General features: G+C 48.2%; 8 long non-coding RNA genes across 10 annotated transcripts; 7 read left to right on the forward strand and 1 right to left on the reverse strand.

The window, feature by feature from the left end:
- Positions 1 to 36287: 36287 nt before the first annotated feature.
- Positions 36288 to 46124, forward strand: LOC102149900 (uncharacterized). 2 transcript variants are annotated; one of them, XR_288351.4, is made up of 5 exons: positions 36288 to 36954; positions 37360 to 39452; positions 41766 to 41826; positions 42668 to 42765; positions 45658 to 46124. It is a non-coding gene; the product is annotated as an uncharacterized lncRNA (long non-coding RNA). The 2 variants fall into 2 exon arrangements; XR_011425258.1 differs by having other exon boundaries at positions 36545 to 36943.
- A 35210-nt stretch (positions 46125 to 81334) lies between these two features.
- Positions 81335 to 87156, forward strand: LOC106781668 (uncharacterized). Of its 2 annotated transcripts, none has more exons than XR_011425259.1 (3): positions 81335 to 81465; positions 85317 to 85483; positions 85990 to 87156. It is a non-coding gene; the product is annotated as an uncharacterized lncRNA (long non-coding RNA). The 2 variants fall into 2 exon arrangements; XR_001378368.3 differs by lacking the exon at positions 81335 to 81465 and adding an exon at positions 81961 to 82354.
- Positions 87157 to 88236: 1080 nt separating this feature from the next.
- LOC138917379 (uncharacterized) lies at positions 88237 to 90906 on the forward strand. Its single transcript, XR_011425261.1, has 2 exons — positions 88237 to 88439; positions 89187 to 90906. It is a non-coding gene; the product is annotated as an uncharacterized lncRNA (long non-coding RNA).
- A 1274-nt stretch (positions 90907 to 92180) lies between these two features.
- Positions 92181 to 94445, forward strand: LOC138917380 (uncharacterized). The gene is made up of 3 exons (XR_011425262.1): positions 92181 to 92298; positions 93695 to 93809; positions 94318 to 94445. It is a non-coding gene; the product is annotated as an uncharacterized lncRNA (long non-coding RNA).
- A 396-nt stretch (positions 94446 to 94841) lies between these two features.
- LOC138917378 (uncharacterized) lies at positions 94842 to 100645 on the forward strand. Its single transcript, XR_011425260.1, has 2 exons — positions 94842 to 95468; positions 100017 to 100645. It is a non-coding gene; the product is annotated as an uncharacterized lncRNA (long non-coding RNA).
- Positions 100646 to 116218: 15573 nt separating this feature from the next.
- On the forward strand, positions 116219 to 133468 carry LOC138917381 (uncharacterized). The gene is made up of 2 exons (XR_011425263.1): positions 116219 to 116357; positions 133237 to 133468. It is a non-coding gene; the product is annotated as an uncharacterized lncRNA (long non-coding RNA).
- A 21980-nt stretch (positions 133469 to 155448) lies between these two features.
- LOC138917382 (uncharacterized) lies at positions 155449 to 204825 on the reverse strand. Its single transcript, XR_011425264.1, has 3 exons — positions 204589 to 204825; positions 166688 to 166903; positions 155449 to 161272 (listed from the first exon to the last, which is right to left on the reverse strand). It is a non-coding gene; the product is annotated as an uncharacterized lncRNA (long non-coding RNA).
- On the forward strand, positions 180843 to 181891 carry LOC138917383 (uncharacterized). The gene is made up of 2 exons (XR_011425265.1): positions 180843 to 181005; positions 181627 to 181891. It is a non-coding gene; the product is annotated as an uncharacterized lncRNA (long non-coding RNA).
- Positions 204826 to 221336: the final 16511 nt, after the last annotated feature.

Below are 221336 nucleotides of genomic sequence, written 5' to 3' on the forward strand. Positions count from 1 at the left end.
TGCTGACCCCTTTCTGAGGGGGTTTTATCTGCCTCTGCCTGCGTTTTTATCTTGTTTTATTTGGCTTCTGATAAAACTTCCCCTGACCCCACCCTTCCCCAGCTCTAGCTCCACGTTGGGAGGGAGGTTGGATGACTTTTTTCACATCTCTTTCAAACAGGCTGACAACGGATCACGGAGAAGTTCTGTAGAGCAAACAGCGGATAAGTTGCAAACAGCATCTCTTTCATCCCGGGTGGAAAACAGCGTCTTTGGCAGGGAGCAACGACCCCCTGCAGCTCAGAGCTTACAGCGGCTCTGGTTCATTGGTTCCTGGACTCAGCAGCTGAAACGGCCACACGCAGTGGCTTAACCTCTCTGTGGCTTAATTGTTTTATCGCTAAAATGGGGGGATAACAGTACTAATTTCAAATGAGTATTGAACGAAATTATGAAACAACTGAAGTGCACAGGGTCAGGCACAGAGCAGACGTTCAGTAAACGTGGGCTGCAGCTCCAGGGGATCCCAGAGCATCTCTCTTACCAGCTCAGCGCCCCCCACCCCCAGTGGCAGAGGGACGTTTTTCTCAACCTCATTTTTCACTGAAATGGATGCAGCACTGAATGTGACTAATTCCCCACTGGGCCCTGGTGATGGGGTCAGCGTGGAAGGGCGAGTGTGGCTTTAGGGTTCCCCTGGGACCCAGCCCATACTTGGAAGTTCTTTCTAGATTGTGATCCCAGGCAGCTGCAGAAAGAGAAAGCAGAGCTCGCGTCTCCAGGCTTCTGTGCTGGTCGCAGTGGGTAGAGCCCGACCTATCCGGGAAATTTGAAGCCACCTTAGATGCTGTCAGGTGCTGTATCTGGGTCTTCCCTTAAGCCCGGCACTTGCCGTCATGGCCAGTTTTCTCCTTGAAATAACCCCGACTTCTCTGTGCTCCATTTCTCCGCATCCCTGCTTTGACCTTCATCGTTGCTTGTTGTTACTTTCTTGGCATCTGCTGGGTGGTACAGAAATTCCGTCCAACGCATTTGCTATTTTTCAGGGGCAGTTTGCAACCTTAAGAAAAGCAAAAAGTATCTTTTGCCTCTAGGGTTTATTTGTGCTCTAAATAGAACCCGATTTTTAGAAAATGTCTTCTGATTGAGCCTATTTATCCTGTCTGTCTAAAATAACCGTTCCTATTGTTATTTTTTTTCCTCCTGAAAACAATACAAAAAGCTGTTTAAGGGCCCGTCTGCCCTGTGAGTGTAGAAGCTTCGGGAGCCGGGGCGATCGATATCTGGCTGATTCAGTTTGTGTCCTTGGTTCTTGTCTACAGTCTGGCCCGGAGGATGCTCTCAATAACTGTTTGTTGAAAGAATGTGTGCAATTTTAAAGACTGATCCTCTATTAAAAAAAAAACACCCCTATACTTGAACATTTTGCATTATTTAGCCTTCTGGCAACTATGTGAAGTAAGAGTTGACAGGAAGCTTTTTTAGATGCAGTGGCTGTCCCAAGGTCCAGGGGCCGCCAGAGGTGGTCAGTGCTTCTGCCAGGGGCTTCAGGCTTGTTCACTTTGTTGAATTCCAGATGCTTATTCACTGGGGAAGTTATTCAGTGCAGGAATGTTAGAAGCTATAAATACATATAAACAAATATAAATATAAAATAATCAAGTCCAGAGGAATTAAAAACCTAACACCGAGTAAGTAAAGCCCCCACTGGAAAGTCGATAGGTTTATTAGGAGTAATTTATAAGATGTAGGAAAAGATGGTTAGATCTGAGATAACACGTTCGACATTTTGACAGAAACAGTCTGTGCACGTGGCAAAGGAGTGCACTGGCTGTATTAAACTCATTATTCAGGGTGTTGAGTTTATAAAAATCTAGAAAGTTGATAAGAGTAATTAAGCAGAGAAACTCGACAAACCGGGGCATTTGGTGAGCTGTGAGGACTTGAGCCAGCTGCTTTCAACCACCCAGCAGAGATGTTTGTCAGCAGTGGGAAGGAAGGAGGGAAGGAGGCGGGGAAGAGGGGGGGAAGGAAGGAGGGAGGAAGGGAGAGAGAGAGGAAGAAAGAAAGGACTGAAGGAAAGAGGGAGGGGGAAGGAAGGAAAGAAGGAAGGAGAGAAGGAAGGAGGGAGGAAGAACGAAGGGGCAGCCTCTGCTGTCCTGGGCTCCACAGGCGGAGACCTGACGGCCAGCGGTCCTCTTGACGACCCGAGTCCTGGATTTCATGTTCTTAGCAGCAGTGGTGAGAGGTGCAGCCAGCATGGCTGAAACACTTGGCATTGAAGACAGTGTGACATGTGGGCGAGGGGACGGGGTGGGGGGGGCTCTTAGAGATGGAAACAGGGCATGTGAGAAGCTCTGGACTCTTCCATCATCTTCCTGTGACAACTTTCCAGATAACGGCTGAGCATCCTTCCTTGAATATGAAGATTTTCACTCAGAGGGAGCCAGTGTCACTCTCAGTTTTATTTTACTCCCCGGTTAGAGTTACGCTTATGAGGAAACTGAAAAGACAGTTGCGTTCCCAGTGCTAGACTAGGTTCCCAGAGCTAGGGAGGAATATGGTCTTGATGGACCGGAGGTGAAAGTTAAGAAACAGTTGGTTGGTTCAAAGGAATACTTCTTTACATGGAAAAAAATGTATGCTCTAAAATGGCACTAATTCACCTGATGCTTCTAGTAAAATAGAAAATCATCACCTTCAGAGAGAACCAGTTTGAACATTTTTGGTACGTATCCTCCCTAACTTGTGAGTGTGTGCATGTGTGTCAGTATGTGTTAGAGTGTTTTGCAGATGTTCGTTATTCTATTTTTGAATAGAATTTTCCATTAAGAATGGAAATAAGAATTTTCCGTTTTGAAAATGCAATCATGTTTATTTATATGCTATTTTTTAATACCCAGAGTGGATATAGATTTTGTGGATCTGAAGCTTATAAAATTTGGAGGTCTTCTTTAAGACAGTGTTTCCAAATGATGAATAAGCGTCCGTCCAGGGCCTTGGGAGGGGCCGTTATCATCGTCAGCCTCCTCCCCATCTCAGTGATTCGCCCCCTCACACTGGCTTTGTTTCTTTGTTTCCCCACTTGACGATACATGGAAAACATCCACAGACTTGCGTATTCTCTCCTGTCCATGGCGAGCCGCTAAGAATAGCTCAGCTCAGTAAGCACACATTGAGTACCTGCTGTGTGCCTGGCTCCGGGACCACAGTGCGAGGAAGTGGGCTGTCTGGCTTCGATCTTTGCAGAAGGGGACGTGGCAGATGGCAACGTGCTCTCTTGGCTGGAGTCTCCGAATGGCCTGGGCACAATCCTGGGCTCCTCAGAGCGAGTCCTGGGAGGGACGTCACTCACCGAGTTCTCACTTAGAACCCAACCCAACCCTTCATCCTGGTGGTGGATTCCCGGAAGACAACTTGTCCCGCCTGCTGCCTCTTCCTGCAGCCACGGTTTCTCTCTCCCCACAGCAAGTGTTCCAAGAGCCTTCGTCTCACAGGAGGGCTGATGGAGCACAGTCCTGAGATCTATCAAAAATAGATGCTATTGTGTCCATGACACAATGTAGCTCCAAAAGTGGGGAAAATGGATTTGAAGGCTATAATTAAATATAGTTCAAATATTGTTTAAAGTTAATCACTTATAGCTTCAGTTTGAACCTTTAAAGCTCAAAATTAGAAGGCAATTAATCTTTTTCTGCTGCATTTGAAATGCACACCATAAGGCAGAGGGAGTGTTACCCAGTTAAGTGCACAGGCAGAGCCGAGCAGATGTCAAACGTGTCTTCTATTTTAATACATTAACATTAGCACCGTAAAAGCAAATGTGAGGATCACCCTGATTTAAGCACACATGGGTATAGATCTAACTTATTTCAAGTACTATTTATTCATGTTTGGCATTCATTTCTTAAGATGCTGTAAAAGTGGGTGAATCCTTCTTAGCAACCACCCAGTGCCTTATGGGCTGGTGTGGAAGATTCTGGAGTCCAGGTTCTTAGCAATCCTCAGCTGACATTATTTAAAAGGAACTCTCAGGGGACCTGTCTCATCACTATTATTCAAACTACCATATGATGAGAACTTATCTCATTTTTTTTTTTTTAAAGATTTTATTTTTTCCTTTTTCTCCCCAAAGCCCCCCGGTACATAGTTGTATATTCTTCGATGTGGGTCCTTCTAGTTGTGGCATGTGGGACGCTGCCTCAGCGTGGTTTGATGAGCAGTGTCATGTCCGCGCCCAGGATTCGAACCAACGAAACACTGGGCCGCCTGCAGCGGAGCGCGTGAACTTAACCGCTCGGCCACGGGGCCAGCCCCAGAACTTATCTCATTTTTAAATACCACTGAGTAAACAGATTCTCAGCTGCTCTCAGCGACTGGTCCAGATTTCAGTAGTCAAACCATAGGAAATTATTAGCCAACATTAGGGGACACTATAAAAAAAGTAATAGTGTGTTCATTTGGTGGAATACTATGTGGTCACGAAAAGGGAAGACTCTATGTATTGATGTCAAAAGATCTCTAAAATAGATCATAAAATGAGAAAAAACAGGGTGCTGAATATAATAAGTTATTATTAGTAGGGAAAAGTGGGAATAGATTTGTTTTTGTTTGTGTATGCATATAATACCTCTGGAAGGATACGCACAAGAGAGGAGAAAACTTAGTGGCTACAGCAAGGGGAGGGTGGAGACTTCCCTGTACACGTTTTTGAATTTTGACCCGTGTGACTGTGCTCATGCACCACATAAGAATGCTTCTGTCGGTGACAGACCACACAGATGATGGCGGTCCCAAAATATTAGTGCCATACAGCCTAGGTGTGTAGGAGGCTATACCATCTGGGTTTGTGTAAATACACTCTGTGATGTTCGCACAATGACGAAGTCACTGAGTGATGCATTTCTCAGAACATACCGCCATCGCTAACAGATGCATGACTGTATTACCTATTCAAAAGCCAAATTAAAAATAAAAGTATCATTAATCATCATCTACAGAAAATCTACATTTCTTATGCTATAACTCAAATCTGCTTTCTGAGCTTAAAAGTCCAGGCTCCCACAAGCTCTCTGTGCCCTCCCTCAGAAAAACAGATCATGGGGCAGCCTTCCACGCTGAGTTCCCCTCACAAACACGGTCTTTGAGAAGTTTCCCTCTGGTAGCAAAATTAATGGAAGGAAAATTAGGGCACACAGTGTCTTGATCCCTGAAAAGGGGACTTTGTTTTCCAGATCATTCGTGCAGTTTTCCCGGGAGAGCGGAGGATGGGGACGGTAGGCTTCTCAGGAAGCTGCCAGAAGGTACCGGCAAGAGAAGTCCAGCCCGATCCCAAAGCATCTTTCCGAACTGATGCACGGATGGGCAGCCCCACGGCCCCGGGGATGGCAGGGTGGTGCTCAGGAAGCTGCTCTGTGACTGGGGCTGAGGAGCCACTGGGCCTGGACCTGTGCAGGCGGCCGGTCAGCTCTGCTGGGTGGGAATCCGTGTCCTCTGGAGGAGACAGGACAGGGGACACACGATTGTGGCTCACGGAGCCCTGATGCTGAGCAAAATGGTCCCCAAACGTAAATCTCCACACAGCACATGCACACGACAGACTCTTCTGTTTTTAATCTGAGATCTTTGATATTGAAAAGTCCCACCAAAAAAGATCAAAACAGCACTGCAGCCATCTTCATTAGCTGCGAGAAGGGTCTCCTGGAGGAGAGGTCAAACAGCCTCAGCCTTGCTCCTATTCTGTTTGGTAGACGTGGCCCTGAAGGTTTGTTCTCAGGACGTTCCTTCTACCTAAGATAAATAGCAAAAGACGACAGCATCAATGGAAAATAAACGACATTTCAGTTCATGGATAACTGGACAGTGATAAAAATAGGCACTTAGAAGCCACAGCTACAACGTGCCCTCAAGGTTCTATGTTTGTGGGAGGAAATGGATTCTCCGGCTGTCGTCTGAACCCTCCGGAGAGGCCGCTGTTCTCTGAGGAGCTGCCTACCTCAGCCTCTCCTTCCCCTCCCTCACGTCAGCGCCTCTCAGCGTTGTGCAGGAGCGCCAGCGTGATGCCTTGGTTGGGCGATACACAAAATCCCCAGCTCCCCCTTCCCCACCCCCAGCCTCAGCGACTGACTAAGATGTCAGACCCCCAGATGTTACACAGACCCAGAAACTGAAGTTCACGGCGATTAGCTGCTTGTCATTTTTTTCAGCGAGAATTTAATCTCTGAGAATTTAAAAAGTTGAAGCTGAGAGGGCTGAAGATCAAGGCAAGATCTTCCCCAAGGAAGATCAAGGCCTAAGGGGAGAAAAAGGACGTTGAAGAAGAAAGGAAAGCTCCGATATTCTGCCTCACAGGAGCATCAAGCTCCCATTTGTATCCCAGATGCGTCTTGAGCGGATCATTCCACTTCTATGCCTCGTGCTCCTTCTTCAGACAAGGGCATCCCCAGTCCACTTCCCAGGGCAGCTGGGAGGGTCCACTGAGATGACCAGTGCCTGCAAAGCACATAGACATTGCGTGTGTGGCACGGAGAAAATGCTCGAAAACCGGGAGCTGTTGTTAATCTGTGGATGCTGGGAAGGAAGCCAGTGTGAGGTTTCTGGTGGCCTCGCTTGGGGAGAAGCCCAGGTCCCATCAGCCATGGGGGTCACATTTTGTTTTTCCAAGTGCAGGCCTGGAACCAAATGCAGGAGTCAGCAAGAGGACGGTTGTGGTTGTGCTGCTCTCCCCGGATCCCGCTGGTGCTCCGGAAACCTGTCCTTATCACGCGGCCAAAACCTCTGGGCCAGCCCCTCTGCAGCTGATAACGGGAGCCCTCCTTGTCGATCTGCTCCCGGCCGCGCTGTCACCCAGGTTATTCCAGAGCTGATCTGTAGCCAAAGCGGCCGTAATCGACGCAGTCATCACGCCATAAAACCCAGGGTCACACAAAGGTGAAGAAGGCTGCAGAATCTGTTATGTTCAATGAGAAAAATACGAATAAATCATCTGGAGAAAAAAAACGGTTATAGGAAAACCCATAAATGGAAACAAACTTCCGCTTTTTACGGGATCTAATGACTTGCTTCTCTTCCGTGAGGCGCACTGGCCTTCGCTGGTCTGAGGCAGGACCCTCTTGCTGTCTTCTGCGACAGCGGTGGAGAGAGCTGTTCCTAGAAAATACTTAGGGGCCCACATAATACAGGTAATCAGAACACGGTGGGTTTCAGTCAAATAATTTCTTAAAAGGCACTTGGAGGGAGGAGTCCTCTGTCATCAGTCCTGTGGCCGCCAAGTTCTTCCCCTGAGAAGAGTTGAGGACTGAACACAACGCGGTGCGGGGGGTGGGGGTGGGTTCCTGGTCCCTGCCTGTGAGCAAACTGGCGCCGGACAGGAAGGGGGAAGTTTCCGCCTGGACTTTCTAAAGGCTCCCAAGACAAGGTGGCGTCATTCTAAGATCTCCAGCTCTGCCACCCTGCTTTGCGTTGCGGGCACTCCAGCTCTCCTGCGCTGACCTGGCGGAGGTCCTGCAGACAGCACCAAGCCCGGGGCCACAGAGCCCGGAAACAGGGTGTCGGGGTACATCCTCAGGGCTCTGGGTCACCTGGACTGTGAAGAAGGCAAATCAGTTGCAACAGGTTAACTCGCCTGAGCTGCAAGATTGTCCGAGTTATCTAGCACAGTCCAGATCAGGTGGGCGCCACCCCGGGGGAGCTCTGTCTGCCTCTCTGTGGGGTAGGACTGGTCTAGCTGTTCCAGAACCCTTCCTACCCCAACCTCTCTAACAAGGTTGAATCTGACGACCTCTTGTACGTAACAGTCCCTTTCATTTGTAAATAGCGATATAGAGAATAATATCTTACTGTTATAAGACATGATATACATTATACGTATCTATAGATATATCGTATACATGATATCATAGATATAATACACGATATAGCATAAATATATGAGACATATTATATAATTATATCTTGTGTCTTATTGTTAGTCTTTCCTATTGTTAGCTGGGGATCCATCAGTATTTGTTGCTGTGTTCCAGAGCCCAGAGATGCCTTTGGTGACAGGCACTTACAATTCCCCTTTCCCTGTTGGGAATGTAGGTGAGAAAAACGGCCCAAGGGGTGGCTTCAGCTGCGCAGCGAGCCATCTGACGAAATGCTTCTTTGTGCATCAGCATACATGCAGGGATTCTCTTGAAAATGTAATGTCCTTTACAGGAGACAGAATCCATGGTCTACAATGTAGCTGTTATTTTTGCATGAACGTCCTCAGCCAAATTTGGTGATCTATCTCTAATTTTGAGGAGAGGTATTCCTGGAAACATTCGAGCAAGAAAAAAATGTATCAATTCCTTCCTCCACTTTACTGAGCATGTCTCCTTGGTTTTTTTCACGGCTCTTAAAGGGCCACAGAGGATTTTAAGCTCGAGCAGAGAATCACACCGACTGGAAGGAAGGTGGCATCTGTGGCATAGACTTCACCTCTGCTCACCACACGGAAGGGCCCTCCCGAGTCGAGAGGTGGCAGCCATACCAGGAAGGCATTTGATGTGTTATTAATTACAGTAGTGCTGTGCCTTCATTTAAGAAAAAGATGACCAAGAAAACAGAACAAAAACAAAAACGGTGTTGCAAAACATGTAAGCAAATGTTACATTACCACTGTATTTTTCATTTTACAAAAGACTTTGGCAACTGAGTATCTTAAAGTATGTTTCCTTAGCACATTGAGAACTGCATTTAGTTTTTAAAAGATGTTTCACACACACTATGATGGGAAGATATATTTTCAATATATGTGTTATCTGTATGTTTTATGTATATATTGATATGTAGGTGGCATTTTTATCATTTATGCAAACATTATACAAAGCATTATTCCAAATGTTTAACCTTCTCTAGGATTGTATTGAGTGAGCAAGACAGGAAAATGTCCCATGTTCCAGTAGGATGGACCTCCTGACGTTAGACAGGGTCTACTTAACTCCACATCACGGCTGCCCCACCGGATGCATCCGCGATGGGCGTCAGTGCCCTGCTAATGAGGTCCTCATGTGCACAGTATTGATCTGCTTGGTTCCAGCTCACTAACTCCAGCTGCTCCCAGGATCAGGAGGAAGATGCTGAATAAGCAGAGGAAAGAAGGGATAGGCCAAAGGGACCAGGCTTTCCTGCTCACTGGGGACGGCTTTCGTGATCCTCAGCAATAGCAACAACAGAAATCGCACTTCGAGCCTGCCTATGGGAGGGTATTGGAAAATGAATGCTGGATACGGCGTTGGGGTCCCACTGGGGTCCCTCAGTGTCAGAACCTGGCCCAGGTTCTGCATTTATCTCTGGCCCCTCCTCTTGCCTTGGAATCCCAGGGGACCTTCTCTTGCTTTGTTTCTCTCCCAGCCAGAAACGGATGAAATGTGGGCCCTGGAGACCTCAGTGTGGTGCAGCCCTGCAGGCTCGCTCCTGGCGTCTCAGAGTCCTCATCTGTAAAATGGACAGTACCTACCCCACTGAGTTGTTGTGATTAAATGAGATGATGCCTGGCACAGGGTTAACATTCATAAGGCGTTCACTGCTGCTGCTATTATCGTTGGTCTCTGAGCTGGTGATGCAAGGCTGCATCCAAGGCCGCTGGGGCCTCAAAGAATGGAGGATAAATAAGAGCTTCTCAGACCCCCTTGTGGATTTGCCTCAGTTTCTCACAAAAGGGTGGAAGAATGTGGGGGCTCCCTTCCAATGAGACTGGAAGCCTCCCAGGGCTGGAGCTTCTGGTGGTCCTTCAAGGCCCTGCCTCTGCCATCTGCCATATGAAGCTGTAATGTTTTACGTCTCACAAATTAAAAAAAAGAGAAAAATGTTTCGAGCTGAGTATTTGTCTTTGAGCAGTTTTGTGTAGGGCAGCATTAAGGGAAAAAAGTGCATACATACGTATTCCCGAGCAATTAAGTTGCTTGTGAAAATGTATATGAGCAAACCCAGAAATGCAATGCGTTTTACCACTTAAAGTAAAAAACTGATTTCTTGATTTAACGTTGCAAACACTGCACTGTTGTCCAGTTATCCAGAAGCCTACAAACAAGCATCTAAAAATAGAACCAGTTTTTATTGGCTGGTTGCTATTTATATCCCATGTAAATATGAAAATGTCCTTTCCCACCGAGTAGTTGAATATGGAGAGATGCTGAGATAGAGTCACTTCATGTCTTATTGATGTGACAGGCTCTATCTCAAGAGGTGTCTAATGCTGTGATAGATTAAGAACACATTTCTTTAAAAGTTCACAGCAGATATAACAACTGGCTTTCTTCCTCCTCCTTAAAAAATGCATGCAGTCCACAGCTGAAGTGCTGAAGGCCGAAGGACTGACATGAGCCCTGTGTCATAACCAGTGGTCTCCCCATGAGGTCCCTGCCTCTGCTCCATGTAGCGGACCCTCGACTCTCTCCATCAGAGGTCTTGGGGGATGTCCCTCCTCTACCAGCTGTGCCTGTTGGTTTCCAGCCTCTTCCTGCATTTCTCTCTTCCTTAGAACCCCTCCAGCCTGCTCACTCTCTGTGGCCCAGACACAGTCATTTTGAGGCCACAGTTCAACTTCCCTGCAGCAGGAGAGGGGAGGGTCAGAGCCTCCCAATGCTCCTTGAGTTGGGCATCGGATCCAGTGCTTTTCAAACAAGGATGTGTACTGAGCCTTCTAGACTCTTTCTAAGTCACTCTTCTTTCCATCACAGGCCTCTCTTCCCCTTATCTAAGACTGACCTCTAAGGTCACTGGCTCCTCTTTTTAGAAGATCCCTCCCCACCCCGTTTCCACCAGAGGCCTGGGTGAGCTCCCCGCCTGCAAGTGTTAACTCGGTGTGTAACTCCAGCATCCACTCAAGGTGAGATCCAACTATAACTCCTGACCTCTTGCTGACGACTCTCATCGTCTGTGGGCACAGAGGGAAGCAGGACTGAGGATGAGCGTCTGACTCTAAGAGTTGAGCCCCCAAGTGCCTCTTGCTGGTGCTGTTCCCTCCAACCCCTGACCTCTGACCTCTGGCCCAACCCCACTGCCTGCCCAGCTGCTTGCTTCTCCTGACTTAGCTGATGGTTTTGTCTGCTCAGACCTTAGCGGGAGTCTCAGTTCGGGCCTCTTGTCCCCAGTCCTGTTGGTGTGGCGCCCCTCTTCTCTCCCAGTGGAGACTTCTTCTGCCTGGAGATCCAAATCCACTGTTCTGGGGTTTGGGTGAGAAACGCTCCTCCCATGTGGTTCTGTCCAAGTGGCAGGACTACAGATGACTTTTCATTTCTCCTAGTTTCATGATTCTAATTTTATTTTTTTAATGATGGACATGCGTGGTCTTATACTCTCTACCTTTTGTCGTTTATTACCTTTAATTACAGAAGGAATATATGAACACATTTTTGTTATTAAAAAATATCTAACAACACAGACGTATTTAGAGTAAGAGGCAATCACTCCACTTCTGCCAACCCCATTCAATTGATCATCTCCACAATTTGTTATCTGTTTGGTGTGTACCATTCCAGAACTTTCTATGCATTTACCTATAAATGTAAGAATGCATCAGCTCGGGCCGGCCCATGGCTGAGTGGTTCAGTTCATGTGCTCCGCTTCGGAAGCCCAGGGTTTCGCTGGTTTGGATTCTGGGCGTGGACATGGCACTGCTCATCAGGCCATTCTGAGGCGTCGTCCCACATAGCACAACCAGAGGCACTCACAACTAGAACATACAACTATGTCCTAAGGGGCTTTGGGGAGAAGAAGAAGGGAAAAAAAAAGAAGGAAGATTGGCAACATATGTTAGCTCAGGTGCCAATCTTTCAAAAAAAAAAAAAAAAAGAGCTCAGTAAGTATTCGTTAAAAAAAACAAAAAGAATGCATCAGCTCTAAACTCGTAAAAAAAAAAAAAAAAGAAGGTTAACAAATGCTTATTTCTTGGCAGCCGTGTGGTCCACCATCTTGGTTGATCTCTGTCATAGTCTGTCTGTCCTGAGCCTCCTCTCTCCGTTCAAGTTCCCCCTCCGCCTTCCTGGGGCTTGATTGCCCATCTCTGGATCCGGTCTCCCGGCATCCCTCCGCCCTTCTTCAAAGCCGCTTCTTCTTTCTAACGTATTCTTAGCTTTTCACAGCCTCGCTCCTCTGTTGTCTCAGCACGTTTGATCGATCTTTCCCTGTTCATGTCACTGCCAGACCCTTCCTAAGGGGGTTCAGGAGTCGGATATTCAAGGATTAGACAGTAGCACAGAGGTCGGTGGCCACCATCTTCCTTGGGGCGTCTCAGAATTAGACCTTTTCACAGACTTAAAACAATTTGCAATGCATCATGGACTCTTTGTGGGGTGATGCCTCCATCTTAAACAGTTTTAGGGGAGATGAAAGACCTTTTCCCACAACCTGTTATCATTGTTGTTAGTGCTGTAAAGTGGATTCCAACTCCTAGTGCCCCTGTGCACAGCAGAGTGGAACCCTGTCCCGTCTTTCTGCGCCGTCCTCTCCCTTTCCCGTCCTCTATCAGATGCTCTGCTGCTATCCATAGGGTTTTCATGGCCAATTTTCCCAGAAGTGGGTGGCCAGGTCCTTCTTCCTGGTCTGTCTTAGTCTGGAAGCTCTGCTGAAGCCTGCCCACCATGGGTGACCCTGCTGGTATGTGAGGTCCTGCTGGCACAGCTGTCAGCATCACAGCAACTGCCACAGTATGAGAACTGCCACGAGCCTCGGCTGCGGTGGCAAGAGCACCAGACCTTAACCATTAGACCACCAGGGCTGGCCTATTGACAGTTTACAAGTAATAAAACTTTATGGTCAGTTTTCAGCCCCAAGGCAGATGTTGTCCCCTTAGACACCTAGCTGAACATCTGATACGTGGAAAAATCCAACTGAGAAGCAACAGCTAAAAATAGACTTCAGAGAAGCAGTGAGTCATGGCCTAAATGATCAAATACATTAAGCGATATATTAAACAGAACAGACTGGCCCAAGGAACATAGAGGCGGGCTGATGCCAATCTCCCCGTCTCCCATGGAGATGTCAGAGGGGCTGGAGGTGCTGGGGACTTCTTTCGTGACCTTATTGTTTGCTTGGGATTTTTTCTCTTAAAGATGTGATCTGTCGCCCCCCCCACCCCCAACACCACACCTATTTTAGTTCCAAAATAAAGATTAGTGGAGACTGATATTTTTCTCCCTTAAATGGCTGTAAACCTATCTCAGAAGTAGATAAACAACCTGGCTCTGCAGGCTTAGCAGGACGCAGACATCCTTGCTAATCCCTGCTCAGCCAGGTGCTTGCCCCCTGGGTGACCCTGAGGTGGGGCCAGGCTGTTGGCTCCTCCCAGTCTGTCTCCAGTCACTTCCTGAGACAGTCACAGCAGCCTTCGAGGTAGGCTAGCAAATGAAAACATGGGAAGGCTGTTTGCAAGAAGGAAGGCCTTGGTGACACAGGCATGATTGAAAGAGACAGGTCAGTTCAGACAGAAGGTCTAAATCCTGACTCTGGCTGCATCCCCAGTGACAGAACCCGGTCCCCCCAAGCTGGGTGTCAGGCTCCAGGCTCGCAGTTGGGGGAAAACGAAGATGAAGCAGTCAGTCTAGCTGGGCAGATCTGACTGAACCAGGCAGTGGCACTAGGGAAGAACTAGTGTCACCACCAAGCGTCACAGGATGTGGTTTAAAATATCTCTGCGAGATTTCCCACCTCCCCTGGCTGGGCACCTTCTCAGGACCACACTCCTGTCTCCCAAGGTGGCATTTGATTCTCGCTGCTTGTTGTTGCTTATGGTTTCACACCGGCTGTCTTCCCAACTGCTTCCTTGCCTCCTTGTGGGAGAGTCGCATCCTCTCTTCATACCTAACAATTCCTGGGCAGGTAATGATCTCTCTCTTTGTTTCTAACAGTTTTGAAAAGTAAAGCTTATGCCGTGCAATTCACCCATTTAAAGTATATAACTCAACGTTTTTTAGCATATTCACAGACTTGTGAAACCATCACCATCATCAATTTTAGAACATTTTCATCACCCCCAGAAAGAACACTGTACCTTTGAGCTTTTAACCCCCAATGCTCCCAGCCCCTGGAACCACTAACCTGCTTTCTGTCTCTACGGATTTGCCTGTTCTGAATATTTTGCATAATTAGAACCATACAATACATGGTCCTTTGTGTCTGGCTTCTCTCACTTAGCAAAATGATTTCAAGGTTCATCTGTCTTGTCATGTGTGTCAGTACTTCATTCTTTTTTATGGCTGAATAATATTCTGTTGCATGGATATACCACATTTTATTGATTTATTCATCAGGTGATGGACATTTGGATTATTTTCACTCTTTGGCTAGTAAAGATAATGTTGCTATGAACATTTGCATGCAGGTCTCTGTGTAGATACATATTTTCATTTCTCTTAGATATTTTGTTAGGAGTAGAATTGCCGGTCAAATGGTACCTCCATGTTTAAGATTTTGAGGAGCAGTCAGATTATTTCTCAAAGTGGCTGTGCCATTTTACACTCCCACCGGCTGTGTATGAGTGTTCTGATTTCTCCACATCCTCACCAACACTTGTTATTGTCTGTCTTTTTGATTCTGGCCATCCTAGTGAGAGTTAGGTGGTATTTCATTGTAGTTTTGATTTGCGTTTCCCTGATGGCTAATGATGTTGATCATCTTTTCATGCGCTTGATGGCCATTTGTATATCTTCTTTGGAGAAATGTCTGTTCAAATCCTTTGCCCATTTTTTAATTGGGTTATTTATCTTTTTATTATTGAGTTGTAAGTGTTCTTTATAAATCCTATATATTATCAGATATATGATTTTCAAATATTTTCTCCCACTCTGTGCGTTGTCTACCCACTTTCTTGATAGGGTCCTTTGAAGTCCAGAAGTTTTTAATTTTTTTTTTTTTTAAGATTTTATTTTTCCTTTTTCTCCCCAAAGCCCCCCAGTACATAGTTGTATATTCTTCGTTGTGGGTCCTAGTTGTGGCATGTGGGACGCTGCCTCAGCGTGGTTTGATGAGCAGTGCCATGTCCGCGCCCAGGATTCGAACCAACGAAACACTGGGCCGCCTGCAGCGGAGCGTGCGAACTTAACCACTCGGCCACGGGGCCAGCCCCCAGAAGTTTTTAATTTTGATGACATCCAATTTATCTAGTTTTTCTTTTGCTGCAGGTGCTTTGATGTCCTGTTGAAGGACTCCATGGCGAGACTCAGGGTTCTGAAGATTTACTCTTGTGTTTTCTCCTAAGAATTCTATAGTTTTAGCTCTTACATTTAGGTCTTTGATCCATCTTGAGTTAACTTTTATATACGGTTATAATGGTCTCTTAACACATGACTATTAATTGTCCATTTATTACATAGTTGAAGGAAAGTTCCAGCTGAGTTTTATCATTTATTAATCATTCAGTAGGTGTTTATTAAGGGCCTACTATGCACTATGTACTTGGGACACAAGAGCGGGCCAAACAGTTGAACCCTGCCCTTCCTCAGCCCTCAGTGTGGGAGAGACGGATGGTGGCGTTACCTCACAAGGAGTGTAAGTACTACAAAGAGAAAATACCAGGAGTTTCAAGAGTTGAGCCTGGGGAACGGCTCCAGTCTGGAAGGCCAGGGAAAGGGTGATCTGAGGCGAGAAGTGAGGGAGATAGGCAAGTGTGGGGTGGAAAGAATGTTCTTATCAGAAGAAACAGTGCTGAGAGGGAGAGAGGGGGATGGGCAGAGACGAAACTAGAGAGGGAGGCAGGGACGGAACAAGCCAGACCCCACATTCCACACTTCCTATATGCCAGTGTGGGAGCTGTTTTATGTGCTTCATTCTTTCCAAGAGTCTTCATTTCCCTCCTGGGAGATGGGGTCGTTATGCATTTCTTGAATGAGGAAACCATAGTTCAGAGAAGTCAGGTGACTGGTAGGCCCACCCAGGTAGCAGGTGGCAGAGTCGGGACACAAACCTATGGCTGTGTAAGTCCATACCCTGCTCTTGGTGTGTGGACTTCCCTCTGCCCAGGACTGGAGCCATCTTGCCAGGGGATCTCTGAGCTTTAGGTCCGGGAAACCGTGGCCTTCACTGAGACAGCTTAGCGAGTCATCCTGGAAGACCTAGTCTGGGAGAAAGAGACTAGAGTGCACATAGACAGGGCCGAGTCTCCTGGCCTGTGGCAGTGTGGACACGACAGATACTCCATGGTCACTAGGGAAAAACATGGTCACCTTCCTTGTCAGGAACCCAAGCTTTGCTGTCACTCTTTTGCGCAGAAGGCATATTCTAAGCAAAGCCCTCTGGAGTCTCCTGGCTTCAGCTCGGAGGTCAAATGCTCCTCTGGAGGTGTTTGATGTGAGGTCATTCTCTACTTACTCCAAGGGCTTCAGAATCTGGACCACAACATTGAACCACCTCATGACAGTTCTTGCCTTGACCAGAGTGGCTGATTCTTCTGATTAAAGAAAGCCAACAAATTGATCGTATTCTCTCCAAACGGCTCCTCAGTCTTTTAAAGGGCAGGATGTGGGTGTGGATCTGTGAGTCTGAACTCAGCAGGAGCCTGGAGAAGACAGGTACAGAGGAAACTCTAGACTCAGATGAAATCTCCCACCTGGTTTACCCGGAAGCAAGTGGGCTGGTGTGGCCCTGCAGCCACAGTGGCAGCCAAGCACCCTCCTTCTCTGCGAGTCACAGGCTCTCAGCTTTTGGATCCTGTCCAGCTGGAAGCTCAGGCAGGGATGATAAAGCAGAGCTACGCCAAAGCTTTATGAAAAGCAATCTGTTAAAAGCAGAGCAAGAAAGTTGCTTGTCTCAGACGACAATGCTTCTTGAGGTTTCTGTGCATCTCTCCCCACCATGAGCCAGCTTTTCTCTGCTGATCTGTGAGCCTGAAAATGAGACGAGGGATAAACTGGCCTCAGCCCTGAGCTTCTGCTCTGCGTGTGTGAATGCTCACTGCTCGTTGACTGGGCCTCCTCCCTTATCCTTTTATTCTGGTTCTTATGGTTGTTTTACATTTTATTCTATTTTGCATTACAGGAGAGTCAGTGTCACAATCTCAAAATGCCAACAAGGGTCAGGCAAGTCCCATGAATGGTTGAAATGGGCTAGGAGTTAGGCAAGAGGGAGCAGTGTCAACCGAAAAAAATCTCCAGGGAAACCAGAGATTCCCCTCTAGAAGGAGCTACAGCTACTCAGCCCCAATTCATTGTTGCCGTGCAAAAAGTGGGCCAGCGTCGGCAGATCTTATCACTTCTTCAAGACAATCAGAAATCCTGAATTTTGTTGGATTTTGTTGGACTCTGTATTCTAAGGCAACACGGGGAGCAGGCCCTTTGAAGGGGAGATCCAGCTTCATAGACGAGTGGCTTGCAACCCTGCAAAATTGCCTGGGCCTTGAGGCACAGGCTCAGGATCCAGTGAACTAAATTTGCATTCTGTGCTAACTGCACACCTTTAGTAAATTCCCTCATCTTTTATCATCATCGTCAATTAAAACTCACCCATTGAAAGGTTTGGAGAACTTAAATGTGCTGAGCATAATGCCTAACCTACGGCAAACAGTTGATGGAGACTATTTCTACTCTCCTTTGATTGCTTTTGAAAAGACAGTCCTCCATCTTTGAAGAGCAGGCTTGCAAAGACTCCTTGTGCTGAAAACTGCCCAGCAACGGCCCTGCTGGGAGTGCTGGAGCTGCAGCTAAGTGGAGCAGCCCTTGCTCTCCCGCAGCTCGCCCGAGGCCAGAAACCCGGCCCCTGCCCCGCCAGGCAGGCCCGGAAACTATAGATCCTGCCTTCATTACCAGCAATTAAGCCGGCTTCAGCCTGCAATACAGGATCAGGCCCGCACCCGCGGCCTCCTGAGGCCCTCCACCCCCAACCTTTTATTTAGTCCCTGCCCAGCCCACCTCCCCTGTGCACACCTCCTGCTGTCAGGAACACCCTGAGCCAGGGACTCCCGAGGGCCTGAGCAGGCGTCCTCCCCTGGCTGCCTTCTGCCTGCACATCCAGGCAAGCGTTCTCAACGGCAAGCAGAGCCCGCACGATCCTCTTTGGATTTCATAATGAAAGATGGAGGCTCTGGCCCTGGCCAGTACCTTTTCTTCATTAGCTAAAATACATTTGTAAGAAGGAATTTTCTTACAACCAGGAAGGAACTACTGATATATTCACTCAAGTGGAAAAGAAAATTGACAAAAGAAAAATGAAAGGTCTCGTATGGGAAAAAGACAGAGTAGCGATGGCACGCATCTTTCCTTAGAGGAAGACCCTCTCCATGGAAGTTGAGTGAGTCAGTTTTTGGGGTGGGGGATGTAGGGAAGGGGAGCTGTCCAGACACGCCCTCCTGGTCTCAGCTGACACCGGTGCAGACGTTCAACAGCTTGTTGGTGAGAACCTGGGGAGGCGGGCTTGGAGGCAGAGACTCTGGCAGAAGCGCCTTCTCAATTTGAAGTGCTCTGGGACACAGGCAGGTGCCGGTTTTCCCCTCCCTTTGGAGCCCTGCCTTTCTGACTCAGGCTGAAACAGCCAGCAAAGTCCTCTTTCCCAGCTTTTGTTTGCAGCCTGGGTCTCAAGGCCGCTCTCCCTCGCCCCTGGGGAGATGAGGCATGTGGCCCACACCTGCTCTCCACTCTGGGGCGCTGAGGCCAGATGAAGTTGGTGCTCAGGGCAGCTGAGCCACCTCCCGCTGTGACCCCAGGTTACAATGAGCCTCTGGGAGGGCGAAGCAGGAACTTCCATGCTCTCCACTGCACAGATGGCTTTGCTCTATTTACAGATCAGGAGTCAATGGCATTTTGCAACTCACTGGTTTAGTAGTTATTAATGTCTGTCAGCCTAGATAAAAAACACACACTTGGGGCCAACCCAGTGGCATAGCAGTTAAGTTTGCGCACTCCACTTTGGTGGCCTGGGGTTCTCCAGTTCGGATCCTGGGCACAGACCTACGCACTGCTTGTCAAGCCATGCTGTGGCAGGTGTCCCACATATAAAAGAGAGGAAAATGGGCACAGATGTTAGCTCAGGGCCAATCTTCCTCAAAAACAAAAACATAAACACACAATTAGAATTTAACAAAGTCTTAAAATGAAGATTTGGTGTAGCCTCCTCACATATATAAATCCTATCCCTTAGACATGTCTGTGTTTACCTGGACAGGTCAGGCAGGAAAACTCCCGCCAGCTCTGTCAGTGTGACGACCCATCTCAGTAGACTCTGGTCCTTTCTTTCCTTTTGTAAAAATCAGCCAGATTCTGGCACGAGCTCTTACTTCACTGAGTGTCTGCAGGACTGGTCACCGGCCACTTTGCCCCTCTCTTCTTTCCCCCATCCTGAAACCTTATTAATTGTATTCTACCAAATGGCAAGTCTGCAGCCTCACTGAGCATGAAGTCAGCCACACAAGGGCACAAATAACATATAAATGCATACCAAGCCCTTTCACATCCTAATCTTTCAGAAATCATGACAATTAGAAGCTTGGTAAAATTAATAAAAAGTAGTAGTCATTTGCAGAGACCTAAGAAGTTGGGGTGACACCTACCAGCAGCTCCATTACACTTCCAGGTATAAAGTCCAGACTGGAGGTGCCAGGTGTAAACTCTTTGAACAGGAAAATTCATACACAAGCCAAAGCGTGTTTCTGAGAACGTTTTTTCACTGAGATGGTGAATGGGGTCACTTGACAAGAGAGAATTCAACTAGTAGAAAGCTCTGTCAGAAATGTTAAGAACAATCCCACAGGACTAGCCTTCTGTCGTTTTATTTTTTAGTGAAGAAGATTGGCCCTGAGATAACATCTGTGCCAATCTTCCTCGATTTTATATGTGGGATACCACCACAGCATGGCTTGATGGGCTGTGTGGAGGTCTACACGCCCAGGATATGAACCCATGAACCCTGAGCTGCTGAAGCGGAGCTCATGAACTTAACCACCAGGCTGACCCTAGTCCTCACTCATTTTATCCCATTCCAGATTCCAGTGAGTCCTGGATCTCTCCTACTTAGGACAAATGGGCTTGCTCTCTATCTCTGTTTCCTCAGTTGCAAAATTAAGTGGTTGAGCTAGATACTCCCTGAAATCCTTTCCCGCTGTAATGTCCTGAGTTCTAAGACATCCATTCTCTATTTGTTCTCTAACCTCCCCAAACCACTCCATCTCTACCTCATGGGGTTGCGCAAGTCCCTTAGCCTCACCTCCATGGAGGATGTCACCAGTGGAGGGAACATTCTCCCTTAACCGGCGGTGTTTCAGCACCACGGAGAGCGACACAGGCGCTAAACTGCCCCCACCCCACTTGACCTTCAAACTCTTTGAGGGATATGCCTATGTCAGAGCACATTCATATAGATATATATACACACACACAATTATATGTTATATTATTAACTATATATTATTACTATTATAGATTAAGTATATCATACTATATATAATATGCACTGTATAATATTATATTGAATATAATATATATTATTTATAATATATAAATATTTATAATTGGATATAATATATATCCAAGAAAATCCATTAACAGAAATGAAGCAATTTTAATAGACACATCCAACTGTATTTGCTCCCTTAGTCTTTTTTTTTTTTTTTTTTTTTAAGATTGGCACCTGAGCTAACAACTGTTGCCAATCTTTTTTTTTCTTTTTTTTTTTCTGTTTTATCTTCCCAAACCCCCAGTACATAGTTGTATATCTTAGTTGCAGGTCCTTCTAGTTTTGGGATGTGGGACACCACCTCAACATGGCCTGACGAGTGGTGCCATGTCCGCGCCCAGGATCCGAACCCTGGGCCGCCACAGTGGAACGTGCGAACTTAACCACTTGGCCACGGAGCCAGCCCCAATCCCTTAGTCTTAAGCCAGTTATCACATTATAACAGAAGCATTTTCTTGTGGAGCCAAGCCCAGATGCCATGTAAAATACTAGAAGACAGTGGGTGCAAGCTCCTCCCAACATAGGAAACTCTTTCATAGTATCTCTGATGGATGCCTGTCAGGCTTCCTCCTGGTTATTTCCAGGCATGGAAAACCTGGTACTTCACTGGGGATTATGAAAACTCTATTCAGAAGGTCTTTATTGAGCTGAAGGCTGCTTGCTGAGAACAATGGTCCTGCATTCATGTCCAGACATGACCACCTCTTACCTCTCCACCAGCAGCCCTCTGCCCCAGTCACCTCGTGTGTCGTCTGGACTGTTGCAGTAGCTTGTCAGATAGTCTTCTACAGCTGCCTTTGCCCTTGCAGTCTATTCTTTACAAAGCTTCCCCATTAAAAGGACTAACTCTTGAAAAACCTGAGTCATTCCCGTGCCACCTACTGCCTTACACCCACCAATGCTCACCATTGTTCTCAAAGTAAAAGTCAGATTCCTTATAATTGTCTGAAAGATCTGTCATGATGTGCCTCTCCCCCACCATCCGTATCTGACCTACTCCCCTACCCTTCCCTCCTTCACTCACTCTGCTCTGGCCATGCTAGCCTTTTTTGCTGTCCCCTGACCACCATACACATTCCTGCCTCAGGTGCTTTGTATTTGCTGTTCCCTGTGATGAAAATGCTCTTCCCTCAGATCTGCATGGTTCGTTTTCTCATCTCTTTCTCATCTTTGCCCAATGCCACCTTAACATTGAGGTCTTCCCTGACCATCCTATTTAAGGTCCCACATACTCCCTGCCCCTATTTCACTGTTAGGCGGTAATTGGTAAACGCTGGTAAATGTTTAACAACCCATATGATTTGTGGCATTTGCTGATTTCTCTGACGTAAGTAATCCCACCAGGGCCAACTTCAAGCTACCAATGTAAAGTTACTGAAGGCAAAGTTGGGAAAAGCTAACAATCGACTCTCATCATCTGGCATAAGCCAGCTCAGCACTCTCCTGAGGTGAAGGAGGAAGAAGGTTCAGCCTACTGCTGGGGCTGGGGGCGAGGTGGCCATGGGGATGATTTAGGGGAACCCCAAAGGAAGGACAGACTCATGGGAGCAACTCATGTTGCTACAGTAACAAAGCATTCAGCTTTACTTCTTCTGTCTTTCCAGCTACTTTTGGAACACCTAAATCTGGATGTTCTGTCCAGTCCTTGAACACCCTGTGTTAAAAGCCAATCCCTTGACTACCCTCCCAAAGCAACACGTGCTGATCTTTCTGCTTCTGTCCAGGGCACCACGATTCTCCCCATCTTTGACCCCTTGTTCTTTGCCTTCTACATGTACTCACAGTAGTGCTGACCTGCCAGGATGGTGGGACCATCGTGTCCTGGGATAATTTATCTCCGTAGATTCCTCTAGGTTAAGAGTCCTGGACCAGATCATCTCTAATGTCTTCTACCAGTTCTAACAAAGTGTGTTTACTTTAATTCTTTTATGCTCCCCCAAGCTTAGTCAGAGAATTAAATTCTTTCTTAATTGGTCCTCTACAGACAAATAATGGCTCGTAATTACCAAATTAATAAACCATCTTTATGTTATTCATAATGTGCTCATAAACAGATGGATATGATTTTGTACATTGTGTTTCACTGAAGGGTATAACTAATAAGTTAATACACAAAAGCTGAAAATGAGTTATAATATTATTGCAACTTTTCTTCTGTCTTAGGAATGTTTGCTTGCAATAATCTAAATCAAATAAAAAACAGCCCGAAATAGAATGCTCAGTTTCTCCTTTAAAAAGAGAACTGAGCTGTTGCAGTTGTTTTCAAGCACTGGTTTTGCATTTACTTTTCATGTTGTGGTCTTTATGATGTAAGTATATTACAAAATTCAGCAATTTTGTTGAGATTATTTTACTTATCTTGACTAGCTCCTTCACACTATAACATTCATGTAGAGACTTCAATATTATCCTCTGCTACTCAAAGACAATTCAGGATTTATTTTTTAAAAAAGAACAACCATATAAATAGTCACAGAGAGACCTAATGACAAGTAGCTACTGGTCATTTACTTCTCGGTTACAGGGAACTACGAGGTAAAAATACCTGATGCCCTCTGCTCCCTCCCCTCACCCACCCAACCTCTGAGGCAAGCAGAGAACATTGCCTAGGACAAAAGAAGGGCTCCTGGTACACATAGCTTGTTTATTTGGCTGATATTTATGGCGCATGCCTAGTGTGTCCCAAGTGCTTGAAAAGCAATTGGGGTGTGGAAGGAACAAAGAGATGCAAACACAGGCCCTGATCTTGTGGAGTTCACATCTGACAGGTGATTAAGTGAGAAACCTGGGAGGCTAGCAAAGTGTCCTCCTTTACCCCTCCCTGTGGACAGCTCCCAGCCCCTCTGCACCTGCGCCATCTTGGACAGTTGAGACAACCTGCTGCATTCCAGGGGAGGGAGGTTCCAGCATCAGCAGTCATGATGGCCTTTTTCTCTTCCTCTTTCAACATCCCAAATGGTTCACAAGTGTGTCAACTTCTAGTATACTATTATGTCCTTATCTTACAAATAAGTTACGGGAGACACAAGTATCCTGCGATTGGCCAATGAGAAAAAAAAGCAGCTCCCACTCCTGGCTTGTGCAGGGAGTCAGAAACATATTTGGTCTTGCTTCTCACTCTGATCAAGACAGCCAGTCTCGATGTAGGATCTGTTTTGTTTTTGGAGCAGTAACAACGCTCAGTGGGTTGGGCAAAGAAATGCTACGTACACTAGTTTGGGTCTGCCAAGGAGCAGATGCCAAGATGGGAATAGATGTGCAAGAGATTTCTTGGAGGAGAGGACAGGAAAGGCACGGATCGCTGTTAGCCCACAACAGAGGTCTGATGCCTGTAGAAGCAGAGGGAACAAAGGAAGATTGGGTAAGAAGTCTTAGACTACAGTGAAGTTTCAAGAAAGACTCAAGCCTATGGGGAGTCCTTGAGACAAATCTATCCTTGGAGGTTTCCTGCATTTCACGGAGTGAGCCTGCCTTCGTACCCTTGCCATGGTGGCTGGGAGCAGCTGGGGTAAGCATGGCCTTGGCATGAGTACAGTGGGGGGGTCCAGAGGGGCAGCAGCTGGGGACACCAGTCTCCCATAGCAGGAGATCTGAGTTGTGTATTTTCGTGGCCACCATAATACGTCTCTCTGTTGACCTTGAGGCAGTTTTGTGCCTGCTGCAAGCTTCCATTTCGACACTGCCAGCTCTGTCCTGGGCTGTTAGTCATTTCAGAGAAGCAGTCTCCACTGGACATCTCAGCGCCAGAACCGGGTCACATCTTATCCCTCACAGAAACACAGATTCCCCTCTCTGCTCCATACTCAGGTTAGCCATCCAGAATATTTTTATTCTTCATTTCTGAGCACATTTCCTGATAGTCTGAGCGGGATGGAAATATCAACTGCAATGAATGGCTACCCTCGTCTTTTCCAGTCGTTAATTTAAAGGCAGTTCTGTGACCAAGTCCTTTGAGTGGAGAGGATGTCTGGATGATTGCATAAGCTAAAGAACAACATTCAGTCGAGGGGCATTGCTTCCCAGAACTACCCTCCCTTTGCCTCATGCTTGGCAAAGAATTTGTTTTAAAAACACTTTCCCCAGAGGAACGAACACGGCTCTTGTTTGATACAACCTCAACCACAACAGAGATCCTGGAACCTGGAATTAGAAAAGCTAAAACAACCCGCTACTCTTAGATGAGCTTGCACAGATGGAGTGCGCAGCCCCAGTTCGTTCCAGGTGACTTTATTTGCATCTGGTTTTAGCTGTGCTTAGACTGCCTGACAGGAGGAATGCCGTCCCGCATTCGCCCCCGTTGTGGTCAGGTAGGTTACGGATGTCTGGAGCTTCCTCAAAGCGTGATGATAGCAAGAAGAATCAGGCCGGAGAAGGCAGAGATGGGCTCCACGCGGTGGTGGTGACTTTCACATTGATTGCGGGCACTTTTCTAGAAAATAGTTATTAAAGGACAGGCATGAGAACATAGAGAAAAAACAGCTGGTCATCACTCAGAGTCAGATGGGTTCAGTTTATCAGTCTGTCTGCAAGTTATTCGAAAATTATTTATTTTGTCTTTAGTATTGTGACCAAATAAACATGGTTTCTATCTTGTTGGCTCTTACTGTCTAACAGGGGAGAGAGACAGTCGCCTAAATAAACGTTTCAAGCTAACCTCAGTGCCTTTGCCAGACCGCTCGTCTAGGCAGACATGCTGTGCGTGGACTTAAACGACGTGTCTGATGAAGTATCTCATGATATCCTTGAAGGCGAAGCGGAATAGTGTGGACCGGATAATAGGATAGTCCCATTTTAGACTTGGGGCCAAAAGATGAACTTTTCAAGAACCTGTGGGCCAAGAGGAGATTTCTTAGAAGAAACTTGGAGAGTCCGGGGAAGAAAAGCCAGCACGACTCAGCCCTTCTTCATACCGCCCCAAAGCTGCCGCGTGGGAGCCTACGGTGCGGGCTCAGAGGGTTAATGACGCCCGGAGGCGCTGCAGCCAGGGGTGTTGTGGTCCAGGGGCATCGGCCAGGCCACCCAGGAGATCCCAGCGACTCCGTTACGTGTGGCCTGATCTCCGGCCATGGGCTTTTTAGGTCACAGTCTAATTAGAGGGCTGTTATCAGAACGGGCGACTGAATATTTTTAAAATTGTGCTTTCTTGGCAGAACACCAGCAGGGAGAGGTCACAAAACATAATGCATGCTTGAATTAAAGTAAACAACAGCAAACAAGATTTCACAAATAAATTGTTATAAGTAGCAATCAAAATTAGGTCCAAATGCTTTTATTTTATTCAGAACAAAAACAAGGAAAATACTGAGCTCCACAAATTGAGGGCTTACCCTGTGCCTGGAAATACGTTAAGTGCTTCCTATGTGCTGGCTCCTTTAACACACTCTGTGGGCCACGAGGTCAGGGTTGTTATCACCCCACTTTGCAGGGACACACGGCCCATGGACCAAGGCTGACAAGAGCCACGTTAGAACAGGAGCCCAGGTCCCCCCAGCTCTGGAACTCATGCCCAGTGTCACTCAACAATACTGTCCCTGGCAAGTACAATTGTGCTTGTAAATAATGACGTGAACGACATCAACTTTTTAAAAGTCAGCAGTGCTTTAATCAAATATTTGTAGAGTATAGGAACCATTGTTATGTATGCCCATCAAGTGAAGCGTCGAGTCCATCCTTTTTGTTCGTTTTTAGCATAATCGGAGAAATTCTGTTTTCAGAGACATTGCAGAAAAGTAACAACAAGCAGCGCCTCCATGGTTAGTGATTGTCTCATACTCTTCACAGTTTTCTCTAAAAACCATTAATTGCCTTATTTGTATCCTTCAGTCTCATTTTTTTTTAGAAGCCTAAATCCACAGTTATTTATTTTTCCTTTGTCAAAGTCTGGTTTTGTGTTGATTTGCTTCAGAGAGAGTTGAAGAGTAGACCTGGCTTTTCATTTAAGACTTTCTCTTCTCAGAATCCAGCCCACAGGACGCGGGTCTGTGCGGCGTGTGCTCAGTGGACAAGGTTGTTGTGCTCCCTCTGTGCTGCTCACCCTGTGGTCTCCGCTCCCACACCCTCTGCCTGCGGGAGACAACATGCCCTCTCCTCTCCATGGGCCTCGAGTTCCTTAAACCAGTTGTAATGATCTTCCTTTCGCCAGGTAGCCGCTTGCCCGCTCCCTTGCAGCCTGCCGTGGCCATGGGATCCAATGTTCACAATGAGATATGTGGGTAAAGTCTGCAAGGGGGGTTTTACGAAAGATTTTGTTTTCAGATAAAAGGACAGACACAAGAGGAAGTGCTTTCTGGAGCCACACCCTCTCTCCCTTCTGCTTGCTTCTTGTGTGAACGTGTTGCCTGGAAGGGCAGCCCGCATCTTGTGGATCCTGAGACAACATGCTGAAGGTGCCTGAGCAGAGAACGGGGAAGACATGGATCCTGGGTCCGGTCACAGGCAGCTGAGCTGGCCTGCTGCTGCCTGCCTGCCGACCACTCGCCAGGTCGGAAAACCAAAATGTTAATTGTGTAAGCCAGTGTTCACCAAGTTTTCTATTTCCTGGTGTTAAAAGCCCTCCTAACTATCACACATCACAGATGTGTGTTACATTTGTGAGACAAGGTACCCCAAAGACACATGTCCATGCAATGTTTGCTTGGTCAGTGCTGCTGAGCTTAAAAGGCACATGCTCCTGCAGTGGTGATTTATCACAGTCTTGGGTGTGAAGAAAGCCTGGTTCTCACATTACAGTAGGAACAACGGTGCAAACGCACTTAGTGTCTTTCTCACGTACTCATACGACACACGTGTGAGAAGCACACCCACGGCTGACGTTGAGTCTTCCTCCAAGGACCCCCTGTGAACCTCTGAAGGCTCCTGAGTGGGAAAGGCTGACCCAGTGGGCTCCTCGCCGCCCGCTGCAAGCTGTGCCCGTGGCTGCAGAGCCCGGGGGATCCGCGGATCCCAGAGTGCAGCTGTGCAGGGTGCTCGTTAGAGGAACCCAGACGTGCTCAGCAAGGCCGCTCCTGAAGGTCGCGCATAAGCAAGCTTGAAGCAACGGCAGACAATGCTCATGAGTCCTCAACGGTCCTCTAAAGAAAGCCGTCAGGACACCTCAGAGGTGCTCCAGACCTGGACCGCGTGGCCCAGCAGGGAATGGGGGCGTGATGCAGACCTAGGATGATGCAAGGACCAGGACACAGGCTGCTGCCTCCTCGCCCCTGGGGAAGGCTCTCGGTGGCTCCTCAGTGAAGGAGGGTTAGAAGGCAGCATCAGAGCCGATTGCTTGTTAGTTGCTGTTAGACTTACTCCAGCTTGGTCAACTCTCAGGCAAAACCCCCTTCACCTCCTTTTGCAGAAACTGGGGTTAGGCCCTTACAATTAATCATCTTTTGCTCCTTTCTAAGCTTTCAAAGGAAAGAGCCTCTTCAGGGTGATATCTGGAATGGGCGGACCCTAGAGTGAGCCCGAAGAGTGAGCAGAAACGCCCCTCGTCCATCCTGCTCTGCGGGCTGCTGTTTCGAGAGCACCTGCCAGAGTCCGCACAGGCAACGCCACAGATGACAGCTTTCTCTCCTGCCAGACAGAAGTCTTTCTCTGCACTGCTTATATTTCCCACGAGTAACTGTCATTGTCGTTAATGAGGAGGGTGATGGTCACGTCATGTTCATCTCTAGTTAGATCAGACCTTAACACGGGAGCACACCGTAGGAGAGAGAATAACAAAATTCTTCCAGGGAGACTGAAAATTCTCGTCTTCCGAGGTGTATCAGGCACACCAGGGATATTTAGCCTAGACTAAAGGAGTCTCAGAAGAAATGTGTCTGATAGACGTCTTCAACTCTCTGGGGGCTGGCACGTTGAAGAGGGCTTTGACCTGTTCTGTCCGGGCCCCAGAGGATGGAAATAGGATTGATGAGTAAAAAGCACCACAGAATTTATTTTTTATGTCTGCCTGCTCTATGGTGTGGTTCTCAGGAGCCCTGGGCTGCTGTGGTGGACTGCTGACATGGTGGGTTTGGAAATTCAGGAGACGTGGAAACCAGGCAGCCCCTTGTCCTAGCCCAAGTCAGACCACGAAGATTTCACCAAGATTTTATAAGCTACAGCCTTGAACCCTGCTCCCGGTCTAGCCCCCTTCCTCACTGTGACCTGTGACAGAAGGGACGGGAGAGGTCCCTAAGCCCAGCTTGTCTGGGACCCTGTCTCCTCCTCGATGGCCAAAGATTTGAAACACTAGCACGAGGCTCAGGGTTATGCTTTGAAGAAGCAAAAAACCCAAATATTACACATGCTTAGACCGGATCCTAAGGAGAGGGGTTTGCTGGAAATAACAATGTTATTCTGAAGCTATTTGCTAAGGGTAATAGGAAAAAAGCCTAGGAAAGCCATCATGTAAATATGAGGCTACTCGTAGCAATTCAGAACCTCCTGCCTTGAAGAGATGACGTCAGCGGAACGGATGTGAACCTTCTCCTCCAGTCTGAGTCATTAGCCTTCCTTGTCCTAGACATCAGGGTTGTGGATGGGTGAGGTTACGCCCCACACTCCTGCACCCTTTGCCTCCACCAGAAGTCTCTCCTTGCTCTGTTTCACCGCGAGATGTGCTTCATCCTCGAGGTCCAGAGATCCCCCACAGCCACCATCCCACCGGCTCTGGGCTTAGAGGAGCAGCAGTGGGCTCACAGCGAGAGAACAGGTAACGCTCTTATGAGGATGGGGTGCTGAGGAGGGAGGCGATCCCAGCGTCCTGAGATCCCCAGGGGCCCAGCTGCTCTGCCCTGGGAGCAACATCTGAGCACGGCTCTGGCACCAAAGAAGAAAAACAAGCTGAAACCTGTCGCCCAAGGGAAGCCCAGGAATTTGTTTAAAGTCGTAATAAACACTACCTGGTACACAGAGTCCTAGAACGCTATAATAATAACAATGACAATAAAGACGACTACAATCAGAGGGTAGCTTTTTTATTAACAGCTCTGTTGAAGTAAATTTCACGCTATAAATTCACTCATTTATCTAGAATTCAATAATTTTCAGTAAGGTTACAGTTATGCAACCATAACCACAATCTGATTTTATATCATTTCCATCACCCCCGAAAGAAATCTCACGTCCGTTTACCATCACGCCCCATTCCCGCCCTCAGCTCCAGGCAACCTCTCATCCACTTCCTGTCTCCATGGGTTTGCCTGTTCTGGACAGTTTAGAAAAATGGAATCGTATGCTATCTGTAAGACTTCTTTCACTGAGCATAAAATTGTTGAGGTTCGTCCATGCCATGCCACGTATCCGCACTTCATTCCTTTATATTGCCAAGTGCTGTTCCATTGAATGGCTAGCCCACATTTTGTCCATCCCTTCACTGGTCATTGGACATCTGGGCTGTTTCCACTTTTGCCTGTTGTGAATAATGCTGCTATGAACATTCTTGTACAACAGTTTTGAATTTTAAGGGTTTATCTAAAAGCTCATCCTATCTTTCTCCCTATGGACTAAAAAATGGTTAGAAAGATCCAGATTCTTCCATGTGAGGCCACTACTTGGACCTGTTTCCTTCTCCATATCTTCCTCCACACCTGCCCTTGCCCACTCTTTTGCAGCATCATCCAGTACCAAACTGCACGCCTATTTAAAATATCTTATTTCAGGCTGCATTCCAACTATCAGAATGTTCTAATCCACTTCCTTTCATCCTGTCCTAAGATCTCCAGCCAACCCCCTCTGCCCAGGTCTTGTGAGGCAGAGGATAAAGATCTGTTTCCAGGACATGGAGAACAAAATAAGGGCCTGGTTCTTAGCAATTTTTAGGGTGCAAAAATCACATTCCAAATGGGCACAGCCGTTAGTCGGAACCAGACACAGCTTCTCTGAGACTCTGCTCTTTTGCTTGCTAAGGTAGCTTGGATTATCCCAGCCCTCGTGGTTGGGAGTACCAGATTCAATTCTACTTTAGGAGAAATAATCACTAATTTAAACTTGAAATAAGTTTAAAACAGCATGGGGGCCGGCCTGGTGGTGTGGTGGTAAAGTTCGTGTGCTCTGCTTCAGCAGCCCGGGGTTTGAGGGTTCAGATCCCAGGCGTGGACCTACACACTGCTCATCAAGCCAGGCTGTGGTGGCGTCCCACATAAAATAGGGGAAGATGGGCACAGATGTTAGCTCAGTGACAATCGTCCTCAAGAAAAAGAGGGACATAGGCGACAGATGTTAGCTCAGGGCCAATCTTCCTCACCAAACCAAACAAAACAAACAAACTGCGCAACGCTTCTATAAAAAGGGCGCAAAAAATTTTCCTCTTTCATTCACGTCTCAAAATATAGTACACATTCATGCCTTGTATTTCCTACAAATAAAGGCAAGATTTCCACTTATTCTAATGAAGACCTAATTCATAATATCCAAGTGGTAAACTTCACAACCTTGACATATTAGGAAATTGGACTCCAATAGCTAAAGGGAAGACTGACTTTTTATTTCATGTCTTGGTATATACACGTATGCATAAACAAAAAGTATTAAAATTCCTCAAAATGAGCATAATTACTGACCTTTTTTTCTTAAGGAAGGATTTCTACAGGTCCTCTAACCCAAACAACCTCTCCAGCCTACAGCCTCAAGGATGACCTTCAGGGTTCTCCACCTCCCCATAGGAGGAAGAGGTTGGACACATTTATGGACAGAGCTCAAAAGCTGAGGAAAAGCCTGTGCACAGGCCCTGTGATCCGATCCCAGGACATTTCCCCTGGGTCACCTTTATCCCCTTTGTGTTCCCATTTCCAGGAGTCAGCGAGTGTGTCCCAGAAGGTGAGTTTCCCAGCAACTCCCCAGAGCTCAGTCCTTCCCATCAAAAACGGAGTGCTGCCCCCACAGCCCCTATTCTCTAATTAGCTCACTCAAGGGAGGATGCTGGTTACTACGGACAGTCAGTTTCTCCTTCCCAGTATTTCTGGGGGTGGAGACTTTTGTGAGCGCTGCCAAAGGAGGGAACAGAGTCTAATTTTCCGATCAAATCCTGCCCCACCGCCTTTGCAGCAAGAGAGGGTCACCCTTCTGCCCATAATCAAGGTAGATTACTACAGGGATCTAACCTTCCTCTACGACAGCCTGGAGGATGGTCCTGAAGGGGACCAGGAGATGCCACCCGAAAACACGCCGCTCTGGCATAAGGATTGTGCCGAGCTAAAAGCAATTAAGAATCAACAGGTGCAGGAAGAATTCTCTGCCTTCCTCTTCTGCCTAAAAGCAGGGCATAAATTTCCCTGATGGAGGGGTCTCCTCCCTCTCTGCCCCTGTATCAGGAGTTGGAGAGAGAGCATTTTAATCACTGGAGACAGTAGACACCAAAAGAAGCAGGCATAAACAGACCTACCTAAAATAACCCTTATCTTCTATTAATTCCCCCAAATATTTCCTAGTCACAGCCCCACAATCTATTGTCCATTGAAGCCCAAATCCCCTTTCTTTTGTTATAATGGTATATAAGCTCCAAAGTCTAGCCACTTCTTGGAGTTTCACTTTTCTGTGAATTTCCATGCACATAAAATATTAATAAAAGCTGTGTGCATTTTCTCTTGTTAACCTTTCATTGCTTTAATTCACAGGCCTCCAATTACTGAACCTAAGAGGGTAGAGGAAAAGTTTTTCTTCCTGGACAGTCTCCAGTCTGGATTCTGAGCATCTGTTACTCAGGCCAGTGTAGCACCTTCTAAAAATACACATAAATTGTTAAATTATAATATTTCCCCAAATCTTTCATAGTTTTCCTTCATCCCATTGCTGTGTAGAATAACAGTGTTGTTCTACAGCAATTAGTCTAAACAATAGAAAGACAACAAACAAAAAGAAAAAGGATGCCATTACACAGGTGTGGGGCCAACTGTCATTGTGCAACACCCTCAACAGTCTGGGTCCAGAAAAGTGTGAACCGTATGCCAGTCAGAGGGACCCTTTCAGCAAGTTGGGTCTTGGGAGCTCGTGACTTTCCATCAGTGGTGTGTCGTCATCGAGGGAATGAGAGAAGCTCCAGCTGCCTGCACATGAGGTGGTGGTGGAGGAGGTCAGTCTCCGTGGGCAGCCAGGGAGCTACGGGGCTGGCTGATGTCTGGGAGTTTCTGAAACGCCAGGCGTCCCGAGCCCTCGTCAGCCTCAGGTAGTGAAAGGAAGACAGACGGGAACAGTCGACGCGTCGATTCCACTTGCCGTTCACTCTCCAAGTTCTCCAGGGAATTCAACGTGTTTCTCCTCAGTTTCATCGCTTGTGCAATTCTGGCTCCTTTAGGAAGTCTTACAATTAATCAAAGCCCCTTGGTATTTTCTTATAAATAAACTGCAATCCCAACAAAAAATATTGATGGAACAATTTCTCTCCCAACCCTCTGATCAGGCACAGATAGAAACTCCGTGTTTTATTCCAGCCTGCCTTTTATGAGGATTTGCTTTGGGAAGACACAGACTGGTATGCTTTGACTTGATTTCGAGAATTCCAGGTGGTTTCGTTTCTGACCCAGGAGTTTGACTGTTCTCTGATGTAATCACGCTTCGGAAAAGGAGCTCTGTGAACTTCCTTTGCAAGGCATTCCTAAAGATTTCAGGCTATAGTGAATGAATAGCTAAAACTCAGAATATTGCAAACATCTTTTATCTCATTCCTTTGACCAAAGGCCTGTGTGAAGATTACTATCTGATTGACTGAGATAAAAACACATTAATTGCCCCAAACTAAGATTGTGGAGCTGGCAGCCCTTCTGAGAAGAATGTGAAGAACCAGCCCTGCTCTGGGCCTTTCTCAGCCGTCACCTGCCACATTTCTAGGCAAAGGAGAAGCGTTGCCCGGACGACGTGGTTCTTTCCTCCCCGGGGGCCTCCCTTCTCTGTCAGCTCTTGCTCCCCTGGGGCTCATGGACGCATCCCTGGGGGGGCTCTGGCCCAGGCTGCAGCCTCCAGAGCAAAGGCGTTTCAGGGAATGCTGGCTTGGATAATAGGCCAAAGGGGCTGTTTATTTTGCCTAAAGGAACTCGGGGGCGGGAATAGGGGCACCTAAATCTGCTTTTTGAGATGAGCACTCGGTTTTTTGTTTTCCCCGGATATCTGACTAGAGAGGGCTGGTTAACCCTAAAACAGGAGCCATTTAGATGAAAGGTTAGGAAGAACTTCCGGATGGAGATATTGACCTGCATGCCTCACGAAGACCAGTCAGGCCAGTGCTGTCTGGAGCTGGGGAGATTGACGGTATCACCATCCAAGTTTGCTTGTGGCTGGAGAGCTCTGTGATTCCTTTCTGGATATAGTTTCTGTTTTTGGAGCAGCAGAAAGATTTGATTTCAAAGACAGACAGGAAAACTGCGCGTGGGTGAAGCTCCAGGGCGGGGACTCCGCACGTGAGGGCCCTGGCCTCTGCTGACGGGCATCTGAGGCCTACGCTCTCCCTGAAATGGGTTGTGAAATTGCATCTCCATGGATGTTTGGGGAGAACATTCATTGCAAGGGTGTCCGTGATTAAAAAACAAAACCAAAAAGGAAACCCGTCAAGAATCATTGCTCCAAGAGCAGACTTTGTTCGATGAGATGATTAACTAACGCTGATCCGGCTGTTCCTTTGGAACACTTGCGATGCGGTGGGAAGACGAGGAAGACGGCTGGGAGGGAGGGACTGGGCCCTCTTCACTGATGGAGGGCTGAGGCACAGCTGCCTCCACCTTCCTTCACTCACTCATTCGTTCAACAGACCTTTGCTGAGCGCCTGCTCTGTGCCAGGCCCTGTTCCAGGCATTGCAGATAGAGCAATGAGCAAACAGATAGAGATTCCTGCCTTCATGAAATATGCATCTGGGGAAGAGGAAGATGCTAAACAACAAACACAGGTGAGTATATCACATCGTGGAGCCGGGCGGGGGGACTCCCCGTGTGGAGGGGAGGAGCAGCATGGTGGAAGGCAGGCAATTTGCATGATAACATAGGGCAAATCTCAGACGAAGATGTCATTCAGTCAAAAACTTGGAGGCGAAGGAGGTAGGCTTGAAGACGTCTTGTATCTGAGGGAAGAACATTCCAGGAGAAGGAACAGGCAGTATGTTCCAAAGATGGAAGGGTAAGGGAGTGTTTGAAGAAAAGCAAAGAGCCCAGGGGGCTGGAGCAGAGAGAGAAGGGAAGAGAGTAGAAGAAGAGGTAACTAGGGGAGGGGAGGAGGCAGAACACGCAGGGCCTGGTGGTCCATTAGAAAAACTGTGACTTTGACCCTGAGTGAGAAGGACATTCTCTGAAGGGCTTTGAGGAGAGGAAGCACGCGATCTGACGTACACTTTGCAGGATCAGTCTGGCTGCTGTGTTAGCACAGACTAGAGGGAGCAAGGCAGAGACAAGGGAGGCCAGTGGGAAGCCATCTGGATGAGCAGTGGTGACCTGGACCAGGGTGGCAGCGTGGTAGTGGCGACAAGCGGTGGGATTCGGAATATATTTTGAAGGGAGAACCAATAGCTTTTCTTCATGGATGGGGGGCGGGGATGGGTCAACCCCCTCAGCTTCTCTTTGTGCCTCCTCACTGCGTGCCCAGTAGACACCACGTCAGCCCTCTCCCCGTCCCAGGTTGGCCCATGGTCGACATACGCTGTCCACGCAGTAGCCACCAGCCACACATGGCTATCGAGCGCTTAAACATAGCTAGTCGCAATTAAGATGTGATTTAAGTGTGAAATACACACTAGATTTTGAAGATTTATCACAAAAAGTAAAGTATTTCATTGGTAATTTAAAAAATATTGATTACATGTTGAAACGATGATATTTTGGATATGTTGGGTTAAATAGTATATATTATTAAAATCCGTTTCATATCTCTCTTTTTACTTTCTTAGTACAGCAAATAGAGATTTAAAATTACAAATGTAGCTCACATTATATTCTACATTTCAGTTGGACAGCACTGGTCTAGAAGACATTTGAGAGACCGATGATTACATTTGAATCACGAGTCCCTCTGGGTTCATTCTTTCCAGAATGGAGGAGCTGACCTGAAACTCCTGCCTAAGACTGATAACGGGCCGTCAGTTTCCAAACGATGTGTCTGTAGAGCCTCACATGCTGCTTTCTTTGAAAGAAGTGAGCTATGTGGTCTTGTGTAGAAACCCCTAGGCTGGCCCCTCCAAACCTCAACAGCCAGTGACTGGAGCTGGCTGTAGGCGCCCTGGAGCAGTTGCTGCTCCAGACTGAGGCCCCGCGTCATCCGTCATCCGCAGCAACGCACCGTTAACCCTGCGGTGGAGAGTCCTGAGATCCAACACCACGAGCTCCGACTGCAGACATCACTTCGTACCACCTGACGGCTTCCTGTGAAATCTGGGCCCCGATGGCTGGAAGGCACCTGAGCGTCTCTGCTGGGCATGGGTGCAGGCTGGAGCTGCGTGTCTCTGAGTCCATTTCCCCCTTAGCTTGTTGCTTAGCAAGACCTGCGTGTACAGACTTCTCTGTTTTGTAGAGAGGGTACTGCTGAATACTGTGATCAGTAAAAATGCTTCTAGACCCATTGAGCCAGAATCTCGGAGGACGGGGACTGGGGATTCACGGTTTACCAAGCTTCTCAGGCGGCATTTATGCTCCTGAAGTTGGAGAGCTGCTATAGAGAAAAGGGGCAGTTCCCGTCTGTCAATCAAGGGGCTTACGCCTGGCAGCTTCATTTCTTTCAGGCTTAGTCTAACATGCCCTAAGTTATTATACACATATGTGTATATGCACGTGTGTGTGTGTGCGTGTGCGTGTGTGTATTACAAGAGGGAGAAGAGACAGATCTAGCAATAGAAGGTCAATATGAGTGACCACAACAAAAACCTCGCCCTATTTTTGTTTCCTGGGAGGAAAATTCCAGCCTGAGTCACAGGCAGGCGGCTCTGGCAGCCCCCACCTTGCCAGCAGAGATTCTCCTCCTCCTCCTGCCTGAGGGGCCCAAGGGTGCAGGGGGAGGACCCATTCTGCTGCTCGCTTAGAGGATCCCTTTTAAATCTCTTGTCTGCTTCTCTCTCCCCCAAGGACCCCGCCTGCCCCACCAAGTCCTGCCAATTTCTTTCCAATTCTTTGTGTCTGTAGCCCAAAACCTCTCTAGGGGATAGCGGACTGTCCCCTCTCGGAGTGTGGGGACAGAATCCAATCCCCACCCGCTGTCCTCCTGCGGGGCGGGCCGGGGACCGCAGCCAACACAGCACCGCCAGACATTAGGCGTGTGCTTCCCGCGGCCCTGAGCAGACCCTGCCCTGCGCCTCCTCCCTCTGCCTGCTCATCTCCTTCAGATCCAGAGTCTTCGGGGGACACAGGACTTGGCCGGTCTGTGGTAAAATCGACCCATGGAGCTACCTTCCCAAAATTGGTTTGTTTACCCAGGTTGCATTTTAGGAGAAATAAAGTAATTGGCAGGGGCCCTGAGGGCCTCCGTAACTCACATGGGCCTGACCTGGAGGACTGTGCTGACCGCCCTGCCTCGGGTCTGTCTGCTGAAAATCATGCTTGGGTGCAGCCTGAGTGTGATGAGAACAGGAGCACATCTCCCTGAGCCTTCAAGAGGAAGGACGTCCCCACTGCTTGGAGGTGGGGGGCTGAGGTCAGGAGAAGGTGAGAAGGGGTGGCCGGGTCCCTCAGGCTCAGCGGGGAGGGGAGCCGTGAAAAGTGCTCCCAAGCTCCAGCAACCCCCTTGTTCTCTGCCCTGCAGCAGCGGGGTTCACCGCCTGGAGGCATTTTCAAGGGAGACCATAGGCAGAGGGAGGGCTTTCTCTGGGGTCCTGAAGCCATTCATTCAGAAGGTGGGGGTCCGTAGATGGAACATGGCCCACGTTTCCTTTCTTTCCATTGCAGCCTTCCCCATCAACTAGCTCAAGCCCAGTACATGAAACATTTCACAGTTTGTGAGGTTGTCCTGCTTCTTAACATTCCTGACGGGTCTCCTGCGAGTCCTTCTGGAGTGGCAATCTGTCCCTGTCTTCTGTTATGCAAATGTGCTCACCCTGTTTTCGTTGTCAGGGAGAGGATCCGAGATGAGAGATGTCCCTCCTAACCAGGCTCTTCTGCCACTGGTGTTTTGAAAATACCATGAAGCACCCAAGGCGGAGACAGGCTGCCGAGCTCGCTGCTGGCTGCAAGCCGCCGTTTCTCCCCCCTGCTTCCTGTCTGCCCACTGTTGCTCTGCTTCCCTTCAGAGCCCCTCTTGCCTCTGTCGCTGTGGCTCAGGCAGTGCTCCTTGTGTTTCTGAGCTCTCTGACTTTTAATATTTGACCTTCGCCGAGACAGAAACCTGGCCAGTCGGAGGGGAGGATGGACGATGCGGGCTGGCGTCAGGACAGCGGTTTCTTACCCACAGCATCTGCATCCGGTTATCTTTTAGAGACGATACCAAATTTAAACTGCATAAGACTAGGGTATTTCTCAGAGCCAAACCATGTGTTTTGTTTTGATTTTTTTGCCTTTAAAGGCTAAAGCTGGATTTTTAAGACTTCTAGAAGAGCAAGAAGGTTGGAAGGAGAGACAGATGTGCTGGCGGATCACCAGAGCGTGGAGTTAATTATTGTCGCTTGTACAAACCTGTCAATATTTTTCTTCTCACATTAAAACTGCACTCTCTCCCCTTGGCTGTGTCAACGATATTAACCCATTGTGACCCTTGAGAGAAGGAGGCAGGGCTTTATTCGGGGAGAGAAATACAAATGCAAAATAAACAGGGCTACAATGACAGACTGGATCTCACACACAATCATTCTGAAAATTTGGGCTGGATGGGAGGTTGGTGAGAAGGCAAGAAACCCCTGACTCATCACTGTTTTCTGGCGAGGAGCCCTGTGCTTCACTCTGTTTACGGAATCTCAGGGCTGAAGGGGAACCTTAAGGACTCCCTCTGCCCCCCATCTTTCCTGCCCCTCACACCCTCAGCAAGGATCTTTCTCAGGCCTGCTCGGCCACCCCCGGGTCAGGGACACTCTGTGCTGCTGGAGCCGGCCTTCGTTTGAGAGAAGGTCTGTCTTTCTGGAGCTTCCACACTTTGGGACTGGCCTCTCAGAGCTCTGAGGAAATGGGGATTACTCATCTCTGGCAGCCTGTGATGACCAAGCCTCAAGTCAGGCCAGAACAGATGGCCTTTTAACCTACCTGGCTCCCAGGAGCACAGGCCATTCCTTGACCCTAAGCCCCCAACACAGGGGTGTCCACAATGGGAGGGCTGACCCACAGCCAACATTAGCATCCTCCACGCCCCTGCCCTTCTGAGTGTGGACCACGCACCAGCAGCCTCAGTATCCCCTGGAGCTCATTGGAGATGAAGAATCTGGAGTCCCACCGTGGACCTGCTGAATCAGACGCTGCATTTGAACAAGATCCATTGAGCAAAAGCGTTGTCTGCACATTCATCTGCACGTTCTCCCTTGCCCATGAGGCTTGCGAAGGACACTGGCTGACCTTGACCCATGTGCCTGATTTGGGGCCCCAGAATGTTGGTGCAGAGCACTGCTGGGAACCAGTGACCTCGTCCAGGAAAACTGGACTTCCACAGTGGACATAGTGCTTTCAAGGAGGAAACCTCGAAGGATGACAAAGACATCAGGTGAATGCTTTGAGGACGTCCCCTTGAGGAGGTGACCTTGGGGACGAGCCCTTAAATCTGCCCCCAAGGCTGGGAGACACAAGCTCAGGAAGGCTGCCGCCCTTCCCCCGTGCAGGCCCTCAGGCCTAGCTGCTGGGAAGAGGTCCAGCGATGACTAAGAGGACTGTGAGATTCTGGAGCCTTTGTAAATTTCCCAAGCTCGTTGTTATTGCTCTTAGCCTCTATTTACTCCTGTAATTTGTTTCAAAAAAGATTAATAGTAGTGCAACCACTTTTCGGGGCTGGCTTCCCAAAGACTGAGGAGGGTGGGGGCAGACAGCAGAGAAGTGGGGAGTCATATCTCTCACAGCCCAGCCTGCGACCTGGAACAGAAGAGCTGGCACCAGTGCAGAGAAGAGGAGAAGGGGTCAGGAGGCGAAGGAAGGGACTCTCGCAGGCCTGGACCGTGCCTCAGGGTTTCGGAGGCAGAAGGACCATGCGGTTGACTTCTCAGCTCCCGTCCTGGGAGACTAATGAGTCATGGGTAAGCACATTCCATGAGGGACTGGAAGGTGTGCAGTATAGTTGTGGAGGGCGTGGCACTTGGTAAAATCTTAATCTCTGGTTGTTTCCTTTTCTCGTCTGTGAAATGTAGATCGTGATAGCACTGGCCTCATGGGGGCGTAGTGAGGATGGATGAGAAAGTATGGTAGGCATGGTGGCATCTTCCCAGCATCCATTCCACCCCAGCTGCTGGAGGCTCTAAACAGTTTACAGAACCCCGTCCCCTCCACAGAGACTTGTCAGGAATGGACAGGCCTGAGCCGATGGCCGTGGGCGCACACATGGGAGCATGCAGCCCCAACTCTATGGCATTCTTCTAACGGCACCTTCAAACAGAAGGGCAGAAATATGGATGGACCCCTGGGCCTCGGCTGATATTGTTGAGCCTCTGCTTGAATTAGTCCTAAGAGCTGTCCGTCTCTGGCCTCCAAGTTACGTGACCCAACATATTCCTTTATTGTTTAACTCCACTGGAATAGAGTTTTATGATACCCACAGCTGGAAGTATCCACACTGATGCAAAGCCGTATGTAAAGTGCTCAGCATGAGGTCTGGTACATAGTAAGACCTTGAAAATTGTTAGGTGTTCTTCTTATTATTATCATTACAGACAGTGTAAAGACACGTATAGACCTTTGCTGGAAACAGCATCAGTCCAAAAGGGGTAACAAAGGATAAGAATCTCCTTCTCTGAGGTTGAGCACCAACGTGTAGTCTTTCCCCAGAGCCAGCCAACGGGAAAGGGTTTGTCTCTTTCTCCTGGCCCCGCCCCCACTGCCTCCCTTTTCACTTAGAGGAAAATCTAGGAAACTAGCTGATCAAAAGGATTTAGTGAACTTTCGTCAGCATCGATTCCCAAGCCATGCCCCAGTCTCAGGACGGCTTCAGGCCCTCCCTCCTGGGTCTTTATATTCATACAACGGGGAGAGCCGCAGCATGCCAGCCATGGGACAGGGGCTAGAGCAAATGGTATCTTTCTGTCTGTTTCTCTTCATTTTGAGAAGCTTAAAAAATATGGGAAAAGACGGGGCTGGCCCCATGGCCGAGTGGTTAAGTTCGCGTGCTCTGCTGCAGGCGGCCCAGTGTTTCGTTGGTTCGAATCCTGGGCGCGGACATGGCACTGCTCAACAAACCATGCTGAGGCAGCGTCCCACATGCCACAGCTAGAAGGACCCACAACGAAGAATGTACAACTATTTACCGGGGGGCTTTGGAGAGAAAAAGGAAAAATAAAACCTTTAAAAAAAAAATATGGGAAAAGACGAAGAGCAATATAACAAACACCATGTTGTTGTGTTTACATCATTTAATAAAATAAAAACTACAGAAAATAGTTTGAAGACTCTGACAAATCCCTTCTGTCATCTGATGAGTATGAACAGGAGTGGGTTTGATTCATATTTTTACAGCCTATTTTTATTCATGAATCCAGAGACAGACTATTTTATCTGTGTTTTAAAAATTTACATACCCGGCAGGTTATAACATAGTTGTAAAGCTTGTTCTTCTTGAGCAGTGTGTTTTTGGACTTATCCGTGTTGATACACCCAGATCTAGTTCATTACTTGCATTCAGAGTGGGCATTCAACATACACATACAAGAGACTTTATTTATCCATTACGTTGTTTATGGACACTTGGTTGCTTTCAATTTTCTGCCATCATAAGTATGGCAGCAATGAATATCCTCGTATGTGGCCCGTGTCTTTAGATCTCTTTCACACTGAGCTCTATAACTAGAAGCCTAATGCACAAAACATTGAACTCTTCAACACATATCAATTAAGCCTAGCTGCTACTAGACTAAAACATCGGACCAGAGAATCTTAATTAATAGTCCAAGACTTGCGCAGAGACATGGTCTATGGCTAAGAAGCTGTCAGTGCAGTCAGGAAGACAGAGCTACCAAGGCAAGGCAGGAGATGCCAGCATCGAATTCAAAGTGATCAGTGCTGTTAGAATTCAGAAGATGAGTTTGAGGTAGAGTGTTACTCTGGATCTTGAAGGATGAGTAGAATTTCAGCAGGAAAAGTGGGGAGGTTGTTCAAGGCAGGTCACTGATGTGAGCAAAGGTGACGAGGTGGGAGCACCATGAGGTTTAGGCTCCAGAGGAGCAGAGACACTGGGACTCCAGCTCCCTCTCTTCACCCCAGGTGGAGTTACAAATCCGATTGGTCAGATTCAGGACAATGCTAGGCCGTGCTTTGGTGGTGGGCGACAGCACTGCATTTTAAAAGGTTGATGCACCTGCGTGTGGTTCTCTCTTCTGTCTTTTCTGTCCATGTGGCTGCAGGGGAAGCCCAGGGATTGCTGCGTGGGAGGAGCCATCTTGCTCGCTTCATTTCTCTTTGGCTGTGAGTATTTGGGGTCTCTGCCTCATTCAAACTGGGTTAGTGGCTGGTGCTAAGCTTTAACTTTGGACTTAGAGAAGGAAGAGGCCCCTTATAGGCCTTGGACCTTAGCCCGAGTCCCAGCCCAGTTTACCAGTCAGTGCTGCAGATCCGTTAGACTAGTTGACAGAGAGGTTTTGTGTAGAAGATAAAAGAAATTGATTTGAAAGGATAGGTTTTGATCAGATTGTGATGGACATTGAATGCCAGACTGTTGAGTTTTGGCTGATTCCCAAGGACAGTTGGGTGCCCCTTGAAGATTTTTGAGCAAGAGAACATGGGATCAAGGGATGTTTTAGGAAGACCAGTCTGATTTAGAGGGGAGTGAGTTAAGAGGCTAATGGAAGAAATTCAAATGAGTGATGACCTGAAGTTCCATTTCTGGAAGTGGCAGTGGAACTACAAGAAAAAAAAAAAGGAATGGCTGTGAGAATTTTCAAGACTTGTTGAATAACTGGAAATGGAAGAGGATGGAAAGAAATATGATTGAGATATTTTTAGTCTAGATAACAGATAATTGGGCAAAGGAAAAAAAAGGAAAGGAGAAGGGAATCTGGGATTGATTGTTGTGAATTTGGGCCACTCACATTTCAATCAGGTGAGAGCATCCGTTAGGATGTTAGAAATGTAAGTCTGGGCTCAGAAGAGAGATGAGTAGGTGTGGGTGGCAACAAATGTCTGCCATGTTGCCTAGTCTTTCTACATATTCCACCTAAGAATGGCTGCATGTACTGATTGCTGACTGTGTGTCTGTCAGCCACAGTTCTAAGCCCCTTACATATACGGGTTCATTTAATCTCTACAGCAACCCTTGGAGGAAGTTACTACTGTCATTCCAATCTTGCAAATGAAGAAACTGAGGCTCGGAGAGGGTCGGACTTGGCCAAGGTTCCAAAGTGGTAGGTAAGTGGTCGATCAGGGATGCAGACTCAGGTAGTCTGACCTAAGGATCTGCTCAGAGCTGCTCGCCACTTCCTCCGTCCTCAGACAGCTTTGCAAATGACACGTGGCGCTGTTACGAGCATGGACAGTTTACTGCTGCTGAATATCACTATCTTTCCTGGTGGTATTAAAAAGTAGGAAAGCAAGAAAACTCAATTATTTTAAAGCTTGCTGAAAGAAAATGAGCCCTCCTTAGGATCGGTGCAGGTCATAGGGTGTTGAAAGAGGTTAAAAGAAGTTATTTTCCGTCTATTATTCCTCCTTCTTGAAATAGCCATGAGAAGCCCTCCATCTGCCTGCAGACCTGGGCGGGTGAGAAGGTGTCTCAGAGTGTCTCCCAGACGCCTGCACTTTCCTCGCAAGGTCTGTTTATGCACTGATCAGTTCATGAGGACCTGCAGCGCTGGGTACTTCCTGGCACCTTTCTAGGAGCTTAATATAATGTTTTATTGAATAAAGGAACAGATAAATAACACAGCGCTTACACATATGCTATGGCATATCCCAAACCTTGGACATGTGTCAGGGAAAGCTTCCTATAGTTGATGGTATCCAAGCTGAGTCTTGAAGGCTGAGTTGGGTCTCACTGGGACTACCCGGGGGAAAGGGCTTCTGGGCAGAGGTACCAGCTTATACCAGAGAGAACAGGCATGTTCAGGGAGCTGTCAGCTGTCATCACGGCTGGAGGGGAGTGAAGGAGGGAGGTGGGATGGGAAAAGGAGGACGCACACAGGAGCCACACTGCAAAGGCTTCATGTACCATGAGAAGAGTTTGGACTTTATCCTGAGGACAATGAGAGCTGTCAGACTTTTTTTTTTTTTTTTTTTTGGCGTATTGATTTTTCTTTCTTTTCCAGATTTATAAAAATTGAGGAATGGCATACATATGGTAAAGTGCAAAAATCTAAAGTTAGGGGGACCAACCATCCTGGTTTCCCCAGGACAGGACTTTTAGTTTAAAATCAGGACAGTTCCAGGTAATCTGGGACGAGTCATCCCGTCTAAAGTGAACTGCTCAATTTTACAGACGTAGCACCTCGGACCCACCTCCCAGATCAGCCCCGGAAAGCCTCCACATGCCTCTTATCAGTCAATACTGCTGTCCTGAAGTAACCACCATCCCAGATCTCTCACCATACATTAGTTTTGCCTTGTTTGGAACTTTATATAAACGGAATGATTCAGTGTTCAGTTCTCTTTCGAGTCTAGCTTTTTTCATTCAACTTCATGTCTGTGAGACTCACCCTTGTCATCGCTCTCCTCCGTTCCCTTTCGTTGCTGTGCAACATTCCTTTGTAAGAACACAGTGCAATCCGTTTATCCCCTCACGTGTTAGTAGGTGTTCGGGTCAAGTCCGGATCTCGGCAATTGTGAGCGTTCTCTGGTGGGCGCGGTACTCACGGCTGCCGGGTGAACACCCGGAGTGGATTGTAGGGTTAGGGGGACATAGAAGGTTGACTTTAGTAGCAACCTCGAAACTTTTTCCTAAAGTAGTTGTACCCTTTTCCACTTCCAGCAACAATCCTGAGAGGTTTTGTTTCTCTGCACTGTCATCAACACCTGGTATTGTCTGTCTTTTTAACTTTTGCCCTTGTAGTGGGTGTGAAGTCATAGCTCTTGGGCTTTTTTTTTTTCATGGTTTTAATTTACATTTCCCTAATGACTAACGCTGTTGAGAATGTTTTTATTGGCCATTCATAATAAGTCTTTTGCTAAATGTCTGTTCAAGTCTCTTGCTCATTTGAAAAACTGTATCGTTTGCTTCGTATTGTTATTAAGGAGTTATTTATATATTCTGGACACAAGTCCTTGGTGAGATATATGCATTGCAAATATTTTCTCCTGGTCTGTGACTACTTTTTCACTTTTTTAGTAGAGTCTTTCGAAGAGCAAAAGGCAGAGTTTTAATTTTGAGATATGATTTATCCATTTTTTTTCCTGTGCTGAGCGTTTTTTGTGACTTGTTTAAGAAATGATTGCTTAACTCATGAATGTGAAGATAGTCATTTTCCTCCAGAAGGTTTACGTTTTCTCTTTTGCATTTAGATCTATGAGTTGTCTCAAACAAGTTTTTGTTACCGTTGCAATAGAGAGTGAGATTCACTTTCTCCCCCCTATTTATAGCATGTCATTTCCACGTAATTGTTGAAATTCTCCATTGAATTATCTTGGAGCTTTCGTCCAAGATCAATTGAACGAATATGTGTGGGTCTGTGTTTGTTCCATTGATCTATTTGTCTGGCCTTCTGCCAATACCACACTGAATTGATTGTTATAATTTTATAGTAAGTAAGTCCCCAAATCAGGTAATACAAGTCTTCCAGATTTGTTCCCTCTGTTTTCAAAATTGTTTTGAGTATTCTATATTCTGCTCCTGTCTATGTAAATTTTAGAATTTTGACAATTTCTATTTTTTTTAAAAAAGCCTGCTGGGGTTTTCATTGGGATTGCTTTTCATCTGTAGATCAATTTGGGGAAAATTGACAACAATATTGAGTTTTCCAACTCATGACCTTGGTATCCATCCATTTATTGAGGCCTTTAAACATATCTCTCAGTGGTGTTTTGTGGATTTTGGTATAGAGGTATTGTGCCTCTTAGGTTAGGTTTATTGCTAGACATTTCATTTTTTTATGCTACTGTAAAATGTTATTTAAAATTCTTTTTTAAATTTCTAATTGCTTGTTGTTAAGATATACAAGTGATTTCTATATACTGACCTTGTGCAGAGTGATATTGTTAAATTATTTATTAATTTTAATAGTTTTAGATTGATTCTCTTGAATTATTCATATAAATTATCATCTCGTCTGTAAATAATGCCAGTTTTACTTCTCCCTTTCCCATCCTTAGCCCTCCCTCTTGCTGAGTGTACGTCCTGGCTTGGACCTCCAGTGCGATGGTGAACAGTGGGGGATGTGCACGACTGCGGGGGAAGCGTGTGCTGTTCTGCCGTCAAGCATAATGCGGGCTGTAGAACCTTCCTTTATTCCCAGTTTGCTGAGAATTGTCATTTTTACCAGGAATGGATACTGAATTTTGCCAAATGTCTTTTCCAACTTCTATTGAGATGATTATATGATTTTTCTTCTCTGTTCTGTTAATATAGTGGATTACATTGAATGTGAATGTTAAATCAATCTTACGTTTATGACGAGGTTACAACCTTACATACATAAGGCATATGGCAATCATGGGTTGTCTTTTTTATGTATTGATGGATTTAATTTACTAAAGTTTTGTTTAAGATTTTTGCATCTATGCTCATGAGTAAGATTGGTCTGTAAATTGCTTTTACAAAATGAATTGCGAATTATTTATTTATTTGTTTATTTATTTTTCTGGAGGAGTTTGTACAAGGTTAGTATTATTTCTTCCATAAATATTTAGAAGAATTTACTAGTGAAGCCATTTGAGCCTGAAGTTATCTATGTAGGAATGTTTTATATTAGAAATCCAGGGCTGGCCCCATGGCTGAGTGGTTAAGTTCACGTGCTCCGCTTTGGCAGCCCAGAGTTTCACCAGGTCAGATCCTGGGTGCAGACATAGCACCACTCATCAAGCCATGCTGAGGCGGCTTCCCACATTGCACAACCAGAGGGACCTACAATTAGAATATGCAACTCTGTACTGCGGGACTCTGGGGAGAAGAACTGAAAAAAAGATGGGCAACAGATGTTAGCTCAGGTGCCAATCTTTAAAAAACAAAAAAGAAATCCAAATTATTTAATAGATATGGAAAGATTCTACTCATCTTTCTGTTAATTTTAGGCAATTTTACTTTTTAAGAATTTGTTCATTTCTTCTAAACTGTTAGATTTATTGGCATAGAGATGTACACTTAAAACCAAATATATGAATACTTAAACAGTAATTGTAAGCAGAACAAACGCTGAATTAAAGACAAAGATTTTCAATATTTATTAAAAAATTAAAAACCAACTAAATGATGTTTCTAAAAGACAAACTTTATGTATAAGGATCGAAAGGGGAAAAAAATCTTTATTTTCTCTACACATTGAACACTTCTGGCCACCTAACGTGTGGGTTCTTCAGCGCCAGCTGGGTGTCCTATAATTCAATTCAATTCTGACCCTCTCTGCTTGGAGACAGCCTCAGATGCCACAAGTTAAGGTCTCAGTCCCACGAGGCTGCCCCACTTCAGATGCCAGATATTAATAAAATTAATAACTCTAGCTAGACTAACACAGTAAAAAAAAAGAGAGGAAACACAGATTTTCATTATGACAAAAAGGTTAATTCAAAAGGAAGATTCTAAATTGCATAAAGTGAATAACAGCTTCAAAATATGTAAAGCAAAAGTTGACAGACTAAAAGGAGCCATAGACAAATACACGATTGTAACTGAAGGTTTTAGTATAACTCTCTCAGCAACTGATAGAACAAGTGGACAAAATAGTCATTAAGGAAATAGAAGCTTGAACAATATCATTTAACAACTTGACCTGGTGGAATGCTGTAACCAACAACTTCAGAGCATATTCGACTACACAGGGAACACTCACTAAATACCGCATGTTGGGCCATAAAATAAAGAGACATCGTTCTAGATCCCACAGACATTCAAAGAAAATAAGAGTATATTATGAACAATTTTGTGCCAAGAAATTTGACAATTTCGAAGACTTATTTTTAAATATGGAGCGACATGGTCAGACTTTCATTTCATAGAGATTACTCTGGCTGTAGTGCAGAGAACGGATTAGATAAGGGCAAGAGCAGAGACAGCGAAGATGTCAGGAGCCTATTGCAACAAGCTAGGTGAAGATAACGATGACCCAGCTAAGGAAGTGGTGGTAGGGAGATTGAAGAAGGGATCAGATGAAAGAGCAGGTGAGAAAGGGAGGTTGAGAGCCCGTGACAATGTGACAGTGCCAAGCCGGGCCCTCCCCTCTGTTATATAACTTGCTCTGTCGGTTGCATGTGATAACAACATAACTATCCTCGTATCTGCCTTTTTGAGCCACCACAATGCCCAGACTCTTCCAGGCGGCACTCATCGATTTAAAATTTTATAAGATTAAGCTGAACACTCACACATTTCCCTGGGTTGGCTCAAAGCTACATACACTAGGAGATGGCTAGTCCAAAAATCAAGATGCTTTCCTCTTAAGTGGAGCTAGTTTCCGTGTCACAGTGGCCCTGGCCATCCGCTGGCGTTAGCACCTTCTCCCTGGGACAGGGCAGGCCCAGGTTTGGTGAAAAGAGCTTCCTTAGGGCACTTCAATCACCTTTGTCCAAAGTAAAGGGTATGGGAAGCCTGGAGCCCTGGATTTATCTGGTTTGCTTTTAGTTTCTTCTCTGGATTATGAGAATGTAGAATGCTGGAACTGGAAGGAATTACAGAAACCATTTACCCTAATCCACAGATTTTGGAGGGGAAGAATCAAGGCTCAGAGGAGTAGAGTGACTTGCAGAGTCACCAGTCACTTTTCAATCGACCCAGGACTAAACTCCGGGTCTTCCCATGCCCTTTCCCCTCCACCAGCACCCCCGCCAGCACCCCTGCACCGGAGCTGGAGAGACAGCGGTCGATCCTTGCTGCTTTATATTTTGGAAAAGCAAAACTAGAAATGGCCATTTCTAGGTCAAATCCCCTTCTCTATTCACATCCTGCACTGGCTTTCTATCGCTGTCTCGGCTGAAGGGAGGCCAGAACCCGAGCTGTGCAGAGCAGAGGCGCAGGTGACGTTTGGAGGGATTTCGACTACCCGGGGCAGGGCCTTCCTCTTCCCACCTGCTTTTAGGTGCCTAAAGTTTCTAAAAGACAAAGCTTTTCATTATACAAGGAGGGTTAAAGCCCCTGGTGCAAATGCCCCTGGGAAGGAAAACGTGATGGCTTCAGTGGACACTGAAGAGCAAATCATTGACGTTGGAGCCCTTTCTGGAAGCACTTTTTGATAGTCAGGGGGGAAGATAGTGCCAAAGGGCACTAGGAGCCTTAGGAAGGATAGATGGGAGCTCCCTGCACTAGAAGAAAGGAAGAGAGGGTGTACGTGCACACGCGCGCACACACACACACAGATACACTGCTTCTATCCCCTGGGTCAGCCCTTGCAATGGCCCTGGCAGGGTGGGCCCTAGGCCGTGTTTGAGGTTTTGGCTGCCCAGGTTCTTTGCTCTCCCCTCTGGGAGAGTCTCCTGCAGAAGCAGGGAGCCAGGCCAAGGACAGGCTGCACAGCTTGCCCAGGGTCTTTTCCGGGAATCTGTAGCTTGGCAGCTGGATGTTGAAAGGGATCTAATTACGTGGAAAAAAAGCTGCATCCAAAGTTGGGGACAGGGTTTGCTGGTACCTAAAAATGAGATGAGCAATTCCCTGGTAAGGAAGGACTTCCCTGCCAGGAGCTGTCTCGGCCCCTCCTACTGCTGCACCTGCTCCGCACTGGGCGGCAGCTGGTGCCCGGGCCCTTGGCGGTACAGCCGTGAACACCAGATGACTCAGCTCAGGAGGGGCCCAGGGTTCTGTCTGGTCATTCTCTTCTCCAGTCTGTTCTGCATCATGGGAAAGAGAGGGCCTGTGGCAAGAAGTCCGGGACATGAAAATTCATTCAGGTGTGCGTGTTGTGTGCATGTTATGAGTGTGTGTGTGCACCTGGGGGAGAGGAGAATGCTCGTAACATTGGCAGATTTTGTTTCAGGAGATGGACTGCAGCAAACACGTTCTGTTTGCTCCCTTCCTTTCCGTGCCCTGGTACATCCACATATGCTCGCTCGCACATACTTTCCCTGCAAGGAAACTGCTCTCCTCTCTGCTGAGTATCAATCCAAGGGGCCTTCCAGTGCCTCTGGTTCAATATCTTATTTTCCTTGAGATCCAAGAGGAAAGGCTCAGATCTATCCTTGGAGCAGGAGAGGATACTGAGGAGCTGGCGCAGCTTCCTCTCCTCCCCTCTTTGCTCCCTCAGTGGCCTCCGAGGAACCATCAAAGAAAAGAGGACAGTCTGGGGAGCTGAGGGCTGGATGTTGAGTGCATCCGGGGGTCAGGCCAGGCCAGCTAAGTGGCTGAAGCTCTGCCTGGAAGGAGAGGCTGAGTCAACAGCCTGGGGCCAAGGTGAAAGGCTCAAGGTGAGAGGGTGGCTGGGAGAGGCCAGTTGTGGCTAGTTTACCTCCCAGGAGAAAGTCCTGCAGGCAGGCCAAAGTGGTGGTGTCTTTGGAAATGGTCTGTGTCACCACTGTCCACTCTTGGCCTCTCTACAGGGCATTCTGAATCCTCTTCCCCTCTGCCAGAATCCAGCAAAACGGCTGTAAGGAAATCAATTATTCCCAACCTAGAACAAATTTAAGCCAATGTATTCTCTCTCCCAATGTCATTTGCATTGAACCTTAGCCCCATTGCAAAATAAGAGCCATTTCACCACACACAGGACTAACACACATGAGCCCACAATGGGAGAGAAATTTCATGGGCAGGAGTGTCTTCTAGACTTTGGAACTCCAGTTTCCTTCCAACTCCAGCATTGCTCAGGGAAAGAGCAGGAAACTGCTTCCGAGGCTTGATCGCTCCAGTTGGAAACTCTCCTCCGCTCACCTTCAGCAGTGCCTGACGTTTTCACTGTCCGTCTCTTAAGGTTAAAGCATTTCCCTGCAAAGCCACTGTTTCCTGAACTGTTGCCTAGGACGGGGCAATACAGTGCCCGGACAAGAGGCGTCATGTTCATTTTCACATCACGGTTACGTTTCAGACCTGGACAGGACACAAAACAAGGTTGTTTCGATGCGCAGAAGACGAAAGAAGCACAACGAGGTAAAAAGAGGCTTAAATCTCAAGGTAGGAGACCTGAGTCCATTGATAGCTATCTGGTCTTGAATAAATAGCTTATCTTTTAAATTCTCATCTGTAAAATGAAATGCCAGCTGTTTTTCACAGGATGGTTGTGAGACTCAAAAGAGACAGTGCCTGTGAAAGAACTGGTCAAGGTCTAAGTCCTATAAAAGTGGAAGTTATTGTAATATTTGAATTTTTGCGACGTAATGCCTTCCTTTTGCTGGTTGGTCCCTCCGAGGCACTAGTCCCCTCCACTAGAGAAATATGATGTCTACTAGCCTGCAGTACTGAGTACTGTAGCTTCCTGAGGCACCGCGAGCTGTTGGCTAGCATCGCAGCAGCACCTAGAGGTTCCCGTGCATGCTGGGGCTCCAGCTTTGGACTACAGCCCCCTCAAGATAAACGTGAACTGTGTTTGCTCTACATCAGGACCTGGAACTAAGTCTGTACTTCTTTTCAGAGCCTTCCAGTCGCTGAAAGTGATAAAGGAGCTGAAGAGTAAATGTTTTAAATAAATCAAGTCATGGACTCCGCCTGATGTCATTTTGATACAGTGAGTTTCCTGACAGCCTGAAAATGAGGCTGCCGGTCCCCTCTTGCCCTTGGTCTCACAAAGCCAGACTTTTCCATCTTAGGTGAGCATGCAATATGCCGGATCGCCTCTAAGCTTTATCCAGGGCATCCCAATGGTCCAGCCGCAGTGCTCAGTCTCACTCTGCAGCATCCCTGGTCACCTCATCCTCCGTCTACTTGGCAACCTTTGCGTCTCATTTTAGAAGGAACCCTGTTCACGTGGTCAGGCAGGAAGCCCTGAAACTCATCCCTGAGGGAGTTTGGCTTTCACGGCAGAAAATGAAGAACAGCTTTCAAGCCAGTTGACTAGAAGCAGGACTCAGAAGACATGAGAGTGGCCAGATTCCCATGGTCAGATCTCAGGCGGAGATGTGTGCAGGAGACGTTCCAGCTTCTCCTTTCTCTGACCTTGGCACCAGCGATGGTGCTAAGACAAGTCAGTGATCCTTTGCTCCCTCCTCCATTTCCTTCTTTCCTTCTTCTCTATGCTCCACTGTCTTCAGGGAGATGGGGATGGGTACCAGTTCTCCTGTAGTCTCATTCCTGCCTGAGGCTGGAGACTGGAGCAGTGGGCTCCTGCAGCCTGAGCAAAGACTTGACTCATGTTAGAATGGCAACCAGGTCTTAATCTTCTGAAAGATGCCCCATGGGCCATGAGCTAAGCGGATCTGTGGGGCTGAGCTCCCCAAGCAAGGAATGCTCTCTGCCTATGCTCACAGATTTCTGACGCATGTCTGGAGCGCAGAGATGGAGATCCTTTTTCAGAGAATAAAACTGAGCAGTGCTTTGCCCCCAGTTCCTTTTGGGACAGAGAAGACCCCAGACCTGTCTGTGTTTGGCCCCAGGCTGTGTGTTGTTCCTAATGGAACTCCTCAATCCTCTCTCTGACTTCCTGGGGGTCTTCCTTCGAGAATCAGATGCAGAGAGGAGAGAGGGGTCAAGGAAAGCAAACTCTTCCAGTAGAGCAGCCGCAAAACAAAGCCCGGCTGCTCCAGGGTCTGCCTTTCTGCACTGTGAACCAGCACCAATAACACACGGTGAAAAAGGATACCGAGGCCCATCATCCATTTGTGCCTTAATGAAGTCCTGGAACTGAGATGCTGAAAATGGTGCCATGCTGTCCTAGAGGACAAGAGACGATGGAACAGAGGTAGAGATGCAAGAGCTTTCCGAGGTGGAGGGGACAGAAGCAGCAGGAATCTACCTATCTATTTATTTATTTATGCATATATACATGCGTATGTATAAACTGCTCCAAATTGAATTGATTCACTTATTCATTCAAATATTTATCGAGTACCTGCTGTGTTCCAGACGCAAACACTGCCCTGGTGGAGCTCACAGTCTGCTGGGGGAACCGAACATTAGCCCAAATCACACAGGTACCCCAGTGACGATAGACTGTGGGAAGCGGGGTGCAGGGAGTGAAGAGACCCCGGGGGAGGGGTGTGCGGGCAATGTGCGCACCGGCCACAAGAGCCGACTGTTACATTTCCAGGAATGCTTAAACCGGTTGTTAAATGAGCCACTAGTAAAAATTAAATTATATAAACTTAGAATTAAGTGACATTAAAAACAAGATAATAAATGTTTAAAGCTCATCAGCTGCTAATTCTTCTACCTTTCACTATTCTCTATTCTTGTGAGGCTATTTACATCTCTATATGCTATAGAATGATGTCTTGCTGTGTGTCTGTTCCCAACTCCGTGTTCAGTGCCATCATGTTGGTGGCTTGAACTTAGCCATGATGGGGGTGTTTATATCACAGAAATTGGCAAATGCTACAAATTGGGGCCCTTTTTGTCCCAGAGAGCTGGTGGTTAGGCGTCTCCCAGCACCTCACCTCATGAGGCCATGCAGCAGAGAGCAGGCATCTGCTCTGGAAGTGGGAGGTGCACAGAGACCACCAGGGAAGGCGGAGCAGATATTAACAGCTCTTTGTCCACACTTATTCTTAGCTTTGCCCTTAAAACACAGCCATCATTTTGTTCACGGTGACAATTTGCTCAGCTAAAACCCCACATGTCCAGCCTTCCTTGGGAGTGGAGCCACATGACCCAGTGCTGGCCGATGAGACAGAACTAGGAATCTGCTGCAGATTTCTGGGGAAAGTCTTGCTTGTTGCTATGAGCACTGCCCTGTCCTCTTTATTTCTTGCTTCTTCTCCTTCCTGTCTGGAATGATGGCCGGAGGTAGAACAGCCAATTATCCCAGGCAGGGACCCTGAGGATGAAACATTCTGAGAATGGCCAGGAGGAGCGTCAGAGGGAGCTAGGACATGGGTGAGACTCAAGCTGGCAGCCCCTGGGACCCCCTGCTTCTAAACATCTTCTTAGGTGAAAAAGGACCCCTATTTGGTTAAACTCCTCAGTTGGGTCTCTTTCCATGCAGGCAAAGGCAATCTCTTACTAAGACAGAAACAGAGGCTTTCCTTCAGAAGTGATGTTTGCACTGATTTGACAGGAAGAGGCAGGAACTCAACTTCAGCTGAATGGAGTGTTTACTTTGTGCCAAGGAAGCAGGTCCTCTGAGCCGCACAGCTCTCAGATTGGCTCCCCTGAGCTCTTGACCTCTCCCTGCTAACGATGCCTGGAATTTTCCAGTTGGAAGGAAAACCCTGAGGAGGTGGCTACGGCAATGGCAGTTTTGTTTGGTCCCAAGGGTCTCACTTCATGGATTGCTTGGTAGCTGTGGTGGCGCCCACACGGAGGCTGGAAGATGAATTCAGGCTGTAACCAGCCAGCCTGACACGCTGGCCTCTCCCTCGCTTCCTCTGTCTCCCTGCCCCAGTCAGCTTAGAACCTTATTTCCAAATCCTCAGCCCCCAGGCGAACCAGCCTGCCTTGAAGCGGCTTTCCCAGGGAGGGGCCTTTTGAATTCAAGGACAGAAAACCCTCACTTAAAAAAAAAGACTTCAACCATTTGCTAGGGTTTTGTGTGTCCTGCTGATAGGCTTTCCTAGGAAAGAATCGTCTCTATAGAAACTGCCACGTCACAGGGCTCTGCACAGACAGGCTGCCTCCTCCAGAACAGGCTCCCTCAGAGCTGAAGTGTGCGCCTGGGGACTGGCGGGGAGAGGGCTGGGGTCACGGGGGGCTTTAAGTCATTCTCGTTCCTTTCTCCTCTGTCAGTACTGCAAACAGATGGAGGAGGCAATCCCAGTAACAGAGAGCATTTCTCTCTGTATTTCCACTGTTCTTCTTACCCACAGAAAGATTAGGTTCCTACCACACACTCGCACATGCGCAGATACACACACACATATCTCACACACACACACACACACACACACCGTTCCAGTGAGATAAGTGGCAGCTTAGACAGAGCACACTTGAGAGAACACTCAGGGATCCATCTTGTTTATGAGGACTTGAGCATAACTCAGACGGATGTCCCAAAAGGCCCTTGAGTCAACCCAAGGCAGGTTCACACTGAGTGAGTTTGCGGTGTGGGAACTTCTTCCTTATCCTAGAGAAGGATGCAAGGTCATCTGGGCAAAACTATTATTCTCCCGCACTGAAATATAAGAGGCCCTTGCCTTATAAATAGGCGACCGTATGGCTTATCACCGGATCAGGACATCTATGAGAGGAGCTCTCAGGAGTCACGCCGGGACAGTAGCCATATACCAGGACGGTCTGGGCAAACCAAGACTTTCACCAACCACTTACAACCTGGGAACACGCACTTTACAAACAACACACACAGGAAAATCGCTTCCCCTGAAGGCCCTGCCGCTCCTGACAGTTGAGGAATTCGGAAAACTCGAAGCTTCTGAAAGATGTGTGGGTTCAGAAGTGAAGAAAGGAATAATGTTGAAGGACTGGAGAGGAAGGAAGACCCTTGTGTAGACACACGTGCGTCTGAGGATGACGCCCACCAGCAAGACGTGAGAGCGCCTGTGTCCACACCCTCACCAACACGCGTCTTCTTCAGTCCGTTAAGCCGTCGACTCCCTTAGTTCTTTGGAGCTAAGTCAGTTTTCTCAGGTCCGGCCTTCCTGTTTGGTTCACAGCCAGTCTTCTGTCTCCTCACACATTCGGCGCTGACCTGACGGAGACGAACACCGATGCGCTGGACCACTCGGAGGGTGTGCAGGAGGGAGGGAGCTGGCTGCTCCCTGACAGGCTGTGCGATCCCCATCGTAAGGCAGCCCCCTCTTCCCGCTCTCCTTTGTCAGAAACGCTGGCCTATTCCAAGCAACTTCAGCAGCAGCTAGTCTCTTCCAAGGTTTTTTTTCCTGAAGTGTTGTTTTGAGGTATTAACAAAAAGTTTAACTTAGGGGGGCTGGCCCCGTGGCCGAGTGGTTGGGTTCGCGCGCTCCGCTGCAGGCGGCCCAGTGTTTCGTTGGTTCGAATCCTGGGCGCGGACATGGCACTGCTCGTCAGACCACGCTGAGGCAGCGTCCCACATGCCACAACTAGAAGAACCCACAACGAAGAATACACAACTATGTACCCGGGGGCTTTGGGGAGAAAAAGGAAAAAATAAAATCTTAAAAAAAAAAAAAAAAAAAAAAAAGTTTAACTTAGGGGGAAATGACATCTTTGTATTGTTCAATCTTCCTGTTTTCTCACTTAAGAAATTGGTCTACCTTTCCATTTCGTTTGTCTTCTTTTCTGTTAGGGTATTTTTTTAAATACAAATTCTTGGACCACAACTCTGGACCGTCTGATTCAGTGCACTTGGAGCTGGGCCAGTGAAGAGAACACGGGGCCACAGGCAAAGAGCCCAGGAGCTCAGGAGACAAGCTCAGCACAGTTTCTTCCACATCGTGAGATTACAGCTCACCTCACATCCCAGAGTCTGCCTCAACTCCTGAAATGGGGAGGCAAACATTTTCCCTAAATTGCAGTATTAATAAATTATTAATAATCGTGGGTACAAAGGCTTTTTGTATGTTGAACCAGGAAGCTGGCCAAGAGTGCTGACGTGGAAGGAGACCGGGCCGAGGGGCTGAGGACGCGGCTTAGGGAGCTGGCTGTGCGGCTCACTATCTCTGTGAACTCGAAAACCTTGACTTGGTTTCTGTCTCTCTTCTCCCTCCATCTGTAATATGGATTAATAATACTTCTTACCTAAAATCGTTGGGGATCTAGCAAAATCACATATCCATTCCTGTTTGGACGACGGTGCAATATCAACAAGCTGTCAAACATGATACGAAAGTGAAATGTCAGTATCACAATTTTTTTCTAATGGGAAATTATATTTTAAGTTACAAACATCTGACCTGCAGCTTTTGAAATCCCGCATGCCCTGGAGTTTGGGATTCTCACAGGCTGCAGGAATTCATGCCTACGTCCTCGCACGCTGGAAGAAAGAAAAGCGACCATGGCAAGGTATCTTTAAGGGTCAGCAAATGAAGAGGATTTCATGGGTGCACAGTTGACTGTGTAGTTTGACACGTGCTGGGAATCCCAGAGCAAGAGACCCTCAGCCCAATATTATCAACAGCAACGCCTATGTGACGTGCTTTGTTGTTTAAATGAAATTCATTCGTGGCAAACTGAAGCTCAGACTCTTCCAAAAACGACATCTTCACCATTCCCCATTTATTGAATGGCTCCATAAATGAACCCCAGCGCTCGGTAATCCAGTGTTCTACGTTCTGCCAATTGCTGGGCACGTGAGCCTCGTTTCACACTCTTCTGAAGGGAAAAGGATCCCCCTAGCTCACCAAGGACACATCCACATGACTCAAAATAAATGGGAAGTGTGTGATGACTGAGTACCAAAAAGTACTGGGAGTGATACTCCGTGGCCAAGAGGCTAAGTGATGGAGTGATTCCACTGGGTGCTGGGAAGTTAAAGGGAGAGGCAGCGGGCTCTGTTACAGACCAGCCTCCAACGTGAGCAGTCTCTGTCTCTGTGCCCCTTCTGGCTTCGCCTTCTGCGTCCCAGAACAACTTACATCCTGTTTGTAAAGCATCCTTAAACCTATTCTTCACCCCTTCTTTCTCTTTAAAAACCTCTCCTATCCTGCCTCTCTCTTCTGGAAAATATAAAAATCTACTTTATTTTCCCCTAAAAAGAATCACCTTCACAACTATAAATTTATTCACAATTTTTGGAAGTCCTAACAGTGTTGTATGACATAAACCACAAAAGTGTTCATATTCTTTGATCTAGTCATCCTACCCTTGGGAAATGGTCCCAAGATAACAACTTAAAAGAAGAAAAAGAAAGGAAAAAACTACATGTATAAGGATAATTATTGGAAAATGTCCAATGATAGGGTCGAGTAAACTTGTGCTGAATTTGTAAGATAAAATATCACACAACTTCAAGAAGAAAAGGAGAGACTTTGTAGAAACATTTTTGAATTGCTTGTGATCAGTGAAAAATGGAGACTATAAAACTGTACATATTACGGGGCTGGCCCCGTGGCCGAGTGGTTAAGTTCGCGCGCTCCGCTGCAGGCGGCCCAGTGTTTCGTTGGTTCGAATCCTGGGCGCAGACATGGCACTACTCATCAGACCATGCTGAGGCGGCATCCCACATGCCACAACTAGAAGGACCCACAACGAAGAATATACAACTATGTACCAGGGGGCTTTGGGGAGAAAAAAAGGAAAAAAATAAAATCTTTAAAAAAAAAAAAAAAACTGTACATATTACGATTGTGATTATATGACAACGGTGTTCATAAATGGGGATGACCAGGAGAGAACAGAGAGAGGACAAGGGCACAACTCCCACGGAGCTGCTCTCATAACAGGCACGAAAAAGAGATGCTTTCACGGGTGCCTTCCTACCCTTCCAGGCTATTCCAGAATAGTATCAGAAAAAAGGAAGATTTTGCATCAAATAACATTACCATTTTTATTTGCTGAAGACTAAACATGAGTTTTTGACAGCTTCCCAATTGCCACTTGGTCCAACCATCCCAGCTGCCACTAGAATGGGATTGTGCCCCGGCTTCCTAAAAACACTTCACAGGTGGTATCAAGTAAAGGTTTTTAAATAATTTTTAAAGGAGCAGGACCCTCCTGAGGGTTGGGGGTGGAGGGAGGGCTGTAGCACAGCCCTTGTTTATATATTCAAAACTTTTAACTAAAATGTTCTTTTACTAAATTGTCATTAGCACTGTTCCCAAATTTTGACAAACCAGGGACTGGAACCACACCGTGAGTCGAAAGCATGGACGGGCTGCACCAGGGAAGGGTTCCAGGACAGGAAGGTGGCACTGCTACAGGGAACACTCCAGGTGACGAGCCAGAAGAAGCAGGGCCTGGCCCACCCAGCAGGACCCCTGCGCCTATCATATTTTCTTGATAGACATATGCATTTGTAGTAAAGGATACAGACATGCCTGGGGACACCAAACACAATAAACCCTGAATTTTGGATACAGATTAGTCCTGGAAAGTAAGGAGGGAAATTATTTCTGCAATGTCTTTTTCTTGAACTGGGGGTATACATGTGAAGGTTTATACATTATCCTCTGTACTTTTTTGTAAGCAAAAACTATTTCATAATTTTGTAAGTGGAAAAGAGAGGGAAAAATACACCAAAATATTTACAGCAGTCGATTCTGAGGGATAGGGTAGTAGGCGAAATTCCTTTTCCTTTAAAAATGTCCCCCAATTTGTCTATTATGACATTTATTTTATGACAGAAAAAGGACACTGATATATAAGAAGGAAGTCTAAACATTTCTCTAATCAGACATGAAAACTTTTTTCCCATAGTGAGGAACTAAGCTTAGTTTATATATAAGTTTACGAATACCATATATATGGGTATATATACTATACGTGGAGTAGATACTATATATCATATATACACATACACACAATACATAGTAATATACATGAGGAGACGAACTTGGCTAACCGAAGGTGTAGATGCTTGCTACCTGGCTCAGGAAGAGCTGCAGGTAGGGAAGGGAAGAATGGGATCAAGAGAACGCCGAGTGCTTGGGAAGATTACGAGCACGTTTTTGGGGGGTGGGTGGGGAGGAGGAGTTGAAGTGAAAGGAATATCAGACAACTATCACATTTAGGAGGAAACCGGAGGCCCCAGGACAGAGTGTTCGCTGCTACACGTCATAGACAAGCCCAGGGGCTCCCCTCCGCCCAGGGCCCCGAGCTCTGAGCATCCTCGGAGAGCACCTGCCGTCCCGCAGTCAGGAGCCAGAGGAGGCCCGCGCTTGCTGGATGCTGCCCCTGACCCCCAGGACAAGGACAGGCTGGTTTGGGCCTGACTTCTTGCCGCCCTGCCTGCCTGCCTGCCTGCCAAGGCCCACGGCATCTCACCGGGGCCTGCTTCTCTGGAATTCTGTGGCTTAAGCGTCTGTTCTACTCTGATCTCTGTAAACAGAAGCCCTTGATTTTGAATTATCAGAAGCAGATGCATGTCTTTAATACACACGGAGGTAAAGATTGGTTTATGCCTTTTGCACACACACAGGGACAGCCTAATTTAACGGAGCTGAAGGAGGAGGGGAGAGGGGCTTTGCAAGACCCATCTGGCCTGGCTCCTCTTGAGCGCGGAGCACTTCCCACTCACATGGAGATGTTCACTGTGAGCGCTACTTCCCAACACCGTGGGATGTGTTGCGAGGACGCTCTTCGTAAAAGAATCCCAAGCAGGCTGTGTTGTGAATTTGATGAAACATAATGAGAAAGCTGTGTGGCAGACAACAACGTTCTCCTTTCAATTAATGGGGTACTTGCTCAGAGTCATCCCCCAAACCATTAGGCACTGATTAGAGAGATGGATGGGTTCTGAAAGGAACAAACACACACTTTTCAACTAGAAAGTGCAATAAAGCTATCTCCTTTGAGGACATCTGGGAGGATAGTTATCTAAATGCAATGTGAGAAGATGGGAGGATTTTCTAGAACATTTTCCATCCAGATCTGAAAGTCAAATTGCCCAAATGCAAACCAATTAGGCCATTTTATGGGGAGTTTCATTCTTTCCTTTTCTTCTTTAGGCATTCATTCCTAAAATGATCCCACAGGCGTTTATGGAACAGCATCAGGAGTGAGGTGCAGGGCTTGGCTGTGTTCTTGATGAACCAGGAGAGGAAGGTTCCCAAGAGAGGATTCTGCACGTTTGAAAGATAACAGTTGTGAGGTTAGAGATCCTGAATTCAAGTTCAAGCTTTCCCTGTTGCTAGGCATGTGACTTTGGACAAATCACTTAACCTCTCTGAACCTCAGAGTCCTCAGAAGAGGATAAAAATGCCTGCCTGTCAAACCTCACAGAATTGATCGAGTAAAATGACACACATAAATCTGATCATCAAGTGCTTCATAAATGCAAGAGGCTATTGATGTTAACATACCTGCTGTCCAGGAGGGGAGGGTCCAGGCACAGACAACCACCTGTCGTCCACGGCAAAAAGCCAACGCTGTTTCGATAGAGGCATGGATTTATTTATTGGTTCAAAACATCTACCGAGTCCTAAAATGGTCCCAACTGGGTGCTCAAATGAAGCGCAAAGGAGTTCAGAAGAGGAAGAATTATCTGCGTGTTCTTTAAATGCCCCCCACCCCGAGACCACCCCCAATCTTACTGTCTCCCTGTGGTTACCAGCGTGGCTCTCACTCTTCCCAACCACCGCCAAACTCATTGTGCACAGTTGGATTTCATGACAGGACCTGCCATTGCTCTGAAAACACTCTCACCCCACCTCTCCCTGCCGCTCTGCCCTGTTTCTCTCACCTGAAGATGAGCAGGTGAGAGGATGGACTAGCTTTGCAGACACACAGTCCTGCCTGGACTCTGCCTTGTCCAAGCTGTGTGACCCCAGAAAGTTACCTGACTTCTCTGTGTCTCTGTGATCTCCTGCGTACAGTGGGGGAAACTACACTGACCTTGTAGTGTCCTTGTTGGGTGAGAGCAGCTTATGGAAAGCTTCTGGCATATTGAGCATACTCAGCAATTGCAGCCATTATTATTGTAACCAAGGCCATTTTAATCCATTCTCTTCGTTTCGTCCATTCATGGAATGACTCAGGTTTTCATAGAGGATTTGATTCAACCGAGTCATAGATATTTTCTTTCTTCATTTATTGATCTGGGAGAAGAAAAATGAGCGTGGTTAAAATTTTTTCCGTAGCCTTCAGGCAGTTGTTCCAAAGATGCTGACACAGGAAGACGGCCTGTTGCAGGCAGAGAACTTGCTGCTTCTCCAGCTGCAGAACTAAAGTTCTCTTCTCTCTGACCTATTCTTAGCCTCAGTTTTTCTCAAATGGCCTTGCCCATATGGCCTTGTTTATATCTCTTCCACCAAACGGAGGGATGTCACTTTTTTGGTGCGGCTTCTCTAGTTTCAATAATTCAGTTTAGGGGCTGGCCCCGTGGCCGAGTGGTTAAGTTCGCACGCTCCGCTGCAGGCGGCCCAGTGTTTCGTTGGTTCGAATCCTGGGCGCAGACATGGCACCGCTCATCAAACCACGCTGAGGCAGTGTCCCACATGCCACAACTGGAAGGACCCACAGCGAAGAATATGCAACTATGTACTGGGGGGCTTTGTGGAGAAAAAGGAAAAAAATGAAATCTTTAAAAAAAATCAGTTTATAATTGTATCTTACTTTTAAGCACATAATGAGGTGGAAGTGGCAAATTATCCAATTGCTAAAAATAAAAAGGTGCTGGTGGAGCCTCTCCTGCGCCTGATGGGTGCAGAGTCGAAACAGGAAGAGAGGCAAGGAGGGCCCTGTGTCCGTCAAGACCAGCTACCAAGGGCAGCGTGTTCGCGCTTCCTCGCACTTCTCAGAGGCCAGGAGCAGTGCTGCCCTCGTTGGGCCCAGAGAGACTGGAGAGAGAGAAGTTTTGGGCCCATCCGCATCCAATGAAGATTCAGAATCATGAGTTCAATTATCGTCATTGGTGCTCTCCAGGGAAACTTCCAAATCATGGCGGAGAACCAGAATTTGATCTGACAACTGTAAGAGCTTGCACACAAGTTAATAGAACTCAGATTGCTGGAGACAGTTGGAAACAGCTTTGGACTAAATGTTTTCTCCATGGCAGTTATTCTGGTTTCCCTGCCTTTCTGAAGATGTCCCGAAAGTGAACATCTGAGAGCCCTGCCCAGTCCCGGCTCTGTCCCGCACGGACGGTTTTATTTTTTTACTGTGTTTTAGCAGCAATTTTATTTGCCCTTTTCTGAGGCCTCCTGTGCCACTTGGGATCTTCTGAGAAGCAGATGCCAACTGGAATAAAACACGCAGAAGGGAAACCTCTGTGAAGGGAACCGGGGAGCGGGACGGGAGTGAGCAGGGAGGGCCTTCAGACCCCGGGGTGCAGGGCTGAGAGCTGTGCAAGGAGGGAGAGGAAAGGAGAACTGGCTGGGAGGAGGGTTAGAGGAGGTCACATGCTGACTCATTCTCAGCCAGGTCAGCAGGGGCCCCGCGCAAAGAGTGCCCAGTAGAGGGGTCCTGCACTGGGCAGACCAGCCCAGCTCCAATCTCCTTACCGTGCTCAGCACTTGGGCAGGGCACCCATGGAGGGCAAGGCCTCAGAAGAGATGCTGCATTAGACCCAAGGGTGTCCAGCTGGAGGCTGCCCAGGGACCACTCTCCTCGTAGCAGGCTCTCCTGGGGGGAGATCTGAGAGGAGTGGCTCCGTGGTCCCCACTTGTGCCACCAGGTCCATTCTCTCCACGTGTTGGGGAAGCAGCGTTTCCCCATGGATGACTCCTTCCTTGGGCCATATTTTGGGAGTAAGCTCTATACCTATCGTGTCTCCTGATCTCCCTTGTCCTTGTCAGCATTCTTATCTCTGCAGGCTGAGCCTCTGTACGTGGAGCAAGAGCTTCCTGGCTGCTGTCTAAACACTTGCATCTCAGAACATCTCCAGGAAGGCTGGGGCCAGACCAGGCGGCCCTGGAGACTCAAGAAGGTATTTTTCCTCTGGGCTCAAAGGGAATGGGATTCAAGCCGGTAAAAGGGTTGGCTTATTGCAATCAAATCTGACCAAAATACCTCTTTCTAAACCCTGATCTTGGACTTCACTCTAATTTCATTCTGAAGGCATTGTATATCCTCTCTGATAGTCCTGTCCTCAAGGGCTAAGCTCTAATTTGTTCGATTAAGGAAGCAAACAAATGAGGGCTTAGAAATGGAAAGCAAGGAAATCAACTAAATTTCCCTGAGACGAGGCTGATGAAAGAGACTGCCCAGGCAATTAGCTCTAAACATGGCCGTATGGACAACAGATTTTTCGGGAAGCCCATTTCAAGGGTGTTATAAATAGAACCCTCTGCAGACTAGAGCAAAAGAAAATCCAGTCCTTAGTGAGGAGGTGGGCAAATGAGGCCAGCACAGTGCGGCCCTGGCAGCGGGTCACCGGGATGCGTGGCTGCAGGGTGTGGCTCAGCTCTCCTTACAGTGGGAAGCCCGCAGGCAAGTTATCGGAAGCCTGAGAGCCTCTGTTCCCTTATCTATAAAACAAAGTAAGGAAGATGCCTCTTGTTCATCGTGTACTTAAACAGAGAACGGAAGTGCATGTAAGAATGAGTTCTGGAGTCAGACGTCCCAACTCTCCATCAGCAATTCAGCCTCCATGAAGCTACTGAAACTCTCTGAGGCTCCATCGTCTCCCTTTAAAGGGGAGGCCAGCCAGGATACAAGTCACAGAGTTGCTGTGACTGCCAAGTCGAATTGCACTGGAGGCATGGAGCGCCGTCTGCAGTCCGCATAGTCAATGCCATGTGCATCCCCCGTGCCCCGCCCTTCAGGGAGCACCGGCTCCGCTTCCACCTGCAGCGTCTGCTCTCCTTTTCTGGCGGCTTTTCCTGCTGCCGGGCCAGCTTTGCTGCCCGAGGGGTGGGCCCCACGTGCCTGGGAACGAATGTCCCCCAAGGAACAGCCCTCAACCAGCGTCTGATGGTGGGTGTATGAACACCCCTGTAACCTCCCCTCTCAAGCAGGTAACCCAGGCGCCTGCCTCATGTGCCCCTGTGGTACCCAGCCTTTCACTGGCTGGCTTTTCCTCCCTGTCTCTCTTCCCTACTTGGCCACCAGTTTTTCTTCATCTCTTGAATACTTCTTTGCACTTGAATTCTTTCCTCAGAGTCCATGTCTAGGGCAACCTGTCTAAGATAGCCAGGCACGAAAACACCCAAGGCCAGCTGTGACTATCGTTAGAAATGTGCTTTGTAATACGAATCATTGAGTAAATATCAGCGCTAAGAAAAAGTTTGTCAAATTCTCCACAGAAGAAAAAGACATCCAGCAGCAGTGCACCTAGAGGTCTGGAAAGAGCCTTGCGAGCCATCCCTTCATGGCTCCAGCAGCTTCCCCACCACGAACTCTGCCCCCAGCCCCATGTATGCACACCACACTGGGAACCCTGCCCCATGTATGCAGGCCGCATTGGGAACCCTGCCCCATGACAGGACAGAAGAGCAGCTTCCCAGGGCGGACTAGATCAGAGAACGAGATCTCTCCACAATGACTTCTTCCCTTCTTGGCCAGAGTCAGGTTTGGACCCAGCTACTTTAGAGGGAAAGCAAAGGGCCAGCTACTCCTCAAAAAGCCGATACTCCCTAGGATGACAGGAGCGGCCAGGATGCCTCCTGGGTTTAAACGTCTGTCCTGGCGGGGGGCCTGCTCCTCCTGTACCCCTTCTAGTCTGCCCAGTGTGCTTGGTAAAGCACACCTCAGACAGGTCAGCGTAGGCCCCGCCTCTGCAGACTGACAACACGGCAGGCTCTGCACCATCTGCCCAAACCAAGCCTGTCCCCACGGATCCCATCCAAGGCATCTAACTGAACGAATCCTGCTTTACGCAGAAATGAAATATGGCCCAGAGGGATTTTCTTCCCCAGGCCCATTTTCAGTTCAGTTAGCACATCGGGGCCTGTGGGAAATGCCAAATGCCAACACACCACTTCCCAGCCAGGTGGCCTGGCCTGTGTCCACTTCCTGAATGCACCTGCCTCCGGGGCAGCAAGATGGCTGATGGGCAGGGGCAAGGAGCTAGGACTCCGGCCACTCTCCAGGCGGGGAAGCCTGTGATGGCAGGGCTCCATGTTACAGATGAGGGTTTCATTGCACGTCTGATGTATAATACAGAGGCAGCTGCACAAGGGCAGGCAGGTTTTGGTCGTTTGTGGACAGCTGTATCCCTAACACCAGGAACAATGGCTGATACATAGCAGATACCCAATATTTTCTTGTTTTTTTTTTTTTTTTTTTAAACAATTAAGCTATCATTCACATGTAGAGAAATGCACAGATCTTAAGTGGTGAGTTTTGACAAATATATTTACCCAATTAATCCAAACCCTGAACAAGATCTAGAACATTTCCATCACCCCAAAATCTTCCCAGTGTGCCTCCCCAGTGCCCCCCGGTGCTTCCCGGAGACCAGTGGCTGCTTCGACTTCCATCACCTCAGATGGAACTTTAGATAAATGGAACCATAATAGTTTGTACTGTTCCATGTCTGCCTTCTTTTGTCCTACTTAACGTTTTTGAGATTCATCCATTTTCTTGCAGGTTTCAGTAATCTGTTTCTATTTATTGCTGAGTGGATTACATTTACGAATGTACCACAACTTGTCTATCCTCTTGCGGGTAGACACTGGAGTTCTTTCCAGACTTTGGTCATTGTGACTGAAGTGGCTATGAAGATTCTCACACAAGTGTTTTCGTGGACACATTTTCATTTCTCTGGATAAATTCCTGGGAATGGAACTCCTGGGTCGTAAGATAGATGTATGCTTAACTTGATGAGAAAGAGCCAAACAATTTTCTAAAAGGATTGTACCAGTAATGTGCACATTCTCACTAATGTTTAGTTGTGTTAATCTGTCTAATTTTAGCCATTCTAGTGGGTGTGAAATGTATTCTGACTGTGGTTTGAATTTTCGTTTCTCTGATGACCAGTAATGTAGAGCGTATTTTCATGCGCATGCAGATCATTTGCATATCTTCTTTACGAAACGTCTGTGCAAATGTTTGGTCAATTTTTGTATTGGGTTGATTGTTTTTTAATTATTGATACTAAGGAGTTCTTTAAGTATTCTGGTTAGAAATCCTTTGTCAGAAAATGAAGAAGTGTGCCTCAGACTGGGAGAAAGCTGCACAGAAGTCTTTGATGTTCATGAAGTCCAATGTACAAACTATCTTTTCGTGATTAGTGCTTCTTATGTCCTGTCTAAAAAATATCGTTTCCTGTCCCAAGCTTACAAAGATAATCTCCTCAGTTTCTTTAAGAGGTTTCATAAGTTAGGCCTTGACATTTAGGTCTATGATCCATCTCAAATTAATTCTAGTGATGGTACAAGGTAGGAGTTGAGGCTCAATTTTGCCATACAGGTGTCCAGTTGTTCCAGCATCATTTGTAGAAAAGGCTTCCTTTCCCTATTGAATTGAGATGATGCCTTTTAGAAAAGTGACTGACTATATATGTATAAATCTATGTCTGGATTCTCCATTTTATACCACTGACCCATTTGTATATCCTTATGTCAGTACCAACTGTCTTAATTACTAATGCGCTATATTTACTCTGGAAAGTAGGGAATGTAAGCTCTCCAACTTTGTTATTTTTTTCAAGATTGTTTTCACTTTTCTAGTTCCGTTTTATTTTAATTTAAATTTTAATATCAGCTTGCCAAATTCTATCAAAAAAAAAAACCCACTGGGATTTTAATTGGGTTTCATTGAATCGTTAGATTAAATTGGAGAGAAATGACATCTTAACAATATTGGGTCTTCTCAACCCCGAACACTGTATCTCTCCATTTATTTACGTCGTCTTCGTTTGTTTCTGCAAATGTTTTGTAGTCTATAGTTTTCAGTATAGGGGTCTTGCACATCTTCTGATAAATTTATTCCTCAGGATTTTATGCGTTGTAATGCTACTGTAAATGTAAACATAAACTTTCATATTTCATTTTCCAATTTTTATTCCTAGTGTATAGAAATACATTGATTTTTAGATACTGACTTATTATCCTGTGTCTTGCTAAATTCACTTATTAGTTCTAATAATTTGGGGTAGATTCTGGTGGAATCAGATTATCTGTGTACACAACCATGGCGTCTGTGAGTACAGACCATTTTACTTCCTCCTTTCCAATCCTTCTGTCTTTGTCATCGTCCACTCTTGCCTGGCTGGGCTCTCCAGTACAATGCTGAGTGCAAGTGGTGAGAACAGACCTCCTTGCCTCGTTATTGGTCTTAGGGGGCAAAGCATTCAAGATTGAACTTGTGTGATCCTATAGTTATCTTATGAATGGCCTTTATCAGGTTGAGAAAGTTTCCTTTTATGCCTAGTTTGTTGAGAGTTTGTACTTTTGCCATGAATGGCTGTTGGAATTTGGTCAAATGCTTTTTCTGCATCACTTGGGCCAATCATCATTTTTCTCCTTGATTCTGTGAATGTGATGACTTACTTTTACTGATTTCCTAGTATAGCCAACCTTGCCTTCCTGAAACCATTCCCTACTTAGTCTTGATGTATTTTCCTCTGTATATATTGCTGGATTAAATATGTTAATATTGTTAAGGATTTTTGCATCTACTTTTAGGAGAGATATTGATCTGTAATTTTCTTCTTCTTTTTTTTTTTTGGTGTTCTTGTTCACTTTTGGTATCATGACCTCATGAAATCAGTTGGGAAGTACCCCCTTTTCCTCTCTATTCTGAGAGTTTGTGTATTTCCTGCTTGAAAATGTTAACTAGAACTCACCAGTGAAACCATGCAGCCTGGAGTTTTCTTTGTGTGAAAGGTTTTTTGTTAGTAATTTGACTTCTTTAACAGATATGAGGCTATTAAGATTCTGTATTTCTTCTTGTGTTAGTTTTGCTATGTTATATCTTTCAATAAATTTGTCTAGTTCACCTAAATTCCCAAATCTATTGGCATTAAAACTGATTCATAATATTTTCTTGTTCTCCTTCCAGTGTCTATAGGAGCTGTAGCGATGCCCTCTCTCACTCCTGATAGTGTTGATTTGATCCATTTTGCTCTGGATTCATCAATTTCGTTAACCTCTTTCTATGAAACAACTTTTGACTTTGTTGATTGTGCCAATTGTTTGTAGGCTTTTTGTTTTATTGATTTCCATTCTTTATATTTTTATGTTCTACTTATTTTGGTTCAATTTGCTTTTCTTTAGAAAATCTATTGCTAAATTTCCAAATAATTGAGGGTTTTTATAGACATATTTTCTGTTATTGAATTCTAAATTGTGCTGTGGTGAGAGAACATACATACAATCATCTGAAATGTATTGAGACTTGTTTGATATTGCTAAGCACTTGGTCTATGTCGTTCCCTGGGCACTTGGAAAGAATGTGAACTCTGTAATTGCTGGGTGAGTGTTTTATAAACATCAATTAGATTAAGTTGGTTGACTGGGTTCTTCAAATCTCTTATATCATGAGTCAGCAAAACTTTCTCTGTCATCGGCTGTTTTCGGTTTTCCCGGCCATCACTCTCTGCAGCAACTGCTCGGCTCTGCCCCTGTGGTACAAAGCAGCCATAAACGATACGTAAACAATTAGGACGGCCAGATCTGCCAAGAGGCTGTTGTTTGCCAGCTCCTGTTCTATATTGCTCCTGTTTTTCAATCTACTTGTTCTTTCAGTTGCCAAGAGAGGAGCGTTAGAAACTCTACCCATAATAGTGGATTGGTTTAGTTCTTAATCTAGTTATGTTAATTTTTGGCTTCTTTTTCTGCCTTCTTAATGAATTGACTTTTCTATCGCTATGAAATGTTCCTCTTTTATTCTTGTATTGCTTTTTGACGAAGTTTATTTTGTCTGGTATTAATAAAGCCACATCAGCTTTTTTAGAATTAGTGTTTGCATGGTGTAATTTTTGCATCCTTTTGTTTCAACAATTTTGTGTCTTTATATTTAAAATGCATCTCCCATAAACAACATACAAGTGGGTCTTTCCTTTTGATTCTGTCTAACAATCTCTGGCTTTTTTTTTTTTTTTAAAGAAATAATAAAACTTTCCTTTTTTAAATTTTTTAATTCAGGTCATAATAGTTTACACCATTGTGAAATTTCAGGTGTACATTATTATTTGTCAGTCATCATACATATGTGCCTCTTTACCCCTTTTACACACTCCCAATTCCCTTCCCCTCTAGTAACCACTAATTTGTTCTCTTTGTCTGTGTGTTTATCTTCCACATATGAGTGAAATCATACAATGTTTGCCTTTCTCTGTCTGGCTTATCTCGCTTAACATCATACCCTTAAGTTCCATCCATGTTGCTGCGAATGGGACAATTTTGTCCTTTTTTATGGCAGAGTAGTATTCCATCACACATATGTACCACATCTCCTTTATCCAATCATCAGTCAATGGGCACTTGTGCTGCTTCCATGTCTTGGCTATTGCTTCTGCTGCAAGGAATATATGGATGCAGAAGTCTCTTTGAATTGTTGATTTCAAGTTCTTTGGATAAATACCCAGTAGTGGGATAGCTGGGTCATATGGTATTTCTATTAATTTTCTAAGAAATCTCTATACTTTTTTTCATAGTGGCTGCACCAGTTTGCATTCCCACCAGCAATGTATGAGGGTTCCCTTTTCTCCACATCCTCTCCAGCATTTGTTGTTTTCTGTCTTGCTCGTTATAGCCATTCTAACGGGTATAAGGTGATATCTAAGTGTAGTTTTGATTTGCATCTCCCTGATGATTAGTGATGTTGAACATCTTTTCATGTGCCTGTTGGCCATCTGTGTATCTTCTTTGGAAAAATGTCTGTTCAGATCCTCTGCCCATTTTTTGACCAGGTTGTTTGATTTTTTGGTGGTGAGTTGTGTGAGTTCTTTATGTCTTATGGAGACTAACCCCTCATTGGATATACAATTTGCAAATACTTTCTCCCAGTTGGTGGGTTGTCTTTTCGTTTTGTTCCTGGTTTCCTTTGCCTTGCAGAAGCTCTGAGGTCTGAAGTAGTCCCATTTGTTTATTTTTCCTTTTGTTTCCCTTACCCAAGTAGACATGGTATTTGAAAAGATCCTTCAAAGAGTATACCGCCTATATTTTGTTATAGGAGTTTTATGGTTTCACATCTTACCTTCAAGTCTTTGGTCCATTTTGACTTCATTTTTGTGTATGGCAAAAGATAATGGTCTACTTTAATTCTTCTGTATGTGGCTGTCCAGTTTTCCCAGCACCATTTGTTGAAGAGACTTTCCTTTCTCCGTTGTATATTCTTGGCTTCTTTGTTGAAGATTAGCTGTCCATAGATGTGTGGTTTTATTTCTGGGCTTTCAATTCAGTTCCACGGATCTGTGCGTGGTCCCAGGTGCTCTCGTTCTGCACTTGCTGTCTGCCCTCCTGGGGTTCTCAGCTTGGTGAAGATGTCCCTGTGGTTGCTTAGCCTCCTCAGTGTGGAGCATTCCCATGGGCTGGGAGACAACTCCCAGAGTGAAGGTGTTCCCATGGAGGGCTGCCCTTTCCCCCTTCTCTCAGAGTTGCACACCAGCCACTGTGTGAGGTCTCGTACCCTAGATCACTGCCATTCAGGAGGGAGACGAGATGCCCTTATCTCCTTCCACTACCTCCAGGGGAGGTCCAGCACCCCCACCTTCAGACATACGGCTGTGTGGGCCTCTCAGACATCTACTGTGTTGTGTGAATGTCTTCTGTGGGTTCATGAATGTCGTTTTCATTGTATTTTAGTGGGGAGAGACTAAGGGAAGAGCTCACTCCGCCATGATGCTGATGTCACTCAATCCAATCTCTGCCTTTTAATTGGAGTATTTAGACCATTTACATTTAATTGATATGGTTGGGTTTAATTTTGCCATCTTGCTATTTCCTTTCTATTTTTTCCTTCTTTCTTGGTTCCTTTATTTTTCTTTCATTGCCTTTTCTTGGATTTATTGATTTTTTTTTTTTTTTGGAAGATTAGCCCTGAGCTAACTGCTGCCAATCCTCCTCTTTTTGCTGAGGAAGACTGGCCCTGAATGAACATCGGTGCCCATCTTCCTTTACTTTACATGTGGGACACCTACCACAGCATGGCATGCCAAGTGGTGCCATGTCCACACCCAGGATCTGAACTGGTGAACTCTGGGCCGCTGAAGCAGAACGTGTACACTTAACCACTGCACCACTGGGCCAGCCCCTGAAAATTTTTTTTTTTTTAATTTTACCTTACCTATAGGTTTTTCAGCTGTATGCCCTATTTAGTTTTATACTGTTAGTGGTTGCCCTAGGAAATATTATATGCATCCTTGACCCAGTCTATCTTGCATTAATTTTCTATCACTTCATTTGTAATGAAAGAACTTATAACAGCGCTGGTTTGGGTTGTCCAAAAAGCAGACATCAAGAGGGGATTATTTATATACAATATACAATATACAAAATTATGGGAAATATTTGTAAAGAATAAAGGGGGAGAGAGCAGGAGGAGGTGGAGTCATCCTTCTGTGATGCAGATCTGACACCTGTGAAAGGAGAGAGGGAATAAAATTGTGTAGGCAGAGTCTCAGATTGCAACACGGTTCTGAGGAAGTCTTGAGCAAACTGAAAAGATGGCCCTAAATAAAGATTGTCCACTGGATGTGTCTAGCATTGGGCCAATGGGCTGCCTCTAGTACTCCCTTGATCCTCAGGCATTGGCTGGCAGCAGCTGGAGACAAGTGTGGCCTAGGCATGAAAACCATGGTAGATACAAAGGAGCAGTAGCTAGAAGCTGTCAGTCAACCAAGGTCACTACAACAGGCTCTCCTGAAGGAGACCTTCACAGTGTACCTCCGTGGCTGCCACAGACCACCCTTTGTGCTGCACGGATCCTCTTCCCCATGTATGTGCAAGGAGCAACTCCTCCATGGTCCCGACGGGCCTCTCTCTTTCAGGAGAAACTTGGCTGGGGGAGATCAGAGGGATGACAGCCCCTCCTGCTGCAGCAGGTCATGGAGCTGCAGCTGATTCTCGTCCTCTCCCTCTTTCACTGGCCGTTCTAAGTTTCCCCTGTTCTCAGCCAGCTCTCTTGCAGGTCTTGGCAGTTTACCTGCTGGTGTGATCCACACCTTTATCACTGAGGGGTTTGAGCCTTCTCAGGCCAGCCTCACTGCATATGTCCATTCACAGTGAAAAGTGGACAAGAGAGAACCAGGAGGTGCCTGAGTGGATCAACCGGCTTCCCCCTATATTCTTCCCAGGCCTCAGTGTGTAAGAGCAGCCTGACCTCCTTCTACTGATCAGGGTCAATTACTTCTGCCAAGATGGTGATTCCTCTTTTCTTCCTGCTGGACCTTGGACATCAGGTGACCATGTGCTCTGGCAGCAGCCGTAGCTGGTAGTCAGTATGACGTTTGCTCTGTACCCTGGGAAGAGTGCACCCCTTTAGAGACTAGGACCTCTGACATTGCAGTGCTCAGAGTTGTAGGGATGGAAAGCACGAAGTTCATCAATGGGTGATTGGGTGCAATGGAAGTGGAGCCACTCCTGCTTCCACCAGTAGATGCCAAGAGCCATGTCTTCTTATTGGGAACGTAGTGCCATATAGAGGTCTCTGACTTGGTGTATATAGTGCATTCTATGGAATGGCACCTATCTTTGCAAAGTATTGCCTCTAAACTGGTGCCTAAGCTGTGCTTCCAGTAAGTCCTTCCTGTGCTCTGTGAAGCCGCCTGCCCTCTCTGGAACAGTATGTGATACAACCAGTGGGTTCCATGGTCAAGAGCACATTCCCACAAGTCCTCTGCTATAAGACGGCTCCCTTGGACAGCTATGTTGTATGGCTTTCCACACCTGTGCACCAGGCATTCTGTAAGCCCGTGAGTAATGGGGCTGGCTTAAGCTATGTAGGCAGGAAAGGCAAACCCATAACCAGAACAGGTGTGCCCCGTAAGGAAAGCTTCTGGTCCTTCCAAGATGGAAGGATCTCAAAGCATTTAACCTGCCGCAAAGAGGCCAGTTGATCTATTCTAGGAATGGTCCAGTGTTGAGGGCTAAGAATTGGTGGCTGCAGTCAGCTCGTACACTCAGAGACAGCAGTGGTCAGAATGGCCTTGGCAAGTGGGCGTCCAGCTGTGTCGTCCGGAGGCCATTCTTGTGTTCTGTGGCTGTCTGCCACTGTGTGGTGCAGTGTAAGACACACCCAGCAGCTTCCATGGTCAGGAGTCCATTCCCACAAACTCTCTGCTGTGAAGTGGGTGCCAAGCCGACGCCTCCCTCTCTGCCACCGTGGCGACTGTGTTCATGTGCCCACCATGCCAGTTCTGGGATGGTGACGACCAAGGTTGGCTAATGTCAACTAACTGAATCATCTTGTTTACTTTGTTATTTGGTGGCTCTTCTGCAGGATGGTTTCTGGTGTGTGTTCAAACGTGATACAAGAATCTTCACACACTGTCCCCACTCCCACGTGTCTATGCACAAGCCTCTAACCCTCTTAGCCTTGTCTCTGATCCTCCTGTTTTCCTTCCAGGTCCCTGACCAACCAGGCCACTGGACACCATCCAGGAGTCTGTATATATATTCTTTCCTCATGCTACTTCTCTCTCCACTCAAAATGGATAACCAGGACTGTCACTTACAGCTCTGCCTACTGGGAAGACCGTCTCTTTCTCTGCCTTTCAAGGGCACCCTTGAATGTGGATATGACGCAGCCCCATCTGTTCCCAGCTCATTGCCGCATACAAGTCAACGCAACTGCACACCAGGTTCAGGCTCTTCCTTTCCCCTCAGCTGATCACTTGAGACCCTCCCTACAGCCACAGAGTGAGCTGGAAGATGGGGGCTGCCACACCAATAGCAAGTGACAGGGAAGTGTGGGCTGGCTGCTCACACAGTTAACTTGGGCTCTCCGTCCAGCGTAGGCTCAAACCTATAACGTTTCCATTTTATGGTAGATCGATGCCAGTCCTGTCAAAAGGTATGACTGGACAGAGCTGAAGACCCCCATATTGGAAGGGGTAGTTCTGGCTGGAGGGTCCTTTGGTTCCCCAAATAACCAAGCGCTCTGCGTCTACCAGGGCCCAATATCATGCCAAGGCATGTATTTCTCTGCTGCAAGTGTCGTGACCTGGCTGCAGAGCCCAGAGCCTGTGTTGCCCTCTCCCACAGAGGCTTGCCATAGTTCCACACCGCATCCTTTCCCCCCGCGTATCCCTCCAACACCACAGGGCCTGCCGGGTTGCACGACCTCCGTGGCAGGACTGCTTGCACCGCAGCCTGGACTCGTGCAGAGTTCCTTCCTCTTCTGGGTCCTGCTCAAAGCTGGCGGCCTGCTGGGCCACCAGATGCGTGGCCAGAGCGGTATTCCTGGTGCGGGGGTCTTGTCTCTGGAACCCAGAGCAGCGCCAGGCAACGCACTCCCTTCTCTGTGGGCAGGGACGCAACACACCATCATGTTCCTTGTACTTCGGTGGAGACATCTGAGCACATCCCTGACTGCTACACCCTAAAACCTTTACTGAAGTGACAGGTTCCTGAATCCTCGAGGTTTTTCTACCACCCCATTGGAGCCCACAGGTCTTAAATAGACTTCAATGTGCTGCCTCCTCTTGCTCCTTTTTTCCAACCAGCATGATGTGATAGATGGATGTGATGTTCAGAAGGATGTCTAGACGGTCCAGGTCTCTTTGGAATCTGTTATGACTGAGGGCCGGAAAGTTAACATGGCCCTGGGGCGTGTAGATGAATATTCATTGCCCATTCTGTAGAAATACAAACTCTTTCTGATCAGAGTAGAAAGAGCACATCCACACAGCCATGGACTCCACGGCCTGCGTCTCAGCTCCTTAATCTGCTCCAGCAAGGGTCCCCAAGGGCAGCACAACAGCCGCAGTTGAGGTTCCTGCAGCGACAGACAACAAAAGAGAGACAGACAAGTGGAAAAGAAATAGCGAAAAGGTGCATCTACGCCCACACACATCAATTATTACGTTAATGTGGACGCACTGAGCACTCCAACCAAGGCACAGACTGACACCCGGATAAAAAAGGGAGAGCCAAGCGTACGTTGTCTACGATTTTCAGGGTGATGGAAGTATTCTAAAACGTGATTGTGGTGACAGTTGCATATTGTGTACATTTTTCCCAAACTGATCAAGTTGAACACTTAGCAAGGGTGAACTTTGCTGTCTGTCAATTACACCTCCATGAAACTGTAGAAGGAAACAGTCAAGAAAGAGAATGTGCTTCATCTGAGTCCAGAATATACACAGTAACACACCCGGAAGGGAAAGGACAGGGAGACGGGGCCAAGATAGCTGGTAAAAGTAGGTGCAAAAATCCTAAACAAAACACTGCAAACTGAATTCTGCAACATGTGGAGAAGAGAAGGCATCACACCAAGTGGGGTGCGTCCCGAGAGCGGAAGAATGGTTTAACCCTAAAAAGGTGGTTATGCCATCCATCCTATTAATAAACTATGAGAGTAAATGCATGACCATCCCAGGAGATGCAGAAAGAGCTGCTGAGAAAATATAACACCCACTCAGCTCTAACAAAAAGTGTGACTCCTCTTAAACTTGGAATAAAAAGATACTGCTGCTTTTTTTTCTTTTGGAGGAAGATTAGCCCTGAGCTAACATCTGCTGCCGATCCTCCTCTTTTTGCTGAGGAAGACTGGCCTCGAGCTAACATCCATGCCCATGTTCCTCCACTTTATATGTGGGACACCTACCACAGCGTGGCTTTTGCCAAGCAGTGCCATGTCCGCACCTGGGATCTGAACTGGCAAACCCCTGGCCGCCAAAGCGGAATGTGTGCACTTAACCACTCCACCACTGGGCCAGCCCAAAAAAGAAACTTCTTAAACACAAATTACAGCGAACAACCTTCTTCCTGGTGGGCTGCTCGAGATCAGGAAACGCACCAAGATCCCCTTTCACTGCTCCTTTTCAGCACTGGACCAGAGAGCCTGTCCACACAGACTGAAAGGGAAGACAAAGCACAAGGATTTGAAAAGAATATGTAACTCTCACTATTTGTAGACGCTATCGTTGTTCGCAAAGAAATCCTGAGACTCTGTTGATAAATTATTAGAATTCGTAGCAAGGTTGCTGGATGCAAAATCAATATTCAAAAATCAATTGTATTTCTATGCATTAGCCAAAATAAAAAACGCAATTTATTTAAAGATGTTATTTACAATAAGAGCAAAAAATGGGATAACTAAAAGGACATTGCAAAAACAGATGTCACGCCCTTTTTGGAGAAAATTATAATTATAAAAATTTACTGAGAGACATTAGAGGGGCCGGCCCTGCGGCCGAGTGGTTGAGTTCATGCGCTCCGCTTCGGCGGCCCAGGGTTTCGCTGGTTCAGAGCCTCGGAACAGACTCCTGCGATACGGAAACTGGGTTTGTAACGACAGGCTTCGCACATCAGTGGGGAGAGGAGGAGCTGCTTAACAAATGGGGTTTCGACCGTTTTTCATAAGGAAGAAGGAAACTGGTCCTTCCTCACCTCGTACCATACATAGAAATCAATTCCATGTGGGTCAAAGACATAACCGTGCATGGTAAAACTAAAATATTTTTAGAAGGCAATCTAGGAGAGAGTGAACTCAGCATAGAGAATTATTCCTAAAATATGAGGCATGGAGTACAAACCACAAAGGAAAACACAGCCCTCTCAGCACGGGCCGCCAGTGCTGGCAGTGGCCTCCTGCGTCAGGGCCACACCTCCCCCCTCTGCTGTTCTCAGACCTCTGAGCCGGTGCCAGGGCTCCAGGAGGCTCTGGGTGGGCAGAGAAAGATGGCTGCTTCCTCCCTTGCAGTTTCATAGCAAGAGATCTGCTCTATCTTCCCACAGAAAGAACAGGTGTCCGAGAGGCTGGGAAACCCCCTGGTTTAATTCAGAAAGCGCCTTAGAGAGACTAGCACTCACGCTTGGAGATGCTGCTTCCCTGGAGTGATACCCTCCCGTTGGGCAGCACATCTGTGATTCAGAGCTAAGGAACATCAACAAGAAGGGCGGGATGATGAGGAGGAGAGAGGAGGGAGGAGGGCGTGTGAAACGGGTGGGAGCAAAGGACGCCAATCATTTCAGCCCACAAAGGGGACACAGTGTAAGTGACCACATCTCTCCGGTGGAGAGGAGCTATGCGTCCACCCGGCACAGCTCTGATGCTGGGACGCAATGGCGGACACCCCTCCAGGGGGCCAGCTGAGACCATCGGAGGGTCCTGACTCCCCCAGGCCGATCCCAAGGGAGGGCTGTGGTCCCATCTCCCTCCCGCTTCCCTGCACTGAGGAAAGCAGGAGAGCTGTGCCAAGGAGCCGCAAGGTTAGAAAGGAGAAGGGATGAGCTCTGAAAACCAGAACAACTGGTCATTGTACCAAACTGTTGTTCACACGTGAGAGTCCAGAGTCCTGCAGTGAAGTAGCCAGAGACATCTTTCCTGTTGCTCAGACACCTCCAGATTCCTTGGGATCTTTTCCGTCAAACCCTCTCAGCAAACTTGAACGTTGCGTCTGTTGCCTGGTGGACAGCAGAACCAGTGGGAAGCCCTGTGGCCACTTTATGGAGCTGCCAGCTCGCCATCTGTCCCCATTGTGAAGACAGCACGTTTTTACCACGGCTCCAGCATCACCCTGGAGCCTCTGGATGGTCAGCAAAGCATCCCGGGCACTGACACTTGCAGTGCCCTTGAGGCAGGGTCTGGGGCCTCGACTCTGGCCTCCGGCTGCTGAAGGTGAAGGCGCAGCGATAACGCTCACTCGCCAGACTTCGTTTTCCACACAGCCTAGCCAGCCCCTTAGCACCGGCAGTTTAACTATGCAGAGGGGGACTTTGCTATCCCCCCCGCGTTCCTTAGGCCTCGTGCGTCATCTATACTGTGGTCCCATTGGAAGTGTGCCTCTCTGCCTGTTCGAGCTGCCATCCGTTGGCTGACTGCATATTTTTCATCCAACATTTATAAAATCCGCCCCAAGTGTCAGACTCTGTAAGCATCCAGGCTAAAGATATTAAACAAACAGTCCTTGTCACGGAGAATCTCAGAGCCTCATGGAGAAGAACACAGATACACACAGACTGGTTCCAAATGTGGCTGTTCGCATCAGAGGACGTGGATTCAAATCCCGTCTCTGGCATTTCCTAGCTATGTGGCCTGAACAAGTCACTTAATCCTTCTAAGCTTCGCATCCCCATCTATAAAGTGGAGATTCATTGATCGAACAGATCTTGGTCGAGAACCCACTTGGTGGGAGCACAGGCGGGTGCTGAGGATGCAGCTCGGGACCAGACGGACCAAGCCCTCTCAAGTGAAGCTGGCTTTCAGATGTTAACAAACAGGTAGTGAAGACGAACCACAGAGACGTGATCTGTGGGGTAGTGGTGAGGGCCATGAAGCAAACAGAGCAGGGCGAGAGGGGGGGAGCCCAGGAGCTGGCTGTCTCAGAGGGTCGGGGCGCCTCTCTGGAGCTGTGGGTGAGTCAAGAGCCAGCCTGAGGAGGGAGCCCGCGGGGTGTGGCCACCAGCAAGGGGCGGGGGTGGCTGAGAGCTGGGAGCCGGGGAGAGGGAGGAGGAGCTGCAGCTGGGCAGGCTGCCGCTGGGCCGTGCAGGCCAAGGTAAGGACGGTGTTCATGGGGTCCCTGAGGGCAGCTTCCTTGTCGAGTTGTGGTTTGGTAAAGGGAGATGGTGGAGCTGGCCCTGATGGCCTAGTGGTTAGAGTTGGGCGTGCTCTGCTTCAGTGGCCTGGGTTCTGTTCCCGGGTGCAGACCCACACCACTCATCTGTCAGTGGCCAGGCTGTGGCAGTGGCTCACACAGAAGAACTAGAAGGACTTACAACTAGAATATACAGCCATGCGCTGGGGCTTTGGGGAGGGAAAAAAAAAGAGGAAGATTGGCAACAGATGTTAGCTCAGGGCAAATCTTGCCCAGCAAAAAAAAAAAAGAGAGAGAGAGAGAAAAGTGAGGTTGTGAATGCGGGGGTGTGGCATTCAGTCAGCACTCAGCAGCACCAGCCGTCACACTCACGAGAAGGGCGACAAGAGAGCAGCGAGCCCAGCATTCAGAAAGCACAGAGAGGACTCTGCGGAAGGAGGCTGAAACGCAGCCATGTGTGCCCCCGATGAGTCTACAACCCGGCAGGAGAAGCCAGGTGAGGACCCCCACATGTGCTCACGACAGACGAACCGGGCGCCGGCCTCTGGGAAGGCTCAGTCTTCTGCCTTCCAGAAAAGAGCACCAGGACCCTTTTTCCTTGAAGGCCGTCATGGGGTCCGGGAGAGCAGACACCCCCTCCCTATTCACCGCAGCGTCCCTGAGGCCCAGCACACAGTAGGTCCCCAACCGTGTCTGCTGAATGAGTCTACAAACTGATTTGTCAAGAGTAACCACATGTGGGAGCATTTCTAACTTCTTGATCCTGGCAACACTGGTTCTTAAACTTTCAGACACAAATGCGATGACCTTTTGCGTGTTCCTGAGGCTAAACCACAGGATGCTGAACCAGGAACCGGGCTTCTTGGGAACCGGTGACAGAGGACCTATGTAACGCAGTGGGGTGGTTGTGCAGAAACTCACTTGCCCTCGACCAGAGGAAGGGTAGGCTCCTGTGGCACGTCCCCGGTTGCAGCCATGTCCCCAGCATCCACGTCCCGTCTGGGCAGCCTTGTTTGGGGCCAAGACTCACGGACGAAAGGACAGCAGAGGCCCCCAGGTCAGCTCTCACAAGCAGGACACTTGTAGTGTGAGAGTATCAGTGAAAAGGCTAGGGGAAAAACCCCAAACCTTGTCCCGTATAATTTCCCAGACCTGCCTGGTGAGGGGCCATTGTTCTCAGCCCAGATACAGGGCTGGGGGTTAGTCCAGGGGTGGGACGGGCACGCGATGTCGCCAGCCATCCGGGAGAGACGCCGTTCAGCTCATCTCCTGGGGGTCGGTCAGGAGCAGCCGCCAGGGCCTCTCTGACTGTCCCCAGCAAGAGTCAGAGCACCGGGGTTGTGGGACTGTGGGCGAGGCCTGTGGCCAGGGTTCTCGTAGCTGGTACAGGAGTTCCTCCCAAGCCGGGGCAGGAGGACAGAGAGGCTGACCCAGCAAAGTCAGCATCCACCGAGCTGCTGGGGAACAAGCAGGTGTCGGTCCAGCGGGCCCCTGGGAGTGAGGCCTGTGGGGCAGGAGAGGGGACGAACAGGAGCCGCTCCAGGGAGACGCTTCAGCCCTCGGGGTGCCAAGCTTGTCTGCAAAAGCAATACCAAACACGAAATGAAGTGGGGCATTTGGAAAGAGACGGATGAAAGGTCAAGGTGAGCTGGCAGAGGACCTGCACAGACGGCCGACACTGCCCTCGCTCGCCCCTGAGCAGCCAGACCACACACACACCAGGGGTCCTGAGCGTTCCGCCACGGGAACTTTGTGACAAACCTTGGAGCCTTGTGAATCTCTGGGACTGGAGTTCAGAGAGAGAAGAAGATGCTATGAACAGCTGAGGGAAGCTGGACTCCAGAGCAAAAGACGGGGCTGAACCTCATCTCCTTCCCACAGTACTCCCCAAACCCTTCTGCTCTGTGAAATAGCTGCTTATCCTGCCTGAAATTCTGGTTAGAGATGCATACATATCACTGTATACCCTCTTTTAAAAAGACGAAAAACTCCCAGGACGTTATTAGAGGTATCAGTTAGTCAGTCACACATTAGTATAAACTAATTTGTCCAACTTTTTTTAAACATCCAGCTGAGATCATTTGCTCTAAGGGAACGGGAGTTTCTGCTAAGGATGAAAGGTAATAAACGACTCTTTATATTTATTCACGTATTTTGTTCTACTTTATATTCCCGCTACTTCTGAAAAGGATTTGAGACAGCAGATATTTTGAATTTCGAGGATTTTATGGAATAAGATGGCCTGATTCTACTTTCTCCCCTGCCTCCCACACACACACACGAAAGAGGGGCGGGGTCTGTAGTTGAAGGTAGAGATGGAACACTGTCGGGGAGGTTGGAAACATCCAGTTGAAGGGTCCCCAATAACACAAATTAAATTGTTTCCTGCTGGGTTAAACTACAAAATCCACGTGTGTTCGGTCAGAACGCAGCAAGCGATGCTACACCCACTTTAAAGAATCAGAGGGCCCCCGGGCCGACCAGTTTGGCTTTCACCTGATTGAAGAAATCACTGCAGTGAGAGCAAGGTGGTGCCTAGCACGGGGCCTGAAGGTCTAGGAAAGGGGCAGCGGATGATGCAAGCCCTGAGTCTCCACACGCGTGCTGGGGCCGGAGGGCAGAAGGGCGGGGCCCGGGGAGGCGTGCCCAGCCTGCGACAGTGGAAGCCCTGATCCAGACGGGGGGAGGCTTGCCACAGCTCCCCTTCAGATTCGCTTCCAAGAAGGGAACGCACAGGGAGCAGCCTGCTCCCCTGGGAGCTCGAGAGCCAGCAATGTTGGTGAGTAACCTGCCATTCTGGTCAATACATCAAGCTGGTATGAGTTTGTTTAACATGGGTCAGACTCCAAACCCCAATCCTTTCTGGATCTAAGGCCACAAGAGGCTGCATGCACAAGACCTGTTTATTATGAACTGTGGCCCAGGATTAGAACTGCCTTAACAAAGAGGGGGGGAGCACCCCTGCTTCTCCTGCTTCTCCTCCTACCCCCCCCCCCCCCTTCTGTACCACACAGACATTCTGTGTCTAGACCCCTTGTCTGTGTTACAGTTCAGCTTCATCAAGGACGAAATGTCTTCAGAGGACACCCTGAGCCCCCTCCACCACTGTTGTTTCTATGAGAAAAACATCAATTCCCACAGCTGATCCTCAAATGAAGTTTGGACCGTGACCCGGCGATAACTCGGGGACATTTTGTTCCTGTAAATTGGTCTTTCTAGCCAGCGTCTGGGAGCTGGCTGGGAAACGCACTTAGTAAATCACACGTAGAAGGACAGAGAAGGTTCTAGAAGAGATGAGTCAGGCTCGGGGTGGGTCGAGTGGAGGGGAGAGGAACAGAGAGCCGAGCTGTCCTGTGACAGTGGAATTTGTACCAGAAGCGACTCTATGGTCAGGCCCAGCGGAAGACGGGGTGGTGAGGCAAATCCCAGCCAAGGGATCTTTAAAAGCCTCTCTCAGTGAGGCCGGTCCTTCTCGGTGATGGAGGGGCTATAAATCACACGCTCTGCCTGGCGTCTCCATCAGGCCTTCCTCTCCGCTCCGGAGCTGGGAGTGAAGTCCAGTTGCCACAAGGAATCGGCACCTGATGTGGTGGTCCCCCCACCCCCAGGCGCCCTGCCCGGAGGCTCAAGATGAACGTGAGGAAGTCACACTGGCTCTAAGGACAAAGGTCAGCTTCTCCAGGCCCCTGCATGGACAGGGTGGGCCGGGGGCACAGTCCAGTGCTCCCCAGCGCCTCGCCCCGGCTGCCGCGAGACTGTGAGCCCGTGGGCTTCCGTTTGTCAGGCGTGGGAGGGTCTGGGAGGAACCAGAAGCCGTCCACAGAGACGACAGTCAGCACAATGCACTCGCCACCATCCTCCAACCTGGCACCGAGCCTGTGGCTCCCTTCCAAGGGATCCTAACAGCAGCTCTGTCAGGGGCCATGATTCCACATATGGAAAGCTGCATTCATTCATTCATGCATTCATTCAACAAACATTGTTGACTGTCCGTCATGCTCCAGGCACCACTGGTCCAGGGGGACGCGCAGAGTGGCAGAGGGGAAACAGGAGGCGGCTGGGCAGGCTCAGGCCCCCCGGGGATCTCTTATGGAGGAGAGAAGGGCAGTGTCTCCCAGGAGGGAGGGGCAGAAAGGCTGGATCCGATTCTGCCTGGGGACAAAGAAATGAAAACACTCAAAACTGAACCCAACAAGCTGCACCGAGTACACGGACACCAGCATGACCCTCTTGCAGCGAGCACGTGGTGGGGGCCCAGACGCCAGCCCCAGCGATCAGGGCTTCCACAGAGGAGCAAGAACCAGGCTGACGGGCAGAGCACGCTGCTGTTCTGATCCAGCCTGTGAGCGCCCATTTGCTCCGAGTCCCCTCCCCTCGGACAGTTGACGCTTCTTCCCAGCCAATCTGACGGCCAAGGAGCCAGGGCAGGGCGGTCAGGGAACGGCTGACTGGCCCCAGCTCGGGCGAGGGCAGGCGTCCCAGCTCTGGGTCAGACTGGAGCCTCAGGCCGAGTCTGCCACTTCCTGGGTCCCAGGGGCCCCACCTGTAAAGCGGGGAGAGTAACAGGATGCGCCTCTGAGACCATTTACATAAAGGGATGGCAGTGCCGAGCTTAGCAGTAACAACGGGCCCAAGTCCCCAGCCATCCCGGCCCCCACGTGCAGGAGCCACCCCCACTCAGAGCCGGGAAGGCTGTGCGCCCATATCCGTGGGATGCAGAGCTGCCATTTTCAGGAAAGACAGAGACCTGCTGGGAGGGGCAACGTTCCCTCCTTGGGGCTCCGTACTCGTCCAAGCCCCTTCTCCAGGGCCACGGATGGAGCAAGGGATGGAGACGTCTAGGTGGGGTCTGGCCTGTCCTCCCCTCCCGGACCCCCCGCACTCTCTTGGAGACGAGCTCAGGGCTGCTGTGGGCAGGAACTAAGGTTGAGGGAGGAAGTGAAGGAGAGCAGTCTGGAGGCCTCTTTCTGAAGGAAAAAGGCTGAGATTTATCCCGAAGAGTCCTCCCGGACCTAAGGCACCATCCCAGAACGAGGGCAAAGACACAGAAGGCTTCCCAAGTCTGAGGGGAGCAGAACCTGAGGCTTAAGAATCCAAAGCGGTCAGTCACAGTAAGGGGTCAGCCGGCCTGCTGGCAGATAGGACCTGAGGCCTGGCAGGGCCACAGCCAGAGTCCTGGAAGGAGCGAGAGCAGCAGGTCAGGGATCGTTCGGGATGTCGAATTAAGAAAGGTCAGGGATCTTGAGGAAAGACGGGCAGAGGATCTGGAGAGCTTTCCGAGAGAAAGAGAGAGAGAGAGAGAGAGGCCCGGGAGGTGGTGAATGGCAGGACCCCCATCACCCTGCAGGGCCGGGTGGGTGGGACAGGGCAGCGAGAGCGCCTGCTCTGATCCAGAGGAACAGGAAGAGCCATCCACGCTTAATTAATCTGGGGATGTTCTCTGGAATTAGTTCATTTGAATAGGGATCTTCCTGAGTCTGGAAATCGACGTTAGACAGAGGATTGCTGTGGCCATGTAAGAACTCACTCAGGGGGGCCGCTCCATCCCTGGTCTCGCTGAAGCTTCTGGTCCCCACCCCATTCCGGGGAACAGACCATGGCCTCCTGAGCACAGCCCAGACCTGCCCAAGCAGACCCACCCGCGGTTCTGCCGGCTGTTCAAACCCCACGAAGGGAGGAGGTGGTGCTTAGATTCCCAAGGCCTCGCCAGGCCCTCTGGAGGATTAGGACTGAGAACTTCAGGCCCCTCCTCTATATCCTCTAAAAATCTGCAGGCCCCTTAGAGTCACTCGGACCAACTGTAGCTCGCTAACATGTCAAGACGAAATCAGATGCCCAGAGATGATGGTGGGGTTACAAAAAAAATAAATACAGGTTATGGATGGCCCCTCATTCAGGTTTCTAATCATCTCTCTCAAATTCCTGCTTTCTTCCTTAATCCAAAGGATGCCAGTCAAGGTAAGCATCTTGACATTGAGATTCCTAGAGTGCAAACCTCTTCCTCAGGATGCAGTAGTCAAAGAGAAACCCACGCAACCCTCCTGTCTCCTGCCCCACCACGCCCGCCGCCCGCATCCGCCCAGATCCTGGGGTGAGGCTGTTTCTCACAGCCAGGCCTCTGCAGGCTGGAGGAAAATTTGACGTAAAAAATAGTGGATGGATTGGATTCTTCTAGAACCCATCCGAGGCATCTGACCTTTGCTGGGACCCCGTAACCTTTCACCCTGGGGGAGGCAGAGCAAGGGTGGGAATCTGGGGTGCTCAAGAGGCACCCACAACTGATTTGCGTGGGAGTTCTATGTTAAAGATGAGAACGAACCCAGGGCACTCAGTGAGCCCTTGTCCCTTGTCAAAATTCTCTTCATAGCTGTTCACAAACACCTCCCCCTTCTCATGTTTGCGCAGCTGGTACCATGGGGACGTCTCGGTCCCCTTCCCATGCGCACGCATCTGGCCCAGGAGATGTGTAGGCACGACACAGGAGTCGCTTAGCTGGAATTAACACAACGCAGCCTGAGGGCATATGTGGACCATTTGGAACTCAAGGCCCCAGAAGGTGGCCCAGTAGCAGCAGTAAGGTGCCTCTGGAAGGTGAGACCCCTCTAATACTGTTTGTGCCATTTCATCAAGATTTGCAGAAACAGTAGAGCTGATCGTACACGCAGAACTACCACGTTCTTGGCAGACATCTCCTCCCTTCACGCATCTTAGAGCAGAAGGCGCAGCTGCAACCTGAGAGAACATGGTCCTAAATGCAGAATCCTCATGATGGGGAAGTCAAGGACTGATTGCTTTAGGTGAGTAAGATGCTTCAACATCTTCCAAAGCAGATGCATCGTCAGAAAATCTTCTGGGCCGAGAACACTCTGCAGGATCCCCCGATGGAACACGAGGCTTGTCAGACACCCACAGACTGAGAGCAATAAAGTGTAAATAATTTAGAGCTCCTTGATATTATCCTGCCTACTCATCACATACATCTTTAATAATTGATTCAGTCTTTAAAGAAATTCTCTCTACGTAACTTACAGCATTCTCTCTGTTTTTGGCCTGTTGACAACAGCAGACCGTTTCTGTGTGGGACCCGTCCTTCCTGGGTGAGGCACGTTTGTTTGCACAGGAGACGTTTTCCTGCTGTTGGTTTCCATGGCTGTGTTCTGCACATGCTCAGTGAGCATTATGGTTCTGATCAGAATTCTCCTTAAGGTCCTCACCATTGTCAGGAACTGTTTTAGAGTTTTATATCTATTGACATGATTCCCACAGCAATCTTATTATCGCCTCTTATTTCTCTATTTTACAGATGAAGAAAATGGTTAAATCACTTGAATAGAATGCCCCTATCGCATCTGTCTACTCCCGACACTGACAGATCACTGCCTGGCGCAGTCACCATGGGAACAAGGCTGTAGATAACTCGTACCACGGTGTTAACTGGGTTAATTTTGTGTAGAAAAAAATCGCCTCGGTTCAAAAGAAGCTGGTTCCTTTAAATATCTGATTACCGAGCCCGGCTAACTCACTCACACAGAGAGCTCCGGGGGAGGGGGAAGGGAAGTGACGGGGATGGAAAACAGCTGAGGAATAGTGACATCAGATGCTCCCAGTACAATAGCCAGAGAGAGGACGCCAGCCAGGCAGAACGTTAGAGGTAACGGAAGGGACCTGGAGCATATTTATATTTTGTAGAATGCAGTTTGCTCCAGAAATGGAAATTATTCCAGGAAGGTCAGAGAGAAGACGCTGCTGTAGATGGAAAGTGCAGCTGAGCAGAAACCCCAGGACCCAAAAAAGAATCGGATCATGACACTGTGACTCTAAGTAACTTATCGACTGCAGAGCAGGACTTTCAGCGGACTTACGCCCTGGGGCTTTGCCCTGTAAAAACGGCTGAGCAGGTCAAAGCAGAGGCGCCACACAGTAGGAACTGCATACTGTCTCTTCTTATTGTGCACTTTTATTTTCTATTTAACTTGCACATGCCATTTATTTGTTTTTTTAAAATTGAGATATAAGATACTACCAAAAAAGGTCAAATGTGTAAAGTATACGCATCTATGTGTATAGCTTCATGAATCTCACATATATGTATATAAACATACATCAATGTAATCAACATCCAGATCAAGATACAAAATACTTCCCCCACCCTAGAAAGCTCCCCAGCGATGCCCAGCAAGCCCACCAGAAGGAAAGGGCATCCTTACTTCGAGCACCTGAGTTAGTTCTGCCTGTCCTCGATAAACGCGAGAAATGAGTCAGGCAGCATTCGCTTCTGGCTTTTTACTCAACACAAGGTGTGTAAGATTCATCTGCGTTATTGTGCACATCAGTCGTTGGTCTTTAATGTTGTGGTTTACATTGTGTTGGATGACTATACTCCTCATTTATTGATCTCTTCTCCCATTGACGGACATTTGTGCTGTGTCCAGCTTGAGGCAATTAGGAATAAAGCTTCGGTGAAAATTGTTATGCGATTTTCTGTTGTTGGACCTATGTGCCCATTTCTTCTCCATAGGTCCCTAGGAGGGGCGTGTCTGGGCGATGGGGCAGGCACACGCTGAGTCCATAGGTCCCTAGGAGGGGCGTGTCTGGGCGATGGTGCAGGCGCATGCTCAGTCCATAGGTCCCTAGGAGGGGTGTGTCTGGGCGATGGGGCAGGTGCACGCTCAGCCCATAGGTCCCCAGGAGGGGCGTGTCTGGGCGATGGGGCAGGCACGCGCTCAGCCCGTAGGTCCCCAGGAGGGGCGTGTCTGGGCGATGGGGCAGGCACACGCTGAGTCCATAGGTCCCTAGGAGGGGCATGTCTGGGCGATGGTGCAGGCGCATGCTCAGTCCATAGGTCCCTAGGAGGGGTGTGTCTGGGCGATGGGGCAGGCACACGCTCAGCCCGTAGGTCCCCAGGAGGGGCGTGTCTGGGCGATGGGGCAGGCACAGGCTCAGCCTGTAGGTCCCCAGGAGGGGTGTGTCTGGGCGATGGGGCAGGCACGCGCTCAGCCCGTAGGTCCCCAGGAGGGGCGTGTCTGGGCGATGGGGCAGGCACACGCTGAGTCCATAGGTCCCTAGGAGGGGCATGTCTGGGCGATGGTGCAGGCGCATGCTCAGTCCATAGGTCCCTAGGAGGGGTGTGTCTGGGCGATGGGGCAGGCACACGCTCAGCCCGTAGGTCCCCAGGAGGGGCGTGTCTGGGCGATGGGGCAGGCACAGGCTCAGTCCATAGGTCCCCAGGAGGGGCGTGCCTGGGCGATGGGGCAGGCACACGCTCAGCCCGTAGGTCCCCAGGAGGGGCGTGTCTGGGCGATGGGGCAGGCACACGCTGAGTCCATAGGTCCCCAGGAGGGGCGTGCCTGGGCGATGGGGCAGGCACACGCTCAGCCCGTAGGTCCCCAGGAGGGGCGTGTCTGGGCGATGGGGCAGGCACACGCTCAGCCCGTAGGTCCCCAGGAGGGGCGTGTCTGGGCGATGGGGCAGGCGCATGCTCAGCCCGTAGGTCCCCAGGAGGGGCGTGTCTGGGCGATGGGGCAGGCGCATGCTCAGCCCGTAGGTCCCCAGGAGGGGCGTGTCTGGGCGATGGGGCAGGCACGCGCTCAGCTGCTGTTGATACTTTGGAGGACGCTGCAGCTCATCCCTCCGCGTCTCCTTCAGATGGTTCCTCCTCGCTCCTGGGACTGGTGCCAGCTGCCAGCCCCTCTTCGGCAATTGCTTCTCCTTCAGCTCACACCTATGGCCACACGGGGGATCCCTTATGACCAGGTGACAGGGGAGAAAAAAGCCTAAATTCAGTTCACAAATGATTGGTTTGGAGGTGAGCATAAGCCAAAACCAGCTGACAGCTCACAGCCGTGAGTGAACTTGAAGACAGCAGCGAGGGGAATGGCTCTCCCTGAGCAGAGCTTTGGGCAGTGAATCTGGTCATCGACTTTGTGTGGCGAGAGAAGTGGTAGAGGTTAGAATCCACAGAGAGCCATGGGCAGTGGCAAATGCCTGGGCCAGCTGCTCAAACGTTTGCAAGGAGATGGATAGGAAAGTTAGGGACAAAAAGTCTTGGGCGAGGGATGAGGATGGACACCTGGGAATGAACTTGAAGTGAGGAGATCTTAGTATTTCATGGTAACACCCACCCTGGAAGGAAGATTTAAAATCCATGGCATGAGTCAGCCCCTGTCATTGGCCATGCGAGTGCCAGCACAATGGAGAATGAATGAATGAATGAATGAATGGAGGAGTCACGGGAGGGATGGAGGCTGTGTATGGTACCAACAGCATGCTTCCCATTACAAAGGCCGATCTTGCCCATGCTGCTTGTCGAATGTCCAAGCTGTTGGCAACAGTGACCAAGGATGAGCCTCTGATATGGCGCCACCTCTCAAGTAGGTCAACCAGTGACTCGGGGGCAGTGACTCGATTGCATTAGACCTCTGTCATCCTGGAAGCAGCAGTGCTTCATTTTGACAATAATAGATACATATTTGGTTACGGGTCTGTCTGTCCTGCCCACAGAGTCGAAGCCAGTTCTACTACCCGAGGTCTACAGAGTGAGCCAGACTTCACAGCAAAGCAACTATGTGAGTGGGCACACGACTACGGGATCTACTAGTTATATCAAATGCCATACGACCCAGAAGCAGCAAGCCTGATAGAGTGATGGGACAACCTGTTGAAGGAACAGCTAAATTGCCAGTTTGGAGGTGGTACCTTGCAAGGATAGATGCCATCTTCCGGGACCCAACATGCATTCTATATCAGTGACATTTATATGGTGTTGCGTCCCCAGTAGATTGAGTACATTGGTCCAGGAACCAAGGGGTGGGCGGAGGAAGGCCTCACATACTATGACTCCCAGTGATGCCCTGAGAGACTTCATGCTCTGTCCCTGCCACCCCGGGCTCTGTGGATTTAGAGGTTCTGCTTCCCAGAAGGGCACCCCTCCACCAGGGGATGCAGCAAGAGCACCATTGAACCATGGCTGCTGCCTGAGCTTTTTACGCTCCTTCTGCCAAGAGACCAACTGGCAAGAAAAGAAACCACCATTCTGGCAGAAATAGTTGATCCAGGTCATCAAGAGGAGGGCAGGGAGGAACATAATTGACATCCAGGTGACCCATTTGGGTGCCTCTTGATATTCCTGTGCCCAATTGTGGTGGTAAAAGGACAGCTGCAGCAACCCTGGCCTGAGAAGGGCATGGTAAGCAGGGACTCAGCCCGCTCAGGAGTGAGGATCTGGGTCACACCAGCAGAGAAGCCACTGAGACCAGCAGAGTTGCTAACTGATGGTGAAGGAAATCCAGATTGGGTCATAGGAGATGGGGAAGGTGGGTATCCATCCCAGCGAAACAGCAGAGACTACAGTTTGTCCAAAGAGAGGTCCATCTGAATTTTGGAGGAGCGTCCCTGAAAGCTTTATGAAGCAGTGAATCCAAGCGGTATGAGGGGTGGACGGTGGTGCAGCCACAATGGCCACTCAGGTCCCTCTCAGGCCTGAAGCACTATTTCCCTCGCTGTCGGGAGGGTGGGTGGCGGACAGCCCTCCACAGGCAGCCCCCTTCAGGAACTGCCTTGGTTGGGGAGAGGGCCTTGCCCAAGACCACACCTCCTCACCTGGCCAGCCCACCTCCAGGGCCCAATCCATCACTGACAACCAATTTGAGGTATAAAACTGAGCCCCTGCCCCAACTCAGAACAACTCCGAGCGGCCACCCTGGCTTGAGAGCTCCCTGTGAGGTCTCCCCTGCATTTGCCTGGCAGCCCACTGTGCCCTCTGCCCAACCTCCTTCCTGCTCCTCCCTTTCCTCTCCTTCCCCAGGTGCTGGTCCCAAACATACTCCCGAATAAACTTCCTACATGCTGATCTCCATCACAGAGTTTGCTTCCAGGGGACTCAGTCTCCAGAGTTTTCCAAAGTGGCTGATCCGATTTCCGTTCCCATCTGAGACATCTGAGAATTCTAATTGCTCCATATCCTCATCAGACTTGATATCCTGGATCTCTTAAATTTTAGTCATTCTGACAGGTCTCCAGTGGTGTCTCATTGTGGTCTTAATTTGCATTTTCCTGATGAAAAATGATGTTGCATACCTTTTCAAATGGTCATTGGATGCTTGGATATCCTCTTTTGCCCATTTTTATTGAGTTCTTTGTCTTTTTCTTATTGGATTGTATGAACTCTTTACATATTTGGATATGAGCCCTTTCTCAGATCAATGTATTGGAAAAAAATTTTTCCCAGCCTGTGGCTTGCCTTCTTACTCTTAATCACAGTGTGCTGGTTTTCTGAAAAAAAGAAAAAAAATCTTTTCATTTTGAAATAATTATAGATTCATAGGTTCACAGGACATTGCAAAGACAGCACAGCAGGTCACCCAGTTTCCCCAAATGATTATATCTTGCGTAACGATAATACAATGTCAAAACCGGAAGACTGCCATCCATACAGTGTGTGTGGCAATACACCATTTTATCACACTCTCAGGTTTGTGCAATTACCCTGAGAACTGACCCACCACTTCATGCCGCCCCTTCATGGCCACACCCTTTCCCACCCCCACCACCTGTAACCCTGCAATCATGGCTCCGGTCTCATCTCTGTAGTGGAGTCATCTCAGGAATGGTGTGGAAACGGAGTCACGCTGGGTATGACATCTACGGCCTTTTGAGACCCATCTTTTGCACTCAGCATAATGCCCTTGACATCCATCCAGCTCTTTTTTCTATTTAGGAAATTATGTTACTTAGGCTACTCTGCATTATTTCAGTTATCTGTTCATGTCTGATAAGGGAATTAACCAGTTTTTGTTGTTATAAACAGATTCTCATCTTACATATAAACACACTGGAGTGATCACTCCATGGGTATTAAATGTCCAGGCCCTGGTGCCAGACACGATGTCCATGGAGGAGCCCACCCACTGCTCATGTCTGGTGGACCAGAAGGGGAGCACGTACCCACGTCCCCCAAGCCTCCACTGTGGGCTGTGGTCCGCAGGCCGCCTGACTTCACGTCAGGTGTGTGGAATAAGGGTGCACAGTGGAACCACTGAACCTTCTTTTTATTGTTCAGGGATGGTGAGAGAAACAGATGACTCATTTTGCTTTTAAGAATGAGGAAACAGCTTTCAAAATGGGGCATATTAATAACCTCATTTGTTCTTATCACTTTCAGAAGAAATTAGAACATCCTCTCTGAATGCAAAAGTGAGTGGTGTTCATTTTACCCAGCAGACTCATTTCTCTGAAGCCGGATGTCCCTTCCTGCCCTCTGTGTCTCTGCAGCTGCCTCCTTCAGGCCACCATGTCCTGGAAACTTCCCGAAGGTGTCTGCCACAAGCACTGAATCTTGAGCTTGGTTCTGTGGCTGTGCATGCCAATCAAGAGCCTGCAAAACCTCTCTGCCCTTCCCTGGGAAAGGGACACACTTGGTGGTGTTTTATTTCACTTGATTCTCTTTGCAGTTCAGCTGCATATTACATCACAGAAGGTCATCAAAGCAGTGGGAGAGGCGGCCGATGCCTTCCTCTCGCAGTCACAGCCGTGGAGCGAGGAGAAGACGAGCCGAGGAGTTTTCCGGAGCAGGTGGTAAATGTGCAAGGAACAGACTACTCCTGGGTTAGCTCGGGTAAGTGTGGGGCTCAGCTGGGAGACAGCACAGGGAGCAACACTGGAGAGAACATCTCAGGAACTTCCAACAGGAAGTGCCTGGGGGCCAAGCCCACGGACAGCGGAGCTGGAGGGCAGTTCTGGAGCCAAGGCAGGGTGGGGCCCCTGCAGGCGGGCCGCACAGAGCTCCACTCTGTAGCTGTCTCTCACGTCTCAAGGAGACTGCGCCTCTCCTCTTTTTCTGCTCTATTTCTCGTTGCCTCTCTACTTACATAATCCTGTAAGTTTCTGTTCTTCCTACTTCAAATTTTGGAGAGATTTGATTGGCTGAGCCAATCCCTTTTTTCAGGCCAGCCTATGGGTCAGCTGCTCCTAGGTCAGGTGTCTGCCTCTGGTCCAATCGGATGTACCTGGGAGAGATTGGGCTATAAGTTCGTGACTTCAAACGTGGTTGCCTAGGTCCGCCCCTCACCGGAGGCCGCGTGCATTGCCTCCTAAAGGGTCTGCAGGTGTGGCAATTGTTGTGCTTGCCATGTCTAACATAAAAGAAAAAAAGAGAGATGGATAAGGGCAGTTGGTTTTCTCTTCTTCAAAGACCACTCCCAAAGTCCGGCTCCCAGGGGGACAGGATGGCTGTTAACTGGGGCCGAGGGGACCCCATCCGTTATTGACCCACGGACAGATGTCGCCTCTCAACGTACCGCTGTAAGATGGTAACTACATTTTCAAACCACATTTGTGAATTTTCAACTGACACGTCCTATGTGGGTTAACCAGCTCTTTCTCTAGCAATGCTGCATAGCCACTCCAATGGCCTCAGTGACTCCAACAACAGTATTTACTTCTCATTCATGGATCTGAGCTGTGGCTCTGTTGGGCTCAGCTGAACTCCACGGGTGTCAGCTGGGCTGCAGGCTGCAGGTCAGAGGCGGGTCTGCTCCCCGTGTCTCTCGTCCTGGGACCAGGCTGACGAAGCCTGGGGAGTGTTCCTGTCATGGTGGAAGGAAGAGCTGCAGGAGACCGAGCCAAACTCTGCCAGCACAATTAGAGCCTCTGCCCGTAGTGCATCTGCCATATTTTGGCGGCCAAGCCCACGTGGGCGGGGAAGTACACTCTCCTGCGGGTGGGAGGAAGGTGGAGGGAGAGTGGACGTTTGCTGAAGGATAACGTGAGCTGTTAGACGGTGTGTTTCCCCGGCTGCCCTGAATCCCAGCGGAAACGCCAAACAGGCAGCTGGTGCTCAGCGGCCGACACTGCAACCTCCTGGAAGGAGCCACATCCCAGCTTCTTTTCTGCCTGATGTCAAAGCACCTCACACTCTGCGTCACTCTGGAAGGTGCTCGATCAGAGTTCTGGACTAGGATCAATCAGCATGTGACTATGGTCAAGTCAATTAACATTTTCTCTGCTTGAAGGGCTGCGTGTGTAGAAGATGAAACGGGAAAATGTGGTGCTCAGGGGCATGCATTCTCAAGCCCAAATGCCCGGATTCCGATGCTGATTCACGGCTTCCCAGCTGGGTGACTTTGGGTGAGCTGCCTAGCCTCTCTGTTTCAGTTTCCACCTCTGTAAGCGAGGGTAGTAACAGTGGGTGCCTGATAGGGTTGTTCTCAGGATTACGTGGTACAGTCATGGAAAGCCCATCATGGGGGGCCTGACTCATGAAAAATAGTTAATTGTTGTAAGCAAGCTTAAAAAATTTTTTAAAAAGCAATGTCCGCCTTTTAAGAGACACAGGATAATAAAGTGGAAAGAGCTAGGATTTAGAGTCAGAAAACTTGTGTTGAGTCCTGGCCCCTCTATTCCCACCACCTGTGACCTTGACCCAGTCCCAGTTTCCTCTGCCGTGAAACGCCGGCTCCTCCCCCGCCCGAGTGAGGAGCAGGTGAGGCTGTGAAGGCACTTTCGCAAAGTGAAAACCATGGGGAAAATGTGAGCTGCTTTTATCGACTTATTCCGCTCTTTGCATTGCTTCTCTGATGACAACAGACAGACGGCAAAGGGCTTCCCTGATGGATGTTCCGAATTCCATCTTTAGAGTCGTGCCAGGACATACGCCCCTGGCTGGGGAATCGTCACATCCCTCGTCCAGCAGACCCCAGCAAGCCGACCCCCACGGAAGCCCGTGGACAGGAGTGCGTCCCTCTTCCAGAGTGAACACCTGGCTTTCACAATCCCATCACGCCAACAACAAACGCCTGGAGGTTTTCACCGAGTATTTGCTTTGTGCTACTATTTGGCCTTTGCCTGTTTTCTCCACTTTCTCTCCTCCCGTCCCCTCGTGAACCCCCTGCACGTCCAATATTCCCCTGCGGCCGCTCTTGTCAAGGTCACTGATGATGATACCAATCCTGATATCAGTTTCCCCACATTAAACCCAGCATATATGGGGTTAAAACCAAAACACTCATTGCCTGCTTACTCTCTGGCTTCCTGGCTCCAGAATCCACTATGCTCCATGGAGACAGAAACCGTCAAGGACAAGCACCTGGACTATCTCCTCCCCACAAAGAGACACAGACTAGTGGGAAAGCTTCTGACCAGCAAGGTCACGAGCTCCCTCCTCTCTGCAAGTGTCTCAAGGCCAAAGACAGGCTGGTGGGAAAGCTCCGACCAGCAAGGCCATATGCTTCCCCTCCCCTACCTAAAACCCCAAATAAAAACCCTTCCTTTTAGCTTTTTCCGGGAGTTTGGGATTTGAGCGTTAGCTGCCCTCTCTCCTTGCTCAGCGCTGTGCAAAAATAAAGTTCCTACTTTCTTCCACCACACCCGGTGTCAGAGATTGGCTTGCTGTGCCACGGGTGAGCGAACTCACTTCAGGTTTGGTAACAATTTGGCGACCCAGATGGGACAACGTCCCAGGTGGACATCTCGCCTGTGGCACACCGGCCTCTGGCTAAAGGCCTCTCTTGGAAGCTGTCCTGCAGCTGCCTGAGCCCCTTGTCTCAGGGACAGCCCCAAGTGACTGGCTGCTGACCAGACGTCGTTGTCCCACGGTGCTTTTGCTTTGGTAGTGGAAGAAACTAGGTTTAGGACTTAGGAAGACGTCTCTTGTAAGTAGCTGGTAGTTTTTGTTTTTGTCTTTGTATTAACCTTTTCCAACAGGACCGGCCGGAAATAATGGGTACTTTGGCAACCCTCTGGGCTCCATTTGTTTTGAAGTCGCCGCGACGCCCCGGCCAAATTTTGGTAAGTCCCTCGGGTGTGTACAACCAAGGTCCCTTGTCCTTGCTCATTTGTCCCTGGTCCCTTGTTGGGCGCCCCCAAGTGTAGGACACGGACTAAGCTGGGACTGGAAGCACTTTGGTTTTTGGTTTTGGTCTTTGTTTTGGCTTCCGTTTGTGGCCAAGGGTTTTTGGGAATGCGCGCTAGTTTGGTATTTGTTGTTATCTGTCTGTTTGTCCTTTTAAAAGTGTTAACATGGGCGATGCTGCATTTATTCTACCTAAGAGCCCCTTGGGAAAAACTTTGGCTGATGGTCGACCTATAGCTATAAGCCAATGTCTAAAGAGGGATGATTTTCTTTTGTAACACCACGTGGCCACAATATTCTTTAGACTCTGGAGGAAAGAAAAATGGCCAAAAGATGGATCCTCAAGTTGGGAAACTTTTTAGAGAGCTCTTATGATCAACAACTGTTTTATTGGTACCTATGAAAAGACCAAATTAAGAGGAAACTATAATGACTAGTCTTAAGAACTTAATCAAACTTGGGGTCTCAGCTTCTCATAGTCTTACAGATGCTAATGAAAATGTTAAGTTAATAAAGAAAAATCAGAAAGGGAAGAGTCACAGGACTCATCTCAATGGGATAAATGGAACAGATATAAATGAGGTTAAAACAAAGGTATTAATAAAACACTGCCTAAGGTTGGATGGGCTAAAGGGACCCACCCTGTTGGCTCCCCAACATTAAAGGACATCAGACAAATCTGTTCTATTTACCCCAGTTTGAAAAATGTAAAAGGTCAGGACGCAAAAATCAGAGTGAAAAACCTGACCAACAATTGTTTGGGGCAACAGTTAGGCTACTAAGATTAATAAGACTATAAAGATTAAAGTGTTTAAGCTAATATTATATGAAGAGGTTATGTCAACTTTGCCTGGATGTTTTCTTTGGGAATAAATGTTATGTCTAACTGGGAATGCTTCCGCTGAACAATATTGTAATACCAAAACTTGTTAATAGAATTCTAGTGTAAGTTATAATGAAAAGCATAAGGGTTAATAAAACTAAGATAAAGTTTTGTAAAAACTGATATACTTAGGCCAATTTCAGTTCACGCAATCTGATGTATGCAATTGGAAAAGCCAGCTACAACAATGGGGAGCCTGTTTTAATCTTTTGGGGTTTCTAAATAAAATTAGAAATACTTTATTGCCTCTTTAAGAAAAAATAATTAAATAATTAAAGATGCCGGCAGCCGAACCCAAATCTGCTGCTTTTGTCTACTCTCTTGCTGAGCTTCCCAGCAAGCTGAGCTTGGCTTCAACTCCCCCAAAATTCCTCACCTAAAATTGAACAAGTAAAAATAAGCAAACTTTTGAGATAATTTGGAATTGTAACGACCGTTATGAAAACGTGTTTCAGAAGAGGATTCAAAATCTCTCATAATGGAATGCAGTCTTTAACGAATATGCAAGAATTTCTAAGAGACAAAAGTTATTTAACATGATATAAAATGATCTTTGATGAATGAAAGCCTGTTTAAGTTTGCTGGTCTCATTTAAAATGAACATGTCCTCAAAGTTATCAGCATTGGCTATGATGCAGACAGACGGCCTGGGTTTACTGGTCAAATGAGCTCATGTCATGTCTGTTACAAAATTTATCAGCAAAACTCATAATAGTATAATAGCTAATTTTGTTTAACGTCTCATGGAGGTTTTGTAGATGATCTAAATTGTTAAGAACAGGTAAACTAAATAAATATAAAAAATAAAAGTTTTTTGGAAAAACTTTTTAACAATAATTATACGTATAATAATATGTATAATAATTATATTATGATATGTGTACTTAAAACAACTGAGGATAATACTTCACTGCTGTAATGTCACATGAAGTTTTTAAGAGTAATTGTTAAAACTGGGTAAGAGTTTTAAGTACAATAATTATGTTTTATAGTCTGAATACTTAAAAAACAGCTTCGAAAATCTTTTTGGAAACTTAAATTTTATAGTTTTACTAAGTTAAATTAAATAACAGTTTATTGGGTATCTAGGTCATTTCCACATAAGTTAAAATATTAAAGGTTAACTACTAAGCATATATTTGTCTGCCTTTGGTTTCTTATGTCAAAGAGACTAAAAAGTGCTTAGGTTTATTAATAAACATGTTTTATGTATGCTGAGAAATTTTCTATGAGAAAACATATATTTCTAAAAGGTCTGTATACAAAGAAAATAAAATATATGTTTTCAATAAAAAGATATAAAAAATGGAAATAGTTTTGTTTCTTGAGTTGAGAAAAATAAATTTGTCCTAAAATGCTGGGACAAATTCTGAATGTAAAAAAAGTAACCAGAGCTTTGTAAAAGTAAAACCCTAAAGAGATTTATATATGGTCAAGTTGTCCAGGATTAAAGTAAATCCAATTAAGTAAATAAACTTATATGTCAAAAGTAAACTGGTACAAAATTAAAACTTGGTTTCCTCTTTCTTAAAAGGATAATTTTCCTAAATTTTTAATCTGCTCTTTATAAAAAGATTATAAAAAGGCTATATATTTTTTTTTTTTTACTATTTTAGCTGTTTCCCCTTGACTGTTACTGTTGTCACTTTGAATAGATACCTGAAGATGGTTTTACAAGTGAAATTTGTTTCTTATCTGAACAAATGTTTTAAAGCTTTTAATATTTTTGACAAGCTTCCCCCCGACACAAATATTCAAGTATTGAATAAAAGCTTTCTTTTGACCTGGAAGAGGAGAGAAGGTTTCTCTGGGGATTTTCAGAGGGCCCCTGGGACTTCTCGGAGAAATTTGCTCTCTCCCTATAAGAAAAGAAAGCTAAACTAATAAGGCTTATTTTATATGTTAAATTACATGAGAAGCATTGTCAAATAAGTAATGATAAACTTTCTTAAATGATATTATATAAATGTTACTGATATAAATATTTTAAAAATTATCTGATCTGTTCTGATTGTCAGCTATAATCCTGGTTATTATCTCAAAATGTTGTATATCACAGAGATGGTCAAATGCCTTTGTCAGTTACCATTTTGGAATGTTTTGTTATTTATGAACAGTGACTGTTTTACTTTGATGTTTTTAAAAATATGTTTCATCTTCAGAGAAATTCATGGAAAGGACTCTGACACTCTAGAATGTAGGTTTCTGATAAACATTCAGATTATAAAACCAAACTGGGTAAAAATTATAGAACTCCAACAGAGAAACTGATAACCTCACAAACTGCTGACAGAAGATTAAGATCAAGAACCAATTACAGAGGACAGAATAAACTGATAGGGATGATTATAATTTTTATGACCTTTTGATTGGGATATTGCTGATTTTTTGATGTTTTGCTTTTTTCAGACTTAAGAAAACCTTTTTCTCTATTCTCTTAAAGAACTATGACTTACAGCAATTTATAAACAAAATTTAAACATTTGTCTTTTCCTCCCTATCTGAGCCCCCCAAAAACGTAGAAACCCCTGATGAGTAAGTATTCTTATTCTTATGGCAATATAGTTATTTGCATAAGTCCAATAAGAATCTGTTCTTCTTTTAACAGGACACAATTGGAAACACTATTTATATTACCAAGGCTTTGACTGGAACGTCATATTTGAAAAAACATACGGGCTTAAATATAACAAGACAGCTTTTGAGGAATGAAGGTTGATATTTTGGAATAAAGCCACTTGGAAATATTGGCCTGGTACTGTGCTTATGGGTTCTGTAACCTGGTAAGGTTGAGCAAAGAATGTCGCTCCTTTTGGCAGGTACAAGGAACCTCAATATTTTGGGGAACCTCGTAAAGAGAGGGATTCACCCAAATCTGCAGGCACTGCTGGCAGAATCTGATAACAGGTCCTTTACTTGGCTTTCCTGGCCTGGAGAGGCCTTTAAAGTTCAACCTGAGATTCCTTATAAGGTTCCAGCAAAGCAGATTTAAAAGAGCCTATATGATCAATTACTATTCTTGCTGTACTTATGTAAATAATTATGCCAAATTTATTAAAACTAGACTTATTATGCAAACCGGTTAGTCTTAATTTGGCTATGTCTAGTGAAATTGAGGGTGATTTTAGGGAGGAAAATTATGTTTCAATAGAAACTGTAATACATGTTTATAGATATTAGATTTTAACTTTTTTCAATTTTCTTTGAAATTTTTGTTTTACTTGTGTTAAGTGGACTAGATCTTGAATTCTTCATCTCCTGAAATATCTGGCTAAAAACTTCCAAACTAACATTTTCAGGGTTTTCTCCCCATGATTTTCATTTAGAGTCATTGAAAACTAAATCTGCCGTTTTTCCTAAAGCCTTACAAACTGAAGCTGGAGGACCTAATATAAACTTAAGAGAGATTCATGTCCACTGCTGTGTAAGCCACTCAAAAAGCTACCTGAGTGCCCGATGACACCATCAGAGACATTTCAAACTGCAAAAGATGCTTCGACCCTGACTTCTAGGAATCTTGATTGTCTGCCCCCTGGGCTCAGAAACTGGTTTATAATTTGCTCCAATCATTAACCTTGTTTTTCTCTTTTTGTTTCTCTAGAAAAACTTCTTATTAAATACCTGGTTACTTACTTACATGATACAGGCCTAACTTCAGGAGCCCACCAGCATCACCACCTTATTAAAAGACTGATTCAATGAGATGAAACGATCTACACCCCATTTCAGCAGGAAGTAGCTAGATCGGTCTCCGCCCCAAATCCCTCAAGATTGAGGGATGGACATAAAATAGGGGGGAAGTTGATACTGATCCTGATATCAGTTTCCCCACATTAAACCCAGCATATATGGGGTTAAAACCAAAACACTCATTGCCTGCTTACTCTCTGGCTTCCTGGCTCCAGAATCCACTGTGCTCCATGGAGACAGACACCATCAAGGACAAGCACCTGGACTATCTCCTCCCCACAAAGAGATACAGACTAGTGGGAAAGCTTCTGACCAGCAAGGTCATGAGCTCCCTCCTCTCTGCAAGTGTCTCCAGGCCAAAGACAGGCTGGTGGGAAAGCTCCGACCAGCAAGGCCATATGCTCCACCTCCCCTACCTAAAACCCCAAATAAAAACCCTTCCTTTTAGCTTTTTCCGGGAGTTTGGGATTTGAGCGTTAGCTGCCCTCTCTCCTTGCTCAGCGCTGTGCAAAAATAAAGTTCCTACTTTCTTCCACCACACCCGGTGTCAGAGATTGGCTTGCTGTGCCACGGGTGAGCGAACTCACTTCAGGTTCGGTGACAATGACATCAGCATGGCCGTACCCAATGGCATTGCCCAGCAAATCTCACTCAGCCAATCAGCAGTGTTGATCTGATGGCTGATGTCCACCCCCTCCTGAAGGACTTTCCCCAACGGACCTCTGGGACCCATCCTCCCGGTCCTCAGCCCCCTCTGGTCCTTCTGGGGCTCGGTCCTCAGATCTCTCATCTCTGTGGACACTGCCTCCCGGGGTGAGCTCATCCAGTCTGGTGGCCTTAAATACCATCTCCACGTTGACAACTCCGAAATTTAGTTCTTTAGCCCAGACATCACTCCAGATTCCAGAGTCATAAATCCAGCTGCTTACTTGCCACCTCCACTTGGATGTCTGAGTGACGTGTCCAATGTGATGTACCCAAAGCTGAGTTCCGGCTGTCCTGACCTTGACCCGCTTCTCACGGCCGGCCGCTTCTCAGTAAACAGCAGCTCCATCCTTCCCGCTGCTCAGGACAAGTCACAGGAATCATCCTCGCTCCCCTCGCTCTTAAACCCCACAGCAATTTATCAGTAATTCTTTAGCTCTGCCTTCAAGTTACATCCAGGATCTATCCCATTTTTTTTTTTTACCACCTCTTCCACCTGCGTCCTCATCTGAGCCAGCACCATTGCCTGAATTAGTGAAATGGCTTCCTGTTTCTACCCTCGTGCTTCCCTCCCCTCTCCCCCAAGAAGCCGGATCCTTTCAGAAGATTAGTCATATTATGTCACTCCCTTGATGAACACCCTTCAGTGGCTTCCTATCACACTCGGAATAGAGCCCACATCCTTCCTCTGACCTGAGAGAACCTCTAAGTGCCGCCCCCATTTATCTCTCTGGCCGCCTCTTCCCACATTCTCCCTCCCGCTGGTGGCTCACTCTGCTCCAGCCGCACTGGCCTCTCTGATTGGACACCAGTGGACAATCTGCTCTGGCACAGGCCCGCTGCACTCTCCATCAAGCCTCATCCGTCCTTCCAAACCTTACAGGTGTGAACTCATCAGACCAGAGGAGATGGCACCAGTGTGCGTCCCCAGAGGTAGGATTTGAAAGTTACTCTCTTCTCCTTTCTGCTTTTTAAAACTTTTCTTACATTTTCAAAGGATACCATGCGTTTATTTTGTAATCAGAAAGTAAATGTGATTTACATGAAAGCCAAGGTCATAAAGGACAGCGCTGCTTGTTGAGATGCCGCTGCTTACAGACAACGTAAAGCGGCTGCCTCGTCTCCAGTGCAGGCTCCCGTGCTGCCCACAGAGGGATCGCAAATGGGCCGCACGACGCCCACGGCTCCTGGGGCCTCGTCCTCCCAGCCGCTCTGCCTCTTCCACGTTTCCCCCAGTTAACGAGCTTCCCACCAGGTTGGAGATAACCCATCTCCACGTGAAGATTCTGACTCACCAGCTTAAGTCTCAATGAAATGCTTTTTAATATGCAGTCTAGGATGATAAGTAAATTGTTATTTTCCCCTTGTGAGTGGCATCACTTGTCATTCTAAAAATTAATCTTATTTAAGAGATGCTTAAAATATGGAGCAACAGCACAGTTTTTCAGACCAAGCAGTTAATAAGTAAGTTAATCCGTGTAAAAGAGGAACTAGATTCTTTCAACGCTATTCTCCTTTAGAGTGACTGGTTACTCTCTTCTCAGTTGCTGTAGATTTACGTTCTGATTTTATAGAGGTCTCTCTGTAAAGTGGAGAAAATGTGATTGGCTGACTTAGTATAAACAACAAAGAGAGTCTTTAGGTGTAGTAAATGACAAAGGTCAGGACAGATGGGTGAGAGGTTGCCCTCGGGTTGGGTAGGGGGTGTCAAGGACACCAGGGCTGCTGCTCTGTCACCACTCAAGGCTGGGAGCCTGTGACACAAGGTGAAGCTTTGCTGGAGTTACCAGACCTCGGCGCCATGTGCTTAGAAATGGGGTAGGTGCCCAGCATGGGACTAGCCATGTGGTTTCAAGAGCGCCACCAGACTTCGCCAAAACTTATAGATTCTGCTTTAGGTAAACACCAGATTTGCACAGTTTGTCTCCCTTTCTGCAGGGAGTTTGGCTTCTCAGCCACTGTAGGTAGCTCAGAACCTCGACTTTCTCTCTTCACTGTCTGTGCTCCCCACCCCCCTCCCGCCCCCAACACCTGCCACTGCACCATCACGGCCTGTCAACAGCCCAGGGACCAGGTCCGTTTGGCTCATTGTTGAAACCCAGGGACCAGTTCAGAGTTTGGCATCTGAAAATGCTCAGTAAATCTGTGTTGAATAAGTGGATGGAGGAGTTAACAGACGAATGCTGTCACATCTCCTGTGCAAGGCCCTGAGAGTGCTTTCTCAGACTACCCCTCCGGGTTGCCAGCAGCTCTCTGCTCACATACGACCCCTGGAGGAGGAGGCTGGAACCTGCCGGACTGCCCGCAGGAGCTCCCCACCACCCGGGCTTGTCTCCACATTTGCTGAAAGCCCTGATCCCGTTCCTCCCACCCCCGCCCCTGCCGTGCTCTGTAGTTTCTGATGAAACCAAAGCCAAAACAAGGCTGCACAATGTGCAGGCAACATGCTGACTGTTAACGACTACTAACAACTACTAAGGACTCAAGTTTGCTAGGGGCGCCCGGCACTGCCATCTGAGTCCTCGTGCTTGCTCCTTTAATGACCACATGTGGTTGCTGGAGGATGGCAGGGTTGCCTGGGTTGGCATGAAGCAGAGCGGCCAAGAGGCGCCGCGTCCCCTCTCTGCTGTTTGTCCCTGATCACAGCTGGGCTCCACCGTCGTCACGGCTCCTGAACTTCTATTGCAACCTGGATGTTGGCGTCTCTCCTCTGTGTTCATTTGGCAACCAACATCTCACTTTGCACATGATCTCACGATAGCAGATGCTCCACGTGTCATCACGCCAGGAAGCCACAGACTGCTCCTTCCAGCACCCTCCTTTCTTCCTGTGAGTGCCCCTCGGGCGCTCAGTCTTGACTTGGGGTGGCTCCCGGAGGACTCTGTCGGCCACTCTTGGTTGAACGGTTCGTCTTTATAATTAATAATCAGTATAGGTTTTTATTAAGTGCTAAATAGGAAACACTTTCACGGTTTGTATACACGACACCAACAAAACAACAACAGTAATGATAGCCAGGACTTACAGCACTTACCAGAGCCAGACACAGTGCTGAGTGTTTCACACATTAACTCCTTTACTGCTCATAACAGCCCTCGGTGATATGTGTGACTGTGATCATCCCCATTTACAAATGAGCAAACTGAGGCGCAAAGAGGTGAGCAACCTGTCGAGCACGTCTAGTGAAAGGCGGAGTCGAGATGTACCCGGACGACCTCAGCCTGAGTCCCGGCTGTAAACCGGCACGGTCGGCACCTCTCAGACAGTCGGCACGGATCAGCACGCAGCGCTCAGTCTCCATGTCTCTACTCGACGTGTCTCGCTGTGTGTCAGGCAACGAGGCAGACGCTTTACATCCAATACCCCACTTGACTTTCATAAGTACCCCTCAATATATACACAGCCACTGTCTCTCACTCCACAGAGGAAGAAACTGAGGCCTGGCGAGGTGCAGGTCTGACGGGGTAGGTGGCCCAGCCAGGACGGCACCCCGTCGTGCGCAGGCACAGCTCTGACCGCTGCCCGGTGGCTCCGCCACAGTCCACCGTCGTAGCGTGTGCTGTTGGCCTAGTTCTTTGTAGCCATTGATCTTCTTCCGTTTGGGTCTCCTGTCCCCGGCCCCCTTCACCACACCCGGTCTGTGAGCTGCCGGAAGGTGAGTCCTCTGATTTTATTTCTTCGCAGTCTCTCCCTAGGCAGTGTAGACTGAGCACACCCACCACGTGGACACTGGCTGGCCACTTGGTCTGGCCACTTGACTCCTCGGGGCCGCGCCTTCACTAGGTCTCATGCCCCTTCCCTTCTCTTCACCAGCGCTTGCTCCTTTGGTCGGGTCTGGCTTTACTGACTGTCTCCAATGCTCTTCCCTTCCTCTGCCGCCTCCCCAGCCCCAGGGGCGGGGCCCAGCCTCCAGTGAAGGGCCCTGGCCGTCACCCCAGATCCGAGGCTTTATGAAAGCGCCTGGGGTTCTTCTCTCCAAACAAGTGAAGCAGCGCGGCCAGAGCTGTTCTCCTTCAAGGAGGAAATTCGCAGGAGAAATCGGCTCTAGGCTCCAGGTATGCAGGACAGAAGCAAGCCACGTTCCAACACTGGTCCGCACTAATATCTACAGAGCCAACCAGTACACCCCAACCAAATGGCGAGAGTGAAGCCCCCACATGAGGCCTCTTGGGCAGCAGCATTTCCAGACACCCAAACCACCCCCCTTAGGACACTGCGTACTGCAGATGCCTCGGGCCCAACACACGGCTGAGTTTCAAGTGCTTCCATGTCCACCAGGTGGATTTCCTTCCATTGGTGCTGCCATTACTGCGTGTGAAGCCATGTGTACGTAGGAGTCAACCACTTTAATGCTGGACTTTGGTTCATTTAGCCTCCTTGGTGAACTTGCCAAGTCTCGGAGCCTCGTGCTTCATTCTGGGGCACGTCCCATCGTCTCCCTGAAGTCAGCCTTTGGTTAGATCCATGGTTTGTGTTTTCCTGTGTTGCTCATTTAGGGCTAAGACACACTCAGTCAGCCTGAGCTGTCCTCACTGACATACCATGGCAATAAAGTCCGCTCCACATCCTGCCTCACGACGTCCATTGCATGAAGATTTTGCTGCTGCAGGTGAAGCGAGCACACAGCTGATATTCTGGGTGCCCCGTTTGTGCCAGCAAACTGAGGACTGGCGCTGTCTGGAGCCTTGGGACAGGAACCATTACCCCAGCACTGCCCGCTTATCTCAGCTATACAAATAAATATTTTCCCAATAATAAGGCAGGTTTACGAGCACATTTAATACTATAATGAAAAAGTCTATCACCGCGTGTGCAAGAGAAAGGAGATGAGTTAAGGTTGCCATGGGAGCCCTCGGCACTCCTGATGGTGAACAATAATTAGATGTGATACTTTATGGCGGTGAAGCACCTCGTGGGCTCCTGATAACTGTAAAGTGTTCGGCAATTAACTCCCCCTCGCTGAGATGCAGGTTGGTGTAATTAACCCCACAAGGAGAGGCAGGCCCAGAAAAGGGAGTCATGTGGGGAGAGCCGCCCAGCTTTGCGGCCACAGTGTAGACAAAGAGGCCTCACGGGTCCCTGCCCCGTGCCACCCCCACCACAAATCTCCACTGTAGACCCCCTCTTGGCGCCAGGCACTGTGCTCAGCTTGGGGCGTGTCGTGGGAGTGCTTGCCTGCGCTGTGGAGGGGTGGTGGCACCAAGGCCCAGCATCAGGACCTCCACGTCTCCTTTCATCGGTGTGAACACCAGCCCTGCTTGCGGGACGAGAGGAATGCAGGAAGCCACCTGGAAAAGGGACATGGAAATAGCTGCTCAGTGGAGTCAGCTAAACCTTCCTGAAATCAACACTGTCTTCTCCTCCCCAAGCAGCTGCCTCGGGGTCAGGCTTTAGTCTGCCAGCTCTTCTGTTTGTGTCCATGACGCAAACATGGGCTTAAGCACCTATGGAAAGCTGGGAGGACGGAGAGTCTCAATGCAAAGGGTTATGGACATTTGTTATATATATACACACACACACACACATATAGACAAGTATGTCATTCTAGGATAATTATTTTCTATGTATTATACTATATAAATACATATATATAAAATATGAAAAAATACGTTTGCAGGTACATCCCTGACACAAGCGGGTCATACGTTTCGGCTCTGTCTTAGCAAAGAAAAGCTAGATCTCCATTTTCCCCAAAGAAAAACAAAGTACAAGTCTTGACAATTTCTGCCAACAACCCCTTTTGTTTCAACTTAAATTTCCGTGTACTGCTCCAAACACGTCATTTTCTTGGTTGAAGGCCCTGCACTCTACTGCCGACAGTGCCCAGGGAGGGAGCATTCGGATGACTTCCACCGACAAACTTACTCCGCTTCTCACAGCCCTGCCCACACCGCCCACTCAGCTCCGAGAGGCCTTGGCGACGGATCACGGCGTTGACTCCAGACATGAGGGTGGCGGATACGTGGCACTGGCACTGAGGGCCCTCTTCCCTGTGCTGCGCTGAGTGGGAAGACGACATCTGTCTCCCCTCGATGCGGGGGTCTCGTTAAGCCCTGACCCCAGTGACGTTAACCCCGGTCCCACCCGTGGCTGCAGCCGGGATGGGGGCAGCGCGCTGCGTAAGCCTGCTTTTCGCTTTCCTCCAAAGAAGAATCTACAGCACGAGGCCCCTGGCATCTTTTGAAAGAATGTATTGTACCAGAAAAGCTACTTTGCTGTGATCAGTTCCATTACATTTGCGAGATTGTCACTCTATATTTATCTGGAAGGCAGGTTAGAGTCCCCTTTGGTGCTTTTCCTCTCTGCACCGAAGGCGTTCTCCAAAAGCTCTAACAACAACAACAACAACAAAATCCAAATGCAGCCGTGAGTAATACCTCCTGGGTCCTAGGCCACGGAAATGCTCCTGTGTCTCAAAAAGAACAGAGTCCTGAGTCATTTGCAAGTCACCCTGACAGGAATTCAGAGGGTAGGGGAGGGAAATAGAGGACCACAGAGAAACCAGGCACAGGACCGAGGCCTGCGGGAGAGGCGGATGGGTCATTCGCCTCCTGCTTCACATACTTCTGAGCTATTTGAAACCCTTACAAGTTTTGTTTTGTTGTGGATAATAGCAAGTTGTGGTTATTTATGATCCCCCTTGCTTTTGAGCAGCTGGTGGGGGGCGGGCTGTCCGCTGTGTGCTGAGCTGGTGATCAGAAACCTTGCCCTCGAGTCTAGCTCCCTCACTTCACACCTGTGTGCCTTTGGACAAATTACTTAGCTTTTCTGGGCTTCTGTTGCCTTGTCTACAAATAGAGGCCGTTGGATGTGAGCTCCTCAAGGTCATAGCCAAGGCTGACATTCTACGAGTTCAGGCTGAGCAGAGTCCGTGCAACAAAAATGAAGCGACCTGCTCGGGGAAGATGCTCCAAGCTCAGCACCAACGTTTGCCGGTTTCCTCAGAGTCAAAGGACTCATTTCCTGGGCTGGTCAGCCCTGCAGCTCTGCCCCCACCCCACCGGGGCCCCTGACCACTTCTGTGCCCAGGTACCAGCATGTCTGCCCCATCCCTTTGGCTTGATTTTCACTTCAGGCTTTTTCAAATTCAACTTCCTCCCTAACACTCACCCATCCCTTCCTATAGACTTGGTCCTCGCGGCCACACCCTCCTGTCTGTCCTGCCTTTGCGGGCAGGACCCACTCAGGAGCTTCGACACCCCTAATTAGAATGTCAGCCTCCATCTTAAAATAATTCCCTAGACTGCGGTGTATCAGGAGGCATCCACGAAGGGTTAATTTTTAATTTGCCAGTGGGAGGCATTGCTAACGTATTTGAGCAGACTGGAAGACACTCTGCAATGTAGATAGTACCAATTAACACCATTCCAGTGTGCCCCCTCTAAACTGGGCACTTCCTCTCCGTCAATCCTCTCCCTCCACCGAGTGGTCAGGGCCGCTCGGCCACTGCCCAGGGCACACAGCGGGAGGCTGGAAGGGCGCGTGAGCGCTTCAGACAGAGAAAGGCCCTTTCTCCTTCACAGGCATGAGACTCTCTCCAGGCCAGAAGCATGTTGCAGTGAGGTGATGGCAGAGACACGCAACTGAGTCAGCAATTACATGGGAATTCTGGTCCCTAAACCTGACATGCTTGGGAGGAAGTAATTTAAATTTGTCTTTAAAATGAGAGGAAAAAAGCTACCCTGAGGCTTATTGGCAGAGGGCTTTGTATTTCAGGAAAAAGGAAACCAGAGGAACCGGGGATGCAGAACCTGGAGAAGAGGCCTCTGCAGGGGATGCCAAGCCTTCACATAGGTAGGGGTGGCGCGAGGACAAGGGACCCGTCTGTGCCCCCCTGGAGGGCAGAGAGGGACGGGTGGAAGATTTTGGCTGTATGGGAGGGAGCGCCCTTTCATGATTCGGGCCCCAGGTAGGGAGCTTCCCGTCCCTGTAAGTATTTCAGTTGAATCTGGGTGGCCACACGGCAGGATTGCCACCAATGGCTTCAGTCTCAGGGAAGGGCTCGGCCAGGAGAGCTTTCAGCTCTGCCCCTGACATCCGACCGGATCCGCTCGGCCTCACCCTGCGAGAGGGCAACGCTGAGCCGACAGGCTGCCAGGGCACAGGAGCCCGCCTGGGGCCTGGAAGTCTGAGCTTGTTTTTAAAATTCTTTCCACGTCTTTGTTGTTCGTGGCAGACTCTTTGGATCCCTCATCCCTTCTTCCGTGCTGTCCTCCCTCATGGAGGTTGCGAGAGTTAGATCCTTGCCTCTCCAGCCTCCTTCGCGTGGGCAGGGTAGTGCCACAGCAGAGCTGCTCTGGTCCCGCTGAGGAGAAGGAGCAGCGACCAGACCCAGAAGGAGAGAGTTGTGTGGACAGGGCTGCCTGGAGAGGATTGGTGGCCTTTGGTTGAGAGCATGGCAGCCCAGGCAACTCCATAGGGAGGGAGCAAGGGAGTACGCACCCTCACCTCATTTTCCACCCTCACTCCAGTCTCCTGCTGAGGCTCCTCATTGGCCCATCCCAACCAAAAGCTGGAGACGAACTGCCCATATGTCAGTCCCCTGGGTAGAGGGTAGGGTGCAGAAGAATGGAGAGGCTACCTGGAGGGAAACTGAAAGCTGTCATGCAAAGGGCCTAATTATTCCTCGGATGTGAAGCCTGGAAGTGCAGCAGCCATCTTGTGACCATGAGGTGACACTCCTGAAGGGACTTACAAAAAGAAGGGTTCTCCTGGGAATCTGACCTGAGAAACTGACTTGCCCTGCACCCAGTCCTGCTGTGGCATAAGGTGCTGATGTCATCACCAGTTACTTGCCAGGGTGGACGGGCAAACACAGAGCTAGAATCTCCAGACAGTCAGGAGAAGTCAGGAGGGTATAACAACTCTCGCAGGCAGGACTGATATCCAGATGCTGCATCTCACTGCCCCAGGCCCATGCTCCATGGCTGCTAAAGAGGTTTTATGTGCACCTGCCGGCAAGGCAGTCTCAGAGGACCTGACAGTCCCCCTAGTTGGTGGGCTCCTGATCACTGGACAGTGCCATGGGGACCAGAAGGCCAGAGGACCTGGCCTTCCTGATGGGAGAATCCTGCTGGTCTCTAGCTGTGCACGGCGTCTGCCTGCAGTTAATTGTTTGCATCCTTTATTCACAGAGAGCGCGCTTGCATCTTGACGCCTCCCCACCAGCCACTGTACCGCTTCACGATGTGCAGGGAGCCATCCTGCCCCTAAGCGGCTTAAAACCTGGGAGAGAGACCAGCCGCGTGCGGGGAGAATCGGAGGATGTCCCAACGCGAAACTTTGTAGAAACAGCTGTAGGTGCTACAGAAATTACAGGTAGGTATTGGTCAGGAGGGACCGGCAGACCAGAGCCGTAGTTCCAGCCTGCTGCACATTAGCTGAGTGGCCTTGGACCATTAGTCTTCCGAGCCTCACTTTCCTTGTCTGTAAAATGGGATGAAGAATGCTCCCCTTTCTGGGCTGAGTTAAAGATTACAGATAATATCCGTCAATCACTATATAGTGATAACATTCTCGTAGTGTTTATCATGTGCCAGATACTGTATATAAAGTAGGAAATCGAGTCGCTAAGATGCAGGTGACTTGCCCAAGGTCCATGGTTAGTAGGTGGCGGAACCCGAATTTGTTCTCAGACACCGGCTGGCAGCAGTCTTACCCACCGCACCACACTGGCTGATACGGGACGTGCCTCGTAATCTGTCCTTGTTCCTCCTAGGACCACCGTCTGTACCACAACCACCTGGCCACCATCGCTAGTGTAGGACACACTATTTGGCAGAGTTTCCATCAAGAATAGCATCTGGGCCTGAAGGTCAGAGGAAGTTTTGTTGGTTAAGTGGGAAGAAGAAAAGAGGACATCCCGGGATGGGGGGGAATTGACAGCAGGAGCAAAGGCGGGAGTGGTGCTGGTCCCCACAGGCCGGAGCAGACCTGCCCAGTTGAAGCGTGGCATGCACTGGCCGCTGAGAAACGACCCAGACTTGGGGCAGAGCCAGTCCCTGGGAGCTCCGACAGCCGCACAGAGGAGTTTGTCCTCAGTGCCGGCCTCATGCTGGGAGGGAAGCCGCGTGTCAGAAAATGGGCCGAAAGCAGAGCCGGGCCTTGCAGGAGGGCCAGCGAGGACACAGTTGGTGACAACGGGGTCTGAAGCAAGGAGATCGTGAAACTGGAGAAGGGCAGCCGTGAGCAATGCAGGAGGGTCCAGGCCTGGTGAAGGCGATGGAGGAGCGACGGAGGGAAGGAGGAAGCAGACATCGCTGGCCCAGCTTCACCTGGCAGCCCTCTGCCTCCCCCTGGCTGCTCGCCGGCCGCACCAGGCATTGGACAGTCACCGGGCGTGGACCATGCGCCAGCACCGGGCCTCACCGCGTGGGCCCGAGGCCCCTCCACGCCACAGCGGAGGGCTCTCTCCTCCTGGAGGGCTGATGGGAACAAGGTTCCTTGCCGTAATCTCGGAGCCCCTTCCAGGAGACAGGCTGTGTGTCTGTACCATCAAGGCAATGCTGACTCAGAAAGTCATTGTCCACAATCCTTTGGTTTAGAAGCCACCGTAGCCTGCTCTTTTGATATGACCCACACGACCACACTTTTTTTAAAGGAGAGCTGAGGGGAGAGCTTGTCCACTCGCATCCAAATAGGGTAAAAGATAATGCAGAGTGGATGTCCCCGAGGCTCTTGACTTTGGCCCTTGGTGAGAGAAGCGGGTCAGGACTTTCCCCACCCTCCGCACCTGCTGCGGGGTCCGTGGTTGCAAGCTCAGGGCGCAGCGCCGGCCCCTAGCTACACACCCCTCTGCAGCCCGTCTTCGGGGTTTTGAGACTGGAGGGTTGCACGATCCCAGCTTTAGGTGGAGGGCTGAAGAGATTAGGGGAATACCTGACAGTCAACAGAAGGGAATAAAGAGCAAGGAAGCCCTTCGCTCAGACTCGGCTTCTCTGTACCTTCCACTCTCATCTCCCTGTGGCCGTGTCCCCCTCCTGGGGATGGGGAGGTGGGGAAGCTCCCTCCCACCTGGCAGCAGCCTCCAGAGACCCGTGCCCAAGAGGACAAGGAACCTGACCCCGCCGTCTGTCTCCTCCTGCACCGCCAAGCCCAGCCCCCGGCAAGGAGGAATTAGATCGCCCTGACAAGATTTGTGCTGTCAGAGAGCGGGTTTTATTTTTACCCTCCAGCCTGTGATCTTCCAGGTGTCTGCGAACTGACTTAGAAATCAAGTAATTACCCTTTGCCTTCCCACCTGCACGTCCCCCGCGAGGTGGCTCTAGTGAGGGAGCTGCTGACCTCTGCAGGGTCTGAACTGAGCTGGAATCTTGTCCCTTCCAAGCCCTGTCAATCTGGGCCGGTTTTTTTACCCTCTGCAGGTCTCAGTCTCCTTATCTGTAAAACACGCGGCGTTAGATGGTCTCTGTGGTGTGAAAGAATAAAAGCACGAAGGTTTTAAAAAAATACATCCACTTGAGTGCACTCTGTTTTATCTTTTCTTCTCCCCATTTATAAAAAGGACAACATCTTATTTCTGCAGATCTGAGAACATTTGTCACATTTTGCAATTTTATTGTCGTTACCGAACGGAGGGAATGAGTAACAGAGGAAAAAACAAATGAGTAGAACAGCACAAGAGACAAAAAGGTCTGGTTTGCCAAGATGGAAAGACCCCGCCTTTTGCTTCAAAGGCCCAGCTTTGCAGACCCAGCTCAGCCCTCGCTTCACTGGCTGACTGCCCCGCAGCCTTCGGCGAGGTCCATCTCTCTGGCTCTGCCTCCCAGTGACTTGACACCTTTGGGGTTAAGAGCAAATGGATCAACATGAGATGGTCTTGCTGGGCCATCTGAGGGCCACAGGGGTGGCAGGACAAGAATTCTGCCCTGCTGACCAGCACCCATGGATCAGCGGCAGGATAAAGGGACCTTCGGTAAGCACTAACTGCAGGGCCATCACTGGCCCTCTAGCAGCTCAGAGCAGGGAGGTAAGGAGAGCTGGAACAGGGGTGCCTGGGGAGCTCCTGCCATCTGCCATGCCCGGGAACCAAGAAAGGAAGAGCATGTCACCCCAGAAGCCAAACTAGTGGACCCATGGCTCGTTCACGCCTTCCTTCCACTGACGCGTTGAGAACTTCTGTGCCTAGAAAGGAAGGTAAGGAGGTGAATACAACAGGACTGAGCCCTCCCAGATGCTCCTTCTGGTAGAAGAGCTTACAATTTCACACGTGATGGAAGTTTAAGTGCTTTTCTTTAGGAAGTGTACCTGGGCCCCTCGCTGGCACCTAATTACTCTTTTTTAAAAATTAACTTTATCCAGATAAAATTTAAGTATTATAAAATTCACCCATTTTGAGCATACAACTCAATGATTTCTAGTAAGTTTGCAGAGATGTATAGACTTCACCACAATCTGATTTTAGAATGTTTTCATCATCTCAGCAAAACCCTCATGCCCATTTGGAGTTAATCCCTGTTTGCATCCCCAGCCAACCCCTTGTGTACTTTTTATCTCCATGTTTGACTTTTCTGGACATTTCATACAAATGGAATCATATTGTGTGTAGTCTTTTGTCTGGCTTCCTTCACTCAGCATAGTACTGCGAGGTCCATCCATGTCATTGCATGTATCAGTACTTCTTTCTTTTTTGTGGCTGAATAATATTCCATTGTATGAAAAGACCACTTCTTATTTATCCATTCACCAATTGATGGACATATGATAGTTTCCACCCTTCGGCTGTTATGGATAATGCTGCTATGAATATCTCCGTGCAAATCTTTGTGTGGACACATGTTTTCATTTCTCTTGGGTAGAAGCCTAGGAGTAGAATTGTTGGGCTGTATGGTAAACTGATGTTTAAATTTTAAAGAAACTGTCAAACTCTCTTCCAGAGTGGCCGTACCATTGTCCATGGTCACACGCATGTAGAAGATCTCCCTTTCCTCCACATCCCCACCAGCACTTGTCATCATCTGTCTTTTTGATGATAGCCATCCTAGTGGGTGTGAAGTGGTGCCTCATTGTGGTTTGAATTTGCATTTCCCTAATGACTAATGATGGTGAGCATCTTTTCAGGTCTTTCGTGATCATTCATATATCTTCTTTGGTAAATTGTCTATTCGGGTCTTCTGCCCATTTTTTCATCCAGTTGTTTATCTTATTATTACTGAAGTGTAGGAATTCTTTGCATATCCCCAGTACAAGTCCTTTATCAGATGCAATTTGCAAATATTTCTTTCAGTCTGTGGGCTATCTTTTCATTTTCTTAGTGAGCCTCTTTTGAAGTTTTCAATTCTAATGAAGTCCAATTTATTAATATTTTTCTTTTATGGACATCTTAGTCCATTCGGGCCCCTATAACACAATGCCACAGGCTGGGTGCCTGATAAACAACAGAAATTTACTCTCACAGCTCTGGAGGCTGGACTGCAGGAGCAGGGTGCCAGCATGGTTACATTCGAGCAAGGACCCTCTTCTCAGTCCACAGCCAGCGTCTCCTCAATGTATCCTGGAAGGGGCGAGGGAGCTCTCAGAGGTCTCTTTTGTAAGGCCACTAATCCCATTCACGGGGAGCCCACCCTCATGACCCAATCACCTCCCAAAGACCTCACCTTCCAACACCACCACACTGGGGGTTGGGTTTCAGCATGCGAATTTTAGGGGGACACAAACATTCAGACCACAGCAATGGATCACACTTTTCATGTCAACCAAGAAATCTGTGCCTAACTCAAGGTCTCAAGGATTTTCTCCTGTAGTTTCTTCTAAAGCTTCTATAGTTTTAGCTCTTACATTTTGATGTATAATTCACTTTGAGTTAATGTATTTTATAAATTTTTTTTAAAGATTAGTACCTGAGGTAACATCTATTGCCAAGCTTCTTTTTTTTCTTCTTCTCCCCAAAGCCCCCTGTACATAGTTGTATCTTCTAGTTGTAGGTCCTTCTGGTTGTGCTATGCAGGACGCTGCCTCAGCACAGCCTGATGAGTGGTGCTAGGTCCACGCCCAGGATCCAAACCAGCAAAACCTTGGGCCACCAAAGTGGAGTGTGCAAACTTAACCACCCGGCCATGGAGCCAGCCCCTTGAGTTAACTTTTGTATATTGTATGAGGTAACTGTGTAAGTTCATCCTTTGCGTGTGGATGTCCAATTGTCCCAGCACCATTGTTGAAAAGACTGTCCTCTCCCCATAGATGCCTGGCACCTTTGTTGAAATCAGTTGACTCAGGGTTTATTTCCAGACTCTCAGTTCTGTTCCACTGATCCATATGCCTGTCCTTATGCCAGGACCACACTGTCTTGAAACTATAGTTTTACAGTGAGTTTTGAAATTGAGAAGTGAATGTTCTCCAACTTTGTTCTTTTTTTTGCAAAATTGTTTTGTTTTTCTAGGTTTTTGGTTTCCAAATAAACTTTAGGAATAGGATGTCACTTTTTGCGGAAAAAAAAAGGAGGCTGAAATTTTTATAGGATTTATAGACCAATTTAGGAAGAATTACCATCTTGATGATATTGAGTCTTCCAATCCATGAAGATAAAATGTCTTTCCATTTATCTAGATTTTCTCTAATTTCCCTCAACAGTGTTTTATAATTTTCACTTTTCAATCTTGCACTTCTTTTGTTAAATTTATTCCTAAGTATTTTATTCTTTTTAATGATATTGTGACTAGAATTGTTTTCTTTATTTATCTAGTGTTCGTTGTTTGTATATAGAAATACAATTGATTTTTGTATGCTGTGAGTTTACTGAACTTGTTTAGCAATTTTAATAATTGCGTGTATTCCATAGGATTTTTCACCTAATCATTCTTACTTTAAACAATCATAAGTTTGTAAATCCAGTTTGCTAGCTCACAATGACCGAAAGCTTTAAATTAGGGAAAGGAGAGGTCCAGGAAACAGGTCCGTGGGTATCCCTACGAGACGACACACAGTCAACAGGAAAGCAGACAGAAGGAAAACAAGTAGGGAAAAGAAGACACAAGAACTCCAGGGGCTCAGGAGTCTAGGACCACTCAGGGCTGGGCGGAGCAGGACCGCACATTTCAAAAGGCGCTGAGCACATCGGGTTGACTGCCACGGCCCGCGCCAGTGAGCCTCCCCAAAAAGAATAAAGTTAATTAGGTCCAATGACAGCGATTCAGAAAAAAATAAAGACACGTATCTATCTGTTCACCTAAAATGGTAATATATTCAAAGTTTGACATTTGCGAGAATACGATTTTCTCTTCTAGAAGGTTCACCCAGGGATGGTCTCTGAGGCGTTGCTGTCTTCTCTTTCCCCTGAATCCAGGGTTGCCTAGCTGCCACCTGAGCCGCCGGGTACCTTCCCAGTGGTTCCTGGGGTGCCCTGTGTCCTGGCATGTTCTGAAGTTCATTTGCCTTAGAAACCACCTCCTGCCGGCTTGGGGGGGTTTGCGCAGTCTGGGCGGAGGTCATGCTGCCTGTCTGAGTTCTCAACAGTGGCCCGGGAGCCCAGGGAGAAAATGATGCAGCGGAAATTAGAACTGTGGAATGGCCCCCTAACCGAGGAAGAAGGAAGCTGGGCTGGAGCCATTGGGTGAGTTAAGTGCTCACACACACAGCACGCCCCAGCCCCTGCGGTGGGCTCGCCCTGCCTGCTGGCCTCCCAGCAGCTCGGGAGGAACAGATGGGCAGGGCCTGTGGGACAGGAGGCCCAGGGTGTGCGAGAAGCAAGTGCGGGCCAGTCCCTTGCAGAGCTCCTGAGAGGCTGCCTGGGAAGCAGCCCTGGGGTGGGGTGGGAAGGACGGCCAGCTGTTGGCAAGGTCCGGGGACAGTTTAGCTGCGCTGTGGAGGGGCACGAGACGCTCACAGGAATCCTTCCAGTTTCCACTGGCGACATTCAGGGTACGAATAAGGTGTTGCCCTCTGTCACTCAGTATTGCGGTCCTCTGAGGGGGAGAGAAGTGTGTGTGTGTATGAGAGAGAGAGAGAGACAACATGAGCGACAAAACTGCCACTTCATTGCTGATCCCCAGGGCAGCAGCCTCAGCTCCTGCTGGCCCAGGTCCTGCGAAGACGCTCCTGCCTCCTCCCACCTCCTAGTTGAGTCTGACCGTCTCCCCAGGCCCGTTCTTACCCTCAGTTCCCCCCCGCCCCCTGCAAAGCCCACTTTGGCTTCTCACCGACATGCCTACAGCAAACAGCCAGAGCAAGCAGCAGGTCGATGTTCACAGCAGCCGGTGTGGATCTACCTGTAAGGAGCCACTCTGCCTGCCTGGCGCCCTGTCGTGGCTGAACCAGGTTCAGGCAGATGAAACAGCAGTGGACTCTGGGCTGCAGGCTCTGTGCCCAACCCAGGGCCTGGGCGACTCACGCTGCTCTGCCTCTGCAGGCAGGAGACAGTCGAGCAGGGGAGAAAGCCGCCGTCGGGGGTCCGGGGGCTCTTCTCCTGCTGTGGGCCTGGGCCGGGCAGACCCAGGTGCACCCCTCCCCAGCATGCCGAGCCCCAGATGCAGCCATCCCAGGCGCTGGAGCCGCCCTCCCAACGTCAAACCAGGGTCAGGAGAGGAATCAGGAACATCACCACCAGACGCAGAGGGTCTGGACTCCCACCCAGAAGGCCTTAGAGGAAACTGGAAGCCGAAACCAGGCAGGCCTGCCAACGAGAAGCGAGCTGACAGGTAGATAGGCTTTCTGAGTCGTGCACTACGACCACGGCGCCTGGGCTCGGGGAGCGCGGACCGAGTGGACTGGGGAAAGCACGGAATGTTTGTGCTCACATGTCGGAGTGGCTGGTTAAGCAGGGACGTGAGATGGCCAGCCGGGCGGCCTGCTGGGGGCAGGGCAGACGAAGCACCAGCCCCGGGCATCTGTGCGAGAGCTAAATATGGACCTGTGAACAGAAGCACAGCTTGTCCCCTGCCGGGAGCCACTCAGCTCTCCACACAGCAGCTGCTTCAATCACAATGGAGGGCCCTCTCCTGCTTCCAGCACAATGAAGGCCTGAGTTGTTCTACACGAGTGGGACCTCCCCTCAAATAGCAAAACTCTTTTATATTAATAATTTAAAATAATATCATTCAGCTCAACACCTGTGGCTCTTACCATTTTACAAAAAAAGAAGATAGTCACAAAGCCTGTGACCCCCACCACTCGTTTAAGCCCCAAGTGAACATGCCCCAGGTTCCTATCCGGTGCTACATACCCTCAGGCATGAACTCTGAGCTCTGAGAGCTTGTTGGTGGAAGAGAATATGAGCCATTACACAAACAGCACAAAGCAAGGCAGATGGCAGCACCTTGCAGGAGGCACCCGTAGGAGGGATGTGACCCAAACACTGTGCCCCTACATGGGCTCACATATGTACATATACAAATGTCGTAGCTCTGCCCACTGAGAGAGGGACATCCCAGTGGCCACAAGCATGCCCAGGGCCCAGGTCTTGGTTTCCAAGTGCCTTTCTCCAACAACAGGACTCAAGGCTATTTGGAGAAATGGTAGATTGTAGGGGAAAGACAGGATGGAGGGGCATGTCAAAAGGACACAGGAGCCAACCTGAAACAGCTCTCAGTAGCCAAAGCTAGGATGACTTGAGCCCCAAAATAAATAATGAAAATGTTGGATTATAACCCAAAGAACAAAATAAATACCCAAAAGTCCATTCTGATATAAACAATTAACTAAAGAAATCAATGAGCGAGAAGGACAGATCTTCCTCACAAAGAATTCCAGGGATAAATGTAGAAGGGGTGTCAGCTGGAGGCGGCTGTGAGAACACCACAGTAGGACCGTTGCGGGCGGATCCTGATAAATGCTGAAATTAGTGGGTGGACCTCTAAGGGGAAACACAGCTTCGAAGCACTTCTCCCCAAATTTACTAATTATTGTGGTGGTTTTAACAGTTGATCAAACTCTTTGACACCCTGCCCTCCAGGACGTAGCGCTTAACTCCTCTCCCCTTGGGTGTGAACTGCATGTCCAGACTCCCTCGCAAGCATCATTTGTGGACGGAGAACATGACAGTGGAGGAAGCCGGCCAGTACCGCCTTATGACATCACCAGTGATAACGCACGTTGATACCACATGCCCACTGACGTCACAGTGTGAGAAGAGTAGATCTCTTCTGTGATATTTTCCCCAAAATCCCAACCTCAGCCCATTAATGAGAATATACCAGATAAACCCAAATTGAGGGACATTCTATAAAATATCTGACCACTACTCTTCAAAAGCATCGAGGTCACGGAAGTCAAAGAAAACTGAGGAACTGTCATGGGTTGGGGGGACTAAGACAGGATGACTAAACAAGATATGGTATCTGGTTGGATCCTGGAACAGAAAAAAAGACATTCATGGAAAAACTGGGGTAATTCACATAACATCTATAGTTTAGTGAAGAGTGGTATCAACATCAATTTCTTAGTTTTGATTACTGCACCAGGGTTGTGTAATATGTTGGCATAAATGGAACCTGGGTGAGGGAATACATTTCTACCTGCGAGCCCACAAAATTCCTGAGTCATGGCCAAGTGTGCACGTGTGGAGCACACCCCAAGAAGCATAGCAAAGCCTTTGAGAACTGCACCGTATGAATCACCACTCAAGTCCCGGAGCACGGGCAAGGGCATTTGCAAGGGGCAGCCCCCACCAGCATCACAAAGGCTTTGAAAGCTGCGTGACGCGGGAACCACGATTCCCATAAGGTGAGACAGAACTTGCAGCCTGAACCTAAGTGACTTGATTGCCTGCTGAGGCAGAAAGCTCCACATTCTCCTGAAGGTTTTAATGGGACTCAGAGTCTCACAGCTCAGTACGCAAATGGGCCTGGGTATCATCCAAAGTTACCCGACGTGCCAAGAACCAGGAAAACCTGACCAATGCTCAAATGGAAGAGAGAATCAACAGGAGCTAACCCCAAGATGACCCAGACGTTGGAATCATCAGATAAAGACCTCAAAGCATGAAATGGAGTAAAAGTGAACACTCTTGAAAAATTCACTGGAAAGACTCAAATAATTGGAGTCCACCTTCAAAAAACTAGAGATGACAGGAAAAAAAGCTTCCATTAACTCGAAGATGGATAAACAGAAATGATCTGATCCGAAGAACAGACAGAAAAGAGGTTGAAAAAGTGAACTGAGCCTCAGGACCCCACTTAAAGGTCTAAAGTGTGTGATTGGAGGCTCCAGGGAGAGAAGAAAGAGACTGGGATAAAAGAACTCTTTTGACGAAATAATTACAAAAAATTTCCCCAATTCAGTGAAAGACATAAATTCATAAGTGTGAGAAGCTCAGGGAACATCAAATAAGATAAATCCAAATAAAACCGTCATAAACTGTGAAAGCCAAAGGAAATGAAGAAATCTCGAAAGCGGCCAGAGAAAATGACACATTACAAGCAGGAGAATACAAATTTGATTGCAGTTTTCTCACAGAAACCACAGAGCCCAGAACGAAAAGATCGCTCAGCTCAGATTCTGCATGCCATGAAAACGTCCTGCAGGAACGAAGTAAAATAAAGACCTTCTCAGACGAAGGAAAACTAAGAGGTTTCGTTGCCAACAGACCTGCTGTAAAATCAGTGTTAAAGGAAGTTCTTCAGATAGAAGGGAAATGATCCCAGAGAGAAGTTAGAATTTCGGAAATGAAGGAAGAGCAGCAGAAATGGTGAACATCCTAGTGAATACCACAAACTACTCTTCTACTAAGCTTTGACAGCACGTACGACAACTGAGAGCCGAAACTATAACGCACTTGGGGATGGGGGCGCTTAATGGCGGAGACGGAACATAAATGATGCACATATAACGTAAAGGGGGAGAGAAAAGGAACATGGGTGGTTGAAAGGTTTCTATGTTCTACTTAAATTAGCCCCATATTAAATTTAAATACAATTGAAAAGTTGGGTGTGTATTGTAACCCCTAGAGCAACTGCCAAACATAAATGCGAGGAGATAGAGCTTGAGCGGGACGGCCTGAGCCCTCCCAGGTCTGGACCGGACACTCTCCTTGTCTGAGGCCACGCGGAGGGATTATTGCCTGTGGCTCCCCAAGACCTCCCTTCTGGGGCTCGCTGGAAACCCCTCCCACTGCCACATTTTCTAACATCACCATAGCTGTGGGGACAGAGGCGGTTAATCACCCCATCCACATCCCAAAGTCATAAGGCAAGGAAGAGTGGGAGGAAATTCAGGCCCTTCCAGCCCTGACCTCTGATCTTGCAGATGGGGAGACTGAGGCAGAAAAGGAAAGTTGCTACATGCTCAAGACCCCACAGCAAAGCACTGTTAGAACCAGGCCTGGAACCACATCTCCCAACCTACACACCATGGTGAAGTCGAAGCGCTGGGGCCCTCTCCGGTCCCCCTGCCTACCGTGGAGCAAGATTCTGTGTCCAGCTGTCCTCCAGGACTGTCAATAACTGGCACGTAGGTGGATGTTTCAGGTGCCAGATGCTGTTCTAAGTTTCTCTCTCTCTGTCCATCTATATGTTATCTAGCTATCATCTATCATCTATCTGCTATCTATCTATCTATAATCTTTCTCTCTATATATATCTATCTTCTATCTATCATCTATCTGTTATCTATTGATCTTTCTATCATCTATCATCTACCTATTTATCTATCTATCTTTCTATCTATTTCTATCTATCCATCTATCTACCCATCCGCGTGAATCCTCACATTACCTCAATTGACGTGGGCACTATTATTCTCTCTGTTTTATAGATGGAGAAACTAAAGCATCGAGAAGTTAAGAAACGTGCCCAAGGTTAGACATCTAATAAGTCTTGGCTCTGGAATTTGAACCCAGATCTGGCTCTAGCATCTAAGTTCCAAACCCTCTCTGTCCTCTCAGGAAGACCAATCCAGAGCAGAACTTTCTAAGACATTCCATGGTCTGGAGGAAAATATGCCCTGGCTGCTGCTAAGCCGTATCCCACACCCCCAGAAGCATTTCTAACCAGGGGAAATTGGTTATTGAGCATACAGAGGGCAGTTGTGAAGGAAAAAATGAGAAGGGAGGAGCTGACAAGAGACCCCAGGTGCCTGAGAGGCGGTGAAGAGAGGGGAGGCACTGTTGCTAAGCAACCGACCTGAGAGGGGTCCTCCCATCCTCTCAGACTGGAGGAGAGTTTCCCAGCCTCCTCTGTTCTTAACAGTTCCTTCTTCCCTTCAGCCTGCTGCCTCCTGAGTCTCTGCCATCCCTAGTCACAGAGGGAAAGCAGCCTGGCTGCGCCCCAGGACCCCTAGTAGGGGCCAGATAAGGAGCCTCCAAGTCATGCTGGAATCCAACCTCACTGCCTGGGAAAGTCTGGTCTCCTGTGGCCGCCAGAGATGGGAGGCCCTGGCCAAAAAGGAGGCTTGGCTGAGCATCAGCAAACCCCTTCAGGCTCCAGCTCAGTCTGACTGGGGGGCAGTGACTGACAGTTTGCTGGTGGGCTGACGAGGGCCCTCCTCATCTTGCTTTCCTTTTGCCTTCCTCAAATGTGTTAGCTGTGCCTCCAGTTCTGTCCAGGGATCCACACGGTGTTGTTGCCAGTGGAGCCTCACAAGTTTGTCCCAAGGAGCAGATGAGTCACACTCTCTCCAAACTCCTCATCTGGGTTAACTGTGATTCATTGGAGGGGAAAGGCTATTCCCACAGCCAACTATAAAAGGCCAAAAATGAGATCATCCTGACCCACCAAAGAGGGCCAGACACTTACCCCTCCCCCAGGAAAACCAGGGGACTCCATGGAGAGCTCAGAGTGTGGGGGCACCTGCCTTCTCTGCCCACAAGCCCACTCGTGTTGACATGATTCATGGTCCAGTCTCCCCGCAGCGGCCTGCACCATCCTCCTCCCCCAGTGACAAATGGAGAGGCCACTCTTCCTGCCACATGGCCTCATTCCGCTCACAAGCCGTTAGCCACCAGGAATTGCACCATTTTCAATAAACAGCCTCACTGGAGGCCTTGTATGTGCGGCTTTTATAACCTATGTGTATGACAGTCAGCAACATGCTAGAAATCCCTCCCTATTGAGTTAATATCATCGGGAAACATGCCAACTTTTTTGCAAGGGAAGAACCAAGAAGGAGAGCCCAGGACAGCAGCCCCTACCTGGAGCGCATCTTGATGACAAATGGCTCAACTACCACTTTGCGGAGGTAAAGGTGTGAGGCTGCGTCTTCCTGCAGCCAGAGGCACTGAGAAGCCGGTCGCTGCCTTCTGCTGAAGGTCAAGAGCAGCCTCAGTACACCCTACCGCCTTCTCCCAGGCCTTTTCCAAAAGTGAGGCTCCAACGGTGGGGGCACTGGGAATGCTGAGGGGCAGCAGGTCCACCTCCCACTCCTTCCTCTCGAGCACATCCCAGAATGGAAGCCACTGCTGCTCACTGGTCTTCCAAGGAAGGCGACACACACTGCCGGAGGAGCAGAGGGCACGGGAGGCCTTGGGGGTTGGAAACGTCTCACATTTGGTGCAGGAAGAAGTTGCGTTTCCAACATACTGTCAATTTCTCAGAAACCAGCAAGTGACTGTCTGCCCTTCCTCTAACCCGGGGTCCCAGGTTTGGACATCTGCCCCAAGACAGCTGGGGTCACTGTCACCAGTCCACCTGACGGAGTTCCCAGGGGAGGGAGCAGATGGCTCATTGTTATTCCATCCTTCTGCCAAAACCCAAAAAGGGCTGGATTGTTTTGGTGACTGAGGCTCGGAGTTCTCACGTGGCCCTCACCCCTCAGGAAGAGAGCCTGCTAGGCCTGGTGGTCCTGAGGGCTCGGCGGTCACACTGGGCGGCTTCCCACTGGGGTGAAGGAGAGGGGCTTTGCAATGACTCCCGTGCTCAGGAGGAGGAACAAGGAGGCTCTTTAGCCTCTCGTCTCAGCAGCATCTCCCCATTCCATCACTCAGACAGACACACGCACACACCACGGTTGGTATCATAAATGGTTTGTTTTCCTAAGGAGGGCAAAAATCTCCCCCTGATCACCATCAGACCTTGCCCTCTAGCCTCCCCTCTCATCCTTTGAAATCATAAGTGAGGCACGGGGGGGTGGATAAACTCAAGTGGACAAAGGCAGTGACTCCTGCCTCTCACACTCATGGCAGAAACCAAGGAGGAAGGAAGGAAAGCATAATACTGGAGAATGTGCACTCGGGGAGCCTTCTTCTCAAGCTCCAAGAATCCTATCAGGCCCTGGGATTAACCTGTTCCCGAAAGAGATGAGTTGAATTGTGTCCCGGTCCCACACTCTCCACTGGCTCCTCTCTCTCCACTCAGCACTAGCGGAGGCAGCTGCCCGGTGGGTCCACTTCTACGACGGCTCATTCATATGCCGGCAGGTTTGTGTGGTCAGTTCCCCCTCGAGTGGCCCTCTCCACGGGCTGACTTGGGCTTCCTTGCAGCGTGGAGGCTGGGTTTCAAGTGTGAGCATGCCAAGAAGAGCAGCAGAAGCTGTGTCACGTTCTGATGACCTGGCCTCAGAAGCCACAAAGGTGTCCTCATAGCCACGTGTCCACCCACATTCATGAAGACACCCCCCTGGTGTCTTCTCACATTGTGAGAAGAGCATGTTGGATGAGCGACATCATGGCGGGCAGTTTGGGAGCTCCAACCTGCCGCAGACATGAGCTATAATATATATGAGTCCTTGCTGTCTTCTAGACTCTGGGCTAACCTGTGTAATGTGAGCTCTCATTTTACACCCCACAACCAGCCTAAACAGCAGGCAGTAGCACTACCCCGTTTTACAGATGAGGAAACTGAGGCCTAAAGGGATACTAAGCAATTTATCAGCTTGAAAGTGGCAGAGCTGGACTTTGAATCCAGATCCACTTGGGCCAAGTGCCAGAGCTCCCAGCCACGACGCCACACGCCTCTCAGAACTGACGGCCGGCTGGTCTGGGCCTCGCTAAGGCGGCACCGTGGAAGGAGAGACTGGGGATAGGAGCCAAAACTTCCGCTCCATCTCTGCCACTCCTAATCAGAGGAGCCATTTATTACATGCCTCATCTCACATATTCCTTAAAAGGAAGGAGTTATCAAGTGATGCCCAACTAACAGTGAGAGAATCGAGGCTCCACGAGGTGAAGTAACTTGCCCGAGTTGCACGGATGTTAACTAGCTGAGCTGGGATCTGGGACTAGCTCTGTGTTCCTCGAAGGCTCTTAATCTCTTCTGCCCAAGGCCCGAGTCCTGGACAAGCCCTTCACCCTCCGAGCCTCAAATCCTCCCTGTGCAAGAGGAAGCCTGTGACTTCTAAGGCCCTGTGGCTCGGTAACTCCACCGGGCAGTGCTGGGCCCTGGGCACTGAGGCCTCTGGGGTTAAACCCTCCAAGGCGTGGTTTCTCAACCTCAGCGCCGTTGACATGTGGGTGAACATTCAGTGTTGGGGCTGTGCTGTGCATCGGAGGAAGTTTAGCAGCATCCCTGGCCTCTGCCCTCTAGACGCCGGTCACATCCCCTCCCCAGAGCTCTGACGAGTAAAAATGTCTCCAGACATTGCCAAATGTCCCCTGGGAGTCAGTCTTGCTCCCCTGCCTAATTCTACACCTTTCCCGAGGTCCTGTTGGTCGGCATCTCCTCCCTCAGAGGTCCCTGTCCTCTTACTGGTCACGTCACCAGCTGGAGGACCCGGGAAGGATCTGGATGGTACAGCATACCCACTTTTTTCCTTTTGTTGAGCTATTTATTCTTTTGCCTCAGACTCTCATCAATGACTCAGAAATTGGTGGCGCTCATGCCAAATGCCAGACCCAAGCACAGAGGCGGCCTCTGCCCCTCCCTCCTGCCACCCCGCTCTGTTTCTCTCTCCTGTTCCCTCTCTCCACGTCCCTTCTCCTCAGACCCTGGTGGAGCAGGGGAGATGCCGTTGCCGGGAAATTGCTGTGTTTGGGCCACACCGCTTCCCAGCAGGCCTGCCCTGAGTGGGCCTGAGGGGAGCCAACTTCTCGTCCCCCGGCACCTGGCAGTCTGGCCCCCAAGGGTCCCGGCTAGAAGTGGACCGTGAGAGGTGTTATGTCAACAGGGACTCGAGCATGGAGGGACAACTCCCTCACACCCTCCTGTCCCCATGCCTGCAGGCTCTGGCCACAGAAGCACTCTTTCTGCTATCAACACTGAGCACCTTGGGGACATGCCTGGAGCAGGTCACAGGACACCTCAGGACCTCTTCCCTCTAAAGCCTAGAGCACTGGGGCAGGGGAGGTTCGAGAAGCCCCTACGAGCCCCCGAGGCTCCACCCTCTGCTCCTGTACCAGGCTGAGCCCTGACCACCTCACAAGGCACCCGGGACACTGTCATAGTCAGAGGTGCCCGTGTTTGGCGACAGCTCCTGCCCTGGGGCCCCACATCCACCTGGTGAGCAGGAGACGCCTTCTCCTTCTGTGTCTGAGCCCATCAGAACACTACACGTGGCCGGGTCTCTCGACTGTGCCTTCCCACGGGCCAGATGTCCCGGCTGCGTGAGCATCAGCCCTGGGGTATGATTTGCAGACACGGCTCTGGCCTGGCTGAGCCTCTTTGCCAGCGTCCCCCTCAAAAGACGCATATTCAGAATCAAACCCCCCATGATTCACGTTTTGCCACTCCCCCATCTTGGGTGATGCCAGCAGCCTGTGCCGTAAATACCTAAACAGAGCAGGTCTCTGCAAGGCCCAGCTCGTTCTGTGACACGACCATCCTCATGTCATTACTTCAGGTTGGTGTCGTCACTGAGACTTCAGGAGTCTCCCCACGTCCTCAGCCAGTGGGATCATTACTTCTCTGAACACCAAGTCTACGCTTTCCTTAAATAGCCAATGATGACGTTGGCTCCCTGACAACCATGTCACATCACTGACCCGCAGGGAGCTTGGAGCTAACAAACCTCCAAGGGGTTTTCACACTCACTCCTGTCAGCGCGGGCAGTGGCCCCAGTACCAGCTCCACGCGGCTGATTCTTTTAACCTGATCGCTGGAGGTTTCGTTTGTCTCTACTCACATTGCCTCCTGAGCTGTCTGTCTTTTTGAATCTCAGTCCTACCTTCCAATACATTTGTTCTCATCCAAGGTCTCCAGGACCAGCATATTTGAAAACCCAACCTTCCAGGTCTTCATCGAGGTTATTAATGAAAATATCGGCCGGGATGGTGGTTGTTTGAGACTTGTCCGTGGGAGAGGTCTGTCCATGCAACAGCGGTCCTGGGCGTGGTGGTCCGAACAGCTCTGAATTCCTCCCAGCAGAGGACCAGTGAGTCACTGTTTAAGGCTTTGATGCGGGATGACCTGAGGAACTTTGCTGGAAGCTGTTTGACGGAGCATGGAGTGGGGTCTGGAGAGTTCCCATGGTGAGAACCAAGCTCAGGAAGGCGGCCGGGACACCAGACTGCAGACTGGACAGGCAGTGGCAGTGCCGTGGAGAAGGTGGAGTCAGAACAGGGCACGGAAGGTCGAGAGACATTGCTGAACACCCAGTGAAACCAGGGAGACGGGACAGGCCTCAGCGCTGGAATCTGAAGACAAACGAGCCTTGTCACCATGGCAACTTGTTCTATGGAATTCACAAGAAATGATGTGAGTCTGATGGTGTAACCAAGGGGTGGGAAGCGAGAGAAGCCACCTGATTTAAGTCCAGAGATGATCTACACGTCTCTGAACAAGCCTCTTTCAAGTGGTGGGGTCCTCTCTCGCCAGAGTGGTTTACTGGGCAGACGCTCCCGATGCAGGATCTGACGTTGTTGAACCCGGTCTGCGTTGTTCCCCAATCTACCCGCAGGGCAACATTATAAAAAAAGGCGAAGCAGAGACTTGGACAAAATGTGCTTCCGCAGGGCCCGTTCTGGCCCCTGGTGGGCTCCACTCTCTTCTAAGTTCTGCAAATTGTCTGATTTGTCATCTCCTCTAGGAGTTTACAGGGTATTAACGTCTGTGCTTTCTAGAAGCCAACTTCAGGAAAACCAGGCTATTTGCTTGGCCTCCCCATCCCCCGCCACTTGGTGCCTCTTTCTCTGTAGGCTTTGAAGAGAACCCACCCCAGGAACATGACACTCCCGCCAATTGTTGGCGCCCTGAGCTATGACCCGTCTTGTCTTGAAAGCTGCACTGGCTTTGTGCCGTGAGGGCCTCTTTCCCACCGCCTCCTGTCGTCAGGTGTCGTGCCCTCTAAGCCCCGTTTATTCTGCAAATTTCCAGTTTGGAGCCCCTGCTCCCTGATGGTCTAGGGAAGAACAGGAAGCGAGCTCGGCGCTTGCGCTGCGTCCTCAACTTTCCGTGCCCGCTCCTGGCCTTCATCTCGCCATCGTCCCTGATCCCTGTGCAGCTTCTTCAAAGCCCTTGTTTTCACCCTCAGCGTTTTCCACCAGCCTCCGCTTGCTCTGCGCCCTCCCCTTTCCGGCGTGACTCCTTCAGGTCTGTGTCACGCTCTGCACTTGTCTTTGACTATCAGCCCTTTCTCTTTCACAGAGTAACACTTTATTTAGCAGCCTCCTGCGTCCCTCCTAAGGGAGGCATCTTCCCTTGTGGAGACTCTGGCTGTGAGATCTCCCCTCCCTGTCTCTGGCTTCAGGCCATACCTCATCAGAGCAGCTCCAGAGGGGCAGAGAACCAAAAAGCATGGCTTAGAAAAGAAATCCCAATGCCAAGAGGGCAGGGAACTTAAAAATTCTGGTCTCGCCTCAGACCCCCTGAATCTCTAGAATGCAAGCCAAGGCATTCTTTTTCTTTTTCTTTTTTTTTTTTTTTAGGAAGATTGGCCCTGAGCTAACATCTGCCGCCAATCCTCCTCTTTTTGCTGAGGAAGATTGGCCCTGAGTTAACATCTGTGCCCATCTTCCTCTATTTTATGTGGGATGCCACAACAGCATGGCTTGATGATCTGTGTGTAGGTCCATACCCGGGATCTGAACTGGCAAACCCCGGACTGCCAAAGCAGAGCACGTGAACTTAACTGATACACCACTGGGCTGACCCAAGGCATTCTTTTTGTTGTTGTTGTTGTTGAGGAAGGCTGGCCCTGAACTAACATCCGTGCCCATCTTCCTCTACTTTATATGTGGGACGCCTACCACAGCATGGTGTGCCAAGCGGTGCCATGTCCGCACCTGGGATCCAAACCAGCAAATCCCAGGCCACTGGGCCGGCCCCCAAGGCATTCATTTTTAAACAGTTTCATCAGATGTTTCTTAGGCATCCCAGAGTCCGACAATCACTTCACTGAAGGCCGCAGAAAAGACAGCAGAGTAAGCTTTGATGCTGAGATGCAGGAGAAATCAAACGCTCCCCATTTCTCTGAACTGCGCACCTCTGTGAACTGAAACCCTACTAATTTCAAAGGGCTCTTTGGCCTGGGAGAAGGGAGTTGAACATTGGAAAAAACAAGACCCTAACTGAAATGTTAAAGGAGAAAGTTCTAAGGCTCAGTTGTAGAATTAGAATTTCATGCTGACATTAGAATAGTCATTCTCGTGTTATTTGTCTTCTTAAATCATCCCCATGTAGCTGGACAAGAACACGGTGTGCACACGCTCCGTGATAAATGCCAGGGCATCGGACAGTGGAAACATGTGAGTTTTGGAGCCCGGGAGACCTGGATCAGAGAAGTGTGTCTTCCACGTAACAACTGAGAGAACTTCTTCAAGTCGATAAATACATAAGCAAAATGGGGATAATAATACTAACCTTGATATTTGAGAAAATCAGTGAGTAAATAATGTATCTGTAAGGCACCTGCTGCACATGAGTTGTTCGACCCACATTCCTTTCTCTTCTCCCCTAAGGAAGGTGCGTGCCCAGATAGAAGCCATTTCCCCATTCCACCCCAGCACGAGACTGCTGCCCACAGCCCGTCTAGGAGAAGAGGGGCTCAATCTGTCCTACGTGGAGTCCTAATTTAAGGCTTGACTTCAATTAATCAGTCATTACCTGTAAAAATTATTGTTGCTCTGTCATAATTTCAGAGTGAGTTTTCCTAATAAGGGTTTAAAAATTAGAAAGCTCTCTGTTTTACAATGTATCTTGGAAGTCTCTTCATGAGAAAATGCTTTTGGAATATGAAGGCTATGGGATTTTGGAATTCTCCTTCATAAAAATTCCTTTCTTCTGAATAATATTTAATCTTTGTAACTACAGTGTGAGGTATCCTGGGAGGCTATATCTATGATTATGGTTCTGCTTTTTTAACTAAGTGCTGACCCATTGACAAGCAAGGGCTTTATCTGTCCATCTACACATCTACTTACAAGCTACGTAGCATCTAGTTTGACTGGAAGAGTCACTGCCCCCAAATCCAACACCCCTCAATACCCCTCCAGACACTTGTTTTCAGGCTGCCAGAACTCTTCTCAGATCCCTTATGGGGAAGCCTGCCTGCATTTAGGAGACCTAATAAGGAGTTTTGGTTTGTGGTCGCATCTTACATTTACACAACAACTCCTCAGATGGTGAGCCCTTAGAATAGAATCCAAGAATGCAGCTCCCTGCCAAGCCCTTCTGCATGAGAAACAAGGCCTGGAGCAGGACTCTTTCTGAATCTGCTGCTACAGGACAGTTAACGAGGTGACACACAGCTAAGGAAGTGTCAAGGTGCTGTCCAAGGGTGAAACATCTTTCCAGGCTCCAAGCAAGACGTGACATTCTCTTCCAAACTGGAAGCTTAGAACCCCATTCTTTTCACAGCTCAGAGAGAGGGCCGCAGAGGGCTCCAGCAAGCCAGCCATTTCGTTAACAGGCAGCCACCTTTATCAACAGGTGAATGAAGCAGCCAGCATTTTACCAGCATTCTGCAAAAAAGCAGAGCCGTGCAGAAACATTCATTAGCAAGAGTCAGTACATAAAGCAAGAACGTGAAGAAAGACAGAGAGCGAGGGAGCGAGGAAGGAAGGAAGGAAAGAAGGTTGGTCCTACACAGAGCGACTTGGGAACAATAGAACAGGGAACCACAGAGAAGATGCAGTTTGCCCTGGAGCCGAGACTCTCTCCTGACCCTCACTGTTAAGGGCGCCCGACGTTCTGTGGTGAGCAGGACCTGGAGACTGATGTGAAAACCAGTGTATGTTCTCTCAAGTTCCTGCAGTTCCTGTGTGTACGAATTGTGTCTAATTTCCATCAGTGAGTTCAGTCGTTCTCAATTCTTTCTTCACTTTCGCGAACCTTTCTGAGTATGTTCAATTGGAGATACACCGCCAGGTGAATCTTACTTGTCACACTTGAGGCTCTGATGTCAAGAACAGTAAAATCCAGGTAATCCGAGCCCTCCCACATCCACCCTCAAAGCTCTGTCTTAATGAGACTGAGTTCCCAAGATTCCTGAGTCCCAGAAAATGAAAAGCGGAGTGCTCCATGAAGTCAATGGGAGCCCAGATGTTATTTTGGTTAGTTGGTTCCTCAAGAACCTTTATAACTCCTTTTACTTAATTCAGGAATTTTAAACAGGAAATGGGAAGCAAGAAAGGAGTATCAGCTAAGGAAGGAGGTGGCCAAGATGGCACCAGGCATTTGGAACCAGTTGCTGTAAGAAATAACAAAACACAGAATGGCTCAAACGCAGTAGAAGTTGAGTCAACTGAGTCTAAGGTGCGTGTTCCTTCTCAGTGCTGGTTGGCTTATCTCCGTCACCCAACTGTCATTCAAGGACTCAGGCTGACAGGGGCTCTGCCATCTTCCTCATATGGTTTCTAAGGCCGCATAGTCAGCTCCATCCCAAGGCAAAGATCACGGAGGCGTGTTTAAGGGAGATGTCAATGGGACGGCCTAGAAATGGGACATGTGACTCTGTCCACATTCAGCTTGGTCACATGGCCTCACCTATCTGCAAGGGAGGTTGGGAAATATAGTCTTCGCTGAGTGCCAAGGAGTATCAGGAAGCAGATTATTTAGTATTTAGCCATCTCTGACCCAGAAGCTGTGTATATTTATCTCCCCCTCGCCCCCCACAAATCTGGATGCTTCATTTCCAGGACCTTTATAGACAGAGATGGTTATGTTTACTGTAATAACACAATGAGGTCAGAGCTACTGTTCACTGAGCACCTACTGTGCTCTAGAACCCCTGTTAAATGCACGCATTCTCTTATTGAATCCTTGTGTCACCCCTGGTTTCGCAGAAGAGGAGACCGAGGCTGAGAGGGTACGTCACCTGCCCGAGGACTGACGGAGAGTCAGGGCTGGGGCTTGAACCCGGGCTGTCGAACTCGATGGCCGAGCCTTTTACCACCTCATTATGCAGTCGTCACCTGCAGCACAGAAGGACCAAAGTACAAGTTGCAATCTGCTCCAAAGTTAAGCCAGGGCTCTTCTATTTTAAACCCCAGGAAAAGGAAGGAATGATCTTCGGATCTGGAAAATCCTCAAGTGAATGAACTTGAAATAGAAAACCAGGAAAGCCTTTGGCCAAGTTTAGAAATCCCTGGAACTCCTTGGATTCTGCCATTGAAACCTCGCTTGAGCCTTGCTGGCTTATTTTTAGTTCTTACCAGGCACCATTTCCTGGATCAGTGAAGCAGGTTTAAACATCCTCATGAGGGTTTTGGACATAAGTGAGGTTTTTTACCTAAGTGTGAGAGAAACGCATCTGAACTATGGGACAAGAAAATCTAAAATAAATACAAGCCCAATACTAAAGCACTAAGAGGACTTATCTACGACAGTCTGTTGGCTTAGCTGTGGCTGTCCCTCCTGAAAGGCTGAGATCCCCAAAACCTCGCTTGTTCCTTGAATCTGTCATTCCTGGCCTGACCCTGGAACCTGCAGGCCCCGTGAGTTATGGAGCATCCATTCCCAAGACTGTCTGAAGCCGTACCAAGGACAATGCGGATCCCTCAACTCTGCAAACACTCCTGTAACCTTTGCGGTTTGACCCTGACTAACTGCCTACGTGGAACTCAACACCTAGGTGGTCACTCAGGCCAAAACCAGGAGATGGAAGTAGAGATGTGCCCCGGAAATCCCAGGTGAGTCGGGTTAGTGACTTCTGCTCACCACCGTCCGCGGTAAGCAGCTATCGGTACCCGTGGGCACTGGGCCCAGGTTTCCCTTGGGTTTACGTTCACCATGTCGTCTTGGACGGTGGTCCTGATGCAAGGCCGCTTGTCCTCCGACTGGCATCTTGCTCACCTTGAGGCTGTTTGGGAAAGACGATCTTCTTCACCTCCTGTGAAGCCTCCAGGTTCCGCCCCTCTAGCTACGTGTTAACACACATGACACCATGAACTGTATGGTGATGGGATCCTTCCTCCTATTATGACCACAGAAAGAGAGGCAAAGACAGACAAGCTCACCCTGTTCCCTCCTGTGACAAGAGCGTCCTTTCTTCCACCTGTTTCCTCATGAAAAGAAATAGAGTGAAGTGAAAACATCACTGGAACATGGCAAACTGTTTATAAAGCTGGGTGGGGTACGAAGGGGATCATTCTATTATTCTATGCAATCATTTCATGATTTTTTAAATATTTCATAATAAATCAAATATCAAAGGGAAACCATCTGGACTGGGTTTCTTGTTTTTATTTCCAGTTCTACTACTCACCAGCGGGTCCTGGGCCACAAGGAACTGAACCTGCAGCAGCCACATGAGCTTGGAAGAGGATCCTGCCCCCTTCGTGCTTTCAGATGAGACCTCAGTTCTGATGACACAGCACTGACAGCCTCAGCAGAGACCTTGAAGCAGAGCCCCCGGCTAAGTCATGCCTGGATTCCTGACCCACAGAGACTGCGAGATAATAAATGTGTGTTCTCTAACCACCAAGTTCGTGGTGATGTTCTTGCACAGTGATAGACAACTGACCGTCCTCCTCTCCTTTCAGGTCGTCAGTGTAGGGAGTGGGGGAGTTTCCAAGAATGCTTTTGCCTGAGTGCCACCCTCGGAGATTCTGATTTAATTGGTCTGAGCCGTGGCCTGGATGTTACAATTTTTTGACATGACTTAGATGATTCTAATCTGCTGCAAAATTTGGGAACCCCTGCAAAGGCTGTTATTTCATGTTTCCTTTTCAACTGTCACTTTTGTGCTATTCTCAGATGCTCTCCTACGAATCACCGTACTTCATACTCACTTCAGACTCTGGTCTGCCTGGGAACGCATAATCCTTCCCTCCCTCGTACATGCTCACTCTTTAATACTGTGTTCCAGTCAAACGGCATTGACAAACCAGCAGTTATATGGCGTCTATAGATAGTGACACTCCGAAAAGGGAGAAGTGGGCCTCCGTGGCGCCTGTACTTTGGCCCCATGGTAATGGCACCCAGTTGGGTGGTGTGGGGTGGTGGTGTCTGTTGGGAGGGAAGGAGGAGTTGGAAATCTGGGATGAGGTATAACATTTCTGACCCATCAGTGACACAGCCTGGCACTGTTTAAGAAGTTTCAAGAAAACATCAAATATTCTAGCTTATAAGTGTAGTAAGTAACAGACTAAGAGCCACCATCATAAGGACATACAGCAACCGCTGGGTCTGTATCATCACCAACCAGTAAATGCTGGGTCTGAAGTTTTTTGGAGAAAACCATGGCCTTGCTCCTTCCCGTGAGAAATCACCACATAACGATAGTCACTTGCTCAGTGCCTGTATTCAAGGGCAATGTCAGTGCACATCTAGTGCAATATATAGAAATAGCAATCGTTAAGTTATTTTTGCTAGTTGAGATGACTGGTGGTGACTTGTTCTGACTGATGAATGTGTCTCTGATTTGTCTTTGCGATATGTCACAGAGGACGCTGGGCAGAAATCTGCCCTGAGCGATATGATTATTACGTTAATGGTTTGGGACCTTGAGGCCCCCAAACCACAAGGGCACAGTAACCTGACTTGGGGGGAAAATCCTGCCCTGGCTAGAGGCCAGAGTGACAGCTGACAAGGAACATAGCTTGCATGTGTGCAACTGGCTTCCCACTCTGCTCTCTCATCATGCTCTGCTGACCCCCTGCCCCGGAGACGAGCCCTGCCACCGGCTCCAGACACTGCTGCGAGCTGAGTGACCATTGCCTCCTCCCCCGACCCCCACTGCTAAACCTGCTAGGGGTTAGACGTTGATTTATTGCTTGTTTGCTGTTCAAACCGGCCAATATAAAGAGGAGAGCAATTCTAACAGTACCTTGCTGTGAGAGTTTGTATCCCTTCTCAAGTCTTCTCTTGGACAAAAGAACCCTCAGACTAAGGCAGCAGTATACGTCACTCCCCACAGAGGTAACCTGCTCCATGCCCAACCCAGAGAGACACCTCTCACAGGCAGTAAAGCATAGTGGATGGGAAGACGCACATTGGCACCAATAGAACAAGGTTTCCCAGCTCCATTTACCAGCATCCTGATCCTTGGACAAGACACTCAACCTCTCTAGGCCTCTGCTTCCTCGTCTGCTCGGCACAGTACCTGGGACAGGTCAAGTGCTCAGTGAATGGAAGCTACTGTCATTGTTAGTTACATTTTTCCACCCAGAGGTGTGATCGGTCCAGATGCTTATTCAAAAACTGGGTTACAGTCCACCCGGATTGGAAAATTATTATCTCTGCCCCATCCATTCCCTCAGAGAGGAGGTCAAGCCCAGGAGAGTGGGTTCACTCATTCTTAGCTATGCACCCGCCCCATATATTTCTACATGGAGAAGTAAAAATCTCCATTTGTTCTTGACAAATACCTATTGCACGTGCAAAGCACAGTGCCAGGTGTTGGAGGGGACAACAATGGTAAGACTGCAAGCTTGGAAGGGGATCCTTCCCCATTCAAGTTTTCAGATGAGACCGTGGCTCTGATGACACATCTTGAGAAATCTTGAAGCAGAGCCTCCAGTGAAATCATGCCTGGTTTCCTGACCCACAGGAACTATGAGATAATCAGGATGTGTTTAAGCCACTAAATTTGTGCTAATATTGTTACTAGAGGCACCTGCCTTAGTAGCTTATAATCCAGTTGGGGAAACATGACATGCCTCCTTCTGTTAACCAACAGGAGGGGTGCATTTGACAAGTGGTACAAGACATGTTCAACTTCCAAAGTGATCTATGGTTAATCTACAGTGGAATTCTTACTATTTCATGATAAATAATAAACCCTAAATACAGTATTGGGGGCTTAATTGTGTGTGTTTCAATTCAGATGATGATTGTTAAAATTTTTTTTAACTTTCTAGCAGGCAGGTATGGGACCATTTTTAGTCATCCATTAAACATGCAAAAGAAATAGACTCCAAAGGTAGGATTTAAAGATCTATACCTGAGCCAATTTTACTATTGTCATGGTGTCAGCTTTGGTTACCCACAGTCTAGGGAAGAGCATAGTTTTTATTTGTTTTGACTCATCAACCAGTTTTTAGACTTAAGTGTAGGCCTGGGTGGAGTCTGAGCTCTGGTGCCATGGGGTCCACGATGAGGAATGAGGAGGGAAGAAGCCCTCTGATTCTAAGCAGCTTGGCCTCGATTTGGGCAAAGCAAAGGATAATAACTATCAAGGTTTTCCTGGCCTCCCATAATCCTCTGCTAACTGTCTATGGAAATGATGGCAATTACTTCAAAGCCCCTGGTGATTCTGTCTTTGGTGCCATTCATTGTCGATTCACCTCGGTCGACCAGCTGTCTCACGGACTCGCCTTTTGTACCAAACCTTTAATGAAACTGGCATTTGTGTCAATAAAGTTTAAGCCCATCTTGCTGAGATAATTATCTGGGTCACTCGAATTTCAGCTACTTCAAATAATTACAGGCTTTTAGCTTCCAATATAAGGTGATGATTAAAGGAGAAGGAATCAGGGGTCCCCACACTGAAGTCAATTAGATGGAAATGCTGGCAGATCCCCGCTCAGGCCTCTCATGTGAAGGCATAAGCCTCTGGGCTATGGCGGGGCCTCACAGAGAATAAATCCTTCATAAAATACACATTTGTTTGGCTGAGCTGTGATCTAATTTGCGGACGCAACGATTTCACCATCTTGGCTGTTAAGGGGCAGAGCCGTCTCGTGAAGACCATCATAAAGATGGTTTGTGGTTCAGTGGCACTGGTGTCAACAACCAGAGCACCATTCCATTTTCCCGAAGAACAAAGATTTGAGCAAACATCACTGTATGGGTCTCCAAGCCATCCACACCCAGGGGCTAGCATGAATTCTACAGCCTCACCAGATTTCTTTTCCATGGCCTGGTAAAGCTTCAAGGGACCAACTTTTGGTCATTTTATCTATTTGTCCCTATATTCTTCCTGTAACAAAACTCACTAGTTACAAAAGACTCATGTTCTCATTTTGGTCAAAAGCTTGAAACATGCAGAAAAAAAAGTCTTTGGAAACCAGGAAATGGTGACACTTAAATCCCTTTCCTTCTGTGGACTAGAAAGACAAAGCCCTTTATTAATCGCCGCCCCCACTGCCGTCTCCACCTGTCAGCGTTTGAAACTGGGGCCTAATGGTAGACGGCTTCTCCTGCAGATGGTAATTGCCTTTCCCACAGAGATGCTATCTCCAAGCAACCAGGACAGGAGCTATGAATCCGCCTGCGCCTCTCCATGCAAATCGCTCGCGATGAGATTGAGATTTCCCACAAGAAAGCCGCACTGCCTCAGTCCGTCACGTGCATTCTCACCTCAGGTGCGGGATGTCCTCTCGCAGCGAGGGAATGTCGGTACTGCGTACACGGTACACGGAGATAAGACTCAGGCACTGTGTAGCCGGATCTCAAATTGAAAAGGAAATCCTGTCATTATTGATAATGCAGTTCAATAATCGTTACTCATTATTTAAAGCCGCCTGACTGTCCACAGCTGGCCACATTAGGCCCCAAATGAGATAATGGTGTTTCGTATACGCTCCTCTCACATTAGCTTTTTTTTCCCGCATTAGCTTTTTCATGCTTTTGTGCAATGTATTTTTGGTCTTTGGCATGACTTGACTATTCAGTTTAGATGTTCCTATAAGTTTTCCTGTTTTGTTTCCTTAATATTCTTTTGGCCATAAACTCCTCTGCTCCAAAAACAGGATCTAGGGGCAGATAACATTCTATTGCACTGAGCAACATCATTACTGTTCAATTAATGAGCAGTTTGCCTGAACGACTCGCCGAGGGGAAGGGCCACGTGACCCCTCAGGGGCACACAGGTGGTGAGCGCTTGACACAGACTTCCAGGTCAGTGAACAACTCGCCCCGCCTCCATCGGCCCTTACCATCCCCTCCCTCTCTGGAGTCCAGCTTACTTCCCCCACCCTACACACTCCATCTCCTAGGCTGCCTTGAATTCCGAGTGTGAAAATCAAAGAGGGAAATAGACATAAGAGACTCCCTCTGTGGCAGAGAGTCCCCCATGTACATCGTCCCCTTCTTCCATGACAATATGACCCCTGATTCTTGGCTGGGCACGTGGCTGCCTGGAACACGGTTTGGGATGATAGATGACTAGATCAAACCAATGGCTTATCAACAGAAGTTTCTTTTTGGCAATGTTTGGGAAAGTCCACCAAAACATACCTGGCCTGGAACCTTCACCACCTTTCGTCTCTGTCCTTTCTCCATACTATTGTCTGGTAGATATGGCTACAGTTCCAACCACCATCTTGATGCAAGAAGTCCAGGGCCAGGCCTGAGGTATGGCACAGAACTCCACGGATCAGAGCCAGCATCCTGAGCCTGAGCTGCCCACCTCCGACCCTACTGTGAGCGGCACCCATTCCCTTCTGCTTAAGCCACGATTGCTGGAGATGTCTGTTGCAATGGAATCTCATCTTCACTAGAGATGCTCTGATTCTCATTAGCCCAGAGGCTGATTTTGTTTGTGTCTGCATGCAGATCATGAATTATTCAAGCACCTGGTAAGATCATGTGCTTGACAAATGTTTGACAAACTAATTAAAAGACTAACTCTCTCATTTTTTTAAAAGCTCATTTTATTCACTTATTTAATGCCCAAAATAGAATTTTAACGAATGAAAACAAATAAGCCTGTCTTATTTTTTGTAAGCAACTTGTTACAGAGTTCTAGAATCTAGGTCCACAAGTCTGCTCACCAACTGTGTGACTCCGCTTTCTGGGACTCACTTTGCTCATCTGTGAAATGGGCCTCTCTTCTTGGGGAGCTGGGAGGTGGGGAGGGAGCAGGACAAGAGGAAAGCACAGAGGGCCTGCCTCCAGCCCCACAGCCCCTTCTCCATCCCAAGCAGTAGCTTTAGGATTCCACGTCAGATTTTGTTTTATAAGCGAGTTTCACCGTGGAAACGAGCGTCTTAAAAGTCACTGGAGCAGACCTTCTGTGAGGTCCCTTCCAGTTCTGACATTTTACGATTACAGAGCCTCATGGTAGCGGGTAACCCTGTGTGAGCCGACTCAGACCGGGAGTAGCATTATCCCAGAGGTGTTGCCAAAGCAGAGGCAGGATGGGAAGATGTCAGATCCAACAGGAAGGTGACAGCACCCGGCTTCTGTCCTGTTTGTCTCCAGTTATGCATTAAACACCAGGACAGGCACGAGTCGAAGGACAGACACTTGCTTCATAGACACCCAGTCAAGGCTGCAGACTGAGTAGTAGTTAGGCCCGTTACAACCGAACAGGGCGGACGCTGCCTGGAAGCAGTCATCCCCCTTATTCGCAAGACAATCAACCACAGGAAAGGAGTGGCAAGGCCTGAGGGGTGCAGACCCCCGACACCCTGCTTGCTAGGGTGGGCCTGGCTAGAGATGTTCATGCCCCAGGCTGGGACCTGGGAACGGCCCTGCCAGTCCCACCCCAGCTGCAAAACAGACAGACGGCCCGGGAGCCAGGAGACCGTGCCCTGGTCTCAGCTCCGCTGCCTCACCAAGTCATTCTCCCTCTCTGAGTCTCAGTTTCCTCTTCTGTAAATGAGCGGGTTGATGTAGATGATCTTGAACATACTTTTGGTTCTGAAATTCCAGGGTTGAGTGTGTAAAATGGGGGTGGGGGGGAATGCTTCTTCCCAGTTGTGACGTGTCTGTGGATAGAGCAAACTGCCCAGTGGGGCACTTCGGGACTCTTTACCCCTCGACTCACGCTGCATCCGTGGAGGTGGGGACCTATCTGGTTGGTAACTGTGGGGGGAGTTCGAGGGCTGGCTCAACTCCATCCTTCCTGCTTGGCACAGGGGGCGAGTGGTCTGCCTCCACTGCTGCGCCGGGGCAGCCTCCTGCTACAGGGCCCTGCCTCCACCCCGCACTGCCCAGGACAAGGAAGGTGTCCTCCTTCGGAGGTTCAGCACTAGCAGGCCCTCTTGGCTTCACTCCCAATTCCACGTCCTTCCACCTTGCCTAGGGGAGACCTCATTTCACAGTCTGAACGTTGAGGTGGGCATCAGCCTTCAGCCCACAGGCCAGCATCAAAGGGGGCCCCTCTGTCTTGCTGATTCTTTTACAGAACTACCCTGTGGGAGAGGTGCCATCACCCCATTTTACAGACGGACAACCTGAGACTCAGAGTTTAACTATCTTGCTGGAGGTCCCAGCTGGGTGACAGTGTGTACCTCACTGGGTTCATGTGAGGATAGTATGAGCAGTTTGTGAGTGTGGTTTCCAGGTTGTGTCTCCAAGGCCTGGCCGTGTGACATGAAGGGGACCATGGGATGCCGCTGTCTGGGGAGCAGCCCCCTGTCAGCAGCCTCATGGGTGAAGGGGGAAGCCCGCCTTGAAAGCCACGTCTCCAAGAAGTCTCCGTCTGCTCCTCACCCAGTTCCTGCTCAGCAGCAGCTGGTGAGCGGAGGCGGGACTGGGGCCAGCGGCGCCCCAGGAACCCACCTCTCTCCGCGGAGGCCTGATGCTGGAGGAGACGCCGGGGACTGTAGACGGCTGGGGGCGGGGACAGGCTTGCCGTCTCGCCGGGTCCCTCTCAGGAGGGCAGCTCACCCCGGAACGGCTCCCGAGGGCAGCCTGCAGCAGCCCTGTCAGCAGAGAGAGGCTTCCCCTGGCAAGGCTGTCAGCGGCAGTCCGAGAACCCTCTCCAAACCCCAGCAGCCGCCTTACACGTCACCTCCTCCAGAGGTGTCCTCACTGTCCAGATCAGCGGTTCCCACCCTGGCACCCCAGAGGATCCCCTGGGATGGCTTTAAAAAGCAAGATGCCTGGGCCCCGTGCCTCCCCTGGGCAAATCAGGATTCCTGGGGGTGGCACAGCGGCCGGGGCTGGGAACTGGTGTTTGGGACAAAGCTCAGCCCTTTCCAGCCCAGGCCCGTGTCCTGCTGGGATGCAGTTCAGCAAATGCCGTGTTTATGGGGGGGGGGCGTTCCATGAGCACCGGGGCGTGGGGTGCCCTCCTCTCCCGTGCTTAACACAGCTCTCCACATTGGAGCAATTCAAATAACGTTTGCTGAATAAAATCAAACAGTAATAACTTGGAATTCAGGACTTTTTCTCAAAAAAACTCAATACATTTTTACACCGAAAGTTGAGGACAAGTATACGTGTCTGCACGTGTGTCTCATAGTTTCGCAGTTGAAACCCACACTCACGAACAGCTCACACAATCCTTACATGAACCCCGTGAGGCAGACACGATCACCCAGCTGAGACCCCAGCCGAGTTAGTTAAACTCAGAGTCTGTTTCTTCGTCTTTAAAGTGGGGATAACAGTGCCTCCCTCATAAGGGTGTCGAGAGGATTAAATGAAATAACCCTGGCCCCCGGCACACTGCCTGGTCTGTAGGAGGGTTCGAGGATGCTAGTGATTATTGTATAACTGTAATTATTCCCCTCATGGGATGGAGGGTAAAGTGAGGCTCAAACAGGTAGTGACTTGCCCAGGGTCCCACAGGGTTAGGTCTGCTGACGCCCAATCTTGTGTTCCCTTATGCACCATGAGGAGGACATTCCTCTGAGTAGGGAGAGGCAGGCACTATCAGCCTCGTTTCCCAGGTGGGGACATTCGTGATCAAGAGTCACGATGGATCAGCACCTTGATCAGGAATCAGGGGATTTCCACCTGCTCCCACACAGGCCAGGCGTGGACCTCCAGCGGTCCGCACCTCCTCCTGTGCCTCGGTCTCTGCCCCTAGACTGAGGAACTGACAAAACGACCACTGGGTCTTGGCAGCCCTGACGTCCAGGACTGCGTGTGAGCTGGGTCCAGGGCCCCTCACGGCACACCGCCCTCGTGCAGCAGCCTCCCGCCTGCCTCGCCTCCCAGCTGAGCCCAAGCCCGGGAGACAGAACATCGGGAGCCTGGAAAGAGGAGCCCCCGCCCCCAGGACCCCTTCCCTGGTGCAGGCTGCCACGTTCATCCAGCACATCCTGAGCCAGGAAGCTCTGGGGGACGTCCCAGGAGACCACCGGCTCAGGTTCCTCCTCCGGAGCCTTCTGCAGGGTGGGAAGCAGGCACTAACGAGTCTCTGGCTTCTCCAAGAAGTGCCAGAGCGTCTCTCTCCGCAGTTTGCCAGCCACAGTGCACCATTCCTGCAGGAAAAGAGCCTCTGGCCTTCCCCCATGTCCCATAACATGGGGAAACTGGGCAGAGAGCATAGGGAAAACCAGGCAGAAAAAGAGCCAAAAAAGACCCTGAAACCACGTCAAAATATTGCCTTTAATCATTTCCGAGTGATTTTATTCTTTGGGCTGTCCTATGTTTGTTTGTTTGTTTGTTTTAATAGCGAGTAGGTATTAGTTTTCCAAAAAGACAAAGTCCACAACAATTTTTTACGTTTATCCAGGCAGGAGCTCATGAAGAGGTGAATTGCCTCAGCTTCTTGCTTTCTCTTTGCTGCGGCCAGGAGAAGCCAGGCTGTGGGCTGGAAGGGCAGCCCGAGAAGCCCAGGTGACCAGGCCTCTGAAGTCACAGGAGCCTGCTGAGGCGACAGAGCTGGCCGCCGCTCACTCAGAGGAGACGATGCGACAGCCCGGCCCCCTGGCCTGGGGCCACCTGCAGGTCAGCCCATTCCTCCTCCTCACCCACCTTGTCCCTGGGTCTGCCCATCCATGGCCTGCCTCTGCCAGGCACGAGCTGCTCTCCGGGGCCTCACTCCCTTAGCCACTCACACTGGTCAGCAGCGCCAGGGCAGGACATCAACCCCATCACCTTGCCGACCAGAGGCTCTAGCATTTGACTGTGCATTATCCTATCCCCACAAATCGAGTGAAGGACCTTCACAGGCCCCAGAGCAATAGCAACAATGGCTGCCCTTTATAAGGCACCCCAATATGACAAGATTTTTACAGGCCTTCAGTTATTCATTCATTCATTCAGCAAATGGCTACTGACTTCTGCTATGCGCCAGGCATTACGCTATGCTTGGTGCTGGGGTACCATGTTGAGTAACACAGAGCAAACTCCAACACACGTGGAGTTAACGGACCTTAGATTCATCTCCAGGAATCTGCACAGTTGATACTGTTATTTCTATTTCACAGATGAGAAAATGAGGCTGAGAGAGATTAAATGACCTGCCCAAGGTTACGTAGCCAGAAAGGAGCAGAGCCAAGATTTGAACCCAGATCTACTTCAACCCCAAAGTATACCTTGGACTACATCGCATCATTCCTCAGCAAACCCAGAGAACGAGTCCCTCAGCTCTGCACTTCTGGAGCTCCGTAAGTAAGCTGTACACACTGGAGAGGAGTCTGACACTTCTCTGTAGCCATGGTACCTGGCACCATCTGTTGCATAATAGATGCCTAATAAATAGGTGAATGAATTAATAAATTAACTCACATAGAGCCCCTGGACAACACACCTGCCCTTTCTATCTTCCTCTCTAGTCCTTTTCTCTTCTTCACAGCCAACTCTTTAGAGATTGGCCGACACTCTATGTCAACTTGCATTCCATTCACTCCTCAACCCTTTGTGGCCCAGGCTCTCCCCCAACCAAAGATGCTGTCTGTAAGGCATCGGTGCTCCTCTGCCATCACATCCCGCGGGCGCCTCCCACATCATTTCGCTTGTCCTTTCAGCAGCTGTGGCTCCTCGAAGTGCGGCCACCTTGGTATCCAGGTTCTTCCTCCTGCTTCCCTGGCTACTCCTCTTGGCTCCTTTTCATGACCCTTCCATTGCTCCTCAATAAACACCCCTTCCCCAGGCTCCCAGCCTCGGGTCTCTTCTCTCCTCACCCTCCACTCCCCTGGGCAGCCACACTCACACTCATCTCTCCGGCATCTCCATCTCCTGCCCAGACCTCTCACCCGAGATGTAGACAGTGGCCCTCTCCTCAAACTCAAATTGTCTGACCCTGAACGCCACACTCCATCCCACAGAGCTGTCCTCTTTCTGTGTTACGTACGAGAATTAGTGGCCCCCTGTCACCCAGACACTGAAGCCTCCTCCTTCTCTGTTAGCTCCCCCTGCTCAGTTGTCCACTGCTCCTCTCATGAACATCACCCAATTTCGGGGCTTCATCGTGACCTACCGTCACTTCAACAGCCAGCAACTGATCGCATTTTCCTCCTTCTGTTCATCCTCCAACTCTGAAGCTGGAAGAAACACTGCAAATCTGCTCATCACTCTGCTGCTCTAAATTATCTTAGTGGATTCCGCCTTGATTCAAACTCATTATCATGGCCTACAGGACTCTGGAAGATCCAGCCCCTGCCCACCTTTCTAGCATCATCTAGTACTCTCCATTATAGTATGTTGGGAAAAGAAAGATTTCCAAAACCGTAAGTGAGGTCTGTACTCAAGGCCTGGAAATTGAGGAAAACACTGATGGCTACCATGACATTATAGATGTGACGTTGAGTCCTCACTGGGCCAGCCCTGCCCCTCCCTCTGCAGCACTCGACATCCCACACGGCGCCACTCTCACACCCGCACACCCGCCGCTCCTCTGATCCTCACGCAGCCCTGGGAGGAGGCGGGACAGGTGCATTTATCCCGAGGAAACAGATAAGGAAATGAGGAGAAGGAGAGGACTGTGGGCTCCGGAAAGCTTATCCCAGAGGCCTCTGCTCACCTCTAGTTTGGGCAATTCAAATGGAAAGTTGCCAAGAGGCAGCCACCAGAGAACGCCTGATGGGGACAGATGCTGTTTCTTCCCCTGACTGATAAAGTCCATCCGTCTGTCTGCCCATGTGTCGTCTTCCGTGCCAGACTGTGGAGCTGCTGGCCTCCGCCGTCTTCTCCTTTCTCTCCCTTCTCCCCTCCTCACTCGCGCAGCTCTGGCTACCCAGGAAACTTTGTTTCTAGTGCACATCAAGCTTAATCTTGTCTCCAAGTCTTTGTGTCTGACATTCCCTGTGCCTGCAATGCTTCCAAGAGGGGCTCTTTCCAACCCTTCAGGGCTCAAATACCAGCTCCCTAGAGAAACCCTCCCTGTCCACATTGCTAATAAGCAGCCACACACATTGCCTGCCCCAACTCTCTTCCACCCCATTACCTTATTTTGTTTCTGCAGAATAGGCCCTGGGTCTAGAAGGGACCAGTTAGGCTTCCTCAAAATGTAATGTGATCCCCACTCTCTCAGATATTATCACCTACAACTGGGCATTCTCTTAGAGAGGATTTTGTGTTCTGGACGCGTTCACCTCTGTGTGTTCTGGAAAATGAGGCTGATCTCTCCGCTGAGTCCTGACAGTGCTGACTTCCTTCTCTATCCCTTGATAAGTAAACTCTGTCTGATTTATCCAAGAATTGCCAGCACCTGGTCTTTCCAGTAATGCAATCCCCTGTGACAATGTGATTAATAGTTGTGCATCTTATCATTGTGCTGAGGCTGTTAGTTGTCCCTTAATCTCTGTTCTATTCTTCCTTCATTAAAAAAATTTTAGCTGGATACCTGTTGTTCAGTATAAAGACTACACTTCCCAGACTCCTTTGCTTCTAGATATGGTCATGTGACTAAGTGTTGGCCAATGGGATGTGAATTTAGTGCTGTGTGCAGCTTCTAGGTCACATCCTTAAAAGGAAGGGGAGTGTCCCCGCTTTCTCGTTCCCCTTCCCTCCTGCCTGAATGCAGCCTGGAGGAGGTGGAGAGCCATCTTCCTCCTTGATGACCATGTCTAGTGATGGCAGAGCAGCAAGGTGGAAGTGGCCTGGGTCCCTGACACCACAGAGCTGCTCAGTATCCTAGACCGCTCACCCAGACGGCTCCACGAGAAGGAAAGGAAATTCTCTCGTGCTTAAGCCATTGTTATTTGGGTCTCTCAGTTATCACAGCCAACCTACAATCTAATGAATAGAATCTGAAATTATCATATTTATTTATTTATTGTGTATTGTTCTCTATCGCCTCTGGAAAATCAGTCCTAAAAGGACGGAGACCTTTATCTTTGGTTCATCCCTAGGGCTTGGAACAGTGCCTGGTAGATAACAAAGATGCATCAGACAATAAGCAATAATCAGGCAGTAAGGAAACGTTTGCTAAATGAGTAAGTGGAAGTATGAGGACTCGCTTGCTGTCATTGGCTGGCCAAGTTTCTCTCCGGCCAGGCTTCGCTCCTCCCATCCTTCCTGCTCCCTCCCTCAGCCTGTCCACCCGCTGTAACAGACCTCTCAGCACTGGGTGCCCGTGTCTCCCCACACGCTCACCTAACCTTCATGTGGAGGGTGAAGTTTTCGGGCTCAGGGGTCTGAACTTTCCCCCAGTTTTCTTTAGACCCAAATAAGTTTGGAAAGGCCCTCTGACACAAGATCACACTTCAGAGAAAGTCGCCTGGGATGTGGGATAGCAGCTGGTCCCTTCCTGGTTACCAGCAGGGTGCTCAGTTTCTTCCCTTTCATGATGGAATATCAAAACATGAGAAACAGGGGGGTAGCTACTTTGCAGTCTGTTAGATTTTTCTCTCAGCTCCCAGGGGGCTTGGGGTGACTTGAGGCTGTGAGCTTGAAAACACATGAGCCTAGGCTTAGAGAGAGCTGTCCAACAGAAACAACGCAGACCAAAAATGCAAGCCGCGCGTGCGTGTACATGCCACATCACATTTAAAAGTAAAAAGAGGGGCCGACCCAGTGGTGTGGTGGTTAAGTTTGCACACTCCACTTTGGTGGCCCAGGGTTCGCAGGTTCAGATCCCAGGCATGGACCTACACACCACTCATCAAGACATGCTGTGACAGCATCCCACACACAAAATAGAGGAAGATTGCCACAGACGTCAGCTCAGGGCGAATTTTCCTCAAGCAAAAAGAGGAAGATTGGCAACGGATGCTAGCCCAGGGCCAATCTTCCTCACCAAAAAAATAAAAATAAAAATAAACTGGTGAAATTAGTTTTAATCATGTATTTAAGTTAATATACTCAAAATATCACTTCAATGAGTAATCAGTATAAAAACTATTAGCAAAATATTTTACATTCTTTTTTTCATACTAAATCTTTGTATTCTACTCTTATAGCTCATCTCAGTTCAGACGAACCACATTTCTAGTGTCTAACGGCCTGCGTGCTGATGACAGTCACACCCGATGGCGTAGGTCTGGAGGCAAAGGTGCTGGATTAGCTGTGTCCAGGTTCTGTCCCAAGCGATGCCCACGGTGAGCTGACCCTCAGCTTCCTCGTGTACGAAGTGGGGCTGATTGTACCCATTTCACAATGTTTTATAACATTGCCAATATAAGTGAAAGTGTTGAATTGCCGTACAACAGTGCGTTTTTTGTAAAAAAAATAAATAAATGCAGGTTCTCCCTCTGCTATTCATCTCTGCTCACATCAGAGGTATTCAGCAAAATAGGGCGGGAAGAAAAGGACTCACCCTCCCAGCCAGTGGATGAATCGTCTATGACTGCTTCCACGGCCACTGTCACTCTCAGACCCAGGAGGAGTTTGGCTGGGGACGCCGTGTTAGTCAGGGCTCCCCAGAGAAACAGGCCAATAGGAGACGTATAGCTGGAGATAGTTATTATCTGTTGGGGGCCTGAAGAGAACAAAATGACAGAGAGACGGCAAATGTGCCGACCGCCTGAGCTGAGACGCTTCTCTTCTGCCCTCGGACATCAGTGTTCTGGGCTCCAGGCCTTTGGACTCAGACTGGGAGTCACACCGTCGGCTCAGACCTGCCACACCACAGCTGTTCGCCTCAGAGCTGCCCTTACGCACAGAACACAGGGCTGCCCTTGAAGTGGAGCGATTTAGGAGGCTCTAGAAAACGCTTCTGTTTCCAAACAGCTCCCCACTGTGCCTGAAACCCACCACAGTGATTCCTTCTAGATGAGTCTCGGTCATCCTCTCTGCCCGCCCACCTCCATCCTTAAAACGTAAATACTCCTGAGCTGAGTGACACTGAGGACACAGTAGTTCTTAAACTGCAATGTGATTCAGCAAGTCCGGCTGTGGGGCCCGGGGACCAGCATGCTCGCCTGCACCCGGGAGAGATTTGCGAAGTCGGCTTTGAGTGATGCTGTCTGTAAGCCATAGTGGGACCTTGTTCCTCTAACACTTTCCTCCTGCGGGGTCTGAGAACAGACTGCTGGCAGGTCTGGCTTCTCTGACGCTCCTGCCGCAGAACCAGATCCCGGGGCACCAAGCATCGGGGGCTCTGTGTGTGTGCAGACACACACGCGTGCACACGCACACTCACAGCCGCTGAGTGCAGTGCCCCTGCAGCGCCTGGTCTGAACCGCCAGCCAGCCTACCTCTGGGGCCTCAAACTGTTCAAAGACGCTGGGTAGGTCACAGCTCTCCTCCTCCCACAGACAAAAACACCGTTCAGAGGCAGGCAGCAAATTCCTGCCTGAGGACACATCTCTCTGGGCTGATTAAATAAACACAGCTTAATTAAATTAAAGGAAGATCAGAACCTGCCTGAGGCCTGGGGCAGCCCGGCGGGGCCTCATGAATCTTTCATTCTCATAAAGGAGGATTGTTGGCCTGCGTGGGGCGTGCCCTGAAGGAGGCGGGGCCCTGGGTAGAAAGGGCTCCCTCAGTCAGAGGAAAGCAGGGACCTGGAGCTGTGGAAACTTCTTGTGCTTTTGCCGGGAGTAGCATCACGCCCCGTTACTGAGCACAGGATGAGTACCACTGAGGGTGCTTTCCTAAAGCCAGAGGGTTGTTTGGAGATCCGGACCGGCCAACCAAACACGTGGTGGAAAGACAGAGAGATCTAGAGACAGACGCATCGCAGGTGAGGCCCTCACCAGCACGCTTAGCAAATGCCCGCAGACAGGCTTCAAAGGGGGTTGGGTGCTGCCAAGAATCAGCAAGGAGAAAAACAAGCACCATTTCAGGAAAATTTTCTCAAAGGAGGAACCTGAAGAGATAAAGAAATGCAACGGTGCAAACCTGATGGAGCTGGTAGACCTCCTCTGCTCAGCGGGACCCCACTCCCCATTGCGTATTCCAGGCGGGCACACCACAGGCCACGGGAGAGCCGCTCAGCACAGCTGGGGCCAGCACGGGGCTCCCAAGAGCCTGGCTTGTTGTTGCTGGTGCGTCAGCAGTGCAGGAGGGGAGCTGAGGGGGCACGGCTCCACACCGCCGCCCTATGGGAAACTTCTGAATGGTGCACCCGATGCCTGCATCCAACCTAAGAATTAGACCTGGAGTGGCACCGTGTGGAATACCTCGTCTCCAGCCAGCTTGGGGGGGTGCGTCTCCCACATCTCCCTCCCACCAGGGACGTGCCTCTTTGGTCCTCTGGGTGCCTTGCAGCAGGCTGGGAAGGGGAGGACAAAGAGGAGAAATGCACACTTTGCAAGTTCTACTGGAAAGCCTCTGGGGTAGGAAGTCGACACTAATGGGCAAGCTGTGGCTTTCCTTCGCCCATGCTACTGTCGCTTCCATTAGCCCGGAAATGTGAGAGGGGGGCTATGCAATCTGTCATCGTCCTTTGCGTGTGCTGGGGACACTGCTGACGGCATTATTTTCTGGCTGCAAACTTACCTCCTCAGCAGGACTTTGCTCAAATTTCTTGCAGAACTGCTGGCCTGCATGACCTTATAGACTCTTTCACCCCCCACAGCCTTCGCCTTAGCTCCTGTCTCATCTCGCCTACTACCAGCTCAGACATCGCCACAGCTGAGTAGACATTGCTGCACGTAATCCTACTCGGCGGTTTCCACTTCCAAGCCCTAATCTGAGACTTATCTCCGCCTAGAATCTCTCTCCGCTAGCTTTTGACCAGCAGGAGAGGTGTCTTCTTGCCATGCTGATCAGGAGAAGCCTTCCAGACTATTTTTCCAGTTCCATTCACTGCAACCTCTCCAGTGACCCCGGAGTTGTGAGGATCAAGTGAGAAAGTACACTATAAACTATGGGGCATTCCATCAAAATAGGGTACAATGTCATGTGTCGTGTCTGACTCCAAACTTTGAGCACATTAAGGAGCCAATTAAAACCTGAAGGGGCCTGGGCTTCTGGTTCGAAGTGACAGACTCAGCCTTCGCGTTTATCTCATCTCTACAGAGTCCAGGAGATCCATCGGGAGACAAGATTTCAAACTCTTCCCGCCACGTGCAAAGCAGATGGAGGAGTGTTAACTAGGAGCGGGCAGAGGAGGTTACAGAGAAGATGAAGACAACGGAGGGCAGGAGAGAAAGGAGGTGGAAGGAGGGTCGCCAGCAGGAAAGTCCTCATTTAGAATAACACCCCTGACACTTCCCTCCAGCTCCCCTGCGTGCAAAATATCTGCAGCCCGGTATTTACATCCAAGCCAGGGTGGAAAGCGTAAAATTAAAGCTGAAATTTTGTCTCTACAAGAAATGTGAACGGACTTTCTGGGAGGAACGAGGGCATCCAGTGGGGGCGTTATGGGGAGCCGCAGTAAACCCTCACATCACAACATCTAGAGACCCTTCCAGGAACGAGGGGCTGCCTCCCTCTCTCTACAGAGGAGCCCACCAGTCAACAGGCTCACCCAACACAAGGCTCTGCGCGGCCTGCTGTTGTCTCTTCCCGAAACAGCCAAGATCACCATTTTGCTGGGAAAAGCCTCAAATGGGAGGTAGAAAGACCACATGGAATAAAAGATAAAGTGACCATGGAGGAAAAACAAAGAAGAGAAAAAATTAAAGGGAAAAACCCTCTCGTATTTCCAGAAAGAGATGAAAAGATGCTGCATCCATAAAACAGAAATGTAGGAAAGAGATCATCAGAGAAAAAGAAAAATTCTTAGGAAGTAAGAATATGAATACTAAAAGATTTTAAAAGATAAGAGTTGAAAGATTCAATTCCTGAAAGTATCCGAGAATATAGAATATTAAGACAAAGAAGAAAAAAAAATGTGAGAGGAAGGAGAGGCGATACATGGAGCAATCCATCTAATAGGATCCCAGGAAGAGAGGGGAGGAGAAGGAGGGTGGGGACCATCGGTGTGATGAAGCAGGACAGTTTCCCAAAGCTGAAGAGGGCGCAGTGCTCAGGTTGAAGGGTCCCACTTGCTGTGCACAGCAGTCAACTTTTAAAGTCCTCTGCTCAGGGGCTGGCCTGGTGGCGCAGCAGTTAAGTTGGCGCATTCCGCTTCTCAGCAGCCCGGGGCTCACTGGTTCAGATCCCGGGTGCGGACATGGCACTGCTTGGCAAAAGCCATGCTGTGTTAGGCATCCCACATATAAAGCAGAGGAAGGTGGGCATGGATGTTAGCTCAGGGCCAGTCTTCCTCAGCAAAAAGAGGAGGATTGGCGGTAGTTAGCTCAGGGCTAATCTTCCTCAAAAAATAAATAAATAAATAAATAACGTCCTCTGCTCAGTCATGTCATTTTGACATTTTGGAACACAAACAACAACAATAAAAATGCTAAATGCATCCAGAGAAAAGTTCTTGTTTGCAACAGAAACAACAAAAATTATCAATCTGGCTAATTTACGCAGAACAAAAATGCACTGGAGTGATACTGAGTAACCACCTGTTGATGAAAGGACCGTAGAAGGAGTCTCCGAAAATCGGCAGAAACAAAGGGAGGCCGCAAAACTAGAAGAGAGTCAGGGTCGTGCCGCAGAAATGGGCTCATTAAAACAGAGCTGCTGCTGTCGCCGGCCCCGCCTGCCACTTCCAGGAGCGCCTCCTCTCCCATTCCCACTGAACTCGGGATGCTTCCTCCACCAGCACAATTTGTTTTTGCATCATTCACTCCCCGATCCAAAGGCCCAGATGGGAGCAACTGACTGGCTAAGCGTAGGCCTGTGCCAGTACCCTAGATTTTAGAAGTCAGAGAGAAAAACTATCTGGCATTCTGCAGGGAAGTTGGAAGACTTCCACCTCTCCAAACTTGCCCCCCACCAAGACTCACACAAAGGTCAATCCTTCAAGCTTCAGAAGAGGTTCAGAGGCCAGCCAGTCAGCACACCAATAAATGTTTACTACCCTCTATCCGTCTGACTCTTCACCAACTTTCTATATACTGCTCTCCATTCTTACAGTTCCACAACACACATGAAAACGCTCACACCTACCACACGCAACCACCTTCGCACTCATCCCCTTAATCAAACCTCACGAGCTGGTGCATTCAGCAACAATTTGAGAACTTCTAGGTGATGTCCGCTTTTCCTCCAGCTCTTTCACAATCCCATACTGATTTTTGCAATTTACAGGCTAACATACCCTATACACGACAGTGAGATAAAGAGAGAGGAAGGAAAACATGGTTTAAATATGTATCTTTAGTATACAATATATATTTTATAAACTGATACATGTGTATATATCACACAGCAAGAAAAGAAATTTGAATAAATATTATGGTCTTCATTTCTGCAAGTGGTCACAAGGCCATGTGAACTTGACCCCTCCTCAGCTGGGAATGGTAGTAGACATATTGTAGGTAAGAAAAATACATCTAAACTGAAAACTTATAGGAAAATCCTACTCCTATAAATTCACATTCCAGAGGACAAATCACTGGCACCCACATGGTAGAAAGAATCTAAAGGAATGTGGAGCCGGCCGACCCTCTCTGAGCACCACGTTGGAGCCCCAGGGCTGTCCTGGCACACTGACAAGTGCAGTCAACACACCAGGCTTTGCGAATGACAGTGCTTCTGTGCATCTGGTGTTAAGAATTCCACTGGCAGCAAGGAGTCTTGGGTGGGAACGCAAGTATTCTCACATGTTGTCCATTGGGAGAGGCCAATGCATATAACTCTCCAAACCTCCAGCTCTCCCCTCCTCCAGATGCTCCCTTTGGATCCCTGACCATGGGCCAAACCAATACGTACCACCCACAGACCAGTGTGCATCCCTTCCTCGGGCCGCTCTCTTTCCATGCAATGGAAACTAAGACGTACTATTCAAACTCTGCCTGCTAGGAGGGTTTCTCTTTCCCGGCGTCCTTCGAGGTGACCCCAAGGGAAGCTGCTGCACCACCTCCTTCTATCTGATGCCAGGGCATTGACCTCTGTTTGACTTGTGCTCGGTTCTCAATACTTGCTCCACATCTTCCCCTCCCTCCCACAGCCGGAGACGCCCAGAGAAGTGCTCCTACCGCTTCTTAATTTCAGGTCCAGTCCCCGAGCATTAGGGGCGAAATTCTCTGTTATAGACACAGACATGTTTGTAGAGGCCCAGAGAAAGCCCCCAGACTTGTCTGTTCCAGCCACGCCCTGAAGAACGCTCCTTTGAGCCAACTCACAGCCTCAGTTAAGGGTTGTTCACACAGTGGGTGCTCACGAGGTTGCTGTCTGGCTGACCTGAAAAGGTCAATATTTAAGACCCCTGATGTCTGAGGTCCCGGAGGCCCCAGGTGTTTATTATATTATTTAAAAATAAATACATTCTAGCAGGTTGGGTTTCCAGGAAGCAGATTCTGAGATGAGTATTATTTATTTATTTAGGAAAACTCTTGGCGTCAACACTTTCGGTGAGAGCAGAGAAAGATGCAGGATTGGACCAAAGGCCAACGTGGACTATAGTCTGGTATCAGTGACTTTTCAGCGACCCCACTGGGAAGCTCAGAAGCTGAATGGCCCTTCAGAGTCACCCTCAGTTGGAGCAGAGGGGCCCAACCTTCAAGCACTAAATTTTCATTGGAAATACTTGATGTATATTTAGATTTATAAAACTCACTGTTTAAAAAGTAGATTCATATACCCAAGTTGTTCCAAACATTCTTAAAAGTTTTCCAATAACTAAATTGCGTATCAGTTTTTAAATTTAAATTAAGTGAGAGTGTATAAAATTGAAAATTCACTTCCTCAGTTGCACTGGCCCCATTTCAAGTCCTCAGCAGCCATATGTGGTGAGTGGCTGCCATAACGGACAGTGCAGGCCTATCAAAATCACATGCGTGCACTCCTTGTGCTAAAAAGAACTGGCTTTGGTCCTTAAGTGCCTCAATTTCCTCATCTTCAACTTGCAGCCAATAATGTAGAGCGAGCACACAGGTGGTGACCTGTTGCCCACAAAGTTGCCTACGCATGCGCCTACGCATGCCATAAAGCTCGTAGAGAGTCAATGATTCAGAAAAGGAAAAAAGGAGAAGAAACTGAAGAGCATGGCCAGCCTGCAGGAGCTGACCAAGGCCGATTCCAAGCAGGGTCACAGGCAAGACTGGCTCATCTTTGGGGTTGACCATAAATCTCAACCCCTAATTCCAAAAGGTCAGAATGTCCCACTTGGCTTCTCCATGGTGCTCAGAGTTCCACCAGATTCCTCAGCTTCTATTCTAACAACTCAAACAGCTCTTAAAGATCCAATATTATTAGTCATTTACATCATAGAGAGAGTTTGATATGACGGTTTTCCTCTTAACACCTAAGTGAGATCAACAGTGGAAACAATAATTCTGGGCAGAAAGCACCTGCTGGGGATGAGCGAGTCTGGGTACGGGGCCTCCTTGGGGAGCTTAGGGCAGCCAGCAACCCTGGAGAATCTGGGACGGGCCTCAGGAAATGGGAGAGGCCCAGAAACAAGGGGAAGCTGCCACGGAAATGGCACTGAGCACAGTCCTGGGCTGGAAAGGAAAGAAGGGACGCCTCCTCCTTTGTCTCCTGGCTGTTTTCCACCTCTGTGTCTCCCTTTTCCTCTTGGGCCTCCTCATCTCTCCCCATCCTCTGCCTCCTCCATCTTCTCCTTCCTCCTCCGCCCCTCTCTCATTTCCTCCTGTTTCTGTCTACCCCTGTGCCTACCTACTCTACTCACCTCCAGTACCGGCTTCCCGTTCCCAGCTGCCAGGAGCCAGGCTGGTGTTTGTAGCCATACGTATCTCAGCTGCATCCCGAGTTAAGCTTCCTTTTCTGGACTATCCTGCATATGATATTATTTGTGTAAGAAAATGAGTTCTTGATTCCAAGCAACCATTTGCTTAGCTGGCAACTGCCCGGATATAGATTCTGGTGTGCAGTGCCCGCCCATAGTAGAGCTCAGCACAGGCTAGTTTATTAGAAACAAATAAAGGGGTGGATATTCTTGGACATACGTATATTCCTTCACAAAGAGACAAACCACACGCATTCTGTATGTTTGGTGGCTCGGGTTAGACCAGACTGGGATTAAAACATTTATTCAACTCTGAAGCCACTTTTTGTTATAACAACAACAATCTTCCCGATAGCTAGAGGCCATATGTTAGATAAACTTGAAGAAATATTTTCAGCAGGAAATGTCAGCTTCCTACATCTACACCTGTCAAAATTATGACTTCTGAAACTTATCTAAATTCATTTTCATATTTATATATGGAAGGTTATTTTTCTGTTCCTGACACATGAAAATCAGCAAATGTCACATTAAAATTTGACCAAATTCCCTGGTTAAATTTTCAAATTAGTTTTAAAAAGTCCCCATATGATTTGTATAAAATGCTGGTTTAGTGTTTTCTTTTTCTTTTGTCTGAATATATGTGCAAAGAATGTTTTTCTGTTTTTTGGAAAAAGTGCTTTGTTTTATTTTTATTGTCATTATTGATTACATAAGGAAAAACATTATAAAAATATTAAAAGAAAAGGAAAATTTGCTCACAATTTCACTACCTCTGCAAATCAAAATGTTTTTATTTCTTTAGCTTTATAACTGAAACTTCCACCTAGATATGGCCAAGACTGCCACACGCTCGTGTCATTAATAATTTAATTATGCAAACAAGCCCTCGCCCAGTGCTAACATGCGTATTACCGTTCTCATGGCTCTACAGCTGAGAAAACAAGAACAGAGCCAGCGTGCAGCCCGAGCTCGATTGCTCACAAGTTCAGACTTGACGCTGCCTCCCACCCACTCCAGCATCCTGGCGGCGCAGTAAGCTCTTCCTCCAGCTCCTGCCAAAGGCCGCTACCACAGGGCAGAGTCAGACATGAATCAGGGAATTGCTCGAGGCTCAGGAGCAGGGGCCTGCCCGCCATCCGCAGTGCAGTTATCTTTGGAAAGTTAAGTGTGGCACAGAAAAGCCGTCATGAACCGGGAGGTACTCAAGTGGACTCTGCCAATCACAGCAATGGAAGCTCTGGCCAACACCTGGCTGAGCCCCACATCTCCCCTCAGAATGGTCTTGCCGAGCCTGGCTGCACTCACTCCCTGTGCCGCCCCCGGAGCCGATTTAGCAAGATGGGGCTCCTTCCACAGAGGTGATGCTAACAGAGGGGTAAAAAGAAGAGAAAGCACACTGCCCAGCACGATCTTACAGACACGCGAGAGGTGCTTAACAAGCGTTAACTTGTTGGTCTACATGTAGAAAAGTACGCAATAAATTAGCCCAAAGTAGAGACATCTCAGCTGCCACAGTTCAGATCAAGAAATGGAACAGCAGCAGCCCAGGAGTCTCCCAGAGGCCTTGCAGTCACTACCCTCTTTTCTCCCAAAGGTAAACACCAGCCTCGTTTCCCACCATGGCACCTCCCACAGGGGAGACAGTAAATGCTTGTGCTAACACCATGGTTCTGATTTGCCTGTTTTTGAACTTTATATAAATGTAATCGTACAGCATGTATGTTTGTGAAATCCATCCATGTTGAGGTGTATAGTTATAATTGACTCATTTTTTACCCCCATATTCAGTTGCATGCCTATGTTATAATACATACATGTACTTTTCTACTGATGAAAGATGTTTGGATTGTTTCCAGCTTTGGGCTGTTACAAATAACGCAGCCATGAGCATTCTCCTGTGAACCTGTCAGTGTACGTATGCACGCGTTTCTGTTGGGTATATATCCAGGAGTGAAGATCCTGGGGTGTACGTAAATTTAATTTTGTTACAAGTTGTCAACCTTTTCCAAAGTGGTTGCATCAATTCGCACTCCCACCGGGAGTGTATGAGAGTTCCAATGGTTCCACGTCCTCTACAGCACTTGGTGTTATCACTCTTTCTAATGGTCATCACTCGTGTACAGGGGTATTTCATTGTGGTTTTTAATTTAAACATCCCTGACCCCTAGACTGACTGGGCAGTTCTTCACATGTTTAGTGGACACTGAATGTCCTCATTTGAGAAGTTCCTTTGCAAGTCTTCTGCCCATTTTTTTTATTAGATTGTCTTTTCCTATTGATATGAGGATATCTTTTTATATCTTCAAATAGACCCTTTGCTATATGTACTGGAAACATCGTCTCCCACTCCGCAGCTTGCCTTTCCAGGTCTTAATGGTGTCTTTGGATGAACAGAAGATCCTGATGTTAATATCGTCCAGTTTATGAATCTTTGGTTTCTGATTAGTGCTTTTCGTGTTCTGTTTATCTTTGTCTTCCCAAGATCCTGGGGACACTCTCGAATGTGATCTTCTGGAAGATAATCGTTTTACTTTTCGCGTTCGATCTACGATCCACTGGGAATTTATTTATTTTGTGAAGTTGGCGTTAAGATTTATTTTTTTCCAAATGGATATCTACTTGCCTCAACACCCTTTATTCAAAACACCATCTTTTTCTATTGCTCTAGAATCCCACCTTTGTCGTAAATCAAGTGTCCTAAACATGTAGGTCCATTTATGAACTTTATTCTATTCCATTTGCGTTGTTTTCTAAGGGCGGGGAGGTTATCTTTGCACTAAGTCACTGCTTTTTTAATTCCTGACTTTAGAATCAGACTTGATATCCATGAAAGTAAGTCCTCCAACTCTCTTCTTCTTCTTCAACGTTCGATTCACTATTCTTGGCCCTTTGCAATTTTGTATAAATTCTAGAGTCAGCTTGTCAATTTCCAGCAGAGCAGTTGCTGGGTTATTGAAGGGAGTACATTGAATTTATAGATCAATCTGCAGAGAGTCAACATCTTTATTAAATTGAGTTATTTAGTCCATAAACATAGTCTATCCCTCCACTTAATTAGGTTTTAATTAATTTCTCTCAACAATGTTTTGTAGTTTTCACTGTGAAATTCTTACACATCTTTTATTAGATTGCTGGTATTTGATACGTTTTGAAGTTATTATAAATGACATAACTTTTCTAATTAATTTCTTATTCTTTTTTCCTGGAATAAGGAAATGTAATTTATTTTTCCATATTGTCTTCTAGCCAGTGATCTTGCTAAATTCATTCACTAAATGAAAATAGTTCATCTGTAGATTCTTTTGTGTTTTCTATATACACAATTATGCCATCTGTAAATAATGATAGCTGCAATCCATTTATCCTTTAAAAAAATTGTCTTGCCTTATTGCACTTATTGCCTCGAGCGTCCAATATGATGCTGAACAGAAGTGGTAAGAGCAGCCATCCTGTCCCACTTCCAGGTCCTGAAGGAGAATAGTCAGTGCTACACCATTAAGTGTGGGGTTTGCTTTAGGCTTTTGCACATACCTCTTGTCGAGTTAAAAATAATTTTTTGCATTCTTAGTTTTCTAAGTTATTATTATTATTGTTATTATAAATGGATGTTGACTTGGATCAGATATTTTTCTGTGCCAACTAAGATAACGGCACAATTTTTCTTTTATTTTGTTAATGGCATGAATTACACTGATAGAGTTTTGAATGCAAAATCAATATCACATTAATAGAAGAAAGTCTAGTCATGATATATTGTCCTTTTTATTTGTCACTGAATTTAATTTGCTAATATTCTGTTTAGGATTTTTGCATTTCCGTTTATGAGCAAGATTGCTTTTAGTTTTTATTTTTTGTAAAGAATTTGTCACGTTTTGGTGTCTTAACATGAGTTGGAAAGTTTTTCTTCTTTCTGTTCTCTGAAAGAGTTCATATAAGAGCAACGTTAATTTTTTTTCTTTAACATAATTTAGAACTTTTCTAATGGAGCCATCTAGGCCTGGAGCTTTCTTCTGGGAAGTTTTCCTTCTGGGTTCAATTTCTTCCAGACCCATAGAACTATTCAGATATTTCATTTCATCTGGGTCACTTTCAGTAAGTTGTTTTTTTCTAGAAATTTATCCATTTCAACTAAATTGTCAAATTTATTGGCACAAAGTAGTTCATTATGTCCTTTTATTATCTTTTGAATGCCTATAATATTCATAGTTTTGTCCTCTTTTTCATTCCTGTTATTGCTGCATTGCCTTTTCTCTTTGTGACAGGTCTTACCAAGGTTTATCCACTTTATCAGTCTTTTTACAGAACTAACTTTGGCTTTGTTGATACTCTCTCATACATTTTTTTTCCTGTATCATTCATGTCTGCTCTTAACTTTTATATATTCTTCCTTCTGTCTTCCTTGGGTTTAATTTGATATTATTTTCCTACTTACTAAGATGGATTGAGATGATTGATTTTTCAGCCACTCTTCTTTCCAAATGTATACATTTAATGTCATAAATTTCTCCCTTAACATACGTTAACTGCATCACATGTTTCAATATGTCATATTTTAATTGCCATTTAGGTAAAAATATTTTCTTATTTCCATTGTTAGTTTCTTGGTTATTTAGAAGTGTCTTGCTTACTCTCCAAACACTTAGGGATTTTCTAGTTACCTTTTTGTTTTGGTTTCTAGCTAAGTTTCATTGTGGTCAGAGAACATCCTTGATATAACTTCAGTCTTTTGAGGTTTATGAGACTTGATTTACTCCTCAGCATATAATCAATTTTAGTAAATGTTTCACGTGCACTTGAAAAGAATATGCTTCTGGAGTTGCTGGGTACCAGGTTCCACACGTATCAACTAGGTCACGTTTGTCAGTCATGCTGCTCGCTCATTTTTGTGTGTACTTATTCTTTCAGTTACTGAGAAGATTGCCCCGTTCCTGGGCTAAAACTGCCCATTATCATTGCGGATTTGTCCAGTTCTCCTTTTGTTTTCTCAACTTTCACTGGCACTCTAGCCGGTAAAATGCAAATAAGAGAAGAATTCAAGGCATAAAACCTGAAAGTAAGGGACAAAATTAACCCTAATTGCGGGTAATTTTATTGTTTACGTGGAAAACCCATGGAAATCAATTTTTTAAAAGGCTACAAAAAACAATAAGAAAAGTCATTAACATTGTGGGGTAGAAAACTGATAGAAAGAAGTCAATAGTTAGAAGCTAGAGGATTATAATAGAAGGAAAGAATCCATTTACATTTGTAAGAACTACAAAACAAAAGACAAGTTTCTTAGGAATAAATTCAACAATTCAATGAATGTACAGACATATATTAAAAAAAATCTTTAAAACGTTCTGGGGGGAATCAGCAGAATACATACACCACCAGGAAGGCACACCACAGCTTAGCACCAGATGACTTGAGTCACTGTCCTTTCTTGTGTCAAGAGCAGGCTGGTCTTCCTAATTTGATTTTTAAATTACCATAATCTCAATAAATCTGTAGGGTTTTTTTTAGTTAGACAAAGGAATTTTAAAGCTTATACTGGAAAATAAGCAAACACAATTTGCAAGGGAAGCTCTGAGAAAGAGATCAAAAAAGGGGAGCTCCCAAATAGAAAAATATTCTCCAAAGCTCAGTAATTAAGGCAACACAGTTTTGGCTCATGAATAGATGAACCAATAGAAAAGAAAGGAAAGTCCAGAAAAAGAGCACAAAAGCCACATCAGTGGAGAAAACTGAGCTCCAGAGTGATGGTGGGCAGCTGGGGAGCTCCTGGGAAATCCACCATCCTGTGTTCCATGACACGTTCCAATGGATCAAACCTTTAAATATAAAACGTAAATCAATAAAGGTAATAAATGAATAGAAGGGATGATTAATTATACTCTCAGAGTGTGGAGGACTTTTTCACTATGACCCAAAATCCAGAAACCATGAAAAAGTATCAACAAATTCAACTATGTAAAAAAAATCTTTTAAAATCTCTACCTAAAGAAAGTAAATTCTACCATTAAAAAAAAATGACAGACTGGGAAACATAATTACAGCTCACAATAGACATAGAAAAATCTTTCTATTGTATAAAAATATCTGGAGATTGATAAGAAAAAAGGCCAATAACCCACTAAAAAAGGGACAAATATCATAGGCGGACAATTCAAAACTATGTAAATTATTCTTAAATATATTTTTTAAATACTTGATTTCCCTCATCATAAGAAACATGCAAATTAAAGCTTCCTAAGATATCACTTTTCACCATAAAATGGGCAAAAATCCAACCTCTGATTGCACGTCGAGTTGCCAAGGCTGTGGGAAGCAGGCACTGCCGTCCCTTGCTGGTGGGAGCATAAATTTGTGCCACCCAGATGGAGGGCGAGATAGTAAGAGCTATCAAAATTCCAAGTGGATGGATTCTTCTAGCAGCATCTCTACCCCGGGGAGCTTACCCCGCAGATCTATTTGCATATCCCCAAAGTAGCAGAATTCAAGTTCATTTGTTGCAGCGTTGAAGTCAATGTTGAAGGACTGGAGAGAGTTGGATGCTCGTCAGCGGGGGGACGGGTTAAATAAATTCAGTGAAGCATTCTGTAACTGTAAACAGAAATAAGAAAGCTCTTTATATATTGATGAGCTCTCTAACACATATTAAGTGAAAAGAGCAAGGTACTGAGGATGTGGATAGCATGCGAACATTTATATTACAAAAGAGGGAAAAGAATATATTTGTATTGTTATTTATGTTTATTTTCAAAATCTACGGAAGGGTAAATAAAAGGCTGCAAACAGTAGTTATCTGGTCACTGGGGCCTGAGAACAGGGAACATGAAGACCAGTGTGGGAATCAGATTTTCACTGTAAGCTTTTTCAGACTTTTTGATGTTTTTACCATGGGAATGTGTTACTGTTCAAAAAAGTTTTTAAATAATTTAAAGCAAAATCCGTCCTAACAATATCGTCAAATACGTTAACTCCACACGCGGGTTAAACGCACTGTAGCTGTAGGAGGCCCCTGTGCGGTTACCAGGTACAGCAGCGAGGATGTTTTTGACCGTAATTGGTAGAAGGCTTAAACAGTGAGACAGTTTGTTATCCCGAGTAACAAAATATCCAAAGTCAGACTGTTCAGGGCTGGAATGGCCAAAATAGACAATGTCCACGACATCCTGTGTGTCCCCAGAAGTCCCAAGAAGACTTCCTCTCAGGTCCAATGGGCCAGTAATGTGTAATCTGTCCACACCTGAGCTTCAGGAGAGAGTGGGAGGGAATAGCAATAACAATAACAAAAGTCACTAACATTTACTGAGCACTTTACATGCGCCAGGGACTGTCATCAGCACTTTAGGTGCATTAACTCATTTCTCCTTCAAAGCCACCTGCTCGGAACGTAGTATTATTGTACCTATTTTACAGATGAAGAAAGTGAGCCACGGAGAAGGTAAATACGGTCACAGGTAGTAGGTGGTGGAGCTGAGACTCACGCGTTGGCAATCTGGCCCAAAGTCAGTGATCCCAAATACCCTGTGTGCTACCTGAGACTGAATCTTTAACGTCTTCACCTGCAGGAGACTGATCCACCAGCGAGGAAGAGGGCAGAAGGGTGGCTATCAGGTATCCAACCAGCAGTGTTTCTCCCAAGGAGCAAATTGCCCGAATTGCAGCCCTTGACCAGCACACACCAAGCCATCAGTGACAGACACTGGCCATTTGGTGAACACCTCTCCATGCTCTCTCGAGAACTGTATCACAGTTAACAGGCAGGAGGAAACCCTGGGCAACAACGGGATCTTTCTAGATGCAACAGAAGCAGCACTCCACCCAGAAAAATCTCCAAACCAGCAGTGACCTCGCCTACCAGGGTCATTGAGATGTCCAAATTAGGATGTCCAAACCAGCAGTGACCACGCCTACCAGGGGATATTGGGATGTCCAAACCAGCAGTGGCCACACCTACCAGGGGCCATTGGGATGTCCAAACCAGCAGTGACTGTGCCTACCAGGGACATTGGGATGTCCAAACCAGCAGTGACAGTGCATATCAGGGACATTGGGATGTCCAAACCAGCAGCGACCATGCCTACCAGGGACATGAAAATGAGCTCCAGGGAATAGACATGCTTCCTCCCAAGGGCAGAACAGCAACAGGCGGCTGGGGACCCCAGGGAAGGCCCTGGGGTGCTCTTGTGGGCTGCCACATCCCCAGGCTCACCTCCAGCCCAAGTTTCCGCGCTTCTTTCTGCCCCACAGAAGTGGTGCTGGACTGCGGACCAGCACTTCACCTGTGCCAGCAGAGGGGCCTCCTGGGAACCACACGTGGTCATTGGCTTGTGAGGAAACCAGCCTGCCAGGGCTTCACAGACCAACCCCGCCAGCCTGCTCTCTGCCGTCAAATCCTCCCAGCGTTTCCCTCAGGCAGGCTGTCTCTGGGCCTCCATTGCCGCCGAGAGCCCCCACTGCTCTACGTCTAGAACATTCAATACATCCAAAACATTCAAGGCAAAGAGCTCTCTTTTCACATGAAAGCTTCCATCCTTTACAGCAGCTAACTCCGCCTTCATGTGCTAAAAATACCAATTTTTCCTCTCTCATTAATCCAGCAGTTTTTTCATATCTTTGTCTTTCCCCAGAATCGGAGATGCCGTGAGTCAGCTTCCTCACCTCCCAGGCGCATCGCCCAGGGCGGGGTGGATATATTCTTAGCCGGAGAGCACCCTGCTTGGCCTTATGTAAATCCCGGGAGCTCGATGTCTCTAGACTCAGATAAAGAGGAGCCCAGGGGTGACAGAGGAGACGAGAGAATGAAGCCGCCCAGCAGCACGCCCATCCCCTGGGGACCCACGGGCCACCTGCAGATCTGAAACAGGGTCCCCTGCCTCTGGGATGCCGTCTTCCCCGGGAGAGGAGTGAGCGGAGGAGGAACTCCTCTCCAGCTTTCCTCCCCCAGGGGTGTCAGAACAGTTCACATGGTGGGCGTGACTTCTCATCAGCCTGAGGGTCGTGGCCAGGGAGGGACAATGCAGTCTGGCCACCAGGACACACGGGAGGCCCGAGTAGAAATGGTAAGAACTGTGAGAGTAAGATGGAGTGTGTCTTGCTGACCATCAGGACCAACTACCCTCAGGCTGCAGAGAGACCACGGTCGTGTTCCTATACACCCCAAGCCACAACAGTGTTGATTTGAATTTTCTAGAGCCAAGAAAGCCATAGTCACTTATTTCTTCAAGGCTGTGCCGTCTGGTTGAGCCACCTCCCTTTCTGCAGGTTAAGTACAAAAAGGCCAAAGATGTAAGAGACGCGTCCACATGCTGAAAAGCCCCTGGCAGACTTGGTGACAGCTGCTGTCGGAACTCTTGAGCTCTGGTGTGGCTGCGACCTTGGCCAAGTCATGTCACCTCTCTGGGCCCCCACGGCCCCATCTTGAAGGAGGAGGTGGGTTCTGATCTCCCGGAGCCTGTCCAGTTCAGAAGTTCTGAGATTCGGAAGACCACCTTGCTTCCCTCTGGAGGACGGCAGTACTGTGTTTTGCACCCCTGCCTCTAGCTTCAGGTTCCTCACCGTCTCTGTTCGGCCCTGCCCGGCCTCCAGCAGGGCAGACCCCCTGAAGAAGGTTGCGATAGTTTCTCACGGTTCGCATCCAAGACCACCAATGAATTATTTAGAGTGAGGTGAGCCAAATAATGCCCCAGGGTGTTCACGCCCTAATGCCTGGAACCTGTGAGTGTGTCATATTAATCACGAAAGGCACTTTGAAGGTGGAAGGAAAGTTATTGATCAGTGACCTTAAAATCCGGAGATTATCCTGGATTATGCAGGTTAGCCCAATCCAATCACGTGAGCCCTCAAAAGCAGAGAACTTTCTCTGGCTGGAAGTCGTAGAGATGCTGCAAAAAGGAAAAGTCAGAGGCATTCGAAGCAGGAGAGGGGGCCACAAGGAAAGCACGAGATGGAAAACAGGCAGCTTTGAGGAGCAGAGGACCAGCCCCTGGCCGGCAGCCACCACGAAAATCTCAGTCCAACAGCCACAGGGAACTGAAGGCAGCCAAGAATCTGAAGGAGCACAGGGACAGATTCACTCCCAGAGCTTCCAGAAAGGACCACAGCCCTGCCAACACCCGCGAGGATCTAAGCAGGGGAACTGCCAAGCCATCCTGTACCCAGACTTGTGACCCCCCGAACTGAGACGACAAATGGGTGTGGTTTAAAGCGACTGTGTTTGTGCTATTTTGTTACAGCTGCCGCAGAAAACTAATGCACAGACATCCTTGACCACTGCGTTACCTTAACATGGACAGCTTGTCCTTCCAGGATGCTTCCTCGCATCTGGAGGCAGGATGGCAAAGCCTGGCCCAGGCCACTGGGCCCTATCTTGCTTCCAGGAATTGACATATTTCAAAAGCTTGAAAGAAGGGAAAAAGAATGGAGGCGGGGAGGGAGGGAAAGAACTGGCCCTGATATTGTTATTACATTAACACCCATAGACATCAAAGTGCCAACACTGCCCTGTTCCTAATTAAGAAATGTGAAGTTGGCTGCAGTGACCATCCAGGAGAGGGGGCAGGAGTGCCCTGGGGATGCTTTGGGATCCAGCCACTTAAACATCTGCAGAGAAGGTCTCCTGAGCAGCCCTCTGACTGAGAAAATGCGAATGACCAAGCTGGCTGCCAGGTGCCACCTGGGAGGCCAGGTGACAGAGGAGTCAGGGGTGAGCTCCATTCTCAACTCTCCCTCCCACAGAGCCCAAGAGGCAGCACCCTCAGAGAAGCCGCACCAGGAGCCTGCCCGGGCCGCTCAGCTGCGAGGCAGGATGCCTACCCTCTGCAGCTCTGGGCTACCCACCTCACCTCACCCCGGAAAGGAGTGTGAGGAAGCGGGCTGGGGCCCTCTCTCTCTCCCTCTCTCTCTCTCTCTCTCCTCCTTCTCTCTTGCCTCCTTTTCAAGTTCCAAAGTAACAACTGACAATCGTCCTGGCCTCTCCAGCTCTCCTTTCTCCTAGATCCTCCCAAATCTATGTAGTGAGATTGTACAATTGATTTCTATTCCTCCTAAACAGGAAAAGGAAAAAAGACAAAATTCAAGTCATTCAAAGGTCATCCTTCTCCAGCTCTGGAGGGCCACCCCATGCCTACACGGACCTGTACCTCCTGCTCTGATCCCGTCCTAGCAAACTCCTGCTGCCGGCCCAGCTGCGGGAAGCAGACCGCTGTGGGATAGAGCCAGGGCGGCCACAGATAACCTACCATGGGGAAAACATCCAAAATCGTCAGCAGACTTTAGGCCCTAAGAGAGGCCCAGAGTTCTTCCATCTGGTAAAACAGTTAGAACAACTGAGCTCGTTCTCCACACAGCCTAAGCACCAGCGGAGACGTGTGCTCCATTTCAAAGGTCACAGAGATTGGGAATGACAGTCCTGATCTGAGCCAATGTCTCCTGAACTTTCAGTGGATGATTTCTCTCGAACTTCACACAGAGGAAGAGAGATGTGTAAGGACCGGGGGGCAGGAGGGGGCTCGCTTCCCTGGATGTTTTCCATGCAGATAAATACCTCTCCATCTATTTGTCCTCCCAACCACTCCCACATGCCACATGCATGTGTGTGTGTGCAGACACACACACACACACGTATACACACACACATGCGTGTACACACACGTCAGCCTCCTGCTTTATGCCTCCAAGCCCGAACCCCATCTCAGCACCAACTCCAGCCTACTTGGGGATGCCACACAAAATGCAACCCAATCTGAAGGATGCCCCTTCTTATACAAGAGTCGGCTTGGAAAGGGAGAAAGTTACCCACTTCTGAGACACCAGCCCCAGGCCGGAAGGAGAGCTGTGAGCAAGAGAAGACGTGGGGAGACCAAGGGGGCCCTGCCAGCCACTTCCAACCCCGAGGAGGAAACCCCTCAGCTCCAATGTACCCTTCAAGAGCCACAGAGCCCTCCTGACCCCACAGCCCTGCTGCCGCCCAGCCCCCTGAACCCAGGGCCCAAACTTCTAAAGCGATTTTACCCATGAGACTTGAGGGAGGAAGCTGTCCCAGCATTTGGAAAAGCATGTGCCCTGATTCGATGGTGGTTCTTTCTCCAATGCCATCTGTGGATCACTGTTATTCCACGGAAACACAAGCTGTGGCGGTATTCATTTCTTCTTCTCTCCTGCTTCCAACCGTCCAGATATGTACAAATAATTCTTCAGAAAGAGACTCTTGGCGTTTGAGTCCCTGCCCTGTGAAAAACAATGTAACACCCAGCCATTACGAAGTGCTAAGCACCGTCCTAAGCTCTTTACATAAATTAACTCATTCAAGCCTCACCACGGATTTTGGGGGCATATTCTGTTCTTGTCCCATCTGACAGGTGAGGACACGGAGGCAGGGACGTTAAGTGAACTGCCTGCAGTCACAGAATTAGGAAGAAAAGAATCTGGGATTCGAGTCCAGAGCCCAGGGCTCCAGAGTCCACAGGCTTAAGTCTTCACCATTGTGCTTTCCAGACTCCCCACATGGTATCTAAGGGACCACCCGGCCACAGGGCAAGGACAGTGAGGAAGCGACGTGGACCAACAGCACCCCGTCCACGAGAGAAAAGAGATGCGTCCTCTGCAGGCACGTTCCCCCTCCTTCTCTCTCTTATCTCTGTCTCGCTCACATGCACAAGCACACGACACACGACACATGTACATTCCTGCCACACCTGGACCCAGTACCACCACACCATGCGATTTTACCTGGATCCAAAGAGTTGTCGTGGCTGCGTAGACACAGACTCTTCTCCTCGCCTTATTACCTTATGCCCTTGGGTGCTGTGGTGGCTAATTTTATGTGTCAACTTGGCTGTGCCATGGTGCCCACATATTTGGTAAACATTATTATTGTTAGATCTGTGACGGAGTAACAGAGGCGCTGACAGCCTGGGGAGGCCACACTTTCCTTTCAAACCAGAACTTGCTTCAAACGCAGAAAGGAAGCAACGGCGTTCTAAGGAACACAAACCACCAAGGAACCCCAGCACATCCTTGTATTCACTGACTGCTTGCTCCAAAAATGATGACATAAGAGGAAAAAAAGAGAAGCCACTCGCTCCATGGTCCCTGCTCCTTCCAGACCTTCCTACCCACCAGTAAGCTGGAGTAGAGACAGTGGGTGGAACGTGCACGTACAAGACGTGGAATGAAACCGAGGAGTTGGTTCTGTGTGGCGTTTCCACCGTTCTGGCAGGAATGCAACACAGCCGCACGTCTGACTACAGATACAAGTATGTGATGTCAGGGACTCTGCACCGAGTCAAATGCTCTCATATTCGCATTTAAAATGAAGATTTCACTATATAATGCTGCACTGTAAAATTCATGCTAAGGATTTAAAATTGTAATTTCTATTCACTTAGAAAGACATTAAATAGCCAATTTTAAGAAGAAAACACTCCGACAAGAGAGACCGTGGAAGAAAGGGAAGGGCTTTGCGTTTCCGTGTATACCTCTAACAACACCTTCTTCCTGCTTTTTGAACAAAGGACCCGGTATTTTTATTTTGTGCTGGGGTCCCCAAATTATGTAGCTGGCTTTGAGAAATGAAGTCTATTCTGCTATGATGTAATACTTGCAGTAATTATAATTCTTTAAAAATCACACATAATCAAAAAATATGCTCTAAAAATAGTAGCTTCGGAGCCCCTTCTGCCGTGTGAGGACAGCGAGAAGGCCCTCAGCGGAAGGCAACCCTTCTGTGCCTGGATCTTGGACTTCCCAGCCTCCAGACCCATGAGCAATATATTTCTGTCATCTATTTTTTTAAAAAAATAGTTGCTTCATTGGAAATAAGAGGTTCTAGACTAGAGAATTTCAGACTCATCAAAGACACCTTCCCGTGGAATTTTACTAACAGAGGGAGGTTATTAAACAGCATCTAGCAAATCCAGATGTGCATACGGCTGCCTTTTGCTCAAGAGTAATGGCCTTTCTTTTTCTACTGGCCCCAGCATTATCAGCAGTAAGAGCTTCTTTCCTGTTCTCATCCACTTTTCATCCATCATCGTGTTAAAAACCGAGCAAGAATTTCAAACCAAGCAAGGAGGTCTCCTCCGTGGCTCCTTTCCTCTCTCTGTGGAGGCCGCTTCCCTCTTGCTATTCCTCCCCTCTCTTGATGGCTTTATCATCTATCTGTCGCTGTAATGCAAACCATGTTCCCGAAATAACATACAACTTATATCCAATTCTCCTCATGACACATTGAGGAAAAATGTCTGTACTTACCATGTTTCAAAATCTTGACAGACTGAAAAGTAAAAAAAACATGAAAAATTGAGAACCTAGAAATCAAGGTGCTGTCTGGGAAGCAGCAACCCAAACTCTCAGAGGGACCTTAAACTGGCTCCCGATGGTACATCTGGAACGTGGCTTATCGGCTCAATTCCCTTCACATTACAGCTGTGGGACCTGAAGCCTGGGGCGTGAACACCCCGCAGGTCTGAACCCGCAGGTGGCAGAGGTGGAATACACGCACAGTACCTTGACTCCTGACTGAGAACCCCTCTGCCACACCCCAGTGAAACACTGTTTGCAAAAAGAATCCCTGGGGTTAACCTTGCCAAAGGGGGGCCCAGATCACTGAGAGGAAAATCCTGGAGTCTCTTTCTAGCTCAATTTAACTTGAAATGAAGCCGACCTCTCCCTTAGAAAAGGTTATGGGGCGCAGCTCTTACTACCCATGGGCCCTGTCCCCATGCCTGCAGCTCTTCCTGCCCATGGGCTCTGTCCCCATGCTACTCCATGCTATTCTCTGAATAATAGAGAACTACGGCCAGCAAAAAAGAAAAAGAAAAAGAAAAGGTTGTGGGGTAAAAGGGAGAATTCCCCACCCCCTCCCTTTTTTCTCTTCTTGTTCTTATGGCTGGTCAAATAATTGAAATGACATAAGGCAGGTGAGCAGAAGAAAAATCAAACAAAGTTTAACACGTGTGCAGGGGGAATTCACATACGCGTGAAGAATTCCAGACAGCCGGGCAGACTGAGGTATATGTGTCTTTCTGGAGTAAGGAGAGGGAGATAGAGGTCCAAGACTTCAAAGGGGGAGAAGACAATTTACAGGAAGATGGAAAGAGTTCATGTGTGGCAAACAGATGTTTGCCGGGCCATCTATAGACAATGGGACCCAAGAGAGATCTTTTGCTAGATGCCTTCCTGCCCACACACGGGCATTATCTATGGTGACAGCTCGCTCCTGGGATAGGCCCTTCTATCTTAAATTCTCTTAGGCAATTTAGGGGAAGCCTCTTCCTGAGTCTTCCAAGCCTTGATTGTCTTCAGCTCATAATAATCCACATAGCAGAGTGGCATATCTTGGGGTGGTCTGCCCTGAACCCCATTAAGGCTAAAACTACCCTAAAAAAGCACTCACTTTGGGTCTTCAGTCAGCACTTTGACAATCTAAGCTAGCCCTCATTTTGAGTTATTTAAGGTGAATGAAGTGTCCCAGAATCAGCAGTTGCCTTTCCTTTGTGTCCCCCTGGTGCCTCAAGTTAGCTGACGAGGCAGCCGTGAACCCGACACAGGCACACGTATCCAGTCCTTCGGGTGGAAAATTGACATTTTCTGTGAGTGGATGCAATACCGATCTCTTAAAAAAGAGACAACAGGCCCAAAATGGAGTCACTTGTGCTCAGCCCACATCACCACACCAAGACTTAATGCTTAACGTAGACAGTTTCTGCCTCTCCCGGGGGTGGAATCCAAAACCAGTCCATCTGGAGCTAACCTGGTCAGCACTCGTGAGGCCTGACAGACCCTGCCGTCCCCCAAAGGAAGGTGACCTCGCCACACACAATCCTGTCCTTGCTGGTAACTTCTTCGTTCCACCCCCCTTCTGCCTATAAAAGCCTTCCATTTTGCACAGCTCCTCAGAGCTCATTTCTACCTGCTAGAAAGGATGCTGCTCCACTGCCCGACTCATGAATCATTGAATAAAGCCAATAAGATCTTTAAAATGAACTCAGCTGAATTTTGGTTTTTAGCAGATCATTTGCAGTGCGGCTGGCCATGGGCCAAAGCGACCTCAGCTCTAAGATTACACACTGACAGATGGACAGATGGAAGAGAAGACCCCTCCCTGGTGTTCACAGCCAAGCAGAGGAAATGAGCACTGAAACCACCAGGCATGACATCACAGGGTGAGTGCCACTCTCTCCAGGAGCTGAGCACTGTGAGACCACAGAGAGGAAGCCTGGCTTCTGCCTAAGGGTTCCAGGAAGGCACAAAGGATATTTGCAATTTGCAGGCATGCAATGATGAGAGAAAAACAAATGTTTACAATATATCTTACTAAATGTGACTATTCCTTATACCCCTTGGAGGAGTAATAGCTTGTTTGTTTGCTTAGCTAATTTATTTAACCTCTGGACATCTCAACATCAATGAATGCGTCAGAGATCAGAGAGGCAGGACCCTGAGGAAGAAGAAAGAAAGGTAAGAACAACTGGAAAGGGCACAGAAGTCTAGCATTTTCTGTAATGCAAACTGACCCGCCTCTCTGACCCTGCCCTCTGACGTCGCCCTCTGACCCTGCCTCTCTCCTCCACCAAACTTTACTCAGGCTCCCCTTTGCCCGTCTCCTACTAGACCTCCACCTTGGCCCGTGCCCTTGCTGGGCCTGCATAGCCCAGTCTGAGCGAGAGTCCCATAAAGTCAGTTTATTCTTGGTGTCTCTTCCAAGTAATTTTCTGTCCTCTGACCCCTCCCTCTGCCCTTTGGCTATAAATCCCCAGCTGTCTTTGCTGTATTTGGAGTTGAGCCGCTCTGCTCTCTCTCCTCTGTTGCAACAGTCCTGAATAAAGCTGTCCTTATTGTGTCAACAAGTGTCAGAATAATTCTTTCTTCAACACTACTTTCAAAGTCACCAAATCCTGGTTATTCTTTTATCTTTTACCAAAATTTAGAGGAGTGGCTTTTCAAGCAAAATAACACAACACATCACCTCGATCAGTCATGAAATGAGAATCAAATAAAAAACGTAGAGTTGGCACAAGAAAACATAAGCTCCTGATGTCATTTCCCAAACAGCCCTCGTGGCCCACAGCCGCCCTGCGTCCCAGCACCTTGTGCAGCCCTGGGTAAGATGCCCATGGGGCTCACCCGAATCCGCTCTTTGGGTATGAATAGACCAATCTGGCCCTAGTCCAGGAACCCCAAAGTGCTCCGCCCATGGACCCCAACACAGGCGTGTGCCCCTGGTCCTGTCCATCTCTCCGCCTGTGCTCAGTCTTGACCTCTGGTATGGCCCCCTGAGGCACGCAGCTCCTTCCTCCAGGGCCTGTGGGACATGAACTCTGTTTCAATTCATCTGTGTTCTCTTGTGGAATCACGGTTCACCATCCAGCACCCCGTGCTCCACTGAACAATTGCTAATTTAACAAAGTCATAACAGTCACATGTGACAAGCCCATAGCTAACGTCACACTCAATGGTGAAAAGCTGAAAGTTTTTCCTCGAAGATCAGGAATAAGACAAGAATTCTCACTCTCACCACTTCCATTCCACATAGTCCCGGAGGTCCCAGCCAGAGCAATTAGGCAAGAAAATAAGTAAACAAAAGGCATCCAAATCAGAAAGGAAGAAGTAAAATTGTCTCTGTTGGCAGGTGCCGTGATCTTATATATACAAAACTTTACAGATTCCACCAAAAAAACTGTTGGAACTAATAAATGAATTCAGCAAAGTTGCAGGATATGAAATCAATATACAAAAATCAGTTGCATTTCTGTACACTAACAACAAACTGTCAAAGAGAGAAACAAAGAAAACAATCTCATTTACAACAGCTTCAAAAAGAATAAAATACTTAGGAATAAATTTAACCAAGGAGGTGAAAGATCTGTTCACTAAAAACTATGAAACAGTGATGAAAGAAACTAAGAAGACACAAATAAACGGAAAGATATTCCATGCCCCTGGACTGGAAGAATTAATATTGTTAAAATGTCCATACCACCCAAAGCCACACACAGATTCAAGGCAATCTCTATCAAAATTCCAATGACATTTTTCACAGAAATAGAAAAAAAATGCTAAAATTTATATGGAACCATAAAGACTGAATAACCAAAGCAATCATGAGAAAGAAAAATAAAGCTGGAAGCATCATGTTCTCTGATTTCAAACTCTATTACAAAGCCGCAGTGATCAAAACACTGTGGCATGAATGGAGAGCCCAGAAATATCTTCCATCATACACAAAAATTAACTCAAAATGGACTAAAGATTTACCATGAGACCTGAAATCACAAAACTCCTAGAAGAAAACATAGGCAGTAAGTGCCTTGACATCAGTCTTGGCAATAACTTTTTGGATTTGACACCAAAAGCAAAAGCAACAAAAGCAAAAATAAACAAGTGGGACTACGTCAAAGTAAAAAGCTTCTTCTGCACAGCAAAGGAAGCCAGCAACGAAAGGAAAATGCAAACTGTTGAATGGGAGAAAATATTTGCACACCACATATCCGATAAGGGCTTAATTTCCAAAATAAACAAAGAATTCATGCAGCTCAATAACAAAAAAACAAATAACCTGGGGCCAGCCCAGTGGCATTGTGGTTCAGTTCTCGTGCTCGGCTTCCACAGCCCCGGGTTTACAGGTTCCGATTCTGGGTGCAGACCTGTGCACCAGTCATCAAGCCATGCTGTGGTGGCATCCCATACACAAAGTAGAAGAGGATTAGCACAGGCGTTAGCTCAGGGCCAATCTTCCTCACCAAAAACATAGAATAAAATAAATTTTAAAATGGGCAAAGGACGTGAATAAAAATTTTTCCAAAGAAGACATACAAGTGGCCACTAGGCACATGAAAAGGTGCTCAACGTCATTCATCATCAGGGAAATGCAAATCAAAACCACAATGAGATATCATCTCACATCTGTTAGGATGTCTATTATCAAAAAGATAAGAGATGGCAAATGCTGGTGAGGATGTGGAGGAAAGGCAGCCCTGTGCACTGTCAGTGGGGATGTACAAACTGGTGCGGCCTCTATAGAAAACAGTACAGAGGTTCCTCAAGAAATTAAAAGTAGAACTACCACATGACCCAGCAATCCCACTTCTGAGTCTGTATCCAAAAGAAAGGGACTCACTACCTCGAAGGGCTATCTGTACTCCCAGGTTCATTGCAGCGTTATTCACAGTAGTCAAGGTATGGAAACAGCTTGTGTCTGTTGACAGATGAATGGATAGAGAAAATGTAGTGTGTATATATATATATACACAATGGAATATTATTCAGCCTTAAAAAAGTAGGAAATCCTGCCACTTGTTGCAACATGGATGAACCTGAAGGGCATTATGCGAAGTGAAAAGTCAGACAGAGAAAGACACATACCACATGGTATCGCTTACATGTAGAATCTAAACTCGTATAGACAGAGAGTCGGATGGTGTGGTCAGGGTCGAGTGGTGGGGTAAATAGGGAGAGGCTGGTAAAAGGGTCCAAACTTTCAGCTATAAGATAAATAAGGTCTGAGGATCTAATGTAGAACGTGGTGACCGTAATGCTAACCCTGTATTGTATAACTGAAATTTGCTAAGAGAGTAGGACTTAAATGTTCTCACCAAAAAGAAAAAGTAAATATGTGAGAGGATTGCCGCGTCAACTTGATGGTGAGAATGCTTTCACAATGTATACATGCCTCAAATCATCACATCATATAATTTTATCTGTCGATTATACTTCAATAAAGCCAGGAAAAAATAAAAGAGAAAAACAAGTGTTGACTGAAGGGAAATAGAATCAAAAAGGCCCAAAAGCTTATCCGAGGTCCCACAGTTCACAGATGCGGACAGAGCTGGGATGGGAACTCAAGCCCATCTTAGTCCAAACCCAAAACCCTGGGTCACCCGTACACAGGCAGAGGCGTTAGGGCCTGGGGTGTAACAAGAAGGACAGGAGAGGAGGACAGGAGCCTCGGGTAATGAGACATCACCAAGCTGCAAGGAAGCCTCACTGAGGACCTGGCAAACACCTGGGACATGGCGGGATGTGTCAGCCACCTCCCCGTTCCCCTAGCAAGCTGCCAGCCTGACACCTTAATGGGAGTTGGGGCATCCGTTAGAATTGCTGCCCTTCCCAGGAGTATCTGCATTTCCAGTAAGAGACACAGAATTTTGGGCACTCAGTCTGCTGGAAGATAATTTGGGACTCGGGGCTCTGTCCAGACTCTCAGATCCCGGGAGGAAGCCATATTCAATTCTTCCTGCTCAAAAATGCGGCCAAACTCGGCATTTCCATGCTCCTGGAGCTTCTCCTCCAGGTTTGCTGGGGGAGGGAATTCCCTGCCCGTGTGTCCTGGGGAACAATGGCAGACCAGCACTGGCTTCAGGGCCAACCTATGCCTCTAAATGAGCTCCTCGCTGGGGTGGGCCTGCGCCTGCATCTGCTCGGAGGTCTGCTTCCGCAAGCCCGCTTGGGGAAAGTCATTTAAAATCTGTCCATCTCCGAAGACAGTATCTGGTCACATGACAGCTGCACCTGGGGAAGCAGGATGTGACAGACAGACGTGTTCTCTCGAACGACACATGCGGAGCAGCAGGAAGAGCTGGCCATGAGGCCACAGCAGCGGGCAGCAAATCACACAGCGGCCAGGAGCCCAGGCTTGCAGCCCAGGAGCCCTGAGAAACATCCTCCCAGCGGCATTTAGCAGGAGCTGCAGATAAGAATTTTATTACTCCGTGACTCAGACTTGTTTCCCAGTGGTTTCTTCTATGATTTGTTCAAATTTTTGTTATAAAAGAAAAGCAATTCTGCATTCAGGAAGCACTATGGATCCTGGCTAATCTGGTCTATAGGGGGCAATTTAAACAGACAGGCAGGTTGCCATGGTAACGTTCCTGTTTTATTTATAGTAACAAGTTCAAGGTACAGGATGCAGAGGCAGGCATCTCATCGCTGTGCTTCCGGAGCTGTGTTCTGAGAAGTGGGAGTTTGGGGAAGGACTCTGAAGCTGCGAGAGAGGCTGGGGGTCTGGCTCCCACATCGGTTATAAACGAGCAGCCTCGCTTTGATCCGTTTAAATGCTACGACTCCACAGCTTAAAAAAAGGAAGAAAGAAAAGAAACCGGAGAACTGTGGTACACAGCACCAGCTGGGAATTAGAAGACCAGGTCCCAGTCCCTTTCAGCCCCAAACAGGCAGAGCCCGCGGACCGTGGCCCTTCCCAGCCCCAAGAGCCCTCCCTGATGCCTCCTGCTGCAGACCAGACCTCCCACCGGTCTAGGAGCCCCCTTTCCATGGGTCCTTCCTGTGTCTAGTCCCTGCCTCCTCTCCCCTGTTCCTTTCCCACTCCCCTAAGGGCAGCAGACGGGCCAGGCTTCCCCTTCCTCAAGTCTGCAGAGAACTCTCTTGTGCCATATTCTGCTCCTTCCTGCTGTGCCTTCCGCTCCACCTTCCCTGGGGCCAAAACGGCAGAAAGGATGCAGAGAGAGAAAGCACAGGGCAAGAACCCAAACTGCTATGGCCACATCCAGGCCCGAGCCCAGCGTGTAGAGGTTCAGTCTCCAACACAGGGCTGCGGGTGACTGCAGCTTTCTTCCGTCGGCCTCGGCTGCTGCGAGTTCTCTTGCCCCCACCCCACCCTCCTTCTCCTCCTCTTCCTCTTCTTTGGCCAAGGACGTCCTGATCACGTGGGTAAACAGCTGAAAGGAAGCACATTTTATATCAGCTCATCCTGTAGTTTCAGATTCTCCTCCACAAACGGAGATGCAGGAAAAGGTTTACCCCGGGGTCCGTGCAAAAACAAGCGAGCCTGACCTCGCCAGGTGCTGGGCTGTGCAGGGTCCTCCCACCCCCGGCCTGAGGGACCACAAGGGATGGGGTTGGGGCAGAAACCAGGCCCCGAGGCAGACCTGGGAGCCAAGTGCGTGGCTCGGAAGAGCCTAGAACAGAGGTTGAGGACGGTGTGCAAGCCTCTGCCTGACCCTGCCTGGGGCCAAGGGAGTAAAGGACCCTGATTGGTGGTGTTTGTCAATTTCTGCGGTGTAAGTATTCCTACCACGGTCAATGTCAAGCTACCATGTGCGATCGCACATCGTTACATAGTATTTCCACCATATGGATACAGCGGATGAAATCACTCCAGAGCATAGATAACAGTAAAAACAGTGAAATAATTAGGAAGTGATGTTTTGTATATTTATTATCTTTGTTTTAATATGCTTTAATGGTAAGTTTATGTAATTTAATTTCTGATATAACCGTATTTAACAACTGGCTCACAAGACTCCCGAAAAGTTAACGATTGGCTCGGTCGAGCTGGTTGGAGCCCACTTCTGCACATCCCTGCCCCTCACCACGCCCCTGTGGCCCCCTCGTGCTGCAGGCTGGAGTCTGTGAGGAAAACCATCTCAATGATTAAAAAAAAAAAAAAAAATTACCATAAAGCTCCAGGTTCTTTCCAGATCTAAAGAGGCGGTCTGTTGATTTCTGATCCACTAAGCATTGTGCTGAGTTTCTGGTCCGAGCATCTCTGTGGGTGTTCACCTTAGACCTGGCCAGTCCACCCCTGCCCCAGACGGCGCGCTCCTGCAGCCCTGTTCCAGCTCTCCGCCTCTCCTCACGGGAGGAGGAGTTCCTGGGGTAAGGGAGTGTGCCCCCAGGACCTCATGCCTCCCCTTCTAGCCCACGCCCAGGTGTGCGGGGTTCCCTCGCCAGCGGCCGGGGGCCTGCTTCCAGAGCTCTGGGGGCCTCTTCCCTGGATCTGGCCTCCTCAGGGCAGGCTCCCCGGCGGCTTGTGTGCAGACCCATAGCCCTGAGTGGTGGCCAAGGGGGCTCCTTGTGGCGGGGGCAGTGGCTGGAGGTTGGATGTTCGGCTGGGATGCCCTCCACTATGTGTGCCAATTCCCTCGTGGTGTCCAGTGGGACTGGGAATGGCACAAGAAGGAATTTCTATTGCACTCTTGCTCTGGGCCCCCACAGGCAGGCACGAGCTCCTTGCTTGAGCCCGCAGCTCCAGAGGACCCATCTGTCTCACTTCTTGCCCCTCTCACAATACCAGGCCACCCCACGAACGTCAGGGAAGGAGACAGCCCAAAGCCAAACTTGACCATGTCCAGGATGAGGGTCTCAGCTCAGCCTTAGCAGGGTTGAGAGAACTGCCCTCGAGGAACAGATGGTGACAAGTCTCACCGGTGCTGTGACAAGCTGTCTTGACCAGGCCTGCAACTCTCATGAGCCTGGAAAAGCTTCCCTAAGGCCTCCAGGTCCTCTGGCGGGGTAAGAAGTCTAAAAATCCATCCACTTCAAACAGCATTTGCTGCCTCCCTATCACGGGCAGGGCACCTGTGTCGCTGCTCTGCCTAATCACGCGAGAAAGACCTCAGGCTCTGCCAGTAGGAAATGTATCATCTAATACGATGGAGAAGGTACAGCCTGGTAAATCTTGCACATAAAAAATCTATAATAGCAGGTAAAATGCTGTCAGTATGATAATAGGTTAAAATGTGCATGAGAGGGGCTGGCCCCGTGGCCGAGTGGTTAAGTTCGCGCGCTCCGCTGCAGGCGGCCCAGTGTTTCATCAGTTCGAATCCTGGGCGCGGACATGGCACTGCTTGTCAGACCACGCTGAGGCAGCGTCCCACATGCCACAACTAGAGGAACCCACAACGAAGAATACACAACTATGTACCGGGGGGCTTTGGGGAGAAAAAGGAAAAAATAAAATCTTTAAAAAAAAAAAAAAAGTGCATGAGACATTGCCAAAAACCTAGAAGCAACCAACATGTCCTTCAATGGATGAATGGATAAACAAAGCGTGATATATCCACAAAATGGGATATTATTCTGCGAGAAAAAGAAATGAGCTATCCAGTCACCAGAAAAATATGGAAGAACCTTGAATGCATATTGCTAAGTGCAAGAAGCCAATCTGAAAAGGCTTCATACTGTATAATTCCAACTGTATGACATTCTGGACAAGGCAAAACTATGGAGTAATTGAAAAACTACTTTTTACTAATGGTTGCTAGGCGTGCAGAGGGAGGGGGATGAATGGGTGGAGAACAGGGAATTTTCAGGGCTGTGAAATTATTCTGTATGATACTGTAATGGTGGACACATGACATTATGCATTTGCCAAAACCCATGGAACTGTACATCACAAAGAGTGGACTTTAGTTATTAGCAATGTGTCAACATTGCTTCATTAATTCTAATGGATGTACCACAGTAATGCAAGATGTTAATAACAGGGGAAATAGGAAATAACAAGTGTTGGCGAGGACGTAGAGAAATTGGAGCACTGTGCCCTGCCGATGGGAATGTAAAATGGGGCAGCCACTACGAAAACAGTGTGGGTGTTCCTCAACAAATTAAACCTAGAATTACCATATGATCCAGCAATCCTAATTCTGGGTACATGCCTAAAAGAATTGAAAACAGCGACTTGAACAGACATCCATACACCAATAATCATTGCAGCGTCATTCACAACAGCCAATAGGTGGAAGCAACCCACACGTCCATCACTGTATGGATGGAGAAACAAGATGTGATACCCACGTATAATGGAATATTATCCAGCCCTAAAAAGGAATGACATTCTGACACATGCCACATCATGGATCATCTTTCAGGACATTATGCTCAGTGAAATAAGCCAGGCACAAAAGAACAAATGTTGTTTGATTCCACTTAGATGAGTTACCTAGCATAGGCACATTCATAGAGACAGAAAGTAGAGCGGAGGTCACCAGGGGCTGGCGGAGGGGGTTGGGGAATTAGTGCCAATGGGGACAGAGTTTGTCTGGAAAGATGAAACGGCTCTGGAGGTGCAAGGTGGTGATGGTTACACAACAATGTGAATGTACTTGATGCCACTGAACCGTACACTTAAAAGTGATTAAAATGGCAAGCTTTATGTTATGTTTATTTTACCACAATAAAAAATAATAATTGGGGAAACTGTCTGGGGGGGGGGAGTGTGTATGGGGCCTCTCTGTACCATCGGCTTAACTTTTCTGTAAACTTACAACTGTTCTAAAAAGTGAAGTGATTAATTTTTTTAGTGCATGAGAGTACATTCAAAGCTAGCATGATGTTATACGTCGATTATATCTCAATAAAATAAGTGCATGAGAGGTCAAAGAAAGGAGCGATCCCATCCAATCGAGGGTACAGGCCAGGAAAGGCGTCGTGAAGGGGTTAGTTTTTGAGACAAGCCTTAAAAGATGCCGGGATTTCAACAAAGAAGAGGTGGGAGAGGGAAGCCCTCACAAAGAGACAAGCAAAAATAAAAGACAGATGGTCAGGATGCACGGCTGCATCTGTAGGGATGGAGGTGAGCAGTGAGAAAAATAGTTAGAAACCTACGTACATTCATTCGCTAAACAACAATCAACAAAAACTTGTCGTGTGCCAGGCACAGCTGCAGGAGTGAGGGTGGGGCAGAGAAAGTGCTCTGCGCGGAGTCCACATCCTGGTGGACTGGAATAGAAAGCATGAACGTCAGGCCAGGTGTTTGCATTAGTTCACCAGTCAGCGAGGAGCCAGAGAAGGTTTCTGAGCAAAAAAACTAAGACGTGCTTTTCTGAGCAGTTTCCATGGTAATCTAAGAGCAAGGGGGTTAGAGAGTATTTATTTTGCGGCAATGGAACCTCAGGAAGTGTGCTGGCCCCTGAAGACTGACATTCTCCAGAGAAATCTTGTCCTGTGGCTCTCGGAGCCTAGGATGACAGTGCGAAATCATCACACAAGTGGTTCTCAGCTGTCGGTGAGGCGCAGGGCGCCGCGCTCCCTGGAAACCTGAGGGGGAGTCTCAGACAGACTGGCTGAAAACTCCACCTGCCTGGAGAGACTCTGAGACATCTCTCCAGGAGGGCATCACACACACACACACACACGCACACACATGCACACTCTATAAATCAGAATTTGGTCAGAAACACGGGAAACACTCACGGTATTTCAAGGAAGGGATTTAATTCAGGGAACCGGAGGTTTACAAAATCGTCGGGAAGGCTGAGGAAGCAAAGGTCAGGGAAAGGTGTCGTTAGCTTCCCTCAGTCCGCAATTACAGGACTGTCAGAACACTGCCCCTGCTGACCTCGGCTTCCTACAACACCAGAAGAGGCGGTTTGTAGGCGGACACCCAGAAGTTACTGCCAGACCTCACAGCCGCCCCCTAGCAGAGCCCGTACACTTGCGGGCTGCTGCCACGGGAGCAGCAACAAGTTCACGGCACAGGTGCCTCTTACTGGCAGAAAATAAAGCAGAACTCTCATACTCAGGATTCTGAAGGATCCAGTTTTCAGACTTCCAGCCCTGCGACACGGGAGAAAATATGGATGGAACTAGGGGTGAGTGCTGGTTTCCAAGAAATACCCCCCCGGCGTAGGGTGAACCGTGCCCCCATAAAAACATATGTTCAGGTCCTACCCCCTGGAATCTGTGAATGTGATTTTATTTGGAAATAGAGTTTTTGCAGATGTCATCAGGTTAAAATGAGGTCGTACCAAGTTAGGGTGGGTCCTAATCCAATGACTGGTGTCCTTGTAAGAGGAAGGAAATTCGGACACAGAGACAGGGCAGAATGGCAAGTGAAGATGGAGGCCGAGATTGGAGTGGTGCATCTACACGTCAAGCGGTGTCAAGGACAGCCAGCACCAACAAAGAGCCGAGGAAGGATCCTTCCCAGAGACTTCAGAGGGAAGCGGCCCTGCCACACCTTGGTCTCAGACTTCTAGTGTCCAGATCTGTGAGAGGGTGAATTTCTGCTGTTTTAAACTACCGGTTTGTGGAAACTGGTTCCAGCAGTCCTAGGAGGATAACACACTATCCCCCCCTACACACACACCTTGTACACAGCCCAGTGCCCTCGTGCGCCGCTGTCACAGATCAGAGTGTGTTTGGGAGCAGAGGTTGGGGGTGAGAAGGTTGGCAGATGAACAAGTACTCTTTCGGATGCGCTTGCCCTCCAGGTATCATCAAAGGAAGCAGGAAGATGACAGCCTTCCTGCAAAGCCACAGCCCAAACCGGACAGGAGAACCTAAAAGGTACCCTGGTTTCGCGACACACGGAAAGTTGGTTACTTCCCTACCCTTGATGATTGCTGAAGGAGCTGCGGATCGGGGGCACAAATTGGCACAAAAAGTGTTTTTCACTGATTTACTCGGTGTGCAGCTATGCTGATTTTTAAGCAGCTAGAAAATCCATTTCTAAAATAGAAGGGCTGTCTTCTAAAAGCGTATCTAGTTACCGAGTTCATGTTCTTGGATCACGGTGGTTTCAGGAGGGGAGAAGAGCCCGCCTCTGTTTTTCCCTCTGTCCCTCAGGCCGTAGATCCACGCGTCCCTCAGGCCCACTCCTCAGACCCCTCCTGCCCAGGACATTTCAGCATATTATTTGCTTCAAGGCTCGTCCTCTTCTTAGACAAGTTTCCCAGAATTAAACAGAAAAATCCCGGGAGTGGGCAGGTTGGCAGAAGGAAGAGAGAAGGCCCGTTCGGCTGTGTCGTGTGGGTGGAGGTAAGAAATCAGATGATGTCGCAAAGCTACAAATATTGTGAAAACCTAGTTCTTACGAAACGCATTTCCCTGGGCTGGAATCACAGAGACTATTTTCCCTGCATTTCCCTGGGCAGTATTTCTCCACTAGAGTAAATCTCAGAAATTACAAAATACACGTAAGTAGCAACTGCAGTCCTCGCCTTGGGGAGTCTGGACGGAGCACCCACTTTCATTGGCTATAGGGGAAGGTGGCCAAGAAACAGAGCTGGACTTTGTATATTTGGCCTCGTCTGAAAGCAGACCTGCCTGGAGGTGGGAGACCGGAGCTGGCCGCTGGGGTAGCTTTCTAGCTGACAGTGATGGTGACGTGTGTTGGACAACACTAGTGGGTTCTCTTTGTCTTCAGCTCCAGAGAAGCTTGCTTTTGCAAGGACCACCTTCTAAGTCACATGTTTAGTCAGGATCAGAGTTGTTTCATGGGCGGAAAATCTTACCACTGTTGCCAATTACCTGAAACTTCATGTCAAAAGACCATCAGAGGTGGGGCTTTTAGTTGCACGCTTTTCCTACTAACACCTGGCAAGGTCAAACACATGTTTAGTTTTGCCATTCTGACCTGTCTGGAGGGCTGGCAGGAAAAGGCAGCTCAGCAGTGAGCCCTGTGACACTGACATGTTCTGCCCTACGCCACACCCTTAGATACTAAGTCTCCGGGGCTCATCTTTGTGTGACACCTATCCAGGGTTGTCTTGAGTCTCCTCTGATGCCACCCCAGGAAAACACAGAGGCAACAACAAGCGGTAACTCCATATTTGCAGGTTTGACCTCAAGGTGAGTTCTTTCCCACATCAGAACTCATCACCATCAAGACGGTAGATTTTCTAACTAATAACCAGGACAGTGATCAGCCCGCCTCGTTTATCAGCGTATTGCTCATCCAAAATGTCAGGTGATCTTCCGTGATTAGGTAGCTGTGTGCAGTTAAGTTATGTACCAAGTGTCTCCTGTCTCAGCCCCTTCTGGACAATCTAGGAGACACCCTGGCTCTGCTTTTGCATAAAACTGAGTAATCAGTAAGGAGTCTTCACAGGACTAGAGAGTCATCGGGCTCAAAGGAATTGATATTGAACCTCTTAACCTCAAGTTTGCGTCTCGATGTGCAGTAAACCAATCACTGAGCCACCCGTGCTTGGAGATGGAGAAATGTTTATTCAAATTGGCCAAAACAAGAAGGTGAGGGGACGGGTTCCCCCAAATCCACCTTAACAAGAGAAGAAGGTGGGGGGGGGGGGGTTAGAGAGCTGAGGGGCCTGGCAGGAGGGGTTTCAGAGAAACATGGGGGAAATCTGTGTTTCTTTCACTCCGGATACACCCTTGAGCAATCTGACTTTGGGCGTCAGCAGCAGCTGGGGGCTGTCGTCTGGTGGTCCTTGAGGGCATTGTCTTCTTCTGTAGAGCAAGCTCCTTAATCCTCTGACCCGGGAATCACCCCTCAGGGTAAACAGGAAAACAGCAAATTGGCAAGATTAACTTCTTTTCATCTATGTCTGTTTTGGGAACAGCATTGCAAGGTCGAAAGGTAATGTTATTGAATATTTGCAGTGACCTTCAGGTACCCGGCTTCAGAATCTTCAGAAGTGTGTCAATCCACTCTCCCTGTGTTTAGACGGAAGTGCATGCAGATCATTCAGGAGAGTAGTCACATCTAATCCATGCCCACAACTATGGAGAATATGTTCAAATATACGTAAATACATCTAAAACACTAAGAGAAACGTGCCTCGTACCGTTCCAAGTACCTTACATGCATTATAGCTACTCTAGGAGGTGTTATCATTACTCTTCCCAGCTTATAAGGGTGTAACTCAAGATGGGGAGTGTTTAAAGACCTCATCCAAGTCAGCAGCAGAGGTGAGACTTAAACACAGGCATCCTCACCACCCCAGAGGGTCCTCGAGACTAAAGGAACTGTGTTCTTACGGTGGTTTTTCTTTTCACACAAATCCACAGGAGAGGGGGAAAACATTTTCCTCTACCCTCTTAGGTTCTGTGCCCAGGGCCCTGCAAATTAGACTGACAAAGACAGAGTAAACAGACAAAATGTTGACTGCTACCTATGCATCCAGCAAACTTCATAGAAAAGTGAAGGGCCGGAAAAACAGATAGGCCTGGGCGCTTATATACTTTTTAACAAAGAATGATACATTGTGGAGAAGTGACAAGACAAAGGAAAAAGAGGTTTGAGCTGGAGGTGGCCACTTGTGGGAAGTGACAAGGAAATATGCGGGGGCACTAACGGAAGATAATGGTTATTTTAGGAGGCTTGTTTGCAGGCCCATCTCAGTGCCGACTGCCCACCTTCCTCACGGCCTTACAGCACCCCCGGGAGAGGGGACTTAGAGCAGGCCTCAGTTCTCAGGAGTTTCTGCTTTTAGTCGGAGAAGGGAGGATCTGAGAAGGTTTCTTTCAGCATCTGTTGATTATCCTTTGCCTCCAGCTCAAGACAGTTGTTACGCCAAAGGGGCACATCTCCGGGAAGCATATTCTCATCCCCTTCAAATCCAAGCCATCTTTCTTCCAATACAAGTTAGACTCAAAAATATTTTGAGTGTCTACAAGAGGGACATTCTTTTCCTCGTTTTTAATCAACTGGAGCCTACAAACCCCCTTTCTCACGTCCCCTCGCTGCTCCCCAGCCCCTCCCACAAGGCGGTTCTTCATGAAGTCTAATTTTAATGCCTCCCGTGGCAACGCAAGCCCTCGCTCCCTTATTCTGTCTCGAGGGAAAGCAGAACAGATGCTTTCTACGTTTTTTCCATGGTTGAAGATTGCTGACGAGTGTGCGTGTATGTGTGTGGGTGTGTGTATCTGTATGTGTGACATTTCTAACTACAGAGAAGAAGATGATTTTTCCGTCAGGAGTTTAGGGGAGACTGGCCCTTGGCAGAGCCGCTCAGCTTCCCTACACATTCAAGTTGTCTCACCTGCATTGGTAACTGTCACGGTCTACCTGGAAGGTTTGGTGTGACACATATGCCACCACCACCACCCGAGTTAATCGTCTTCTGAGACCCCTAAAGTGCCAACCACACTCTTGACTTAGGAATAAACAGTTTCTAGTCCTCACCGTCTGCAGTTCATGGCCCAGACTGATCAAAGTGAGAAAATTTACCACAACATCCAAGCTTGGAGTAATGAAGACAACAGAACCTCAGAGGAACCATTTGTCTCCGAAAACGCCCCCCCAGGAATCAGGAGAATGAACTTTCTCAGAAGCCGCAGCAGGTCTGGCTCGAGGGCAGGTGAGTTATACTAAGTAAGACAGGATGCGTTTCTGAACTCCTCCATTCAAAGTTAGACACGTTTCAAAGGGGAAACATTGCCTTCGCTGACTCTGATTTTTAAAATCATTAAAATTGTTTAATTACCTAATTCTACAGAGGCCTCTGGAGGGCTAGCTAAACAAGTGCTTATGATTCTAACCATCCTGAGCCATGAGCAGTAGCCACACACTAAGTACTGTTGCCAGTCTCAGTTCTCCTTCCCAGTGCTGACACGTCCTGGAAGGTCACGGGCCAGAACACGCTCATTTCAAACACCCAAATATAAGCCAGTATGATGTGGATTAAGGCTGCCCCAGGGAGAGAAGCCCAAGGCGTCCCGGCCTACATGTCCATCTATATGACCCGATTCATACCTAAAGTTATACGACCACACAATAACCAGACCCCACCTGCACTGATACCATTTTAACGACTTTTTACATCTTTCCTTTGTCTAGTAAAAATAAGTCATGTACCCATGCCTTATAAATTTAGCCCTAACCCTCAACACATTGCAGCTCTCACTGCCCATGGGTCCTGTCCCCATGCCTGCAGCTCTCACTGCCCATGGGTCCTGTCCCCATGCCTGCAGCTCTCACTGCCCATGGGTCCTGTCCCCATGCCTGCAGCTCTCACTGCCCATGGGTCCTGTCCCCACACTGCAGCTCTCACTGCCCATGGGTCCTGTCCCCATGCCTGCAGCTCTCACTGCCCATGGGTCCTGTCCCCATGCCTGCAGCTCTCACTGCCCATGGGTCCTGTCCCCATGCCTGCAGCTCTCACTGCCCATGGGTCCTGTCCCCACGCTGCAGCTCTCACTGCCCATGGGTCCTGTCCCCACACTGCAGCTCTCACTGCCCATGGGTCCTGTCCCCATGCCTGCAGCTCTCACTGCCCATGGGTCCTGTCCCCATGCCTGCAGCTCTCACTGCCCATGGGTCCTGTCCCCACACTGCAGCTCTCACTGCCCATGGGTCCTGTCCCCATGCTTGCAGCCATTCACTGCCCATGGGTCCTGTCCCCATGCCTGCAGCTCTCACTGCCCATGGGTCCTGTCCCCATGCCTGCAGCTCTCACTGCCCATGGGTCCTGTCCCCATGCCTGCAGCTCTCACTGCCCATGGGTCCTGTCCCCATGCCTGCAGCTCTCACTGCCCATGGGTCCTGTCCCCATGCCTGCAGCTCTCACTGCCCATGGGTCCTGTCCCCACGCTGCAGCTCTCACTGCCCATGGGTCCTGTCCCCATGCCTGCAGCTCTCACTGCCCATGGGTCCTGTCCCCACACTGCAGCTCTCACTGCCCATGGGTCCTGTCCCCACACTGCAGCTCTCACTGCCCATGGGTCCTGTCCCCATGCCTGCAGCTCTCACTGCCCATGGGTCCTGTCCCCATGCCTGCAGCTCTCACTGCCCATGGGTCCTGTCCCCACGCTGCAGCTCTCACTGCCCATGGGTCCTGTCCCCATGCCTGCAGCTCTCACTGCCCATGGGTCCTGTCCCCACGCTGCAGCTCTCACTGCCCATGGGTCCTGTCCCCATGCCTGCAGCTCTCACTGCCCATGGGTCCTGTCCCCACACTGCAGCTCTCACTGCCCATGGGTCCTGTCCCCACACTGCAGCTCTCACTGCCCATGGGTCCTGTCCCCATGCCTGCAGCTCTCACTGCCCATGGGTCCTGTCCCCATGCCTGCAGCTCTCACTGCCCATGGGTCCTGTCCCCATGCCTGCAGCTCTCACTGCCCATGGGTCCTGTCCCCATGCCTGCAGCTCTCACTGCCCATGGGTCCTGTCCCCATGCCTGCAGCTCTCACTGCCCATGGGTCCTGTCCCCACACTGCAGCTCTCACTGCCCATGGGTCCTGTCCCCACACTGCAGCTCTCACTGCCCATGGGTCCTGTCCCCATGCCTGCAGCTCTCACTGCCCATGGGTCCTGTCCCCATGCCTGCAGCTCTCACTGCCCATGGGTCCTGTCCCCATGCCTGCAGCTCTCACTGCCCATGGGTCCTGTCCCCATGCTTGCAGCTCTCACTGCCCATGGGTCCTGTCCCCATGCCTGCAGCTCTCACTGCCCATGGGTCCTGTCCCCATGCTTGCAGCCATTCACTGCCCATGGGTCCAGTCCCCATGCTATTCTCTGAATAAAAGAGCACTACCACCAGACCTTGAGAGTCCAAGAAATCTTTCTTTCGACTCTTCGGCTCACGGAGTATAATGGTTTTTGGGCATCAGGGCACTAAAGCTGACCCTTTCGAACACGTGGAAGCAGAAACACAACTATTCTCCATAGCCAAGAGACCATGCTACCGGTTAACTTCTATCTTTAGGAAAACAAGTGAGCGAAATTGTGTTTGGCCAAGTTTTAATTGTTTTGCCCCATCACCGTCAGCGCCATGACCACTGTGCGCTGTGGTGTATGTTCTCGCACCGAGTGGACATCAGCGCTCCCTGGACAACTACAAGTTGTAAGCTTAGGAGTTCGCCTTGTTTTGGGAGTTCCTCCAGCAATTTTGATGATCAGCCAGGTTTGGGAACCAGGGGTCAAGGGAAGACTCTAAACAGAATTGAGGTCTGGGCCAGGAGAGGCCTGGGGCCCAGCAAGGCTGTCTCAAGGAGGAGAGAGAACCAGAAGAGGAAGAGGAGGGAGAGGGGTGGGCGGTGGAGGAAAGAGGCGCTGGATGGGAGGGCAGACAGCCAGGAGCTTAGGAACTGCTCAGCCAGGAGCAGGCTCGGGGGTGGCTGGGGGATGAAGCGAAGCACACGGATTCATGGTCTGGGGTGCCGTGCAGGGGGAGCGTGCGCCCAGTATCTGGCCGTGAACCCGGGCTCTGCCACCTGCAAGCTGCGGGACCCTGGGCAAGCGACGTACCCCTCCAGGTCTCAGTTTCCTCACTTCTAAAACGGGGCTAACAGAGGGATGCTGAAAGGAGCAGAAGAGCTTTATATGCTTAGCACAGAGCCTGTGCTAGGTTCCTAGTGCCCAGGAGATACTGCTGTCTCTCCCCCTGCGACCAAGGCACCCAGCTGGTGACCTGTGTCCAGAAACTACATCTTTAGTAGTATACATTTTAGCATACATTTTAAGGACTACATGATGCATGTTGGTGGTCAAACCCACGGCCTGGACCTTGTGAACACCTCGCACTAACCCACTGGCCATCCAGTCACCAACACGCAAAGCAGGGGGACCAAAGTTTAAAGACTGCAATGATCTAGAGGAATTCGGCACAATTCCTCAGTAACTGTTGGGAAATCTGTCGCACATGGTGAAGGATGCCAGTGATACGGGTTGAGGGAGATACAAAGCTGCTTATACCTGACACTCACTGTCCTGGTGATCCCTCAGGAGCGTCCGACTGAGTCCCATCACGGCCCCACACTTCTCGGAGCTGCATTCCACTCGCCCGCCACACAGGCCTCCTAACACTTCTGCAGGGAAGGGCCAGGGTGACACAGAGTAGTGACAGCAGGCAGCAAAGCTGTGGGGAACGGGGGGTCCCTATTACAGTCTCCTCATCAGCATTATTTACCCACATGGCCATTCAGAGATTCTGGGAACATGAATTTAAAGTCACCAGTAAGTAGGCTGTGTATATCGAATGCTTCGTAACTTATGCCAGAAAGAGGAAAGCTTTGTTTTACTTATTTTTGTGTATGGGGATTTTATTTATGTGTTTTGTTTTGTTAGAAAGGGAGGGAGTAAGGAAGAAGGGGCAATAAATATTTACTGACAGCCAATGGGCTCTTCCTGAGAGAGCTATAACGACCAGGGAAGCAACGAGTCCAATGCCCAGAGTCCAATGCCCTTGGACCTCACCCCTCCTGGACCGTCCCCAGGGAGGGGCTCAGGCCCTGGGCCAACCTGAGCTACAAGCCAGGCTCACTCAGGACTGTTTATACTGCTGGGCTGTTGGGCGGAGCTCTTCCAAGTTGGTATTTCCAGCTCTTTCTAATTCAAAACAGTTCTTGACAGCCCTGGGCTGTAACTGTGTATAAGTGCTTTCACATGTCCAGTCTCACCCGATGCCTAGAATAAAACAATATTAGTTATCCTGGATTAGTCCATCCACTGAAATAAATTAGTCAGTAGTAGCCATGCATTGTTCTCCTTTGCATTGTAGGAGAGGGGTTTGGCTTCTTAGTCACAGATTCAGTCTTATCTATCCCTTGGAAAGACAAAACCCAGCTGTAACCGTGACTTCAGCTGTGCTTGTTTTAAGCCTGTTCCAAGACTCTCTTCCCCATTAAGGACTCTGGTTTCAGGGTGCCCTCTCTCCGGTTTCAGTGGCGTTATGAATTATGGATACACCATCCACTGTGAGGCCCACACTCACCGATGTCGAACAGTCCTGATGAAATCCTGCAGCCAGCTTAGGTTGTTTTCCAGGGACTCAGACTACTGATAGAGCAGCCCCAACCGCCGAAGCCCGCGCCTGGTGAGGAGTGTCTTTATTTGCTGAGAAAGTATGAGTTTGCTAGGGTCACTGTGGATGATCACCAAACGTTAAGAAGGAAATGGAGGTGGGGAGCGAGTGGGATCAAGGACGGCAGACCCTTAAATCCTATTTCTCGGGGATTTATCTTGCACTAGGATGAATTTGGCAGTCAGGAGGGGAGGAATGACCGTTGGCCTCAATATTTTCCTTCTGGCCACATCAGATGAAAATCTGTATTAAAATCAACTTCGGTGGGTAACTAGTCACCCAGTTGACACCAAAATAAATTTCTTAATAGTCAGAAAGTATTATGCTAAAAAACAACTTTTCAAAAGAGTGGTCTAGACGCTCCTGGGGCTTTAAACACTGCTGAGTTATAGTATAAGACATGGCCACGATGTTGGGCTACCCTACATTCTTGCTCTTTTCTCTGTTTTCCTAGAACTTCTATGTAAACGTGAGACTCAGAAACTGAGTAGAGGTCAGCTGAGTCATGGAACCCTTAGGTTTCCTTCATTTCTCCCTCATAGTTTCTTCCTTTTCCAACTACAAAACTGATATACGTTCAATGCAGAAAATTTGGAAAACACAAAAAGTATGAAGAAAAAAATTACCCATAATCCTACACCCAGAGGTAACTATTATCAATACCGTATGTCCTTCTAGTCTTTTTTCCTTGCATATATATATACATACTTGCACACATTTTTCACAAAACTGATGACACTATATATTTTTATACATTACTTCTGTCACAGCAAATTATCATAAACATTTTTCTGAGATGGTAAATTTGACTTTTAATGGCTGGATAGTATTCCATCTTATGGATGTACACAATTTACCTAAAACATCCACCATGATTGTGTATATTAGGTTGTTTCACTATTATAAAAAGTCTGAGGAATATCTTTTTGCATTTCTATTTGGCCGTAACTGCTGATTTCTTCAGGATGGATTCCATAAGGCAGACTTGCAAAGCTTTTACTCATGGCATCAAAATTACCTCCGGAAACGCGGTGCCTGTCAACCCTCTCCCAACCTTGAGTGGAAGGGCCCATGCTGCCAGTACCCTCACCGTCACTGGATATTATAATTTTTAAATGACAATTTGTTGGTTTGATACCAAAATTTAAAAATGGAAACTATCTCACTGCTTTCACTTCCATTTTTTTATTCTGAAACACATTTTTCTTTTATATCCTATTAACATTTTTCTTTTGTGACTTTTTCATTTGTGCTACTTGCCATTTTTACACTGAGCTGTTTACACCTTTCCCATAGGTTTGTGAGCACTCTTCTTCTTAAAATAAAGTCAGTGTTTTGTCTGTCATTTATTTTATAATATGTTTCCCAATTTCTCCTTTGTTCATGATGTTTCATAACACCACAAGTTTCTAATTTCTATGTATTTAACTATTATTCTTGTCCTTTCTTTTCCACCATACATGGTCCTTCCCCTTCTCAACCTCAAGATTACATAAGATTTGTCTGATTTTGCTTTTTCTTATGTTTTCGTGTTTCTGTGCTTAATTTTTTATCAATGAAGAATTTATTTTAGGTGAGTCTTGAGTTGAGGAAGCTGACATGACTGTTTCCCGGATGACTGAAACGTCCTCTGTGGGGTCGTTGGCCTTTCCCCTCTGATTTGAAATGGAAACTTTGGTACAGACTAACCTTTAAATATAGATGTAAGATTTATTTGTAGACTTTTAAACCTTTTCTATTTTTTTTCGTTTTGTGTATTTATCCGCCAGTAACAATATTTAACCGATTTGACTTTATAAATGTGTGTTGACATCTGGAGGTGATGGCTATCCCGCTATTCCTACTTTAACATTTGTTATTACTGTTCTCGTTGTTTAGTCTCCCAGATAAACTGGAGAATCATTCTTAAGTTAGAAAATAATGTTTGAGTTTTGATTGGAATCGTGTAATTAATTTATGATTAATTTTGAGAAAATTGACATCTCTGCACTAGTGAGACGGCGTCCGGGAGCACGGCCCCCGCCTGGCTGCCTTTCAAGGTCTGCGCTTCCCTTTTAGACCTGCTTTCACTTGAGTAAGAATTTTTCTCCCCAGTTATTTCATATTTTGGATGACTATTTTGAATGTTAAGGAAACTATTGATTTGGGCCATTTTGCTGTATTCTCTTATTAATTCTGAAGAGTTTCTCATTGGTGGTATTGAATGCTTCCAGTTGGTCAATCTTGTGATCCATAAATAATGATAATTCTGTCTCTTCTTTTCCAACGTTTGGATTCATTTTTTTTTAATGTCTAATTGCTTTCTATCATTTCCAGAATGATGGTGAACAATAATGGTTAACATTCTTGTTAGCTTTTTGCTTTAATGAGAATGATAATAGCTAATATTCTTCAGGGGCTGATGACCTGCAAGACACAGTTCTAAGCAATTTAGGTGTCAACCCACTGAATCCAACCAACAGCCCTTCGAGGTAAGTACTATTATTATTGCCGTTTTACGGGGAGAGAAACTGAGACACAGAGACACTGAGTAATTTGCCCAAGGTCATTCTGCAAGTGACCAGCAGAAGGAAGCTTTGAATCCAGGCATTCCAATGAGCAGGGTGGAGGTGACCTACAGCCTGCTGTAGCTTAATGACTGAGGGACCCTCCTGTCATGGACTCGGGTAGGATAGAGGTTGAAAGGGCTCGACTCCCCTCAGCAATACCTCTAGCGTCTCATACTGCCAGTGCTAGCCTAATGGACAGCCACACTTGGGCCCCCTAGTGTCCGTGGGGATGATGAGATTCCAGAAGAGCAGAGGCCAGGGTAGGCCATCATTATCATTGCGGACAGCAAGGTCACAATGGCCACTGGGGCTGCCATGCTGTTCCTGAGGACAAGACAGATGGGCAGCCGACAAATGTATTGCTTGATCTATATGATCACAAGAGATTAAAAGTGGATGAGCAGAAAGCGGACATCAGCTACCCGAGTGGAAAGTCATGATCGCTCACTCGGTTTCCAGACCTGAGCCCATTCTCAGATCTAGAACCAATCGATTGAAGGAGTGCCTGGGTCCCCATGGAGAATCCTGCAACGCCATAACGGTAACTCCACCAGCCCTTCCCAAAGCAACAGAGCCATTCACCAGAGAATTATGCACCAGAGAAAGGAGAATATCATGTGATTTTCAAGGGCTGTGTGTATAGGATGTGAGTTGGCACTAACACTTAGGAGCCCAGAATATCATCAGGGCCCATGTGTGACAGAAGGAGCTTGGAGGCCGGGGAAGAAGTGGAGTCTGGACCCCAATTCGTGTTATTCCAGGTCCGCTGTGTTTGTAGCCTCCCTGTGGTCATTTCTCTAGCCCCTGAGTGCATAATCTGCTGGAATATGCATTGGTGGACTGTCACATTGGTTGCCCGCCCTCTGGAACAAGAGCCGTGTGCTAGTTATTAAGCTGGTGTCTCTCAGCTTCAACCCCACCCCTCCTCTATGTCCTGCTCTGTGATGCTGGGGCTGGAGCTCTGCAAACCACATTTCTGCTTTGCCAGCTGGCTCTGCACTCTGCCCTGCCAATAGGGGATACCAGCGGGATAAGGAGCTGTGCTTCCTATTGGCTTTGTGCTCCTGTCAGCATCGCTCAGTCTCATTCCTCACCGGCCTTGGCAGTTTGCCGCAGTCACAGCCGTTGGGTCCAGTTTGCAGCTTTTCCGACACCTGCAGGATCACCTGGAGTGGCCCTCAGAAATACCAGCTCCAGCTGGCCGGGGCCTCCTCGGAGTTCTGGACCACAGCCCCGTGGGCCCCTGCTTTGAGCTCAGAGCCCTCAGCACCAGCTGACTAGTGGCCCCTTTCAAAGGTCTGAGTTTCAGTTCCTGCTCCAAGCTTCGAAGTGTGAATAATTCCAACTTCTTCCCCTGTCCCCAGCCATGACAATGGGACCCGCCACCTGCAGTTTCAAGGAGACCTCAGTGTTCTCTCTTGGCCCTCTCAGCTTTTCAATAACTACTTCTCAATTGTTTACATTAAACTCTCTCCGTTAAAATGACATGTGTGGTATCTGTCTCCTGACTGGACCCTGACTCATACATTGTAAGAAAAGCAGGTGAAAACCTTGAAATTGCCCCTGTTGGCCACTGACAAGACAATGGAAGCAATGCTCCACCGTGAGGAGAACGGCAGAGACTGGGGCCCCCTCAAGGACCCTCGAAGGCCCCAGGAAAAGCCAAACAGATCACGCTGCTGCTGGTGGTCAACCGTAAACTTGACCAGGTGCTAACCCCAGCGACAGCTGCTGCTCCAGATGCAGCGTCTTTATTTACTCCAACAGACCAGCATGGCCTCTGGCGCTTGGGATGAGGCTACTGAACTGGAAAATGTGTTCTTTTCAACCCCCACTGGAAAGGAGCTCAAAAGCAGTTTGCTGTCACTTGGAACAGACAGAAATAAGCATTCACTGCCGTGCCCTCGGGGTTCTGTTAACCTCCCTGCTCTGTGTCACAATAGACTTTAACAGGATCTTGATCATCTGGTTCTTCTATAGAGGGTCTTAGGGCTTCACTATACCCACGGCTCCTTTAATCGTGTTGGGAGCAGGAAGGGCCAAGTACTCTGGGTGCAGGGGTCACGTGCACGTGGTCAGAGAGCAGGAGGGGAACCTCACAAACAGTCGAGGGCTTTGCCTTGGTCAGTGAAGGTTTCGGGGCTCCAGTGGTCTGGGACACGCCAGGTCACTCCAAGCAGGCAAATTAGTGTCCTCTGCACCTCCTACCACTAAGAAAGTGGCACAATGCTGGGCAGAGATTTTCAAATTTCGAAGACTGCATCCATCACACTTGAATACTGCTCCAACCCATTTGTTAGTGAGCCCAGAAGGCCGTCGGCTTTGAGTGGGTGTTATGGGTTACACTGTGTCCCCCAAAATCGAGATGCCAAAGCTCTAACCTCCAGGACCTCAGAATGCGACAATGTTTGGACACAGGGCCTTTAAAGAGGGGATTAAGTTAGAACGACATCACTGGGGTGTGCCCTCGTGCAGTCTGACTGACGTCCTTATGAGAAGAGGAGATCTGGACACAGAGAGACAGCAGGGCGCACACACAGAGGAAAGGCCATGTGAGGACGCAGCAAGAAGGCGGTCATCAGCAAGCTAAGGAGAGAGCCCTCAGGAGAAAGCAAACCTGCCGACACCTTGATCTCAGCCTTCCAGCCTCCAGAGCTGTGAGACGATAAAGTTCTGTTGTTTAAGCTGCAGGCCTCTGGTACTTGGTGATGGCAGCCCTAACAAATGAACCCAGAGGGCCTGGAGCAAGAGAAAGCACTGCAGCAGGTCCACGTGTGGCACAGGCAGCCCCAGCATTAGGCTCCAGGACCCCGAGGGTCCCATGGCACTAGACCGTACACTGACAAACCTCCATAGGAGAAGCACACGGCAGACCCTGGAGGTCTGGAGCAAGCTCAGCCGTCTGGAGCAGAGAGCTCTCCACTGCTCAGAAAGCAGCTCCTGAACGCTTCTGGGCCCAGGGCGTGACTGCACACCTGAGCATGGTACCTCGAGTGACCGTGCAACCAGCACTGTCTTTACACGTTGGGTGTTATCAGAACCAGCAGGCCACAGAGGGTGCATGGAAGAAATCGATCACATCCTGGACTTAGACCCCTCAGAGATAAAGGCCCAGGTTGCTTCACCAGGTAAGCAGCCTCAGCCTGCAGAAACGCTGGCCAAGGGGGCAGGCCTCTGCAAAGGCTGGAAGAGAAGGAGGCGACGGATGGATGTCTTGGGACCACTCAGCAGCAGCAGCGAGACCTTGGCCCACCCACCTTCCTGTCGTTGGTTCTTTTTCTTTATCTGTGTGACCTTGAAGAATCAGTGGCAGGACAGAGAGAGCTAACCCGGGCACGGGGTTGTGAGTGGTGCAGAGTCTGGATGGCAGCAGATGCTGTCCGGGGCCTGCCCACAGCCCTCACCCTTAGCGCTTCAGAGCACACAACCTTCCACCTGTCAGCACCTGCGGGTTTTCTCTGGCCTCCAGGGCAACTCTACTCCTGCGCACAGCACCTGGAGGTGCCAGGGAAATTGCACCACATCCCCCGGAGCCACCTAAACTGATAACTGATGGGGACCGGTGCAAACATCCCTGCTCCCTCACCTCTTAGGTGGGACGACTCTGAGCCCTGTGTTTTAGGGGCGCACTCAGAGTTCCCCAGAGGGATTAACTTCCAGTCCCCTCCAGGGCTACTTGCTTGATAAGAACTTTGATGTGCCTCCCTCTCTTCCCTGTGTCCCTTACTCCCCTACCACAAATTCCTGGGATCATCTCCAAAATAAATGATTTGCTTTATTCTCTCAGTGTCTACTTCTGGAGGAACTCAAGCTACAATAAGACGCTGCAACCACCAAAACATAGACAATCTCTAGTCAACACACATCCCTAATTCCTTCTCGTTGCTGTCCATGTTGTCTCTCTTATGTGTGCAGAAAAATCAGGTAGTGGGCTGGAGAAGCGATGGCAAACGCATAGTCTGGCCACTGACTGGACCATCCCCTGCAAGGTAAGGCAATGACGCTGCTTTCTGGGGTACAGCCTCGCGTCTCTGGCTAAGGCAGTGGAGAGTCGAGAATGTATTGTCTCCCTACAATCTTCAGTTGTGGCTCTTCCGTGAGCTGAAACCTGGGTGTGCCACAGGCAGTCCTTAAGTCTGCCCCTTTGCTTTGTATCTAATAATAAGAGCTCCTCCAGGATCCTGGCGTTTGTTCCATCAGTGTTCTTTGTGGTCATCATTGTAAATTTCCACATTTTCTGCACTGTCATGGCATTTTAATGAAAGTTGAATGAGACTGCGCAGTGGAGGCTGCGGGCCATGTGACATTTTGTTTTGAACATCTGCAGTATTCTATCTCAAGAAGCAGGAGGGCCATAAAATGGAAGAAGCAACTCCAAAAGCTCACGGAGGTCGTCTTTCTGGAGTAAGGGCGTCTTTCCACATGGAGCCACAGCAGAGATGTACTGTCAGCAGTAGTGAGCGGCATTGGGTGCAGAGCTGGAAATTCAAGTGCCCATTAGCATGGTTCCTCAAATGATTCCGAAGAAAATTATTCATGAGCTTGGGAGAGAGCGAGACGGAGAGAGAGAGAAAAAATTGGGAAAGAGAGGTGGGTCTGCATTTCAAAAGGGCCCTAAGTCATAATTGTTTCTCCAGAGACCTAAACTGGTCTTCCAATAATGCTAGAAATATTTTGAGAAGAATTGAAAAACTATTTCATTTTGAAGTCAGCATCCCCAACTATTTCATTCTGCAAGTGACATTTTAATGGCTAAACAATCACAGTGCTGCAATAAATTCTGGAAGTGTAAGGGTTATTTTCCTTTTGGGCTAGGTCATGATTGAAGTGATTTTTCATTGGTTAAGTTCCATTATTATCTGGGTGACACTTCTTGTAATAATAACCCTGCTTTGTTCCCCATCTTGTCATATTTATCTTTCTTGACCAGCTGCCATTCACACTCTGACCCTGTGACGGTCGCTGGTCTGCCCAGACCTTTGCAGCTATTAAACCCAAGGGGGCTAATAAGCTACAGACCCACGCCAACCCTAATCAGCTCTGTCCAACAGCTGCAGAAAGAGGCAGGTCTTGGTGATCTTTCGATCTGAGAGAGAGGAAAAATCAAATGGAAAGTACCTTGGAAAATCCAAGAAGCTTCTCAGCCAGACTAAAATCGCACTTGAGCACTTCCGAAGCCGTCCCGTGCGACTCTGCACACCTACTCTGCGGATGATGATGTTGGTTTAAAGATTCGAACACTTACTCAGTGTGATACGCCCAAAAGGTGCTAGGAGCTGAAGAGTCATGGGACCAGATAAATGAGCCGGGGCTAGCAATGAGATGCATTACACATTTCAGAATAAAACATCTGGGTGACCTAGATACCTAATCTTCCTGAGTCCTCCGTTTAAGATTGTCTGGGAAGATGCTTTGAAATCAGGTCATAATCATATCGTTTTATTCAGCAAGGAAAATCCCACAGAACAGTGTTTGTTTAACTCTAACCACATTAAGATTGCCTGGAGAGGTCATCTCAAGCCTCAGATGGTCTGGGATGGGACCTGAGAATCTGTGTGTTAACCAAATATGGACCAAGTTCATCCTGAATTCTGCTTTTTAAAGCTCCAATGAACACAGGTCGAAACAATCACCATGATTTAATGTCTTCTCCAATGGGGAACAGACATGCAAATGAAGCGTCTGAGACGTCAGGATCAGACAGATCAATCCGGCTCATAAACCCTGCAGCTGCTGGAGCTTTTATCACATTTTTCAACTAGCCCTTTTATATTTCAACTGCCAGGACAAAGAGTGCAAACTTGCAGTCGGCCCTCCCTATCTGCGGTTCTGCGTCCATAGGTTCAGCCACCAGACGGGGTACTATGTTTACAATCCGCGGTTGATTGAATCCGCGGATGCAGAACCAGCAGACATCCACTGAGGGTCTGCCAGCTAAAAGGCTTGAGCGTCAGCAGATTTCTTATGGGGGGAGGGGTCCTGGAACCAACCCCCCGCCGAAGCTGGGGGATGACTGTATTCACTGAATACCTAATTGCCTAGATCTGTTCTATTTATTACAGAAAAGTCCAAAGTAGAGGAAGACATGGTCCCTGTCCTCAAGGAAATAGGAGAGATTACGTCATCCCCAAGAAAACAGAAAAGAATAATGAAATTCTAGATCAGTCGCTGACCTTAAGAAGAAAGAGATCCATGCAGGTTACAGTGCCTGCAGATGACGTCATGGGGGAGGCGGGAGTTACACCCGAACTTGACTTGGGAAAAGAATGGATCAGGTTGGGAAAAAGAAGGAAGGGCAGGAACAATTATTCCATATCTGGAATGAACACGCACATCAGAAGTCTAAGCCGAGAGCGTCAGGTTCCACCAGCTGATTGGACTTACACACGGGCCCCGGATCTCACATAGCTTTAGAAGTGGAGAACTCATAGGAGACGGGAGTTGTACCAAAATTGCAAACTTCAGAGTGATTTGAGGGAGAAAAAACAAGTAAATGGTTGGAATGAGGCTGCCCCTGTGTCCCACGCCTGGGTCTGCTACTGCCGACTGGGCCTCATGGATCTTCCTTCCTGTGGCCTGGACGCCCTTCTCCCTGTTCCTCCAAGATGGGGCCAACGCTGCTGTGAGCATCTCCTTCAGTTCTGAATAAGCGAGAGAGGCATCTGCAAAGGGCTGAGGAGTAACCCGTGAAAAGGAAGTTTGAGAATTTACAGAAACAAAAGTAAATAGTGAAAGTAACAGAAACAAGAGGGAAGAGCACCCTTGGGCAGCACAGCTGAGTAGCAGACAGAGCCCAAGGTGGCCGAGGGGATGGGACCGGAAGAGAAAACCACATGCCCACGGCCTGGGATCAGCTACCTGAGAGGAAGGAGGCACCGGAAGGAGCAGGGGCACACGCCCGGATGTGAGCAGGAGAATAGAAGCAGTACTGTCAACGTCTTGAGAAGGAGCCTCATGACAACCTTTCAGTCAAACCGAGAGGAGGCAGGATGAGCTTGATGGCCAGGGTTACACGCAACATTAGGGATGGCTGCCAGCCTCCAGCATCCCACGGAGGGACATTTTCTCCTCCCTTATGCACAGGATTTCCACAGGATGTCATTTCCATCAGTGCCAAATCAGACTTAATCCTCACCTCAGCTCCACTCCTACATGAGAAGAGCCATCCAAAGGGATTTAAGTAGCTGGGACAAAGCAGATCCTACAAATGTCTTTAAAAGAGAGAAGCTTTGTCTCCCAATGTAAATCTCAAAGATGGTATTTCGGGCAAGAAGCTCTCAGGTTTTTCTTTTAATCTTAAGCCCATAACATTTTTAATGCTATTTTTCAGAAATAAATCTGAAGGAGAAAGTCGCAGGCGGTACCACGGTGACATCTGCCATCATCTTAGAGGTTATGTCCTTTGAATTGTGCTTACAAGTGGGTATTTTAACCAGGTGAGTGGTGGTGCCTGGGTTAGTTATATTTCATGGGCAGAGAAGGGCTCAGTATGCATAGGTGTTAAGTTCCCTAGTCGCCCTTGTAAATCTGATCTGCAATGAGACCCATCGGCCATGGCTTGCCAGCCTCTTGCAATGAATGGACCCCACCTATCTATACATTTCTGAATGGAGCCAGACTCCAGGCTTCTATCAGACTATCTACTTGCAGATTGTCAGTTGACTAGCTATGAGCCCAGGCTCAGACCACTTGGGGTTCAGGGCCTCTGCCCAATGTTGTCAAGCTGCCTGCTAATCTCAGAGCCAGCAGGGGAAGCCCCATACTGGAGGCTGGTGCTGGTTCCATCATTTATTTGCTCAGTGAGCATTTGTGGGCATGCGCTATGTGTCTTGCATTATGCTGGGTGTGGAAGACCTCATGGTGGGCAAGCTATATTGAAGACTTTGTGTTTTATCCTGAGGGCAGTGGGAAGTCATGGAAGGGTTTCAGGCTGGGGAGTAAACTTCTTACATCTGCATTTTAGATTTCACCTGACTGCAGCGTGGGCAACAGATGGTGGGAGGGGGCTGTCATCTCCCTCCATACTTGGGGAGCATGTGGGCAATCCCGGAAGACCTTTTCAGAGGGGACACCTCCCTGATACAGGGGAGGCCCACACCCCTAATGAGTGCGGGTTGTTCGCAGCCACTGCCATTCCTCTTGTCCTCCTCAGTGTCCCCACATCATGCACTGCTTCTAAATCCACGGAAGTGGCAGAAGACAACCTAATTACTGAAGATTGGTTACGCAAATAGTTCTGTTACGGACTGAGTGGCATCCTCCCAAAAGGCATATGTTGGAGCCCTCACCCCAAGGTGACTATGTCTGGAGATTGGGCCAATAAGGAGGTTATCAAGGATAAACAAGGTCATGGGGTGGAGCCTTCATCCGATAGGGCAGATGTCGTTGTAGGAGGAAGAGACACTAGGATCTCTCTCCGCACGTGCACAGAGGCAAAGCCGCGTGAGGACACAGAGGAGGCAGCCATCTACAGCCAGGAGGAGAGGCCTCACCAGACGCCGACCCCGACAGCACCTTGATCTTGGACTCGCAGCCCCCAGAACTGGGAGAAAACAAATGTCTGGTGTTGAAGCCCCCAGCCTGTGGTGTTTGGATGCGGCCGCCCTAAGCTGAGAAAATTATGGAAGCCTTCTCTTTCCATTTTCTGTGGTTATAAACCCTCCCCAAGCTTCCCGTGCGACGACAGGGGGTGGACTAGCTGGAGAACAGGTTATTGTTCAGGAGCGACGGGGCTCTTCCTACACTAGTGAGGAAAGCAGGCGGGCAGGATTTCTAGCTATTACCTGGCTCAATGCATTGTTTCAATCATTAAAATGTCTTTGATGAGATTACCCATGACTCCACAGATGCTAAACCCTCTGACAGAAGAGCTTCAGGCATTTGTCACGTCGAGTCCGAGTTAAGAAAATTCGACCATCTACACAGAATTAAGCAGATGTGTCTGAAACAAACATATTCTCTTTTCTTCTCCTTTTGCTTTAAAGCAAAGCCTAGCAGTAGAGGATTTACTATCCTCCATTTAGCCCCTGAAAACCCAGGGTCAGGGGGGACCAGCAAGACTTGGGGTTCTGGGCTGACAGAGCCCCACTATCTTGTAGCCGCATCCTCTGGGAGCATGGGGCCCCTGTCATCCCTGTAGCAGAGGAGGAGAAGCCAGAGCATCATCGAGGAGTCGTTCACGGCCTCAGCCAGGCGGGAGCACGTCACAGACGAGGCACGAGGCCCCCCCAAACTTAAGGGAGTTTGAACTGTAATTTCCCGTGTGCCCGGAAGGAGACACATGGGAATGGACTTGAACACGTAGCCTCTCCTCTGCCACAGTTGCCAGAGCGTGAGAACCACCAGATGGAAAGCAGCATTCCTGATTATCAGACCCCAAATTGTGTTTTCAGTGGAACCGTTCCTAACTGTGCGGTTACAGAGCTGGAACTCAGGCCACCACTCACCTCCTCCCTCCGGGGGCCTGCCAGATGAACCACCAACACAAACACCACTAGACAGATAAAAATGGAGTGCCCCATTATCCATGGCTGGGCAAGCTGTGATACCCCGGCACAAACGTTGGTCCTAGCTGGATAGAGAACACCTCTTAGCTGGAGGCTGAAGTGGGCTTCCTTCTTCCTGATCCTTCCTCCAGGAATCTAAGTGCTGGGGGACAGAGAGAGTGACCCGACCCAACCAGCAGCATGGACAAGCGCAGCAGGCGGGGCTCACCCAGCGGGATGAAGGCCCAACGGAAAAAAGTGGGAGATGGCCGGGTGCTACCCCAGGGGATGCGGTAGGTCCACCTGGGCAGGAATGGAGGGGAGCTGAGAGAGGGGAAAAGAATGTGTGGGGTCTGAACATGCCTTTAAGGCCGGGGTTCTGGCCACAGGCAAATGGGGTCCAGACAATGAACGGTCAGTTTGGAGTGAGGGAGGGCCATCTAAAGGCAGGGATGGCAGTGACCCCAGAGGGCAGGGAAGGCCGTGCAAAGCTGCCTTTCAGGAGGGAGCACAGTCCAGATGGGCACCAAGGGAGCTGCTGCACGGCCTGAGCACTCCTTGGCAGGGGCAGGAGGGGACTGACACCACCCTCCGCCTCCTGGGGGCCCTGCTGGCCCCATCACAGCAGAAGGCTGGGCTCTGCCAACGAGTTCAGCCTCTTTTCTGCTCTAGAAGCTCCTTCTTGGTGAAATGCAGACCTGTTTCTACACCAAAATGAGCATTTGCGCTGGGGCTCATTTTCACTACTTGCTCACCTGGCCCCAAATCGAGCAGGCCCCGAGCTGGGGGTGACAATCTGCAGTTCACAGGAGGGGAGCCCAGAGTCTCCTCCTGGATTCTCACGGGCCCGCCACTCACCTGCCTTCCAAGTGGATTCCTGGCAAAATCAGGTTAGCCCAGTATACAGCATGCAAGTGATCAGAAACGTCTATTCAGATAAACCTCAGCCTAAAAAGAAAGCCGATTCTTTGTAAACAAGGTAATGGGAGTGAACTGTTTTGGTTTCCTGAACCACTACCTTTTAAAGAGCAAACTCTTTGCCCGTATGCTGGAATACAGCGGACTCCCCAGCCTGGGCCTGCCAACTCATCCCGTCCAGCCGCAGGGGACCAGCAAAGAGGCTCACAGTTCCTCCCTAGAGGAATCGAGTTCTGATTTGCAGAAAACTTCAACTCCGATTTCATCACAGAGCAAACGATAATTAGAGGACTCTCATTATCTGCTTGCATGCCTCAAGTGGAGGAGACAGCCAAGTTATTGCTTTTTTTCCCCCTTGGCTGTAGCTTTTGGCAGAGTTTATGCCATTACAGCATCTTTCATTTTAGGACTCCAAAGGGCTGCTCGATTTTTCATTAATTATGGGACGGTTGCTATTTACCATGATAGGGAGCCAGCATCAGAACCTTCATTTTTCAAATAAAAAATGTAAAACACAACCCAGTTCAACAGCACAGGCAAAGTCACACATGAAGACTTGCTCTCTGCAAGCACTGGTCTTTCAGTTTCCAAATTCCTTTACGTCTGGAATGTTCTTTGCACCCTCCCTCCCCCACTCCTCCCCCAGCCCTTTCGCCTGGTTAACTCCTATTCATTCTTCACTTCTCAGATGAAACATCTCTTTCCTGATTAAATGCTTTCATGCAACTGCGTGCCTATTTTTCATAGCACTTACCATAATTTGAAACAATGGTATTTCTGTGTTTATTTGACTGGCGTCTGTCTCCCCCACTGACCGTAAGCTTTTTGAGGGGCTGGGACTGGTCTGTGCTCACCCATCACTACATCCCAAATGCCCAGCACCAGAGGCAAGTGGCTCAGTGAGCGTCTGCTACACGGATGGGTGGAGGCACGGATGGGTGGACTTGCTGTCTCTGTAGCATACAATTTTGCACAGCAGAAATACATGTTTAAATGTTCTTGTGATACAAATCAAAAGTTGTCACCGTGTTCTAACCTTGATGTAAAAGTGAAAATGACAATTTCAAGATAAAAGCCAAGGTCGCCGTTCTCAAACGACACCTTGCGCTTTGTCCTGGCTGTCATGAGCGAGCCCTTTGTTAAAGGGAAAGATCACTCCTTCTGCAAACAGGAACACATGGTGTTTACACACATGGAATAACACTGCAATATCGAGTCACAGAAATTAATTGCTAAGTTTTGAGCTCTTCAGCGATAACTACAGCCAAAATCCTTAGTCACAGAGCAGCTGAGCAGCACCGAGATGTGACAGGATGACCCACGTGACTTCTCCAATAAGGGAGCATCGCTAAGATTGCACTGTGCCTCAAGAATATTAAGTGTGTTCTTACTTGCAGTTTCCAATTACTTCAATATCCAAAGATCTCCGATGACAATACAAGTCAGCCAAGGAAACAAGTCTCTGTAGGAGATCTCGATGAGGAATTTGCAATAGAGGAAGCAACGTGAAAGCGTGTATGAAGCTTGTGATGCAGACTCTCCTACGCCAAATACTGAGCAGGGTCAGTCCCCAACAAGATTGGGAAATAAGTGAGATTTGCCTTGGGTCCTCTGCCACCACCCTCCCTCTCACCTTTTTCTGTTCTATGCACACTCTGTTCCTCTCCCAACTCAGTGCTCGCCCCTCACCCCATGGTTCAGAATCCTTGCCCACCCCATTCAGCCTCCCACCTAACCTGCAGCCTGGGCTCCGACTATGGCTTCCTGTCTTCGTCAGCGTGCACGCTCTGCGTCTCACCCGCTTCTGTACTGTCCTCTCCTGTACCACTCGGCTGGTTCCAGGAAGCCAAGTCTTGACCAGATGTCAGTAATGAACAACAGGCCAGGTGGTACCCCCAAATATATTTTAATTGGGGTCAGAATCACCCCCAAAGAGTGATTTTACTAATGGTAGGAACTCAGGCCTCAGCTCTGAGACAGTAATGTACCAAAATTAGAATAAGCTGAGATCAAATTTTCCTGTGCATGAGACAACTTCCTCGATCGCAGAGAAAAGTCTCTCTGGTGTAACAAAAGACCCAAGAGGCTGGAATTACTTCATTGTTTTACTTCTGAAATTTCCAAGACTCTTTTTGCAGCTGTAGGATCCCTGAGAAGACCTGCCAATAAAAAACAGAAAACAAAGATCCTGCCTGTGTCCTGGGCAGCTCCGCCATCCCCCAGCTCTGGGAGTTATCGGTTCAAACTAGTGAACAGCAAAGTGGGGCCTTTTCAGTTTATTGCCTTAACGTACCTCAGAGCTGAAAGCGTACAACACAACAAAATAAATGGAGCCAGAAAGTCACTAGGCAATGAGAACTGGCAGTCAGCATTACGTCCTCTGAAAAACAGAAGCCGCTGCTGCTATCCTGCCTGGGTGGGGTTCTTTCTCTGCTTCTGATGTCTTTGAAGGTGAAGTCCATTTCAGACAACAGAGAACAGGGTTCCCGCAAGGTCACGTGAACTGATGAACTGTTCCTCTCCGAGCCTCACAGTGGTGGCAAGACAGACAGTCCTCCCTGCCTCAGGGGGAGCGGGGGCATCCAGAGAGCATGTCATTCCTGTCCCCCTCTTTCTGCTCCCGGTCCAGACTCTGGCCTGCAGCATCCTCCCAGCCGACGCCCAGCCCCAAGCTGGGGACACCACCATCAGTCCTCCTCACTCATGACCGGCACAATCTGTCCAAATCCAGCGAAGAGGCCAGCACAGGACGGGTCTGAGTAAATGTCTGCTGGTTGGTTGAGTGAATGAGCATGAATGGATGAAAGGCTGTACCAAACCCTGAGAGCTTTCTTAATCTGGGGAGCAAGTTAGTTTCATTTTTCACATCTCTGTTGAACTGGTGGGAGAAAAAGTTGGCACTTTGAACTAGATATTCTTCACAACCGCATCACGTTTCGAATCACCAAGACGGTAGGCAAACAGGTTTCCCTCCACAATCACTCAAGGCTCAGAGAAGCTATTCAGGCTGGAGTCGAGCTGGGCAGGAGGTAGCGGGTCTGAGAGGAGGGGAAGATATCTGTGGTATGTATGACATGGGCGGGCATTTTTTTTTAAAAAACTTAGGCAATGCATTCTTACGGTTTAAATTTTTTTTTAATTAAAAAGTCTGTAGTGGAAAGTCTCACCACCCCTGTATTCTCTCCACCTGTTTTCTACCATCCAGGTAACCACTATCATCATCTTCTTGTGAATTCCTAGACTTGCTTAGTCTATATATTATCACCCACCACCACCTTTTTAAGCAAAATGTAGCGTACTGTATACACTGTTCGGCACACTCTTTTTTATAGTTGCGTGGTATCTGTTGTATGGCTGTGCTGTGATTCACCGGCCCTCTGCTGATGAGTGTTGGCGTTGCTTCCAGCCTGTTATTATTACAGATGGTGCTGCAATGAATAAGCTGGCGCAGAATTCATCACGCATCTGCGCAAGTGCATCTGCGGGATAAATGCACGGAAGTGGAAGTGTGATCGCTGGATCCTTTTCTGTTTGCTTCAGTGGGCACCGAAACATCCTGGGTCAAGACGCCTACGTCAAAACAGCCACATCAACATTGACGCAAGAAGGGAAACCCGCTTTAGGGGCATTGACTAGTGTTGGAAAAGAGGTTGATCAACTTTCACCCTCTTCCAATCCCTTTCTTAAATGTTGTGGACACTTATTATTTTTTTGGCTACTCAGAATCAAAACTTTTAAAAATGGCCTGGATACCAAACTTTAAATAGTGTCTCCTGTTTACATTTCCCAGAAGCAGAGATGACCTTAGGCAAAAATCTACAGACAGCAAATGCCTAATCGCTCCTTTGGATAGTCAGAGACTTGGCGGGAGCAAGACGGGAGAAATGGTAAAAAAGAAGGACGTTTGGAGGAAAATATACCAATAAACACTTCAGACTTAGGCCCAGAGTATGTGGCTCTCCGTGCCCACGTGCACACATACTCACGGTGTGGTGTGTTCTTTATAAGCAGGTTGTTCTGTGTATGCTATAAAAATTGAGGCAAGCATGTAAGAGAAATTTTCAATAAATGGAGAGACAGGTGTTGCTATTAGATAAAAAGTTTCAATATTGTGACCAACAACCCCGCCCAGCCTCACTCCTGAACCCCAGATCCACATATCCAGCTGCCTACTCCACATCTGCATTTGAATGTCTCCAACCTCCCACGTCCAAACCTGAGCTACCCACGTGCCCCTCAAACATCTCCCCGACTGTGGTCGCCCCATCACAGTTGACGGCCAGCCCATTCTTCCAGTTACTAAAGCCAAAAGACTTGGAGTCATCTTTCGACTCTTCTTTTTCTTATACATCCCACAGCTGGTCTATCAGGAATCATGTTGGCTGTAATTTCAAGAGAAATTACAGAATCCCAGCATTTCTCACCATCCCTCCTGCTGCCAGCCTGGTCCAACCACCATCTTCTCTCACCTGGATTACTGTGTGAGCCTCTCACCTCATCTCCCTGATCAAAATCCATTTCACTCCCGGCCTGGTCCCCATCACCTTTCTAATCTCATCATTGCCACTCTCTCCCTTACCCACTGTCGTCTGGGCACTGGGGACTTCTGCCCTGGATGTCCCCTCTGCCTGCAATGTCCTACCCATCAATGTCCCAAAGGCTCACTCCCTCACTCCTTTAAATCTCTGTGCAGTTGTCACCTTTGCAAAGAGGCCTGTCCCCATCATTCTTTCAGATGAGGACTCTGCCCCTCCCCGCCCCACCTCCCTTTCTGCCCTTTCCTGTCCTGTGTTCGATAGGCTTATCCTCTTCTAACATACGGGCTGTAGACTTTACTAAATTATTACTGTTACCTTTCGTCTCCGTCGTCGGACTGTAAGCTCCTCCAGGACAGCTGTTGTCTGTTTTGTTCACGGCTACAGACCACACCCCTCAGGCATGTCTGGCACACAGCAGATACTTAGAAAATACTTGTAGAACAAATGAAGAAGTTTTCTCCTTGTAAATTTCTTTTTTTATATATAATTATCATGCACCATTTTAATAGTTAAAACATTTGGGTAAATGTACCATGAGATATTTTTTCTCACCAATCAACTCTTTTCAGTGACTGATTAACCCAACAGGGGTTGTCTCCTTGAACTTGAACAGAATCAAACCCATGAATCTCCTAACTTGACGTTACCGCCCCTCAAGTTGATCTGCAGCATCCGGTCTACCAGCCAGCCTGATAGCCAAAGCCGCTTAGCTGATTTTTTTCAGCTGGTGGTGACTTCCTTCCAGCACTAGCCACAAATATTCTCTTCGCTCTGTAACCTATATTGGCCTGCGTCCTTGTCCTTTCCTCACCACTTGTCCATGACCAGGGGCCAGTTAGAGTGTTTCAAAGGGAAATCGGAGGAGTGGGGTTAACCCTGGGGATCTGCCTTGGGGTTGTTGTGAGGATCAAGTGCATCGTGCCCACCGGAAAACGCTTCCAACAAAGGACAGTTCACTATGCCAGCTCCGCTGCGGAACAAGCTCTCCAGCTGCGCCCCCTTCATTTGGAAAGTTTGGGAGAGCCCCTCGTTCAGGCGAATTTGCCAGGGCTGTCCTTGTTTTCCACGGTCACCACTCTCTCGGCTCTGAAAGGAGATGTCTGCTTGCCCGTGTTGTGAGATCGCCTGCACAGAGGCACCCTCGACCCGTCACATGCACACAGTAGGCACTCCTCGGGGAACGGAAGAACCGGAAGATCACAGGCTGTGCGGCCACGGAAAGAACACCTGTAGTCTGGTCTGGGAGCCACGGCAAAGTTAGCACATTCAGATGAAGTCCAGTACTGAGTAGAAATCAGCCATCCCAGAGGGTAGTTTTCCATGACCACCTCACGCATACATTTCTGCAACCCCAAGTATCGTTGTTCTTCACTGTTGCTGCTTCGTAAGACTCACCAATCACAGCGCCAAATGCAATTAAGACTTGAGGCATCTCCCACTTTCCATTTTAGTCAGAGATATTAATGCCAAGGAACTTCTTGAAAAGTCAGAGTTTCCAGAACTCTGTGCCCAAATTTCAGACCAAGAGCTGGGAACTGATGGAAACCCCATGTAAACCTAACCCCACACAACCTACTCAGGTTTCCTAACATTTAACCCAAGTGATCTCATTTGGATGGAAAGAAAATTTTATGTATTGCAGAATTGAATGAAGTCCTAAATGGATTAAAGGAGAATCTGTTCTATTTGCCATTTAGTCTGGGCCGGGAGAGGCCTCCTTGCCCTCCAAGGATGCATCTCAGGAAGAGAAAGTGGATTGTGAGGCGATGTTCGGAGAGTTCTGCCCACAGCCAGGCGGCAGGGGAGGACCTGGGGGCACAGAGGCCATTCCACTTAGAAACGTCCCACTGCAGGTGCCGATTAAATCCCTGTGCTGAGAGGCAGTCAGGCATGGAAGACGTCGTGAGTGTGAGAAGATTTAGAGGCACCTATGCCATTGGCGGCGGGTCTCTTCCATCGGCCTGCTAACGGGGTGGGATCTGGGCACACCCGTGACGTGAGGTGGGGCATTCCAGCCACTGACCCTGGGACTCAAAGAAAGAGTGTTGAGGGAGTGAAGAACAGAAGGCTGAAACTCAGATCGTTATCCTACTACTAATTTTATGAGGCCACTGTCAGCTCTCCGGGCCTCAGTTTACCTTCTGTGTAGTGAGGAACTTGAGCTGGAGGATCTCCGAGGTCAAGCCCTCCAGCCATGGGAAGTGGGAGACTGCTCCCGTTCACAAAGGCTCTTCCTTGTGGGGTTCCTTGCTGTGGGCCCTCCAGAACCCCTGCAAGTGCCATCTTTAGAAACTGGCATTTTATTGATTTCGACAGGTGCTGTCGTGGTTCTTCTCTTCTGTGTGTTTTAACTGTTATTATTTGCCCCTGTGTCCCGAGGCCGTGCGTTGGGACTGGGTGAGAGTTCGTGAGTCAGCCCTGGAGTTCTGCGTTGGGGGCCCAACGGCTCCACGCATGATGTCACCGCGGTTGTTTCCCTTCCATCCACGGGGCTGCTTTGATGTTCTCTTCAGAGCTGAGGGAGGCTTCTTTCCCTTACCCCCCCGCCTTGAAGATGCACAGGGCCCTTCCCCAGAGTTTGCCCTCCTCTAATACAACAATAAGCCTCTTGTTTCGTTTCCCGTGTCATTGCTATCATTAGCTTCCCATCTCCCTCAGAGCCACCTCCATGTGGGACCGGTGAGCCCATCTTACTCTGGGGCATGAAGTCCATGCTGGGCTGTGTGTCTATCCGCTCCTCTCTCTGCCCTGTTCGGTTCCTCCTTTGTTCCCTGCATGCCGCACTGCAGGCTTGGGATGCTGACGTCAGGAACGTCATCTTCACTACCCTCTCTACACCCTGCGCGAGGCCTTGCACTAAGTCAGGCTCAGTGCATGTTGTTTGAATTTAATTGAAGGGAGAGAGTGAGGAATTTGCATTTCTCCCAAGTAGCATCATCCTAGAGCAGCTGTGCTCCAACCCAGAGCTGGTACCCCGACCAGGACAGGCAAGACCACGGCTAGAAGCAAAGAGACTATGGGGTTTTTAGAGCATCACGGTGCATGTCAAATCCAAATGATATGAATGTTCTCCAAAAAAATCCCATTAAATACAGTGAATTCCTAGAATACTTTGCGGTTGGAGACAAAGAGTGGGAGAGATTGTTTTTTGCCTATGCTTAAAAAATATTTCTTGAATAAACAGCTACATAGAAAAGAGGGACCAGAGCAAAGGCAAGCGTCCCCTCAGCCTCCCCATCTCCCTGGATCCACGTCAGCCGCCTCTGAGAAGCAGGGCCCACCCCAACACGAGCGTTCTCATTTTCCTGGATTTCTAAAGCTACAGGTTTCTGCTTGATTATAGTTGATTTGTGTGACAAATATTTATAGAGCTCTGTGTGCCAGGCGCCTTCTTACCCCAACATGTATTAGCTCATTTCAACCTCACGGCAATCCCAGGAGGTCAGTATTATTATTATTATGAATCTCCCACTTGCTGATGAGGAAACTGAGGCACAGCAGAGCTAATGTGGCCACACGGCCAGTGGGTACCAGCCGCACAGTGTAACCCTGGCGGTTCAGCACCAGAGGCCGTTTTCAACCACCATCCTAGGCTGCCTCCAGCTTTGCCACGGATGCATGGTCGGTGGTTCCTGTGTCCTGCAAGCATCCTGATGGGCGGGATCACGACTCCTCCAGCCATTATCACATCCTGCCGCCATGTTCACTCAATAAGTGTTTATTAAGCCCCTCTGTGTCTAGAACGTTCTAGGTTCTAGGAATACAGGAACGAACCAGGCTATCAGGCTCCTGCCTCATAGAGCTTCCGTTCTCATGAGGGGGACACACAATGCCCAGGTGAACAAACCAACTCACCAACTGAGAGGATAATTAGAGTTCATCACAAGGGCGATGAAAGGGATGGACAAGAGTAATGGGTTAAGGAGAACCCGAAATTGAGGAGCCTGTTAGATCAGTGGTAAGAAAGGGGCTCTCAGGGGAGGTCACACCTGCTCTGAGTCCTGAGCAAAATCAGCCAGCCCTGTGAGGGTTTGAGGGACAAGAGCTCCAGACAGATCAGCAGGTGCAAAGGCCCTGAGGCAGAAATGGGCTTGGCAAATTCCAGAAAGAGAAAGGTGCCTGGAGAGCAAGAAGCAAGGGGACAAGGGAGGTGGCAGAGCTCAGTGGTCAGGTCTCAGAATTTGGGGCCCTTGCCAGGTTTCGAGAAGCCATGGGTCGTGGCACAGCGCTGAGTCCCGGGAAACATTAAATGACTCCCACACCCCTCAACCTGTGCTCTCAGCACCGCCAGCAGCCCGGAAACATGGAGCACTGCCTCCAGGGCGCCGGGTTATCCCCCCTCGGCTGTTTCAGTGGGCGCCGTGGGCAACCACGCTGACCCAGAGGCAGATTCCCTGGGTTTCAGTTCCTACTCTCCAATTCACTAGCTGCATGACTTTGGGCAAATTATTGAAACTAAGCTTCCATTTTCTGGCCTGAGAAATGGGATCATAGAGTACATATTCCAGATTCCCGTGAGGATGAGATGAGATGACGCGTGTCAGTGCGGGGCACAGCTCTAGGATGTAGGACGCCAGCACTAAGGCAGTTTTACACGGCGGTGTGACTTGTATTGATCTTGGGGGTAGATCAGCCCTAGAGCGTAATCGCTCCTGGTAGAAAGTGCTGGAATCTCTGGCACCAGCTCTGTAGGTTTCTGGGCTGACAGCAGCAGATCAGTGAAAAGGGTCTCAGAAAAAAAGGAGTAAATGCAATCCAAACACCTCCTATTTCTCAAATAGCGTGATCTCTACTATTCTTTCTTCGTGCAACATCCTGGAAAGTTCTAATCTTGCTCTTTCCAAGCCCGACTCTGTTTCATGTCAGCGTCTGCGCCCAGACAGCCTCAGAGCAGCGTGACCTCTGATGGAGAACTGCTGGCTGAAAACGCACCGGGACAAGAAACTCGGTCCTCGGCCAGACGGAGAGCAGCGTGGCTCAGCCGGGAGGCCACGGCCAGGGCGTCTGTCCATCAACCAGCAAAGCCCCAGGCTCTGCCAAGCGCTTTCTTTTCTCCGGCGTCCCAGGGAGCGTGAAGGACCCAGCCCTGGCGCCACCTCCTGGCAGCCTCGGAAACCAAAACAGACGCTTCACACTGGGGACCCCTGCCCGCTCCCCGGGACAGAAATCACATTCAGGGGGAAACTGGTAATTTCATAGTTACTCCTGTATTTTCAGCCTCCTGTTAGATATTTCAATCAGGAAGAGCAGATGTCAACAGTCGCAGCCACGTGTATCCCCAGGAGGGACCACGCCTGCTGTGCCACTGCGCCCTTTGTTTCTGTAAGAGCCATCACCCAGCAGAGGCACCCAGGTCAGAGGCAGCAAGGAACTCTCGGGGGGCAGGCTCTCGGCCCCACCCTTACGAGAGGCTATCCTCGGCCCCAATCCACATCCTCCAGTCATCCCGCTTCCTGCAGACACTTGGCGCAGAGAAACCGCAGCTGGAAGCTGCCTTCAGCCAGGTGGGCTCCCAGCTCCCCCAGAACCTCAGGTCTAAGTCCACCTTGGACCCAGGATCTCATGGTAACGATCATTTTGGGGTCTGCTTTCCCTGGGAAAGAAAAGATGGCTGCCCTTGTCATCACAGCCACTGCCATTTTCCAGGGCTTTTTGTGGGCAACTTCACGGTTGTATTCAGCTCCACGCTCACCTGAGAGCCAGGGAACGTGGCATCAGCAGGCACAGGGCCTGAACCAGCTAGAAAAAATAAATCTGCAGGGCTGCTGGCGGAGAAGTAACCAATGTCTCAAAGAATGCTGGCTCATCCTCTGGGGGGACAGCAGGACGGTTTTGAAGACAGGAAAGTCACAGGCTGGGCCGGGTCTGCTCTTCCCTACTCAAGGATGCATATGTCTTGTTCTAAATGCATGAGCCCTTTCTGCCTGCCAGCTAGTGTGACAAGCGCTCACCTACAGCTCCTCACTTCCTCTCAACAACCAGCAATTGGTACCGTTTTTGTTTCCACGCAATAGATAAGGAAACAAGCTGAGAGCTTAAATAACTTGCCCCAAATCTTAGAGCCCGTAAACGGCAGAGGCAGCATTCAAGCTCAATCATTCTCCTTCCCCTTAACCACTGTAATAAAGTACTGCTCAGGGGCCCGGACGTAGGATTTTTGCAGGCGCAGCTGAAAACACAGCTATTGCTTATATTCGCAGGATGAATGCAATAGGATAATTCTGCACAGATGAAGGGGTTGCTCTCTCTCCAAAGCCCTGGGAGTGTGCATGGCGGGGAGAGGAGGAGCCACCGCCGAGTCCTTCTTCTCCCTGAACAGCAGGTCCCCAGTACAAAGCCTTCCTCTCAGCCTCCACGCCCTCGCCACCGTGACGGACCGCAGTCCTCACCCCAGCCAGCGTCCGGGAGCCGACAGCAATTTTCTCACACAGTCTAGGCCTGACGATTGATTTCTCACGGTTATTTGCAAAAGCACAAATACAAATGCTATTAACTGGTGATAAAACCAGCCAGCCGTTTCTAAAAGCCGGGGCTGGCAACTGCTCGGTGGTCTTTGGGGACCTCGGTTGGCCAGATCCTGCTAAAGCAAATACTTCTTTTTGATAGGAAAATGCCAAGGGAGGCAACCTTGTCTTTTGCTCTTTCCAAATTTATAGAGTGGTGAGGTCCGGCTGGGCCGGGGTAAGGCAGCAGTCTAAGAATCACGTAAAGCTCCCAGGATTTCTGATTCCACAAACTACCCACCTGCCTCGATACATAGATTCCATATTTTTTTTCAGATAACATTACTTTGTTGTTAAGCAGGAATGTAATAAGCATTCGTTCGCCATCTGTTGGGCTCCCGGCACTGTGGACACTGCAGGAAGGTCACCACACCTGCCTTCAAGGTGCTTATCATCCGGTCGTGGAGACAGGACCACACCTGCAGCTCCAGGATGAGACGGGAGGCCAAGTCAGCTGTGCGATGGAGACGTGCAGACGACAGGGCGGTCATGCTCAGAAGAGGGAATGGTCACCTGGTGGGAGCAGTCGGGGGCGAGGGCAGCCCGCTGATGCTGCCAGCCACCAGCCCCTGACCTCATGCTCCTCATCCGACCTCAGTTATTGGATCTGTAAGAGGACAGAGCTCAGCTGTTCATACAAGAGTGTGTTTTGAGCACTGACCATAAACTGGGCACTATTTGTGGTTCTGGAGACACAGTGCTGGGCAAGACAATGAACCCCGTAACAATTTTGTATTCTGGGGACGGGGAGGGAAGGCAGACATTCGACAGATGAACGGATAAATACATTCCACGGCAGGTCGTGACAAGGACTGGAAGAAAAGTAAATCAAGATACGAGGCTGGTGAGTGGCCAGGCTGCCCAGGAAGGGTTATTAGGGGTGTCACCCGTCGAGTCACATTAGATTGCAGACGTGGACGATGTGAGGGGCAACCAACTGAAGTCTATAGGAAAAGCATTCCTGGAAGAAGGCAGGGCAAGGTGGAGCCCCAAGATGGGAGGGACTTGAAATGCTTGGGGAATGGCCCAGACATCAGTGTGGCTGGGTCATCGTGGGTGTCTGGGGAGTGGTGGGAAATGAAGAGCCACCAGGAGGCCCGTTATGAAGGGCCAAGGTGAGGAGTCCAGGTGGGAAGCCTCGAAGGTTAAGAACGTGTCCCAGAGTCTCCAAACCATCTTCCATCCTAAGGGGCAGGACGTGAGCAAGATGGTCCTGAAGGAGTAGGATCTGGAAGGGAGGAGTCCATGTGGGCTTCTTGCAGGTGGGGAACTGTTTAATTAGGGAAGTAACCAAACTAAGGGGAAAAGCTGTCAGGGGTAGAAGTCTGGAGACCAGGGAGAATCACAGGCGTTTCACGAGCAAACAGGGAGACGCCCTGGACCCTCGCTAGGCAGCCGGCGCCATGACTGTCCTCTCCTGTCCAAAGAGCCCCAGTGTGGGGCCGGATGAAGGCCATGCAAGGTCCCATCCTCCCAAATGCCAGCCTGCCATTCACACTCACTCCTCTGTCATCGTTCCTGGCCACCCTTAGCTCTGCCATGGCCACAGTGGGTGCTAATGTTGAGAAATCCATGCTCATTGGTCAGCGCTTCTCAAATTTCCCACCTCCTATTTACTGTTTCCTCTTAAGGCAGACGAGAAGAAAATCAACGGCCCCAGCTGTCTGGAGGATGTAAGGTGAAACAGTCCATTGCAAGCAGGAAATTTCACTGAAGATTCATGTTTTATCTTAAAATTCATGTTAACATTGCATTCTAGTGCAGACCTACTTGTAAGAACTTAACAGCAATGTTTTATATTATTCAAGGAGCAAATATGCCCTCCAAGAAGATATGCCCGTGTATCCTGTGCATTGCCACACACCTGGCACCACACCCCGCATTGGTAGGGCTGGACAAACTCACCCTGAAAAGCATAAAGTTGATAACTAAGCTCAACCCGTTCAAACACTTCTCTCCAGCAGGACGTTAAGTAGTGGCTAATATTTGGGATTTCAAGGATCGTGGCTCTCTGGTGGGGGCAATGTATGAGGCACAGGGCTCCTAAAGCAGATCACGGTGTCTTAGATAAAGTCCCTAATGCCAGCCCTGATTCCACAATTGTTTGTCTTATGAAAGTACAAGCCATTTCAAATGTGGGTTGTAATACTAATACAGCTTAGAAATAGTCTGCCTCTTAACCATCATGGTTCAGAGAGCCATGTTCTCTGAACACCAGCCAGCAGTAATGAGAAGAGCATGTGCAATGTCGTGGCTCCATGGCCATCACATAAGTCCCAGTAAATTCCTTCAACGTCGCTTTCTCTTAGGAAGTAATGCTGCTGCGAGGAAGAATATAACATTCACAAAGAAACTGACACGTTACCTAAATGGTAGTTTACAGCGTCTCTGAGGGGCTACGTTTCCTGTAATGTGTCTGTTTACTATTTGACAATATCTTGGCTGACACTGTAGTGGATTTGAGATACAATGATTACTTGTATATACACAGTTGCCCACACAGATGGGAGAATGTGTTTATTTGGGAAAGAAAAATCAGAAGGAAAAAACCCTCCATGATACACGCATCAATACTACAAATGATTACACAATACTGTATTAACAATATTTTGAGGGACTTACTCTAAATAACCGTCCTTCCTTCCAACTCGAATCCACGTAATGACAGCTTTCTGGCTACCAGGAAGGAAAGGATGCCATGGTGAACGCTGCCGTGCAGGGGCAGAGCAGGCTGCTACTGCCACACAGTGGGGGCTGTCGAAATGGCAGTCGCCTGCCTCCAGCCAAAGAGAAAATACAGAAAGGTTTACTCTCTATGCGGTTCCTGTTTTCAGTTCTCTCACATTAGCAACAATTGTAACAAATATCAAACACAGGATGCTTTACGTAACTCTAGCTGCATCGTGTAGCACAGAATATACTGAAGATAAATACATAAACATATTTCATTTTGCCATTTTACCTTATTCTCTAAATACCTGGCTTACGTTGTATTTATAGTATATACTTATGTATATATATTTATAGTATATAAATACAATATAATTTTTAATTTAGGTCTGATATATGGTTTTTTATGCTTAATAAAAATGAGTATCCCAAATCAAAAGAAATTAGCGCCTTCACTTTAGGGTGCAAAAATAGCTCAGTCAGGGGGCCGGCCCCATGGCCAAGTGGTTAAGTTTGCATGCTCCGCTTCGGTGGCCCAGGGTCTTGCCGATTCAGATGCCGGGCGTGGACATGGCACCACTCGTTAAGCCATGTTGAGGCGGCATCCCACGTACCACAACTAGAAGGACCCACAACTAAAATATACAGCTATGTACTGCGGGGATTTGGGGAGAAAAAAAAAGGTTAAGATTGGCAACAGTTGTTAGCTCAGGTGCCAATCTTTAAAAAAAAAATAGCTCAGTCTGTGATGACTTTTTTTGTTCTCCCCTTTTGATTAAGTTAAGCATTGATTTTAGGTAGAATCCGCCTACCTAAAGATTTCAGGAATTCTTATAAATTAAATGGAGGTCTTTGTTTAACACATAAATTAGTTTTTAAACTGGATATTAAAGGAAAGTTCTAATGATGGACTTCACAAACTGATAGAGGCAGATGGAGGTTGGGTTGGCTGGGCAGCCTTCCAGGAAACCAATCAACAAGGAAACTAAAGAAATGGGGAAAACTGAACTTACGAAAACTCTGATTCGGATAGAGTACTGCATATCGTCTGAAGGAATACTTTTGAAAAGCGTTTGGGATTTGGGAGCAGGACCTCCAAGGAGAATGATAAAGCTGCCTCTAAGAAGACAGTTTAAAATACCCAGTAAACTGGGAAGAGAAGGTTACTTTCTTGATTGGATAAAGGGCCAAATTTGTATTGTACAGTATCTACCAATCAGAGAATGGATCAATAAATTGCGGTGTTATTCCACAACAGAACCCTAAATAGCAGTTAAGATTAATTAGCCATGTGAATCTACATGGATAGTGCTTGAAAATACAACATTTGATGAAAAAAAAGCCTGTTTCGGGATGTTGAGAGTAGCATACTAACATTCATGTAGATTTCCTCGACACACAGGGCAGTGCTACGTACTGCTCACAGATCCACACAAGTATAGACACGCGGACTAGATTCACAACAAAGTTCAGGATGACCCTGCCTCAGGAAGAGTGGGTGTGTCCTCACCTTTATGTGTAATATTGCACGCCACTTAAAAAGACAGAGAAGGAGAAGTCAATATGAAGCAAATATCACCAAATAGGAACGTTTTTTTCACTGGGTATATTATCCTTTCCTTATTCATTAAAAAGCAAGCAGTCAATCCAGTTCTTTGCAAGATCTTTGTTACACTGAGTATGACTTGCAAGTCCAAGGCCCGAGGGGAGAACGAGGGAGCTTGCTTCCAAGCATCCCCTGCCCTCCACAGGGCGCTCAGCCTTTCCTCTGAACATATTCACTTCCAGCATTTCAAGAACTCTGGTCTGAGGGAGGTCAGGTCATTATTCTGCCCAGTGCAACCTCATGTCTGCTCCAGCCCTTATATTAAAACATTCAGACTCACAACTGAGGGGAGACATATTCATCAGCTTTTTCTATCCAGAGCAGCCCTACTGGTACCCTGAAACCCCCAAGTTAACAGCTGAAAAAACCCCAATGACAAATTTTCAGATGTAAAATAAACATGACAACAGAAGGGCAAATGTTTTCAACTAACGTATGCACTACACACACACACACAAATATATTCATACGTGATCCTCCTACATTAACTTAAAAAGATACCATGCGAATTTGGAGAAAAAAATAACTTGTCGCTTTATCTTCCTTAGGCCTGTAGCCATTGTCTGAAATTCATTAAATTCCTAAACTCTCGCTCTGATGTAAAGTCCTGTCGTAGGAAAAAAACTAGGAAAAAACACCAAAAATTTTAAGAGCAGCAAGAGAATGGAGCACAATGGGATCCCCATTGACTTTGTTTTTATTTGAATCATCATTTTAGCAAATAGGAAAATTCCTAATTTGTGCTCCTGTTCTAACTCAATAGAGATGCAACAAAAGCTGTTTTATGGACTCTATCACTCCCAAACGCAGCAGATTTATTAGGAACAGGAACTTGGCAGACTCTGATAGAGGACGTTTTAATTTAATTTGCTACCATAAATTGCAAAAATGTGTCCATGCATTAGAAACTCCCTGGAGGGAATATTTCTTCGGAAATAAAAAGAAAATGTGATTTGGGAGAAATGTATTTTAGCTTCTTATTTCTCCATGTAAAGAAGCTAAAGCTTGCCCCAGAATAAACATTGTTGTCTAGACTGCAGTCTGGAGAGAAATGAGACATAATCTACGCATTCCTTTTGCTTTCACAATAGAACCACTCACAGTTGTGATGCGAACCATCCCAAATTATAAGGCATGAAAACTGGCATCGCCTCACATGTTATTAGTCTATTTGCAGATGGCATCACAATTTACAACCCGATCCCATTGCAAGAAAGGCTGATTCTGCAAATACTCAGCTTGTGAGCAAGAGCGGAGCACTTAGAAATCACAGCAGTGCCATATTCTGTTAAGCTTTATAAAATTTACAGGAAAGCACTTCTTAAAAGTTGTAGGAAATAACTCTATCATCTTCAAGCCATTGCCAATCTTTTTGGATCAAATGTGGATATAACCAATAAACATCTTTGTTGCTGTCATCACAACAATTCCACATAATTATGTCATAGAGTGAGAATTTAAAGGGACCTAATATGTTGAACAACTAGCAAAACATAGCCAGCAAAACTTTAGTTAATTAAGATTCTTCTAGCATAAAATAGAAAATATTGACTATGGAGCTGCCAAGTCCAAAAATAGGCCATCTTGCTGACAACAGCAAAGAGGCTACTGGCAGATATTAGGAGATTCATCTCAAATAAAGAAAGATTGAGAGTTCCAAGTCTTAGGTCTTTTTTCTGATATCTGATATTTATGAGTTGCCCTAAGACTACAGGTTTCATGTGAAAGCTACAGGATCCATTTAAGTCCCTATATTTGTATCTGGTGTTTGGACGGATGGAAATCCAAATCACCCTCACAACGCTATCATCTTTGATTCAACAAACAGCTACTGAGGACCTGCTGTTTGCACAAGCTCTGTGGTCAAAAAGACATCTGGATAAATCTGACCACAATGTCATCACTTCCACCAGGAAGGCTTTCCAGCTGTACTCTTCTATTTTATCTGATTTTCTTTAAATTTAGTTTTATGCTACCATTATTAAATAATACATGGTCATCTCAAGAAACTTGGAAAATAAAAAGAATAGAATAAGGGGAGAGAAGCCATCCATAGTCCCCCCCAGGTAGAAGTAATTATTAAAATCTTATGCATTCCCTCACAATATTTTGTTGAGAAGTTTTACATAACATCAATCATGTAATATATCCAAGATAGTACAAGTTGACTTTATAAAGTAATATACATCATAAAGCAACTAGACCTAACAGAACACTTTACCCAAAAATAGCAAATATACAGTCTTGTCAAGTGCACATGGAGCATTCTTCAGAATAGAACATATGCTAAGCCATAAAATGAGCCTCAATAATTTTACAAGATTGAAAATAGACAGGATATGTTCTCCACCACAATGGAGTGAAATTAGAAGTCAATGACAGAATGAAATGTGGAAATTCACAAGTGTGGAAATTAAACAGCACACTCTTAAGTAAACAATAGGTCAAAGAAAAAAATTACCACAAATGAAATTATAAAATACGATGCGTGAAAATAAAAACACAGCCTATCAAAGCTTCTGGGAAGGAGCTAAAGCACCGCTTAGAGGGAAACCTATAGGAGTAAATGCGTATATTAAAAATTTTTTAAATCTTGAATCAATAGCCTAAACTTTCATTTTAAGAAACTTTAAAAAAAAGAGCAAACTAAACTTAAAGCAAGAAGAAGGAACTCATATTAGAGCAGCAGTCAATGCAATGGAAAATAGAAGACAGTAAAGAAAATCAACAAAAACAAAAGTTGCTTCTTTGAAAAGATCAACAAAATTGGCAAACATTTAGCTAGACTGACCAAGAAAACAAGGAAAGAAGCTCAAATTACTAAGATCAGGAATGAAACAGGGGACATAAATACTGATCTTGCAAAAATGAAATGATTATAAAGAAACAGAATGAGTGATATCTGAAACAAATTACATAACCTAGATGAAATGGACAAATTCCTAGAAAGACACAAATTACTGAAACTGACTCAAGAAGAATGGACCTCTTTATATAGTAAAGAGATTGAATTACTAATCAAAAAAACTACCCACAAAGTAAATCCCAGGACCAGATGGCTTCAATAGTGAATTCTGTCAAATGTTTAAACAAGAATTAGCATCAGTTTTTCACAAACTCTTCCAAAAGTTTGCAAAGGAAAGAATGTACCCCAACTCATTTTATGA

Source organism: Equus caballus, chromosome 14 (assembly GCF_041296265.1).
Source record: "Equus caballus isolate H_3958 breed thoroughbred chromosome 14, TB-T2T, whole genome shotgun sequence".
Lineage (NCBI taxonomy): Eukaryota > Metazoa > Chordata > Mammalia > Perissodactyla > Equidae > Equus > Equus caballus.